Source organism: Sarcophilus harrisii, chromosome 2 (assembly GCF_902635505.1).
Source record: "Sarcophilus harrisii chromosome 2, mSarHar1.11, whole genome shotgun sequence".
NCBI classification, from domain to species: domain Eukaryota; kingdom Metazoa; phylum Chordata; class Mammalia; order Dasyuromorphia; family Dasyuridae; genus Sarcophilus; species Sarcophilus harrisii.
The window spans coordinates 585,043,318-585,331,675 of record NC_045427.1 but is presented as its reverse complement, the minus strand read 5'-3'; the positions used below and the strand labels follow the sequence as shown (position 1 = coordinate 585,331,675).

General features: G+C 36.2%; 1 protein-coding gene and 1 long non-coding RNA gene across 14 annotated transcripts; one reads left to right on the top strand and one right to left on the bottom strand.

Annotated features, from left to right (window-relative positions):
* Positions 1 to 49,242: 49,242 nt before the first annotated feature.
* Positions 49,243 to 192,916, bottom strand: PCGF5 (polycomb group ring finger 5). Of its 13 annotated transcripts, XR_004232500.1 has the most exons (13): positions 192,549 to 192,907; positions 157,246 to 157,351; positions 138,819 to 138,989; positions 121,318 to 121,610; positions 106,518 to 106,614; positions 96,045 to 96,100; positions 95,873 to 95,932; positions 93,430 to 93,575; positions 79,641 to 79,739; positions 76,508 to 76,597; positions 62,625 to 62,684; positions 51,734 to 55,461; positions 49,243 to 50,801 (listed from the first exon to the last, which is right to left on the bottom strand). XR_004232500.1 is itself a non-coding variant. In XM_031956024.1 (12 exons), the coding sequence occupies exons 4-12, from the start codon at positions 121,427 to 121,429 to the stop codon at positions 55,414 to 55,416; spliced, it is 768 nt and encodes a 255-aa protein (XP_031811884.1). In that variant the 5' UTR covers positions 121,430 to 121,610; positions 138,819 to 138,989; positions 157,246 to 157,351; positions 192,549 to 192,907; the 3' UTR covers positions 49,243 to 55,413. The 13 variants fall into 13 exon arrangements, 11 of the variants coding, with proteins under 11 accessions (XP_031811884.1, XP_031811885.1, XP_031811886.1 ...); XM_031956024.1 differs by having other exon boundaries at positions 49,243 to 55,461; XM_031956025.1 differs by lacking the exon at positions 192,549 to 192,907 and adding an exon at positions 191,997 to 192,060 and having other exon boundaries at positions 49,243 to 55,461.
* On the top strand, positions 66,830 to 89,494 carry LOC116421909. The gene is made up of 4 exons (XR_004232502.1): positions 66,830 to 66,888; positions 71,968 to 72,053; positions 77,371 to 77,412; positions 89,416 to 89,494. It is a non-coding gene; the product is annotated as an uncharacterized LOC116421909 (long non-coding RNA).
* Positions 192,917 to 288,358: the final 95,442 nt, after the last annotated feature.

The following is a 288,358-nucleotide window of genomic DNA, read 5'->3' as shown; positions in this document are numbered from 1 at the left end:
CTTCACTCTAGGTCTTCACGTGGTTATGGGCTAGAGGTCTGTATTATATCTGGTTTTAGCAGCCTTAAAACTAAATTGATGATTTTTGATTAATAGGGAATATGATTCACTCATTCCTTCATTCCTTCACTCATTCATTAACACAATTACTTAAGTGCCTTCTTTATTCAAGGTCCTATGCTAGATGTTTGGGAATCAAGAATTTAAAAAAATATGACACAATCCTTGTCCAAAAGGAGTTCAAGGAAGTGGGAAATAACAGGGAAATAGGATATATGGTAGGACGTGATGGAAGCAATGAGGAAATCAGACAGATCATTCTAGGAAATTTGAAATTTCAAGCTTGTTTGGTGGGGGGATAATTTTATTGTTGTTCAGTTGTTTCAGGTATTTCTGACTTTTTATGACCCCATTTGGTGTTTTCTTAGCAATTAACATGTCCTTTTCCAGCTCATTTTACAGATGAGGAAACTGTGGCAAATAGGGTTAAGTGACTTGCCCAAATTCATCTAAGTATTTGAGGCCATATTTGAACTCAAATCTTCTTGAGTCCAGGTGAGTCCAGGTGTATTAACTAGCTTCCATGGGAGAAAATCGGAACACTTTTTAAAGATGACATCTGAGGTTAGCCTTAAGGAAAAGAAGGGGTTGATCCTGAAATATGGGGGGGGGGGGGAGTGAGTGCTCACTAGGCATGGAGAATACAAACATAGAGATAGAAGATATCATATCAGTTTCAGGGATGAGCTAGCAGTTCACCCAACTTGGTGAAAATATAAACTATCTGAAACGAAATAATAAAACAGTAGTTGAGAAAAAGTAATTGTGGAGTACATAAATAATTGGCTAAATAATTTGTATTTTGTCTTATAGGCAACAGAAAATTAGTGAAGAATTTTAAACAAGGAGTAACCTGGGCAGATCTGTGTACTAGAGATATTATTTAGGCAAATATGAAGGAAAACTCAAAGGTAACAAGGGATGTGGTGTCTTTAGGAAGAAGCAAGTGTCAAATGATTCAAGCTGTGTCCTTTCTTTGTTAACATAAGGCAAAGGGAAATGAAGCAAATGGAATCTTACATGATAGCGTTTCAGAAGGGACTTCAATGGCCATGTTTTCTAGCCTATCCCTGAATAGGAATTCCAGCTACAAAATACTTGACAAGTAGTCATTCAGTCTTAACTGTTAAACTTAACTTAAAGTCCAATAAGGGAAAAACTATCACCTCCTAAAACTGCCATTTTGCTTTTGGAGGAAAATTGTCAGAAAGATTTTCCTTCTGTCAAGTGTAAACCAGCCTCTTTGCCATCCATTGCTCCTAGCTCTGTTCTTTGGATTTGGGAAAATTAGCCATAGATAAGTCTAAATTACTGCTGGTTACCAGTTTGTGCTACTCTTTCAATGATTGGACAGAAAAGGATGAAGAGAGGTCATCTCATTTCTATTTGGGAAGGAATCAGAAAAAGTCAAAGTGAGAAAATCTGCTCTTCTGGCAAGGTAGCAAGCACAGTGAAGAAAAGACAAGGTTTCCTTTGGCCAAACTTGAGGGAGAATTTATCCAAGGGCCTGTAAGAGGTTGCATTGCAGAGTGGAAAGAATTTTGAACTTGGAGTAACTTGGATTCAGATCCTGCCTCTGACATTTGCTGGTTGAGATTATCGATTCATTCTTTGTATTTATATCTTCAATACTGAATTCAGTACCTGGCACATAGTGAGCCAACTATTAAAGTGGTTAACTTATTGTAAACTTTAATTTCCTGTAAATTGTAGCTAATCACACCTGTTAGTCCTACCTCAGAGGTTGATTTGGGGACCAAATGAGAAGATCATTTTAAAGAATTTTGTGAATGTCATCTTATAATTAGGATTTAGATCCAACTGTGCAGAATAAAGGTCTCTACCCTTGTCTGTTTTTTGCTAGTTTACTTGTCTTACAGAACAATTTACCCTTGTCAGGGGGACTGGAGTGGATAATTTTAAAGAGATGATAGCTGCCTTTCATTTCCTGCATTAGATAAGAAAAGCTGGATTTCAAAGAGCAGTCCTAATTGCTAAAAAAAAAAAAATAATAATAATTCCCAGTGTAACTAAAGAAAGGTTTTGTTTTTTTTTCAAGACAAGTCTTAGAAGAAAAAGACCTAACTTCAAGAGAAACAGCAAAGCCAGGAGGGTTCAGAAATAAATATCAGACCTTGACAACAACAATTCATATTTTATACAGCTTTGTAGGGTTGCACAGCATTTTTCACACAGTAGTCCTTGCAGTTAGAAAATACAAAAAATCAGCATCTCAGAGAAATTAAGTAATTAGTTACAGGCCCAAGCCTATTAAGTGATGAAGCCAGGATTTGAAGTCAAGCATCCTAGCAGGTTCAGTCCAGTGACTTTCTACCTCAGCACATTGTTGCCAATCCTTATCTCTATTTTAAATATGAGGACATCTAGTTTCAAAGTGAGATACACTAAGTTATAATATCAGTAAATGGCCATGCTCGTACTTAAACCTTTTGACTCCAAAGTCAGTGCTCTTTTTCCTCTATATCCTCCTTCTCAAAGATTCTTTCACTAAGTCACCATCCAGATTGTTTCTCATGAAGTTCAAAGCTCTGAGCAATCATTCCCATTTGCAATATCATCACCTAGAAAGACCAGTCTTTATCCCAAGATCTGTCCCAGTTCAAAGCATATTCAATAATTAATATTTTCTCCAGGATAAGTATGGGGCTGGGCTCTCACACTTAGATCAGGATGGAAACAGATTGTCTTAATGTTTGTTTCATATTTGTCTGTACAGCAAATTTTTGAGTGAATGGTCATGAGGAATAAAACTGATTTTAAGATAAAAGAATATCACCAATAATGCCCTTTTCTGATGGATTTTAATTTTCTAGCAAAATCACTTACATCCATATGTAGATCCAAATCTAACCCACATCTGTGTAACTAAGACATTATTATCCATTTGGCAAAAATGAAAGTGTGAAACATGAATCAGTTGTTTTATTCCACTTCCTGATGGAGTGAGACAATTTCACATCCGATGTGAATGGAATCATCCAGAATAGGAAGTGGGCCTGAGAATTATTTAGCACTTATTTTTATTGGCACTGATGGGAGCCCTTTCTTCCCTGGATGACTCAATAGAGACTCTGATTTGAAGAACCAGTGCTAATGATATACTGCCCACACAATCACTGATATACACCAAAGGTACCCAGTTTTTATTTCTTCATCTGGAAAATGGGATTCAAGGAAGGGTCAGTGGGAAAGAGGATGGGAAAATTAATCTCTAAGATCTCTTCCAGTTTTGATATTCAAAGATTATATGATTATGCAAAGTCAAGATAAAACCCACAACATTTTGCTTAATATGCACAGGTCCTGTTGCATTTGGAGAATGGAACAGGGGGGCCTAGAATCAGGAAGACCTGAATTCAAATGTAGCCTCAGACACTTACTGTGTGGCCCTGAGCCAGTCACTTAACCCTGTTTATCTCAGTTTCCTCATCTGTAAAATGACCTAGAGAAGGACATGGCAAGCCACAATGCTAGCAAATAGGCAAGCCAGGACCAGTTTCTGATTCTCAGTGTAATTTCCTTTCCACCACCAGGCCTGCCTTATCTTTAGAAGAGGGTGGGTCTGTGGGATTGAACCAAGAGTTCTGTGATCTTTGAGTGACTATTCCAAAACGAAACTGGGCGGAGTACAGTCAGTGCATGTTCTGTCTCTTCTTGGTCCCTAAAGTGACAGTTATTTATTATGAGATGCGAATTAGTAATTTGAGGAAATTGATAAGTATTGCTTATTAATTAACTTCACACATTGTTGGTTTGTTTTCTGTGTATATGGACAATGTCTATCTCTGCAAATTGTAAAGGGTTAGATTAAAAGCAGTTAGATCAAAAGCAATATCCTCAACTATAAGAGAAGGAAAAAAAATCCCTCATTATTTCTCTTGAGCTCTTTGGAGATTTGGAGATTTGCTTAACTGCTGGCAACTATAGACTATAGGGCGATTAAAAATGAGCTATTTTCTTTTTTTTTTATTATTGAATGATGTAAGTTTATTTGTTTGTTTGTTTGTTTGTTTTTTTATTTAATAGCCTTTTATTTACAGGATATATGCATGGGTAACTTTACAGCATTAACAATTGCCAAACCTCTTGTTCCAATTTTTCACCTCTTACTCCCCCCACCCCCTCCCCTAGATGGCAGGATGACCAGTAGATGTTAAATATATTAAAATATAAATTAGATACACAATAAGTATACATGACCAAAACGTTATTTTGCTGTACAAAAAGAATCAGACTCTGAAATATTGTACAATTAGCTTGTGAAGGAAATCAAAAATGCAGGTGGGCATAAATATAGGGATTGGGAATTCAATGTAATGGTTTTTAGTCATCTCCCAGAGTTCTTTTTCTGGGCATAGCTGGTTCAGTTCATTACTGCTCCATTGGAAATGATTTGGTTGATCTCGTTGCTGAGGATGGCCTGGTCCATCAGAACTGGTCATCATATAGTATTGTTGTTGAAGTATATAATGATCTCCTGGTCCTGCTCAAAAAATGAGCTATTTTCAAGTCACTAGAAACTGAGTGGATGTCCATCAGTTGGGGAGTGGCTGAATAAGTTATGGTATATAAATAGAATAGAATATTATCATTCTATAAGAAATTATCAGCAGGATGACTAGGCCTGAGTTCATGCAGAAAAAGAGCTGGAATGAAAGGTTCTGCATCCCTCTTTTTCCTTCCTTCTCCCCCATTCACATGAGAGAGCTGATCTCAGGTCCCTGAAAGTAATTGCATTTGGATGATTTTCATGCTTTACAGCCAAATGTTGAGATGTTCTTCTCCTCCCCTTTGTTTTTAGTGTTATTTCCTGTCACAGTTCCTAGAATTGCTCCTTTGGTAGGTAGAACAAGGGAAAATGGGAAAAGCTCATTGTCAATACTGAGAAAATCAGAGCTGAAATCAGGAAAATCAATGAAGCTAATTAATAACAGCAATGATTATGATGATCAACACCTATATAGCACTTGGAAATTTCCAAAATACTTCATACACATTACTTTATTTGGGCTTCATAGTGGGCCTGTGGAGCTACTGTTGTCCCATTTTTGGAAACTGGGACCCAGAAACTTTTAAGTGACTCATTCATAGTCATAACAATTAATGAGTGTCTAAACAAGAAGTTCCCAATCTGAATTCATTGAATTAATTTTATTTTTCTTTGTTGACTATTTTAATAAAATTTAGTTTCCTTTGTAATGGTATGCATTTTCTACTAAAAATACATTTGTGAAAAGAGCTCCATAGACTTCACCAGACTGATTGCCAAAGGGATCCTTGATTCCTAAAAGGTCTTAATCTCTAGTCTAAAATAAGCAGGGATTTAAGCCCGATTATCCTGATTTCAAGTCCCACAATTTATGCCCCATACCACTAAAAAGTCATGCCCATCTGAAAATAAACCACATTACCTCTTTTTTGGCCCTTAAATGATCAAGCTAAAAATAGACCCTAAACCAAGCATCATATTTTAAGAAATAAGACTTTTCTACAGAGTAGTGGAAAAGGCATTAGAATGGGAGGTAAGAGGCTGAGGATCAATTTTTGTCTCTGACAGTAACTACAAGTGTGATCTTCAAATCTTTTGGCCTAATCTGTAAAAATATGTATAGAAATATGTATAGAAGAATTGCACAATGTTTAATATATATTGGATTACTTGCCATCTAGGGGAGGGGAAAAGGAAGGGAGAAAAAATTGGAACACAAGATTTTACAAGGGTGAATGTTGAAAATTATCTATGTATATGTCTTGAAAATAAAAGCTTTAAAAATAGTGGGTCAGCAAAGATTCACTATTGCACAAAAATTACAGGGAAAACTGGAAAACAACATGCCAGAAATTATGTTTAGACAAATATTTCATATCATAAGGAAGATAAGCTCCAAGTGGATACATAAAGAGTAACATGAATATATTATAGAGCAAGGAATAAATTATTTTTCAGATTTTTGGAGCAAAGATAAGTTCATGATCAAACAAGGAATAGAAAGGATCACAAAAGTAAAATAAACAATTTTGATTAAATAAAATTAAAGTTTTAGCACAAATTGTATTGAAAATTAGAAAGGAAATAGATACCTAGGGGGAAAATATTGTATGAAGCTTCTCTGAGAAATATCTCATTTCCAAGGTATATACGTGTGTGTGTGTGTGTGTGTGTGTGTGTGTGTAATGGAATAGCTTCAAATTTGGACAAGAGCCAATCCCCAACTGATAGGCAAAAGATAAGAACAGGCAGTTTTCTAAGAAAACAATCCAAGTTATCAATAACCAGATGCTCCAAATCACTAATAATTAGAAAATTCATGGTAAGACAACTCTGAGGTTCTACTTTACACCCACCAGTTTGGCAAAGCTGATGAAAAATGAAAATGACAGATGTTTAGGAAGACAGGATCATTAATGTACTGTTAATTGTCTGGCTCTCTACAATTAATAGATTTGTAAATTGGTCCAACCATTCTAGAAAGTAATTTGGAAATATACCCCATCCCCCAAATTACCAAATGATATACCTTTTGTCCCAGCAATATCATTATTAAGCCAATGGAAACTAAGAGGATGGTGATCAACTGGCAAAAGGCTGAACAAATTATGACAGAGACATAAAGAAAATATTGTAATATAAGAAATGATAAATGGGATACTTTTAGAGAAACCTAGAAGACTTGTATGAAATGAAGTTGGGAATCTGGGAATATTTGTATAAACTTAAGATGAAAAAGAGCAGAGTCAGTGAAGTTTATTCAATGATTTATGCAATTTATAATAAATAATTTTATAAAATGTATACAACAACAACATTGTAAAGACAGATAACTTTTAAAATCTTAAGTACTCTTAATAAAGCAATGACCAACTGATAAAACATGATACCTTCCTGACAGGTGTTGAACTCTGAGTACAATTTGAGATGTATATTTTAAACATGATCAATGCAGGAATTTGTTTTGCTTTACCATACATATTTGCTTTTTTATTTGTTAAGGGGGATAGTGACAATTAGGAGAGATCAAACAGAATTTCATTATTTGAAAAAAATTTCTTAAATGAAGGGGTTGGGCTTAAATGACCTCTATGTATTTTATTTATATGATTTCAGGCCAGGAAAATAAAGGGAGGAGAATGAAAGAAAAGGATGAAGGGTAAATATTTTGGCTGGAAAAAAAATATCCCATAAATGAATAGTGGGAGCTAAGATGGGAGATACAGGTTTGGATCAGATTGTATAGAACCTTGAATGCTAATTTAAAGAATTAGGGTTTTATTTTATAAATAATAGGAAGCTTTGGGGAGGCTTTTACACAGAAGAATACTGTGGAAAGTTTATTTGGGGATAATTAATCTGGAAAGATATATATATATAAAGAATGAGGAGAGATTGGAGACTGAGAAAACAGCTTGAAGTTATAATGTTGGACTGGGTAATGAAATTTGGAAGTCAATAGTAGCAATGGGAATGAAAAGGAGGAATCAGCTTTAGGAGATTTTATGAAAGAAAAAATTAATTGGATTTGGTCACTAAACTGGATTTGGGAATGAGGGAAAATCCATAGTGACTATAGTGCTTGGGGTTATAGCATTGGGACTGGGGTCATTTAGTCACCAAGCATTTATGAAATGCTTACTATGTGCCAGTCAGGGAGCATAATAATAATTTTACAGGGAAAATTATGGCAGAACTAACTTTTGCCTCTTTTTTTTATATCTTCAACATTTAGCACAGTGTCTGGTGCTTAATAAACGTTTATTGGCTGAGAAATAGGGAAATTTGAAGAGGAGTTAGTAGTGTGTGTGTGTGTGTGTGTGTGTGTGTGTGTGTGTGTGCTTACTGAGCAAAAATACAATGTTCAGATCACTTGGGATATTTTGCTTTTGATAATACAACCAGCAAAGCTTCTGCAAAAGTTTCCAACCCTGCCAAACCATTGAATAATATTAATTTAAACTTTAGTACTGTGATTATTGTCAATAATAATAATCATAACAATCATCGTTATAACAAAAACAATAATGCTTATTTACAAAAAAACATTTTTTTCACAGCTCTTAGAGGCAGATAACTTACGTGTTATTATCCCCATTTCACAGATAAGGAAATGAGCCCAGCATATGAGTCTTGCCCCACAGGAAAGATAAATAAACAGTTTAAGTCTATGAGTTTGCCAAGGGCAATTTCCCAGTGGTATCTCCTTCTTTCACCAACCTCTTCCTCTCTGCTGTATTTGGTCTCTCACAAAACTTACATACAAAGGTTTTCTGAAGACAAAACTACTTTCATACACACACTCACAGTGTGGGTGCAGTTCTTCTGGGCTGCAGTTTTTCTTTGTATATCAGTCATTCAATAAGTATTTATTAAGTGCCTTCTACACGAGGGACACTATGTTAGTTGCTGGAGATAAAACTGCAAAGGGAGACTTCTGCCCTCAAGGATATCAATTTACTGGGGAGATCCAACATAATCACTGATAAATAAATAATATTTGTGCAAAATAAACATACAATAACTTTCTAAGGGTGGGGAGGTATTTATAACTCAGAGAATCTAGAAAGGGCTCTTGAAAGAAGTCAGCATTTAGCTGAACCTTTTAAAGAGAAGTGGGGCCGGGGCTGGAATCTAAAAAGTAGAAATGAGATAGGGAGTCTTCCAACAAGCATGAATTAAGGGAAAGAATTGGGAGGAGTATCTTAGTCACAATATAACAAGGAGGCCAGTTTGTCAGGAATATAGAATGTGTAATGGGGAATAAAGAATAATGAGCCTAGAAAGATGGGCTAGAGGCAGATTGTGAGGAGTATGTTTTATTCTATAAGTAATGGGAAGCCACCAACATCTGGAGACCACCCACTGACCTGTCTAGAAGGGTTGCGAACTCCTTGGAGGGCCTGGTGCACATTTCCACTTCTGGATGCTGGATTTGTAGTTGTTTCTGTGCATTAGGGGACGAAAAGTTCTTTACAGCTCCCTTCGCCTTCAATGTGCTGTCATCTGATGACTTGGAAAGTTCTTTCCCAGAAGTATTAACAAATGGTACCCAGTGTTTCACAGTCATGTCTCTCACTTTCACAAAATATATGTAGTGCTGTGTTATTAAGGCTACTGCTAACATCTCTCCCACCTTCTCAATATATCTTGTACCCTAAAAATACAAAAATCTTTTAAATATTTCATCATGCAAGAATCACTGATTTACAGCCAGAATGTACCTGAGATGTCAACTTTTCCTCTCTCTCTCTCTCTCTCTCATTCTCTCTCTCTTTTTCTCTCTCTCTCTCTCTTTCTCTCTTCTTCTTCTTCTTCTTCTTCTTCTTCTTCTTCTTCTTCTTCTTCTTCTTCTTCTTCTTCTATTTCTCCTCCTCCTCCTTCTTCTCTTTCTCTTCCTCCTCCTCCTCCTTCTCTCTCTCTCTCTCTGTCTCTGTCTCTCTCTCTCCTTCTCCCCCTCTCAATCTGTATCTTGCTATTTCTATCTCTCTTCTTTGAAAACATATATATATATATATATGTTAGTATTACATGCACACACACACATACACACATATTCACATACATAGAGTTTATACATATACGTCCAATTTACATATATATATGTGTGTGTGCTCTAGTTTATACATATATACACACAAATATATATATAAACTCTTAAAGCATATATTATAGCTCTAATTTTATATGTGTGCATATATATGTATCTATAAATATATGGTTGTATTGCTGCCTTTGTTTTTACATCACAATAATTTTCAGACATATTCCCCTCATCCCCATGCAGGGGATCGTCAAAGAAAAACAGCCAAACAAAACTAACCAATACAGTGGCTGCAGCTGACAATTCATGCCACATTCTATCTGGCCCAAAGGGACCTCCTCAAGATAGTGAACAGAGTTGTTATTCAAACCCAAGTTCCTGGAAGCCAAACACGTTTCTTTTTGCTGCCCTGTGGATTCCTTTTGACATCTCTCCAGCAACTTTTGGCAATATAAAACTGAGGGTCAAATCACTAAAATAGGTGTAAGTCAAAGTCATTGTAAACAAGTTTATCCTTCTGAATTTAATTTTATATCTACGTGAAATAATTCATGGTGGATTGCATGGACACCCAAGGAATTTCTTCTCTTGTTATTTTCCCAGGCACTAAGATTGATTCTGCTGGCTCACAAACTAGTGAGGAAGTAAGATAGATCCTCACCATTTAGTGAATGAAACATCCCTAGGGGAAGAGAGCTTGCCATTGATCTCTGACCCCTAGTTTTGTATGAGAGATGAGATGTAGTAGGAGAAGGATTAGACTTTTTGTCTTGACTGAAAGATAGAAGTAGAAAAATAAGTTGAATTTCACAGAAGCCAATTTCCACCTGATTTAAAAGAAACACAAATGAAGGCATCATGAACCAGTGGAAAAAGTACCGTCCCTGGACTTTCAAGCACAAACCAAACACTCAATGACCAGAGATGTGGCAGAGGGATAGTCTTTCAAGTATAGATAATAAGAGAGAGTACTACCATAGGCAGCCCTTTCAACTCTGAGAATTTGCAGGGGAATAGAAAGAACAATGCATTTGGAGTCAGGAGATATGATTTTGCATCCCGACTCTACTACTTTCAACCTATACAACGTTGGACAAGGAATTAATGATAAAAGCATTTGTGCAGCACCTACTATATGCATTCAGGCACAAAAATAAGACAGTCTCCACTCTTAAAGAATTCATTTTTTAACAACTGGAAATAACACATTAGGAAATACAATGCCAGGGAAGGGAGTTTTGGTCTGGGAGATGATGGAGATGGTGAGTAAACTCATAGGGCAACTGGCTTTCATGCCCTTTTAGATAGCACTAGTGGTATTGATTTCTTTGGAGTAAGAGATGCAAAGAGGTGGGGGGCATTAGGGGGATGTTAGGGTAGTTAGCACACAGTGGTAGGGGCAGATGGCAATATGTCTGATGTGACAGTCTAGAAGCATGGTTTGAAGCTGGTTAGAGTTAGAAGATTATGAATTTGACTTCATTCAGTCGCCAGTCAGAATAACTCAGCCCTAAAGCAATTCCGAAGCTGAGAGGATTGCCATAGAAAGGGACATGGTCTCTGGAGGATCAGTCTGGATGGGTGAATCACTAGATAAAATGAGAAGGATGTTAAGGAGATAAAGGGTCAATTTCTCTCTCCAAGCTCCTTGACTGTAAAATAAAGGAATTGGAATTGATGATCTCTAAAGTATGTTCTATCTAAATCCTTGATCTGAAGATTCCTGCCTGCTTGCATATTAGACAAGGTGTCTTACAACTCTGAGATTCCACGGCTCTGCCCCCAGGAGAATCCTATCAAGCTTTTCCTTTCCTAATAGCAGGACTGCTAGAGTCGCAAAGATAAGGTATCTTCTAGAAGAAATGGCAGATGCTCTCTTCTCATTCAAACTGGAAAAAAGCCATCTGTTGATTGGGCCTACTTCTAATGCAAAGGAGAACAAAATAGTGATGAGCAAACGACCACATGTGTAATTTTTGTCTTTTGTGAAAGTGAATTGTGTAATTAGCAAGTCCTACAAGCCCTCCTAAATGCATTGGGACTTGGCCATAGAGGAAGGTTTTCTGTTGCTCCCTGGATGGAAGAAAAGATCTGGAAGGAGGCTCAGCCTAATTGTCAGCAATTAGTCATGGAGATATTGCTGGGGATGAGGTCAGCGTCTCCCTTAGATGGGGGTGGAGTTGGTTTCAATCACAAGCTGTTTCTGTGAATAAATTTTTTTTCTTGGTTTCCTTTCAAAGCTCGCTCATTTCTGGGTAGTTCTATAGTAACCGAGTCTCTCCTGTGACTGAGGTACGTGGTTCTGAGGACTTTACAACAACAACACAAAGTCCTTTGAGCCTGGAAAAAGTTTTCTTGTCTTACCTCAATTAAGTTGGGGCTGTCTCCATTTAAATATTAATACCCCATTTGGGGTTTTAGTTAAATTTTAATAGATGTTCCCTACCTTTTTTCCGGCTTTAAATCCTAGGAGCCTATGATCTTATGAAAGATTGATGGCAATGTGGTGGGGGTTGGGGGAGGGGGAATAAGGAGAGAACTGGGTCTTAGAATAAAAGGACTTTCTGTCACTTCTAATATATGTGACTATGGGTAAGCCACTTAACATTTCTGGGTCTCAGTTTCCTGATCTGTAAAATGTGAGGGGACTAGAGAGCTGGTCTTAAAAGCTATTTCTGGATCTAAATTATCTGAATAGTGTGGGGCAGTAATAGCATTTGAAGTCAGAAGAGTTGAATCTTGGTACCTACCACTTCCCAGCTTTGTGACTATGGACAAGGTGGTTATAGCTCTCTGAATCCGTTTCCTCATCTGTAAAAGGAGAATAATACAGTTATTCCTTCTACATTGCAGGGCTTAGGGGCACAGTGCCCTCATGATCTGAAAAATCCACGTAAAATTTTTTGGCCCTCCCTTCATATCAAAGAAATCTGAATTATTACAATATTAAAAAATAAAATATGTTGATATTATTCAATATTATACATATATTTTATGCATTCCTGAGTTTTTAAATTTTTTGGTATCTTCTGCAGATTTTTGTGAATCATCTGTGGCTTCCACAAAAGTCTCTTCCCCACCAAATTCTCATTTAAGTTTTTATGATAACCTGGAATATATTGAAATTGCAATGGAGAAAGTTGTGATGTGGAAGGGATAGCTGTACTTCCAATAGATGGTTGTGGTAAGGGAATCTCACAATAAAAATTACAATTATTACACTTATTTCAACAAACACATTAGTTCTGACTACTGTTTTTGGTGTTAAATGCCGTAATTTACATCTAGGAAACATGTCTCAGTTCAGGATTAATTAATTGCCAATATGACTTTAGACAAGTTATTTGTACTTTCCAGGCCTCAGCTTTTTAATATGAAAAAATACAAGTGGATGTAGGATAACAATCCCTGAGGTTTCTTTCAGCTATCATCTTTTTTTTTTTTTTGAAAGGAAGGAAGATAATATTACAACTTTTATTTTGCACAGAGGATCTAGGGCTCTAATTATTCCTCTTTTGCTACCGTAAAAAGTTAGAGAAGCACTCAACAGCCAATTCCAGATTCTTCTCCTGAAGGAACCCCTTCTGAAAACAATTGTTTGCTCTATCCTTCCCACTATAAAGTGAATTCTCCCTAGTAAAACAAACAAAGGCAAACTATGAATTGAGTAGTTTTTCTTAATCGCACTGCAGGAAGAACTAGATGCATTATTATCCTCATTTTACAGAGGAGGAAACTGAGCTTTATCAAAGTTCCTTAACTTTTCACTGCTCTCTCTCATCTTACCATACATCCCGAGCAAAAGTTCTTTTTTGTTCTACTTTCATCTCATTTACCAATACAGTTATTTGAGATATTGCAGCCTTTAGTCTATATTGGGTTTTGACCCTATATAAAATTAAGAGAACTTAATTATGGTAACCCAGCTATTAGATATCAGAAATGAAGTTTGAACTCAGGTCTTATTTTAGCTCAAATGTAATTTTTATTGAACCTTAGCATTTATATTTATTTCTCTTTTATATCTTGCCTGTCTCTTATATATGCTCTTTTTGAATCTGGCAATAAGCAGTCAATTTGGTTTCTTTATATACTTATTATATACTTCCTTCCATTTGGCGGAATTTCATCCTTGACAGCCTTCTATCCTTTTGTTCTGACTTTATTTAGAATCTCAGCTCATAGGATCCTATGTATCATGTTCTTGAGTTCCTTAAAAGCCATTTACTAGATTGGCAAAGACGACAAAAATGGAAGATGATGGATTGTGGAAGGATTATGGGAAAACAGCTATATTAATTCACTATGAAGTATTGTAGTCATTCTGGAAAGCAATCAGTAACTATACAACCCCCTAACTACTAAACTGTGTATATGTACTGAGAAACAGTGATACCATTATGGGTCTATCCATCAAGATAGTCAAAGAGAACCCATATGTACACAAATATTTTAGCAACTCTTTTTGAGTGACGAAGAACAAAAAAACTAAGAGCAAAACCATCAATTAGGGAATGGCCAAGCCAGTTTGGCACATAAATGTAGGAAAATATTGTACTGTAAAAAAATGATGAAAGTGATGATTTCAGAGAAACCTGGCGAGATATGTGAAGTGAAGTGGAGTGAAACAACCAGAATCAGGAAAACAGTTTATACCATAACAACACAAGAATTCTGTTTCAGTCAATGACAAATCCTAGTTCCAGAAGACTAATGAGGAAGCATATTATTTGGATGGACTCAAGATTCAGAATAAGAGATTCATTTTTTGATGCAGTCACTATGGGAATCTATTTTGTTTGACTTTGCATTTATTACAAGGGTTTGATTTTTCCCTTTTTCAACTGAGGTTAGAGAAGTGTGAAGAAGAGAAAAGAAGTACTTAATTAAAATAAAACCAAAAAAAGCTTAAAAAATAAAATCCACTCATTACACACTTCAACAATGATACAGTATGAGGATGTATTCTGATGAAATTGGATATCTTTGACAAAGAGAAGATCTAATTCAGTTTCAATTGATCAATGATGGACAGAAGCAACTATACCCAAAGAAAGAACACTGGGAAATGAATGTAAACTGTTTGCATTTTTGTTTTTCTTCCAGGATTATCTTTACCTTCTGAATCCAATTCTTCCTGAGCAACAAGAGAACTGTTCGGTTCTGCACACATATATTGTATCTAGGATATACTGTGACATATTTAACATGTATAGACTGCTTGCCATCTGGGGGAGGGGGGAGGGAGGAAGGGGAAAAGTCGGAATAGAAGTGAGTGCAAGGGATAATGTTGTAAAAAAAAATTACCCAGGCAGGGGTTCTGTCAATGAAAAGTTATAATTATTTTTAAAAAACAAATTAATTAATGATATTTTCATGTCAAAAAAATAAATAAACAAAATCCACTCCACTGATGGTTATGATATGTTTCAGGTTATGCCTGTCACCTATTTCATTTCCTCTCCTTTTCTATTAAAAATTCTAGAATGGCAAAGTCACTGATTCCAAAGGTCTTCATCATTTATTATTCATCCAATGGTTCCTCCACAGTAGTTAGAATCAAATCCAGAAAAATCGCTCCCTTCATAAGTAATTTTTAGTAGCTTTTTATTTACAAATTATATGCATGGGTAATTTTACAGCATTGACAATTGCCAAACCTTTTGTTCCAATTTTTCCCCTCCTTCCTCCCAACCCCTCCCCCAGATGGCAGAATGACCAGTAGATGTTAAACAAAATAAATATACATGACCAAACTGTTATTTTGCTGTACAAAAAGAATCGGACTCTGAAATATTGTACAATTAGCCTGTGTAGGAAATCCAAAATGCAGGCAGGCAAAAATATAGGGATTGGGAATTCAATGTAATGGTTCTTAGTCATCTCCCAGAGTTCTTTCGCTGGGTGTAGCTGATTCAGTTCATTACTGTTCCATTGGAACTTATTTGGTTCATCTCATTGCTGAGGATGGCCAGGTCCATCAGATTTGATCATCATATAGTATTGTTGTTGAAGTATATAATGATCTCCTGGCCCTGCTCGTTTTACTCAGCATCAGTTCGTGTAAGTCTCTCCAGGCCTTTCTGAAATCATCCTGTTAGTCATTTCTTTCCCTTCATAAATAATTAACATTTATATAGCACCTTCAGATTTTAAAGAAAATTTTCACATACATTAATTTGTTCTCTCCTCATAATAGCACTGTGAAGGAAGCACTAGAGCTATTACTATGACCATGTAACTGGGGAAGAAATTGAGATTCAAAGACATTAGGTGACCTAGCCAAATACCATAAGAGACGAAAATTTCAAAGTTGCGTTTGCAATATGGAATACCCATTTAAATATCCTTTAAAAAAGGAAATAACATTAGTATAATATGTTTTGTAGATGAATCCATACTGGCTCCATCTTCCTTTTCTAAAGGAATAACCTTTATTATTCCTCTTAATAATAACCCCTTAATTGCCAAAATCCAATGGCAATTTTTCTTTTCTGGTCTTTTTTTCAATCATCCATCCTCTTGATCTTTCTGCATTCTTTGATACATTCTTTTGATCACCTTCTCTTTGCTACGCTCACTTCACTCTAGGTTTTTGGGACACTATTCTTTTCTGCTTCTTTTCCCACTTATCTATTTCTTTTCAGTTTCCTTTGTTGGATATTTATCTTGGTCATGTCCATTAACTACATGTCCTACAGAGTTCTGTTCAGGGCTCTCTTTTCTTCTCCCTCGATACTATATTATCTCCATGATTCTGAAATCTATTTATCCATTCCTCTCTCTTTTGACTTCCAGTTTCACACTTTCAATTGACTAACAAGATATCTAAAATGGGATGTTCGACAGACATCTTAACTTAAAACTTAACATGTCCAAAACTGAACTTGTCATCTTTCCTCTGAAACCCTCCTCCCTTCCAAATTTCCTTATTATTTCCTGTTTATCCAGAAAACAACATTTTTGTATGCAGCTATTTGTACACTGTCTCCCCAATCAGAATGTGAACTCCTTGATGGCAAAAATGGCCTTTTGTTTCTTGTTGTATCCTCAGTGCATTAGGCATGTAATAAATGCTGATAGACATTCAATAACGAGCCAATTTACTGGCTTTTAAACAACTAGAAAACTTGAAGTGTCACTACAAAGAAACCCAAATCAAGTTGAGAATTAAATGCAATTGAACAAACTAAAAATGTTTAAGAAGAGAAGACTTAGGAGAAATTTATCCAGACTTTATTTGAAAGTTTCTTTTGTGGAAGAGGGAATAAAATTGGTCCTGTTGGTCCCAAAGGGTAAAATTAGAGTAATGGGAACAAATTGTAAAGAATTTTATGCTTAATGCAAGGAAAAACTTCCAATGAAAGTGGAATTGGCTGCCTTGGGAATCAGCAGGTTCTCCTGTAGCAAACGCCAAATGATCACTTATGAACAATTTATACAAGGGATTCTTGTTCATGTATAGTTTAGATTAATTGGCCCATGTAGTCTCTTCTACTTCTGAGATTCTATAGAACTTCCAAACAGTGCAGCTGAGCCTCCAAAGGCTTACTGAAGCTGGACTAACTGCCAACCACTCAAACTGCTAAAGAGAAGCAAAACTGTGACCGTGCTACTTATGTACTAGCTGGCAATCACACACATAATAATATAACCAGTATGGCAGAGCAATTGCTTGCAAGTTCTTTTATCTGCTTTTCATGTTTTTTTAAGTGCTAATGCCCCTGGGTTTGAAAAGGAAACCCTTATACAAGCGGTCAATAAATGAGTTATTCAGTCTCCACTTGAAGACCTCCAGGAATAGGAAATGTGCTACTTCCCAATTATAATTTATTCCATTTTTATATGTCTTCTGTTGTTAACATTTTCTTCCTGATTGAGCCAAAAACTTACTTGTAGAAGATGTAGATATCTCCTATTCATGCTCTGAGTTCTCCCTTTTGGGGCTTAACAGAACAAGTTTAACCCTTTTTATACATGGCCATCCTTCAAATATTTGGGAACAGTTCTCATACCTTCTCCTCCCCACCAAATCTCCCCTGACTAATAATACCTAATTCCTTAAAATAAAGTTCATTAGAAACAATGCAATGTGGTCCTGGACTCTGATTTGTAGTTTGAATCCAAGGGCAGATACTAGCTGTGTAATTATGGGCAAGTCTTTTAAACTTAGAACAACTCAATCAATCAACAAGTTTTATTAAGTGACCAAGTGACCAGCAATATGCTAGATGAGAGGTATATAAATTGGGAAGGGAGACATTACCTTCCCTGAAGCATTTTATACTTTTCTAGAATGGAACTGTGTATAACTGAGTATTGAATTTTGTAGCCAGGAAGATAATGAACTTAAATCCAATCTCAGTTAGCAACTGTAGGACTCTGGGTGAATTATTTATCCTGTCTTTGCTTCAGTTTCCTCATCTCTGAAATTAAATATATATAGAAATGAGAATAATGCCACTGCGATAACACATATAATAATATATAATTTAAAACTGCACCCAAGAATTTGGGAACACCTTGTACATAATACTCATGATCTATGAGTTTCGATTCAAGTCATTGATTAAAAATGTTGAAAAGAAGAGAGGGGAAAGGCAGATCTCTAGTACACTCTGTTGGCAACTCCCTCCAGGTTGATATAAATCCATTAATTTCTTTTGGGGGGGGAGAAGATGTCTAATCTTTATGAATTATATTATTCATATGATATTCATATAACATTCATATATTATTTTACTTAACTCTGCTACTAGCTAATTCATCCCTTAATATTGTCCACAAAGATACCATGAAATACTTTAGAAAATTCCTTTTTAAAATCTAGTTAGACTATGTTTCCATTATCCCCTTGATCCACCAGTCTAGTAATTGTGCTGAAAAAGAAAAGGAAATCAGTCTGATATAGTCTATCTTAATGGAATTATTCTGGCTTTTAATAATTACCACTTTGCTTTGCATGTGTTCACAAACCATGTCTTATATAATACATCTGAGAATTTTGCCAGGAATTAAAGTCGAACTCACTAGTCTACAGTATGAAAACTCTACACTCCTGCCTCCCCCCCTTTTTTTGAAAATTTCACATCTGCCTAGTTCCTGACCCACAACATCTCTCTAGCTTTTCATGATTTTTCAAAAACCATGGATAGCAGCCAGTTCTTTGAGTACCCTGAGATTGTAGCTCTTCTGGTCTTGGTGACATAAACTCATTAAAAGCAGTTAGATGTTTTCTTATATTTTTTTCATTTTTCTTGGGTTTCAGCTCTATGTGAATCATTTTTGTTCTATTCTTCCCAGTTTAAAGATCATTCTTTTTGAAAGAGAAAACAGAAGAAAATAATTTAGTTCTTTCTTCCTCTTGCCATCAACATAGTTTAAAAATCCCCCAAGCCCCTTTTGAGTACTTTAGACTCATACTCTTCTTGGCTTTAGCATTTTTCAACAATATTCTAAAAGGACTGCCACACTTTTCATTCAACTCATTGTCTGTCCTTGTATTCATCTCTTTATCTGTCTGTATATCTCTCTGGAGAAAAATCTAACGTCTTTCATGGGCTCCCAATATAGCCATGTAAATTTCTTTAGACAGTTCCCCTTTTTATTTCCCATCAGAATTATTTGTTGAAGTTATTGTTCACCTTATTTCTTGAAGAGGAAAATTGACACCATAAAGGTGATATCTTGACTTGCACATGAATTTTATTTATGTAAGGTACAAAGTTGTCAGACTCACTCTTTCTTCCAGAGTCACAGAAGTCCATTGGTGAGATAAAGGTGAAGGTGACCTTGACCTTGTTGAATAAATGCATGAATATTCTTCCTGAGAAGAGAGTGTGCTCCCTATTATTTAAACTACTCAGACAAAGGTCAAATGGGCTTCTAATATGAATGTTGGAGAAGGGATTATTGTTCAGGTACAGACCAGATCCCTTAATAGTTGATGGAATCACATAAAAAATAAGCTTGTACTTTCCAGTATGCACAAGCCCACCTACCTAAAAATGACATTTCCCAGGAGGTTTTAAGTTTCAAGCATGTGGACTGACATTTCAGTTCTTAAGGGATTATGTGTCTGTGGCACAGAATGACAACATCAAAAGGGGGATAGGGACCTATGGAAGAAGGGAAGCTGAGTGGAGAAGAGGCTTAGGTTAGTACCCAGTGCAAGCAGGATCATAAGAATGTAGATTTCTCACTGAATGCAAAAAGGAGCAGATGAGATCTGAGAGAGAAAAGAGCTCCTGCTTTAATCCGAGAGAAGACTTTAAGAGAAGATATAAATACTGCATAATTGGAGTTTCCCAAATTTTAGTTTAGCCATGCTAGATTATGCTTTTTCTGACCTAATTAGGAGTTTGAAGTCTAGAGGATGTTGTTTTTCCAACTATCCATTCAAGTATGAATCCCTAAATCCCTGAAATGTATAGGGAAAATTATTTCCCTTTTCCTTTCATCAATCATTCAACATTTATTAAATGCCTACTGATGTGTTCAAGGTAGCAATTCCTAGTTCCAGATGATGTTTTGGGGATTCAGCACCAAATGATGAGATTGATGTAGACACCAAATATTGGGGTTTGATCATGTGAAAAATTCACATGGCTATTCTCTCTGACAAAAAGTAGGTTTATTTTGGAGAAGAGGCTATGGATAAAATGAAGAGATGTAATAGACACTGGGAATGGTAAATATGAAATAGAATTGGGAGAGCATATAGTTAGAAAAGGGGTTTTTAATAACTAATGGAAAGGACAAATTCCCTAGTGGAACTCACAATTAAAAAAAATTTTTTTTCTGAGGCAATTGGGGCTAAGTGACTTGCCCAGGGTCAACAGCTAGGAAGTGTTAGTTGTCTGAGATAAAACTTGAACTCACATCCTCCTGACTTCAGGGTTGGTGCTCTATCCACTGCACCCTCTAGCTGCTCCTGGAACTCGCAATTACCTAGGACAAAGGGAGTACTCCATGAAGTAGGAGTGTGTGTTTAATTGGCAAGGAAGAAATAGGTAGATCTGAGAATAATCAGTAAATAGAAAGTAATTAAATCAGTGGGAACTGATAAGATTATTGCATGAAGTAGTTCAGAAGGAGAAAAGAGCCCAGGACAGAATCCTAAGGGATACCTAAGGATAAAGGGAGAGATCTGAAAGATGACCCTATAAAGGAGACAAAGGCATTGTTGGATAGAGTAGGAGGGGAACCAGGACAAAGTGTGGTCCCAAAAACAATTACAAAGAAAGAGAAGAGAGTGAACCACAATGTTAAAGGCTGCTGAGAAGTCAAAGAGAATTAGGATTGAGAAAAAGGCATTGGATTTGGCAACTAAGAGATCATTAGTAACTTTGGAGAGATCAATTTTGATGGAATGATCTGATTGGAAAATGGATTGTAAAGGTTTAAGAAGAGAATGAGAGGAGAGAAACCGGAGACTTCTTTTATAGACATTGTTCATGAGAAATTTAACAACAAAGGGAAGAATAAATTACAGGATGTGATGAGAAGATCAAGGGCATGACCATCTTTGTGGCTATTATAGATGGAGAAGTTGTTCATGGGAGGAGAGTAGATTAGGGTATTTGATTGTTAAAATAATTTTAGTTCTGATGAAGTTTTTTTAAGAGTCATATTTCTTGTCTGTTCTACTAATATGATACAAACTGAGTCTAGAAAAATTTAGGAGAGGGTCAAGGCAAATCAATGAAGGAAAACAGAAAACTGCAGGAAAAAATTACATCCAAGGGTTCTGACAAAAGCCTCATTTTTAAAATATATAGAGAATTGATTCAAATTTAAACAAATACAAGCCATTCTCCAATTGATAAATGGTCAAATGATATGAGCAGACAATTTTCAGATGTTCGTATAATCTTGTTGTTGCTGTGTAAAATGTTTGTAGCAGCTCTTTTTGTAGTGGCAAGAAACTGGAAATTGAGTAGATGTCCATCAGTTGGGCAGAATAAGTTATAGTATATGAATGTAAAGGAATATTATTATTCTATAAGAAACTATCAGCAGGATGATTTCAGAAAGTCCTGGAGAGACTTACATGAACTGCTGTTAAATGAAGTAAGCAGAACCTGGAGTTCATTGTACATGGCATCAACAAGATTATACAATGATCAATTCTGATGGACATGGCTCTTTTCAACATTGAGGGGATTCAGGTCCGTTCCAATAGAAATGTGATAGAGAGAATCATCTGCATCCAGAAAGAGGACTGTGAAAACTAAATGTAGGTCACAACATAGTTTTTTCACCTTTTTGTTGTTGCTTGCTTTTTTTTCTTTCTGATATTTTTCCCTTTTTGATCTGATTTTTCTTGTGCAGCATGATAAATGTGAAAATATGTATGAAAGAATTGCATGTGTTTAACATATATTGGATTACTTGCTATCTAGGGAAAGGGTGAGGGGAAGAAAAGGAGAAAAATTTGGAACACAAGGTTTTGCAAGAGTAAATGTTGAAAACTATTTTTGCATATATTTTGAAAATAAAAAACTATTTTTAAAAAAAGACTACATGGTAAACAACTGTAGCAACTTTTAATTATGGTAGAAAAACAATTTCAACTAAAAATATAAACTCTCAGAAAATGGATGTTGAAAACTATCTTTACATATAATTGGAAAAAATAAAATACTATTAAATATATAAAGCAAGCAAACAAACAAAAACACTGTCTCCATAAATCCGATAGGTAAACTATTTCTTATTCTCCTAATTTGCTTATAATATCACTCTTTATGTTTTAAATTATGTATCCATTTTGATTTTATCCTGGTATACTATGTGAGGTGTTAGTCTATACCTAGTTTCTGCTTTACTATTTTCTAGTTTTCCCGGCAGTTTTTGTCAAATAGCTAGTTCTTATCCCAGAAGTTGGAATTTTTGGGTTTATCAAACAGTAGATTACTATAATAATTTATAACTGATCTTGCATATTTTATGGTTAAATGTATCTTAAGGGGGAGGTTGCGATTACCCCAGTAATATAGTTTTATTTTCTATATCTTCCTGTAACTCACTTAACTTCTTCTCTAAGAATTTGGATACTATACCACTTGGTGCATTTATATATTTAGTATTTATTATTTTCTTGTTCTTCATTGTTTGTGGAGCATTTTATCAAGATGTTTTGTTCCTTATTTCTTTTACTTAATTTTATTTTTACTTTTGCTTTTTCTGAAATCATGCTTGTTACCCCTGTTTTTTTTTTTTTTCAGTTAAAGCATAATATATTCTGTTCCAGTTTTTTACCTTTTTTCTGTTGTGTTTCTCTGCTTCAAATGTTTTTTATAGATGAGCTATTGTAGAAATCTGGTTCTTAATATACTCTGTTATCTGTTTCTGTTTTATGAGAGAGTACATTCCATTCACATTCACAATTATAATTACTATGTATTTTCCTTCATCCTATTTCCCCCATTTATATTTTTGTCTCTTTTTTCACTCAGTCCTTTCTTACCAGTGTCTTGCTTCTGACCACCACCTCCTTCAATCTGCCCTCTTTTCTTTGCTCTTTCCATCCCTATTTCCCTTAATATAAGATAAATTTCTATACCCAAATGAGTGTATATATTATTCAACTTTTGAGCCAAATTTGATGAGGGCAAGATTCAAATACTACAACTCCTCCTCTTCTTCCCTCTACTGTAATAGGTCTTTTGTATCTTTTCATGTGATGTAATTTACCATATTCTACCACTTCCTTTCTTCTTCTCCCAGTACAATACCTTCTTTTAACCCTTAATTTTTTATATCATCACATCAAAATCAACTTATACCCACAGTCTGTGTCTGCATATACTTTTTCTAACTGCCCTAATAGAGATACATTTCTCAAGAGTTACAAGTATCATCTTCCTGTGTAGGGATATAAACAGTTTAATCTTATTGAATAACACTGTTTTTTTCTTTTTTCTTTCCTGTTTACTTTTTTATGCTTCTCTTGTTTTGTATTTGAAGATTGAATTTTTCAGTTCATCTCTGGAATTTTCATTGGGAAAATTGAAAGCCCCCTATTTTATTGAATATTCATCATTTTCCCTGAAAGATTATGTTCAGTTTTGCTGAGTAGTTGATGCTTGGTTGTAATCTAAGCTCCTTTGCTTTCTGGAATATTTTATTCTAAGTCCTCCAGTTTTTTATGGTAAAAGTCGCTAAGTTTTAGGTAATCCTGATTATGACTCCTTGATATTTGAATTGTTTCTTTCTACAGTTTGCAGTATTTTCTTCTTGATTTGATAATTCTGGAGTTTGGCATAATATTCCTTGGAGTTTTTATTTTGGTATCTCTTTTGGGAGTGATTGGTGGATTTTTTCAATGACTATTTTACCCTCTGGTTCTAAGATATCAGGGCAGTTTTCCTTAGTGATTTCTAAAAGATGCTGTTTAGGCTTTTTTGGGGGTGGGGGGATGGGGCTAAGGATCATGGCTTCAGTATTTTAACAAATCTTAAATTATCTCTCATGGATCTATCTCTAGGTCTATTGTTTTTGCGATGAGGCATTTTACTTTTCCCCCCTATTTTTTCAGACTTTTGATTCTGTTAGTCTGATTCTTGATGTCTCATAGTCAACAGCTTCCCCTTGCCCAATTCTAATTTTTAAGGAAGTATTTCCTTTTTTTAGCTTTTGTATTTCTTTTTCCATTTGGCCAAGTTTACTGTTAAAGGAGTAGTTTTCTTTAATGGATTTTTCCCCTGTTTGATCAATTCTATTTTTTTATTATAGCTTTTTATATACAAAACATATGCATGGGCAATTTTTCAACATTGACCCTTGCAAAAACCTCTGTTTCAACTATTCCCCTCCTTCCCTCCACCCCCTTCCCTAGATGGCAGGGAGTCCCATACATGTTAAATATGTTAAAGTATATGTTAAATACAATATGTGTGTGTGTGTGTGTGTGTGTGTGTGTGTATATATATATATATATATATATATATATATATGTTTATACAGTTATCTTGTTGCACAAGAAAGATTGGATTTAGAAAGAAGGTAAAAATAACCTGAGAAGAAAAAGCAAAAATGCAAGCAAACAATAACAGGAAGAGTGGAAATGTTATGCTGTGGTCCATACTCATTTCCCAGTGTTCTTTCTCTGGTTGTAGCTGGTTCTGTTTATTACAGATCAATTGGAACTGATTTGGATCCTCTCATTGTTGAAGAGAACCACATCCATCAGAATTGATCATCATGTAGTATTGTTGTTGAAGTGTATAATGACCTCCTGATTCTGTTCATTTCATGTAACATCAGTTCATGTATGTCTCTCCAAGCCTCTCTGTATTCATCCTGCTTGCTCAATTCTATTTTAAAGGATTATTTTTTCAATTAATGTTTGCTTCAGTCAATTTTTGTGCTTCCTTTACAATCTGTTTACTTTTTTTTCATAATTCTCCTATATGACACTAATTTCTTTTCCCATTTTCTCGTCCTATTTTTCTTACTTGGTTATAAAAATTTCACAATTTAATTTTTTTACAAATTATTTTCTTTCATATAATTGATTGAAAAGTACAGAAAATCTAGTCTTATTGTGTGTATAGCAAGTTGATGTTTTAAGAAAGTATTTAGGAGCAGCTAGATGGCTTCATCAGCCCTGGAATCAGGAGGACCTGAGTTCAAATCTGCTCTCAGACACTTAAAACTTCTTGACTGTGTGTCCCTGGGCAAGTCATTTAACCCAATTGCCTCACCAAAAAAAGGAAAGAATGAAAGAAAGAATTTGTTCTATTAGAATCAAATTCAGACCTAAAAGCTCTCCTCCAACCAGTTGTCTCCCATATACTTCTTAAGCTCATAGATGATTTCTTGATAAATGCAATAGCATAGATTGCTTTGGGATGGATCTTAAATTACTTTTCTGAAAAGGAATATTTAGCAGTCAGCTGATGAATTTAACTCAATTCAACAAATAGTTATTAAACACTTAAAATAGATTCACACCACTGCTGGCAGCTGGAAGAGATACAAAGTTTAGATGAGACTTGAGACCTGTCTTCATGAAGTTTATCGTATAGTATATTAGAGTACAATATAAGATATTTCCATAGATAATTATAATATTTTCAAATATTTTAAATAATTCGTGACAAGAATGATGGAGAATTATGATTAAAGAAAGCTTTGTAGGAGAATTGAACCTTCTAGAAGAATTGAGCCTTAAAGTATAAGGAAGAGTTCATCAGAAAATGAGAAAGTAAGGAAAGAAGACATTTGGAACAAAAACAGCATGGACAAAGGCAAGAAGATGGGAAAACATGAGTCACTTTAGGGAATAGAGAGTAGTCTGTTTTGCCTATAATGTTGAGTAAAGAGTAGAATGAGATAAGCCAAGAACAATAGACTTACATAAAACAGGAACATATGAATGCTCCTGAAGATCAGATTAATTTTTTTTCTTTAGATCATAAATAACCACAGAAGATTTTGGAACGAATGCATGACATGAAAAGATCTGTGTAGTTTGGCAGAAATGTATAGATTGTGGAAAGAAATGTGTAATAAATCTGAAGAGATAAACAAGTTAAACTTTCCTTTTCTAGGATTCAGTTTCCACATCTATAAAAAGGGTGCATTGGACTAGCTGCCATTTAAAGATTTCTTCCAGCTTTTAATATGCTATCCTCTATATCTTAATCATGAATTTCTATGAATATGTTGCCTTCCTTGTAATGGATATTAATATATGAAAGAGTGGTTATGTTTTTCAGTTCTTTCCTGCAGTGTTCCTAGATTACAAAGAAAAGGTATAGACCTCCTCAATGTGTGTACTGCAGAGATTGGGCTTGTCCCCCAGGTGCCTTTTGGAATTCATCTGCTATTTCAGCCTACCCAGGCGATTTTTCCCCTTTTTAGGAATGTTTCTTTCCTCATAGCAATTCACATGGAACAAATGTACATCAACTAGAATGTTGTGGCAATCAAGCAATCAGTCCCCTATTCATTAAAGCTGGTGATCCACATCCCCAGGGGTTCATAGTACAAGCAGCATCTCAGCAGGGACGCTGCGCACTGTTCCAGAGAGATGCGGCACCCATGATTACTGTGCTGTAAACAGTCACTGAGTGTTCTCTCCCTAAGAAATGTATAGGTTCCAGGAAAACTGTTTATGTTGAGTTTCCTATTCTTATTTCTAAACTACAGAAGACCCCCCTAAATGAAGGTAACAGGAAAAGGGCACGATTCTGTTGAGATGCAGAGATTTGTCCTAATTGGGGTTAACTTCAGAACATCTGAAAAGACCGGCTTTTCTTGAGTTACAAACAACCGCAAAAAGAATCCAACTTATACTGAGAAATGGGCGCTTCCTCGCTCTCTCCTCTATACTCCTAAGGTTTTTCCGAGTCCTCCTCCCTTCCCTCCTCCTTTGCTTCAGCTACCAATGCTGTTGTGGATTGTCATCACCACCTAGTGGTAAGCTCCGGAAATTGATCCAATACGTTCCCACCCCTTCACCCCCCTTTCTTTCACTTGAGGAGAACTGACTATAAGACCATTACCTCACAGATCGGGTCATTTCAATTCTGGGAACATCATTCTCACTTGCGGTCACAAATTGCCTTTTAAGTTTTTTCTTCCCTTAACACTTTCTTCCAACTCTTGCCAGGTGATATCAGGAGCATCTCTCCTCTTCCTTCTGACACCATTCCTTTTGTGAGTCCAAAAGTGATCTTAATCACGGTTGATTAATCATAAAGCTAGTGTTACATCCACTTTATAGAAAAGGAAAGGTACTTTTGAAATGAAATTAAGTAGAATAAAGAATTTGTGACATCAATATCTAAAACCATTGAGAGTGCTCAGGAGTTCTTTTCAGAAAGTGCACAAAAGTCTTTATATCCACCTTCTAACCTCCTCTAATTAAATCTCTTTTTGTCAAGCCCTAGATTTTTAGATTAAAAAAAAAACTATTTCTTATCCAACTTTATTGTTTTAAATTGATAATTTTATAACAGCATTATTTTCTGTTTTCCATTGTAAGTTACAATATTTTAGGTCAATCGTTGCTGAATAAATTTTGTGGGCCACCTTCTGATACTGCTTTATTCATTTACAACATTGTTTCTCTGAGAAAATGTAAAGCAAGTTCCAAATAACTGACTTATAAATGAGCCTTTGGATCATAATCTATTTTTAGTTAGGGGCTGCCTGTAAAATTACGCTACTTTAAGAACTCACTCTTCTTTCTTGCTATTAGTTTTGTGTAGGAAGATAGTGTTCATCAATTGTGAACTTTTCAGCAAATTCATTTATTATGATCTTGAATTCAAGGTCCTCCACAATCTTCTGGCACCTAGCAGAACGTAAAATGCATTGTAGGTGCCTAATACATGCTTAATAATCGTTTAATCTTCACCCCACTTATCCAACTTTATCTCCAATCATATGAATGTTCAATTTCCACTCCAGTAGTCCTCGTTGTCAGGTCCTTGTGATAAACACATCTGAGAGAAGGTATAATCGACTGACCTCATAACACAAAGTTAGTGTCATTCAGTCCTTCAAAATATTCTGTGCCTAAGATCTTGGTGGTTCATGAAGCACCACCAGACTTTCCCTATGATTGCATATAGTGCTTGGCAAACAGGAAGCTTTTAAGTGCTTATGAACTGGCTGATATTCAAAGGAGAACCTGTATACAGACACAAAAGGAAAACTGTGCAATCCTTGTGGCTTCTCAGAATCTCAGAACTGGACAGTTCTCTCATAGCAAGATAGTCCTCTGTCTCTTTCCTTTCTGTCAAGGTTTTATGGAAGAGCCGCCATCTGAACTGGACCTTAAATAAAGGGCTTTTCAATAGGATTGAGAAGTCATTCCAAATCCAGAGAACAGGAGGAGCAAAGAAAGGAATATAGCAGAGAGCAGTCAGTCAACAAGTATTCATTAAATACTTTTGACTTGGCTTACCCTGTGAGAAATGCTAGAAATATTTTTTAAAAAGGCAAAAACACAGTCCTTCACCTCAAGGAAGTCACAGTCTAATGGGAAAAATGAAAGAAAGAAAGTGGTTCAGTTTGGCTGGAATATAAAATACATGAAAAAAAGTAATATTAGTGAGCTTAACAGATAGGTTGAAATCAGATGAACTTGAATGCCAGGATTAGGAGTTTAAACTTTATTTGGCAGGTTATGGGGAGATTTTGAGCAGAGGAGTGGAATGATAATAGCAGTACATCTGTTGGCGGCATTAGGGAGGATGATTGGAGAGTAGATAAATTGTAGGCAAAAAGAACATTTAAGACCATACTGGGCAAGGATAATTGTGGTAGAAATGCAGTAGAGAAGTTCAACTGAGATAGATATTGAGGTGAAGTGTATGGGACGAGAGACTAGGGAAGAGTCAAAGGAATAAAGAGCACTTTGCTCCATCATGCTGTCTCTGGGGTTCCGAGCCTGTGACTAGGAGGATGGTGACATCATTGACAGAAATAGAAGAAGGAGAAGGCTTGGGAAGAAGATGATGAGTTCGGTTTTAGATATGTGGAGTTTTGGTGCTGTTAGCAGAGATATCCATCTGGAAATTTGTGACAAGCTTAGACAGAGGTATAGATCTGGAGAATCATACACATAAAGTTAGTAAGACCATCAAAAAAGAGAATGGAGAAGTGATAAAAAAAAAAAAAAAAGAGGGCTCAGGATCATACTTTAGAGAAGAACCATATTTCAAGGAGGAAAAGGAAGTGTCAGTAAAAGAGAAAAGGGGATGTTGAGGAAGCTGAATGATGAGAATACAATGTAATGAAATCAAGGCAGGAGAGAATACTGAGGATGACAAGGGTGGGGGCCAGTTGTGCCAAATGCTGCAAGGAGAATGAAAAGAGCAAATAACAAGGTCATTGGATTTGGCGATGAGGATGTCCTGAGAGGCTCATCTGCCTTATCTCCTGATTGTGGTGACATGATTTCCTCATTGACTCCTGAACTAGTCTTCCTCATTCCTGCCTCTGAACCCCTATTCAAAGTGTTCCTCTTAGCCAGAATATTCTCTCTTCCTTCTCTGTCAAATCCCATCCCTTACAGACTGAAGGAAGCCAAAGAAAAATCTCACCCATTCATTCAACAAGCATCTATAAAGCACCCACTGTGTACAGCTGAGTGTTATGGAAGATAAAAAGTTTCAAAAAGAAAGTTCTCATTGAGTATCTGCTCTAGTAGGTGAATAGAACACATATATAATCAAATTTACAAGCTAGCAATTTTAGAGATACAAAATAAAGTGGGACATGGGATTTATGACATAAACAGTTGAGAAACTCCATTCTAGACAAATTTACCTCTTCTTCACACTTGCAATACATTTCTTTCTCCCATTTCCAAGACTCTGCTCACCCTGTTCCTTATGCCTAGAATTCCTTTTTTCTTCCTTTTCACTTGCTAAATTTCTACCTTTTTAAAAAAGCCCAACTCAAAAGCCATTTCTGCCATGAAGTCTTTTCTGATCTCCCCTTCTAATTATTGGGTAATAATCTTTCTCCTCAGACCTCACCTACACCATAGCTTCTCTAATTATATCATGAAATATTATATATCACAATTTGCCTATGTCTTATCATCTTGCTAGATTACAGGCTCTCTAAGGACAGGGATGGTCTTATCTGAATTTTGTATTTTCTCTAGCATCTAACACAGTGCTTTGTATGCAGCAAATTCTTATTACTTGGTCAATGAATTGATATGTCATATAGATGAGTTATTATTATTATCTTCTCTTGTATGTGCTTTCTCTCCTCAATTAAACTATAGGCTTCCTCAAGAAATAGGACTTCATTTTCTATTTTCTTTAGTCTGCTAGCAATAGCCACTACTAGGTACTACTTTTTCCTCTTACACTGCTATCTACCATAAGTTTAATATATATTCGAATGAAAGAATAAATAAATATGGCAGTTCATCATATGCCATTGATATTATTATTAGTGGACAAAGGGGATCAACTATGTCTCATCATTCATTTCTGCCCTATAATTTAGTAATGATTTAAGTCAACAACATTTAGAAAGGGTCACATTTTTTCTTGACATAGGCAACTATTTTTGTAAATCATCACCAATTGTTGCCCACTAGATTGTGCAAAATATATAAGAGTAGGAGGGAACAAGTCAGCCCTTTTTCCCTTTTGAGATTATTTTGTATATATTTTGAATTTTCTTAATTGTCAACTTTTTGGCATTATGTATAATGTTCAGGCTGGGTGAAAGGCTGCTTACATAACTACTCTATACTAAAATCTTCATCTAACTAAGGAAAGCAAAGGGACAGAGAAGAAATACACAAAATGGTGTCTACCAATTTATAATTATCACATGTATTTTACATATCTAATCTTCCCTAGGAAGATTAACGGAAATGTTTTAACTTGTCTTTAGAATTATTAAATCCTCCGCTTGTCCAACATTTAAGGCCCTCCAAATCTAGTTCCCACTCACTTTTCCAGTCCTTTTTCAGCTGACTCCCCTTTAAAAATCATTCTAGTCAAAGTAATCTGCTACAATTCCCAATATATGGCATTTTATCCTCCACTTCTCTTCCCTTGTACACAAAGTTCTATCTTTCTAAAATGCATCCCTTCCTCATCTCTGACTAGTTAAATGTCTGTGGCCAGTTGTATCTGATTCTTTGTGACCCCACTTGGAGTTATCTTGGCAAAGATCCTGAAATAATTTGACATTTCCTTCTCCAGTTAATTTTACAGATGAGGAAATGGTGGTAAAATGAGTTAAATGTCTTCCCTAAGGTCACACAACTAGTAAGTGTCTGAGGCTAGATTTGAACTCATGAAGGTGAGTCTTCCTGATTCCAGACCTGGCACTCCATGAACTATGGTATCACCTAGCTGCTTCAGTAGAATGTTTAGCTTTGATCAAAGCATAGTTTAGATACTACCTCCACAGAAAGTCTTTTCAAATCCCATTAGCCCCTTTTCCTTTTTGAGATTGTTTTTATATATTTTGAATTTTCTTACTTGTGCATATTTTATGTTTCCTCTTCCCCTGAATGTCAGCAGAATGCAAGACTCTTAAAGATAAGGACGGATATTTATAGCCTCAGATCCCAGTACAATATTAATAAATATTTGTTAAGGTAATTTGTATGTGGACTAAATGAAGAAAGCAGGAAGTCCTATGCCTTCACTGGAAGTGAAACATGATACACTGGAACAAATCTTGGATTTGAATTGAGAGAACTTGAACTTGAGCCATGGTTCTGCCAATCAATAAATCAACAAACATGTATTAAGTGCTTACTGTGTGCCAGGCACTGTGTTTAGCACAAAAACAGAAAAAATCTCTGCCTTCAAGGAACTCACATTCTAATGGGGGAGACAAGCAAGTAAAGGTACACAAAGTTAGCTATATGCAAAGATAAATAGGAAATAAGGAGAAGGTACTAGAATTGAGAGGTTGGGAAAAGTTTTCTTTAAAACTTTAGTTGGGACTTTAAGGAAACCAGGCGGTCACTAGACGAAGCTGAGGAGAGAAAACATTCCAGATGGAGGATTGCTACTATTAGCCATGTGACTATTTACTTCAAGGAGTTAAAAGCAATTGGAAACCTTAAAGTGCTAAGTAAATGGAAGTTATGATCAATAGCATTGGTGGCTGCTAGGTAGCACAATGGATAGAGAACTAGATCTGGAGTTAGGAAGATCTGAGTTCAAATCTGGTTTCAGACATAGTTGTGTAATCTGGGCAAATCACTCAATCTCTGTCTACCTCAGTTTTCTTAACTGTAAGATGAGAATGATAATAGCATCTACCTCCTAAAGTTCTGAGGATCAAGATATGATTTGTAAAGCATTCTGTAAGCTTTAAAGTGATATGTATTATTAGCTATTATTATTGTTATTTTTGGACTAAAGGTTTCTTTCCATTCCTGGCATATCCCAAAGAACAGTGGACTGAGAATCAGGAGATTTGAGTTCTGGTCTGGTTCTATACACTGAACTACGATGTACCAAGCTTTGTCCGAGTGTCCTTTGTTAGGTGGATTCAACAGGAGTCTTCTGTTCTTCAAAAGATGACTTTAGGTCACAAATGTTTACCTGATGCAGGTAACTACATCTGCAGGTGAATCAGAAGCCAACTGGTCACTGTCAGACCTGTTCCAGATATAGTTCCACAATGAATCTAACATTTTAAAAAAGGGAGTGATGACTTTCAAGTAGCCTCTACCACTCTTTGTGATTTGGATAACATAGGATAAATACCAGCAACATTGCTGTCCTTTGCTGAACTATATCATATGATTTTTGGTTCTTTTCAAAAGTATAAAATCCTAGACTTTAGAATCGATAGAGATCTTAATGGTCATCTCATCCAATCTTTCATTTAATTTTATCTATCTATCTATTTATTTTAGGTAGAATTGCCATTTCTCTTATATTGGATTAGCCTGCCAATGAGTAATTATTTTCTCCAATTGTTTAGATCTGTCTTTATTTTTGTGAAGTGTTTTTAATTGTGTTCATATAATCTCTGGGTTTGTCTCAGCAAGTTGACTCTCAAGTATTTCATATTGTTTATGGTTACTTTCTTTTTAAAATTATTTTTATTTATTTCATTAAATATTTCCCAGTTACATGTAAAAAATTTTTACTATCATTTTAAAAAATTCTGAGTTCCAAATTTTCTTTTTCTCCCACTTCTCCCCCTTCATTAAGAAGATAAGCATTTTGATTTCGACCACATAGATGAGTTCATGCCAAACTTATTTCCATATTAGCCATGTTGCAAAAGAAAACAAAAAATAAAATAATAAAGAGTTTAAAAAGTATGCTTTATTCTGTATTTAGAATGCATCAATTCTCTTTCTGGACGTAGTGGGTATTTTACATCATGAATCCTTTGGAATTGTCTTGGACCTCTGTTTTGAGCAGAATAACTAAGTTGTTTACAATTGATCATTGTTACAATATTGCTGATAGTATGTACAATGTTCTCCTGGTTCTGCTCACTTCACTTTGCATCACTTCATATAAGTAAGTCTTCTCAGGTTCTTCTAAAACCATTCTGTTCATCATTTCTTATAGCAAACAGTATCCCATAAAATCATATAATACAACTTATTCAGCTATTGCCCAACTGATGGAAATCCCCTCAATGTCCAATTCTTTGCTGCCACAAATAGTTTTACACACAAAAAAATTCTTTTATATTTTCTTTGATTTCTTTGGAATATACTTAGAAATGGTATTTGTGGATTAAAGAATATGCATGGAGTCCTTTGGGCATAACTATTCATTTTTCTCAGGGAATTGTTTATACAGTGTATTAGTCTCTCAATTTTTCTACATGCCCTCCATCATTTATCATTTTCTTTTTCTATCATGTTAGCTAATCTGATAGGCATGAAGCGATATCTCAGAATTATTTTAATTCACTTTTCTCTAATCAATAGTGACCAATCTTTTATTTTATAGATGACGAAACTGAGACCCTGAGAGGAAAAAAAATTTCCCAAAGCCATATGGCTAGAATGAAGAAGGTTCTATTTTTTGTATTTCTTTGTATTTCTCAGAATCGATAGAGATCTTAGTGATCATATCATCCAATGTAAAATGCATTGAATTGGGGGTTAACGAGCCTGAATTCAATTTCTAATCCTGAAACTTACTATATGTGAGATCTTGGATAAAATCATTTAAATTCTCAGATCTTTATGTTCCTCATCCATAAAATGAAGGGGATGGGTCAGACAATAGCTCAATTCTAATTTCAGAATGAGGCTTTATTCCTACCCTTAATTAAGTTAATAAGAAAGCAAGTAAGGATAGTTGTACTTAATGAAGCTTTTAAACATAGCATTTTATTTTTCCAAATACATGTAAAGATAGTTTTCAACATACTTTTAATTCCACATAAAGTTTTAATCAAAATCAACTTTATAAATTCAGAATATATAAATACCCACCTGATGGGGCAAAGTAATAATTGTACAAAATTATCTTCTGTGTTCAACATATATTTTTGTAAAACTTTGTGTTCTAAATTTTTCTCTCTCCCTCCTTTAACCACCCACTTCCCCAAAACAGCAAACAATCTGATAAGGTTTAAATATGTGCAATCCTTTTTTTTTCCCCTGAGGCAATTGGGATTAAGTGAGTCACTTGCCAGGGTCACATAGTCAGGAAGTGTTAAGTGTCTCAGGTCAGATTTGAACTCAAGTCCTCCTGATTTCAGGACTGGTGCTCTATTCACTGAACTAACTAGCTGCTCCTTGTGCAATCCTTTTAAACATATTTCAATATTTGTCATGTTGTGCAAGAAAAATCAGACTAAAGTGGGGAAAACCCATAATGAATTCATATTCAGTCTCCATAGTTCTTTCTCTGGATGTTAATGGCATTTTCCATTTCAAGTCTCTTCATCTTCAAGTACCTTGAATCACTGTATTGCTGAGAAGAGTCAAGTCCATCATAATTGATCATCATATAATTTTTTTACTGTGTACAATATTCTCCTGGTTCTGCTCACTTCACTCAGCATCAATTCATGTAGGTCTTTCCAGCCTGCTTCTCATTTCTCATAGAATAATAATATTCCATTACTTCCACACATCATAACTTTTTCATCCTTTCCCCAGTTTATAAGCATCTGTTCAAATTCCAGTTCTTTGACACTACAAAAAGAGCTGTTACACATATTTTGCACATGCTGCTTCTTTTCCCTTATGATTTCTTTGGGATACAGACCCAGTAGAGACATTGCTGGACCAAGAGTATGTAGTTTTATAGCCCTTTGGGCATAGTTCTAAATTGCTCTCCAGAATAGTTGGATCATTTCACAACTTCACCAAAAATGTATTAGTGTTCCAGTTTTCCTACATACCCTCCAATATGTAACATTATCTTTTCCTGTCATTTTAGCCAATCTGAGAGGTGTGAAACAATACCTCAGATTTGTTCTAATTTGCATTTCCCTAATCAATAGTGATTTAAAGAATTTTTATATGATTAGAAATAGCTTTAATTTTTTCTATTGAAAATTGTTCATATCCTTTGACCATTTATCAATTGAAGAATGACTTGTTTTCTTATAAATATATTTTAGAAATAAGGCCTTTATCAGAAACATTAGCTAAAAATCCCCCTGTCCCTCCCCTCCCAGTTTTCTGCTTCTGCTTCCCTTCTAATCTTGACTGAAATGGCTTTGTTTGTGCAATTTTTTTTTTATTTAACAAAATCAAAATTATCCATTTTGCATTTCACAATATCATCTAGTTCTTCTTTGGCCTAAGTTCCTTCTTTCTCTAAAGATCTGACAGGTAAACTATTATTTGCTTATAGTATCATTCTTTATGTAGTTTTATAGCCATATAGACCTTATCTTGGTATAGGAAGTTAGACGTTGGTCAATGTTTAGTTTTTGCCATACCGTTTTCCAACCGTCCCAGCGCTTTTCTTCAGATAGTGAATTTTTATCCCAGAAGCTGAAGCCGTTGGGTTTATAAAATACTAGATTACTATAGTCAATGACTATCTTAATGAAGTTTAAAATGTATGAACAGGATGCCTTCTAGCCTGTGATCTCTTTGTGAGGTGTGAAGTCCTTTTTCCAGTGAATCATGAAGAAAGAGCTTAATTAGCTTTCCAAGCCCCTTTTTGAGACTTTAAAAAATTAGTAATTTGAGTAAAGTTATGAATTACCCTTTTGCCATGTGTGTATTTTATATGCATATCTCAAACTACTGTTTTACTCTAAGTCCATTCTTCCCATGGGCCTGAATGTGCTTGATAGTGTGATATTGTGACTTGGATTGGGGGGAGATCAGAGGATGGGGTATTTTTTTTTAACTACTGTCCTTGCTACATTATCTTAATAAATACTTAAAAAAAAAACCTAATTGAGGCTACCGGCTAATTTGTTAAGGGGAAACACACCAGTGGGGGCTCACAAATGAAACAACTAGAAACTTAGGAAACGGAGTCACTTAGGAACGCTGAAGGTTGTAGTAGACAACTACTCTCTGAGATCTCAGACCCAACGATGTGAATGAAGAAGGATCATATAACCCCAGAGTGGGTGCTACACTAGGATTCAGATCTGGCTCTTCTGGCTCCTGACCCAATATTCTTTCTGCTCCACCAACATAGTACAGTAGAAAGAAGACTGGATTTGGGGTCAGAGAACCTTCATTCACATCCCATCTTGGTCATTTACCTGTACGGTCTTTGACATCATTCAATCTCTTTGAGAGTTAGTTTGATCATTTGTGAAATGATAGATTCGGATTAGATGGCCTTTAAAGTCTCTTTTAGGATGGTGGTGTGGTATGGTGGATAGAGCACTGGGCTTGGAGTCAGGAAGACCTGAGTTCAGATTCAACCTCTGACACTTACTAGCAGTGTGATCCTGGACAAGTCACTTAGTCTTGCTGCCTTAATTTACCTCATTTATAAAATGATCTGGAGAAAGAAATGTCAAATGACTCCAGTATCTTTGCCAAGAAATAGCATCGTGAAGAGTCGGACATGATTGGACAGCAATAATAACAACAAAACCTGTTCCGGTTTAAAATCCAATAAACAAAGATTAGAAGTTTTTGATAGTAATGGAATTGTCTCAACTATGCTTCTTGGGATTAACACACATTAAAAACAAAAAAAAAATTCTAAGTTTTAAAATTATAACTTTGTTCTCACTTGAGCTGACTTACTGCTTTATTTCATCTTGTTTCCTCTCCCTTGGGTGGAAGGAACATTGCTCTTAGCTCATGGTAAACATTTGTTGAATTGAACTAGAAATGCAAGTTATACAGTTCCCACTCAGGGACATTTGTTAGTTCAAGTCCAATGTCATTTCATCTTTTGCTTCTGGTTTCTTGGGTCATTATTGAAAAAGGCTAAAGATGGTTTGGCAGCCTGGACTGTATTTAGATTGGCTTCTGCAAATAGCTGGGCCTAGAATATTTCCTTTTTATCTGTTTTTGCCATCAGGTCAATTATGCTAGGGGAATGGGCTATGAGTCATTCTGCCTCCTCACAGGGCAACTCACTGAAAGCCATAATTTTTAAACACTAAAACAACATTTCTTTCCCAAGCAATGGCAATGATTGATGTATTATGATGTATGTATTAAAGAAAGAATACTTCATGAGGAATTAGCAGTTTTAGGATCTCATCCTGGAGTAGCCATCAGTTAATTCTATGTAGAGTTTGAGAGTAACTTCTAGTGTCTAATCCTCAATTTCCACTTCTGTAAAATGAGAATACTGGATTATGTAATCTCTAAATTTCCTTTCAATTCAGTTTCTATATTTCCAAAGAATGATGGCATATGGATAGAAGAATGAGGAAACTATAATGCTCTATTAATTCAGGAGTTCTTTACAGGCTGGATATTAAACATGTGTTTGAAGTGCTTAACTAAGGAAGTTCATAAACAAAGACATTGGGTGGGGTTAGAGACAAGGTGGACAAAGCACTGGATCTAACTGGAGTATCATCCTTTATGTAGTTTTGGAATTGGAGAACTTGACTTCAAATATTGGCTCTGTTGAGTATCTGTTATCTTAGGCAAGTCATCTTTTCTCTGTGCTTCGTTTTCTCTATCTATAAAATGAGATAGATAGGGTTTTGGTTTTTTAGCAAGAAATTATTAGGTGGCTACCATGTATATGAGGTACTTTTCAAATATCTCATTTGATGCTCACAATAATATCACTTAAGTGAGAAATAAGTGTTATTGTCCCCATTTTACAGATAAGGAAACTTGGGTATAGAGTGGTTAAGTGACAGAGTCACACAATTTGGATTTAGACTTGTATTTTCACTGCTCTACCTGGTTATTTCAAGATTCCTTTCAGCTCTAAATTTATGACCCTAGGATTCTTTAATGCAGAAATATTTAAGCAGAGGCTTAAATCTATGACTAGATTTATGACTATTTATCATAAATGTTATAGGAGAGATTTCTTTATATTAGTGAAGGAATTTGAATTAAATGATCCCTAAGGTCCTTTGCAACTCTAATAGTCTGTGATTATTTTAGCTTACCATTGGGGGAGCTGATATATGACCTGAAGGGATGCTTAGTCAACCAACTGAAGGATGGGGACATAGGATACACCCCAAATTTCCCAAGATATCCAATCACTGGGTTTTATCTCAAAACAGCCACATCACTCCCTTCATCCATTTTTGACCAACACTTCCAACCTTGCTCTCTTCCTATCCTTTTCCAGGGTCCCCAGAGCCATTTCTAACTTACCTTGACCCAAGCACCAGCAACTGCATAATGCCATTGGAAAATTTTTTCCTTCCTGTTATGTATTCAAATCTTGCCATTCCCACCCTCTCCCCAGCCAGATCATCTCATATCTATAGCAGGCACTCCTAGGACAGTTTTATGCTCTTTGACTGGGCCAGTCCTGCAGTGTGGGACAGCTGCTGTTGAGTAAGAATTCTCACTCCTTCCCTAACACACACCTTTTCATTTTCAACAGCACAGAGGGAGTTGCAAAGGATAAGAGGACATAGATGGGTAAAATGTGCATCCCAGATCTCAGTTGCATCATTTGCCACAAACCATTTGTTTTCCAAACTTCTTTATAGCTGTTGAGATCAGCACCATCTTTTCATTCATCTAAGGTTCATAGCCTCAGTGTCACTTTCACTATCATTTATTCCCTATATCCAAATCCATTGCCAAATCATATTGCCTCTTCCTAAAATTTTTTTGATATATTTTGTTTTTATATCACCTAAACTTCCCTTCTATTATCTCTTCCCCTCCTAGAGAGCTATATCATATAACAAAAAACTTCTTTGAAAGAAAAAAAAAAGAATTATAAATTGAAAAAATATGATAATATATCATATATACTGTATCCATATTCATTGATCTCCTACCTCTGAAGGTTGCAGAGAAGGGGAGGTGTCCTCTCCCATTTGGGGTCATTCTTGTTCTTTATTTTGAAAAAAAAAGGTTTTAAATTTTTTGTGGTTGTGTTTATTTATGTTATTGAAGTCATATATAGTTTTCTTTGCTTTGTTTACTTCATTTTGCAACAGTTTGTCTTTCAGTGCATCTCTGTATTCAACATAGTTATCATTTCTTACTGCATAGTAATTAATATTCCATGAAATTCATATGCCATAATTAGTTTAGTTTTTTCCCAATAGGCATCTTATAAGAAATCTTAATTTTTTTGTATCTCTACATCTTTCCTATCTGTCCTCTTGAACTCACATAATAACCACTCTAATTCAGCCCCTCATCACCTCTGGGCTTCATTATTATAGTAACCTTCTAACAAGTCAGATCTGCTTGCTTCAAATTTCTCTGTGTTCCAACCTATTGTCTAAACAGTGTCCAAAAGATTATGCAATAATCAATTGTTTATTGCATATAATCAATTGCATATAAAGATGTGACTCTTTTTTTTTTTTTTTTTTTTTAGACGTGACTCTTCAACAATGAGATGATTCAGGCCAGTTCCAATGGATCTGTGATAGAAAGAGTCATCTACACCCAGAGAGAGGACTAAGTGTGGATCACAATAGAATATCTTCACTTTTGTTGCTTGCTTTTTGTTTTCTTATCTTTTTTCCTTTTTGATCTGATTTTTCTTGTGCAGCAAGATAAATGTAGAAATGTGTATAGAAGGAATTGCACATGTTTAACAGATTACTTGCCATTTAGGGAAGGAGGTTGGGGGCAGGGAAGGAAAATAATCTGAAACATAAGTTTTTGCAAAGGTCAAAGTTGAAAATTATCTATGCATGTATTTTGAAAATAAAAAGCTTTAATCAAAAAAAGTTGCCAAGTTGACAATTTTCCTGAAGTTTAGCTTTGACCACTTCATTCACAAACTCAATAAAATCTAGTGGATCCTAATTCTAAAATTAAAAAAAAAAAAAAAAAATATATATATATATATATATATATTCACATGTATCCCATTATTTTTAGTCTTTGTTTTGTGTAAACTTTACAATATGCATAATTATTATCATAACATATTTCTGTATATATAAATTTATTATATACATACACACACACACACACACACGTATATGCACATATATAATAAAGTTCTGGTACTGTTGCTCACAAGTCCCAAACCATTACGCCCTTGATTATCAATCAACCAGTAGGACTCATCAGTTGTTAGAAAAGGGGTTTATTGAAAAGGTGCAGCAAAAGCAGTAGTTACAAAAACAATCCCTTTTCCCTCCCTAGAACATCCCCATACAAAAGATAGGTACTTATGTACTCAAGGTCCCTAGGAGAGTGGTTTTGAAGTATAATGGTAATAAAGTTCTTGTATACAGAAAAAGTGCAGGTAATGGGTCTTTCCTAATTCCTGACCCCAGAATTCCTTGTCCTTTGTGAAATCTTCATGAGGTTTCTGGATCTGGCATTTCTCTCTGCAATGAGGAATCATGACCCTTGAAGCTGCTGCTATTCTTGGGGGAGGACTGTTTTTCCTTTTCAGGATGAATTTTCTTCTGGGCTAACATTCACTACTACATTTGTGGACACTGCTAATGACTCCAGTTACCAAGAGGCTTTTTAATGGCCCTCCTGGAGCTCTCTCAATCACCTGGACTCTCCCAAAGGCCAGGCAACATCTCATTGCACTAAAAAGAAAAGAAAAACATGCTGGTAGAGAGACAGATCAATGGTTTTTTTAAGCATGACCAGGTTGGGCTTAGCCATTCATGTGTCATTCCAGCTCCTCTGGAAACAAGAAGACTTCATCACTACAAACATTCTGCTGGGTTACTTGTGGCCAGAAGTATTCTCACTAAGCCTCCATCTATTAAATTGGATTGAGGCAAGGGACATTTGATCATGCTCTGTATAATCCATTAAGAAAAACAAATCTAAGAATGTTCTAAACACTAAACTCTCATCCACCAGTCTTACTATTATGTAGAAAACCAAAAAAAACCCCAAAAAACAAACAAACAAAAAAATCAGGAGAAAAATAGAAAGAGAAGGAAGAGAAAAGGGAAGAGTAGAATCAAAGGCACTATTATTATTTTGGTATATTTCTTTTTTCCTCTTTTCTTCGTCTCTTTTTATCTCCCTTTCTCTTGTGCTATCTCCTTTCCTTTCTCTTCTCTTCCACTAATTAGTCTACATCTCTGTAATTGTATTTATTATTGGTACAGAATATGCTCATAGAGTGCTCTCCTGTACAACAAACCCTAAATTATCTCATTAGTTCTAGGTATAACCAATTGAACTAAACAGTTAAAAAATGTAGATTGTAGACATTGATTTCACTCCAGTTTATTTGATAAGCATGAGCTAATCTTAGAGGTGAAGGACAATAGAGCTGGAGGAAAAATGAAAAGGAAGATTGTTTTTGAGAAAAAGTAGGTGGAGAATAATAAATAAGTGATTGAAATGAAGTATTTACATTTAGGCTTTCCTATTTTTTCATAGTTCAGGCTAGAGGTTAAAGCATCTTTAGATCAGTGACAAGGACTAGGCAGTTGCTCCATCCAGATCCTTGCTTAAGTCATGCATGGGATCAGAGGTACATTGGGAAGCCTACAGGTTTTTAATCTTCTACCTAAGGAAGGTAGGAGGGAGACAGATGGAGAGTGATGGGTGGCAGGGAGTTGGGAAAGGAGTGCTGACTGACTTCCTTCCTCCTACATCAGCCTGTGGCAAAGAATCAGATGTGTTTCATTTGGTAAGGGTAGCCACTGCTCATACCACACACTTCAAAACTGAGAGGAAAAGTTATGATAGGATTTTTGCTTTTATTTTTTTTTAAAATGTTTGTGGGACAACACAATAAGAGGAGGATAAGATAGATAACAGTAAAATACCCTTGAATCAAAAGTGCCTTTTGCATGACTGCCCCAGTTTATCTAGAAGCAATACAGTGAATTAGAAAGGAGATCAGATATCAAAGCTCACATTACAGTACTGCTGCTACTTTGAGTCAAATCATCCTGAATCCCAATTTCCGCATCTATAAAATGAGATTTGAACTAGATCTCTTAAGTTACCTCTAGCTCAAAGATGAATAATTTGTGAAATAATGATCACAGATTAAGAGTGGGAAGAAACCTTAAAGGCCATTTAGTCCAACTCCTTCATTTTTCAAGTGAGGAAACTGAATCACAGAAAGCTTAACTGCCTTTCTCCAGGCAAAAGCTAGAAGTAGTAGAGCCAGGTTTTGAACTCAGGCTTCCTAAATTGAAGTTCAGATTTATGGAGGGATGGTGTACCTGTCACCTACAGCCCTGGAGAATGTGCTCCTTTGAATAGTTATCATAGTTAACATATTTTAATTTCCAAATCTGATTAAAGCATTTTGGAGCATAATTGAAGTTTCTGGTTAAAAGTGGAAAAACACAAGTATAGAGAGTAGTAGGGTTTCCATAGTTACCTCAAAATAACCCATGTCTTCATCATCATTATATTTCCCTGTTAACCAGGAACTCTGGCTCCATTTGAAACCATTTTCAAATTTGGGAATTAGTCATTCTGTTCTTGTTTGAAATTGTTTTAGGAGAAAGACTGAAAAGCTATTTCAAAATGTCATAAGATTCATCTCACAAGAATAAAATGCCACTTCCTCCTCTCCATTTTGGCTCTTTACTGATAGTTTCATCCTTAATGTTCACATGTCACATATCCACTGCTCAGTCTTAGTAAACAGGAACTTTCCATGGATAAATATCAGTTTGTGCCATCTCAAGAATTTGGACTTTCTTTACATAAACATATAGAATAAATGTGTTCTTTTATTTAATGGGAATCTGAATTAGGAGTGGCTTGAATCAGGTTCTCCTTAGGGTATTATACAGTAACAAGCCACTGTGCAAATGATGCTGGAAAAACGAATTCAAAGAGAGCTGTAGGAGTAGAATGGTAACATAAGAATGTGACCAATGAACACTCTTGCTTGCCCCTACCAAGTACTGTCTTCGAACCTATAGGAAATGAGGAAAACTAAAGAAACTCATCTAAATCTCCCAAATCCTTGACATCATTTATTCTCTTCTCCTTTGAGTTTCTAATGAAGAAAGATGGTCCTTTTTGCCAAGTACAATTCCTCTACATGTGTCCTTGATCCCATTCCTCTCCTGTTTTTTCTAGCAGATTTCTTGAACAACCAACCCTTCCCTCTTTCCAATCTTCCTTAGAAACCTATCTACTGGTTCCATTCCTGCTGTCTATACATACTCAAGTTTTTCCCATCCTTAAAATCTATGCCAAACTCTGTCACTTCCTCAAATTATTGTTTCAAATTTTATATTTATTTCCCCTGAAAAATCTTTCTATACTCTTGGCTTTCACTTCTTCTCTTGCCTTCTTCTCAGTCTAGTTTCTAATCTCATCACTTACATGAAGTTTCTCCAAAGTTAACAAAGGTTTCTTAAAAAAATCAATTTTATTTTGTTTTCAGTTCCAAATCACTTCCTTCCCTTATACTTCTCTTTCATCCATTGAAAAGACAAGAAAGCAAAACCCATTGTAAGTATATATAATCACACAAAACATATTTCTACATTATGTTGAGAAAACGAGAGAGAGAGAGAGAGAAACATACCAAGAAATAGGGAAAGAGGAAGGAAGGAAAAGAGAAATGGAGGGAGGGAAGAAGAAAGAAAGGAGAGAGAGAGAGAGAGAGAGAGAGAGAGAGAGAGAGAGAGAAAGAAAGAGAGAGAGAGAGAAAGAAAGAAAGAAAGAAAGAAAGAAAGAAAGAAAGAAAGAAAGAAAGAAAGAAAGAAAGAAAGAAAGAAAGAAAGAAAGAAAGAAAGAAAGAAAGAGGCAGGAGGGAGGCAGGGAGGAGAGAGGGAGGGAGAGAGGGAGGTAGGGAGGGAGGGAGGAAGGAAGGAGGGAAGGAGGGAGGGAGGAAGGAAGGAAAGAAAGAAAAAAAGAAAGAGGAAAGGAAGGAAGGGAAGGAAAGAGCAAGATGAGAAGAGGAAAGAAAAGAAAAGGAAAATTTAAAAAAAAAAAAAAAAAAGGAGAGGAGAAAAGGAAAGGAATTTCTACCTGCATTTTAAATCCATCAGCTACCTGGAAGTGGATAATATTTTATCAAAAGTCCTTTCAGATTGTTGGTCATTGATTGCATTGATCATATCAATTGTTCTGATTTTGTTTTTCACTTTGCATTAATTCATACAAGTCTTCCTAGGTTTTCTGAGACCATCCCCATGATCATTTCTTAGTCTTTTGCCACGGTTCAAATTGCTTTCCGAATGGCTGAACTAGTTCACATCTCCACTAACAACAATACATATCAGTATTCTTAGTCAAATCTGGCCTTTTCTCAGTACTCATCCTTCATAACTTCTGCAACATTTGACACTTGACCACTCCTTCCTCCTATATCTCTCTTTTCTCTCTCTTGATTCTCCTCCTCCATAACTGACCATTCCTTAATATCTTTTGTCCTAGCCCTTCCCTTCTTTTACCCTTGAAACCATCTTGATGACCTCTTCAGCTTGCATTAATTTTATCATCATCTCTTTACTAATGACTCCAATATCTTGCTTAATTTTAATCAACTTTAATCTTGCTCCCGAGTTCCTGTGCCATATTGCTAATTTTCTATGGAACCCTCCAAACCAGATCTACTATAAATACCTCTATCCCCACACCTCCCAAACCATCCTGTTTCTGTTGAATATGCCATTATTCTCCTCATCACCTGGTTTGCAACTTCATGTCATTCCTAATTTTACTATTCCTCTATATATCAGTAGCCAAATTTTAGCTTTGACCTCCAAAAATCTCTCGTGTTCATCTATCTGCTTCTCTTCCCCAAGCAGCCACGAGCTTCATGACTTCATCATCTCTCATCTACACTCTGCAACATCCTTTCTCTCCCTGTCTGAAGTATCTCTTGCTACTCGTATGTCCTTCACAGAAATTTCCCCAAAGCCCAGCTCTGACCACACCATTCACCAACTCAACAAACTCCAGTGGCTCCCTATTGCCTTCAGCGCAAAATGTGAATAGCTTAGCTTCATTTTTAAAGCTCTTCTGACTTCCGTACAAACTTTTTTCCTTCCTGTACTCCATGATATTGGCTTTTCTTCTGCTCCAAACACACGGCCCCATTTTCTTTCTTTGTGCTGTCTCTCCCTAAGCACTTTCTGCTTAACTGTTTTTGTTTTGTATTTCTTTTGCATGTATCCCTATCTGTGTGGATTATCTCATTAGTAAAATACAAACTGTTTGTGATGATGTCATTCCTTATTGTATTCCTTGCACCTAGCACTGTATCTGACATTAAGCATGGATTTAGCAAATGATTAGTTCACATATAATAGGGTTTGGCCAAACTTAGAGTTTTGCCTGTTATTCATACCTCATTTCCGGCCTCCATGTCCTTGCATTGGCTGTTTCCCATGCTTGCAATTTAATCCTCCACCTGCTATAACCCCTGCTTTATCTTCAGAGCTCCACTGAAACATCATGCCCCCAGAAAAACTCATTAGGAAACATCATCCTGCAAGACTACGTCAGCTTTGGTGTTCATTTCTCATCAGCATCCTTAGTACTCTCTGCCCCTTTAACTAGAGGATGGACTTTTAAGGCTTGTCATCTCCTCATTTCCCTACCAGCTTGAACTCTGCTAGCATCCCAGCAGCCCAAACTGCTCTTCTGTTTCCTTTTATGTACTGTCTTCATCCATTAGATTTTGAATTCTTTGAGGTCAGGGACTTGTTTTTCTTATTTGTATTTCCAGTATTTAGTACAGTGCCGGGTACCTAGAAAGTGCTTGATAAATGTTTGACCAAGTGACTGAGGACATTTGTATGAGTAGAGTGGAATCAGATATGAAAGATGTGCAGACAGAAATGGCAAAGTTTAAGAAGTCATTGGTTAGATGAATGGTAGTAAAAAGTTCAGGATAAAGCCAAGGCAATAAGTCTAGAAGACTAGGAGACAGTGATCCCTTTGACAGAAAGTGAATTTTAAAAGAAAGGAGAATTTGAAAAATGAGTATATTCAGTTTTGAACATGTTGAATTTAAAATGAGAGAGGGAGGGAGGGAGGGAGAGAGGAGGGAAGAGAGAGAGAGAGAGAGAGAGAGAGAGAGAGAGAGAGAGAGAGAGAGGGGGGGGGGGGGGGGGGGAGGAGAGAAGGGAGAAGAGAAAAAGGGAGAAAGGATGAGAGGGAAGGAAGAAGGGAGAGGGAGAATGAGAATTTTGGAGGTGATGGGGAGCCACTGCGGTTCATCAAGTAGGGCTGTGCCATGATCTGACCTTCACTTTAGGAAAATCGTTTTGGTGGCTGTATGAAGGATGGCTAAACCCATCTTCTTGTGGTCCTGTGGTAGGCTTTATGAATACAAGATTGATTAATTGAAGGCTATGCTGGGGATAGGAGTGGGTCTTGCTTGTGAAATGTTAAGCCTGCACATGTTAGGCCAGCTGGCTAATTCTCTAGTTATAGCCATATAATTACTTGCATGGCTTGGATGTCACTTAAGCTTCTCTGGGCCTCAGTTGCCCTAACTGAAGTTCACATATATTGTTAATAGTGCGGGCACTTTCCCTCACCAACAACCCTGTGTGAAGTAGGTCAAGAGTTTCAAAAGTTCATAAAATGAGGGAGTGGGGACAAGATTTCCTGTAAGGTTCCTTCCCGCTCTGTGACTGGTCTGACTGCCAAGTTGAATCTAGAACGAGGTTTTCTTTCCCTTGCTTCAGAGGTAAATAGTATTACTCTGGGGGAATCTGACAAATACTATTTAAGGCTGCAAACATTAAAAGCTGGCTGGTGTACCAGGTAGCTTATGGAGTTTAATTGAAATGAAATTCTGAATGTTTCTAGGTAAAAATAAAGTATGCTAAGTTATTGTGGGGTAGAGGTTCCTTTGTTTGCATCAGTTTTAAATCAAGTGTAACAATTTGGTTAACTACTTTGTGTCTAACAGTTAAATTGGAATTTTGAGAAATGAACCAGTCAATTGAACGAATGAAAATACGTCTGGACTATGTGGTAGTACTTTTGCTTCCTGTGTTATTTTGTGGGTTACAAAAGTGTTGGAACCCGAATGAATTCATGATTTCTGTAGGGATAAACCTATGGGAAAAAGGCCATCATGATGAAGCCAGCCACCAGATGTTTGTTTAATGAAAACTGGATTATGGAATAAGTTTTCTGTGGCAGGAAGAATTTTGCAAAAGAAATAGTAGCAATTCTACAAAAGTAATCACATATATGCATCCCTGCCAGCACTGTTATAAAATAACCATCTGTGTCCCAGTCACCAGACTCATGAGTTGTATGGAACATGAGCATGCACAAACTTGGGAGTCAACATCCACCCTGGTAAAAGCATCTGGAGCAGAAGTAATGGGAGAAAGGAATACATCTATTCTTTCCTACTATACTTTTCTCTCTAGGCCTGTCAGGAAAATGGGCTTCCATTCCATCACAAAAATGGTGTCAATAATTTTGGCAGTTACTTCACACCACAGAGGCGAGATTTAGACACTAGGTACCAAAGGTGTAAGGAGACAGAGGAAGGCACAACATCATTATAATTCTCCATTAGCAGTGACCCCTAACTTACTTGATTTATCCTAACAGAGATTTCTCTTCAGAATGACTTTTTGAAATAGAATTCTAAGACATGTGCTCACAAGAGGTGTAATAAAACAAACTGAAGCGAGGTCTCTGCTTAAACCAAGCAGCTCAGCTTTTTCTAGCTGGTCCCCAGCTTCACATCAGTTGATACTTCCAGGTATTTTGGAAGGACTAGTCTCTCTGGTGTGAGGGATAACGGGCTCTTTTCAGGGTTATCTCCCCTGAGTGCCCTGCACCTCTCACTTGTGCTTCCACCACTGGCAACTTAGGCCGAAGCAGGCCCTGGGAAATGCCCCAGAGCTGGGTCAGTCATCAGAGGCCAAGGGCCCGCCGCATCCCCTACCGTTGCCGGGCATGTGTCTGGCTGCCATCAGTCTTGAGTGAGGCTTTGTGTGACTCTGCCAGAAAGCCAATCTCCCTCTCCCCTACTCTCCACCCCCCAGCCAAATCCTCAAGGGCGAGTGATGGACAAACAAGGTTTGAAAAGCACTTCCCCTGTAGTACATTTTGTTTGATGCTTATATACTGACACTGGGAGAGGGCAAGGCACTTGCCTGGACTCACAGAGCTAATATAGTCAATCAAGGCAGCATTTGAACTCTGGTCTTTCTGGATCCCAAGTTAGTGTTCCATTCACCTAATGAGCTAATGCTCACAAATATTTTCTTAAGGTGCTTTAGAAAACTCACCAGAACAGGCTGTACAACCTGCAGGAGGAAGCTCCTAGTTAGCTCATGGGGGTGAAACAGGATAACAATTGCAGTGACCGAGGTGTGGAAAAGATGTGATCTCCTGCACTGCTGGAGGCAGCTCCCACACTGAAGCGATCCCATGATCCCAGGTCCATGTTCAAAGGAATGGATAGATTTTAATACAATCTTATACTCTTGGCTAAGGCTCACTTTATGGAATGATGACATCTTGAGACCAAAAACACCTCTTTTGAAAGAAATTTTGATAAAGGACATATCTACAATTTTAAATGGACTTCAAAGTAATTTGGCTTATGAGGTAATGATTCCAAAAAAAAGTACAGTGAATGACATGAGTATGAGATCATGAATATTAAAGAGGACAAACACAGGATCCTATTAGGCAATCAAAATTTTAATAACAAAGATACTATTTGTGACATGGTCAAATATACTTGGCTAAGTTCAGATAAAAAAATGCTTTTAGCCCCAACTGTAACAACTATACACAGCTTTATACAGAACATTCCATAAATCAACAGAAAATACATTTGAGCACAAAAAAATAAAAAATATTTAAGGGACTATTCTCTAAGCAGCATTTTATTTTTGCAAAACAAACAAAGGTATTTCTTGGACTGATTAAATATCTACAAGTACTTTTTCTTTACAAAAATACATATATTCTTAATAGACTAAGTCATTAACAATGACCTGGTATTTCTTTCACTTCAATTTGAATGATTTATAAGCTAAATTTTACAACCACAAAAAGGTTTATTTGTATTAAAGATGTTATCACTTTTGACAAAAAGCTTAAAATATTTTATATTTTAAAAGAAAATTAGCAACATAACTTTACAATATAACCTATGATCTTTTCAGTTTCGTGAGGGCTACTGTATTAAAAACTGACAATCAACTCTGGTGGCTGACCAGATGCAAGGAAGCATTAGAACATTGGTACATCCGAGGTCCTTTCTTCTCCTTACTTGGATCACAGCTTTACTTAAGGTCACTTAGGCCCACCCCCCCTCCCATCCCCATCCTAAAAACAAAACAACCAAAAATTCCAAATAACAAAAGAAAACTGCTTTGGGCTGATCCCAGCATATATTTTAACATGTAGAACTCTTCAGTGAATTGATGCACAGAATATGAATAGACTAAGGGATGAAGTTGTTTTAAGTGTTTTTCAAACACTACCTAGAAACGTATACTAAGCAACATCTTTTCTTGATTAGATCTATATCCCATAGAGATCCATCAAAGAAAGGAAAAAAAATTAGGTCTAATAGTATATATGTGTGTGCGTGTGTATATACACACTCACACACATATATACACACACATACACATACATATACATATATTTACTTTTATATATACACATATATATGCTTTCATTAGAGTAATTGATATAAAGTTTCAGGACAGTTGAGGCAGGGAAGCAATCATAAATTAAAAAAATCAGGTTTTCATTGTGAGAAAAATGCATAAATGGACATACTTAAAGGGTTATTACAAATGTGTTCAATTACTTTTTCCTTTTTTAAAAATTTTCCTAAGATGTGCTCAATTTCCTGCAGTACTTTCTTTTAAAATACAAGGAAGCAAAAGTATTTGTAAAAACTTTAGTCATCATGTTAAAAAGTCATCCTTTTCCTTTTTTACTATCAATAATCTGAAATTATTGAAAGCAATGACGTTGCTTTAAGGGGAAAAAAGCCATCAAACCCAGTATGACAGATTTAAAATGCATTTTTATGAACCTTCAAATTGGCCCTTCCCCATCAAAATGTTACTCACGAGGTCAAGTAAATCCAGAAGGAGTTGGATATTTTGTGCTTTGGAAGGGTTGTGAGTCTGACAGCACACTTTAAGACGTCTCTTTGTTCATAAGCCAGCAAAGGCAGACACTGTGCTCCTCTCTCTTAGCTTGATGACCTCATCCTTCAGACACAGGATTTAATGGATTCAAATTATGATCATGGCATTTCTAAGCTTTTCTGATTCTCAATCAAAAGAATAACAGTTATCTCAACCATTTGTCTTCTAAATTCATATAACCAGCCAACCAACATTAGGCTGATTCACAATTTACTTTAACTGAATTATCATTACACTCAAAGTATCATGTTTTTTCCATAAAAGGGCAGAATTTGGCATGAAGTATATCTACCCTGGAAGCCCCATCCAAAGTGGTTCTGATGCTTAGAGATATCAAAAGGTCTGCATAAGGTGATAATTTCTCTTAGAAGCTGGTCAAACAATATAGATCCGGAGGACAAAAATGTAGTTTGAAAAATGGAAAAGCCCTTATTTGGATCCTTATTTAGATAATAACGAAAGTAATTCTTCACAACGTTTTTTTTTTTTTTGGTTTTTGTTTTTTTTTTTTTTGCTTTTTAAGAATAAAATACATGCCCTCTTATGAAAAGATATGTTTTTTTTTTTTTCTGGTGGCAAAAATATAGGTAAGCTTTTCTGAAAGTCAAAGAGAATAACCATTTTTTTTCCCTTTAAAGGTTAAGTATACCTAGTACTTTTTACAGACCTTGCACCCACATCATTTGATCAGATACAAAAACAAATCTATAACACATTGCCACCATAGGGGAAAAAATGCTTCATTTCAAAATTTTAGATTCTGACCTGAACTATACTGTAAAAGAACTAGCTCAAGAGTATAAAAGAATAGACTTCAAGTTTCCATTCCACTATGTCTTTCTCTTTATCCTATTCCAGTTTCTTATCACCGATCACTTCAAAGAAATAAAAATTGTGCTCATCTCATTTCCCATCTTTAGGGATTTATTTTAATCTGTAAGGTGGTATAGGCTGCTAAAAACAAAAACAAAAACCCTATACATGACTTATCTCACCAGGCATGTTCAGTCTGACGCCTTTCTTTGGTGGATTTTATCGCAATCAATCAAGGTTTATTGCCTAAAAGAATAGAAAATTTATTCAACTCCAAACTGAATGCTTCCAATCTTTAAAGTATTAAAATTGCTTTTTTCCCCCAACATCATTACCTAACAGTAAATGTGTCTTTGGTGATTCCTATTTAACACAAATCTTTCAAAAAGAAAAATTTCTAAACATATCATTTTTTAAAATTACTATTTAAATAGTGAAACAATTCCTAAGAAACACAAACCAAGACATCTTACTCAAAGTTTATGCAGTAAATCTAAAAGACAGAAATGTAGTTTTAGCAATGAGGCACTTTCTCTTAAATAACATTGTCAATAAAGCTAATGAGTTAGTCACATCACATAAGATAAAGATCTATGTATCCCTCCCCCCAAAAAACCCTCTCATATTTAGTATGTATGTGAATGCCATATTTAGGCATACTCATTTACAGATATAAAATGTGGCACATTAGGAAGTTAAGAGTTTTCAACATTGACAAGGGAATAATACATTTTACTTGATATTTAAAAAAGACACTATTCAAATTTTTCCAAGGCTCCACAAGAATACTTCACCAATAAACTTTATGTTTTACTCCTTATATTTCCTAATAATCTCTGGTTAATCTAACAAAAGTCCACTCTGTCAATTATCCTTATTTGCTCCAATTAATGAGATATCTGTACTCCACAAACACTTGTTTATTTTTAAACCTCTGCACTTGACCATATACATTTAGGGTTTTCCTCCAAGGCAACTAATAATAGGTTAAAAAAAAAACAAAAAAAACAACACTTTCTGGGAGTAAGATTCCTTTAGTTTATTGCTTAGTTAAATGAATAACTATTGATAAATTTGGATGTTTCAATTTGTTCTCCAATTCTATTAATTGCCGACTGTTCCATAGAGATTTTTAAGAAGAGATATTTTATATGCATCCTAAAGCTTTAAAAAAATTCTAATTTTCTATGTCTCACTTCTTAAAAGTGCAAAAACCTGATTTAGGGGAATAAACATCTGGGGATTTACAGTCTTTTTAGATGTACAAATAGTTTTAAACTATAATAATTTTTTAAAAAGTACCAGAACAGGTGGAGACTACATCATATGTCTATTTTAGAGGCTGATGAAGCTGTGAAGTTCAAATCCCTCATGTGATATTTTTGTCCTTTTTATGTCCTTCTTAAAATATGTAACTAATCCAAAGTATCTGCCTATCTTCAAATAATATTCATCTTTCCCCCATCATTTTTTTTTTGGTGCAGACTCAGATACATATATTGTAATTACACTTAAAAAACATGCATCACATCGATATGAAATAAAGGAATTTTAGAATAAGACTCTCCCTAAAATTGTGTATTTGTCTGGTAGAAAAATAGCCAACTAAATATGATTAAGTAATGTTTAGAACAGCTTAAGTTTAAATAGCTAAGAAATAAGGTATATATAAAAATGTGTTTAAGGCTATGCTTCTTGGCAGAAAAACAAAAACAAAAAAACCCTAAGTTTCCTATCTGTGGTTTAAAAAAAAGTTCCCTAATGGGTGAATTAATAAAAAATAAAATTTCAACTATGAAATGTTGTTTTAATTACTGACCAGGCTATGACAAATTTATACTGGATTTTCTAATACAAGAGGGGAATCAGGCAGTAAAACTTGGCAGCAAAACAAAAGAATTTCTTTAGTTATTTATTGAATTCAAGAGGGTTTTATTGGGCAAGGGTAAAAATCTGTTTCCAAATATTCAAAGACAAATAAATGCCCCCTTTCCCAGTTTGCTTGTTTAAATTGGCTTGCAAACTCTCACAAAAAACCACCAGGACAAACAAAAGCCTAAAAATATTGCTATTAATTTTCTAACAAAGTCAGAATGAATAATTTTTAAATCAAAAAGTTCTATCAAAGATATGTTAAAAAGGACTTATGAAGTTATATACTTTTATATATTGTAAAATATATTAAGATTTTAGCTATATTATTACTAGTACTAAGGAGCTGATTCAGAAAATTTACAAGCTACATTTTACTGGAAATTTTAGTATACATACAGTGCATTAGACAGTATTTAACACACAAACTGCTCTTGTCAATTTCTAAAGCAGAGAGTTTAATTCTTACCCTTGAAGTTTCCTCCCCACCTAATTGATTAAGAAAACAAGTTAATTTGTTTTCTAATTATTGATATAAATTAGTTTAAGTAATTTTCCTCTTTTTTGAATATCAATGTCACTTTAAAGTTACTTCAAATGGTGGTTGTTAATGAAATGATATAAGATCTACTTTTGTAGAATAATAGTAAGATAGAACTCTCAACTTGAAAACGAATCTAAAAATGAATGGAAAGTAGCAAAGGACATGTATCTACAAAAACTATAAAATTAAGTTTTTTATTTTAGCTCTACTGTCAATAAAACTTAATTTTTCCCAAAAAAATTTTTTTCTGTATAAGGCAAATGTCCCATTTTCTTTGATTATTTAAAAGGATCTAAAATGAAATCCCCTTAACCAATGATTTTGGTTAGTCTGCTCATCTGCCATATCACGTTACCTTTGTTTTAAAAAATACTGTTTGGAAATGTGACAGCTGACAAAAAAATGTTAATATACAATTTTCTTTGAGACTTTTGAAAACCACAAAATGTCTAATGTCATAACGACTACAAATTCTAACATTTAATGTTAAAGTCATCAGAACTTTTTGCATGCCACAATGACACACACCTAAGGCCAACTTTTTCAAAATGTACTCTAACTTGAATAAAATCAAACAGGGAGACATATATAAAATGGAAAATACAATGTAGCTTCACATCACAGCTCCTGCTTGTCCATAAGGCATTATGGAGGAAGTAATAACTTCACTCACACACTGACTTTGTAAATGTGATCAGCTGCCAATGTCCTGAATATTTATGAATCTCAGTTCAATTTTTACATGTTACATAAAATTGCACCCAGGAAGCCAAAAAAGGCTTTCCAGAGGTACTAATAGATTCTATTTAGACAACTAAAAATGACTATAATTGCGCTTTTTAATGTTATCTGAAGAATAATTAATATTCGCTGAAAAAAGGACTCTTGTACATGAAGAAACTCTATTGTACACATGGGAATTTTTAACAAGAACAGGACAGTGGTATGGTAACCACTTTCTAAGTATATTTTCTATACAAAATAATTCCAAGATATAATCATTAAGTTCTCATACAGTACTATTATTTTAAACAATAATCAATAAAATAGTAAATATGTGAAAACTGTAACACCACAAAGACTGAGTACTGCCATTTCCTAGTGTAATCAACATTGGTTTAGGACAGTCTTGGAAGAGGCGAGCAAAACAGTTAGCCGAATGAATCTTGGTGATACACTGGACTGGTTTCAGCTATGACTTGCAATGCAATGGTTGGACAGTATAGGTATCTTACGTGGAGATTTCAGTAGCAGAATGGCACTTGGTTTGTTCTCAAAAGAAACGACAAAGATGCAGTTGACAATTTAAAGAATGACAATGTTCTTATTTGCATGCTGAAATTCTAGTTGTGTCTCCCTAGTCCAACACATCCATTCATTGTGCAATCTGTCGATGGGTAAACAAATAGTGCAGGATTCTTCTTGGTGGGATTTATGCCCTTTGGTTTAACCAAAATCAATTCTTGGTCGATACTGCAATACCATGGGGTAAGACTATAAAATAAAAATCAGATAATGAAAAATTTATAGTTTATATTTACATAAAGAGCAAATGATATAGTTTATTAAATGCATCCATTCAAGGATTTTGAGAATTTTAAAATGCAAGTTATAACTTATTACTAATCTGCTAGTAGTAGTAATTATGAATTAAGCCAGGAACATTCCTTATTAAAAAAAAAAATGTTCCCCCTAGACTGAGTTTCATTTTTCACATATTTGTCTCCCATCATTCATTCATAATTTTTCCAAAATGGCAAGAGGTTGGCGGAATTTTTAATAATTAGTTGCCTTAATGTAGGCAAATTTGGATTCCCACTTCCAAATATAAACACACACACACACACACACACACACACACACGAAAACACTATTACTACTAGTTAAATGTCTACCTGGAACAATTCAGTTTTAAGATTTAAATTCCAATTAGCCACTTTCCTCCTCTCCTCTATGATGAGGAATAAAATTAAGGACTGTGAAAAGCTTCCAATTAAAGATTGTTATAGTTACAATTCTGATATTTAAACTGACTATTTATTTTCCTTCCCCACCAAACCCTAGCATTTCTATTAACTACTGATGGTCTAATATTACTGATGGTCTAACATTAAATTAGTATCTGGTTGATTATCCAGACTAATTAAATGAAAGTAGTCAGATAAAAATATATAATAAAAGTCAAGTAACCTCTTAAATGAGGTCATCTAAGTAATTTACAAATTGCCTCTTCAACATTGTAAAATAGGCAAATTAAATAAAATTACTTTTAAAAAATTTGTCTGTTTTAAGTCAAAACTCTTCTACAATGTTGGGGGCTTCCCATGTGCCTTAAGTTCTTCTATAATGAAGTTTTTTTCTTTTCAACTTGCCCTTCGAAATCATCATTTCTAGAATTGTTCTCTTCCTGCCTCTGGAAAATCTGGACAGTTTCAAAAATTAAAAAAGTTTTCAGGGAACAAGGGGAAAAAAAAGATGGTGGCTCTCCTTTGACATGCCTTAAACCAAGTAATATCTCACAAAATTGAGGAGCTATGAGATTTTCCTACTGTTTTGAATGAGAGAATTTTTTTTGTTTCAATTTGACCTTAATAACTGTTCTACAACAATAAAAGGGTTTACTAATTTTGATCCAATTCAGAATTGACACGAAAGAGTATTAAAATATACCATGAATTTGATTTGTACTTCAGTAAGTCATTTTGAAACAAAACTGCAGCAACTGAAATCCAATCAGCCATTTTGTAGTGGAAGTTGGTTATCTAAATAGATGTTATGAAAATGTGATTTAACATAAGTGGGATCTAACAAATTGTTAAGGCCAATACTTTAAAGTCTACTATTACAGCTAAAAAACATAACATTTCTGCTGAAAGATTAGAAATTTTGATTTAAATTATTCTATTGTTTAATCAAAGACGGTCAAAATTTTAGAAAAAAATATCTACTTTATTAGATAAATATTTTTACTTTACATTTTCTATTTGCCTTTTGGTTGCCAGAACTTATGAGGGCTGAATTTGGTATCAAAAGTCTGGATTTAAACTTAGTTGCTTATTCCCTAGGAAAAGTCATGAAACCTCTCAGAGACCCTGTTTTCCTCATTGAGGGGCAATTCCTTGACGATTCTTTCTAACCTCCCATTCTGAGAAAATATAAGTTCAGTTTTTAAACTGGTTTTTACAAGTTATAAATACTGTTGGTGAAAGTAAAAGTGTCCGAGAGGACACTTTAGAAATTTAGCTTTGCAGAGTATTTTTAAAATAGTTATCAACCTGGTAACAACTTTTTAATTTATCCTTAAGATTGTGGGTAGGAAAAAAGGATGAAGAGAAAAATAAAGATCCACAGTGAGCAATCATCATAAGACCAAAGGTGTACAAATTACTTCCCACAAGCTTCAAACTGACCATCAGGGCAACCAGCAAGAGAAGCAGTTATTTATGGGTATAAATGAAATGACAGGTATTAGTACTCAATTGCTATTATTCATCATTTCTTATTAGGATTACAAGGTTAGAAATGGAATGGACAATTCTTTAATACATTTTTTTTTTTCCTGCCAGGTTCATTAGATGTAAAAATTAAGCTAAATTTTCTCCCAGTTGGCAATAAAAATAATGATACCCTTTCCAGTCCAGGACCTAATTCTTGTCTAAATGTTCATTTTTATTATATTTCTTTAATCATCACATATAAACAATAAGGAGTGCTTTTAAAAATGAAAAAAGATCAAGGAAGACAAATTATGATATAAAACTGTTTTAAGTGTAATACTAATCCAGGACAACAGGTATGATATAGGGGAAAAAAACCTCTCAGGGAAGCATCTAATGATTCAAAGGAGGAAGTAAGAGGGTCATGAACACAGTAAACCTGACATTTTAATATAAGAAATCTCCATGATATCACTAAGACTTGGTAGGATGGGACTCACTGAAACAGAAAAATGGACAGTCCACTTGATTAAAGAGACAATGGACCAAAGAGTAAATAAAATATGCTTAGAAGGCATATTTCTGGTGGAAGACTATGAAAAAAATGGTGGAAGAAGAATTCAAGCAGATGATCAGAGGCTCTAAAAGTAAAAAACGTTTCAAGAGAGATAGGAGCCGAAACTAAAACAACCAAAAATCAAAATAAGACTGATAATACAAATACAATGACTTTAATAAGGAAAAATGCAGAAATCCTCTAAATAGACTTATATGAATACTGCACGGTTTACTGAGGACCTCCAATCTTAAAAGGACATGAACAAAAAATTTAAGGAGGCATATAAAGTTAAGGACAAATAGAAAAGAACAAGTCAAAAACAAGGTATGAATAATGCCAAGAACAGCAAAGTTCTGAATGAGCTAAGGGTTCCACTCTATCCTCTTCATCCTCAAAAGCTAAGTGAAATAACCAAGTTTCTTCATGTGCATTTTAAATGAGAAGAATAAGTCCTATTGGAATGTTAGCCAAATGCATAAATTTCAACTATGCAAAACTCATTAAATTTTGCTTTTGTTTGGTTATCTAGAAGGATTCACATTAAGTGACCTTCACAAATGTAAAATAAACATGCTTAAGGTAAAACAGAAACGTAAAAGGAATGAGGAAACAATAAAAGATCAAATACTTTGAAAAAATGTGCTGGTTATCTAATGCCAATGAATGACATTACAAATGTAATGGAAGAACCACTGCCAAGAAACTTTGAGAAATTGTAAAACAATTGGATAGGTACCAAAAGGACTAAGGTGAGGAACTGCTGCAGGAAGGAGAAACTACAGGAGGTGGATGATGGTACTGTCCCTAGGACTATTCTAAAATGAACAGTCTGTGCTCACTAAGATGCAGCACAGTGGCACTAACAAGTCATGCCAAAGAAACCTCATTTATTGTCTCCATAGCATTAAATAGACAGAGAGATCAGGGAAAGGCTAAGACAAGAGTTGATCTGGATTTTAGCAAGCTGACAGTAGATTTGGGGGGGGTGGGGGTGGGTGTGGGGGTGTGGCACAAGGGGATGAAAGTGACAAATTAGGGCAACATAAAGTACAGCTTGCATTTAGGTTAAAGGTCAATTGCTGAAGTACATAGAGGAACAGAAATATGGCTCTTTTCATCAATGAGATGGTTCAGACCAGTTCCAATGCCATCTATACCCAGACGGAAAACTGTGGAGATTGAGAATAGATCACAAAAGAATTTTCACTCTTTGTTGTCATTTGCTTGCTTTTTGTTTTCTTTCTCATTTTTTCCCTTTTTGATCTGATTTTTCTTTTGCAGCATGATAATTGTAGAAATATGTGTGGAAGAACTGCACATGTTTTATCATAGTGAAATACTTGCATCTAGAGGTGAGGGTAGGAGGGAGGCAGGAGAAAAATTTGGAATACAAGATTTTGCAATGGTGAATGTCAAAAACTATCTTTACATATTTTAGAAAAAACACAACAAAACAATAAAACAAGTAGTTCCTAGGTGAAGAGCTTGGAGGCGATCTGGTTATGAACAAAGTCAGCATAGAAATTAATATAATAGCGTGACTCAGCTAGTAAAAACATCCATGCAAATTTGTTAACAAAAAGCATAGTGTCTCTACTGTGCAGTTAGACCATTACTAGAAGCTTCTTGGTAGAAATACAGAAAGTTGGCCATTGGACTTCACTAGATGACTGACTGAGAATTCAGGCCTTCTAAACCAAGCAGCTGCACTCCTGCAGAGATGGTGTTTGTGGTGAGTCTGCGCCAGTCCTTAGGAGTGGGGGTCAGCACTGTAAATAAGTCCCTGCAAGGAATTCTTTGCAGTAGCATTTTTATTGGTCCCTCTGAGGGCGTTGCTTCCCCCCTTCTCCCCACCCCCAGATTAACAGCTAGGAGAAATTTAATTTCAAGGTTCTCTAGTTTTTCAATTCCTCATATATGACGACATTTTGTCTTCTGTGTCCCTAAGAGAATAGAGTTTCTACATGGAGGGCTGTGCTGGTGAGAGTCAGTGGAGCCATCCGTGGGTTAGTTTCCTAGATAAGAGAGCTTGTCTTTTTCTTTGGTGGCTGTCTGAACTATACTCTTAGCATCAACTTTAAGATGGACATTGACAAACTACAGCATGACCTGAAAATAGTCTGAATAATGAGAGGACTGAAAACTGTCATAGACAAAAGTAGAAAGAAAAAATTGACAAGGCCCAACAGTTACCATTAATTTGAAGGACTGCCACTGGAAGAAAGGTTGGTTCTGTTTGGCTCTAGAAAAACTATCTCCAGAGTGTAGATTTTGGATCAATATGAATTTTTTTTTTTTTTTTTTTATAATTCCTCTTGTGAGGAGGTAAGCTCCTTGACACAGGAAAAGTTCAAATAGAAAAATTCACTTATCAGGGCTGTCATACTACCATCCGGTGGGAAGCTGGACATTTCTAAGATACTTCCCATCAATGAGATTCCATAGTTCCATGTTCAAACTATTAATGTCTAACAAAAAGGAAGAGGCTCTTAGTAAGAAGTTAATTAAACATCTGGGCTCAGAAGTGCCCCTCTAGAATGACTAGTCTGAAATAGGAATGGTAAGCTTTCCCTTTGGAGCACAAGACAGGCACTGATGCAGAGTAATGGACCTCAAAACTTAGTTTACTTAGGTACTAAGTGTCACAGAATAAACATCCCCATGATATGATGACTGGGAGATGAGCATAGGAACACTATTTTGCAGAACTACAGTTTCAAGATCTGGAACTATTTTCTTTTGGGATAAAGGAAAGCTTACAATCAAGTCTTTCCCTACATCTATAAACCTGCTTTGTGGGAGTAAAATCTTATTTGCTTGAGGTAGACTGAATGATAAGGAGATGACAGAAAGAGAACTATTTTGTTTCTTTGCACTTCTAAGAAAAACGATCCCTGAAAATAAAATGATAGAACACAAATAGTTAATTGGGAGTTGAAACCTAAAAGGAGTAAGGAGAAGATGTCCGCTGGCCTACATGAACTACATTTTCAGGATTTTGAAAGGACTGACAGATTTGACTATGAAGCCATCTGTAGTGACTTCTGAAATACCATGGAAGACAGAAGAGATATTATAAAGTTGACTTTCACATCAGAGAAGTGTTCCACTCTGATTATGACTGGGACCCAATGATGGTACCTGAACAATTTTAGAACATTTATTAAAGAGAATTATTAGTGAACGCCTAGATGGGGAAAGTATGATCTTCTAAGAGTCTCTATGTCTTCATCAGGAACAGGCCATGCCATACTAATTCCAGTTTCTTCTTCTTCTCTTTGAAGGCTAACTGGGACCAACAGATCAAGGGGAAGCTATAGACTACCAAAATTTTAGCAAAACAGTGTTTGACAGGATCTCTTGACAGTATGTTTATGGATAAGAAAGAGGATTTTGGGTGATAAATACAATAAAAAGTTGGAACTCTAAGAATGACAGGGCAGTGCACACATGAAATGCAGAAGATGAAAAGTTGGGAGGTAAAGGCATACTTATTAACAGACTCAGGATCTAGAAGACAAAGGATGAATTTATGTCTTATATAAGATAAAATTCCATAGGTAAAAATGTAAAAAAAATTTTTATACTTGTTAAAAAAAATCAATTTCCCAAATACAAGATGGGAAGAGCCCTGGATAAAGTAAGAAGCTTCATGAAAAAGTTTTTTGAATGCTGTAAGGAACTAGTGTGACAATGTAACTGAAAAAGCTAAATGTAACCCCAAAGTCCATTAAGAGAGGCACAGTGCCCTAAAACCTGAAAATGATAGCGTCCCCTGCTGTATTTGGAATTCACCTGGAGCACATGTTTACTAGGATGCCATAGGAAGGGTACTGACAAACTGGAATGTCCACAGGAAAGCAAGCAGGATAAGAGGGTTATATGGGGTTCAATACCATGCCATAACACAACTAACTGGATGAAAAAAATAGTGATGTTTAGCTTTGAAAAGAGGAGCTTTTAGGGGAAATATAATTACATTTAAAGATATGAAGAGATGTCATGATGAATAGGAATTAGATTTGTTTTTCTTGGCTCCAGAGGTCACAACTAGAAACAGTAAGTAGAACTGCTAAAAAGCTCAATTATAAGGCTGTTTAATTAAGGTATCTGAAGGAATGGACTCTTTAAAGAGTTATTGGGTACTGTGTCACTAGAGGGTTTCAAATGAAAGCTGAATAACAATGTTAGAAGAATGCTGTAGAGATTTTCACTCAGGTACAGGTGATGGGTCTCTGAGGCCCCTTCCAACCTATGAGTATCTCTAATTCCTGTTGTCCATAACTTGGTATTTTATCATTTTTAATCATCTATGTATAATGCACAAGTCAAAAAAAGTATCAAAATTATAGAATGCTTGCCAAGATATATGATACAGAAATAGTTCATGTGAAGCTAGTTACTAGTAAAATACATTTTTTTTCATAGGGTAGCCTTAAAATTTATTTACAACTTCATTTTAAAAAAAAATCTCAATCTTGTTGTTACTATATAGAATTAAGTACAATGATTTAAAATAGTCGTAACCTCAACATTGATTTAATACCCCAGACAGTATTAGGATTACAAAGCTATATAAATCTCAGAGAATAGATCCTTATAATAGAGATATTTACATATCCTTAATAGCAATAACATGTACAGTCGTGAGTGCCTCTTACCTGATAAAAAGGGCCATCCTGTGAGCAGACTTGCGAAGCTGAGCAGTTCAGACACCGAAACTGCGGAGGAGATGAACTGATCAGATAAGAGGCATCCACAACTGGACACATATTTACATCTAATCATTTAAAATGTCTTAACTTTCAACATTAGACAGATATAACTCATTTTATGTAGGTTCTCTCTAAAATATGGTATCTCTTTGAAAATAAAATTATTTTCATAATTTAAAGTGATTATTCAATTTGGGTTGGGAGCCTAATTTTTTGTCTAAAAGATTTAGTAAACGCTACTTCAAATTATTGGGAAAGGCAGAATGTGATCAGAAAAGTAGCTATGGAGTTAAGAGAACTCAGCTCATGCCCTAATGCTGACATACATGATGCCTGTGTGACCCTGGGAGAATTACTTAAATCTCCATCTCCCCAGGGTCTTGAGTAACTTTCTGTGAATGTTCCATATCTGCATGGGCATAGGGAATATCTTGAGTGGGAGTTCCTTACTCCCATGAAATATCTACTGATGATATCTCAAAGAAAAGCTTTCTAGGAAAACCTGACTTCCCATGTTCCTTCTTTCATCATTCCTTCCTTGGTAGGTTCATCTCTGCCTTTTCATCTACTAAATGAACTTTTAAATGGTTCTGAGCAAACACATGACAGCCTTGGTAACCCAAAGCTCTGAGAAAGGGATGGTCCTCATCAGTCATACCAAGACCTTCAAGTCGTTTTTTTAAAACTGGAATAAAGCTCTGTATATGCTTAGATTGGCTTCTGGTGTCCAGATATGAGGCCTGAATATCTTGAATTATTTTCCTGCTAAATAACCATTCAATAATAGTTTCTTGCCTCAATTATAAAAATAAACCTTGTTGTGAATTTTATTGTCTATTCAATATGTCCTAAATGTCTTCTTAACCATTAATGGAAATTCTTTAAATGGGATTATCAGAACAAATAAAATGAGCATTCTGAACCTATCCAAATAATAATTAATGTATGTCCAGTAAGGAAGAAAATATTAAATCATGATTCTATAGGATGAGGGCATTTTTAATGAATTGTGTCATGCAAATATATAGTTTTTTTTAAAAGATTGTGAAGCTGGGAAAGAAATAAAATACAAGTATGATTATGGAATCTTAGAAATTTCTTTTTTTCCCTTAAGATTCTTGATTAATCAAAGGACTTTAGGGAAACAGACTTTATAATCACTGATCATCTGGGCATGAATCATACATATACCTAAGAAAAAGGCATTCCAATGTGGCATTGCTAGTCTCATGGACACTTTCCTTGATAACTACTGCTTTCTGAGGATTTCCTTCCTTAATTATCATTTTATTTCTATTAGAGAGTTTATATATATATACACACACACATACAATACACATATATAGTATGTAATATGGATATTATATTCTATATATGCATATATATGTATTTGCATATGTCTATGTTATCACCTTGGCTAAATTAAGCAGCTTATATTAGCAAGCTTTTATATGGGGTAGGATAGAAGGGCAAAAGAAAAAAATTATTTCCCTAAGTGATTGTTAAAACTTACCACTTATGTTCTCTGTACAAAAGTTAGTCCTTTTCCCCTTCTTTATTCAGAAGTGTAGTCAAATCAAGAAGACTTCTTTGCTTTTCTTGAAAATAGCATTGCTTCCTGATAGTGTAAGTAAAGCAACTAAAAAGGGCCAGGCATCAAATGGATGGGATCAAATAGATCAAATCATCACCTAAGTGGGCACGATGGAGTGAATTGAGGCACTTCTATTACTCTGTGAATAGCTAGCTCCTAGTCATTTTAGATAGTAGGTTTGGTATAATATTATTTTCAATTGGGTATCCATTTTCGTCTCTCATCAGCTATTAGTGAAAAGGACTAGTACTGCAATGGATGTCTAAGAGTAATTTATCCACAGCAGCAGGAAGTCCTTCTACTTTGAGAAATGACAAATGGATTTGAGGAAGAAGTGTAGCTTGGGTAAATGAGACAAAAAACAGCAGGTGAGACAATGGAAAAGAAAGACTGTCATGGTTTCAAAGGAGGTTAAAAAGCTACTTTGGAGCAGTGACATCAAACCAGTATAAACAGATCCCTGCTGGCTGTATATTAGCTTAGAAAACCTCAAATTAATATCACCTATACTATATAGTATTTTTATGTATTTTTTTTTAATTTTCCCAATCATGTTTTCAGTTTTGACCTCTGTTTTGGAGGTCTTATGACTCGCTATCATTAGGGTTACCTTGTGTGTTAACTGACATCTATTCCATACTATTCCATTTATTCCCAATTTTATATAAATACAAATAAAATTCCCCTCTTTCCTGCAACCTCCTCTGGTTGGCTGTGGGTTGTTAGCAACACTTCTGAAACTTGCTCAGAATTACTTAAAAGCTTCATAAAATTTTCTAAATTATTATTTATGGCACCCACAAACATTTCCAATGATTTTAAGGCATTTTTAACATTATTCCATTTCTATCAATTCTGCATTTGAACAAACTTTTTCTCCTCTAGAACCAAACTAATAGAGCAGCACAGATTGTTTCCTCTAAAAGTTGAAGATGCTGTGATACTTCCCCCTATTTTCAGAACAAAAAGATAAAGTAAAATGGAAAATGTAAAAACTATCCAATAAAACAGATTCAGTAGTACTATCTGGAGACAGAGTTTCCTGGAAAAACACAGGGGCAATTCATAATGTTGGAAAAGTCTTATCTTTACCAAAATATAGACATTAGACAGAAGAATGAGGCAGGACCAGAACTATTTTTATTTCTTCTTATTTCCTACTTTTATTCCTCATTCTTCCTATGACTCAGTTCTCTTTTATCCTATAGATGAAAAGTCACCATATGATGTATAGAGTTATATTTTGGATCATAAGGAAAATCACTCTTTGACAAGTTATATGAAAAAAATTCTCTACTAGCTTAAAGCAGTAAGGCTAAGTTGTAGAATTTATATACATTTACTAGGTCCTTCTGCACAGTGGAGGCTATCCTGTTAATTCTCCCTCTAGATACCACGAAGTCTACCACTGCATGCTTGGTTGGGCCAGCACTATGGACCGCTCCTCTTGAGGATGCAAATTCTCTGTAAGGACCTAGATCTTTACTGGACAGAATGAGGCCTTTTCGCCCCACTCACCAGGCCAGACTGAATTATAATCTGCTCATGGGGAGAATGGGATCACTTTGTTAACAAAGCCAAATGTGGTTCCAACCAAATCGAAAGAACTGAGACTGAAGTTAAAGCATGTAGGTTCAAATTGTGACTCACTACTTCTAAAACTCTTGTGTGACCTTGAGATAGTCAATTTATGTACCTGGGCCTCAATTTTGCCATCTAAAAAATAAAAGGCTCACTTTAGAAGATTACTAAGGATTCTCTCAGTTCTGAAATTTAAGAAATCCTATCAATTTTTATTATCTGTGTCTCACCATCCCTACTAAAGCACAGAGCTTTGAGATCCAAGGCTAGCTGCCTAACACCCTATAAAATAAGGATCTTTTATTCAACTGAAGGTAGGAAGCAGACCAGCTAAACTGTTTATATTCTTTAACCCTAAGAACTAAGAGGTGAAGTGTATTCGCTTTTTTCAATAAATTAATTTCAGAGGATCATTTGGTACATTCAAAGAAGTAGTTTATTAACTGATTTTTTAAATGAAGCCTAAGTAGATTGAAAGGAAAACCTTCAAAATTTGAGCTCATTGGTAAGAGTTGGATGCAGCTTTAGGGCATAAATTTTGTATAATTGATTATGGCAAGTTACCTTTAGAGACTAACTACAAGAGGACAAAACTTAATGGGAATTAAAGAGGGCTTGAGCTAGCCACTCCTCCTAATGAATGATCCACTTAAAAGAGGTTCTCAAAATAAATATAACTACTACTTACACATATATATTTTATAGTTTATAAAGTTCCTTTGCTTCAAACAACTTTGTAACATTAACAGAGCAAACTTCTGGGGAAAGAAATCTAGGCACTCAACATCCTAGCATTGTGCAACCGAAAAATTACTGGACTAAAAGTTTGGGTCCAAATCCAAACGAATGACTTTGGGACAGCCCGTGACTGAGGAACAGCTCATATTCAATAGCTCCAAACAGAAATATGTTTGGTGGATCAGCATGAGGATTACTGAGCCATAAAGTGTTAAAGATGACCCAGGGAAACAGAATCCAATTATTGGATGGCTGCTTTGGGGGAATGGCTCCAGGAAACCAGCAAGAAGATGGGAGGTAAGTGGGCAGATGCTTTGCGACAGATATTTATGACTTTGATGTAAGGGCATAGATTAATTCTTTTAAACATATAAGACAGAGTAGGAAGGGTAGAAGCAGGTTATTTGGGGAAGAAATTTTATTTAGCAATCTAGTCAAGAAAGAGGCACGGAGTTGAGAAGGAATGTTGGCTCAGGTGTATATAAATTCTGCCTAACAGGGACCTTTTTGCATTTGTTTCTGCATCACTGAGGCCTAATATGTAATATCAGTCAATTTAGTAAACTTTTGCTGAATTGAATTCAAATTGAATGGACTTAGTCAACAGAGGGTAGAGCTTACTTAGCACAAGGTAGTGTGAGGAATTTTATAGTTAGAGTCAGAACAAATCCTGGCTAGTAATGGCTAATTAATTGCATGTCTCTGGGCAAATTCACTTACCCTATTGAAAAGTCTCAGATTCCTCCTCTACAGAATAAGAGAGGTAAATAGGACAGGAGGGCTTCTAAGAGAAGGCGCAGACAGGAACAGAGTGAAAATTAAAATCAGGATAAGGAGATGAGATGTCTGGGATTTCTTGTTCTCAAGAATCCAATGGTTTAAGACTCCCTGGGGAAAGGGCCATACTAAGGTTGGAACAATTTCATCACTAAACAGAGCCTATTATGGGCTAAAATGTGTGGATGAAATTTGAAACCATGTAGCAAATTTTATTTTGTAATTTTGTGAAATTCTGTCTTGTTTCACCAGCAAGGCCAAAGAACCCTTTTTTATAAGTTCAAATGTTTCTAATAAGTTCTAAACTTTCTTGAAGTTCAAGTGACATCTGTCAGTCTTAGCTTTCTCTGATACTTCCCTTCCCCTTCTTGCTCTGGTACCCCCTTCCTTTTTTGACATGTTCTGATTTCTTTCTATCTTCCAGCTTCTCTCCCCAATACTGTCTTACTCCATGCAGGACTAATTCTACAGCTAGGCCTGAAGTGTCCTTCCTACTCTTCACACTGGCTTCTTCCATTCCTTAAGGAAGCACAGTACAGTAGGGATGCTGATAAATTAAGGTCAGGGTTCTGATCTTTTTCCTAGATAATTAATTAAATTATGTTCCATGACAAACACCCCACCCCAAACCTGGCCAGATGGACACATGTGCATGGGTCAGTGCAAACTATCAGGACTTTGGGAAAAGTAACTAGCTGCATGAACACACTTTGGTTAATGGAGTCACCTGATCCTTCCCATCGGCTCTCTCCCAGAGGAGCACAGCCTCTCTTACAGGTGGGGGACATCTTCCCAACTTGGCCTTCAGGAATCCTTTTCTTAACAGAGTGGTGGGAAAGTTCTCTTTTCTGTTTCTAGGAGGCTTTTCATGGGAATTAGCTACATTTTTGATCGCCAAAGAAAAATCTTTAAGTTTGGCAGGGCCTCCTTTTTCCCATTCAGGCCCCTATTTAAAGTGCGCTACATGAACTCCAGACCTCCCAGTCTTCCAAGGAGAACCACCCAACACAGAGCTATGACAACCCTATGACAGTCTCCCATATCTTCATTTTACAGATTAATGAAACTGAGACTCAGAGAGGCATGCCAGGGTCACAGAGTTGTTGGCGACTTCTCCCAAGTTCAATCTTGAGTCAGTGTTTCTAGAGAAGGCAGCAACAAGGAGAGTGGAAGCAGTAACCTTGGAGCCAGAGACCGGGGGGAGATTGGGGGAAGCCCTGGCTCTGCCACCAGTTTGCTATGTGACTTCCCTTCTCTGAGACTCAATTTCCATTTTTGTAAAATGAGGACAACACTTGTAGTTAACTACTTCTCAAGGTTTGTTGTAAAGAGTAAATGATCTAATGAATGTAGGATATTCTGCAAATTTACAAATGTTCTATAAACATCAACTGTTACTTATTTTTAGAATGGAAAAGAGATTTGTTTAGGATTAAGATTTGGGTCCCATTGGCTTTCATAATCTCTTCCACTCCTGAGATGCTGTAATTTTGCTTAAAATCATTTTCTAGAGGGAAATTTTCTAGTATATGCAAAAATGTTTGTGGTAGCCCTCTTTGCAGTGGCTAGAAATTGGAAACTGAGTGGATGCCCATCAATTGGAGAATGGCTGAATAAATTGTGGTATATGAATGTTATGGAATATTATTGTTTTGCAAGAAATGACCAGCAGGATGATTTCAGAAAGGCCTGGAGAGACTTACATGAACTGATGCTGAGTGAAATGAGCAGGGCCAGGAGATCATTATATACTTCAACAATAATACTATATGATGATCAATTCTGATGGACGTGGCCATCTCCAGCAATGAGATGAACCAAATCAGTTCAATAATGAATAAAACCAGCTACACCGAGAGAAAGAACTCTGGGAAATGAGTGTGAATCATTACATAGCATTTCCAATCCCTCTGTTTTTGTCCGCCTGCATTTTTGATTTCCTTCTCAGGTTAATTTTATATTATTTCAAAGTCTGATTCTTCCTGTGCAGCAAAATAACTGTAGAAATATGTACACATATATTGTATTTAACATATACTTTAACATACTTAACATGTATTGGTCTATCTGCCATCTGGGGGAGGGGGTGGGAGGAAGGAGGGGAAAAATGGGAACAAAAGGTTTTGCAAGGGTCAATACTGAAAAATTACCCATGCAAATATCTTCTAAATAAAAAGCTATTAAAAAATCATTTTCTAGACTAGTCCATAAAATATCACTCTCAATGGAATGTGAAAGCATTTTGCTTTGGACTATTTCCTATTATATGATAATCTTTCCTCCTGTGGTGTAATGAAAAGGGCAACAGATTGGCCAATGCCCTGGCTTATGGCACTTGATAACTGTGGGATCTTGGGCAACTCATTTGATCTGGTTTGGTCTCAAATATTTTCACCTATAAAATCAGTGAGTTGGGAGAAAGGAATTCCAAGGTATCTTCCAGATCCAAATCTATGATTTTAAAAGCTTTCCATTAATAAAGAATACCTAATTTGAATTTTGGGGTAGGGATTTTCTAATTAATTCAAATTCTAGTTAACTGAGGATTTTTAAAAAAAATTTTAATAGCTTTTTATTTACAAGATATATGCATGGGTAATTTTACAGCATTGACAATTGCCAAACCTTTCGTTGCAATTTTTTCCCTCCTTTCCCCCCACCCCCCTCCTCTAGATGGCAGGATGACCAATATATGTTAAATATGTTAAAGTATAAATTAAATACAAAATAAGTATACATGACCAAACCGTTATTTTGCTGTACAAAAAGAATCAGACTCTGAAATATTGTACAGTTAGCTTGTGAGGGAAATCAAAAATGCAGGTGGGCATAAATATAGGGATTGGGAATTCAATGTAATGGTTTTTAGTCATCTCCCAGAGTTCTTTCTCTGGGCGTAGCTGGTTCAGTTCATTACTGCTCCATTGGAAATGATTTGGTTGATCTCATTGCTGAGGATGGCCTGGTCCATCAGAACTGGTCATCATATAGTATTGTTGTTGAAGTATATAAGGATCTCCTGGCCCTGCTCATTTCACTCAGCATCAGTTCATGTAAGTCTCTCCAGGCCTTTCTGAAATTATCCTGTTGGTCATTTCTTACAGAACAATAATATTCCATAATATTCATATACCACAATTTATTCCGCCATTCTCCAATTGATGGGCATCTACTCAGTTTACAGTTTCTGGCCACTACAAAGAGGGCTGCCACAAACATTCGTGCACATACAGGTCCTTTTCCCTCCTTTAGTATCTCTTTGGGATATAAGCCCAGTAGTAACACTGCTGGATTTTGGGTATGCACAGTTTGATAACTTTTTGAGCATAGTTCCAAATCGCTCTCCAGAATGACTGGATGTATTCACAATTCCACCAACAATGTATCAGTGTCCTTGTTTTCCCACATCCCCTCCAACATTCTGCATTATCTTTCCCTGTCATTCTAGACACAGTCTGACAGGTATGTAGTGGTATCTCAGGTTAACTAAGGATTAATGAGATTTTAATTTTATTCTTGCTCTGATTAAAAGAAAAAGCTTTCTAAAATGTGTTTTATTGCAATAGACTCCTGGTTGGGTTAATAAGTCTCTTGCTACATCCTTCATTCAGCTGCCAAAGCAATTTTTCTATGTTACCTCAACACACTTTCCCCTACCCCAAATAAATCTCTATCACTTCTGTGTTCAAATACAAAACCCTATTTGGCATTCAAAGCCCCTCACAACCCAAGCTTCTGACACATCACACTCTTCAATCCAGTGATAATGGCCTCTTTACTTTTCCTTCCATAAGACACTCCATCTCTCAGCTGAGTGTTGTCCACCATGTTCCCCTTGCTAGGAAGGCTCTCCTCCTCCATCTCTGTCTGCTGGCTTCTTTCCTGTCCCAACTAAAATCCTACTTTCCACAGGAAGCCTCTCTCAACCCCCCTTAATTCTAAGATCTTCCCTCTGTGAATCACTTCCTTTTAATCCCTGGCTATACCTTGTTGGGTCACAGTTTTCAATCAAAATAAAAGCAATTCATTTTAAAAGACTTCACATGTGCTAAATATGACTGTGAAAGCCTACCAGAGCCGGGAATTTTGCGCCCGTGTGCTTACAAAGAGACAGACTTGCGCCTGGGGCAAAGGGCTGACCTTGGAGTCCTGAAGACCTGGATCTAGGTTCTGACATACACTGGCTAGGGACATTATTATTTAGACTCTAACTGTACGAGGTAATGAAGACTCGGAGTTTCAGGGCAATTGCAGGTCTATGTCAGTAGAGGGAGCTTCCTTTTTGTGCGTTCCCTGAAACAATGACAGGCCCAGACAAAAAATAACACTAAACTAAAGGTTAATAAGGAATCCAACAGAGCATATGAAGATCACCATGGGGATAATTGGAAAGGTTTTCTTATGAAAATACATGTTTATGTGTAAACCTGAAGTTGCCTAGCGACAGCAACTACTTTACATAAAAAAGTCCAAGCTATCACTCAATGAATGATTTCCCTCAATGATGTTTCTGACAAGCATTCATCCAGCCTCTGCATATGCTTGTCCAAAATGGCAGCATGCATTACCTTATGAGGCAATCTTTTTGATTTTATACAGCGGAGCTCTTCCTCGTGGCGTGTCAAGCTCTGTTGTCCTGTAATGCCCCTTCATCAGACCTAATCTCCTCTTGGGAGACAAGCCAGGTAAGTTAAATCTCTCAACAGCCATGCTCTAAATATATGAAGAACATATTCTTCCTTCAAGTTTTCTCTTCTCCAGGCTGAATGTTATCATTTTCTCCAGCCAATCCTAATGCTCTAAGCACCCCCTAACCACCATTTTCTGGCAATGTCTTTCCTGCATGGGTAGTCTCCAAAGTAGACGCTGCAGTCCCAGACAGAATCTGAGCTTGGATGGGCACTGGGAGAGGGACAATTGGTTAAGAAGGAGGGGGAGTGACCTAATGTTATGACTTTTCACCTAATTATCCAAGATTTCTTAAGAATTTCTCAAGCCTTATGCTTTCTTATGGTAAACCTAGAAAAACACTAAAGTTTTGGTGTGAAATCAATGGTTAATGGAAGGTTACATGAAAAAGGCAGGAGTTGTGAATCTTTAGAGATGATAGATCACACAGAAGAAGAAAGAAGATAGGGCATAGCCTTGTCTTCGCCCATTTTTCAAATTATAGCCCTAACAAAATCCCCAATTAGAGAGGTTAGAACTCTGGAACAGAAGAATTTAAACTCCAACTTCTGAAAAGTTTCTTCAAAGGCTTGGGATAAATCTTTTTATAACATGAAACTTAACTTAGTAGGTTTTGTTTTATTTTTGGTTACTCAACAAAATCTGATAGGATATCAGAGATAAAAAAAAAAAAAATGTATTACCTCTAGGTTCCCCAGATCACTTAGTGAAAAGATTAGTAAAGTGGTGTTACCATTTCATGAGCATCTTACTACAAAGATGAAACAGACCTATTTGTTCTCTTTATCAATTCTGAGTATTTTAAACCTTGTTCTTAGGGCAAAGCATAAAAATTCTCAAACCCTAAATCCTCAGAAAAAATTTCTCCAGATTATCTGGCAGAATGAGTCAACCCTGATTATATTTTACAGATTTCTTTAACCTATTCCTTCCTAAGAAGCTGTGGTCTGATACAGTTATGTCATACTATTATTGATCTTTGCATTCTACAAATTAATTTTATTTTTAAGAAAGAAGAAATTAAATTAAAAACCAATGCTAATGCAAGGTAAAGAAATTTAGCCTTACGGAAGGCTGAGAAATGCATGTAAAAAAAAAAGAGTTACCATAGCAACAGAAATTCAAAGACACTGCATTTGTAGTGCTTTATTACCACAGGTTTATACAAAACAGTTTGTGCCACTGTAATAATGGAACAAACCTAAAGAAATTAAATTTTGGAAGGATGGGTTTAAATCAGAAAGATATCTGCTCACAATTATGTGGATTTCTTGACATGTTTTAGTAAAAGTAACAATAAATGAAACTTTGGTTCACAAAAACTGGAAAGAATCTGGGTTTGGCCATCAAGAAATCTAAGTTCTACCTAATTTCAGTCTACCATTAATTAATAATGCAAGTCACTCACCTCTCTGGGCATCAATTTCCTTCTTTGAAAAATAAGGGAAAGAAGGCATTAAAAATTCTTATCATCAAAAAAAGAAAAAAAGAAAAGAAAAATAAGGGGCTTGGGCTAGATGAGATCATACTTTAAAGTTTGTTTATGTATATGTAAAAGGAAGTTCCTTTATCCTTCTGTTTAAATCTGTGTATTAATAAAGTGGTTTTTCTGCTACACAATTATGCCTTTCATATTGCAAACTATTCAGATAAGGCTAACTTTTGTGTTTATGTTCAATTTTAATAACATCATTTGTAGTGAATTAAGGATGGAAAGAGCTGATGCTAAAAATTAAAAGTGAATCAAAAAACCTCATTATATCTCACTGAAGGAATCAGGTATAAATGAGAATAAATTAAGATAGCATTATATAAAACTTGATGTATAAAAGGTGAGCACTAAGCACTGAATTATGCACAAAGCTGTACAGCATTTTACAATGTTGTTGTCAAATATATATATTCATGAGGTACTGTGACTCGTTTCTAGGTGCATATTCTAGGTATGCAATAGGTTCTGGTTACTATCTGCCAGGAACTGTGCTAAGTGTTTTAAAATTATTATCTTGTTTGATCCCCACAACCTATTCCTATTTAATATTTGAGGAAACTGAAGCAAATAGAAAGTAAGTGACTTTTCTTTACTAATTCTTATTAGTGTGAATTGGAGTTTTCATCTTTAAATGACTTTTGAAAAGTTCTTTAAAGCATACCCAATGCTTCTTTAAAGCAAATAAGCATACCCAAATACTTTAGAATTTTGTCAGAAAATCCATAAGAAAACTTGTGAGCTTATTTTAAAAATCCACTATGATTAAATTTATTTCATTCAAAGTGTAATTTTTGTAAAGACTGATTTATCTGGCATCCTATTAATGGAAAATTTATATTTACCATAGTGCTCCCATATATCACTAACACAATAGAAGCTTCACATAATGATCCTGAGGAACTATTGTTAAGATACTGAACTGGTCTTCTGAATCATCGAGATGAATACAAATTGAGTTCAATTTTCACTGTCTCTTTTTGGGTTATGCTGGTCTTAAATTTGTTTAGTCATTATTTAAAGGTTTGGAGGAAGAGCTCAGGCAGATCCCTGCTTTTACTAGGCCATTTTGCCTCGACCTCGAGTCCATTTAACATTTCTAAACTGACCTAATTTCGTTACTAAAGGAAGCTCCTGATCAAGAATTTCTCTTACCCAGTACAAACTGGCACCCATTATACAATGCTGCTTGGGGAGCTGAGACGTTAATTTTTTCACTCAGGGGTACACACACAGTCATTATGTATCAGGGGCAGTATTTGAACCAAAGTCCTCCTATTCTGAACAACACTACTCCATGATGCTCTCAAATTTATTTCCAAATTCTTTGAAATCACTTAAATAGAATCCTAAATACTCTTATTAATCAATTATTCAATTCTATGATCACACTAGCTATCTATGTATATGATGTGCTATATACTGTAATCTGCGCTCATTTTAAAATTAATTTGAACCTCTATTATGACTAATTTTGTTCAAATAGCACTCCAAACTAGCTTTATAAATTGCTGTAAATGTATTATTTCAAAAAACAAATAATAATCATGTTAGATACTATGTGAAAAATATTAAATATAAAAAATCTTTTGGTCCTCCAAAGTGTAATCAAACATGACTTTGATCGTTTTTAGAAAAAGCTCAAAAGAAAGGGCAGCATAATGAATTTCTTTAGGGCTACAGTTTTGCACTTCTAATTAACTTAAGTAAGAATTAACAGGAAATGAGCTACTGGGATCCTGAAGTCTAATCATTTCTAAATTTTTATGTATATAACAATCTTTTACAAAATTTCAAAATTTATTACTAAATAAAATTTTTACTGAAATTCATTTATCAATATATTTCTCCTAATTTTTTGCATGTTTTTTAAGACTGCCTAAAAGATATGTGCACAATCTTTTTCAGCCCTAGAATAAGCCATCTGTAGTTCTTAAAATGATCTAAAAGTCTGGGAAAGTTATTTTTAAACTTTTTTTGTGCTCCCTTTTCTACATGGGATTTCCCCCACACCTAAAAGAGAACTAGAAGAGTATGACAATAATTTTAGGAGTTTTGGCCAACTATAGGTTTACTCAACTCTGACCTAATTTTTCACTTACTATTAGAAAGTAGGTTGACTTATATATTTATACAGTATGCTAAATAATTAGAAAAGTTCTGCTTTGCTCAGCTCCTCTTGCCTATCCTTAGCCAAAAATAGATTTCCATCTCTAAAGTTGGAATAATAGATGAAACAAGATGCTGCTGCGATACAATTTCATACTTAATTATCCAACCACCTTCTGAATTCTAAACCTCATAAGCAGAGGCAGAAGATTCAAAATTTTCCCTATCAATTTGCCACAGAATATATATTTTTAAGGTCTTAAGTGAGAAGTATTCCCTCCTTCCTCTACTCTTCCTAGAATATCTTTATCTTGCCTTTGACAGCATCACTCTCTACTTTGCATACTGATTTGAAGTTCTTTGAGTTTGGGATTGTCATTTTTCATCTTTTTAAACCTACCACTGGACACAAAGATCTTACACAATAGTACATGTTTAATAAATACCCAAATGAGGGAAAAACAATTTTTCTATTATTTTGAGGTTGTTACTAAAGTTCTGAATGTCTGTGACAGAGGTAAGGCTGTTTTCCTGAATTACACACAGAACAATATCACACTAGCTAACTCTTACCCTCAAACTCAACTGGTAGCAATCTTTTATGCCTTGACCATGTAGGCGAAATAATAAATTTTGCCCCTGGATTGGCTTTGCAAAACCTGAACATAAAACTACTAGACACCTTTTCCAAACCAGCCTCTTCTTCTCTATATGCAATAAGAAACAATAGTAAACCTATATTCTTTTATATTCTCCTAATCCAATACAAACCCTGGATAAAATCTTAGAAGGACAATTTGTACATGATGAAATGCAGAAGTAACAAATAAATATGAATGAAAAACTATTTACATTTTCTCCTCTTAGTCGCCATCGTGTCATGTAGATGAATTCCATAGTGTGGTCCTTCCCCATAATTTCACCATTGCATAGAACATCCAGCTTAAAAAAAACAACAACACATCCATGAACATGTTAATTTGAATATATCTTTAAAAATTACTCTACATTTTCAGATAAGTACAAATAATTAGAAAAAATTATAAGGCTCATGGATAAACAAGACTCAAATCTACAGGTAAACAGAAGTTATGTCAGGTTACTGTATAGTACAGTTTGGTTACATGGCCCTCTTGTATCTGAATCTTAAGTTTATTCACAGTATTTGGCCACACAATTTATTTTTATAATTTCCTTTTCTCATGGAATCAGAACTGTCTCAGGCATCTTTTTGTGATTTATCTTTAATTAACACAAACAAATACTCAGGTGATTTTGGGTTCACCATTTAGCTCTCTTTAGTCATCTCTAATAGAACATTTATTTTTCACAACTTTTGATTTGGAAAATCTAAAATTTTGACGCAGTTTAGAAATTTCTGATAAAATTTCTAGAATTATTCCTAGGTAAATTAATGTAAATAGTTAATTATGTCACAGTCTTAAACTTATCAATGAATTCATTTATTAAATAAAAGGGCTATACTATATGGCCCAAAGCTATTTTCTAGCTTTAATTATAATTCTAGAATGATCACAGCTAAAATTCTTTTCACTTAAAAGTCCCTTCTACTCAACTCACAGCAGTTGCTTGTGAAAGGTTTCACTGAACTAGGCTAGAAGTAAAAGGAAAGAGGAAGAGGAGGTAATATCTTGTCCCACTATTACCATGAGGTCTCTTGGGCCATGGATCATTTGGTATTTCTCTTTTCACAGGCCTCTGACCTCAGGAGAGCTCTAAAGTACTTACGGTAAAAGGTAAGAAAAACCCACAATCTCCATGATGCTTTTAATTAGCTTTTTGCATTAACCCCTTTACACCTTCCCTTTTTCTCCATTCACTGACACATTTGTATGAAATCCTCATTTTATTCCCTTTTCACTACTTCTTACCTTACCCTTTATCTTATTCTCCTTACCCCTACCTGTGCACTCAAGCTCCCATCCTTGCTCTTCAATCACCACTGTTCCTCTGGTTTTCTAGGAAAGAAGCTCTTCCTTATAGCTTAAGAGTCAGGAGCCAGGGACTGGAGCTGTGTGATTCTCAAATTTCATTGTTCATTGGATGGGGATATGAAAGGGAAGTTAATGATTCTATTGCCAGGATATTAGGATTTAGAGATGTGGTTCCAGGAATACCAAGGTGGAATTCTGAATATTCTATCATACTTAGTACCTGAGTTCCATAGCTGCATATTAATACAATATTAAATCTTAGGTATGATATGGATCAAAGGTTGTTGTGGGGTTTCCTACAAACCCGAGAAAGGTTTTCTAATCATCATGAGTAAGTGTTTTTAAAAAGAAATGTACCAGATGCCAAAGAATCATTTTACCAACCTACTTTTAGAAAAAAAGATCAATTTCTATATTGAAAATTATCAGTACTCATTTGAAATTTTAGATTTTGCATGTATATTTTAATAGTTTTTTAAAATAAAAAAATTATCTTTCTGGGATCTTGTTTTCTAATAAATGGTTCAAATTCTAAACTATACATTCAAAAATAAATTTTATCTCCTCATCCTCAAAGAGACAGATAAACTCTACTAATGTAAAGTTCAAGCCACAGCATGAAAACATAATGTGTTTTAAATACATTCATTATTTTTCAGAAGCTGAGGGAAATGGTCACGGTAGAGATTAGTAAAAAATAATGGCACTTGTTCAAACAAGGTAAGAGTATGTATGGATGAAGCACCTGAAGATATAATAGCAGTATCACCCTGGGCAATTGAAAATCTGGTTACCTTAAACCCATCCTACCCCCCAGGTTCTCAAATGGTACAGTCAATCAATCCTTCCCCTAAAACATCAAACATTTTCTAAACCTTGAGCCAATAGTTCAAGTTACATTATAATCAAGTAAGGTGAAATTCTCCTTCATTTGAAAAGCCTAAGGAAAATCAAGTTAAGTCTACATAGTTTGAGATTTGTAATAATAATAAAAAATATGTATTACCGTACATAATGACTATAGAAACCTTGATCCTGAAAAAAGTCCCTGGAATATGTAGATATCTATTACAAAGACATCATCATTTAAAACCATACAGTCTTTATACTTGGCAAAGAAGTGCAAAATATTAGGACTGTTATAAATCTTAGACCAATGATTTCATTTCTCTGGGACAATTTCCTCACGTAAGTGAGGACTGAGATGATCTGAGGTCCTTTTTATCTCCAAGTTCTACGATGTTAATAAATAGGTTAAGATTAATTCTTTCTTTGAAATTAAGGAACACATCTGAAAGGAGATTAAAAATGCTTTCTACAAATTATTTTTGGATAGCATTAAGCTAGATCTGAGCTAAAGTGTTAAGATTGAGAAACTGTCCTATGTGTCAATTTCGTTCAGAACAACCTGGAGTAAGAGAGACAGGATCAACATCAGAGATGACTGTGAAAATCTCATGATTGATTTTACTAGAGTTTCTTAGAATACTTCTTCATCTCTGGAAGTTAGGAACCTTAGCCCTTTTCTTATTGCAGAGGAAAAGAGAGATTGGAGAATGTTACAGATCATAAAAATCCTAAGTACTCTCCCCCAAATAAACTTTTATGTATTATTAGAATAAAATTAAAATCCAGGTTCCAAAATCCAAAGTTCAGAATAGAAATCCATTTACTTTGCAATTAACAAAGGCAACAGGGAATCTGTCTAAAATTTGTGCTAACCTACTATACCAACCAAACTAAAGTTATTTATCTAGAGACTATTTAAGATCAACTCTACTAAATAAAAGCCATTCTTTTTGTTCACAAAACACTAACAAAGTCTTCTCAAAGTTCTAATGTGATCATACTAGGAAATATATGAACAGAATTAAATATTCTCTAAATGTATCCTATTCAAGTAGGAGAAAAACATAAAAAAAATTAAAAAATAGAAAATTTAAAATATATTACCGTTTTTTCCTTTATAATTTTATTTGAAATCAAATTAGTAATAAACATCAAAAGAAAGATATGACTTTTCAACTTACCTCATAAGAACTTGGAAGCTTTAGCTTTAAACTTAGAAATTTTTTAATAGTTCCCACAGTCACACGTGTAGAACATCGGATAAATTTCTTCATTAAACCCTAATATAAATAAATTAAACAATTAGTCAAAATATGCTAATGTACTTTTGTTAATTATGCTGCTTAACATAAACGCCAGTTCCAAGTTTATTGATAGTCATTTAAGAATTAATTTTGAATTTTTTTTAAAGGTAGCTTTTTAATACTTGGAATTAAACTACTTCCCTTAATGATGCCTCTCTCTCCCCCAGTTTACATTTCACAATGCTATTTCCCAACAGTGTACTTTTTCTGTTAGGAAAATCATTACAAATGGACAGAAAAATTGAATATTCAGAAGTTTTGTAAAGAAGTCACTATATTTGAGAGAAGATAACTAAAATGAAAGTTCCCGAGACACTACTACTGCCAAAAAAAAAAAAAAAAAAAACCGATCAAAGCCATCATTTTACAAGAATCAAAACCATATTATGAGGCAATTATCTCATTTATATTTGTTATTTAGTATGATATCAAAATAAGAAAGAAACTTTAAAGATCATACAGTGTCTGGGAATAAATTAATGTGAAGTTATGAACAACCAACCCTCTACCATTTCTCTTTCTGGTAGCTTATTACTGTTATAAATCTGGAAGTTAATGACAACTAAGAATTGGTCCCTATGGGATACTCACACTATGATAAAATATCCTTTTTCCAATTCAAACTGGTCTACTCCTCACAGCCTTAGGCCAATTGAGGCCTCTCAATTTCTGTAAGCCATACTAATGCCAAAACTGGAGTATTAGTAGAATATGGAAACTTAATAAAAATTAAGTGCTATAAGATCAAAAACAAGAAATCTTCCAGTCTACTAAAGAGGTAGATACACAGAAGCGTGTCATCATAGTCACATTTATTCTGTCCACTTAAGTTCTCCTTTAGAGCCATGGAAGTGATGCTCAAATGAAGTGCTAATAGAAGGCAGGTTCTGGAAAGGCTTGACAGGCCAGAAAGTTTTAAGTCATGGACCTAGTGCTGGGCTGTATCACTATCATCTGAGGACCAGACTAACTATTCAAAAAGGCTTAACTAAGTGCTTAATTTTATTGGTGAAAAAAGTATTTCTCCACAAGTCATTACTGTTTACACATATGCCCACTTCAGCTCCAAATTTCCAAAAGCTCAATTGTTTACTACAAAAACCTGGCGTCTTAAGAAAAACTGACCAGAAAGAAATGGAGATAAAGGTTTTGCCAAATTAGCAAAAGACAACTGCCCAAAAGGTATTAATCAGCAAGCATTTACCAATTAATTACTATACCAAAAATGCCATCTTGAGGCACATATTGATATGAAGGATCTGCTAAAATAAAAGTTAAAGGGTTCTAATTTGTTTTCAAATAAAAGGAGATCTAGTACAGAGAAGGACCAGCCCCATGGTCACAGAGACAATAAGCAACAGAAATGGGGATCTGAATCCAAGTTCTAAGTCAAAGTTAATGCAAAGAAAAAAAAAAACAAAAAACCAGAATTATCAACCTACTTTGTAGACCAGAGCATGCCTAAGTCCAAGGTAACACAGATTCTGGGTCAGACCTAGTTCCAATAACCCACTTCTTCCTCCAACAAAGAGCCCTGATTTTAGACCCAGTTTGGACTGCAATCCTTTCCTCCCTCAATACTGCTTGCTAATGTTCCAGGATCAGTGCACTTCTTCTAAAAAGCAAGTTCTAGACCAAACTGCAGGCTCCTCTCCTTCACTGATCTATATCACGGTGCCAGGCCACATCCAGTATTTGAGCTTCACTCAGAGCTCCTTTAAAGATAAGACTTCCATCTGCACAGGTAAGGCCAGGGCCCAGCAAAAACCCATAATTCTATAGTGATAACCTTAGATAAGCAGCATCAAATTCAAATAAATTTGAATGCCACCCACAAACTGACTTAGAAAAACACTGTTTTATTGTATTTTTGTTTATTTTGTTGAACATTATCCAATTACATTTTAATTTGGTTTCTCCTCTCCAACTTGTGAGTTCTGTCCTGTGGCACTCATTGCCAGACCTTGCCCTGAGTTCCTGAGGTGAAACTACATACCCTAAACTGAACAGTCCATCTACTCACAGCACCCGCTTCTTTCTCCTCCCTAAATGGAGTCTTTCTCCATGGCTGCATCTCCAGCCGGGAACCAAATGCTCTTAATGGCACACTTAACCTGTTAACACCTCAGAGCTTAGCTTAACACTTCCTGAATACCCTGAAGTCTTTATCCTGCACAAAATATATTTTTCCAGAAGAAGAGAAACCAACAGTTTTAGGACTATCATAAGCATATCTAACATAAAAGAAAAGTAGATTGATGATAAATGAGAAAGCTGAATACAAGACCACCATAGTAAATGCAACAGAAAGACAAAGGAAAAAAAAAGGAAGGCAAACAAGAAAGGAAAGAAGCCAAGACATTTAACAAATACTATGGGGAAAGAAAACTATCTTAGAAATTCTCAAAGATAAACTTCTACAACATATTCTTCCAGAAATTAGAATACAGAAGCTTTAAGAATCTCCAGAATAACTGAAAAGAGCAATAGCAGAATTAAAAGAAATAAATGTAGAAAATAGTACTGAAGGTAGGTCTAAGAAATAAATAAAACAAACATGAGGGTAGGGCATTTAGAATACATAACAGAAAAATCTTCAAAACTGTGGATGGTAGGAAAATAAAATGACAGATTAAGAACACAAAAACAAAGAGGAAGAAAAACTGAACAAAATCAAAAAAGAACGAGACTGAGAAAACACATGATAAATCAAAGTAAATGAGATGGTAGAATGCCAAAGATATAGAAATCATCTGTATTTCAGAGGAATAGAATTAAATAAAATAGTATGTTCTAGCAGAAAATTCAGAAAAATTGCTCAGTATTTACTTCTTTTAAAAAGTGATTTCTCAGATCATGGACTAGACATTTTCCCTAATTCTTATTGCTTCTAAACTTCTCCAAAGTAGGAGTTAGATGAAAAAATTAAAGCAATTTCTGCTATCTCCACAGTCAAAGACAATAAGAATATTAATGAGGTGACAATGTGTGAAACTTATCTCAGAGAAGTATGATCCTAATTTCTAGAGGGCTCACAAAGCCCCCTCCTCCACCCTGATCTGAAGAAGACTCAGGGAGGTAACATAAATGTCCAGTCAGAGAAGCAAGGAGCAGGAGACCCTGAAGCATCTGTGAAAGATTCCATCAGGAAAAGAAAATGGGATCTAGCTAGTGACCTATTCTGTCCCCACAGAAATCACTGCATAGAGATGGAAGTGGGTGAAAAAGGGATTTCTCAGCACAGAGGAAAGCTGAGACAACTTTGAAGTCTTGTCTGGGAAAACCACCATCAAAGGGGAAAGAGTGAAAAAGTGAGCAAGCAGTCTGGGAAAAGAAGGGGAAAAGGACTGAAACTGATGAGGAAGAGTTATCTGTAGATGCTCAAGAGAGCATGTAACCACAGCAGAATGTTCCTAAATAGTTCAAGAGGAAAATAAAAATCACAAAAGCAGAATTGATATGCTTTAGAACAAAAATAATTGGCAGATTACAAAAATTTAATCTATAACAGTAAATCTCGTCAAAGAAACAACTGAGAAAACATCAATAAGAAATACAAGTACAATGTAATTGGGGGAAAATATTAAATAAAAAGTGCAATTACAGAGACATGAAGAACAATCTTAAGAAAGCAAATAGTTTCATTAAAAGAAAACATGATTTATATTAAGAGTGTAACATTAAACATGAACATACAATGTATACAGACAATTTAAGGATTAAAGGCTAAAAGAACATGTCAAAAAACCTGAACAAAAGGAAGAAATAATTACGCCACCTAAAAATTCTGAAAACAGAAACCAAAATACCAACTAAAAAAATACACAGCCTCCAGGAAAAAAGTCCTGTGCTGCAAACTCCAAAACACTCATGTTAAATTTAACAAACAACAATTCTTTGCAAGTGATTAGGAAAAAGATTTTCATATATTAAGAAAATTCAAATAGCACAATAGCATTCTGCACCCACCAGAAACTGAAGAAGTGAACAGGATAATTTTTTTTAAGAGCAAAAGAGCTCAAGCTGCAACTCAAGACAACATACCCTACAAAACTATGCTTAACCATAAATGAAGTATTATGGACATTCAAAAGCCATTTCCAAATGCTTATTATGTATCCAGCAACACGCAACTAATGGAAGCAGAAGATGAAACATTGATCAAAATGACTGCTCCTCTTTATTCTGTTTTGCTGGTTCATTCATTTCCCACTTCTTAAGAATTGATATCCAATGTTTTGCTTTGAATCTCCTCCTTCTTCTACATTTTTTTCCTTGGTAATGAAATCAGTTCATTTATGGTCTCTATATAAATCTTTATCTTGCCTTTAATCTCTTTCCTCAATTCAAGTCAGTACTGCCAATTGCCTTCAAGAGACCTCCATTTAGCTATTCTCTACCACCATCTCAAACTAAACATTTTAAATGGAATTTATCTTCCCCTCAAGATTGCCCCTCCTTCAAAAGTTCTGTCTTTATTGAGGCTACTATAATGCCAGGTTGAAAAACTCTATATAAATGATCCTTCACTCTTTCCTTTTCTCTATATCCTATATTCAACCAGTTAAGTTTTGGCAATTGTACTAGGACCACATCTTTGACATTTACTACCATCTCTCCACTTTTATAGTTTACTACCCTGTATTTCTCCCACTCTGATTTGGACAACTAAGAGCCTCTTTAATTCATCTCCCTGTTTTCAGACTCTATTCTCTCCAATCCATTCCCCAATACAGCTGCCAAAAATAATCTTCCTAAAGCACAAGAAGTTTAGCAACATCCTTTTTTCTGTTCAAAAATCTTCAGTAGCCCTCTATTTCTTCCCTGGCAAAAACAAACAAACAAACCAACCTATTCAGCTTGAAATTTAAAGACTTCCATAGTGGCTCTGCCTTCTTAAATTTAGACCATTTCATGTGTGTATGTCTGTGTAGTTTTTTTTAATGTTTGAATCCAATTGGATTTCTCTTGGATGTTAGTACCCCATCTTCTCCCTCTAGGCTTTCAAAAAGGTATGTTTTGAACTGTATTTTCCAAGAAGGGATTAGTTTCAGATGCACCTTTAACACAAAGCCTTTTCTGATTCCCCAGGAGTTTGTTCTAACTTATTCATCTGTGTACATGTTGAAAACCTACCACTTTAATGTAAACTCCTAGAAAGTAGGGAACAAGAATATGCTCTACACCTAACAGTTTTTTAACAAATGTTTTAAAAGTTGAAGGGATACTCTGAACCTGGTTCTTACCTCTAGAACAGGAAACAGTTGCTGAGATTTAAAAAAAAAATGAAATCACGAGGAGGAAAAAAACCTAATCCAACTTACAATATGTCAAAGAAGGAAAGGGAAGAGTACAGATTTTGAGAGAACATTTCAAAGGAAGTCAGAGAATAGACCAGATTCCAATGGTCTAAAATTCTTCCAGGGTCCAGAATGAAATTCTTAAATCCTAAAGAGAAACAATTCTATTAAGTAGGAAAAGGGAAAGTTGTTTAAAGAGCCCAATGATAATGCTCATCAATGAACACATATGTAGTAGATAGAAACCATTATCGACACTAAAGGCAAAAGCACCAAATAGGTCTGGGAGAATAGTGGCAGAAGTGCTCCATTTCAGAATAAGCTGAAGCTGGCAAGCATTACTAAGGACAACAAAATGGCTTTAAGTATAAGAGGAAAAAAAAGTATGATCAAAGAACAGGGAGTACTGCTGTTTAAGGGTTAATGGAATAATAATAAAGAAGTACCTAACTCATTTGAAACAAGGATGCTGAAGAAATAGAACAATGTGGCTGCTTAGCTAAAAAATAAAGCATAATGAGAGAGGGAACATAGTACCCAAACAAAGGCAAAATGTGCCATTTGTTTTTAATGGAAGAAATTGGAAGGACAGTCATCTCCACTTCATTTCATGGCAAAGGTTAGCAAACATCTTGAAAAGAAAGTGAGATGCTAAGGACAAGAATTAGCAAGCTATCTTAAAGCAAAGGCTGTGCCAAATTAGCATCATTTCCTTTTCTGTCAGGGTCCTAAGGGTGTTAGATTAGGCTGATTCTCTCTTCATCATCAAACTAGATCTCAAAACAACATTGGGGAAATTTCTTGTGCCATCCTCCTGGGCAAGATACGACAATATGGGCTAGAGGATGGGACAGGTATCTGGATAGAGACTGAATGGGTTTGAATGGGCAACCTAATGAAGTCCTTAATGGCTTGCTATTAAATTGGAAAGATGTTAAGTTGTAATCAGATATTTAGTAGAGTATCTTAGTGATCTGTTCTTGGCTTGGGGTTATCAAATTCATCAGAAACAGAATAAAAATTCACCTGATGTGCTTATCAAATTTGCTGATGGCATAAAGCATAAAGAGATAAAACACTGGGTACCAAAGCCAGGATCCAAAAAGATCTCGACTAGAAAACTAAGCTAAATCTAAGAAAAATCTACTTTATAAGTAAAGGATGGAAAATGTATAGCTATTGGTTAATCTCAAAAAGATTTAGGGATTTTAGTAGAATACAAAGTCAAGTAGATCACATAGCATCAAAAAAAAAAAAAAAAAAAAAAGAAGTAACAGAAATTAAGAGGCATAATGTCCAGAGGGGATGATACTATTGTACTACTTTGTTCAGAACAGTTCACATTGTCCAGGGATATGTCCTTGGCCCTTACCAAAAATTTAGATAAAAACACAGGTAGGAAGCTAATCAAATTTGCAAATGACATCAATCAATCTAGAAGAAATAGCTAACATTATAAATGACAGAATACAAAAAGATCTTGACAAACTAGAACACAGAGCTGAAGACAAAATTCAGTAGGAATTATTTTACTTTTGGGCACACAACACACACACACACACTCAAACAATTTTCATATGAGTAACATGGGAGATGCATGATTAGAAAGGAGATATTCTCAAGATTTGTGAGCTTCAATGGATATCAAAATTAATATGAATCTGTAGCCCCCCTCCAAAAAAAAAAATAATGCAATCTCAGGCTATATTATTTGTGCTAATTTTTTCTTTTTTTAAAAAAGTATTTGTTATTTGGGATGTCTTTGGGAGGAAGATGGGAAAAAAGACTGGGAATAACTATGATAATATAAGAAATAGATAATTATCAATTAAAAAAAAAACTGTCTTCAAATATATAAAAGGCTATCATCTGAAGGAGGGATTTGATTTGTTCATTTGATTCCAGAGGAGAACCAGAAGCAATGGGCAGAAATCATAATGAGTTCAATTTGGAAAATTTGTCAGGAAAACTATAATAATTAGAGCTGCTATCCAAAGGCAAGATGAGTTGCTTTGGGAAACAGTAAGTTCCTTTTTGAAAGGAGTCTTCTAGAACAAATGGTAAGACCATTTGTTGGGCATATCATAGTAAGGATTCTTTTTATGTATGAGTTATTACAGATAGCCTTCAGCCTTCAGAGTCCAAATTCCCAATACTGTGCAATTCTAGAATATTTTACTTAGTTCTACATGCCATTTTTCAATTCAAAAAGTGTCTACAAATAAGTAATGTGAATGGGCCAAAAATTTTTCCCATAGGAATTTGAGGAAACCAGGGGGTCTTTAAGACTGTACCCATCTATTTATTCAATCAATGCCTATTTTGTGTCAACAACTGTACCAGGGACTGGAGATAAAGAGAAAAACAAAGGTTAAGAGCATGGGAACACTAGTTTAGTTTCTTTCTTGATCCTTCTCTTCCTTAAAAGATTGCTTCAAAGAATTTATCCTGAGCATTCATCACTGTTTGTAGCTCACATTGAGTTTCAGTACTCTAAATACCTATGTTAATCTTGTTAATCCTTTACCTTAAATCTACTAGTGACAATTCCTTGATGACTCTTCCAATAGCAGTTATTTTTTGTATCAACAATTTTTGATGACTATGTCAAATTTGTTGGTATAAAACCTTAACTAATTGCTTTTGGTATTATGGGCAGGTAGATGAAAATAATCAAGGCAAAGTGTGAAGAGTTTCATGGATTAGGGTATGGCCAAAATTTATGTCTTTCAATTTGAATGGTTTACAACTCCTATATCAAGAACCTGAGAGAGGATAATAATGATTCAATTTATATATTGCTTTAGGGGCAGCCAGGTGGTACAGTGGACACCAGCCCTATAGTCAGGTTTTGAGTTCAAATTCAAACTCACTTAAGACTGACTACCTGAGTGACCTGGGCAAATAACCCTGACAGCCTAAAAAAGAAAAAGTTTTCAAAGTAGTAGTTTGTAAATATTTACATCCTTAAAGTGCTATATTAATAGGTTCTTCCAACAAGAGAAAATATACATTTTAAAAATTTGAGAGGTGCTTGCAAACTTTAAACAAAAACCTCCAAAGATGGCAATAACTAAAATAAAACTAAAGGAGAGCTAAAATAAAACTAAATCAATTCAAGAAGAAAAATTTGCTCATTCTACTCTGTAAAAATAGTAGATTAAGTGCAGAAAAAATACACGCAACATAAATGCACCTATGATATCTCTCAAGATGTTTAGAAATGCATATTACTTAAAATAGGCAGACATGTTTGAAAAAAACATCACAGATATGAAATAATCCCTGATAATTTAAAATTCTATGATTCTCTCCCCTCCATTTTCGTTTTGAATCTAATATCAACAGAAATAAAGATTTCAATACATAAAGCATGAAAAAGAGGATTGCATCTGAACATTTATTACATAGTTTTTTAAAATATAAAATGCAGAGAAGACATGACCTTCATTGTTAGGGGGAGTTCTTCCCCAAAGAAGCCCTATTCTATTAAAGTTAATACAGAATTATGATATTATCCTACTGTTCTGTACTCTATTTTCTCTTATTCTGTGTATTTTCAAAAGTGTTTCATTGACACCAATTTTTTTTTCTGAATTTCTAACACTTTAATTTCTTCACTCTCCTCCCCCCAAAAAAGCCCTCTCTTAAAGCAGGTAAAACAAATTCAGGTATTGATGCATTACAAAAATATGTCACCACATTTGTCAAAAGGTGCAGATTTGGGGAAGCTAGATGGTGCAATGGATAAAGGACCAGCCTTGAAGTCGGGAAGACCCAAGTTCAAATCTGACCTCAAATACAACATGTCCTAGCTGTGTGACCCTGCGCAAGTCACTTAACCCCAATTGCCTCAGCAAAAAGCAGGGGGTTGAGGGGAAGGTACAGAATGACCATCACCCCTCAAAAGAGTATTAAGCTTGACTAATCTCCAGGTATCGGGACCTGTGTATATTCCATAATTTCTTTTACTTTATAGTTGCTGCAACATAGTCTTGAATAATCCAAAGCCACAGTACTTAAATTTTTTATACTTTGGCTTGCAGTGTTTTTTTTTTAACCTGAATACTTGAATTTCAGCTAAAGTATTTCTGGGTATTTTCAATGGAGGATTTCTTTCAGAAAGCAACTATTAGATTCTACTAATTATGGGCTATTTTCTTTGGAATATAGGATTCAAGTTTTTTGTTTGGTCATGACTTTAAGGAATTCTGATATTTTTCCTTTTTTGTAAGTCAGTTTAAAAAAAAAACACCCAATAAATACCTTATTTTTTTCCCCTAATATTTCAATATTTTTACTTCATTTTAATATTTATCTTATATTCTATTTTCTCCCTTCTTATTTTTCAGAAAATCCATTACTTAGCTGAAGAATTTCACCTTCTGTTCTATTTTTTTTCCCTGCATTTTCTTCAAGAATTCTAATTTCAATTCCAATTTCATTGTTCATTTCTTCAAATCACTCTTGGGAGTTCTCGTAACCAAGCTATTTCTCTTCTGAGGCTCTACTTATATTTGTGGAATTATGCTAGTCTTCTAAGTTTAACTCTTGGGCTTTTCTTCACTTAACACAATTTCTTCAAAGTATTCTGTATTTTCTGAAAAGCCTGGAAAGACTTACAAGAATTGATGCTAAGTAAAGTAAGCAGAACCAAGAGAACACTGTCCATAACAACAATGTGATAATCAAGTGAATTGGATTTGTCTCTTTTCAACAATGAGGTGATTCAAGGCAATTCTAATAGATTTGTGATGGAAAGAACTATCTATCTCCAGAGAGAGAAGTATGGAGACAATGTGGATCAGAGCATAGTATTTTTGCCTTCTTTGGTTGTTAATTTGCTTTATGTTTTTTTTCCTTTTTGATCGGTTTTTTTTTTTTTTTTTTTTGGGGGGGGGGAAGCTCACCATGACAAATATGGAAATATGTTTAGAAGAATTTCATGTTTAACCTAAATTGAACTGCTTGCTCTCTCAGGGAGATGGGGGGAAGGGAGAAAAATTTACAAGATTTTGCAACAGTGAATGGTGAAAATTATCTATGTATTTGGAAAAATATATATATACAATACAATAATTAAAGAAAAAATAGTATTCTGTATTTTCTTTCATTAGCATATCTCTTTAGCCTCCAATTTTGAACTGGAACTGTGCAATAGCCTAGTGCTGTCCACTCCTATATTCCTGAATATAATAGGCAGATTTTGTTTGGCCATGATTCTACAATCTGGCTGCCATAGTAATTCTGAAAGGAGTAGCTGGCACTAGGTTATATACCTTCTCTGCCTCAGTCTTCTGGAAGCCTTGGCCCACATCTTCCTTCTTCTTTTTGCACAACCCTCAATTGGGAACTATTTCTGGCCTCTGTTGTTATCTCCAATAGAGCACACAATTGGCTGAGAGAACAGGGTACTGGTCTTCTTATGCAGTCTTATGTTTCTCTTGGTCTATGGGGAAGCTCTATGACACCTTACTTAAATTTAAGTAATTTTGCCCTTTGGTTCTAAAAAATATAGGTAATTTTCTTATGATTTCTTAGCACTCAAGTTTTTTGTTTGGTTACAATTTTCAGAAACTCGTGATCTTTTCTTTTTAGTTCTAAATTCCTTCCTTCCCTAAATCCCATTCCCCATTTATTGAGAAGAGGAAAAATATGATAGCCATTATTTATTTTCAAATACATATTTACATATTCATATATATGAAATTATATATGAAATAATCTAAAAGATATTCACACATTAGTTAAGTTGTAGGAAAAAACCTTAATCTGTATAGTCTATGATCCCTTTTTCTTCTAATATTTCAATCTTTTGACTTCATTCTAATATTTCTTATCTCATATTCTATTTTCTCCCCTCTATTTTTCAGGAAGCTTGGTTAATCATTCTAAGGTTCTAATAGGAACTGACAACAACAATAATATTGTGATAACCACCATCAGAGTTAATATAATGTCAACTTCAGAACCTTAAGGACTTCCCCTTCATGGTCACGGGCCTTAAATTCTTCTTCTGGTAGTGATCTCTATTATTCTGTCCTCAACTATCATGGTTTTTCCCCATCCTATCCTTAGTCACTATGACTATTTGTGAGAAGCCTGGTTAAGGATTAAAGTAGTCAAGTTCAAAGCTACATAAAATCTCCCCTCCCCTTGCCCCCTTCAAGAAAAAGTTAATTGAACTCATTCAAGGATTGAATCCATAAACTTGTTAGTTGTTCCAATTAAGCTAATCTTTAAGTGGGATATGATATTAATAATATCAGAAAGAAAGGCTTCTTGGCAAAGTGGATAGAGAATTGGGCTTTGATTCTGGGAGACCCAAGTACAAATCTTTTCTCTGATACACATTAAGTACATAACACTGGGCAGATCATGTATCTTGTCAGAGTTCCAAGCATCTCTTTAAGGAAGTAGATTATAAAACAGTAGTAGTCTGCTCAAGTAAAGGGAATTTCTTCACTGGGAACTCCCTATAACAACAAAATCACAATTTGAGACAAAAGTACGAAAAAAAAAATTTTTTTATAAGCAGTTACTTCATCTAAAAGACTCTACAGATTATAATTTACTATGCTTTTTCAATATAATAAACATTCAACTTTTTATGAAAGTAGAAAGGAATAGGAGTATGAGATAATAAAGTAATCTGGAATGCAAATGTTAATGTACATTCAATTATAAACTTAGCATATGTTTTGGGAAATCAAACAAGTAGCCAAAATTTAACCAGAACTGGTTCTCTTTATGGAATTAATTTTCTTTCTTGTCCTACAATGCTAAATTGAGTTGCTGTATATTTGCCTTCCACATTTTCCCAGGAATATATATATATATAGAATTTCCCCAAAAAACTTTTCCTGTTGCCATATTAACATAATATAATAGTTATTATGCCACAAAAAATGATAACTATTAACAATTCAGGAAAAAAACCCACAAAGATCTGTATGAAGTGACAGAAGAAAGCAGAACTTCAAAATATACAATAAACTATCATATAAAGGCATTTAAAAGCCAACAAAACTCTGGGCAAATACAAAGGTCAATGTTAGTACCATACAATCAAAGGTAAAGGACACATTCCTCCTTTCCATTAACATCCAATAAACTAACTTTTCCCAGAACATTTTTTTAAAGTGAGAAGTGTTTTTACTGTTTGCTGGGAAACCTTTTATTATAGCAAAACAAAATGTATACATTAAAAAGTATTCCTTTGAAAGCCCCCCTGTTTGCCTGCTGATTTCATGGAGTAGGGTAAAAGTTATGAGATAATGAATACAGAACCCCTTCATTTTTTAACCAAAAAAAAAAAAAAAAAAACAAGTTTTTAAGTTGATTATTTAGAAGCTCAAAATATTATTTTCCAAAGACATTAGGGTTTTAAATGCAGGATTGGTTTTCAAGATAGAATAAAAATATATCATTTTTTAAATTGCCTTCTATATTGATGATGAATAAGAAAAGACAGGTCTTAATAATTAGCTGAAAAACCAGATATTTGTGGAGGATATAGAAGGTCCTTTTAGGTACTTACAAGGGCTCTGGAGGATAATGGCACAGGTTCTTTAATACTTAATTCATTATTGTATTATTTCAATTCAAAACTCATGGCTTTCTTCTTCTCCATACCAGCATTACTCTCAAGCTCCTCAGCCAGGATAAGGGTGTTTTGTTGTTTTTACTCAAATGGAGAGAGAAGAAAAGTGAGGGAGGAAGAGAAGAGAAGGGAAGGAAGAAAAGGAATCAAAGGGGAGATGTAGATATAATGAAAAAGTGACTGTCTGAAATGTAATTAATTGAGTTGTAGGTATGAAGGACTCAGCTGCAATGAAAACTCTTTGTGGGGGAAAAGGCAGGAGTAGAGGGAAGGGAAAGAGATTGAATCAAACTGTTTCTGACTCTAACTACCAAGAGATATCAATTACCTAAGATCTTAATATGACTGTCTTGAGAAGGAGAGAAGGTTGGGCTCAACTGCCACCCCCTTTCCAGATTTCCCCAGTGGTGAGCCCCACCCATTATATATCACTTTTCATAATGCATTTACTTATCTGTTAGCATCACCCTCTAGTAAAATGCAACCTCTTTGAAGATAGGAACTGTCTCTCTCAGCACTCCACTAAACAATAAGCACTGTGTCTGGAACACAGTAGGTGGTTAATGAATGCTTTTTGTTCGTTGATGGTTATGAAAAACCCTTAAATGGGCTGTTCTTAGTTCTGGAAGTACCTGTAAAACCAACAAATGACTATAATTCTAATTATGTAAATAAGAATTTGAAAGATTGTCAAAGATATAATGCACCAAATTTATTAAGTGAATTAATTGCTAACACAAGCTAAAAACAGATATCAACTCACCTTTACCACATTGTCCCCCGATTGCCCATTATTACGTAAGCAATCAAGACAGATGGCAATTTGTGGATCACTTCTATGATAGTCCTTATCATCTTGATTTTCATCACCTTCTTCGACTTTGGGTTTGTCAGCTTTTGAAGTTTCATCTGTGCAATTAAAATATAATTTAGTTCAAACTCAGTGATTTTGGATTCTAAGTCACTTAGCTACCAAAATCATCAAAACCAAATTTAGCTTCATAAAGCTTTGGGGTGGGGTGAGGTGGGGTGGGAGGAGGAATCTAAATAAATGTCTTTATTTCAAAATAGGTTTTGATTAGCTTACATGAATAAATGTGCTTTTCCTCCCTTAGTATTAAGAGTCAATAGATATTCTCATTTCTACCACCCGATCAAATCATTAGAAAGTAAACTACACAACGAGATGTATATGAAAATGTCCTAAATTTTACATCATTATAACAGTTGGACAATCTGTTCAGTCTTTGCCTTCTCTAATGGACTGCTTTTGACTTTTTTTCTCTTATATTCTGTCAGTTACAATGTCTTCTTAATTCTATCTTGTCCCTTTTTCTACATCCTATTTCCACTACCCTAGAGCCTAGGCCCTCCGCCCTCATTACCATTTGGCTAAATCCCAATATCATCTAAATATTCTTTATCCTTCATGACCAGCCCCTAATTCTGCTAATGCAGTTAGGAGAGTCTTGGTGAATATTCTCCCACCCCCCTCACTTTATGAATGAGGCCCTGACCTAGAAAGGTTAAGTGGCAGTCCTAAAGCAGCACACCTAGAACCAGGCCATTTTACACTGTAGTCCCAATGGCTGACTTGCTGATTTCTGGCTCATCTCTTAAAACTCTTCTTTCTGGAAAGACCTCTGATTCTCTCCTGGCCAGTTCTCAGAGGCAGCTACATGGTGCTATATTGCATGAAGGGCTGGGCCTGGACCTTGGAGGATTTAGATAAAATCCGGCCTCAGTCTCTTACCAGCTCTGGTTTCCCCAACTATAAGGTAGAGATATCACCATTTATCTCTACCTCTCCAGGTTCTTATGAGGATCATATGAGATAATAATTGAGAAGTACTGTGCTTGGCCTATAGTAGATACTATATAAATGCTAGACATTCTCTTCATCACTGCTGCTCATTTTTTCTCCCCTGAGACTTTATCTAGCACTTGCCTGTACCTGTCCTGTTATAGTTCCCTACTAAATTGTAAACTCCACAAGAATAAAAGGTATCGTTCTTCAACTTTTGTTTTTCATGGGGTTCAGTTTACAAATGCTTAATTTTATGAGAATTGGTAGCCATATAATACAAAAACACCACAACTGTTTCAGAAATGTTACTCAGCCAGAGAAATGTTAATGGTTTAATGCACAGGGACAAGAAACCTCCAGGGATCTTCACTGGTCCTGGGGCTGTTTAATGATTTTATCCAGGACAGATAAAAGCACAGATTCCACATCCATAAAATCTGCAGAAGAGACAAGGTTGGGAGGGGCAGCTAACACCCTACTAGTCAGGATCCAAAAGGCTCTTAAACAAGATGAAACTTTCTGTAGGGATAAATGTAAAAATCTTACTTGAGTTAAAAAAAAAAAAAAAAATCAGCTGCAAAAATAGAAGATGGGGAAGGCATGTTTTAGATCACAGGTGTTCTGAAAATGATCTGAACATTCTGGTGGACCACAAGCTCAATGCTTCAGCAGCAGTCCAAAAAAAAAGCTAACATCATCCTGGGCTATAAGTACAGGGGCAACTTCCAGGAGCTGATAATCCCACTGTATTCTAATCAATTAGACTTCTGAGAGTGCATACTGAAGGGTAATTAGGCTGATATAAGAGGGGCCAACTTATAAAAGAAGGACTAGACTTGTTACTGAAATTTCCTAACAAATAAGAGGAGCTGTTCATGAAGGTAAATGAAATGCTGGACAAACAATTGGACTAGCTAGCCTGGGTTGTTCCATACCACTCCCAATTGTAGGATTAATTCAGGAAAAATTTTAAACTGACATTTGATATAGAGACTTTGATAGTACTTTTTAAATTAAATATTCTGATACATACATATTGATGGAATGTTCTATAAAATAAGTAAAAGAGGAATTTTTGTTAAGCATAATCTCATGCTTCCACATGTGTGTATGTTTGTACATGCATGTGAAGTACTTATAGTTAAAACTTCAACTATAATTATATGCAAAATTTAGGAATGCTATCTAAATAAGAAGTGATCATATTATGAGAATAAGGAATAGAAAGAAGAGAAAGTTCAGATGCAAAATTTTAATGATAAAAGTTGGTATTCACAAAAAACCTCCAGAAAATGCTGTTAAGTGCAAAGCAAACATATAGTTAATATTACAAACAAATGTGTGTAGATATGTATGTGTGTGTACACACATATGCATGTGTATATAAAAAGAAAGTTACCTTGTCCATTTTCTTGAGGTTTGTTTTTCTTCCAAAATTCTGTCTCACGCTCAAGTTCCTCTGATTAATAAAAATTCAACATATTAAAGATGAATTTAAAAGTATTAACAAAAACTTGTCAATTTTTTAAAACATCAAAATTTCTCCCCCAGACCAAAATGAAATAACTTACGTTCTCGTAGTCCAGGAACCAGTTTAAATATAATTTCTTCTAATGTATTGTCCAGTCTTATAAAAAGAAAAAATATGAACATAATGAATAAATAAAACCTAAAACATCACTCTAGTTTTATAAAATTTATTCATATTTACACATGCACACTGTTTGGGGCCCAAATCAATATTTTCATTTTCATGGGGAACTCCTTGTAGAGAAATACTAAATGGATGTGAGGTCAGGAAGATACAAGCAAAAATTTAACCTCAGACATTGTAAACTGGGTGACTAAGTAAGCTACTGGCTGCTGTTGGTCTTAGCTTCTTCCTTTGTATGGAAGGAGTTGTTTTGTTTCGTGTCCTCATTTTTCTAGCACTAGTTCCCAAACTGACACTGACAGTCCCAGGCTCTGTCCATTACTGGAGGGGATGTCTGGGCCTTATAAAATCCTGTTTTGTGTCTTCTTGGGTCTTACTGCTGGGTTTTCTCAGTACTGAGTGCTGTGTTCTTAAGGAATCTCAGTACACCTCAGGCTGGGGTTCACAGGCTTTCTGGAAGTCCAGTCTACCCAAGTGGTCCACTCTAAGGGATCATCTACCTACATTCCTCTTAGTCTGAACTTTGCAAGCTCCCGATCCCATCTGCATTTGGGGGATACAACCAGAGACTTGTCCCAGGCTGGTCCCAGCCCTCTGACAGCTAGCTAGAATGCCAATGAAAGGCTCTCCAAGGTCCTCTGGTTAGTCTGAGCTCCCTGCCCCAGTTCCTCAGGTGCATGTTTGAGACTGTCCTGGGGACTGAATAGAAGACTTCCCTCCAAGGTCAGAATCACAAGTTGCTGCTCCCAAAGATCAGAAAAGTTCCTGCTCTTTACCCAACACTCAGTAGAGTTTTAGGCAGGCTGCTACCCTCTGCACTCATCTACCATTCCCTCCTCAGTACAAGTTCTCCCTCCATAAGTCTGCCCAGGGTTAAGTCTGAATCCTTTCTCTGTCTGAACAAGTGTGGGACTCAATTAAATCCTCATGGCTAACGAGATCCTTTTCCCAATGTCCTGAGTGTTTCATCTCTCTATGCAGATCTAGAATGGAAAAATGAATTCACTGGGACTTTCCCTTGGATTTCCTGATCAAAAATGATATCCTATTTAGGTCTTTCTTGGAGTAGTTATAAAGAGGAATAATGGCCTACATTGCTTTCTCCTACTCCACCATCTTTCCCTCAGGCAACTTATAACCCACTAAAAATACATGTCTATTTGGCATTCTTAGATTTTAAAATTGCAAAGGACCTAAGAGAATCTAATCCAGCAGTACTCAACATCTTTTGGTCATAGGACCCTTTTATACTCTTAATATTATGGAGTTCCCCAAAGAGTTTTGTTTTCATGTTTCTATCTACCAGTATTTGTTTTATTTAGAAATTTAAAATAAAAAATTGGTAAATATTTAATCCCTTTAAAAATAATAATAAACCCATTACAGATTAATATAAACAACAATGAAAACTAATTCTATTTTCCAAAACAAATAAAAATCAGTGAGAAACGTAGCAGTGTTTTACACATTTTTACAAGTCTTATGTCTGGCTTAATTTCTGTTGTTCAGTTGTCTTCAGTTAGGCCCAATTCTTTGTTATCTCATTTGGGTTTTCTGGGCAAAGACACTGGAAAGGTTTGCTATTGCTTTCTCCAGCTCATTTTACAGATGAGGAAACTGAGGAAAACAGGATGAAATAATTTGCCCAGGGTCACTCAGCTAGTTAAGTACCTGAGTCCAGACCTGAGCTCAGAAAGACTAGCTCTTTGCACTATGGTACTAACTCAGCAGCCCACCTGGCTTAATAAAAGACAGCTAGATTCTCACATCTGCTTCAGCATTCAATCTACTGAGATAGGTAGTTTGGGCTGAAATTATATATAAAGAAAATCTGGTCTCATGGATATATTTTAAAGGGCAAATAATATTTTAGTATTAATATGAAAATAGTTTTGATCTTGAAGACCCCCTGAAAGGGTCTTAGGGACTCCCAAATCACACTTTTAAGATACAGATGAATCCCTTTCTTTTACAGAAGAAGTTGAAACCAAGAAATGTATAGGGGCATGTCCAAAGACATGAGCTAGAGAATGGTAGAACTAGAATTGGAACTCTAAGGTCTTTGGGGACAGTAAATCTCAACTATCTCCAAAACACTTAATTACAAATTATTAATTTTAAAAAGTAATTAAATTATAGGTTTGTTTGTTTTTACTAAGAGAACTCCCAATTAAACTATATCACAAAGTAATTTAAAGTACTTATGCTCCTCCAACTTAACAGTAATTAAGACTCTAAGTTACAGAGAATCTTCATTTCTCTTGATGCTAAATTCTGGCAATCGGTTAATGGTATAGATTTTGAAGACCATTTTGCTACATCATTAACAAATCCCATATGACAGCGCTATCATTTAATTGACTCACTCTTTGAATGGGAACAGAATGATTAACACAGATACAAACTAATTTGCTAATTGCTATTAGATTTTAGGGAATAAAAACATGCTTAGGCAGACATAAAATGCCACAGCATTATATGATCTCCTGTTAAAAGGTACTACATAAGTTAATCACCAACTTTAGTTGAGAGTATCAATTGGTTCAAAGGATGAAAATAATGAAAAATTAAAATAAATAAAATTATTGGAATTGTTTAAAAAAAAAAAAAAAAGCACTCATATGTAAACTTAGTAACTTTAAAGTACCCGCAGTTTGAAAATAGTTAAAACAAAACAAAATCAAAAAACCCACATCACCCACGCTCCAACCAAATTATTAACATCATTTTAAAGCTAATTCTATTCAGGAAAATGTGAAGTGAATCAATTTATAATGATGCTTAACTTTACATTTAGTATTTTATGACTTAGAAAAATAATACAATTGTATACTCCAACTAAGTCATAAAATACTAAATGTAAAGTAATAATATCTATTTCCCCTCAATATTATCAAAAAGTTAACTTTTCATTCCCTCCCTCCAACATGACAATTATCTGCTGTATTTTTGAAGTTTGTTTATTAAATCAGTAGCCAATTTTTCTTTTCTGGCATAACTTTAATGTCATTGGAATTAAATAAAAAAATTGATTCATTTAATAGAAATTTGCCTTACATATATGGAACTAAACTTTACTAAAATGTAATTACATTTTGCAAAGGAAACCTTTTATATATCATTACACTATATATCTTTTTTTCGACATTATATTTAACTTTAGAAGTATATAACTGTTTTCAAAGTAAAATTATCAAATAAAAATTTGATTATGTGCATAAGTTATAGTTACCATTTAACTGAGCACCAAATCAAGTACTTTTTTTTTTTTTATAATTGGAAAGGGCACAACTTGAGTGTAGTGTCAAAGGTATAAACTTCTTTTGTATTTAATATATCGTGCTTAGCAAAAGATTGGTCACTAGACAAACTCTGGGCCACAAAAAAATAACTAAGCAGAACCCACACTAATAAAAGTATTTTTGAAGTACTGAAGGTCAAATTGAACATTAGAATGCTAACTTCTGCTTCTATCTTTTGAAGCAGACTAAGAAAGATTAGCTATAACAAGGAATGAATGCTTGGGAGACACTGTAAGATGAAAACTATTTCAATCCTGTTTGCTTAGCCATCTTTTCTGTGAAGTCTATAGCTCAGATACTCATACAGTCATTTTACAGATGAGCATGGAGACTATAGGGAACCAGCCTCAGGATCAGAAAGACCTGGTAATAAGGATCAAGTCCTGTGGTCTCCTCCTGTCCCAGCCATGTCTAAGTAATTGTCTAAATCCTAGGTCGGCTAGTGGCCTGCACTAGCAGAAGGTAAAAAGTCAAATAACTGAAAAAAACAACAGAAAAAAATCCTATTTGATCCTCACAACCATCCCAGGAGGTACGTGCTCCTCCTCATTTTCAAATGAGAAAGCTAAGGCAAAGAGTGGTTAAGTGACTTGGCCAGGGTCACACAGCTCAGCATCTGAGACTGCATCTGAACTTGGCTCTCTTTCCAATTCTGGAGGTCTGTTCATCACATGTTCCCTAAATCCATGGAAGCCCAGATCCAAACCAACCCTCTCCCCTCCCAAACAATGGCAATATCTAACTTGGAATCCTCCATGATGTACACATTGATAGGGTGGGCAGTACTGACTCCAAGGAGACTGGCTTGCCCACTAAGTTTTCTACATACTTATCCTCTCCTATATATTGTTCTATTTGCACACATCCAATCTGTTCTAAGGCCCTGGCCAGAGACCTATTTTACTTTCTCTTCTTTATCTTTGGATTTGCCTAGAACAGGGCATACATTAAATGCATAGTTAATTACTAAACTATCCTGTTAGAATCCTTACAAAGTGATGTCAGTTGCCTAATTTAGCATAGTACTTAGCAAATTCTCCATGTCACTAATGTATTTAAGTACTCATTCATTGGAGTTCACACTTTTGGGAGATTCACAAGTCAGTATTCAGTATGAGATTCACAAGTCAGAAACCTACATCCCATTCTCTCAGAGGAGTCGTCAACCTTTGGGAGATCATATATAAAGAAGCTCTTATAGCTTCAGGGAGTTAGTTCAGTTGAAAAGATTCAGAGTGGAGGAGTGTCAGTTCAGAAGAAGCCATGAGTGGGAGTTGACCTAGAGTCAGAAGTCACTTCGGAAGATTGAAAGCCACAAGTCGGAGTTGAGGCAGAGGCAGAGGCAGAAGCAAAGGACAAGCTGCGAGAGCTCTTGGAATCAAGGAAGGAGAAAATAAATGTTTGGATTTTATCAGCTGGCTGCATTTGAAATGATTATTACTTGGAACGGAAACTAAGGCTGCCTCCTGAAAACCTCCCCAAGAAACCTGCTCTCACAGAGAGAACCATCATTATATTATATTAAAGAAGAACACCACATTATTCCTTCAGATTTTAGGCCCTGCTACAGTTCTGAAGAAATGAACAAAGATCTTTGGTAGATGATGATATCATAACACGAATATCAGCTGCATTTTCCATCTTTGAAGACAACTTCTAGTTGTATATAGCCACTTAATTCTGAAACTTACTTTTCTCAGAAATTTTAAGGCAATATTGCACCCATTTTTCCATTTCAGATCAATCCCAGGGTAATGTTTGGATTATCTTCATGACTTTTTTAAAGAGACCTCCTGAAGCTGCCATTCAGAAATGTGAAAGGAAAATTAAAGGAAAAAAAATTCTCCTTTTTCAGCTACTGAATAAAAAGTGATATAAAATATAAGGAGAATGAGCCTACTTTTTCTGAAACCTAGCTCTATAGGAGAAGAAAAAACAAGATTGGGTTTTTTTAAAAAAAAAAAACATCTTATTAAGTATTTCTTTTTTCTCCCAACTTTTAAAAACTTCTTTATTTAAATTCTGAGTTCCAAATTTTTTCTCTCCTTTGTTCCCTCCCTGAGACTGTAAGCAATCAGATACAGATTTATATATATGTAAAACATTTCCATATCCTGTATTTTGTACAAGAAGATTCAAAAGAAAAAAGAAAGTGAAAAATAGCATGCTTCAGTCTATAGCCAATATCACTTCTTTCTCTAGAGACAGATAATATGTTTCAAAAACAAGAATACAAGTGATCACTTTCCCATACACCTTGCTAACAAGGTAGTATCTATGTCAATTATTAATATGAAGTTTGCAAGTTAGTCACAGAAACTTCCCAATAGGATCATGAAATCAAAAGATTTAGAGCTAAAAAGGGCCTTCAGAGAATCCCACGTCCAACCCCTTTATTTCAGAGATGAGACAAATGATTCACAAAGAAGCTACCACTTGCCCAGAGTCACAGAGCTAGTGACTACATCTCAATACAAGTGAAATCCAGGTTTCCCTGATTCTAAACCCAGCATACTTCATTCTCCAGGGCTTTGGAAAAGCCATCCGATTACCTTTTAATTCTTCACACTCCTTTTGGGTTTCAAAGACATCAGTCATTCCTGCTCTCTAGACAGTTTCATTCAGTTCACCCATGAAAACAAAATGATTATTATAATCTCACATTTACAAAATGATTTCTGGTTTCAAGAAACAGCGGAAAAAAATAAATTGACCCTCTGGATCTAAATCCTTTGCTCCTTCCACTATACTATAAATACAAGTATATGTGTGTGTACACACACACACACCCTCTCCAGCTCTGGAATTCTCTTCCTGAGACCTCAGCTATGTTAATTAGTGAGTGGCTAAATGGCCCCAACACCTGAGGCACTTACTGTCACAGTCCCTCCCTCTCACTGCACCTTCTGGCCAGAGACATACTCACTGTGCAAAAGAGTACTTATATCTAAAGGGCTTCATTCGAGCTTCACTGATGCCCCAGCTATATTTTCCCATCCTACCCAGAAACTAGTAGTGTCCAAATACTATCCTTCACTCCCCCAAATTCTGAAGCCATAATCAATACTGACATAGTTACTGTAAAGGATATGTCAATCTCCTCCCTTAAGGCTCCACAAGATTTTTATTAAGCTCCTGCTATATGTAAGACTCTCAATTAAGAATAGAGAATATCAACCATTCTGGAGAGCAATTTGGAACTGTGCCCAAAGGGCCATCAAACTGTGCATACCCTTTGATCCAGCAATACTTCTATTGGGCTTATATCCCAAAGAGATAGTGAAGAAGGGAAAGGGACCCATATGTGCAAAAATGTTTGTGGCAGCCCTGTTTGTAGTGACAAGAAACTATAAACTGAGTGGATGCCCATCAGTTGGAGAATGGCTGAGTAAATTATGGTATATGAATGTTATGGAATATTATTGTTCTGTAAGAAACAACCAGCAGGATGATTTCAGAGAGGCTTGGAGAGGCTTACATGAACTGATGCTGAGTGAAATGAACAGAAACATGAGATCATTGTACATGACAACAACAATAATATATGATGATCAATTCTGATGGATGTGGCTCTCTTCAACAGTGAGGTAAATTAGGCCAATTCCAACAGATTTGGCATAGAATCTGTTTGCAGAGAGAGGTCTGTGGGAACTGAATGTGGATCACACCAGAGTATTTTCATCTTTTTTGTTGTTTGCTTAGTTTTTTTTTCTCATTTTTCTATTTTGATTTGATTTTTCTTGTACAACACAATAAAGTGGAAATATGTATAGAAGAATTGCACATGTTTAACTTACATTGGATAAACTGCTACCTAAGAAAGACAGGGTGGGGGAAGGGAAGGAGAAAAATTCGGGTCTCAAGGTTTTGCAAGAGTGAATGTTGAAAATCTATACATGTATTTTGAAAATAAAAAGGCATTATTTAAAATAAGAAAAAAAAAAGGGCAGAGGCTATGAAGAAAAAAACAAAACAGAACAAAAACCTAGTCTTTGTTCTCCAGAAGCTTCCAGTACAAGGGGGGGGGGGGGGGGGGGGGGGGGGGGGGGGGGGGGGGGGGGGGGGGTAACAAGCAAACAAATTTATCCCCCAGGGGCCTCTCCAAATAACACCCCAGCCAGCCTCTACTGAAAATCAAGGAAGGCCACCTCTTTCTGGACAAAGTCTATCCCATCTTTTGTGTTTGTAAGCCTATAACTTAGCAAAGGCCTAGGCATATAGTTTGGGCTAAATAAAGGCTTTTTCATTCATTTAAGAGGTAGAAAAGGAGGACTGAAAATATTAAACAAGATACTTCCACTTTTTCTCATTAACAGTAATGCCTTACATAGTGTGAACTACACCAAAATAGCCTCAACACAGCTAAGTAAAAGGAAATCCTCATGGTTTACTCATGGAACTGATTCTGAGGAATGATTTAACTTCAATTCCAAAGCAGATTTAAAACAAGAGGTTATCAGGAAAACTAGTAGCTCTAAGTAAGTGGAAAAAAATAAGAAAGAAATCCTAATTAGCCTGACAGAGCAGAAAGAATAATTACAAAAAGGAGTGTGGGGACACTTCTTATAAAGGCAAGCAGGACTTAGTATATTAGAGTAAATAAATGGTCTTCATGTTCATGAGACCTTGAAAAAAATTTTTTTTATCCAGTGTCACACAATTACTAAGCATCAAATGTTTGAGGCCATATTTGAATTCAGATTCTCCTGACTCCAGGGCCGATGCTCTAGCCACTATGTCACCTAGCTGCCCCCAACTCTGAATCTCACTAGAACTCCTCCTTTATGTAGTACTTTGAAATTTATAAACTATTTTCCTCAGAGTATTTCTGTGCAGTCAGTAGTTAAATGAGATAGGGCCTAATTGGGCCACCAGCATTAAGTGAGTCTGTACCTGTTGCTCTCTATAGAACTTTCCAGCAGGTTCAACAGCCATTATTATAACTGCAGCTATCCCACAACTAAGCCTTTGAAATGGCCTGAGAAGGCACAAAGAAACATCATCAGCTAAGTGTTCTGAGACTGGACCATCTCAGGATGAATAGAACGATGTGCCTCAGAAATTTACACACAGAATTATTCCACCTAAAGGGAAAAGTTGTACTTATCACGTGAACCCTCCCAGAAGAGCTCTCTAAGACAGTAAGTAGGGAAATTATGCATTATCCTCATTTGCAGAGAAGGAAACAAGCTCTTCAAGGCATATGGTTAGTGAAAAGTACAGAGGGCTTAAAGCACAAGTTTTCTAAATCTAGGTCTAGCAGTCTTTTGATTTTAGTCACCCAAAGAAATTGTTAAATTATGGTCAGTGTATTTTGCTCTGGAAGGTTAAGTAACAAAGATAGTAACAGAGTAGAAATGAAAAAGTCTTGTGTCAAAGGGATGAACCCTGGGTTGGCTAGGACACTTAAATATCTAGAAGTACAGTGCTTTCTGGGGTTCAGATAGCTCAAGTTTTACTATCTAATTCAAGGCAATTTGGAATCACTTCTTGTTATGAGTCAGAAATCTTAAGTTGAAACAAAGGATTCTTACAAGGTACTAAGTCAGTGGAATTGATAGAGACAATAGTTATCTAATTTAGCATGGTTCAGTATGATTGACTTAATCCTACAACAAATAACGGTTTCCTAGTGATATAATGATTGGTTTATACTCAATGTGGGGCATATAAGCTAGGAGCTTCAGCCAGGATTCAGTCAGGGAGATTCAGAAGCCAGAGAAGGCAGGCGGGAGCTCAAGCTCTCGGAACCAAGGAGAGAGATAGGCTTCCAGAAAAACTAGCCGAGCCCCAAGTGAAGAAGACAATAAAGGATTTGGACTTTAATCCCTGGCTACTCATGTGGTGATTACTAAACTGCACTATTCTGGGATGTCTTTCTGATGGCAGAGGAAGCCCATTACTGGGAACATTTCATCATCCTTCAAGTTCCACCTCCCCACACCATTCTCTAACCCTCTGGCCCACAGCTCCTCTTAGGGAGAGAGTTCACAGATCCTCACATCCTGTCCTTTCCCTGGGATCTCCTGCTGTCTTCTCCAATTAGAGAGAAAGCTTCTTGAGAGCAAGGACCGCTTTTCTTTTTTCACATTTTTATCTCTAGAACATAGCAAACTGCCTGGCACATAGCAGACACTTAATAAATGTGTACTGACTGACTCACTGAAGTAGGGTGGTGGTCATGGGAATGGAAAAGAAAGTGTATATAGCCATATGCTGTGAAGGTAATAAATAAGATCTGAAAGCACTTGATACTGGAATGGGCTCAGGAGAGAGATTAGAGCTGGATATACAGATATGGGAAGTAGCTGCAGAGAAGGATGATAACCACATACATAACCTAATTTATGAATAGCCAAGGGATAAGATCTGTAATTAACACTTTTAATTTCTTTAAATATGCCATTTTAAATGTAGCAATTAGTGATTACATAGAAATCCTGTTAAGAGAGACAATTTTTTTTTAAAGATACCTTTTAAGAAGAAAAAAAATTAAGTAGAAATTAATGGTACATTCTGTTTTATTCAGTTAATTGGATATACTAAAAATCTACTATTTGGTTTGAAGACCACCTTCCAGTCATGGTCATCATCATCTACTACAGTGGCAATTTGCACTAACTTATAGCTACAGTACCCACAGCTAATAGATAAATATAATAAATCTTATCAATAAAATCTTATGAATCCAAAGTGATTAAGGCAAATTAAATTAAGACACAGAAATTTGGAACTAGCAAAGGTCTTAGAAATCCATCCTAGTTAACTTAGTCTATATTAACTTATCTAAGAACCAAAGCCTCCTGACCCCAATTCCAATGTTCTTTAAGCAATAATCATTAATGAGTTATTATTTATGTTGTCACATAATTCCAAGAAAAATGAATAACGCTATATTCTAATTCCATATTGTGAAATATTTTAAAATTTCGAAACAAATTATAAACAGAGCAAAACTATTTGAAATTCCAAAAAAATTAACTTAATTCTAGGCCAACATACCATGAATATGACTATAAAAATAAGAGTGAATTAAATAAACATTTTATTTCAGATTTTTGGCCTATGATTAATGCATGTTCACTTACCGTAACATTTCTAATGGATTTGTTTCATGAACCTGATTGCCACACTTTGGGCAGTCATTACTATCTTCAAAGTGTTGGACTATGCAAGTCTTACAAACTAGGAAAAAGAAAAAGAGCAATCAGATAACCAACAACAAGCAATATTACACTATTGTTCAGATGATGTTAAGTGACATTTAGAGAATGTAAGTTCTTTTTGAATAAGGATATTTTTCATTCTTTGTATATGTATCTCCAGAACCTAATAGTATCTGGTACATGGTAGGTATCTAATAAGTGCTTGTTGGTTTATTGATTAAACACTGCGAGTTACCTGTGACAGTAGAATATATGATTTATTACGCTTTAAAATAAAGAAATAAAGAAGAAATCCAAACTTTGTTAACATGAAATGCTATTGCTACTGTATAAGAATATACAGCCAGTTATATAAATAGATCACAAACACATAAATTTTGAGGTATATTTACAAAAAGAAAAGAATCTACATACATTATTTGTAATCAATAACTCGGAGTTTGAACAAAAGGAAAATATATTTTTCTGGTTTCAAAGCCACAATATCCAAGACAGACAATACTGGTACACTTAAACTACAATCAAGCAAAACAATCAATATTCATTTACTAGGCACTTAACATGTGCCCAGCACTGTGTGAGACACTAGCAATAAAAAGACAACAAAAGCAGTTCTTTATCAAGAAATATTCAGAAGGCAGCTTGGAAAAGGGAAAAGAAGATAACAGTTCTGGGAGGTATAGGGAAGGAGCCCGTTTTCCAGGTAAAAGTACACGAGATGAAATGCTGATCAGAGATTTAGAGTTGGGGGGGGTAGGTTACAAATACAACCAAACAAGATTCAAATCCAGACCCTCGAGCTTGAAATCCCTCACAACTCCCACTGGTTCCTGTGTGTGAGAGACAACAGAGGCCTGTCTGGCTGGATTGCAGAAGGATGAAAGAAATAACATGCCTGTACTAGTGGAGTCAGGCTGCAAATGGAGTCTACATTTTCTCTAGTGGCAACTCAAGGCCAACTGAGCTTCTGGATGAGTGTTCTGACTTTCCCACTGCAGAAATGGGGCTCTGGGAGCTGCAGCAGACAGACTGGACTGAAGAGAGCAGGGGTAAGGAGACCGAGGAAGGAGCTAATTTAAGAGTGCTGACAAGAAACGACCAGGAGCTGCACTAGAACTGGCCCTGTGAATCCAGAAGAGAGATGCTGTAGAGAGAGAAGCTTGACACCAACTGCACACACTGGATGGCAAGTCAATGTGAAGTGACTGAGCTTGGGAACAGGAGAAACTGTCAAGTTGGGAAGAAATACTGTAATCGCCACACTAATATCTATATAGCCCTTTAAGGCTTGCCAAGGTCTCTCTCTACAGAAGTTATCTCATTCAATCCCAGTAAGGAAGGTGCCCTAATGCTTTGGACAGTTCACAGTTAACATTTCTGCTGTAATTGTACTTGAATGATGGTAATATAAGAAGTATAATGGAGATCATTTTCTATACTCCCTCTAACGCATAAATGAATTCCAATGGTTCCAAGAGAAATCACAGCTGAAACAAGTTGGCAGGGCCTTCCCTGAATGAGGCATGTTGGTGGCTTCAGGTACCTTCTTTGATCTTTATCAGCTTGGTTCTCTCCTCCAGCCTAAGTAAGACCAAGCCAACATCAAGGTAGCTTGTTCTGTTCTTGAGCCCAGTGGCTATGCTGCTATTGAGAACAACTTTCTTCTCAAAATTACAGAACTGTATACTGTCCTCTTGGGATCCATGTGGCCCTCCCATCTCTCTTACACTGTAAGCAGTTTGCATAGCAAATGACACCTGTGTTTGGCTACCTATTGTCATGTAAAGTCTGATCACAAAGTAAAATTGCACATGCAATCCTTCATTTGACCAACACTCCAGTCACATAACTTTTCTACTCAGAAATCTCAAGGGGCGCCCCACTGCTGACCTAACAATAACAACTCCTTTACATCACATTCAAGGTTTATAAAATTAATCTACATACATGATCTCATTCAAGCATCAATGGTATCCTCTGAGATAGGTAAAAATGAGTATTTTAAACCCTATTTAGAGACCAACTGAGACACAGAGATGTCACAGATCTACTAAAAGTCAGATTCAGATCTCACTAATGACACATCCAACTTTTTATCCATTGCTAGAACACATACTCCTGATCCAGGTATTCAAGACTCTGTACATTCTGGCTCCAGTATGCCATTGCAGGATCACTTGTGGCACATGCCCCATCTCCTTTCCTGCCTCTTTCATTATCCTTTTTGGCTGGAATACATGCACTACACCTATTCTGTTATATATCCCTATTTTCCTCAAAGACCAATTCAGACACAGCCTCTCCCCTCTGTCCTCTTCATCTGCAAATGTCTCCTGAGACTTTGGCCCTCTCCATTTAACCCCATCTCACTCTCCTTTCTACTACAACTGTCCTCACACATGCCATTTCTCCTTTTTAATATAGGTTCCCTGAGAACAGGATCTATACCATACTTCTCTGAATTCACACCATCCAGCATTTTGTCTCCACATAAGCAATTAATGGTATAATAAATGTTGAGCGTCTTATCATATGTCAGTAATACGTTTCTTCTCTTCCTACATTTGCTTTGAAAAAAATTCTGCAACTGCTACATGACCAAGTTACAGTATTTTAAACTCATTTGTTCAATCACGTCACCTTTTGTCTGAAAGGATCCATCTTGATTATGCTTTTGTTTCGTAAAGATTTATCAAACCCTAACTAGTTCCAACCATTATTCTTATATATGGTAAGAACAGGTTCAATTTGGGGACACAGTTAGCAAAACAACTAAATCATTTATTGAAAGATGATATGTATTTACAATATCAACATCTATTATTTTCTATGGAAATGAATGTCTTAGTGTTATGTCATAGTGTGAGCAAAGGTATCAGGATAGGGATTACTGAGAAGGATTCCAGCTACAACGTTAGAAATTCAAATATGGTTGGGAGGCTATGTTTCAAGATGAGATGAGTTAAGCCAAAAGCCTGAAAGCTCTAACAAAGTTTTTAAAAAGTGAAAAGCGCTGTATACCAGAGCGGGCGATCCCCGAGACATAGGCATGAGGCATAGACACAGGCATGAAGAGATCTGGGTTTAGAGAGTTTGGGAAAGAAGCTCACAAAATACTCTATGGTCCTAAAGCAAGGGGGATGGGGGTGGGGGGTTGTTACTGTTTCCCTCTGGCCCAATCATCCTTGTTATATGTAAGGAGCTCTGGGCCCAAAGGACTGTGATAAACAAAAGAAGAGTTAAGCAACTGCAATTCTACCTGGCCCTATTTGAGAGAGGTGATAAGGTTATTGGGAGGTTATCTAACTGGCCCTCCAACCCAGACTATCCAGAAATTACAAAGGAATTATATTCTCTGTAGTACTGACTTTGTTTAGGCTTCTAAGATTGAACCCTCCTTCCAGGTCCTTAGTCTATTCAAAGGCATCCCTAGATTCTCTTTAAATTGTGAGTTTGTTAGAGTTAAAATTTCTCCCCTTTGTTCTACGATTAAAAGAATTCAAGAAGGGGCATCTGGGCAGTGGAAAGCTTCTAAGTAAGAGAATACCAGCTACACTGAGTCAGAACAGAAAATTTAAAAACAAGAGAAACCTGTGACATACCTGAAAAAGGTCAGTGTTTGTTGCTGAGATCTACCAAGTGGTGATCAAGCGACAGCCACCTTCTGTCTCCCTGAGCAGCAGCACTGGGCCTGACCTCTGAAGGCCTGGGAGATCTTCCCCAGCCAAGTGGCTCCAGGCAGAGTAGACCATGCAAAAGCTGACATCCTCCTCTCTCAGTGGTAGAGCAAAGAGAGGGTTTGGCTACTCTGGGGAATGTGACACGAGAGAGCCCATAATTGGCACATTCTCATCATCTCACAGGAAAAGTCCATGAAAGATGGGGCGGGGGTAAATCCCAAGATCCTGTGACCTAAGTAAGGAGCATTGCTTAAGGATCTGGTCCACTGTCTTAGTCAGCAAAGGAATGGTGTGGTCAAAGATCACATAGCTAGCAGGATATTTGAAAACATGGGAAATAAGGTGGAAATAGTGTTTAAGTATTCTTAATCTAGGGTCTCTGAACTTTTTAAAAAAGTTTGATTAACTACATTTCAATATCAATTATACATTCAACAACATTTTAAAAAGAGGTTCATGATCTTCACCAAAATGTGAAAATGGTCCAGGATAAATTCTAAAAGGGTAAGGACCCCTATTCTAGAAGACATATTAAGAGAAGTTATAAGAGGAGCACTCAGTAGCAACTATGCAGGAGTAAAGTAGATAATCCCATTAAACTAATTTCATTAAACATTTTACAAAATATAAGAGTTGGAAAAAACCTTGGGAAATTATCCATTGTAACCCTTGTGATTAAAGAAACTGAGGCCAAAAGACCTTGGGCCACAGAGCCAGTTAATTTAGCACAGTCAACATTCAAATTCGGGTCTTCTGACTCCGTGTGTACTCTACTATACAACTAAATGTACATTATCTGCAAAAACAGATGGGACAAAAGTCTCTGGATGCATATAATATGGTCATTATTAGAGAACATTATAATTGTTAAATATAATTTCTGTTGAGGGAATTTTTAATTAAATATAATTCCCATTATGATTATAAAATAACATTAAAAATTATAAACTCAAAAAGGATAAATCTCAACACAAATTCCAAAGAGAGGCTTTCTCCTAACCTTTGGGTGGGCTGTAGTTGCAGTAACCTGAGAACATGGCATAAAAACTTGGCCAGAGACACAAGTTCATGAAATCTTATAGTAACCTCTTCACATCTTGCCAAAATGAGGCAAATATCCTTGGTGCAAGACCTGAAAGATTACAGTACAGTGTCAAGGTAATACAGTAAAGCTTATATAAATCAGGGGGAAAGAGAGAGGACGTACATTCGTCACTGGAAAAGAGACAGACCTGGAAGGTCAAGGTTTCTCCCTGTATATCTTTAAGACAATATATGCAATATATCAAATAAAACTTTCTGGAGTTAAAGAATAGGGTACTGAAAAAGTTGAAAGACATGATTATATATAGGTTCTCTAGAGAAGGTTTGTGGAAAAAAAAAAAAAGGAAACCTACTGTGGTGTTAAATATGACTAACAGCAAGTCAGAATCTTAAGAAACATTCTGAAGAAAAAAAATTGAGACAAGTGTTATAAAATGCATCAGAAAAGGCAAGAGGCTGAGCATGGGGAAAGCAAGCAAAGATTAATGGGTCAGGAAAAGTCTCAGAGGTCAAGGCAAGCAGAGAAGAGAAAGAATACCAAGTTAATCTACAATTACAGGGACAAGGCTGGTTAACCTCTGACTTCTTTTATCCTTCTCATTCATAGGAGATCCTTGGCCTCAGAGGCTTTCAAAAGGCACACTGAACCTAAGCAAGTTCAATTGCTCTTGACTGAAGATGAAGCAGAAGTGATGAGATTACTGGGTCCTATGATAGGATACTGTGAATGGGAAGCTGACTTAGCTTGTTATTGACATTTATCTCTTTAGTAGAGAGATTTATCTCTTAGTAGAAAGAAGGAACAAATGTCAGGAACTTGAGAAACTTGAATAGCATTAGGCATGTTATCCTCTAGAATTAAATTCAAGGTCTTCCTAAACTGAATTATATAGGATCTTTGGTGAACTTTTCCTATTTTCACACAAAAATAATTGGTTGAATAGTTTTATGTTTTAAAAGACCTCAATCTCCTTTCTTTTGATAAAGTATTTAGCTTTGCTTTTCTCTGCTTCACTAGAATGCATGTGGTGATCATACATCTCTTCAAATGTTTGTGCTTGGAGTTTTAAAAATAGGTTTACTTTTTCTCTTGAGATATTCTGTCCATGGCATCCAAATGAGCATTTACAAAATTTTTTGTTATATACTGTATCTTATACCTTTTCTCAAACCCCTGACAGTTCAAACATTCCTAACTGAAGTAATAAAGGCAGCTACAGAATTTTCAGCACATGTCAGTGGAGAGAATACTAGATTTAAAGACCAGAGACCCTGGTTCAAAGCACATCATCAAGTGAGCACAAAGCTAAGCCAATTAATCTCTACAAAGCTCAAAACATGAAAAATGAAGAGATTTAACAAACCTAGCATATTAATGCTATCATTTCCTTTTATTATCTTTGTATTCAGTTTTCAATAAAGATGCTTTTGTTATGATCTATTTTTTCAACTTTTTTCAAGTTTCCCTTCCTAAATGAAGCATAAAGTTCACATAATTAGAAAGTGCACTACAAACACATATGATCAACATTCTTTTAATGTTATGATTACCAACAATAAGAAGATAACTCAATCTGGTTTAAACAATGATCATTATTTTTCCTAGGAAGCTCACTAAAAGAAATCTTATAATCATTTTCACAAATGGATATTTCTCTAATGTAACGATTTAAACACAACACTGTATCAATAATGACTTCAAGTGTAACATGATACATTATATGGGTATGAGAGGAAATTCCAACTTTCTACCTCAATTAATGCAAATACAGAACAAGATGAACAATTCACCTGAGAGAGAAGAGAAGGCAGGTTCAAATGTCATGACTGTTCCCAGACAAGAGTGCTGGCTATAGATTCAACAAAGAGGCAGACCCTAAAAACCCAATCGAATTTGCCCCTGTACACAAAAGGAGATGACTTCAGACCATAAATTATCAGAAGTTGTGAGTTAACCTTGTTCACAACTAGATACCCCATGTATGCCTTATCGTACCGTAATACTTTAGGTCTAAACCCATTCTCCTCATGAATACTGTGTATTGCTCTTGGCATTGTTTTATATGAACTGCTCTTACTGTACCATCTTAGTAAGGGCCTTTGCTAAAAGCTAATTAAGTCTACTGGATGATTGTTATTGGGAAACCATTCACTAACTATGGGTGTTCATGAGCTAAAGCAGTAGTAGCAGCTAGCTATAGGAGAAATCAAACCTCAGAGAACCCACATCTCAAATTTCAATGCAAATTGTAGGATTAGCTATTGAAGGAACATTACACATGTATGCTGTACAGAATCACAGAGAAGGGAGGAACATGTTAAACAATCTAGTCCAATCTAAATGAAAACAAGAATCCCTTCAGCAACCTACTAAAGAGTAGTTAAATAATCCAGGATTTATTTAAAGACCTTTGGAAAGGAGGAACCCACTACCTCCTGAGGAGGCTGATTCTGCTTTTCAACAATGAGAAGAATGAGGAAAAACAAAAAGTCCTTCAGCAATCCAAAACTATCAGTGTCCCAAATTCTAGATCAATCATCCCCTGGATCCAGCCCATGAGCAGAGCCAAAGGCATAAATGAAAAAGAAAATCCCTTGCTAGGTTGATTCCTACCTCTTCAGTCTCTGACTTATTCTGCCCTGCACTTTCACTGTGCCCACCAGCCTCAATTCTACGATTAACACATGTTCCTTCTGATTAGACCTCTCAATCAATTAATATTTGCTAAGCTCTTACTATGTGCCTGTGGCATCTAGATGGGCACAGTAGATGGAACGCTGGGCTTGGAATCAGGAACTCATTTTCATGATACACACTAGCCGTGTGAACCTAGACAAGTCACTTAATCCTGTTTGTCTCAGTTTTCTTATCTGTAAAATGAGTTGGAAAAGAAAATGACCAGCCACTCCAGCATCCTTTATCAATCTTTACCTGAATGGGTCCTGAAGACCCATGAAGACAACAGAAAAACAAATGAACAACTGTGTGCCAGGCACTGAACAGAACACAAGAGGCACACAAAGAAGTAACAGACAGTCCTGCCCTCAAGGAGCTCGGCTCACAATTTAATGAAAAAACAACAAAGATAGAGAAACGATTAGGAAGTCATTAAGAGAAGGAAACTTGGGAAAGCCTTCCTGTAAAAGAAGGGAGGAAATCAGAAGACAGAGATGATGAAGAGAATGAGACAGTCAGGGAAAACGTTGGAGATGGGGAGTATCTTGTGTGTGGAACAGTAAGGCCCTGTCACTGAACTGGAGAGTACAAGGCAGTCAGGTGTGAGGAAGCTGGGAAGACAGGGATAAAGATAAAGATAAAGGGCTGAGATAAAGGGCTTTGAAGGCCAAAAAAAGATTTGTATTTGATGCTAGAGGTAACAGCGAATCAGGCCCATCAGTGGCTGGACAGAGGAGAGCCACCTGAGGCGGGCAGACTGCCCAGCGGACCACTGCAAACTCTGGCTATGAGATCAGGCTGGGCACTGTGAGGCACAAACCACAGGCCTTGGCTACCCCCGGGTGTGCAGAGTAAGGAGGTGAAGACAACAGGCTAGGAGCCTGAGGAGCTGTAAGGATGGCACCGATTGTTCTCCATAGTCATGGTAAAGATAAGAGATGGAAAAGGTGTGGGGGGAGGCAACAGATCTGGTTTTGCACAGTTGAGGTCTGAAAGTAACTGGGGTATGAGAGGGGAGGTCAGAGAGCTACCACAGGTTGGACAGAATTGGGAACAGACAGCACAGAGTAGGAAAAACAAATCCCTGCCATAAAGCCATGCAATTCCCCAAGGGGACAAGAGAATGCTTGGGACACTGACAGGAGGAAGGCAGGATTGGCCTGAGTCTGGCCAAGGAGAGGAAAAACCAGCCCTGAGTCACCCAGAGAGCCGGGAAGACTGGGACCACCATGCCAGTGTCTGCTGAGCTCAGACAGGATTCTGAGAGAAGGCCGTCTGAAGTGGCAGTGAGGAGGTCACTTTTAACCTGAGAGCAAGCAGTTCTGTGGGAATAAGGTTGGGAACCAGATTAGAGAGGGTTAAAAGTGAAAGGACAAAAAATACCCTTTCAAGGAGTTTGGCCACAAAGGGCAAAGGACATATGGGAAGCCACTTAGTGGATGGAAGTTTTTTAAGGATGGGAAAGACCTGGGCAAGTCTGTATAGAGAAGGGATGGATCCAGTAAGAAGAGACTGAAGTGACTGTGCTGATGAAAGAGGGGGCAATCTGCTGGAGACAGGATGGAGCAGGATTGCTTGAACAGGTTAAGGGTAAGAAATAAGTCCATCTCACCACATTAGAAAGGAGAGGAAACAGAAAAAAAGAACTATTGGTGACATGGGACTAGGAGGAGGAGTCCAGAGTAAATGGCAAAAATCTTTTCTGTAAAATATGAGGCATGAAGTTCTTAGTTAAGAAGGTGGATGAAGGAGCCATGAGAAGTTTAATAGGGGATGAAAAAGTCTGAAAGAACTACTGTGGAGAGTGGGATAGTTAATAAGTGAGTTAAAGCAGAACAGCCTAGCAGAAGTGAGGAGTCAGGTCACATAAATTTATGGTGAACCTAATTAGAATCGTTCCTGATTTTCTCCACCTTTGTTTAGCAGCACATGTGAAAGAGTCAATGAATGGTTGGCAGGAAATAACTGGCAAAATGATAAGGATCAAAAGGACAATGTTGGTTGCTTTCCATAATTCTCAAAGAGGATGACGACATCACTGTATCAAGTCAAATTACAGTATGTCTAACTGTGGCTGATCAGACCAATACGAGCTCAATATGCTTTGCCATGGGTCAGACATAGGAAGTCCCTATGAATATATGGGGCAGACTCTAACTTTGTTATTTTGCATTTCTTCTGGGCTAATTCAATTCTGCTTTGCTTGTGGAGCCCAGCACCTTCTCTGATGAGGATACACCACATTGGAAAGTCCTGTGCCAGTATGTCCCATGTCATACAATCAATTCTAAAATTCTTAAGAGATTCCTTCAGAGTATCTTTGTATTACTTTTTCTGAATACTACTTGAACACTTGCCATTTGTAAATTCTCCATAAAATACTCTTTTTGACAAGCGTACATTTGGCATTTGAACACTGTGGTCAGTCCAATGGAGCTGTGCTCTCTGTCGTAGAGTTGGAATGCTGGCAGTTGAGTTGAAGAAAGGACCTCAGTATTTGATATCTTATCCTGCCAGGTGATCTTCAGCATCTTCCTCAGACAATTCAAATGACTGGCAGGGAATAACTGGCAAAATGATAAAGGGCTCAAGGAAGAGTGTGGAGGTGAACTGGTTCCCCAAGGAATCACGATGGGGAAAAGAGAATGACCAGTGTAAGGGAGATGGCGTGGGAAAGCATTTGGTGGTCAGGCTCCAGACAAAGTGCAGGGATTTGTAAGGAAATATAAAAGGAGAGATAAGCAGTCAAGAGGCAAAGGTGAGTCCCTCAACTGGGTGATGAAGATGAATAGTATCAACCCTGGTCTAGTCTCACCCCCATCTCACTGTCTTGCCTCTTTAATTATAGAGGTCACCTTTACATTCTTCTCTACCCTCAAATCCATTCAAAAGGTAATTATTAAACATAGAAACCAAAGACAGAATGCCCTCTAAGGATCAGAAAGAGCAAGGCTACTTTACTTTGGCTGGAATTTTAGTAAAGTGCATGAACACGGAGATCAGGAAACACGTTGTAGCCAAAATTAAAAGTATTTACATTTTCTTTCTTTCTTTTGTTTGTTTTGCTGAGGCAACTGGGGTTAAGTGACTTGCCCAGGGTCTTGTGACTTGCCCAATTGCCCACATAGCTAGGAACTATTAAGTGTCTGAGGCCACTATGCCACCTAGATGCCCCAGGTATTTACATTTTCAAAAGAGAAATTTGTATTTTATCTCATAGTTAATAGAGGGTCAATGAAACTAGGGGAGAGAGGTAATGGTAAGGCCTATGAATATAAAGTATTAATTCACTAACTCTGTAAGTGTGGAACAGGATCTTGAAAGAACCCTGACTAGCCTGGTTGTAGTGTGACAGTTTGAGGTAAAATCAACAAGAACTGCTAAATGATGGGAGAAGATCTGGGAGAGGGGGTGGGGGGAAGGAGGGGAAAAATTGTAAGAAAAGGTTTGGCAATTGTCAATGCTATAAAATTACCTATGCATATAACTTCTAAATAAAAAGCTATAAAAAAAATAATAAATAAAAAAATAAAGATGGGAGAAGAATGAGAATAAAGGATTGAAGATAACTACTAGGGGGCTATACTTAAGTAGCTGGAAGAATGACAAACAAAATAAGGTAGTTAAGAGAAAGGATGAGTTTAGAAAAGAAGATATGTTCCATTTTAGACATGTGGAGTTTGGAGATTCAGTTGGAGAGTCCAAAAGACATATGACAGAAGATATGTGACAGAAGCTCTAGTGAGGGAAAGGGCTGGATTTGGTAGACATTTGCAGAGACATTACTTCAATTCATGGGAATTCCTAGAATAGACTGCCTCTGGTAGTAGTGGATGCCACCACACTCCCCCTTACTCAGAAAGCCACCATTCATAAAATTCATACTAACCAAGTGTGTAGTAGATGAAATGTTTCATACTAATAATCCCAAGGGGGAAAGAGAGGAATTTTTTCATCTCTTCTTTGAAAACAAGGTTAGCTGTTACAATTAAATGCTATACAATTTGGGTCTTTTGTTCTTTCCATTTACATTGTTAGAATCATTCTGTGTTGTATATGTATTGTGTTCATATAACTCTTTCCTTGCTTTTCTGCATTGTTCATTTTCATCCTTATTGTTCAGCAATTTTATTCACATACAATTTGAAAAACCATTCCTTAATCAATAGGCATCTACTTTATTATCAATTCTTTACTATCACATAAGAGCTATATTTTGGTATATTTTAGTTTATTACATTGTATTAGTATATTTTAGTGTATCTTTAACTTCCTTGGGCAAATGTCTAGCAGGGAAATATCTAGGTCAAAAGAAAGAGGACATTTGGCCAGGGTTTTTTTTGGTTTTTTTTTGAGGGGAAGGGGATATCATTCAAAATGGTTCTACCAATTTAAAGCTCCATCAACAATACAATGTGGATATTTTTTCGAAATTGCTCCAGCATTGACTAATTGCATCTTTTATCATCTTTCCCATTTCCCTGGATATGAAATGCACCGTCAAATTTGTTTTGATTTGTCTTTCTCTTATTATAACAAGCTTGGAGCAGTCTTTCACTTAGCTGCTAATAATTTAACATTTTTCTTTTGAGAATTGTCTGACCACTTGCTATTACTGATGATATCTTAATTAATACACCTAGTGGCCTGTTCTTAGTCCTCATCCTCCTTGATCCCACTGAAGCTTTTCACTCCTGACAACTCTTCCCTCCCAGATACTTTCTCTTACTATTGTTGATACTGTTTTGGTTCTTGTCCTTCTCTGACCATCTCTTCTAGTATCCTCAGTTTAGTCATGATCTACACTATGCCTTTTTCACAGCTGTAACCCATGACTTTGTCCTTTCAATATAAAATCTCAATGATCTCATCAACCTCCTTGGGTTCAATTAATGAGCACTATGCAGATGACTCCCAAATCTCTTATCTAGAGTTTTTCCATCTCTCCTAAACTTCAGTCCAACCTGTCTGCCTGATCAACAGTCTCTTTCTTTTTTCTTTTTGCTGAGGCAATTGGAGTTAAATGACTTGCCCAGGGTCACACAGCTAGGAAGTATTAAGTGTCTGAGGCCAGATTTGAACCCAGGTCTTCCTGCTTCAGGGCTGGTGCTCTAACTACTGTGCATCTAGCTGCCCCAACAATTTCTTATGGATATTTCAAGGACATTGTGTGAAGAACAGACTGAGGAGGACAGAGATGTCAGAAAGAAACAACAATTAGCAATAGTCCAAGCAAGAGGTTGATAATGGGCTGGAGTAATCAGTAGCCTCTCTATAAGTAGAAAGAAGGTGATAGATATGAGATACTGATATAGAATTGTTAAGATCTGGCAACTGATTCAATAAGAACTTATATGAGGAAGCAAGAAAGAAGAATCAAATATTATGAAGTTTCCAACCTCAGAGAGTAGAACGTTAGGGCTTCCCCAAATCTTTTCTTCTCCAGTCTTAACATAGTTTCCCCCCCTTCAACTAGCATGTTTTAAATATCCTTTATAATTTTGGATGCTATATAATTTATAAATGTCCTTTGTGAAATGTGATGTCCAGAACTGGACATATTTCTCCAGAGGTAATCTAACCAAGACAGAGAACAAGAGGACTCTCATTTCCCTAAGTCCTACATGATGTCTCTCTGTAAAGGTTCCTTACTAGAAAAAGTCATAAATCCCATAAATCTGGCCCTCCTTTCTCTCTTCCTTTGGTTCCTGATGAAGTTTTCATTCTCTGTGACAGTTCCCATTCTCCTCTATGTGCCCTTGACCCTATGCCCTGCCACCTTCTCCAGCTGGTTCTCCTCTGTCATCCAACCTTTATGCTTCTCTCTAGTCATCTTCTGCTCAATTTCTTTTGGGTCTTCTACCAGTCCTGGAGAACTTCACTGCACCTCTTCTCAGCCAAACCCTCAGTGAGAGCTGTCTGCCCACAGCACCTCTACGGCCTTTCCTGTGACTTAGTCCTCAGGCTTGCAATTTGGCTCCAGATCTCATCATTCCAAGCAAACTGCTCTTCTTCAAGTTACCAACCAGCTCACTGCCAGGTCGGACAGAGGTCATCTTTGCTCTGTCCTCAGCCTTCTCCACCTCTCCTTTATCAGGCACCTCTTACCCCTCTCCTGAACACCCCTGTTTTTTCAGGGGCAGTCCCTCATTCCCCAGTCTTCTCCAGCCTGCAGAGCCAAGCCTGTCCTGAGTTCTCTCCCAACTAGCTCATCTCACCCAAGTAACTCACAGATCTAAGGATCCTGCTTCAGTCTCTCTCCCCAGTATCAGTCCTACAAAACCAAATGCCTAGTGGGCATTTAAGACCCAGAAACATTTCAAAGTCAACATGTTAAAAAAAAAAAAAAAGAAAAGAAAAAAAAAAAGAAAAAGAATTCATTATTTCTCCCATCTCTTACCAAGCTTTTTCATTTCTCTCAGAAATACCACTATTTCCCCAGTGTTCCTGGTTCATATCCCTGACTCCTCACTTCCTTCAGCCTACCTATCCAATCACTGGGAAAATCTTGTCATTTCAACTTTCGCAAAATCTCTCCAACCCTCCCCTCCTCCCCCTCCACCTTTTCTTCCTGCTCAGACAGGCACCATTCAAATCCTCACCTGGACTATTTCACAACATTCTTCTTGTTCGTCTCCCTACCTCACATCTCTGTACTACAATTTATCCTCCACAAAGCTGCCAAAATAATTCTCCTTAAGTGCAAATATAACTATGTCACTCCTCCAATTTGGTGGACTACACTGACTATTGCCTCCAACTTAAAACAAACTCTTAAGGTTGACTTTTAAAGCCCTTCAAAACCTGCTCATAAACCTATCTTCCAGTCTCACACTAGCCTGCTTCCTTTCCCAGACTATGTGGTTGGAGCCTACTGGCTTTTGTATTGGCTGCCCTGTGCCAGGACTGTGCCTGTTCCTCAACTCTGACTTATAAAATCTCATTTTCTTAAGACACAATTCAAACACTACTTTTTATGCAGAGCCTTCCTTGGACCAACTTCCCATATCATCAACCAATTCCCCCTTCAGCCAATAGTGCCCCTCTTCCTTAACTACCTTTTCTTTTACTCCCTTATTTTGGATTTGTATTGTATGTACATATATGTGTTAAGTGTTGGCTTCTACAACAGAATATAAGTTCTCTGAAGAAGAACTGTCTAATTTTGTTTTTAATATCCTCAGTACATTGCAGAATGATCAGGCACTTACAAATGCCTCTTTAAATTAAGTTCTTTTTAAAAGTTACAATTCTGTGAAAATAAAAACAAATGTTAAAAGCAAGCTTAATTTTCATTGATACTTTCCTAAATAATACTTACAGGTGTGGAGACACTCTGTCACTGTAGTTGGCTTGATGAGATACCCTTTACAGATGTAACAGGTAATATGAGGATTGAAGTCTTTCACCAAATGCTTCCTTTGAGTAGCCATTCGAAGAGTAGATGGTATTGTTGAGTATCTTATACAAGAAATTGCTTATGTAGATCAAAGTGGAATCACAGGAGCTGATGTATTTCTTTGTGTAGGTGGACTTTCTGAGACATCTGAATGAATCAATCTTCTCATAAGGATACTGCTCATAACTCCGTTTGGATATTTTGCTTTTTCATACCTATAATATTTAAGATGAAATTACATTACTATGTATCATAAAAATAATTTTCAAAATTAGCTGTAACTTGAATGACTGAATTTAACCTGGCCTTGACACATTAGGACTTTTAAACTGTTTTAACTTTACTCAGAAGAAGGATAAGTGGCATACCAATTATCAAAATTAAGAGCATATCTCTGATTTTTCTTATGCAACATAACTGTGAAAATATGTATAGAAAAATTGCATAGTTAACATATATTGGATTACTTACTATCTGGGAGAGGGGGTGGGGGGAAGGAGGGAAAAGTTGGAACGCAAGGTTTTACAAGAGTGAATATTGAAATTTATTTATATACGTTTTGTAAATAAAAAAGTATTTTTTTCAATTCTTTTACCTTTTTCCTACTGAACCTCATTTCTAACTATTGAAATCACTATGTATATGACTCCTAATAATGCAAATAGCATATTAACAAAGTCTCTTTCACATATCTACTGTAAAAATCTCCTGAATATTTATAATGTGTAAAATCATATATTTAAGAATTAAATTTACAGATCTTTTATATTGATTATGACGAACACTCAATAACTTACTGTTGGACTGTGCATCTTTAGGTAGTCCTAATATAATGTAAAGAACTTAGAACCTACACCCATGGAAAATAACACATTCATTGAAGGGAACTCTGAAATTATCTACACAACCTGCAAGAAACTGAAGTCCACAATGAGGTGCCAACCAAAGCCTGAGAAGTAGTTAAGCTGCCAGAGCTGGGCTTCAAACAGATCTTCTGATTTCAAATCCACCTTACCACACTGTCACCAATGTTATTTTCTGTGCTTTTTCTTCACTGGAAGAGCACAAATTTTAAGATGAGAAGGATATATCATTGAGGCCCAACTCTCCCATTTCACAAATAAGGTTAACTGAGGCAAAGAAATCAAGTGACTTGTAAGGGTTATACAGCTAATAAGCTCCTGAACTTTGAATTCAATCCTCCTGCTTCCAAGTCCAATGCACCAAACAATGTCAATGTATATAATACAAATAAATAACATTAACACATAACACTTTAAGATATATAAATCGCTTTACAAAAATTATCTCATTTAAACCATCACAACAACTGAAACAGGTGCTATTACTATTACTATTTTTACACAAGAGGAAGCTGGATCCTGGAAAACCTAAGTTCATGTAGAGCCTTCCTTACAAAATCTGCGTCCTGTAAATAATATCATCCCCATTTTATAGATTAGTGAGAGAAAGTCATACAACCAGCAGGCAGAAGAGACCAGGACTCAAAATCCATATTTGCTGATTCCAAAACCAAAGTCCTTACCTCTCTAGGCTTTATTTTCCTTATCAATGAATTGGGGTGGTGGGAGGGGATCCAGCGCTAACGATTTTTGGAAACTGTAACAGTCCAGGAATGCAACAAGTTTACTGATATGCTACAAATTCGCGCTCCATAGCTCAACATCCCAACCAATCAGTATTTCTTCAGGAAACACCAAAACTCTAGGGCAGGCGCGAGTCCTTGCACTCAGTCACAACTCGACCTCTGGACTATCAAATGGAACATGAGGCACGGAAAGAGGTAGAACAACAATTAAAAACAGACCATGGGTGTCTCTGACTTGGCCTGTCTTTTCTTTTGACCTGGGTGTCCGTGATTCGGCCCGGTACGGTGTGGGCGCGGCTGGGGTACTAAATGGGGGCCCGTCTTTCCCAAGGATGCGCAGGTGGCCCGGCCCTGCCAGCTCAGCACGTGGTATTTTGCTTCTTTTCTCAACATTCATCCCCGACTAGGAATCTGCCCCACCTTCCGAGGAAGGGAGAGGGGGCGGAGAAGGGGGTCCCCACCTCCCACCTCTCCTCACCCCAAACTTCCCACTCTGCAGAGGGCTGGATGGGATGTCCCGGGCTGGCCCCCCGCCGCGGCAGGTGCCTGCAAGTGGCCGCTTGCCGCTGGGTGCAAAGTTCCGGGGGCGGGGGCTCCGGCGCTCCCCGCCCCGGCCCCCCCTCACCCCGCGGGGCCGCCGCCGCCGCCGCCGCCGCTCCTTACCCGCCAGCCCCAAGTGCACAGCTCGCCGCCCGCCAGCAGCATGCCAGCCCCACAGAAGGAAAGTGAAAGAGAAAGACCGCCAGCCGGCCCGCCGGCCCAGCGCCCGCGCGGCCTGGCCCAGGCCCCCTCCCGGCCCGCCCCCGCGGCGAGGCGGGAGCGCGCCCCCGCCCCGCGCCGGCCCTCGGGGGCGCCCGCGGCCGCCGCCCCCTCCCAGTCCTGCTCCCCAGTCGCCCGTAGCCCGCTGCCCGCTCTCGGCCGCGGCCGCGCCCCCTCCGCTCCCCCGGGCTGGCTGGGCCGCGTTCCCACGCCCCGCTCACCCGGGAAGTCTCCCTCCACACTAGTCCGCGCACTCTCCCTGCCTCGCCCCGGGTTTAACGCGTGGCTGCAACTAAATTTAGGGCGAGGTTTTGTTTTTCTCCATCATCACAAATGAGCAATTTTTTCTGCACCGGTGGCTTGTAGAGTTCGTTCCAGTGAAACTCCTCCGCTCCGGGCGGCTGGGGCGCCTACTGCCGGCTCCCCCAAGTCCGTCTTAATCCGGGGCGCTCGGTGAAATCGGGGGGCCCTCCGATCTGCAACTTGCCGACAAGTCACTAGCCTAACTGTCGGGAGAACCGGGCGCCGTTGGCATTGGCAGCCAGGAGAAACTTGTTTCCTGAAAAGTCATTGAAATGTCTCAATGGATGATGGGTCAAGACGAAAAATTAGTTTTCCGAGATACCCCACCCCCACCCCCACTCCCACCCCCACCCCGCCAATACCGCCGCCAGCTCGGGTACCTCTAGCCCCCCTACGCCGGGCCATCCGTAAAGCCAGTACTTACTGACCACAGGTAGCCTAGTCAGCTGGGCTCGCTACTAGGCCCCACCTAGGAGGCGGCTCTCGAGAACAATCACCCAGGCCGTCCCCGTAACGGACGAAACCCCGTTACAGTGACTACCAAGGACTGCCTCGGTAGGGGATGGAGGAGGGAGAACCTGGGACGGCCCAGCCAGCCCCGCAAAAGGGAGGATTTTAAAAGTGGGTAAAGAAGCCCCAAAGGCAGTTTGCCTGAGGGACGGGGCAGGGCGACGTTACGGGAGCGGGAGAGGGAGGGGGTGGAAGTTACAAGACTATTCAGTCACCTCCGAGCTTTACTCTTTAAGCCCCGACCAGCAGCCTCCTTTCCCCCTCCCCTCCACCCTTCCAATCCCCAGGCAGCGGAAGGCCGGAGAAACGGGTACAAATCGGGCCTCTGGACTAGCTATTTCCCCCGGGACAAGTCTTTGGAACTTGTTTCCTCTTCTGCAAAATGAAAACACTACCTCCTTCACAAGTTTTTTTTTTTAATGTTTCAAATAATAAAGTAGGTAGGTAATAAAGTATATAACTTTTGCTTTGTAAACAGTGTTATTCCTAAAGAAGAGGTCTAACTAATTCTCTGCTCAATAAATTAAAATGGCTCCCAATCTCTAGGATCAAATACAAATAAAACCGTTTAACATTTAGAGCCCTTTACTATCTTTCCCGTCCCCCTTTAGGATCTCTAGTCTAGCCAGATAGGTATTTTTGAGGTTCCTCACACAGAGAACATTCCCCCCACCTCTCATTTCACTGTCTTTGCCTGTAACTAGCATGTGTTCCTTCTTCATAAACTCTCTCAGAAGATCTAGTTTCCTTCAAAGCTTGGCTGAAGGGACACTCCATTCCTAGGGTCCTTTGTTTCCCCTTAGCTGATAGTACTTTCTAAATGGATTTTGAAATTACATAGATTCGTGTAATTATACGTAGAGAAAGGTGATCTATAGATGCATGTATTAAAGAGATTTTATAAATATGTATACATGTTATATGTACATCTATATCATCTATATATGTCATCTCTATAATTACAGCATCTATAGATCATTTATATACTTTAAGGGCAGGGATCAATGAATGGTACAAGTTAACAGACTTGGGCCAGGAGTCATGAAGACCCAGTTCAAATTTGGCCATTTACTAGCGCTGTAATCCTGAACAAGTTACTTCTGTTTTCCAGTTTCCTCATTTATAAAATGGAGATGATAACCTATCTCTTGGCATAGTTGCAGGAACCAAGTGAGACAAAAATTATCAAGCACTTAGCACAGTATGTGACATATAGTATATGTAGATGGCTCAATAAAATGCTCACTGGTTCACATGCAAGTCAGTTACTATTCTTCCCTGAATCACTGAATATGGATGTATACATGCAGTGGAGGAAGCTGAAAACAATGCTGGAGCCTAAAGTGGCTCTTAACAATCTTTAAAGATTAATTGCTGCAGGGTAGCTTATAGAGAGCACCAGCCCTGAAGTCAGGAGGACCTTAGTTCAAATCTAGCCTCAGACACCTAACACTTCTAGCTGTGTGACCCTAGCTGTCAAAAAAAAAATTTTTTTTAAATTGCTGCCTTAAATCTTACCTATATCAAACTACTAAAAGGAATAAGTAGAGTTTCTATCGTTCCTTATATAATTAAATTTATGATGGCTGAGACCAGGGAAGAGGAAAAGGGAAAAGAAAATGCAATCTGAGCACTGCACATCAAAAACAACTTTCACCAATGCTACTTTACTAATCCTAATGGGAACCCCCTCATAAATCTCTATCTGCCAGTTTGCTAAACTGATCAGCTTCAATAAGTTACACCAATCATGATGAGCTGGGAAAACAGGCTAGGTAAATGACTTTATGCTTGAAGGATTTCACTGCAGATTTCTTTAATCTCTGAGAATAAACAAACCACTATAAGAAAAGGCATCTTATTTCCAGTATATTTAAAATATGTAATAGAAGCTATTCCCATTATAATAAGTCATAACATACATGGCAGCATGCCAATTTTAAGAAATTACCATTCACAGGCCAACTATCTGTACTGAAAAGTACAATAAATATATGGATGTTTTCCCATTTTCTTGAAAAATTTTACAAATGAAGTTAATTATTAGTACATATACTTGGTACTATTATCTATTGTGCCACCAAATATGTGCAGTTCACATATACTGTCCAAACAGACTGAATGACTTTGGATCAATATAGACAAATTGCTTTCATGAGAAAACAGCATAATGGAAAAAGGTCAGAAGAAACTAACTTTCTCCCCCCCTGGTACATATGATTTTTGTACATATGTACATATGGTACATTGCCTTCCAAAAATATTAACCAAGGATTCCTTTTGCAAAAGGTATATTTCTAAGTAAAGAATGGTAGACAAAAACAAGAAGATAGCTTCTTGCAACCAAGAAAAAAATTAAATAAGAAATAACACCTTTCTCCTTCGTGTCCCTGCTCCTTCAGTATTGCTGAACTCGGGCAATGTTTTACTCTTTACTGTCTAGGCTCTTCCTCAGCCTACAAATGAGAAATTCACACACACACACCTATCCCAACACACATCCTAAAAACCAATAACTTCTAGCTCCCTGGCCATTCCTTCAAGCCATCACCTGGCTCCCTCCACTCCTTCGTGACCAAACGTCTAGAAAAGAATAGCCTCCTTATTTTTTCTGCAACCTCTCTACCAACCTTCTTAGCATTGCTTCCCTTATACTCTTGATGTGTTAAAACCAAACCGGGCTAACCTCCCTGTTGCCAGTTCTTATTCTGCCCCGCACCATCGCCATGCCTTTACTAGCTCTGTCTCTACAGCCAAATAGGGCTGGAGAAGAAAGGGACTTTTTTTTCTCCCAACACTGTCAGCAATACCCAAGGACGGCTGCTGCCCACTCCCCTTCTTCCAAACACTGGTTCCTCCACCACTTCCTTCATGAAACAGACCGGTTCCTTTCCTTTGGGGAAAGTAACCTCTTTTCTTTATTTGTCCCATAGAACTTTAGCAGTTCAATCCTTGGTGCTTATAGACTCTTATTTACAAGTCTTCTTTCCAAAGAATTATAGACCCAAGTCTTTGGAACTAGTATCTCTCACAGTGCCTGGACATATAGTAAATGCTGATTAAATGCTCATTGAGAGAATTAAATTCCCATTGTATACTGAGCCTTATGCCAAGCACTGAGGAAATGAGAATGAGAGGAAGAGAGCATACTAATAAAATAGGAAAACACTTCCTAGTTTCAGTGTCTATGCTTATCCCATGGAGATTGATAAAAATACCTCATGAAACAGCATGCAATTATATGAAACTTAGTAGAGGGGTTCCTTATGTTGAGAAGCAGCACATAGGGGATAAAGAGCCACTCTTGAAGTGAAGAGGTAGATTGAATTCCATTTATGTAGCACCCATGTACCAGATACTGTGTGGTGCATTTTCTATAAATATTATCTCAATTGAGCTTCACAACAAACCTGTGAAGTAGGTGCCATTATTACCCCATTTTACAGTTGAGGAGACTGAGGTAAACAGGTCATGTGACTTGACAAGGATTAAACAACATCTTTAGTCTGATTGAACCTCAGTTCTGACTCCAGAGCCCTGTGCTCCACCACTGGCCGCCAGCTGATTCTAAAACGTTAGCAGTGATCTCTTACTTGCCAAATCTAATGGCCTTTTCCCAATTATTATACTTCTTGACCTCTCTGCAGCCTTTTAAACTGTTAATTATGCCCTTCTCTTGGATATTATTTCCTAACTGGGAATTTTGATGCCACTGAACCCCCGGCCTTGTTCTCTGTCTATAGGACATCTTAAACTAGATGTCCCATAGACTCTCTAAACTCAGCATGTCCCAAATTATTTCCTATTTCTGCTGAGGCCGCAGCCATCCTCGGCCAGCCAAGCTTACTGTCACACTTTCTGCTCAGTACTCTCCTCCCCCGACCCTGCCAACTCACTGGATGCAGACTTTCCCATCACCTCACACCTGGGCCACTGACATCACCTGCTGACGGGTCTCCTTACTTCCTCCATTCATTTCCACTGGCTCTCAGTCCTCCTGCCTGGAATATTCTTCCACTTTATCTCCTCCTGGTTTCCCTGGCTCCTGGAAAGTCTCAGCTACATTCTTACCTTCTGCAAGAAGCCTTTCCTGACCCTTCTAATATATCCTCTGATGTTAGCTCTGCTTTAAGTCTTTTTTAGCTTGTTTGTATACAACATGGCTGTGATAATTGTTATTGTTAGGTTGTTTCAGTGCTGACTCGTTAGAGACTCGATGAGGGATTTTCTTGCCAAAGATCCTGGAGTATTTTGTTGTTTCCTTCTCCAATTCATTTTACAGAAGAGGAGATGGAGATAAGCAGGGTTAAGCGACTTGCCCAGGGTCCCACTGTTAATACCTGTCTGAAGCCCCAGTTGAACTTAGGCCCCTTCCTGACTTCAGGCCCAGGGCTATATTCGCTGCGCTCCCTAGCGGCCGAATGAATAATTACTGATTGGTGAGGAAATTGTAAATTAATTTGTCAGGATTTCAAAAGATGCTTCCCAGGAAGTGTGAGTTTCAAGGCATGTCAGTTTTGAAGATAGGAGCTGTTGAAGAAGGGAAGAAGGGCACTTGCTGGCATAAGAAGTTCTATGTAAAAAGGCAGCAGAAAAGAATCAACAGGGAGAAGCGCAGGGACAGACCTGTGTGACAGGTAACAAGGTGGAATGAAACCAACAATGGGTTTTGTACCGTATGGGGCTAAAATTTTATACACTGAGGAATGAAACTGACAAAACGTGGGGCAGCGGGTTTTGTACGGTCTCAGTGGGGCTAAACTTTTATACAGTGGGAATCCCAGTGCAGGAATCTGAATGAAGGAACGACATGATTGGAGAAACACAATTCTAGGGGTTGGCTAAGCATGGCTTAGAAGGGGCACAGAATAGTGCCCCTGCTGAGAGATGGGGCACCGTGGAGAAAAATGATTGAAAAAATCATCTCTTTAGTATAACAATCAAGGCCAATCTGAGGGAGGTCTTGGACAAATTATTTATAGACTACAGAGCCCCACCTTGAACATTTTTATGCAAATGATCAGGTACTTAATCAGAATTAAGAACATGTTTGCTTCTGGTATGTAATGAGCATATCACCACAGACAAGCAAATTTTAATCCTTCAATGTCCCCAAACAAATTGCTAAGACTAAACTGCAGACAAGTAGCAGATCTGCACTGGTGGTGGCATTTGGGGGAAACCACATAGATACAAAAAAAAAAAAAAAAACCCTCTAGCTGAATTTTTACTTCAGTTAGGGTCAAGCTACCCAATCACAATTTTGGTCAGATATCATTCTTTTTATGCCTAATGCAAATATTCTAAAAAGTGAATTACTAAAAGAAAACTTTTATAAAGGGATGCCCCCCAAATGAAATAAAGATAGCTTCCTCAGTGAATAATAGCCAAGATGACATTTTCCAACTTGGATTTTTCTTTGCATTACAATTAATAATTAGACATTATGATTTATTTTACTGTTAACTCACTCATATATTTGATGTACCTTAAAATGACAGTCAACTACAATATCTTATATAAAAAATTTATGTGGTCCTCTATAATTTCACTTTTCTCCCCAGATTTTCAGATAAGCAAATGTTAAATTTCAACCCAGGTTACTATTATTTTTAAAATTTCTTTATTAATTTTAAGAATTCAAATGTGGTCCATGTAACCTTAGACCTGTAAATTGTATCTGAGTTTATCAGATCTAACTAAAAGCTTTTCCTTTTTATCCAATTCAATTAAACAAACATTTATTGAATAATTACTCTTTGTAGAGCATAGTACTAAGCCCTAGAGGAGATACAAAGTTAAAAAAAAAAGGGGGGGATAAGACAGAAAATAACTGATATATAACAATATATTTTAGATGCACTAGAGAGGCACCAATTAGTGTGAGGTTTGATGATAACAGCTAAAGAAATCCAGAAAAAAGTATTTGAGAAGCTTTAGAGAAAAAGTAGCATATAAACTGGGCTGTAATGAGTAGGAATTTAACAAGAAGAAATAGTGAAGAAGAGCATTCCAGCCTAAACGTTAAAAGCAAACGCACAGAGGTGGAAAAAGTCCAGGATTTTTCCTATGTATTATTTATTTATAAACATTAAGTAAAAATAAAAATAACCTGACATTTTGTGGTTCAAAAGTTATTGAAATATTTTGTCATCACCCTTTTGGATTGTAAAAGGACAGAGTTACCAATAAATTTTTGTGTTGTTTACCTGAATATAATTACCCTCAAGGCAAAATTCCTACTAAACTTAAATACTTATCAAGTATGTATCATAACATAGGTTGTTGTTAAGAGTTGTTATTAAAAGAAATCAAGCCATTCTCCAATTGATAAATGGTCAAAGGATATGAACAGACAATTTTCAGATGATGAAATTGAAACTATTGCCACTCATATGAAAGAGTGTTCCAAATCACTATTGATCAGAGAAATGCAAATTAAGACAACTCTGAGATACCACCACACACCTGTCAGATTGGCTAAGATGACAGGAAAAAATAATGATGAATGTTGGAGGGATGTGGGAAAACTGGGACACTGATGCATTGTTGGTGGAATTGTGAACAGATCCAGCCATTCTGGAGAGCAATCTGGAATTATATGTAAAAAGTCATCAAACTGTGCATACCCTTTGATCCAGCAGTGTTACTACTGGACTTATACCCCAAAGAGATACTAAAGAAGGGAAAGGGACCTGTATGTGCCAAAATGTTTGTGGCAGCCCTGTTTGTAGTGGCTAGAAGCTGGAAACTGAATGGATGCCCATCAATTAGAGAATGGTTGGGTAAATTGTGGCATATGAATGTTATGGAATATTATTGTTCTGTAAGAAATGACCAGCAGGATGAATACAGAGATGCTTGGAGAGACTTACATGAACTGATGCTAAGTGAAATGAGCAGAATCAGAAGATCATTATATACTTCAACAATGATATTTTATGAAGATGTATTCTGATGGAAGTGGATTTCGTTGACAAAGAGACCTAATTCAGTTTCAATTGGTCAATGATGGACGGAAGCAGCTACACCAAAAGAAAGAACACTGGGAAATGAATGTAAACTGTTTGCATTTTTGTTTTTCTTCCCGGGTTATTTCTACCTTCTGAATCCAATTCTCCCTGTGCAACAAGAGAACTGTTCGGTTCTGCACACATATATTGTATCTAGGATATACTGTGACATATTTAACATATATAGGACTGCTTGCCATCTAGGGGAGGGAGTGGAGGGAGGAGAAAAGTTGGAACAGAAGTGAGTGCAAGGGATAATGTTGTAAAAAATTACTCTGGCATGGGTTCTGGCAATAAAAAATTATTATAATTAAAAAAAAAAAGTTGTTATTAAGTCATTTTTTTCAGTCCTGTCTGATTCTCATGACCTCATGTAGAGTTTTCTTGGCAAAGATACAAGAGGGGTTTGCCATTTCCATCTCCAGCGCTATTTTATAGATGAGGCAAAGTGGGTTCAGTGACTAGGCCAGGATCACACAGTTAGGGAGTACCTGGGGCTAGATTTGAACTCAGGAAGAGGAATCTTCCGACGCCAGGCCAAACATTCTGGAGTTTGGCCAATCTAAACACTGTGCCACTACCTGCCCTGTTAAACATGTGGCAGGAATGAAATAAGTGAAGAAATGGTAAAAAAAAAAAAAAAAAATCAGAGTAAGAAAAAGTTTTTGAATCTGTCTATAATCCAAGAGCTACATCATGATATTTCATTCATATATTACTTTATAAAAGAATAAGAACTCAATCAATCACCAAGGCTTTAATAAGTGACTATTAGGTAACCAATGAGGATACAAAAACAAAAGGGAAAAAGTCCTTCTTCAAAGAGCTTATCTTATAAAGAAGTCTTTACTTGATTATTGCCTTCTATCCCTTAATAACAGAAAAGGGAGAAAAGGCAGAACTACTTGTCATTTTGCTTCATTTCTGCCAAGGAAGGTAGTGATTACAAAAAACAAAAAACAAAAAAAAGCCCACCAGGGAATTAAACCCCCAAATAAGTGAGATTACTAAGCAGGCACCTTGCACTCTCAGTGAATTCAAGATACCGAACCTGCACAACCAAACCCAGAGTTCTTTATAAAAGAACTGGACAAGATGTGACTGCTGAACCTTTGGTAAAACTTTGGGGAAGGGAAGTAGAAAGCCTGGACAGAAATAATTCTATATTCACTTTCCAAAGTGAATACATTGAGACTACAAACCAAAGTTCTCTGAGCTTCATTTTGATTCATGACTTGAGAGTCAAATGAGATGAGCTCTATCAAGTGCTTTGCAAACCTTCAAGTACTGAATAAAGCTCTCCTCCGCCTTCTCCCATCTCCATCACCAAAGTTCTAGAATGTGTAGAAACAACCAGTCAACATGTTAAAAAGGAAACTGATCAAAAGGAGCCAGCTTAGGATTCTCAAAAACTAAGAACAGACTGGCTTCCTTTTCTTTTGGAACAATGTTAATGAAATGGTCCATAAGCATACTTCCGAGTACACCTGAATGTCTGCTAAGTGTCTGAAAGTAGATCCCTCACCCCCATAAATAAAATGTGGGCTTGATAGTTAGATATATTCAGAATCAGTTTAATGAGTAGGCCCAAAAGGTGGTGATTAATAGGACAAAATCAACTTTAGGGAAGCCTCTAGTACAGTGCCCTGAGATCTCTTTCTCTTTGACCCTGGGTAGTTCAACACTTCCATGAATGACTTATATGAAGCCATACAATATCAGATTTTTAGATATCTCAGATCTGGGAAGGAGAGTTAATATGATGGATTACAGAATAAGAACCACAAAAGAGATCAATAAATTTGAATGATGGATTGACTATAAGAAGTTTTAATTTAAAAGGAGTAATTATAAAATCTTGCATTTGGACTTAAAAGAATTAACTAGAATATCATATTATTTCTCATTACATGCTCTATATTTCACTTAAACTGATCTACTTGTTGTAAATACAAGATATTCTATATTACAGATGATATTGACCATATCTGGAATGCCCTTCTGCTTAGCTTCCCGGAATACCCCTCAATTGTGAGTGTTCTTATTTTAATTGTGGGTAATGTATTGTTTTCCTCACATAAGCTTTTCGAGTAAAGATTGTGTTTCATTTTCTATTTTTATCCCAGAAGCCTAAAATAATACCTAAGACAATACTGGTATTTAATAATCCTTCTTGCTGTTCCTCAACATTCCGCATCCCAATTTCACACATTTTCATTGGCTGTCCTTCAAGCTTAGAATTCGTTGTTCTCATCTATGCCTTTTGGCTTCCCTGGATTCCTTCAAGTCTCATCTAAAACCTTACCTTTTAGAAGAAGTCTTTCAAGTCCCCTCTAATGTCTTCCCTCTGAATTTATCTCCAATTTATATCGCCTACATCTTGGACATATACAATTGTATTGTGACCTCCTTGAATTAAGGACTTTTTTCTCTTTCTTCATCTCTCCAGCTCTTAGCACATTACTTGACATTTATAAATGCTTGTCTCAAATTGAATTAAGGACACAAAAAAACCCCAGTATGGTTAAGCCTATTGGATATTTTCAAATAAGTGTTGGAATGTAAATTCAATACTTCCAAAACAGAACTCATAATATTTTCCTAAAATTTCCTTTTTTTCTTAAACACTTATTTCTGTTGAGGGCACGACCATCCTACCCATCACCCAGGTTCACAAGCTTGCTATGATATTTATAATGCACTATCTAATTGGTTGTCACCTATCAATTCTACTTCCATGAGACTTTGTGCATCTATCCCTCCTTTTCTCCAATTACATCTTGGTTTAGGCCCTCATTGCCTCTAGCCCGGGCTTCTGCAATCGCTTCTTAATCTGCTTCCCTGCCTTAAATCTCCTTCTCAGAGTCTCTGTTCCACAAAGCCAACAGATTGCTATTTCTAAAACCACATCTTCCTATATACTTCTCCTTTTTCCAATGGCTCCCCATTATCTCTAAGATTCAACAGAAGTTCCTACACATTTTAAAATCTCTATTTTTCTTAATTCATTATCTCCTTTACATACTCCACATTCTAGCCAAATCAGCTTACTTACTGTTCCCTGTACATGACAGTTCATTTCTTCCCTCTATGCTAGTTGCTAGTCCTCAAAAAATCCTGCCTTCCTTAAAGTCAGTTTAACTATTCCCTCCTCTAAAATTCCTATTCTGATACCTGATACATACATACATACACACACACACACGCATGCACATATATAATAATAGTTGGCTCCAGATATTTGAAAAGTTGTCACTTGCAAGATGTATTAAGTTTGTTTTATGTGACAGAAGCAGGAGCGGGGGGGAGAGGGGGGAACTGCAGAGACAGACTTAGTTTTACATAAAGAAAAACTTCCTTTCAATTAAAGTAGAATGGCCTAAATCAGAAGGTGAAAGATGTCCTCCTTCCTGGAAGGACTTCAAGCAGAAGCTGGATAACTACTTCTTGGGAAAGATATAAAGTAAATTCTCTTTTAGAATTGATTTGCACTATGATTGCCTTTGAGGTCCTTGACTCTAAAATATCTTGATTCTGTGATTTTATTCATGAAAAAACAATTAAGGCACATTAAACAAATACAGACCTCTACAGCTGTATTTGAAGTATTTCTTATTACCCTATTAGAATTATTGTTTTGATTTATTTTTCAAAGGGACTAAATGATGCTATTCAATGCAGTCTTCTGAAATGTATACTTTAAAATGAATGCAGTTAAATGATGAAATGGACAGTAAAGATTTAAGTTTTTACTGGCGAGGGATGCAGGAAAGGTAATGAGATTAACTTGGTGATAACTAGAATTAAGAAGCTGAAGGACATTTGAGACAGTCTCAAAAGGTGGAAATTAAATGAAACCACTAAAGATGACTATTACAAAAATAGTAAACATTTATATAAAGACGAAAATGGTAAGAGAGGATGCTATAACAAACTACCTTCAAATACATTAGGCAAAAGAGGTGGATCACATTAAATTTTGCTCTCTTAGCACATGGGAATGAAAAGCACACTAACAACAATGAAAAACATAGGCTTTTCTATTTCCCTCACTGCTTTTGATAAAGATGAGGTGTATGAAGTTCACTAAAGCAAATATTCATGTATTAGAAAAATAAATCAGAATCTTTTTTAATCAAGGGATAAAATAAAAATATAGTTAACCAGTCCAATAAATGGTACATTACATTAAAGAGGTCTTATAACAGAGTATATGAACGAGATTTGCTGTTACCTTCATTTTAGTCTTTATTTTTGGAGGCCAGGACAAATACTTCCCCTACGGGAAGATGGTGGGAAGAAGGAAGGAGATCCAAGAGACCTAGGTTTGGGAGTACCTCTACCATTAACTATATGCCCTAGGCAAGTCACTTAATTTCTACAAAAACTTGATTAAATCTTCAACTTGTTCTACTGTATCACTCAAATAGAATTTATTTAAATTATATTTTGGAATTAGGTTGTTAGATACTAAATACACATATGAGGGAATGCCTTTGGATAACTGTCAAAGAACTAAGAAAAAGATTATTCACAAGATTGTTTTGACAATCTGATTACAATCCTCTAAGGAACAGAGGCAACCAGTTTTCAAACAAGTGGCCTAGCACAGACAGACAGACAGATACACAGACACACAGAAAGCTTTGAGCATCTGCCAAATCATGGTTAACATTAAGGACAATTAAGTGAAACAAGGCCCCAGAGACTTTCCTAAAGACCCTTTACTAGAGAGCAAGAGTCCTCCAGTCTCTCAGGGGCACTATTCTTTATATTTAAGTCTTAGTATGTAAATTAGACAATTAATATAAGCTAATATTGTGAGTTGGCCGCTAAATACCTAATATATTAAATTGAATTAATGGAAGCAGCGTACCTAAATCAAGAGAGAGAGCTGCCTCACTTCATTCTGAAATGCTCAGACGATATTTGAAGTACCAGTACAATATTCCAAGTCTTTTGTTTTTTTAAGATACTTAAAAAAAAATAGAAAGCAATGACAAATTAGAGCACATACAAAAGAATAACTAGGATAAACTAGATGCCCTCCCAGGCTTTCTCCAACTCTAAATCTTTGGTGAGGGGTCTGGAAACTTTTATACATAGGATGATTGAAATAAATGAAAATCTTTAAGTTACAGAGGAAAATACTGGGGGGTAGGGGTAATGGAGTGTTGGGGAGGGTTAATAGTTGCTTTAAAATGGGTGAAAGCCCATCATATGGAAAAGATATCACATTTTTATTGAGTATTCAAGAGAGCAATAATAGAACTATAACAGATGTTGGCTCAATGTAAAGAAGATAATGAGAACTGCCCAAGAATAGAATGGTAGGCTTTGTGAGGCTCTTCTGTCACTAGAAGTGCTTATATACCTATCCCTGAGGGTCTCCTGCATGGAATCAGTCAGTCAACAAACACTTAATTAAGCATGTACTATAGACAGGCAAAGTGCTAAGGCTAGGGATACAAAACCAAAACAAAACAAAGAAGTCCTTGCAGGAGAGGATCTCACAATAAATACACAGAAGCCAACCCAAAGGGCAGGATGAGGTCTAGGATGCAGCCAGGTGGGAAAGGAAAAGATAGCCTGGGCGCCATCCTTAAATGAAGGATCCGAGAAGAACTGTTCACCCACCTCTCCCTTAGAGCCAGGAGTACCAAGGAGGTGGGAGACTTCAGCTATCAGCTGACCTTTAAGGTACCTTCAGATGCTGAGATCCCAAAGCTTAGATCTTTTTATCTGCGAAATAAGGGAGCTGTTCCACAGAATGGTAGCAAGAGAGAATGTGGGGCAGACCCAATGGCAGCAGAAAACTACAAGCAAATATGGAGTAGACATGAGGCAAGGTGACTAGCAAATACAAGGCTAATGCAGATAGCAGCATTAATTCTGTAGCTTCAAGGCAAGAGGAGAGATTCAGTGAGAGACCAACTGAGTCATCTGTACAGGTACTGGTCAGACACATCTCTCTGTAATTTTTGCAGGCCTTTTATTAATGATTATATTTTACTTATATTAAGCATTTTAATAAGATCATTTTGATAAAATAAAATGTTTAAAAAGCTTTTTAATAGAAATAGGTTGGGGACTCCTCTATAAAGACCCTCTAAATCACTGAAGTCATTCATTCAATAAATACTTACTCAAAATGCTATCTATTAAGCCTTAGTAGAGATCAGGGTTCAAATTCCACCCCTGACATTTATCAGGTATGTGAATTTAAGCAATTCATTAATACCTGTAATAACATTTCCCAGGACTGCCAGGAGGATCAAATGAGCTAGCTACTGACCCTTTCCTTACCTTGTAATATCCAAGAGTGGAGTGGAATTAATTCCGTTTCTCACAGACCAACCTTAGATGAAATGACCTAACAGCCGAGGAAAGGAGCTGAGGCTACTGGAATGGAAGAAACCTACCTTCTGAAGCTGGTTCTACTACTGGCCAGCCAGCTGTGGGACTGGGACAGGTGCTTTGTGGAGCCAAATCTCACAGAAATATATAGAATGTTAGAAACCAAAAGATCAGAGCTCAACTTCTCATCTTTCAGACAAGATGAGAATAAGCAAAGCAAGGTTACATGTCTTGCCTAAAGTTCCACAGCTAGCTGGCAAAGGACAGTAGACCTGGACAGAGGAGCTATAAAAAAGCAGCAGCTACATTAAGTTACTTTTAAAGTCCTTCACAGTTCTAAAACTCAATAAATCATGGGGCTAAGACACCGCCTCACAGCACCCCCCTCCCAACCTAGTATTGGGTGGGTAGGAGACAAGGGTGGTGGTAGGGGGGCACTAGCTAACCATCCCTCCTACCAGGACGTCGTAAGCCAATGGTAATTTCACCATCTTGATTCCCAGGAAGCGAGGAAGAGATTGTGGTTTAATCACCAACAGGCAAAGCAAATGGTCATTCAATGGAGGTAATAGAACCACTGCCAAGTCTTTTCCATGGAGAACAGATTATCGACTGTCCTTTTTCCCATGCCAGGTTAAAGAGACAAAGACTCACAGCATGGGGAAAAAATAACAAACACAAATGGTTTCTCTTGAATGTCACAAAGCACGTTTTGCCTCACTTCTGCCTTCATTTTCTGTCCCAAAGACACTCCAATAGCTCCTCTATAGCACTTGGGTAGAGGTATTTTCCCATCCCACCTGGGAATTAGTGGTGGAGATCTTGAGAGAACAGAGGGTTTGAAGTTGTATGCTATCTGCTCAGATACTTACAGATAATGCTGCAGTTGCCCTGACAACTGGAGAGCATGGTGGAGGTTTGTCTATATGGCAAATTCAGCCTCACCATGGCTAGCTTCAGCAACCTGGATCCTGGTGTGAGAAGAGTCCCTGAAGGACAGGGCGGTGAGAGATCACCAACCCATCTCCTGGGAGAGACAGCAGCTGCAACAAGAGAGGGCATAGTTTGAAATTAAGGGCACTGCAGCTGCTGTAGCTGGCTACGGGCTGAGAGACCAAGAAGGGGAAACAAATGTGGCTACACACGCGACAGGGCCAACAGGTACTGGGTGGTACAGGCTGCCAGGTTTGGGAAGGCTGACCACTCAGTTAAGCTTCTGAAAGCTCGCAGATCCTGTACAAAGCACTTCCTACAACATACCTGCAATCAAACTGCCCAATGCTGATCAGTCCTCCACCAAAAGTAGGTTTCAGAATTGAAAATTGTCAGTTCACATCAACTAAAACCTTATTTTTTTTTGTTTTATTTGTTCCTATGCTAAGACTGCATACACATACGTGTGTGTGTGTGTGTGTGTGTGTGTGTGTAAAAGACAGAAAAGTAACTGATAAAATTCAGATGTGTAATAGCACATTTCATTTAGAATTGGGGCTCCCTGAGATTAATTTTAATGAAATATTCTCCCCCCAAACATAATAGATATTTGTCACTAATAGTTCCTAAAATATGTGGAACTCAATGATTAAAGATTTATGAATTACTATTAAAGAATTTTCCAGCTGTAGAGTCTATTATCTATTTCCCAGTTCTGGGAGATCATTACTAATTTCAGCACCTATGTCTGATGCTCTGTATTACTATTTCATTTGACCTACAGGAGAAAAATTATGTGCTATGTTACTTCTCATGCTGTTAGCAAAGGAAAGATTTTATGGACTTGTTTTCCACAGTTGAAATAAAATGTTTAGTTATTTGATTAATGTGAATTTTCAGTTTAAAGGAGGATATAAAAGTTGTCATTTCAATATAAATTGGAACTTTTGTTTTATGGATTCTTTAGAAATAATGATCTTTATGCAGAATGAGCCACACATTTTTGGCTCTAGGCAGTTTGAAAATTTGCTTTGCTTGACTGCACAATGCTTACAAGAATTTTATTTAGAAGAGAGGGCGGAGAGAGAAAAAAATGCTTGGTAATTGGGAAAAAAAAATTTAAAAATTGAAAATGAGACATAACAGTCTTTTCTTCCAGATTGTCATTGATCTCACAACCAAGTTAGTTTTATTGAACTGCATTTGGGTTATTTTCAACTAATCCACAAATTGTAAAATATGGGACTCTGTTCCAAGCCTTTTACTTTTTTAAACAACTTTGGGATTCTATAATCACAGACATAGAATTCCACACATGGAATCCTCTTGAGCACAAAAATTCCCAAACAAGAAGTGTTTCTGTTGTCATATATAAAACTTGATTAAAAAAAGTATACATTCAATAAGGTCAAAGGTGTGTGTGTGTGTGTATGTGTGTGTGTGTGTGTGTGTATATATACACACACACACACACACATATATGCCCACATAAACATCTTTAAGTTATTCTTTAGTTGTTCATTATTGTACATGCTATTTTGCCTGTTATTTGTTTTATTTCCTACTTAACTTCAATGAATTGATTCATTCAATGAACATTTCTTATGTATCTACTATATGCATATGAGAGTTGGGAATGCAAAACAGGACAAAAAACAATCTACCCACATGGAGCTTATAATCTAATGAAGAAACAACATACAAACAAAGATATACAAAGTAGGGGGCAGTCAGGAGGATGTGAGTTCAAATCTGGTCTCAGATGTGAATACTTCCTAGCTGTGTGACCTTCTTAACCCTAATTGCCTAAGAAGAAAAAATATACAAAGCAAGCTAAATACAAGTAGAAAATATTTAAGCAAGGAAGACACTGGAATTAAAATGAGTTGGAGACAAACAAAAACTTACTGTATTAGGGCATAAAAAAATCTCATAATCAAATGCAGAAATATTAAATGTTTCCTTGTCAGATCATAATGCAATAACAATTACAGATAATAAACAGCTATGGAAAGATCAATTAAAATTAATTTTAATTAGAAATTGAATCCTAAAGAACAAGTGGGTCGAACAACAAATCATGGAAAGAATCAATAATTTCATCAAAGTATGAGACAACATATCAAAATTAATGGGATGGAGCCAGAAGAGTACTTGGGGGAAATTTATATGTTTCTAAATGCTTACATGAATAAAACAGAAAAGGAACAAATCAATGAATTGGGCATGTAATTTAAAAGCTAGAAAAATAACAAATTAAAAATCCCCAATTAAATACCAAATTAGAAATTCTGAAAATAAAGGAGAGATTAATAAAATTGAAAAGACAACTTGAGTTATTTTTATGAAAACTCCAATAAAACAGATAAACCTTTTGATGTATTTGAGTTTCAGCAGCACCAAATGATGAGAGACTGATGTAGACATACCAAATGTTGGAATTTGGCACCAAATATTGGGGTTTGGTCATATGACAAATTCACAATGGCCTTTCTCTTTGGCAAAAGGTAAGTTTATTTATAATAAGAGGTTATAGGCAAAATGAAGAGGTAAAATAGACAGCAGAAATGCTAAATATAAAATAGATATGGGAGAGCATATAGTTAGCAAAAAGGGGTTTTTAACAATTAATAATGGAAAAGACAAGTTCCCTAATGTAACTCACAATTAAGGAGATACTCCATGAGGTGGGAGTATGCCATTAACTGGCAGCCTAAATCCACAGGCGAGTTTAGCACCCTAAAAGAGTTAGCTATAAGGAGAAAGCCATAAAATAAGGGGGGAGACGGGATAAAGAGAAAGACACCACGAGGCAGAAAGCAGTGTCAGACTAACTAATCCCAAAGGGATGTGAGCCATGGGCATTTTTATTGGGGAAATTTAACCTCAAGAGTTTGACATCTCTGTCATACAGTATAGAGTAAGATGGGGTTACCTAAGACTTCCACAGGGGTAGGCCTGTAAGGTTGGACTGATCCCCATCAGTGCCCTTCCCTGCTTGCCTTAGAGAGTAATCTTATCATTACTTCAGGCTTTCTCTGCTAATCCCACTGAGTGACTCAGGCCCTCATCACTTTGGTTAACTTGATTTTAAAAAGAAGAAAAACCAAATTACAGATATAAAAAATGAAAAGGATGATTTACCACCAATGAAGAGAAAGTTAAAGCAATAATTAGGAGTTGTTTTACCTAACTATATGCCAATAAATTTGATAATCTAAGTGAAAGGATGAATATTTTCAAAAATATAAATTGCCCAGATTAATAGAAGAGAAAATAAAATATTTAAATAACTGCATTTTAGAAGAAGAAATTTAACAAGCCAACAGTGAACTCCCTAAGAAAAAATCTCCAGAGCCAGATGGATTTAAAAGTGAATTCTCCCAACCATCCATATAAACTATTTGGGAAAATAGGCAAAAGCAGAATCCTACTAGATTCCTTTTATGACATAAATATAGTGCTGATACCAAAAGCTGGAAGAACCAAAACAGAGAATGAACAGTATAAACCAACTTCCCTAATGGAAATTGGTGTGAAAATTTTAAATAAAACATTAACAAAAAGATCATAGCAATTGTCACCAGGATAATAGAACTGATGGGATTTTATACAGGAATGCAGGACTGATTCAATATTAGAAAAACTATCAGCATAATTGATCACATCAATACAAAATCAACAGAAACTATGTGTCAATAGTTGCAGAAAAAGCTCTTGACAAAATATAGCACTCATTCCTATAAAAAGAGTAGAGATTATAGGAATGAATAAAGTTTTCCTTAAAATAAGTAGAATCTATCTAAAACCATCAGCAAATATTATATGTAATGGAAATAAATTATAAGACTTCCCAATAAGATCAGAGGTGAAACAAGGATGTTCATTATCTCCACTATTATTCGTTATTATATTACAAATGTTAGCTTTAACAATAAAAGAAAAAGAAATTGAAGGAATTAGATTAAGCAATGAGGAAATAAAATTATTGCTTTTTGCAGACAATATGGTGATATAGAGAATCAACTAAAAACTAATTCAAACAATTAACAACTTCAGCAAAGTTGCAGAATATAAAATAAATTCATCTACATCATCAGTATTTCTACATATTGCCAACAAAAGCTCAGCAAAAAGAGATAGAGAAATTTTCACTTAAAATAACTGTGGAGGGGCAGCTAGATGGTGCAGTGGATAGAGTACCAGTCCTGAAGTCAGGAGGACTTGAGTTCAAATCTGGCCTCAGATACTTAATATTTCCTGTGTGACTCTAGGCAAGTCACTTAACCTCAGGGGAAAAAAAAAACTAAAATAACTGTAGACAATATAAAACATTTGGGGGTTTATCTGCCAAGACAACTCAGAAGCTATACATGAATATAATTACAAAAAACTTTTCACAAAGTCAGATCTAAGCTAACATAATAAAAATTACAATTCTACCTAAATAAATTTATTTATTCAGTGCCAAAAAATTACCTTATAGAGCTAGAAAAAAATAGTAATAAAATTCTGGAAAAGCAAAAGGTCAAGAATATCAAGGGAATTAAGGGGAAAAAAGGTAGCCTAGTCATATCAAATTTAAAATTATATTCTAAAGCAACAAAGCAGCTAAACTATTTGGTACTGGCTAAGAAATAGAGTACTGGATCAGTGGAACAGATTAGGTACACAAGACAATAGTAAATGATTATAATAATCTACTATTTGATAAACACAAAGACTCCACTTTTGGGGATAAGAGATCATTATTTGACAAAAATCCCTGGGGAAAACTGGTACATAGTATGGCAGAAACTACATATAGACCAACATCTTACACCATTTGTCAAGATAAGGTTAAAATGAATAAGTACATAATTGAGACATAAAGAGTGACACCATAAGCAAATTAGGAAAGCAAGGAAAAGTTTCCTTCTCAGTTCTAAAGAGAAGGGAAAATTTTCTGACCAAATAAGAGATAAAGAACATTGTGAAATGCAAAATGGGTAATTTTGATTACATTAAATTAAAAAGATTTTCCAAACAAAGCCAATACAACCAAGATAAAGAAAGGAAGCAGAAATTTGGGGAATAATTTTTAAAATAAATATTTCTGATAATATTTCTCTTTTTTCTAATATAAAGAGAAGTGAGTAGAATTTATAAGAATATAAATTATTCCTCAATTGATAATTAGTCAAAAGATATGAACAGGCAGTTTTCAGATGAGGAAATTAAAGTCATAGAGAAATGCAAATTAAAACAATTGAGGTACCACCTTACACCTATCAGTTTGGCTAATATGACAGAAAAGGAAAATGATAAAATCTTGAGGGAGGATTTAGGAAAACTGAGACACTAATGCATTACTGGTGGAGTTGGGAACTGACTCAAGACATTCTAGAAAACAATTTGGAACTCTGCCCAAAGGGCTATAAAAATTGCATACTTTTAATCCAGCAGGGTTGCTATTGAGTCTGTTTCCTAAAGCGATCATAAAAAAGGAAAAAAGGACTCATGTACAAAAATATTTATTTCAACTCTTTTTGTGGTAGCAAAGAATTAGAAATTGTGGGGATACCCATTAATTGGGGGATGGCTAAACAAATTGTACTATATGAATGAAATGGAATTTTAACATTCTAGAAAAAATGATGAAAGCTGGAAAGACCTGAACTGATGGTGAGTGAGATATGCCTGTACACAAGAGCAGTCACACTGTTGATGATCAGCTATGAATGATTGCTCTTTACGCAATGATCTAAGACAATTTCAAAAAACTCATGATGGAAAATGCTATTCATATCCAGAGAAAAACTATGGATGCAGATTGAAGCATATTAATTTCACTTTTTTTCTTTATCATGATTTTTCTCCTTTGTTCTGACTGTTCTTTCACAACAGTGCTAACGTAGAAATATGTTTGATATGATTGTACATGTATCATCTAAATCAGACTGCTTGCTGTCTTGGGGATGAGGGAGGAAGAAAAAAACAGAACTCAAAATCTTACAAAAATGGATGTTGAAAACTATGTTTACATGTAAGTGTCCCCAAAGATAGAAGGGAGATGAGGGGTGAGAAGAAAGAGAGTGATCAAGAACTCCTGTAAAAAAGACTTAAAGGAAGCCAGGGAGGACAGTAGTCAGAGTAGAGGAAAGCATTCCAGTTATGAGGGGCAGCCAGAGCAAAGGCATAAAGCACCGAGACGGAGTGCATTGTTCCTCCAACAGTCAGGAGTCCCAGGGTCACTAGATGGAAAAGTCCATTCGGGGTTGGTGTTCGTCCTTAGTTTTCTAACAGGCCCATGATAGCAGGGACATATCAGTGAGTGAGGGCTGGGCAAGCTCCCCCAACTCACTTTTTCTTCTGGAGCCATCTGGGTCCAGTGGCCAGACAGGGATCAGCACTCCTGGAGATGGTCTGGATGCAGTGGGAGACCTTGGATTGTTAAAACTAAGGTCTTTAACAGGTCTACATTTGATTGAAGCAGTGCCCACTCAGTGATTAAGGCTAGGTTAGAAATGAAGAGACTGGCCTCTCATCTAATAAAAAAAATTAATCTGAGAGGGGAAGGCCCATCAGGGTCTCTGGCCAAAACTGATACAATTGCTATTTACGTTCACTCTGATTGGCTAATCAGGGCCTAATGACCACTGGGGCTTGATCTGGTCTGGGACCAGTAGAAGCTGGCCCAAAGTGAAAGTCGGAGTGATTTGCATTTTGTTCGTTGGTGTGTTTCTTTCTCAAAGAGGACCACAATGACATCACTATATTACAGTCAAGTTACAATTACTGTCCAACTGTGGCTAATCAGACCATTACGAGCTCAGACAAATAATCCCTATGAACATTTGGGGCAGACTCTCTAACTCGATGCATCTTCCATTTCTTCTAGGCTATTTCAACTCTGCTTTGCTCTGAAGCCCAGCCTCTTCTTTGATGAGGGCATGCCATGGTGGGCAGTCCTGTGCCAGTGTCTCTCCCCTGTCAAACAATCAATTCTAAAATTCTTAAGAGGGACCTTAAGAATGTTCTTCTATCACTTTGTCTTGCGAGCACTTGTCCTGTGTGAGTTCTTCATAAAATAATCTTTTTGGCAAGTATACATTTGGCATTCAAACAATGTGGCCAGTCCAGTGGAGTTGTGCTCTTTGCAGAAAAGTTGGGATGCTTGGCAATTTAGTTTGAAAAATAGCCTCCAGCTGTGTCTCTTCTGGGTCTATATCCCAAAAACATCATAAAAAAAGGAAAGGGATCTACATGTACAAAAGTGTTTACAGCAGCAAGTTTTACTAGTAGCAAGAAACTGGAAACTAAAATGGATGCCCATCAGTTAAGAGAATAGCTGAATAAGTTGTGGTATATGAATGTGATGGAATATTATTGTTCTATAAGAAACAATCAGCAGAATGATTTCTGAGAGGCCTGGAGAGACTTATGTGAACTGATACTAAGTGAAGTGAGGAGAACCAGGAAATCACTGTACACAGCAACAGCAATTTTATGTGATGATCAACTGTAATGGACGTGGCTCTTTTCAACAATGAGATGATTCAGACCAGTTCCAATGGTCTTGTGATGGAGAGAGCCATCTGCATTGTGAGAGAACTGTAGGGGCTGAATGCAGATCCCAACATAGTATTTTTATTTTATCATTGTTGCCATTTGCTTGATTTTTGTTTTCTTTCTCATTTTTTTTTCTTTTTGATCTGATTTTTCTTGTGCAGTATGATAAATGTGGAAACATGTAGAAGAATTGTGCATTTTTAACATATATTGGATTACTTACTGTTTAGGGGATAAGAGTGGAGAAAGGGAGGCAAAAAGGTTTGGAACACAAAGTTTTGCAAGGATGAATGTGAAAATTATCTTTGCATGCATTTTGAAAATAAAAACAAATTAAAAATAAAAAGAACCTCAATGTCTGGTATCTTATCCAGCCAATCATAGGAATCTTCCTTTTTGTTTAAGATTTTAGGGAATAAGGTATGGGAAAACTGAAAAGGTAGGAGGGGGTGACATAATAAAGGGTTCTGAATGCCAAAGAGAGCATTTTGTATTTGCTCTTGGAGGCAATAAGGAGTCACTGTGATTTTTGCTTGTATGGGACACCAGGAAAAAAAAAATCTTAAGTCACTTTTACTGGTGTATACTCTCCCTCAGTTAACAAAACCTTAAAACAGCACTCAGAATTTTCCATTCTTACTCTATTAATCTCTTACCATATCATGGATTACAAAGCCTCTGAATTTATCTTCCTGCTTCCAATCTCATAACTCCAGTTTATCCTTTTATTTCAGTCCTCAGATTAATCCTCTGAAAAATATCACTTTCTTTTCATCACTTCCACATCAACTTAAGTTAACAAGCATTTCTTAAATTTCTAATATATGTCAGGTGTAATGCTAATCATTGAGAAAAAGTGTTAAGAGCTGAAATGATTGTTCTTTTTTGCCTATTTGAATATATCCACACTTCTCCCCTAAAATTCAAAGCTCTCTTAACAATTGCACTGGGATTACAATCCTATTCTAATCCAGCCAACAGTTGTGCCTCATTCTGAAATTTACCTTGGATTTATTTTATTTTGCATATATTTGATTTACACTTAGATGTATTGATGCTATCTTTAAGACAGTTTCTCCTTCAAAAGGCTTGCTTATTTCATTTTTATCTCTGAATCTCTACTATGTAGCACATAGTAGACATTAATAAACACTTGGGAGTCTACTGTTTGCAAAACCAAAAATCATATTAAATAATGCATTTAGTATACTATCTATAATGTGCTAACATAAATAGTAACATTATATTGCAAAATACCACCCAAATTCAAAGTATTAGTATTATTTAGATGAGCTGCCTGGAGGCTATCATTGAAGGTTTAGGGTTAGGGAAACCAGAAAAAGAAGACAGAAAGAGTTGAAGATGACATGGACACTGAATAGCTGAATCATCAATTATTTTCTTTGTTTTTCTGTAAATTTTTCATTAAAAATTTAAAGAGCTTCCTGTACACTATCTCCTAAATACAGAAGTTTGCTCTTGGAAAGCAAAGACTTTGTCCTAGATTTCTTTTGTATTCTTTGTCACCTGCATAGTAGAGTTTCAATAAACAACAGGGTTAATTAAAAGAATCTTGATAAATACAGTCAGAAATATGGAACACTGTTTAATTTAAATAAGAACACTGTCAATGCAACACAATTTGGATAAAAATCATACACAGGAATATACAGAGGATCTGTGATCAGCTCAGTTTGGGAAATTCCTCAACTGGAAACTCCCTCATCAAGTTAGTAGATAAATCCAGAAAACTGGCCAAGTCACAGAGATATAATAACTTGCCTAGAATTAGAAAGGGAGCCAGTAGTAAAGGCCTGACTATAAACTCTTAGAACAGATTGGTTAAAGAAATAAGCCAGATTTATTTCCTGTATGACCATTTATATTCTACTTGTTTTCATCGAATCTCCTAGTTTATACACACAATAGTTAGTATGTCTTTAATTTTTCCCCAGAATAGAGAATGTATCAGTTATTCTTGAGCATATGACAGAGAAGAGGCTACAAAAAAAGCAAAGTGACAATCATACTTTTCACGCTAATTTTTGAAAGACTATACAAGATACATTGAGACCTGGGTCCAATCCAGAATCTCAAACATCCCTGTGAGTCTGACTGATAAAAATGTGTAAATCATGATGAGTGAGAGACAGAACAGCAGAAAACAGGTGCCATCTAAATGGCACCAGGTGTCTAGCACCATGAGGAACTGGAATAGGTTTACTAGTTTCCCTAAGAGGCGCAGCACACGTCCATGGCCAAGACTCCAAACATGAGGGCTGTGTTGTATACGGAACACACGTCACATGGCATATGCCTCCTTAGAATCATCACTAGCTAACAAAAGCCATTTATCTCTTACAAAGATAATTTACTGATGTCACAGATGCTTTGAATGAAATTTGAAAAAGATCTTTTTTTGTTTAAAGGATTAGAAAAGTTCAAAATAGCCTCCAATAGTCAGTCTCCATCATGATGTTTGTTGAATTCAGAAAAGTGGTATTTTATTTATATTTGCCCTGTTTTTCTTTTCTAGGGCAAAGAACACTGATTTTTCTAGACTTCTCTTGTGTTATTTACTGATAGTCTATCCTTTCTTTTCTTTTGATTTCTATAGAATTATACTATCTGGGTTCTATGATAGCAGATAAGGATTCTTGTTCTTCAATTTAATTATTTTCAATTCAACACACATTTATTAGACACCTACTATATGCCAGACATTGTGCTAAGTGCTGGGAGTACAAAGACACCCATGAAATAGCACATGACTTCAAAAGTTTACAAATATTAAGGGGAAGCAATACACCAATTAAAAAAAAAAAAACAAATTTAACAAAATATGTTTCCAGAGAGAAGTTATGGGTCTATATGACAGTTTGTTAATAATGCATCCATCAGAGCTGGTCTCCTTTATTGTCTTCTCTTTACTTCCTCAAGAACCCCCTAACAGTGCTTAACTAATCAATCTGCAACTAATCGTTTATAAGGCACCTTGCTGTGTGCCAGGCACTGAGCTATGTCCTGGGGATACAAAAGCAAGAGACAGTCCTTGCCCATGAGGATCTCACAATTTAATGAAGGAGGAAACATTCAAAAAACTATGTACAAAGTAAATGAGAAATAACCAGCAGAGAGAAGGCACTAGGATAAAGAGGCTTTGGGACTGTAGAAGGTGGGATTTTAGCCGGAGCTAGAAGAGGAAGAGATAAGGAGAGAAAACATCCCAGACTTGGGGGACAGTGCGCAGAAATGCTCACAACAGAGAGATGGAGAAACAGCAAGGAAGCTAAAGGCCCTGAAATGATGAAGACATGGGGAGGTGGGGGGGGGGGGCGCACAAGATATTTAAGGGACTGGAAAGAGAGGGGAAGGCCTAGTTGATAAAGGGTATGGCATGTCAAACAGAGGGATTATTCATCCCAGGGGGATGAAATAGTAAATAACTCATTTCTTCCAATGGCAGTCCATCAGGCCTTTCCACTCATTCCTGAAGTTGGATTGTCATTAGTGCTTTTTCTCTCCCTATTACAGCCTGATTCCGTGAAGGCAAGAGCCACCTTGCTTTTCCATTGTACCACTGGCTTAGGACAATGATGGGCACAAAATGCTTTTGTATTTGCTCATTCATTTGATAGAATGAGAGTTTCTGAGGTTGCAATGGAAAGGGAAGGAAACATGGGATAAGGGTCCAACATGGATGAATACAAAGGATGAGATAAGGAGCTCCAACCTGGACATTCTACAACTGAAAAGGCACAAGGACGCTGAGTGGAGCGGCGGGCAGCAAATGACCCTGCCCTTCATAGTAACAAAAGTGCTAGTAGGAAGATGAGACATGTGAGGGTACTCCCCTCCGCACTTCTCAGTCTCTACAAAGACATTCTTCTGAACGGATAATCTTTCCCTGAGCGGGAGTTACATAGGAGGGTCTTTGAGCTCTCTATTTTAAAGGCTTGGCTTTTTGATCCAGCCTTACTCACTCAGAGTGCCTTCTTTCTCCTTTCAAAGAGTAACTTCCACATCCTCCCAGAAGAGGTTATAAAGTACTTGAGGGCAAGTTGAGGGCAATTTAAAATATCTTTGTTCATTTTTTTTTATCCCTGTGACCAACCAGTACTATACACAAAGACTTTCTCTCAGTCCTCCTTAATTTTAGTCCTTTTCCTGAAATTTTTTCTAATTTATCCTGTCTGTTTTGTCTGTACATGGTACTTTGCCAATGGTTTCCCTTATTGAGCTATGAGCTCCTTGAAAATAGGGGCTAAAGGGGCAGAGCTAAAACTGACAGAGTAGTGACAGCAACTCACCCAAACTCTCCCCAATATCCTTCTCCAAAAAACTTTAAAATAACATCTCAAGCACAAGCCTGGAGAACACTGACTACATCTTTCCCTGGTTCATACCACCCCCAGAAGTACCCAAAACTTAGACTCCCAGAACTATCTCTGAAAAGAGCAGCATGAAACGTGATGGCAGCTCATTCACTCTAGGAACAGAGCCCAACTTTAATAAGACGTTAAAATATGAAATTAAAAATCTAGAAATAGGCAAGAAAAATGAGAGTGCTGTATGAAAGGGAATTCATAGCTAAGTAAAAGAAGCAGAGAAAATTACTGAAGAAAACAATGCTTTAAGAAACAGAATCAGTCAAATAGTAAAAGGGGTAGAAAAAATCCATTGAAGAGAAAAACTCCTTAAAAAGCAGAACTGGCCAATGGGGGGGGGGGGGGGAAAGGTATGAAAGTTCACTGGAAAAAAAAGAATTCCTTAAAAATTAGAATTGGGAAAGTGGAATCTAATGACTCCATGAGACATCAAGGAGCAATAAACTAAACTCAAAAAGAGAAAAAAGAAAAAAATATGAAATATCTGAAAACAATTGCCCTGGAAAATAGATCAAGGAGAAATAATTTAAGAATTACTCTATGACCTTGAAGTCAAAATTTAAAAAAGAGCCTAAGCATCATAGTTCAACAAATTATTAAGGAAAACTGTCCTAATATCCTAAAATAAGAGGGTAAAATAGAAATTTTTAAAACCCATCAATCACTTGTGGAATAAAAACTCCCAGAAATATTATAGTCAAATTTCATAGTTCTCAGGCCAAGGAAAAACTACTGTAAAACAATCAAGAAGAAACAATTCAAATATCATAGAGCCACAGTCAAAATCACACAAGATTTAACAGTTTCCACATTAAAGAAGTGGAGAATTTGGAATATAGTGTTCTAGAAGGCAAAGAAGCTAGGATTACAACCAAGAAAAATGTACTCTGCAAAACTAAATACTATATAATCCTTCAGGGAGAACAATTAATTAAACAGAAGACTTTTAAGCATTTTTTATGAAAGGACCAGAGATGACTAGAAAACCTGATTTTCAAATATGACTCAAAAGAAGCATAAAAGAGGTACACATGAAAGAAAAATTGTAAGAGATGGAATAAGGTTAAACTGTGTATATTTTCATATGGGAAGTTGATATTTGTAATTCCTAAGAACTTTTTCAGGATTAGGGCAAGAAAGCAGTGGTCAGAAGCAAAAGCACTTTGAGAAAACAAGGTAAAAAGAGAAAAAGAAAGATAAGTGAAGAAAAAAATAGTATGGAGGGAAATACAGAGTTAGTAATCAAATCAAAATTGTGAATGTTAATGGAATGAAATAACTCATAACATGGAAGCAGATAGCAGAATGAATCAGAATCCAGAAATGTTGTTTACAGAAACATACTTGAAACAGAGAGACACACATAAAGTAAAAATAAGAGGCTGGAGCGGAATCTGTATTGCTTCAGCTGAAGTAAAAAAGGCAGGGGTAGCAATCATGATCTCAGACAAAGCAAAAGCAAAAACAGACCTAAATAAAAGATAAGGAAACTACATTTTGCTAAGCCATAAACAATGAAAAAACATTACTAAATATACTGAATACTAAACACATAAGCACCAAACAGCATGGCATCCAAATTCTTAAAGAAGTTAAAAGAGTAATAGAAGGTAAAAGACAATAAAACTATACTAGTGAGGAGCCTCAACTTTCTCCTCTCCAAACTAGATAAACTTAACCATAAAAAATAAGAAATAAGTTAATGAGGTGAACAGAATTTTAGAAAAATTGTATATGAGAGCCTTTTGGAGATAACTGAATGGAACTAGAAAGGAATACACCTTATTCTTAACTATATATGACACCTTCACCAAAACTGACATGTATTAAAACATAAAAACTTCACAACCAAATACAGAAAATCAAAATATTATATGGACCCTTTTCAGACCATAATGCACTAAAAATTATGTTAGTAAAAGACTATGAAAACACAGAATAAGAATTAATTGGAAATAATATAATCCTAGGTAATGAGTGGGTCAAAAAATAAATCATGGAAACAATACATAATTTCATTAAAGAGAATGACAACAATGAGATAGCATACCAAAATTTATGAGATGCAGGCAAAGCAGTGATCTAGAGGAAAATTTATATCTCTATATGCTCAATCAAGAAAGTAGAGAAATAGTGGATTTAGGAATTTAGCATGTAACTAAAAAAACTAGAAAAATAACAAATTTACATTCTTCAATTAAACACCAAATTGGAACTCCTTGAAATTAAAGGACATATTAACAAAATTAAAAGTAAAAGAACCCCACTCAACTAATAAAACTTAAGAGCTGATTTAATGGGGGTAACCCCATAAAATAGATAAACCACTGATTAGCTGAATTTTTTAAAAAATCAAGAAAAAATAAAATTACCAGTATCAAAAATGAAAATGGAAATTAATGAATTAATTCATGAATGAATTAAAATGAAATTAATGCAATTAGGGAAGATTTTGCCCAATTGCATGTTAATAAATTTAACTTAAAAATAAGTGAAATGAATGAACAGTTTAAAAAACTAATTGCCAAGATTAACAGATGAGGAAATAGCATACTTAAATGACTCTATCTTAGAAAAAAAATGAACAAACCCATCAATGAACTCCCCAAGAAAAAATCTGGAAAATTAAGCAATGAAGGAATCCTCCAAATTCTTTTTATGACACAAAGATGGTTCTGATATCTAAACCAGGAAGAAGAAAACCAGAAAAAGAAAACTGTAAACCAATTTCCTAATTTTAAATAAAATATTAGCAAGGAGTTTACAGCAATACATCATAAAGATCATACTCTATGACCATGTGGGATTTATACCAGGAATGCAGGGCTAATTCAATATTAGGTATACTGTCAGCACAATTGACCATATCAATAACAACATCAAAAATCATATGAATATCTCAATAAATCCAGAAAAAAAGCTTTTGACTAAACTTCATTAAAAACACTCAAAAGCATAATAAATGGAGATTTCCTTAAAATGATAAGTATAGTCACTCCTCAAAATTTGTAGAATTAGGGGTACAAAACCCCTGCAAATGTGAAAAACCAGCAATAACTATGTCCCAATCTTCATTTTTAATAATTCTTATCATACTTATTTCAAATATTAAACAAGTAAAACAATGCTCTGGACCCCCCCAAAAAAAGTTGCCATTTCTATGCAAGAAAAGTCAACATCTTACAAACTGCAGTCCTTGCAGAGGCCAGTGTAGCTGTAGCAACTACTTCATGAATTTCCTTCTCTTACTAAAAGCACAAGATAAAAAGATCACTGTGGGGAGAATCACATGTTCCTTAATGAAATGAAACTTTTCTCAAAAAGTTAACTGTTTATAATAAACCTGTGGATGTATACCCTTGGTGGTAATTTCTAAAGCAGACTAATGATATATAGCATTTATGCATTGGTGACTTTCTCAATTCTTTTTTAAGTTTTCTTTACATAAATTCATCATCTATAATTTTAAGTAGTATGTGACAAATCTCCAAAAATTCCCATTTGATTACTGATGACAACTTGTGACCAATCAAAACGGAGTGAAGATTCATGAGTGTCAAGAAATGCCCATAGTATCTATCTAAAATCATCAGCAACTATCTATAACAGGATAAGTCAGAGGTCCTCACAATAGTCAGGAGTGAAACAAGGATGCCCATTATCACTATTATTATTCGCAACCCAACCAGAGGCACTAGCTATAGTCCAGTAAAAGAAACTGAAGAACAGATAATGAAGAAACAAAACTTATCAGTCTTTACAGATGATATGATGATACGTATAGCAGACTTAGAGAACCCTAGAGAATCAAGTAAAAACCAACTAAAACAGTTAACAACTTTAGCAGAGTTGTAATTCATACAATTTGTTATTCAGTTATTTCAATTGTATCTGATTCAGCATGACCCCATTTGAAGTTCTTTGGCAGAGATACTGGAGTGGTTTGCCATTTCCTTCTCCAGCTCATTTTAGAGATGAGGAAACTGAGGCAGACAGTTAACTGATTTGCCCAGGGTCACAAAGCTAGTAAGTGTCTGAGGATAGATTTTAACTCAAAAGAAGTCTTCCTGAATTTAGGCCCCACACTCTTTCCACTGTGCCACCTAACTGCCCTAGGATATAAAATAAAACCACATAAATCATGAGCATTTTTACATATTAACAAAGTCCAGCAAGAAGAAATAGAAAGAGAAATTCCATTTAAAATAACTGCAAACAAAAAAAATACAGTGTCACACCAATTAACTACCAAAAATTATTTTACAGAGCAAAAAAAAAAAATTTAATTGATCTTGAAGAGCAAAAGGTCAAGAATACCAAAGTAATCAATTAAAAAATGTGAAGGAAGATGGCCTATTCAATCTCCAACTGTATGATAAAATAATAATAATCATAAAAACAATCTGGTACTGGCTAAGAAATAAGAGTGGGGATCATTGAAATATTAGATACACAATGCCTAGCAGTAAATAATTTAAGTCATTCCCCAATTGATAAGTGGTTAAAGTATATGAAGAGACTGTTTTCAGATGAAAAAATCAAAGTTAGCTATAGGCATATGAAGAAGTGCTCTAAAGCACCTTTGATTAGAGATTCAAATTAAAACAACTCTGAAATATCACCTCATCCCTCTCAGATTGGCTAACATGATAGAAAAGGAAAATGACAAATGTTGAAGGAGATGAGGAAAAAGAGGGGCACTGATGTATATTCCTGGTGGAGTTGCGAACTACGCTAGCCATTGTGTAGAATAATTTAGAAATTAGCTCAAAGGGCTATAAAACTATTGACTCAGCAAAATCACTACTAGATCTGTATCCCAAAGAGTTCTTTTGGGAAAAAAAAATTGTACAAAAATGATTAAGTAGTTCTTTTTGTGGTGGCAAAGAGTTAGTAATTGAGGGGATACCATCAATTAGTGAATGACTGAACAAGTTGTAGATTATGATTGTGCCGTAAGAAATGGAAAGAGGATGATTTCAGAAAACTCTGGGAAGAATTATATGAACTGATGATACAAAGTAAAGTGAATAGAATCAGGAGAACATTGTACATAGAAACAGCAATAGTATACAATGATCAGCTAAGAATGACTTAGCTATTTGGATCAATACAATGATCCAAAACAATTTCAAAGGACTTTTGATGAAAAATGCTATCCATCTCCGCAGAAAGATGTAACTGCAGATTGAAGCATATTTTTTAAACATTCTTTTTCTTGCTTTTTTTTGCAACATGACTAATATGGAAATGTTTTACACGATTTCACATGTATAACTAATATTTTTCTTGCCTTTTCAAGAAATGGCAGGAAAGGAGAAAATCTGGAACTCAGAATTTTTTTTTAATTAAATTAAAACAACTTAATATAAGTAAAGTTTACAAATAATTCTTTGTGTTTTCAAACAAGTGTTTTTTTTTTTTTTTTTCCTTTCTTTGTATCCCCAATGCTTAGCACGGTACAATGCACATAGTAGGCACTTAATACTTGTTGATTTGATTTGACTTGAGCAAGCTCTTAACATATTTGTTGAACATAATGGAGTTTCAAATACTTGCTGGATGTCTTTATGTATATATCTTTCCACCCACTCAAACTCAATAAAAACTCATGTAATATCAAAGCAAGAAAAAACTTCAAAAGTTCCCCCAATATGATCCTCTCTTTTTATGAAAAGGAAACATCTCAAAAGAAATAAACCTGATCTTCGGGGTAACCAGCATTCCGTGTTTCTTCTCAGGTTTAATTCCTAACAGCATTTCTTCTCCCAAGCAAACTTCCAAATCAATTTATCAGTCTCTCATAGACCATGCAGTATAGATACTCTCTATACAAATATTTGTTTGCTGATACTGCTGCTACTGGAAATATTTTCCAAGTTCCAAGGAGGCCAACAACATCTCTGCACTCCCATGAAGTATTTCCCCACTTTTTGTTCCAAGGATCAAAAGGTGGCTTCTCATAGCGGGGAAGACTGCAGCCACAACTCTTCCCAAAAAGGCATTTGTGGGGGTGAGAGGAGAAAGCTTCAGGAAGTGGGAAGGGCTAAGACTTGGAAGGGTCTCACAAGTATTCCAAAAGTAGAAAGAGGAGGCTCATAGAGCAGCAGTATTAGCTTCTTTAGGCTGTAAATGCAGCATTGCCCTCAGCATGTGCCATAATTCGTATATATGGGGTAGTACCACACCAGAGCTTATTATAAATGTTTTTCCAAGAGTTGTATTCTTTTTGAGTAACATTGAATGCAATGGCAGAAATGAAAACAACTTGGTCCGGGATTCCTGCCTTCTTTTTAGGTTATAGGTATATCCACACAGAATTAAGCCATCCTCTAACAATAACTTAACAACGTGAATGAAACACAGTAGGGGCAGTTTCCATTGAAAAGATTTAACTACAAAACTAAAGTGAATAAAAATCTCATACCAGCTCTTGTCCTCTGACTTCTGGTGGTCCTTCTACCACCTTCACAGCATTCTTTTTGTTATCCACCCACTCAAAGTTCTCATCTACCAGGAATTTCAATTCATTCCTAACAATGAAAAATGAGGGGAAAATAAAAACAAAATAAAAAGGTTTGTTTAAATTACATCAGCACCTGTAGTAAATGCAAATGTATATAGTAGATAACATATAATTAGTAAAATCAAATAGTTTACCAAAGAAAAAATCTAAATAAGTTAAACTAACAAGAAAACGATATATTCCCTGTGTTCAAGGGGTTTATAATTTATTATTTTGTAATAGTAATAGAAGTAATGTTTACAAATAATTCTTTGTGATTTCAAAGTACATATTATATATTGCCTCACTTGATATTCACAACACTCCTTAGAAGGGGATATTGTTATTTCTATTTTACAATGAGCAAAATGAGGTTAACTCATTTAGTTAGTAAAGAGGAGGTATGATTTGAACTCTGATCTTCCTGATTCCAAATCCAGTGTTCACTAGATAAGGCTGTCTTTTTGCCATCAATAAAAGACATATACAAGTTCCTGTGATTTGGACAGGGCATTTAACTTCCATGGCTTTCAATTTTTCTCTTCAGTAAAATGAAATGGCTATACTACCTCTAAAGGTCCTGCCAATTCCAAATCAGTGATTCTCTGACCACATGCAGTATGGATCCATAATCTTATTGCTACAGGTGCTTTTCTCAATAGTACAGACCCCAAGTTATCCATGCCTTGGCCCAAACTGATTCTTCCCTTAAATCCACCACAGAGAATTTATCCAACACAAGGGAAACTCCTGGATTTAAAAAAAGGTTTTTTTTGTTTTTTTGGTTATACCTTGATCTTAATAGATGACTAACCTATCTGCTTTTCCAATTATATATGTCCTTCTAAATATCTTTTACATCACTATTTGCACTCCTATTAGTGTTAAATGAATTGGTTTTGGTATCAGTTCAAAAATGGGTTTAGAGAATCACTGAATATTGACTGCTCAATTTTTCAAAGAATATATGGGTTTAGAGAATTACTGAATAGGCTGCTCAATTTTTCAAAGAATGTTAGCCAAAATTTATACACATTATTTAATTTGACCTTGAGATCTATACTGATTATCTTCTTTCTCTTCTATTTTGGATCTCACTGACCACATGCAGTGCCTGTTTATTTAATTACACAGTATCATCATAGGTTTTTCCAAAGTGGGTTGTTACAGTGGGGAGTTTTTGTGGATCCCTTTTAGGAGTGCCTTATAGAACTCCAGGTGAGCCACTCCTTTCTCTTTGGACCCTGCCTAGGAAATTCTCCAGAACATCAACAGATTGAGGAACAGATCTTTTGTATACTTTGCTTAATAGTGATACAGGCAGTGAACAAAGTTCAAAAGGAATTTTGAATGATCTTAACACATGAGGAAGGGCACAGGTTGTTGGTATTTAGGTCTAATGCCTTTTCTTTGCAATAAAGGGCAAAGGAATAAGCATTTAAGTTCCTACTATGTGCCAGGCACTGTGCTAAGTGCTTTAAAAACATTTTCTCATTTGACGCTCACAATAACCCCAGGAAGTCTGTATTATTACTATCCCCATTTTAAAGTCTATGAAACTGAGGCAGACAGTGTTAAATTATTTGCCCAGTCACATAGCTAATAAGTGCCTACAGGCTGACTTTTAATCAGTTATTCGTGACTTCAAGCCCAAACCTCTCTCCAATGTGCTACCTAGTTGCCCAAAAGAATATACCCAGTGGGACCCTGTATTATCATTATACCTCTCAGCAACTGTGTGAATGAAGATATGTCCACTTTAAACAATCATCTTCAAAAGCCTGCTTGTTCCATTCGCCTATTTTCATCAAGGATATCTTCAATATGTTCACAGAATACTTTCAAAAAAATTAAGAGAAATTATATCTGTGAGCCAGAAGTTATTGATGGGCTGTGATTCTTACAATCCCCTTTTTAAAAAATCATTTGTGTTATTTTCTCAATTCTTTAAGGATGCTTTGTGAGGCACTTTAAAATCAAGCCTTAAGTGCCTTTAAAATACATTTGCTCTGTATTTACTGGGTCAAGTCTACTGGTTCTTCCCTATTTCATTTCCCCAATTCTTACTCTATCTCTTTTCAATAATGATGTGTTGGAACCTACATGGAGTCAAACTATGCCATTTACTGCCTACTCCATGGTCACATCAAGAAGCATCTTGCCTTGGAACACGCCCTGCAAATTTTAACAATTCCTTCAATTCTTTTCATTCCTCCCCTTTCTGCTTTCCTTTCTCCTCTACTTTCTCCAACATTTGTCATTTTGCTTTATGTGCCAACTTGAGGGTAAAAGTCAGAACTTTAAGAGTAATGTTAATTGCATTTCTTCTAATTATTAGTCATTTGGAGCACTTTTTCATATGATAGTTTAAATGTCTTCTTTTAAAAAACTGTCCATCCATATTATTTGAGTATGTAGTACCTCTTATTGTTATAACTTTGAATCAATGCCATATCTTGGATATGAGAACTAAAAACCATTAGAAATATTTTTCCCAGTTAAATGTTTCTGGTCTTATTTTAGCTGTGTAGGTTTTTTCTCTTTTTTATCATGAACTCTACCTTATAAATAAATCTGAAAGGCAATTTCTTCCTTATTCCTCTAATTTCTTTATAATAAGATCTTTAATATCTATGCCATATATCCATTTCTAGCTTAACTTTTAACATGGCATGAGGTATTGATCTAAATCTACTTTTGGCTCTACTATCATCTAGTTTCACTAGCATTTTTTTTTCAAATAGAGAATTCTTAAATCAGTAGCTGAGGTCTTTAGGTTTAACCAATCAGGCAACTTTTATTGTAATGTGCGTAGCATTTGTTCAGTTGCTTTTCAGGTACGTTGGACTCTTTGGACCCCATAGTAGAATGCCAGGACTAGAGTCAGGAAGACAGAAGTTCAAATCCAGCCTCTTCCTAACTATGTGACCCTGGGCAAGTCACTTTACCTCGTTTGCCTCAGTTTTCTCATCCATAAAACAACCTGGAGAAGGAAATGGCAAACCCTGCCAGTATCTTTGCCAAGAAAACCCTAAATGGGATCACAAAAAAATCAGAAATGACTGAACAAGAAGTTAAGCAATGAGGTAATAATCAGTCCCTGCTGAAATCAGTCAATAAAGTTGCAATCTACTGGGCTTACTGAAAACTAGGCTACTAGATTTGTTATCTTCTGTTGTATGTGTCCATATGTTATATGATCTGTTTCATTGACTTGGCAATTAACGCAGTGCCTGGCACTTTGGAATTAATGTTTTTTGATTGACTCATGATTGATTAAGCAGTCACTCTATTACCAGCACCAAATTATTTTGATGATTATTGCTTTATAGCATAGCTTGAAATTTAGAGTTTCTTGGTCCTTTACTTTCCCATTTTTTTCTTATCATTTCCCTTAATATTCTTTGCTTTTTCTTTCTTCAGATACAAGATAATCCTCCGGTAATTTGATTTCTATAGCAATAAACCAATTTAGATATTTTATGTACATACATAAAATTATGTCATATTTGTAATACTGACTTGGTCTATCTTTAAATAATTAATATTTCTCCATTCACTTTAGATCTATTTCCTAGAATGCACTAAGAAACTCATGATTTCTAGGTGTCATTGCTTATTTCTCTGTGTAATCAGGGCTCAACATCTTTGAGCAGATGATGACAATATAGGAGACTACAGGGGCAATGTGCAACCATCCTATGCATGACTGACACCCCATTATTCCACCCTCACAAGTTCTTAAGTACATTTAGCTATGAAGTCTGAATGTCAGTGGCTAGAGAGAATTAAAAAAACTCTATAGATATTCCAAATATATGTGAAAATAGTTGGCAGGCTTTGTACACTTCCTTATATTTTACTATCTTTTAGTTCCTTTTCCCTCTCCTCATCTGTGTTGGATAGCAAGCAGCCAAGATTTTTCTGGGTTTACAGCTCAATGGCTAAAGAACTCAAACTCAAACTCAGAACCCAAACATCTCTTCCCCATCATTTCCCTTCTTCCTCCTAAGGGACTATGCATATGCTACAAGTCCGCACTGTTTCTTACTCTTTCGTGATTCACAGCTCAGTTGATTAAAGGTCAGGTAATTTCTTTCTCACATAAATCCCATTCCTTTATAAGTTACTTCCCCTCTCTTTCTCCTAAAATAAAAATTCTCCTAAAATAAAATTTAGGCACTCAAATTCTTTATGGAAGACTTGTGGGAAAAATGAACAAAAGCTATACATGGGAAGGAATGGACAGGCTGCCATCAATACAACAGGGAGATATAGTCACAACAACAAAATAACAAATCCACTGAAAATATGTCAAGTGCAGGCAATAAATCAGTAAAATATTATGCTAAACATATTATTCATCATTTGTGTTTTTTAACTTTTCAAAAGCAAGTCCTCAAAAACTATATTTTCCCAAAATTTCTAATTTCCCCTCACAACTTTTTCCTCTTTTCTCCTTTCCCCTATTTTGTATCAGAGCCAGGTCTCTCAATAAAAATCCAAATGTTTATTTGGCATTAAACCATTCTGATATAATTATAAAATCAACTGTAATGTACATTTAAATACTCATTCAACTCCACTGTAACTTAGTTTTTATGTAATCAAACTTCTTAAGTTTTAGCCTTGGATTTTTTTTTAATTAAAATCTGAACTTGTCTTGATCACATCTGTCCCTTCTAGCTACCTACACTTCTTCCTCTCTCTCATAAAAGAACTCAAATTTCAAAATCCTAATTAAAAGGACTTAGGAAGATAAGGAGAACCAGCACAGAACAGCTTTTATATGGGATATCAGCTCATGTAAATGCTGAAAAATATCTGCCAAGCAGAGCTTTTTCAAGAAATGTGCTTTTCTAGATAAAGTTTTAGCATATTTAGTCATGATATTATACTTTGTAAAATGGTATAGGAGTGTGTGTGTGTGTGTGTGTGTGTGTGTGTATATATAAAAATTTCCATCCCAAATGGAATAAGCTTTGATTCTTAAAGGGTTAAGCCTTTTTTCAGGAAAAGTTCATTCCATTATACACTTCATTCCTTAACAATGTCAGATAACTGTGGCACTATTTTAAAGCCCATTACAAAAAACAAATTTCAAGTTTTCATTGTTTTCAATGGTACCACCAACCTTTCAGTAAAGCGATAGTGGCTTTTGGCACCAATTATTGGATTCTGAGTTTGAAATCTGGGAGAAAGTAAGCTCCTTGTAAGCAGGGACTGTTTCATTCTTTGTCCTTGTGTCTCCTGTGGCTAGAACAATACTGGCCCCTTTAAGATGTTATATATGGATCCAGAATCAAAGCACTCCTTGTACAGAGACTTCCTACTGACATGTCCTTAGGCGTCCTGTGCCCTGTCTGGTCGTTCCTCTGTTTCCCCAGAGCTCTTGACCAGATAATCCCTAAAGCACTTTGAGTTCTAAGTCCTAAGAACCATGAGTCCACGTCAATCCAGTCTTTACTTCAAACATCCTGAGTCCTTAAATTATAGGTGCAATTCATTGCTCCATCCCTTTGTGTTTCTCTGTAATTATTTTCTAGTTTTTGCATGGGGAATCATTTTATAAGAAGGTAAAAGCTGGTATAGAACCACCTTTCAGTATCATTCCCTGCTCTAAAGTTTATCAGCCACATGAAGGTGGACAAGGTTCAATTCCTTCATCTATAAAGAGACTTTTATTTGTAATCATGGCTATACTATAAATATGTCTGCAACTAGATGCACAGAAAACATGCGCACGCGCTCTCTCTCTCTCTCTCTCTCTCTGTCTCTCTGTCTCTCCACTTCCCTCCCTCCCTCTCTCCCTCCACCAAAGCAGACCGTTGCTTTACAATGGCAGGGTCTTGGAGTGCTGTTGGGGGACTGGGAAATGTGGGTGACCAGCCCAGTTACACAGTGAGTATGGAGCAGAAGGTCCCTGGTCAACCTTTCTCCAAATCTTGGTCCACTATACAATCATTAATGGCCTACTACAGACTTCATCATGGCACAGAGGTGACCTAGTTTTCTGAAGACAGTACTCAGTAAAAGTAGAAGCTTTGGCAATTCTTACAAAGATGGAACAGTTCTGAATAAAGACCTAGAAATGGATGTCTTATTTTGAGGAGCAGTTTAGCTCATTTTGAAGAGCATCATCACCAGTTTGAACATATAGTGATAAAAATATTTGACTCTATTAACTATCCAAGGCATATACTCAATCACAGAAGATTGTGTTATATTAGTGATGAGATTACCCATAACCATGAAATTAGAAAGCTTTGAAATTTAAGATAAATACATGAGGTTGGTTTCTCTCTCCAACTAAATTTTAACTTTCTCATGGACAAGAAATTATCCTCATTTCCTATTCTATAATGTTTTGCATGGAATAGTGATTTAATAAAAATTAATAAGGAAGTACATAATATATAGCTCCCTTTTCTATTTCTTTGCATCTTTTAAATATAGTTTTCTAATTATTTCATGGGAAATAATGTATCTGATATAAAATCATGCTTGGGTTCAATTCCTGGCTTTAAGGCATAGCAAGCTAATAGATTACTATATTATTACACAGTGGAAAAAATACTAGCCCAGAGTCATGAGACCTGGGATATGGTTCTTCTAGCATTAACAACTTTACTATTGTAGGACAACTCTTATTTACTTTTCTGGAATTATTCTTTTATATGTATAACATGGAAGTCATAAAGTCATAGGATTCAGAGCCGAAAGGGACCACAGAAAGCGACCACAGAAAGCAATTTCAAATCTTCTCATTCTACAGAAAAGGAAATTAAGTCTCACAGAGCAGTGATAGTCAAAGATTATATAGTTAGTAAGCATCAGAAAAGATGACAATTCTAGCATTCTAAAGGAATGGACAAAATAAGCTGCATTATCAAAACCAAACCAATACTGATTTATGAGGTTATTTCTTTATTTCCAAGTAAACCTAATAATAGGATCAGTAACATAGCCAAGTTTTGTCCTACACCAAATTTCTGATTTTTTTTTTAAATGACAGAACCTAATGGACAAGAAACTAGCTGTTACAAATCTCTAGATGGTGCAAATAGATATAGAAAGTGATCAGAATGAGACAAGGAGTGAAATTTAGCATATAGATAATGTGTATGTGTGCATGTATGGTTTATATGTATACATACACATATGTGTGTATTTTAAAATAAGTCACTTATTGATGAGTTTCTAAAAACTGGAATAGGAAACACATAAAAGCAGATATCATTGAAATTCAAAGCTAAGCGATAAGGGAAGCAGCTCTTTAGTATGGACTTAGTAGGGAAACATCACAATGAAAAGATCAGCCTGGAGACATGGGTCCAACTATGCCATGAACCAAATGTGTCAACCTGGGAATTCCCTTAACCTCTCTAGATCCTGATCATGTCACAAACAGGACTGATTTGGATAATCTCTAAGGCCCTCCTCTAGTTCTAGTTTTTCATGATAAACTGCTTGAAAAATAATAGAGGGGAAGACAGCAAATGGCAACTTTGCCAAGGAGGAGAAAGAGATCACCCATGTCACAGAAAGAAAATGAAACAGCAAAAGAATGCTTCCACCTCAGGTCTTGATGCGCATGCCAGCTGTGGCACAGTCAAGCAAGAGGGTCTGCCTGTCTTAACTCTCTCTAAAGGCAAACTATTCCAGTATTTTTGCCAAGAAAACCACACGGGCAGTACTGCTGTGTTGTGGTACATGGGATCATGAAGTCAGATACAACTCATAAATATTTATTGAAAGTATTTAGCCATGATACTAAAACATCTGTCTCAAATCCAAATTTATGACATGTCTTAAATGTGCTGTGCCATTTTACTATTTTCACAAAGACTTGTTTGTTTACATATGGTTCTGGACAAAGGAGAAAAGGGCTTCATCTTGTAGCATAGAGGGCTAAAAACAGCTAGACTGGCTAGTTTGAAATACTGAACTAATTAATGCACAAATACCATGAATCTCCAGTACATGGATTAGAGACTATGTTTCCAAAGTAGAATGAAAGTAAAAAAAAATTTTTTTCTCTGTAAATGTGTAAACTTATTTAAACAGCTCAGAGTTCAACTGCTTCAAGTGAATGCCATATTTTTTCTCATTTTTATTATTTTCTTTCTTTAAAATTCCCTTACCTAATTTTTATCTTAGCTCTGGGAAGTGGATGGGGTGACTCCAGATAAAACATCAATAACAAGTATTTTTTGTGTCTGCTAAAAAAAAAAAATCGATTTTCTTCTTTGTGATGTTATCTGATGCTCACCATGTCCAGCACCTGCCAATTCTTTTTTCAAAAAAGTGTTGATACTAGAGAAATATGAAATTTCTTTGTAATTTAGAAGTCTTTGGCCCCTGATATTGCTGCTTTCTGAACCATGCTTTCCAATGTCATTCCACCATCTTTTCTTACTTTTGAATTGAAGACATGAATAATCAGGATATACATTGATTTAATTTTCAGGATCTACACATATTCCGTATAGAATTTCTCTTATTTTCTTTCTCAATAACTAATATTAATATATAAATTGTCTTTATTTTCATGGAAGTGTTTTTTACAAATACTTAGCACAACTGCACAAATGAAAAACAACTACAAAGCACTAGTACTATAATATGTGATGAGCAAGTATCTTATGAAATGATTATTTTTTTGTTGCCTTGGGAAAAAAAGATAAAACTTAGTCTGCCAAATCATTATTTGCTATTTCACTGAGTACCTATGACTCATCCTCTCATTTAGTTGCAACTTCCTTCTTTCTGATTTCATTTATACAATGTCAAAAATTGACAGGAATCAATTCCTATAGCAGAGTGTCCGCTCATTGATCACTAGATAAGCATCTCACAAATAGAAAACCACAGTCAAATTAAAGTTTATTAACTGTCTAAAAATTATGCTATTCTTAGCATACTGTGCCATTTTCCCCACCATTCTGTCAATGTTATCGAAGTGAAAGGATGTTGTACAAGTCTGGGGGACATTTTGTATTTGTATTGTTTGTTTGATGAACTGCCCTGGACCAAAAAAAAAAAAAATCATCCCTTGGTGGCAAGCCTCCTAGAGATGTGTGACCTGGGATAAGTCAATAACCTCTTTGGATATCATTTATAAAATGAGGGGGTAGATCTAGATGATCTTTAAGGTCACTTCAATTCCAATCAATAATCTGATAACATACTTTACAGTTTGTAATCCACTATCTCATATACCATTTCATCTGGTCCTCACAATAATCTTGTGTAATAATAGTTCGAATATTCTTTTCCTCATCTAATAGATCAAGAAACTAAGATTTAAAGAAGCTAAGTGCCCTGTCCAAAGTTGTACAATTGGTAAATTACTATAATAGAAACTGAAACCCAAGAAAGAGCCTTTCTAGTTTCCAAATTAGTGATTTTAGTCTCTGAAGGCAATGTGGTTTAACAATTTTATCAGTTACTTGGATAAAAGCCTGCATCAAATGTGTTTAGAACCCAAAGTTGGAAGGGATTGGCAACTCAAAGGATGACAGTCAAGATTTTGACAGTAAAAAAGTATGGGAATAATGTTAATGAATTAAATATGAATAAATATAAAGTCTCACACTTGGATCCAAAAAAAAAAAATCAATTTCACAAATACAATACATATAAGCTGAAGGAGATGTAATTAAAGAATAATTTTTCTGAAAAGGATCATTAAAGATAATAATATACTATATAATATAATAAAAAATAAGAAGAGGGTAGGGGTTCCAACAGACCAGAAGTTCAATATAGGTCAAGGGGTGATGTGGTAACCAAAAGAACTAATGTAATCTTGGACTGTATTTGTCAAATCAAACTGGCACTAATGAAATGCTTATAAGAGTGATAACCCTATCATACTCCTAACAATTACAACCGTCTGTCTGACTACTTTGAGAGGTAGAAAGTTCCAAAACCCCTCAATTTCTTCATGCAGAGATCTTCAAGCATGGGTTGGATGACCAGTTGTTGGAGAGGTTACGGTGCAGATTTTTTGGTGTAGCTGGACTAAATTGGCTGCTGATGGCCCTTATACTCTCAAAGTTAGAAAGTTTGCGAAATTAGTGAATATGTATTGGTTTTGTTTTATTTTGGTAACCTAAAGGGAGAGAAAGGAGGCCCAAAAATAACAACACTTTGGTAATTAAGTATCAGCAGTTTAGTGTTTTGTCTTCTTGGAATTTTCCAAATGATTACTAGATCCTCATTACCAGGGTTAAAGTCAGGCAAGAACACAGAGCTCCTCATTTTTTTTTCCCCATTTCATTTAGGAGAATGTATCTTTTATACATAAAGGGAATATTCAACTTACCAAGAAGTCATGTTCCAAAAGTTCATTTGTAAGTTAGTTATTTGGAACTCTTAATAATTTCCCCATAAAAATAGTTATATATGGTAATAAGTCTCTTAGGTCAGCCACAAAATTAACATTATAGATAGCTGAAATGCCATATGTTTACAATAAAAACATAAGAAAACAATAAGGATCCTAGTAATTAAGTAAATCTGAAAAACACTAAGATCATCTAGCCTAATTCACCCATTTTTTAAATAAGGGAGAAGCGTAGAGATTCTATGATTGCCCAAGACCATCAAGACAATAACTACCTGAGGAAGGATCCCCCTCTCCCATGGAATATCAGCCACTTTGTCCCACCCATCACTAGAGAAAGAGTCCCTTTCACAAATCTGACATGGGCTCATCAGCCTTGGCAGCCTACAATGTCATTCAATTTCACTTTTGAACACTGGAAAATAAGGAAATCAACAGACCTGCCAGCCCTCCCTAATCACAGAAAGTCCAGACACAAAGCTCTAGCTCTGCCATGGACAAGGTGTCAGCTCCCAAGTCCACAAGAGAAGGCTGCTTTCCCCCCTCAGCTCTGCCTCCCTGGGTCCCTAATCTGCTTTGCCCACACCTACCACTGTGCCCTCTAGATCCCTGTTCTATCTTGACTCATTATCATTTTGTATTGGATATCCTTCTCTAGTGCCCTTCCCGTGTTCTTGCCCTGCGAAGAACTGACTGCCTCTAGCTCTAACAGCATCATTAGCCATGCTTTCCAATGTTAGATGCTCTTTAACTTATGCAACTGAAAAGTCCAAATTCTCTGTTTCTCTCACTACACCACACTATGACTTTTCCCATTCAATGCTCATAGCTAAGTAATTCCAATACAGAATACTGTATATCCCTTGGATGAACCCAATTATGGCTGTGTATAATCTTCTATAATATTTGTCTAAGACATAAGAGCCAGAAGAAGAAATTGAGAGAGTATCAAATTTGGTAGAATCAGGATAACTACTATCTTATTTTAAATTTTATTTTCATGAAGACTCACATTTGCTTGCTCTTATCCCAAATCCAAAACCTACTGAAAACACGTACAGTCAGTGATCATTTATCAAATGAGGAAATAGCACTTATTAGTTTTAACTTCTTTCTTACAAAGTTAGAAAAGAGACCTTTACAAGAAAAACTTACAACAAAGATTTCTTCTCTGTTAGCTTTTCTTCTAATTCGAGTTTCGATAATTTTGTTTATGCAAAACCTTTCATTTTGTCGTCAAAATTGCTCATTTTAAAATTCTGTGATCTCTGTCACTCTTCTCTCATCCATTTTTATGACATGTAATTTCCTCCTTGTTCCTCTAATTCTGCTTATGATGTTCATCATTTATGTCTAAGTCATGTTCCCATTTGGTACATCTTGGTGCAGGGTATGAGAACTTGGTCTAGGTTTACTTTTTGTTAGTCTGCTTTTTAATTTTCCCAATAGTTTCTGTCAAAAAATGACAAATGATGGTCCAAATGATGGGGGTCTTTGGGTTTAGGCCACCATACTCATTTGCTTCTATACTATGTAACTGTTCCATTGATCAGTCTATTTTTTTTTTTTTTTTTGGTAAGCATAAATACAATGTTTATTTTCCCCTCAGAATACCTAATTAAGTTTATTAGCAATGCAACCTTTACATCAGCATCCTTGGTCCTAGTGCTCGCTGGGCATCCATCACAGGCATTTTGGGGGCAGCTACAAAGCAGGGACCAAAAGTCCGGTTCACTCATCAGGTAAACCTCCTGCTCCATGAGTTCCTTCCACAAGTGTTCAGCAAGCCTCCTCTCTTCCTCCTCCCTTCTCGGCTGCTTGTGCTCTTGCTGGTCTTGGAGATGGCATTCTGCACCCTGTGCCTCCGGCGCCCATTTCTGAACCCTCTTCAAGCTGCCTCTTCTGCTCTGTTTCTCTTGGGTCTCTTCCCTTGCCTCCTCCAGGCCTGCAATGAGCTGTTCCCTACTCTTCAAGGCTTCCTGTTGCAAACACCAATAGAACTCAATCTTTTTTTTGGTGCTGATGAAAGCAGGAACTCATTTTTTTCTGCGTATTCTCAGTGGCTTAAACTTAATAGGCACTTAATAAATTTTTATTGAATGCAAAAAAAGAAAAAAATAACAAAAGAAAAATTTGCAGGTGTTGTATGTGGGAGGAGAGAGAGGCAGGCTCGAGGCTTTTAACAAAGAGACATTACAGACAATCTCTCTGTTTCTTACCCAGTGCCAAATATGTTGTGATGGTTACTGTTTTGTAGTACATTTTGAGATCTGGTCTAGTAGCTGCTTCCTTCTCATATTTTTTTCAATAATTTCTTTTATATTCTTGACCTTTTTCCCTCAGGATAAATTTTTTTTTCTCCTAGGTCTATAAAGCAATACTTTCATAATTAAATGATAACTGACATTTATATAGTTCCTACTATGTGCCTGACTGTTCTAAGTGCTTTATAATTTTTAATCTCATTTAATTTTCATAATGATCCTGGAAGGAAGATGCTGTTGCTATCCTTATTTTTAATGAGGAAACAGAGAAAGAAGTTAAGTCAACTGTCCAGGGGTACATAATTGGTAAGTATCTGGGACTGAATGTGAATTCACCATTCTAGCTACCAGGATGAACAAGGCAGTGAATAAGTAAATTAATTTAGAATGTATTATCATTTCTATTTTATAGGTTTGGTCTACTCACGAGCAATTAGCATTTCTCCTGTTATTTAGGTCTGTCTTTATTTGTGTGAAGAATGTTTTAGATTTGTATAGTTCCTGTGTGTATCTTAGAATGCTATTTTCATTCCAAACTCTGACACAAGTTATTATCCTATATTCATATATGAAATGAAAAATAATTATTCTGCTTGTACTTGTATTTGCAAATCACAGGGTTGAAAACTGCAGTATATTTAATCTGTTAACTGAAAAAAATATTTTTATTTGAACTATGTTAACTCATAGAGTAACCACTGTACTTTCTAAATATATAAAGGTCTTTTGTTAAACTAATTAAAAGTTATCCAAGTTAGCTGTCAGCTCTTCTGGAAACTGAAGAGATGAGCTGAAATATTGGGATAATGTCCATTTTAAAAATTTAAGAGAAATATTTATAAATTTACTAAAATACTACCATGTGTATCTGAATATAACAGAAATATAACAGAGCAAAACTACTCCAATTCAAATACTCATTTATTCATGTAATGAAGAGTTGTTTTTTCTCTTTGATGTTATAGCTAATAATTCATTCACTTAAGTTTTGGTCAATTCAGCATTTTTAAAAACTAAGAAAAAGAGAAATTGATTTAGCAAGATGAAAGAATATAGTATTTGTCATTAAGATCAATGAAAATAAATCAGTTAAATAGAATGATGCCCTAAGTCTATTTACAGAGTCATTGATCCACTTTTCTCACCAGGATGATAGGTCATATGTTGAAAACTTTTAGATATTCTGGTCCTGAAGTTTTAATTCATAAGAAAAAGTATCCTTAAATTTATGAGAAAATTAACACCATTATTATTTTCCTGTAGAGGAAAATTTTATTTATGTGCTATGTGGGAAGTGTACATGGCAGGAGATATAAACCAAATAATTTATGCTTGTTGATATAATTTACATATTAATACCTTGCTTTATTTTATTATATTTATTATAACATTTACAAATCTTATAAAACTATTTTAGCAAGTTATATAGAGAAAATATTTTTAAACTACATATTTACACAATTAAATTATACTTTTTTAAAGTACAAATGTAAAAGTTCAGCCATTCCCATTTGCAAATAGTATTTTTAGTATAATGCTATTTACTATTTCACTGATGGACATATTTTGCATGTGCAAAAATGGGGAAAGAAAACAGAGAGGGGAGTGGTGATTATTACATTTTTTGGACACAAAATTCATTTTTAAAAATTCAAATATTCAGGAAAACAAATAAATATTAACATATTTGAGTGATATTATAATTTTAACTTAATGATTGTATATTGAAATGTACTTTAGTTATATTTCTTATAGCACATAGTTCAATGTTTTTAAACTAGGACATTTCATTTTTAATATTCCAATAAGAGTTTATTGACAAGGAAAATTTTAGATCACGAAATATACAAAAGTTAATTTTAATTATTGATAGTAGTAGTAGTATCAGATTGATTATACTGGTTGTTGTTGAGTCTGTCGGGTGTTGTTTGTGATTCCTTTTCGAAGAGGACCCTGACATCAGGGAGGGGATGCCATGACATGCAAATTAATTAAGTAAAAGAGGGTTGGGCAAGGTCCCCTGCCTTACTTGCCCCTCCAGAGCTAATTGGGTTCAGTAATCAGATATAGATTAAGACCACTGGAGATGGGCCTGGATGTAATGAGAAACTTTGGCCTTTTTAAACTAAAGTCTTCAACAGGATTCAGTTTGACTGAAGCTGCACCCATTCAAGCAATTACAACTACCTAGCAAAGAATCTCCTCTTTTACTTAATCAAAAAAAAAAAAAAAAAATTTAAATAAATCTATCACTCAATCATTCTGGGAGAGGAAGACCTTTGGGTTTCTAAAACAGAAATGATTGCAATTTACATTGAATCTGAGTGTCAATCAAGGGCCAAACAATGACCAAATGGGACTTGGCCTAATCTGTTGATGTACAATTAAAATCAGATTTAAGGCCTGATCCTGAAGAAAAAAATCTAGCCAATAAGCCCAAGAAATCTTGGGAGGGTTCCGAGGTACAAAAGAGGGAGGAAAAGTGCTTTTAAGAGCATCTGAATGTACTTTTTTCCATACTTTTTTCTAATGATTGAAGTCTTAAAAAGAACCTAGATAAGATACTTGGTTCTCATTAAAGATGAAAAAAAAAAAAACCCCTCTAGTGTGGTTTTTTCAAAGATCTTATCAGGAAGGTCATTGCTACTGGAGAGTATTTAGACCAACAGTCTCATTTCATGTATCAAAAGCATTCAAAGGGATTTAGATCTTGCATAAATATTAGTCATTTAATCCCAATCCCTTCATTTTACAAATAAGGTAACAGAGCCAAAGAGATCAAATAAGTTGCTCAAAATTACACAAGAAAAGTCACCAAATTAATCTTACCTTTTGACTCAAAGAGTTCACTACTAGGCATTTACTATAAGGACATCAAAGTCAGGAAGAGAAGCCCCAAGTATATCAAAATATTCTAGCAACATTTTTTGTGGAAAGAAAAATGAATGCACATGACAAAGGAATGGATAAAAAAACTGTTAAAAGTGAATACAATAGAATATTATTGCACTGTTTAAACATGAATATAAAAAAACAGAAAACTGACTCTAATTCAAAGACTTGCAGGAACTAATGCAGAATGAAGGAGAACCAAGAAAAAAACTACAGACTGCACAGAATAATGAAAATTCCCACAATTCTAATGTTCAACTGAAATCTGATTGGCTGTAATGACTAATCTTAACCGGAAACAAGTGATGTTGTAGCATTCCTCCCTCTATTCAGTAGCCAGAAAAGGAAGGATAGCTACAGAACTGGAACAGTGTATATATGTATTATTTAGTTGAAAGTGTTATGTATATGTTTTTCTTTGTTGATGATATAAGGTGGTGTGTGTGTGTGTGTGTGTGTGTGTGTGTGTGACATATTAAGACTAGTTTAAAAGAAAATGCATCAATAAACCAGATCTGGACTCAAATCTGGTACTTTCTTTCCTATCCCATGCTGTCTCAACTCATTTTAAATGCATATCATACAAATGAAGCTAATTTTTACTTTAAAATATTGTTATTTAGATTCCATTCCAAGTGCCAATAATTAAAGTAATAGAAATAAGTATCATAAATAATATAATTATATGATCTACAAGCTCTTTAGAATGCTTAAAATTTGATCCCTGGACCTAGAATTTCCAAGATTACTAAAATGAGTTACCAGATTTCCACTAGTAGTGAACTTCTTTGACAATTATTGTGCTTTTTCTTATTTTACATACTCAAACATACAACATATATATATATATATGTTGTATGTTTGAATATATGTATATACACACACACACACACACAAATTGTGCTTATCATCATGGCACACACTCATTACATTTTTAGACATTTGTGACTGACAATTAATAGAATTTATTTTGTGTGAGGAATGCTCAATATTCTTTTAAATAGCTAAGCCGTAGGAAAGGGTAAATATTAAACTACAGTCTATATAGGGACTATATCTGAGGAGAATTTCAAGCAAGTTTGTACAGATGTCCCGTCTGCTATGATCTTATTAAAAATATTCAGAAAATAGAAATATCACCTGACCAAATGGACACCAACTTTTCATTTATGATATTCCTGATCATCACTTCACGTGCCATTCTTCTTATCAAATGACATCTGTGTTCTTTACAAGACCATCTGTTTCTTCTGTCAATTCCCCCAAATGGCCACCTTAGTCTAGCAAGCAACCATCTGTGGTAATATGGTAATTTAAAAGGAATCATCCCCACAATCCCTGGTCCATGTTTAAAGCAACTGCATGTATTATATGAAAAAATACATTCCCAGAGAGTCACAACATTCATGTACTGAAAGTTTGACCCTTCCCTATGAGTCATATGTAATAAAGTTCCAAGAGATATCTGTATGACCTAACGGAATGATTGCTTCCCACGGCTACTCATTAATTGGGAATTAATTGGGTTATAAAGTCACTTCAATAAGCATATTTTGACCTAATGGTTTAAATTGAAGGCTGTGTCTTTCTCTCTTGCTCAGATTGTAAGTAGAGCAGACAATTCACAGACCTAATCCTAATACTAATTAGCACAGAATCTTTGAATGCACCCCATTTTTCCAACCTGTACTGGTTCAACACTGTTTAAGCAAGCTGGGGACTCTCTGTGCCCAGGAACTCACCCTACTGGGATCAGACTTAGCTTAACCCCAGCTCAGAACCCTCAAACCCAAGATATCCATTAGCATTAGCCTCATCAACAAAAGAATTAGAAGCAGGTGCTTCCAAAACTGGCCACATTAAGAGTATAATCATTTATAAAATACACACCCTTTGCAACATGAATAACTGCATTTTTCATAGCAGGTTTTTAAAGGTTTGCTGAATTGAATGGAACTATCCCATAGAAATGTATCAAAGGATCTATGGGCATCAGGTACTGGAGCCTAGATACATTTATTTAAACCTAAAGACAGATTCAATATTTGCAAGAAAGGGGAGGAGATGGTAGTGTGAGGAAATATATAAAGTGGAGCCCAACATTTCGTTCTGCTATTATGAAGTTCTTATGAAAGTGCAACTTTCCTATTGTAATTTCTTCAAGAAGACACTTATATTTTATTTAGCCAAAAATTCTATGCAACAAAACTTTTAACCTAAAGATAGGGTGGGTTAAGAATGAAATGAAACTGACTTGTTTGTTTTGTCATTCCTTATATTTTATTTTTTAGATTATTGTTCTAAATAACTTCCCCTGGGGAAAACAAAACAAGACAACATTTTTTAATTGCTGGCATTTTCACTTCCAAAATAACCATAGCCTAATATATTATATTTGCATTTGTATAATATATTTGTATAGAGAGATGGCATCTGAGTCCTGAAGAACTAGGTTCAAATTTCATCTCTAACTCAAACTACTTATGTGAACCTGGGTAAGTCTATTGAATCTCTCCCTGCCCTGGATAATTTTTGAGACTCTGTAGATTTACAGGCATAGATTTACTTAGTGTAAGTAATGCCCACACTGAGAATTCTCTTAAGCCAATAAGTCTCAGATCTTCCTCTTAGGTGTGAATATTCATTCCACTCTCCTCCCCACCAAAAATCCCAATATGTTTTTGCCACTTCACATAGTATGTGACAGGGAAGAGCTAGGAGTCCTAAAATAGTTGGTGAACCAGAGGATGCAAGTAACTTTAAGGAAAAACTCATGGTTTTTTTAGGGCACTATCCAAGTTACTAAAAAGGCAAGATTTTCATTTGCCCAAATTCACTTCAAATGTAAAGGAATAAACTGAGGGAATTCAGTTTTAGAGGATGACAAGATAAGGTTTTTGTGTTTTTGTTTTTTTAAGATAAAATAATCATTTCTTAGGCAGTCATTTTATGTTATCATTGGAATCTTTTGCCAATTCAAATCTAATCCATTTGTTTCCCATATATATGGTACTTCTCTAATTCAAAGCTTAAACTGTAGGTCACATATATATCACATAATTGACTGTGGGGGTAGAGAAAAAATTGGCAATAATAAAAGGTTCAACTATTCCACCAAGATTTCATTTTTTAAATAAAAATAAACAAGCACACCCATCTCATTAGTATGCAAATTTGCTTGTTTTTAATAAATGGTAAAATTTTATATGCCAAAGAATTGTTTTAAAATAAATTTCTTTATGATTTATTATTAGTAAATATTTGATATGCATACCTATTTTATACATTTGGGGTTGAGCAAAATTTTCTCAGGTGAAAAGAGATCACAAATGGAAAAAGTTAAGAAGCCAGGCTATAACTGAGGCCTAAATGATAACACTAGTCACCATCAATACTGAAGTCTTATCTGACATTTCTTTGGAAGTCAAATGAACAAATAATAACAGAGAACATTAGGCCTAAACTTAAGAGAGTTGGATTTAATTTCCAGATCTGACACTTACTCCTTATATGATCTTTGAGAAAAATCAGTTAGATTTTATGAACCTCAGTTTTCTCATTTGTAAAACACAGAGGAAAGTAACTATAATCTATTTCACAAGATTATTGTGATTTAAAGTTTTAATAAACTTTCAAGATCCTTTATCAAGCTACTACTAGATATACTAAGGAGAAGAAAAGATAAGGAGAAGACAGAACCCTAGAGGTTTTCATGTAAACTATTAAACTACACGTTTGAAGAACCACAGCTTTCAGGCAGGATGTAAAGAGTTTTGGAGACAATGATCTGCAGTGTCTAAATGAGGAACCAGAATTGTGGTCACCAAAGTGGAATGACACCTCATTTGTGTGGAAATAATATAATGCTATACTGGCATAGAAAGGTCTGGAGAAAGGGGATTTTAAAGAAATGCCTTCTCAGTAGCACCGAAGAGAGGACTTTGTTGAGAATTTCAGAGCAGGGCTAATTTATACATTCATGCTTTATGACTAAAACAGATAAAAGAGAAGAAAAAATCAGATAAAAGTTTGGAGATTAAGGTATGATTGAGAAAGGATTGTTTATTTGAGAAATCTGATGAGATGTGACTTTTTTAAGTAAGACTCATTTCAGCTAATGAATACAGGCAAGAGAGAAGCAGAGAGTACCATGGAAGACTATGATCTGTATCTGGTGACTGGACCTGGATGGCTCTGGAGGGGAAAGTGAGACAGGTGATCTTGCCCGGCTCTCCCTCATTTAAATCTAGCTCACTTGCATGTTACACAGCATTCCCTCCCTGACATCCTGGTCTTCTTTGAGGACACAGGACAAACACCAGTAACAGCAGAGGCCTTTGAGCACCAACTTTCCTAAGGGTTTGGGGCCCGCTTCTGCCACAGCCAGTCTGAGAAGGAAAAGCAGAGGTGGCTCATGACCATTCCAGAAATGAGGGGAAAGCCGCCCTAGCACGCAGAAGGGCCTAAGAACTCAACTCCACATTTCTCCAGGTTAAGGACCGCTGCTCCTCCCCTTAACTTCTAAATGTCTTCCCAAGGGTTACAACTCCATCAAAGACTTTTCAAGGCTATATCTGAGGAGAGAAGGGATTTCCCCAACTAAAGAAAAGGTGAGGCTCAACAACCAGACGGAGCGCCAAGCCAAAGTAGTTTCTTGTATCACAGGTATTGCTGAATAAGCCAGTAACAATGTTTGTAGATGAATTTTCTGGCAGGAGAATATAATCCAGGTGTGTGTTTATGTACACTGTGGCGTTTTTCTTATTTATGTATTTGCTTTAATAGATGAATATCTACAATCTTGTGATCTATTCTATTTTCTGAGTAAATAGTTGTGTTTAAGATCCCAAAGGATCACAGCCACGAATGGTTGGTTGTATAAACAGCATACACAACACAGATGAGCAGTTTGGGAGCAGCTAAGTCACATAGACAGAACACACATTGGACAGAGACCCAAAATCTAGAACGGGAATAGAGAGAGAAGCACGTTTCTCCTAGGCAGGGCTGCCTGGGACGGTGTGCCATGGGACTGGTCATCTTTGGGCAAGTTAGACTGCTAGCATGAGAACAAGCTGGAAGAGAGCACCAAGCTAAGATGAGTGAGATGTACCTAGGTGCCAACGAATGAGACCCTAGAGCAACAGCGTGGGGGACTTAAAACCCCCTTGGGTGCAGGTGTCAAATATGGGAGAAAACTTTGGGTTACCTGGCCAATAAATTGAAGGAAGTGATGTTTTCTTTGCTCCTTAGACTCTTCTCCAGAACAGGAATTTTGCCCGGAAGGAAAAGCAAGTTCAGCATCATTCAATATCCCTCTACAACCCCACTCCTGGCAGCAGGGCTGCACAGGTCAACCCAGTGACCTGCAAAGCCCTCAAATTGACATCCCATTTCTTTTCCCCCACTGTGTGCTGGAGTTCAACATTCAGTTATTTGCTTCCTCAGGCTACAGTAGCAATATAGCAGGGACTAAGTAACACTCCTCTACATCTGAGACCCAACTAGGCTCTGTTCCTTCACCCAGAAGTCTTGAGGTACAGACTGGTTGGTAGCCATAAACAGCACAGAGGGAAAAAGTGCAACTCTGAGATCAAAGTTCAAGGGAAACTAGGATGAGGGAGTCATAAAGGTAGAAATGGAGGGAAATAAGAGGAGGAAAGACTGAAATTTCCAGAGTCTAAGCAGATAAACCCAGAGGGAAATATAGCATACATGTGCTATTATATTATGGGGTCTTCAGAAGTGTCTAATGAACCTTATGTTTTACGTTAGCAATCACATGTACTAGTTGTTTCAGCAGTCTAGAATATAGTTTATTTGGACTAAGTAAGAATTAAACTCATCACAACACAATAAGCAAGGCCTATAGTAATCTAGTATTTGAGTATTTGATAGACCTCACACACACATACACAACTCCAGCTTCTAGAATAAGAACTCACTATTTGACAAAAATTTCTGGGGAAAACTGGAAAATGATATGCCAGAAAATCAGCATATAATTACATCTCATATCATACCAAAATAAGATAAAAACGGATACATGTTTTGGGCATAAAGGAAGATGCCATAAACAAATTAGGAGAACAAGGGATAATTCACCTATCAGACCTTTGGAGAAGAGAGGAATTTGTTACCAAAGAGGAACTAGAGAACATTATAAAAATCAAAATTGACCACTTTGATTACATTAAATTAAAACATTTTTGCACAAAAAAACCCAATAGAAACAAGATTAAAAAGGAAGTACAAAGCTGGGGAAAAGTCTTTACAACCAGTGTTTCTGATAAAGGTCTCATTGTTAAAATATATAAAGAACTGTGTCAAATTTATAAGAATACAAGTCATTCCCCAATTGACAAAATGGTCAACAGATATGAACAGATAATTTTCAGATGAAGAGATGAAAGCCACATAGTTATATGAAAAAATGTTCTAAATCTCTATTAATTAGAGAAATGCAAATTAAAACAACTCTAAGATACTACCTCACACCTCTCAGATTGGCTAAGATGACAGGAAAAGATAATGATAAATATTTGAGGGGATGTGAGAAAACTGGGACACTAATATGTTGTTGTGAACTGATCCAATCATTCTGGAGAGCAATTTGGAACTATGCCCTGTGGGTTATATAAGTGTGCATACACTCTCACCTAGCAGGGCCAATATTGGATCACTATCTTGGGATCATCTTGGTAAATCATAAAGGAAGGAAAAGGACGCACATGTGCAAAAAGTTTTGTAGCTGCTCTTTTTGTGGTAGCAAAGAATTGGAAAAAGAGTGGATGCCCATCAATTGGGGACTGACTGAATATAAGAATTTGGTGTATTAAAATAATGGAATATTATTGTTCTTTAAAAAATGACGAACAAGCTGATTATAGAAAAGCCTGGAAAGATTTACATGAACTGATGCTAAATGAAACAAGCACAACCAGGAATACATTGTATACAATAACAGCAAGAATGTACAATGATCAACTATGAAAGAAGACTTAATTCTTCTCAATAGATCAGTGAGCCAAAGCAATCCCAATAGACTTTTGACAGTTAATGCTATCAGCACCCAGAAAAAGAACTAAGAAGCCTAAATGTAAGTAAATCAACACAATCTTTGTTCACTTTTTTGTTTTTTGTTTTTCCTCTCTCCCATGGTTTTTTTCCTTTTGCTCTGATTTTTCTTTCCCAATATAATTTATAATGTGTATTAAAAAGAAATAAACTTAAAATAAAAACACTTTTAAGAGAGTTAACCTCATTGTACACCTTCACCTTTTTACTAACCCTTGCTGTTACATCTTTTCCATCAACAGAGAAGGTTTTCCCTGTGATCTTAACGTATTCACATACCAATCTCTAAGAACATCCCTTCTTTCATCTATCTTTCCCCCAACTTTGAGAAAGTCACAAAGTCAATTCAACAAAAAATCACAACAGACATTAATAAAAACAAAGAAACCTAAAATTTGGGGCAATGCTTAATGGGTTTTAGTAAGATACCCTTGCATATATGCTGAATTGGGAGGCTTAGGTTTGGCTGGGAGTGTTGATGAGAGACAGTATATTAACGAATCACTTCTTTTCCTCTTCCATTCCTTTTATTTACTTGCACTTAGGAGGAGGTAGCTCCTTCTATATAACACTGTGACCCTAACCACTATCTCCAGTAATATATACACTGTTCAGGCATGCTTACTTATACCCTGGAACAGAAAAAGGAATAGACATGTCCCAAGCTTGTTAAAGCCACTTAGATCTATTGTTAGTTACCAACATTCAACAACTTCTCCCCTTTGAGGTTTCCTCCCTCTATCCATGTCAGCCTGCAAGGTACTACCTTTTTCTGTACATTCTAGTTTCAGAATAGGGCAGAAAATGGAAGTTTATGTCTCTGGCCATCAGCCTTCTGCTCTAACAAATAGCTGTACTAATTAATTCCCAAACCATGCATAATGTCACTCTACTTCCAGACCATCTCTTCCACAGGCTGAAGGGGAAATACTTTGACTGTAGAACCTTCCCTAATCACAGCCCTCCACTGCCTGTTCTCCCCCATTAGAGTAAAAGCTCCTTGAGGTTATGAACTATCTGCCTTTTTCCCCCTAAATTTTCATCCCCATAGCATGGCATTTAGTAAGCACTAAAATTTTTTTATCTCTTTATTCAAAAGAAGCTCAAGACTCCTCTCAGGACCAACATAAAACAGTCCCTCAGAGAAGTATCCCCTGACTTGTGTTAAAGCAGTTCTCAGAAGCCCAGAAACTAAGGAAAAGACGGCTTGAAGGCATTATTGCTAATCAGCTTGTTTAAATATGGCTGTCAGGGTTTTAAAAATACAGTTGGGAACAGTAAAAATCAAAGAACTATTTGGAGATTATGGGAAAATTACATCATATTTCTGTTGCAAATGATAGAACTGTGGAGTCCATGTTTTTCAACCTTAAGTTAGAGATGAATCACAGGACAGACTCTGAAACAAGAAGCATCAGAAATCACTGCAGTTGTGGTTTCTCCTTTCTTAAAGAGCACCATGACATCAAGGAGGTGATACCTGCAACTGAAGTGGATTTAAGTGGGGGAGGACCGTGCCAGATCAACAGCCACACTTTCTCCTCCAGAGCCATCAGGGCCCAGATACAAATTAAGGACCACTGGTGATGGCCTGGATGCACGGGGAGGCTTGACCTTTTTGGTAAGGTCACAGTCTGACTGAGCCAAGCCCCTGCCAATGAAGAAGGCTAGGTAAGAAATAAAGCCAACAATGACCTCTTACTTACACAGCTGCCCATCAGAAATCAGAGAAGCAGCAGATGAGAAGGCAGAAGACACAACCACCAACTGAAGAGACTTTGGAGAGAACCTCCCCCTATTTAAAAGAAGTTTGGAGAAAAATCTAGAGAAGAGCCTCGAGTTTCTCCCTGCTCCAGCTGTTAAAACTGACCTTCCAGAGGGACACAATTGACCCATCACTTCTTTATTCAATCAAGTTCAGTGGCTCCATTCACTTTCAGGATCAAATAAAAACTCCTGTCTGGCTTTCAGAGCCCTTCATAAGCTGCCTCCTCCTCCCTTTCCAGCTTCTTTCTCTCTCTTCTCTGCCATCCAGTGACCCTGGCCTCCTTGCTGCTTCTCAAACAAGATATTTCCTCTTGGGACTCCCAGATTTTTCACCGATTCACCTGATACTCTCTAACAGTTTACTCTGTCCACTTTCTTTCAACTCCCAGTGAAAATCTCTGAAGTCTTTCCTGATTGTTTTTAATGCTAGTGCTTTTCTTGTGTTGATCATTTCCAACTTATTCTGAATAGTGTGTGTGTGTGTGTGTGTGTGTATGATTGATATGATTGATGTTGATCCATCCATTGATATGGATGGATGTGTATATCTTGTTTGTACAGTTCTTTTCATGTTGTCTTTCCCATTAGTTACGAGTTTCTTAAGAGGAGGAGCCTTCTTTGATCTTTTTTGGTATCTTCCGTGCCTAGCATTGTACCTGGCATATCATGATTAATACATTTTTATTGATTGGTTGACAAAGAACTGGAAATAAAATAGATGCCAACTGACTGGGAAAGAGCTAAACAAATTATGCTCTATGAATGTAACAGAACATTATCATGCCATAAGAAATAATCAATGGAGAAGAATCAGATCTACATAAACTTAAATAGAAATAAACAAGGAAACACCATACACAATGACTACAACAATGGAGGAAAAAACAACAAAAAAATGAGGCAAAATAACAAAGAATAAACATATCTAAAAAGAAGAGATATAACAAGACCCTCCTACTACATCCTTCTGCAGAGATGGGAGACCCAAAGATATTGTATCTGATTCATATTTTAGATTTTTTCAAAGTACTGACTTGTAAATATTTTTTCTTTTTCTTTTTTTTTTTTGCCTTAAAAAATATCATTAATTATATGACATGGCACTCTGGAAGGAGGAGGGGAAGTATATATTTAGGGAAGCTATAGAGATGCTTTAAAAAAAAATTCAACCATAAAAAAACTATTATTAAAAAAAGAAACATAAAAGTATGCTCATTTTAAATAAGGCCTCATTGTTTCAAGGCAATACTTTTATTGATTCATTATCTAATTATAGCAAAGTCTTTATTGAGTATCTCTTCCAAACCAACTCTTCCTGGTGCTTTTTTCTTTCTTTGAAAGTTTAACAGCAATTCACAAATTCAATTCCCCTGTAGTTCAGCATGGGAACTTTTGCCCACTATTTCCAGCCCAAGCTGGTTTATATCTTCTTAGGCATCCTAATGGTCCCTCTATTCCCAGGGGATCACTATATTTACTGGTGCTGGACCTAGTGGCAGGTCATTTTAGTACACTGTAGCTCTTGAGCCACTAGCCCAAGCCTCCCAAATAACAAGAATTATATGCAAATTTTGCCATGTCCAGTCTCTTCTCTCACCAACCTACTTACACCATTTTATAAATTTTATAAATTAATGTATTATTTTTTTCAATTATATGTAAAAACAACTTTTAACATTCATCTGCTTTCTGGTAAATTTTAATTTCCAAATTCTCTTCTCTTTCTCCTCCTCCAAGCAGTTTGATATAGTTATACAAGCACCCTCATGCAAAACCTATGTCCATATTAATTATGTTGTAAAAGGAAACACAGACCAAAAAAACAAACAAAAAACCAAGAAAAATAAAGCTTAAAAAGTATCCTTCAATCTGCAGTCAGACTCCATTTGTTCTTTCTCTGGAGGTGGCCAGCATTTTTTTCACCATAAATCCTTTGGAACTGTCTTGGATCATCATCTTGCTGAGAATAGCGAAGTCATTCATGTTGATCATCACTGCTGCCAGTTACTGTGTACTTGTTTCTTCTGGTTTTGATCACTTTACTTTGTACCATTTAATTAAGTTCTTCCAGGTTTTTTTCTGAAAGCACACTGATTTTTCTTATTCCACAATAATATTCCACCATAACAATATACCGTAACAACTTGTTTGACCATTCTTCAATTGATGAGCATACCCTTCAATTTCCAGCACTTTGTCACCACAAAAATAGCTATTCCCTGTCCTCCCAACATATAGATTTTTTTTCCTTTTAAAAAAAATTTCTTGGGATACAGACCTAACAGGACTACTGCTAGGTCAAAGGGTATGCAGTTTTATAAACCTCTGTTAACACCCCCCACTAGAATTTGGCCAATTCGACCAATTCTGCTTTTTAAGGCGTTCTTCTTCTTAGTAGATTTTTGTGGCTCTTTTTTTTTTTTAAACCATTTGGCCTAGTCTGTTGTTTTAAGACCTTATTTCAGTATTTTTTGGCGCCTTTTTTTTTAAACAGACTATTGACTCTTTTCATGATTTTCTTGCATCACCATTTCTTTTTCCAATATTTCCTCTCAATTTAAAATTTAAAAAAAAAAATACTTCCAGCAATTTCTCAGGCCTGAGACCAATTCACATTTTTCTTTGAGGTTTTGAATGTAGCAGTTTTGAACATTGTCTTCTGAGTATGTTTTGATCCTCTGTGTAACTACAATAGTTTTTTACAGCCAAGTTCTTTTTTGTTCTTTGATCTTTTTCCAGCCTATTTCTTAACTTTTAACTTTATGGTAAAGTTGGGCTCTACTCCTGGAGTGGAGAGAGCACTATCCCAAGCTTCAGGTTTTTTATGTTGCTATTTTCAAAGCTAGTTCGAGGCAGAGGGAGGGGGCAGGTCTGTAATTTTTCAATTCTTCCAAGGTAGTATGATCTAAGGAGAAGTGTGCTTACTGCTCTCCTGGCCTGTGCACAACCATAAGTACTCTGCCTTGAAAGAGCAGGGTTCCCTGTGTTCACAGAATGTTGATATTCCTCATCACCCTGGGCTGTCACCAAGAACCACATATGGATAATGAAATAGAGTCCAGCCCCCAGTGCCAACAAAGACCCCGTTTTGATCAGCTGTCCAAACCTCTTATCAACCAGCAGAGAGCTCTAGAAACCTCCACGGCCAGCTCAGTCTGCCCCAAGGCCCACCGATGGTTTGTGGACCACTGGTCTGTGCTCCAATGTCACCCTGAGGAGACAGATCTCTCTTGCCCACATTCTCAGTTGTCTTAGGCCAAAAGCCGGCTTTACCTCATCCTTTTGGTTCTGCTGCTCCAAATCTGCTTTGGGGTATTATTTTAAAAACTGTTTAGGGGGATTCAGCGAGAACTCTGACGATCCCCTCCTTTCACTCCCCCACCTTCCCTGCCCTGTGCCCTCTTACTTGGCAAACAAAACAGAGGCCACCTCCTGTGAGCTTTCTTCCCAACTCCCCACTACCAAACCCTATTCTCACCTCTTTTGCTTGACTCTCTGGTAAAAAGGTATTATCCACCTCTACTTCTGCCCAAAAAGGACTTATTAAAACATACTTCATATGCTTTATGATATCTATAACATTAATCCTTTTAATCACATAACTATAAACCTCAAATAACTTCCAAAACAACCAAAATAGTAATAAATAAAATTCAACCTAATAATAGCATAACAACCCCCACTGTCATACACAACTTCTGGATCTTCTTCTGGACAAGGCCAAACCCAACTTGCACCTTGCTCCTATCTACTTCCATTTCCTTCTGAAGATTTCTCCTCTGATCCTTCCTTCTCAATCTTCAATTTCTCTTTACCCACTGACTCTGTATATGATGCTTACAAACAAGCCTAGATTTCCTTGTAATGAAGAAAGCTTTCATCTTTTCAGTTATCATCCTTCATATGTTCTTTTTTTCACAGCCAAACTCCTAGAAAAATACCTTTTCATTTTCCACTTTCTTCTCAATGCCTTGAAGTTTGGCCACCAACCAACTCAACTAGAGCAATTTTTTCCAAGGTTATCACCGTTTCTAACTCCAATATTTTTTCTTACTTCTCAGGTGCCTCAATTTCCTGGAAGGTTTTGATATTCTCCTCCTGAATAGTCTGTCCTGAGTTTTTGTGACCGTCCTCCTATATTTCTAATGTTCCTCTTCAAAATACTTTGCTCTTTCTTCATCCAAGTATCACCTCTTCTGTGTAAATATCTCAAGCCTTTATCCCAGACCCTCCTTTCTCTCTTTTTTCCTCTACACCATCTTTCTTTTGATGATATTTTCAGCTCCCATATTCAATTGATCTCCTTATATAAAAAATTCACAATTATATATTTGCAGCCTTCATCTCTCTTCTAAATTCCAGGCTATCTTTAATTGGATGTCCTTTAGCATCTCTATAATATTCTTCTCTAAATTATAATGTTCTCTGGGAGCAAGCTTCTTGGGGGGCTTCTGGAGGCAGCCTTCCTTTCAGTTCAAAGTGATAATCACCTCAAATGCAGCCAGGTGTTAAAGTCCAAATCCTTTATTGTCTCTTCCAAAATCTTATCTCCTTCACTTGGGGCTCGGCTAGTTTTCTGGAGGCCTTCTCTCTCCTTGATTCCAAGAGCTCTTGCCGCCAGTCCTTTGTCTCTTCCAGCTTCTGCTTCTAGGTCCCTCTGAATCCAAAGCCTCCAGCCAGCACAAAGGTGGAAGTTGGAATGCTCCGAGAGAGTGGGCTTGTGGGCTTCTGGGAACTCCTCCTTATATATGTTCTCTTAAAGGTGTGAACTCTGATAAGTACTGAGTACATAAGCATCATCTCTATCAATTCCAGTGACTTAGCACCTTGTAAGAATCCTAACACATCTCAAACTTATTATATCCCTAATATACTTGCTTTCCTTCTGGAACATACTCCTCTTCCAAACTTGTTTATTTCTGTACAATGTACAATCAACTTTTTTCAGTCACCCTTGTTCAAACTCTTCAAGTCTTAATGATTGAATTTTTACAGTGTCTTTTATATTCATAGCCATCCCCATGTTTATACTCAGATCATTATAAACCTAGAGTAGGTTCCCATCACCTCCCAATTTCCCAATTCCCTTCCCTCCAAACCATCCTCAACACAAAATGCCAAATTGTTCATCCTAAAACACATCTGACCATATAAATTTCCTTCTCAAGAAACTTCAGGAAATCCCTATATATCAAGTGCCAATAGGATAAAATATCATCTTCTCATCTTGGATTTGGGAGGTGATGGATGTGAAATGATTGGAATTTAAATTTATTCATTATTAAAATCCAGCCACTATGGTGGCAGGGCTCTCCTCCTTAGCTTCTCCACTGAAACCAAGACTCTGGAAGGCCTCTTAAGAAAACTGGCCCGAGCCCCAGACAAGGAAACTAGATTGTGAAGGAGATAATAAAGGATTTGGACTTTTACACCTGGCTATTCTCCTGGCGATTACTGAGCTGAAATGAAGGCTGGTCCAGAGACCTCCAGAAAACCAACCGAGAACATTACACTTTCCAAAATCATTTCACATCCTCTACTCACTCTCTCTCTCTCCCCCTCCCTCCCTTCTTCTCTGTCTCCCCACACTGTCTTGTAGTCATCCCACTTACAAGCCTTTGCCCAAGCTGCTTCCCAAATACTCCTTTCTTCTACCTCTTCTAATCACTAGCTCTTTTTATGGTTCATCTCAGGGGCTCCCTCTTATTCAGATGCTTTCTTGATTCTCCTCATGTTTAGTACTCTTTCCCACAATGAATTTCTCTGTATTTACTGTAATAATAGTAGTAATAAAAAATTAGCTAACATAATTTTAATCCTGCCAACACTTAATCTTGATGTCCTCATGTTAATATCCCTCCCTTCCTCTTTACCCCAATGATCAAGAAAGTCTGAATTAAATTCAATTTCTATATAATTAAACTTTTTTTTTACCTAAAAAACAAAACAAAACAAATAGCAAGTTCACCAAATTCTTCCACACTTTATTTGCCTGTTTCTACTTAGCCAAGTATCACGTGGCCAGCCTAGAAAAGCCATATAATCTACTTTCTCATTTCAATTGCTTTACTATCTGAAAGGAGTTCTTAACTGATTTCATGGAATGTTAGAACTGAAAGGTCCACAGAAATCATATAATCCAAACCCCTCATTCTATAGACAAGAAAAATGAAGTTCCAGTGAGATGTTTGGTTAACTTCTTAGTGACAGGGCCAAGTCTAAAACCCAGATTTCCTGACTCTGGTTTAAATATTATTTCAATATAAGTACAGGCTCTTATGTGCAATTGTGCCAATTAAAATACGCATATCTATTTTCCAATTTTCAGTTATTCTATTCTATATAAAAAGGAAAACTAATTCATTTAAAATCAGGTTACCATAAACATTTTCAAATACATCAGTTGATTTGAAGCTTACTTTGTTTTTTCCTTGATACAAGCAAGAGAAACTGGGATGAGCTTTCCTGCTTTTTCAATTCCCAAACAATTCTCTAGTTAAACAAGTTCATCTCAAGGAATAAACATTCTTCATAAGCCCAGAGATTTAATGAAAGATAATGCTGTGGAGAGATGACAGCTTAATGTCCACAGAATAGCCAATTCTAATTCTTCACTAATTAAACACTGAAGATTATGGATAAGAAAATAATCTGGAAATTGGATAGCCATTTGTAGGTATGTGTATACTAATAGATAATCTAGAGAATGATAATTCCTACTGATAGTTATGAAGTTTAATATCAAATCATATTTATTTCAGTTTTTATATGAAAGTTATATAGGATGGACAGGCATAGATAGGTTCAGTCTCCATCATCAAACGTAACACTTATATCAGTAAAATAAGTCATATACATTTTGAATTAAACTCTACCCTAAGTTTAATGTTTAAAATCTTTGTAAAATATATGTGCCTACACATGTACAATTTAAAAAATCTATCCTGCTGTTAATTTAAATTATCAGCAATGAAATATTTGTATTAGCTTTTTAGCTTGGATTCATGAATGAAATATCTCAAAAATTATAAATTGCTGGACCTGGGGTGGCTAGGGAGGTAAGGGGAATAATTTAATAAGGTCATCTAGAGCACTGGCAAAAGGAATGGGAGGGAGACAAGGGAAGAAACATTTGTTAAAGATCTACTGCATGCCAGGCATTTTGTCAAACACTTTACAAATATTATTTTATTTGAGATGGTAGTTTTGGAGAAACTTGGAAGATTTATATAAACTGATGCAGAGTGAAAATACAGCCAGAAAAAAATTACTTGATAACAACAGGATTCTAAGGCAAACAACTTTGAATGACTTAAGAATTCAGTCGATGATCATCCACAGCTCCAGAGATGAGATTGGTTACTTGCTTGGTTGTTGTCCTTCCTTCTCAAAGAGGACCAAAATGACATCACTATGTTAGATTTAAACCACAGGGGATTGAGAAAGTATTCACTTATCTCCGGATCTCCAAACAAACATTTTGAACTTGGCAAATTTATGGATTTTTTTTGTTTGACTGTTTATTTGGTTACAATGATTACATTTTTCTTTTTTGTATGGGGTGTTTGTGGATTAAAAGAGGAGACAAGAGATAACAATAGAGTAACCAAATAAAGGAGAAAATAAAGATGGTCACTGAAGCATTTTTTAATTGCAGAAAAGACTGAAGATCAGAAAAAAAAAAAAAAAAACACCACAGGCAAGTAGGACAGCTTTTGAAAGTAAAATAAATTTATTACTTTTTTAAAAAGAGGTTCATAATACAGATTTGCATCTTCACAATTACTTTTCCCAATTCTGCTGTGTACATAGAAATTTTGTGAGGTTTTGTTTGTTTTCATTCAATCTAGAATTATTTTTTAGGGCAAAAAATGAAATGAAATATTCAAAGATTTGCTAGATAAGTTTGAGTTCTTTTTTTTTTTTTAAATATAAAGAAATACTAATCCTATTTGGTTTCAATTAAGTTCAGTAGATATTGATGACAGATTAAATACATATAGCTAAGCTGCTCATTTTACAGGTGAAGAAACTGAGATTCAATGACTTTTCCAAGATCACAAAATTACTAAGTTATGGAGCCAGGATGTAAAGCCAGATCATCTGATTTCAGGTCAAGTGCTTTCCCCACACTCCTTTTCCCCCCAATATTTATGATCCTAGTTAAAAGCATAAACTGTGTTGAATGCTGCCTATCTACTGTGAACTATCCCCAGTACTGAAACAGTTATCTGGACACTGTTATCTTAGGGGGAAAAAATAACCTAAATCTACAAGTGCCAAAGAAGAATAGTATAGCACTATGAGAATTGAATTTTTCAGGATCCCACTTAAGCTTCCTGAACTTTCTGTCAATCAACAATTAAAAGCTAACCCTTACTGTACAAAATAGCAAATTTCTAAATGGCTTCCTTCTAAACTCAGGGTTTCCATCATTCAGAGCATCTTAAACTCTTGATTACTTAACATACACTCAATACAGATGCCATCTGTTCACAGAAGCAGAAAATGTCATGTCGAAACAGAGACTCACACCCCTAATAATACCTAAGAACAAGGGTTTACAAAGGCAACCAAGTTCTACATTTATTTCTCTATGATATGTGAGATTAGCTTTGGCCTTCAAGAGGAGGCAGACACCATCAAGAGTATTAACTAGAATACGTGTACCGTTTAACTGAAATGAGAGCGGCAAAGAGGGGAAAAGGAGAAGGAAGGGGAAGAGAGAAGGGGGGAAAGAGGGAGGAGGGAGGAAAAGAGAGAGAGGAAGGGAGGAAAAGGGAAGGGAGGGAAGGAGGATGAGAGAGAGGGAAGGGGGAGGGAGGGAAGGAAGGAGAAGGGGAAAAGGAGGGAGGGAGAGGAAGGGAAGAAAGATGGGAGGGAGGGGAAGGAGGATGAGAGAGAGGGAAGGGGAGGGAGGGAAGGAAGGAGAAGGGGAAAGGAGGGGAGGGAGGAAGGGAAGAAAGATGGGAGGGAGGGAAGGAGGATGAGAGAGAGGGGAGGAAGGGAAATTAGGAGGGAGAGAGGAAGAGGGGGAAAGAGGGAAGGAAGAAAGGAGGGGGAAAAAGGAAGAGAAGGGGACAGAGATAGAGGATGGAAGGGATGAAAGAGGGAGATGGAGAGGAAGGAAGGGGAGAGAAAAAGAGAGGGAGGGAACGGGAAGGAAGGGAGAGAGAATGTGAGATAGAGACAGATGAGAGAGGGGAAAAGAGAGAAAAAAGGGGGGAGGAGGAAGAGAGGGGGCATATCGTAACTGGGGACAATACTAATAAGGTCCTCTGAAAAAAGCAAGAAGTATATACTTCAATTCTTTGAGGAGAAGTCGAAAAGCAAATTATTTGCCTCCACTAATGATCTAACTCCTTAAGTTAGCGGAACTGCTGGAATTATTTCCTCGAATTTTTCTTAATGAATCCCCCTCTCCCAGAAGAACGAGAAAGATTCCGGTCCCCATGCGTCCCTGTTGGACGGGGCAAACCGCGAGTTCGGGTAATTGCGGGTCAGCCCGCGCGGACCAGGAACGCGCGGGCCGGTAACCGCGGACCGGTAACCGCGCGGGCTCGGTACGCGCGCGGGCTCAGGTAACTCGCGCGAAGCCGCCCCAGGGAATCAGAGTCGGGTGGGAGGCGGGGAAGGGCTCCTACCCCCGCCCCACGAGCCAGACTTGGGGGAGACTGGCAGCCCCCTGCCCCGTTTCCGAGGCTTCTTCGCTTCCCCGCTGGGCCCTTGCGGTAAGCCGGGGGCGCGTTGTGTGGCACTTTCCGGGTGAATCATCCGCGCCCATTCCAGGCAGCCCATGATTCATTCACGCGTCTTTCCGAGCGGCCACACGTTCCACGTTATACGGGGCACCCAGATTTTTAATCTTTAAACGAGCCCGAAGGGAAACCTTGGAGACTCGAGGAAGGGGGCGGGGGGGAGGGCGCCAGGCGCGGTTCGGCTTCCGCACAAGCGCCTGGAAAACACACACACGCACGCCCGCATCATCACCATCTCCCTCCTCCCGCTCCCCTCCCCCTCCCCAGCCAACCGCTATTGCACGTGGGGATGCGCCGGGGAGAGGCGCCGGAGGGCACACAGGTGGGTCCCCAGCTCCTCGGCCCCAAGCGATTCGCCTGCTACCTCCCCGCACCCCTCCCCCACAACTTGCGAAAGGGAAAAAAAAAGCCTTCGCTACGCGCCTCCAGCCCGCCTGCCCGCTCTCCCTCCCCCTCCGCCCGCCTGCCTGCCTCCTCCCTCCTGTGACATCTTATATAATAATCCGAGCTAATCAAAACGGAAGCGGACCGCGCTGCCATGGCACACGAGCCCGAGATAATTACCCTGGGAACAGATGCTCTGGACACGGGCCCGCGGCTCCCTAACCAGCCGCCGGGGCGCGTCGCTACAACAACCCCGGACGGGGGAAGCGGCCAAAAGCGGAGCTTGTTCCCCAGCCCTGTGAACGTGTGCGCGGCTGTTCCCGGCCCCTCATCAGGAAGCTGCGAGCGTCACCAACTGCGTCAGCTTCTCCAAACACACCGCCTGGGCTCCCTCCGGTCCCGACTACGGGCAGCGGCCGCCGCGGCGCGGCCATCGCCCGGAGGAGAAAGTTAGCGGCCGCCAGCAGCCCGCCCAGCTGCACTTTGCAGCCCCTCCGCCGCCGCCGCCCTCCCGGCCCCCGGCTGCCGGGGCAACTTGTGACACCCGCGGCGCGGCCCGGCCCGGCCCTGCCCAGCCTTGCCCGGCAGCCCCGCGGCCACAGCCCCAGGCGGCCCCCCCGGACAGCCCCCCCCCCCGGTGCAGACCCCCCAAGCAGGGAAAAAACTAGGCAGGAAACTTCCCGGCCCGCCCCGGTTAGCGAAGGAGGCTCCCGCACCGCGCTTCTGCCTTACCTCGCTCTCCAAAGGCCATGATCTCCGCGCGTCTGTGTGTGTGTGTGTGTGTGTGTGCCTGCGTGTGGGGATGCGCGCGCGCGCGCGTGGGGAGGCGGTAGGTAAGCGAAGAGCGGCTCGGAGGAGTTTTGCGGGAGGAGGAAGAGGAGCCCTGCGGCGTGTTAGCGGCGGGGAAGGAGCGAGAACTCGCAACGGCTGGAGCGCGCAAGAGCCGAGCCCGAGGCGCCCGGGGCCAGCGAGGGAGCGCGGAGGGGGCGGAGGAGTTTCCGTGGGTTTGTTTACGCACCGCTGCCCGCCCGGCTCGGGGCACAGCCCGTACTCCCTGATTGGCCACAAACTGGGGCACTGCCTCTTGCTGCCCGCGTGGCCTGAGAGCAAGCGCGCAGCTCCCTGGGCTCCCTGCTGGGCACCGGGGGAGCCCGGACCGCGGGGCGGGAGCCGGACGGTGATGCCCTTACTACGGTCCCTGCCGCTGCGGGCATCACCCGCGCCTCCCACCTGTAATTGCCGACCTTGCCCGGGGCCGGCCCGGCGCTTCCTGAAGGCCGTGCACCTGAAATCACCAACTCTGCTCGAGCAGCCTTCCGCTCTTCAGTCCCTTCCCATCTAAAACGCTCGGAGGTGGTCGAGTTCTGAGCGTTTGGGGGGAACCTTGGGCCCAGGCCGTCAAAGGAACCCCTTACTAAGTTGCAGAAGTAGAATTAGAATGTCCCCTCCACGCATAAGGTGTAATCTGAGAGGAGGGGCGAGTACCCCACACATACACACTTTTAGGCTCTGGAATGAAGTTGTCTACACGGCAGCTCACCGCGGCTGGATCGTCAGACCAGCTCTGGGGATTCCTCCACTCCGAGCACGCTCTTCCCTTCTCATCTCTTCACCTTCCTCTGCCCTTTCTTTCACTTTCTTTTTTAAAATCTTTTTTGCCAAAACTTTTATTTTTAAAAATTTTTTTCCTGCCAATCCTTTTCTTTTACATCCCTTTTCATCTCTTTCTCCCTCCGAGCTCCACCCACTTCAGTTTCTATTCCTTTCTTCTCTTCTTTCTCCTGAATTCCCCTCTCTTCTTTAGCTTTCCAGGTGCAGCTGTGCTTTCTCCCTCCCTTTCCCCCACTACCTGGGCTCTCCCTTTCTCTGCAAGCTCGAAAGGAAGCCTTACCCATTCAAGGAAGGCAGTTCTCATTACAAAGAATACAGTTTGTGATGGCGTCGTTTGGGACTCGACACAACTTCCAGTTGGGAAGGAAATTGTCCAAGAAATTATCCCCAGTGAAAGTAGTTTTTCCATTGTTCCTTTTCTAAAGAAAACTCTAAAACGTGTCTCCCTTTTTTTCTAAAGGACTAATTCATTGGTCCTGTTCCTCACTATTCTAACTCCTTTCTACCTTCTATCCCTCATTACTATTTTACCTAAGACCTCTACCTACCACAGGCCTTTACTTGGACTTTCAGTAAAATTCCTCATTTCTTTCCCAAGTTTGCTCCAAACTCTCTCCAGAAACCAATATATATATATTTTTAGCCCAGTTCTTTCCCGAGTTCCAGAAAGCCCTCTTCAAACTGGATGTCATACCAACAAATCAAATTCAACATAACCAAACCTGAAAGATATCCAAAATACCTTTGGCCCTAAACCTATTGCTTCTGATTTTTATCAGATTGACAAGGTATTTCTATGGCACTACCATTCATCCAATCTCTCATGTTGAAATGTTGGTTTTTGACTGTTTTCCTTTTCCCTCCTAAGCAATTAATTCATCAGTGCCTATTTTTTCTATTCTACTACAAGCATTTATTACACCTGTCTGAACTGTTGCCATCATTTCTTAATGGGTCCTTTCTTTTCTTAATGGGTCCTCTCTCTCTCTCTCTCTCTCTCTCTCTCTCTCTCTCTCTCTCTCTCTCTCACACACACACACACACACTACATATATCTTTCTCTGACTCTGTGTGTGTGTGTGTGTCTGGCTCTCTGATATCATTCTTCACACTACCAGAGTTTTCTTCTTTCTGCATTTATCTGGCTTAATGGCCTGTCCTATTAAAGATCCCACTATCTTAGCCACTGTCCTTGATCTTTAAACTTTTACTTTTCTCCACCTACTCACAGATCCAAACTGGACTAGTTTTTGTTCCTCAGAGATACTCAACATTTATCATCCCTGTGCCTTTGCTCTTGATGTTCCTTAACAGAGGCTCTCTGTCCCTGCTCCACATGAAAGTGCCTGTTGATTCCCCCCTACACATCCTTTCCTTCAGGAAGCTGGTCCTGATCCCTTCAGTTAATAATGACCTTTCTGCCACTGAACTTCACGTGGCACTTTCCTGCACCTGCCATCCTTGATTTGTATCATTTAGATACTATAGTTATTTGAATAAGTATATGTCAACTTTCTCTGCTAGACTAAGTTTTTTTTTTTTTTAATCCAAACTAATACAACAAGTATTTGTTAATTTGTGGTAGACACATGGCATACAAAGATAAAATAATCAAAGTTCACATGTTTGTCCCACTTTGGGGCCTCTAAATGACTCAGTGGATAGAAAGTCCTGAAAATTCCTGAAGTCAGGAATACAGAAGTTCAACTCTGGCCTCAGATGCTCACTAAGTGTGACCCTGAGCAAGAACTCTCCCAAATTTGCCTTAATCCACTGGAAAAGGAAATGGGAAATCATTCTTACATCTTTACCAAGAAAGCTTCATAGACAGTATGATCCATAGGATTTTATGAAGGCAGAAAATATCTAATTCTTATATGTCCTCCAGAAAATGAAAAGCTAGTCTGGGTGAGGGGTTCTTAGCTTGAAGACTGTGAATGCATTTTTAAAATATTTTATTAACTGAATGTTGTTTCCTCTGTATATTTTTTAAATGAATTTAAAAATAACAGTCTGAGAAGGGATCCCTAAGCATCATCAGAATGCCAGATGTGTATATGACACACACAAAATAACAATTCCTGTTTTAGATGATCTTTTATGTCCTCCTTTAAACTCTAAAATTTTGTAAGGGGAAAGAGAGAGATGGAGGGAAAGGAGAAAAGGATAGATTTGGAGGAGAGAAGTGAAGACAGGATACAGAGAGAAAAGTGATCATGTCAGTAATCCAAGAAGAGAAAAGAAAGAAATGAATCGCAACTTAAAGGGCCAGAGTATAAAACAGAAAATAAAATGGAAGGAAAAAGTGGGAATTGAAGAGCCAATGATCAAAGAAAGAAAAAATAAAGAATAGGAAAAAAAGGGAGCAATTTCATGACAAAGATGATGAGAGGAGGGTAAAAAAGTTACCAAGACACAGAAAGACTACCCATAAAGCAGCCATCTTAGATGGCTAACCAATAGCCATCTAATTTTAGAACAGACTTTTAGCTACATTTTTTAGCTACAATTTTAGCTACAGACTTAATATGAGAATTAATAATAAAAATATACAGTTTTCCCCCAAATAAATCTATGTTATCTGAATATTTTTTTCCTACCTCCAATTGTTTTGGTGAACATAAAAGACAAATTACAAATTATCTTAATGTGGCAGAGGTATCATTGATAGTAACTAATATGTTTCCATTTTACTATAGAAATTCAAGCTCAGGGAGTATGTTTTTGAATGCCGCATACAGGTTTTTCATTGACAGGTTTGTCCTAGTTTTCCCAATTCTGAAAGATTTACTGCCACACCCTGAAGAGGTAGAAAAATTCTCCTCCATTAAATTAAGCTCATTTTAGTAAGATAATTGGTTGTCTTTGTACTATCCATCTATGCTGCTAAAAGGCACTACTCAAAGATATGCACATAAAAAATAGTAGTGTTAGGGAGCATCACTGTGTCCTGATTCTGTATTTCCCAGTTTATTCTCAGGAGATTGACTATAATGAGAAACTAAAGATTTTTTGGCCACAGTTCTGACTTTGACATTGTTCTTAAGTCTTTATTGGATGCCATTAAGGTCCTGTAATTGACCTATATTCTGTTTGTTGATTGGGTCTCTAAGATGCCATGCACTTAGCAATTTAAAAATTTTGTATCTCAGATAAGAGCATGGAAAATGACAATTTGGAATAGAAATGTCCCTCCCAGTTTATACAGTAAAGACCATAGCAAAACATTTTGTATTGGCAAAAACTAAACAACAAAATCCTGGGGACAAAGTAGATACTCATGGTTTGGAGAATGGCTGAGCAAATTTTGGTATATTCATGAAATAGAATATTATTTTGCCTTAAGAAATAACATGATGAATTCAGAGAAATTTGACAAGAATGTAAACTGACTGATTGTAATGGTACATGTTTGTAAACCCTCCTATTGGAAAATCTGGGGCCAATGGATTGTTTGAACTTGGGAGTCTTAAGCTGCAGTAAGTCTAAAGTTAATTAGATGTCTACACTAAGTCTGGAATCAATATGGTGAGCTTCTATGAACAGGGGGTGGGGATGCCGGTCTCCCTAAGCAGGAATGAACCAGCCAAGATCAAAAATGGTTCCAGTCAAAATTCTAGTGCCCATCTCGTGCCCATTGGATTAGTGAGTGGTGGTTGTACTTCCAACTTGTGAAAGAAAGAAAGAAGGAAGGGAGGGAGAGAAAGAAAGAAAATGTTTGTAAGAAAATGTTATAACCAAGAGAATTATATACACAATGATCAGAATAATACAGAAGCAAATGAAACTAGAAATATCAGATCAGAAAATCATTATAATGACTAGTTTTGATTCTAGTAGATACAATAAAGAGTTGGTGAACAACAGATGTAAATTGAGGCGTATTATGTCAGATATGGTCAACAGGTTTGGTTTGCTTAATTTTATTTTGCTGGTATATAAAGGAATCTGTAGGGATGAAGAATTGCATTTTTTAAAAGCATCATTATAACATTTCTAAAAGGACAAAGGCAAAGAATAAACTTAATCTTAATTTTTATCTCAGAGCACTTTTTTATTATGATCATGAAATAACCTAATTTACCTTCCTCCTTTTAATATATCTATAGCATTTATATTGTTGTTTGTTCTTTGTTTTTGAAGAGGACCATAACATCAGGGAGGTGAGTCCATGACATGCAAGTGAATTGGATTTAAGTGAAGAAAGGCTGTGCAAAGTCACCAGCCTCACTTTTCCCTCCAGAGCCATCTGGGTCCAGTGGACAGAGATAGATCAGGACACCTGGAGATGCCCTGGAGGCAATGAGAAACTTTGGTCTTTTTAAACTAAAGTCTGACTGAGGTTACACCTACTCAGTGATTAAGGCTAGGTAGCTATTGAGGCAAAGAAGCTCCTCTTTGCCTAGTCCAAAAAACAAACAAAAAATCCTGAAGGTCTCTCTCTCCCAGATTTATTATTTATTTTACAGAATTTATAACTATTAGCCTAAAGTCCAGTTAGTTACTTCTTGAATTTAGTTTTGTCTTCCTTGATTTCCAACTTGCTTCTTAATTCATATTTTATACTTTCCTGTTTTCTTCACTTGCTACAACCTATCCCTTCCTTGAAAGATAACTCTCCCCCAAAGATAATCTTTATTTCAACAAAGTCAGCAGTTCAAAGGATTTTGTTTATGTAGTTGTTGGTGGGGGGAGTCTTTGTTTTCCTTTAATGCCCGAGTTTGTGGTATTGTTGTTCTTGTATTTCAATCTCTGGCATATCTTTATCTCACAGTTCACAATTATCAGTTATATTTTATATGGCATTATAGAGTTCTGTAGTCTCTAGACTACCATGTATTACTGATTTTTAAAACTATAATTTCCAATCTTTGTCGAATCAGTGCTTACATTTTGTTATAGATCTCTTTTTTTCCTTCTAAAATTGGATAAATGTCTTATAGATTCTTTGGGGTTTTTCTTTCCTGCTTGAATGTTGAATTTTGTTGTGTTGTGATCACTGTTATATAATGCTTCACTCATGGAAACTTCCTGTACCAGTTCCTGCTCACTGCTCAGAAATAAGCCCAGTATATTTCCTTTCTGTAGGTTATATAACTTTATTCTGGGAAGCATGATTTGTTCTGTTCATTTAAACTTGTGTCCATATCTTTTTCCACCTCAACTTTATTTGGAATCATGGAAACCTCCTCCTACCCTACAATCCCTTTTATTATTACTTGGCCAAATTTTTCAGCTTTCCCAGTTAACGTATCTAGTGAAATATCATTGTGTTAACCAATAATCAGGACCTGTATTGTTCTCTATATTGGGTTCAGCAAACTATGTTATGTAGGCTCTAGTTTCTTAACCCCTCTTCTATAGTGTATTATTACGTTCGACTTTTTATTTTTATTATTTAAGCATGGAATTTATACATATATCGTGCTTCTTTTGCCTAGTAAGATTTACTTATTTGCCCCTTGAATTTTAAGTTACTTCCCCATCCTGTCCATCCTCCCTGTTCTTCTCCCTATAGAACTAATAAGTTGGTAGTTCCAAATTCTTTTGATCCTTCTTCCATCAAATCTCTGAGGTGCTAGTTAAGATCCCTACTTGCAGACAATGGTCCAAACTTCCCAATATAAAGTTTTTATTTCACTTTTGGCATGAGTATTCAAAGCATTTATTTATTTTGGCATGCCTTCTTTTGCCACTTTCTCACACCTGTCAGCTGATGGATTTGGTAAATCGACTACTTGGTCATTCCCCATTTTCCTGGAGCATGCCATTGACTGTTCTTGTGACTACAATGTCAAGACCTTTGTTTAGCAGGACCTCCCTCTGATGAAAGTCAAAATATAGGAAATCACAAGAACTATTGGGGGAAAAAACAATGACTTTATTCTACACTCCACTTCTTATTAGAATTTTGCTGTTTGACATCTCCTGTATAACTTTAGTTCTCCTTTCTGACTCTCATCCAATAGTTCTCTGTCTCTTTCTGTCTCTGTTTCCTTTTCTCTTTCTGTCTTTGTTTTTGTGTCTGTCTGTTTGCCTATTTGAAAATGTCTCTCTGTCTCTGACACTATTTCTATTTCCTTGTCTCTCTGTCTCTATCTCTCCCTGTTTCATTCTTGACTTTTTTTCTTTCCCTCTATCTCAGTCTGCCTCTTTATGTCTATCTGTTTTCTTCCTCATAGGCTCTTTGCTATTTGCTTTGTATATCAGAAGATATATAGGGATTATGTGATAGTTTATTTGCTCACTATTAAAGCAAACAGTATGTATTCAATTCTTATTTAGAATAGTTTCTTAAAAGCAGAGGCTTATGTCTGCTGTCTCAAGCATTTGAGCTAGAATATGAAAATGGTGTTTGTTGAACCTGGAAAACAAACATGCTTATGTTTACAGAGGACCTGTTTCGAATTGTCATTCTACTTACCAACCCTTGGACACGTCCTCTCTCTGGGCCTCAGTTTCCTTACCTGTTAAAGAGGAGGATTGGATGATATAATTTTTAAAGTCCTGTTCAGTGCTACTATATGATCTCACTACAGTAGAACCATGAACGTAATAGACATATAATAAGAATTCACTGATCAGAATTCAAGATTTAAATATGAACATTGATATAAGACCCTTGTTCAATAAGATCAGGTAGATTTGTTTCCTTAAGGAGCCTAACTACTAAAAAAAGAGAGAGTAGAGTTTTCTTGAACTCTCCCAAAGTGGAACTGTGGGAAAAATCTTTAAAACAAAATGTATATATGATGCATGTCCCACAAAAGGATCAACAGGGTCTCTTATAGTAAGATATTCAATGTACAAAATCAAGAAGTTATAGAAGAGCTATTATTTCCATTACTACAAATCATTACAACACAAAAGACTTTAGGTTTTTTTTTTTTTTTTTTTTTTGATTATCTATATTTGTTATAAGGAAGAGCTTTTATTTCTTTGTAATGGAAAGCTTTAGGAAAGGAAGGAGATAAGAGCTCACTATGTCTCAAAAAATGCTGGGAGAACTGGAAAATAATATATCAGAAACTTGGCATGAACCTACATCTCTCACCCCATAGCAAAATAAAATCCAAATGGGTACATGATTTCAATGTAAAGGGTGAGGAGAGCAAGGGATAATTTACTTATTAGATCTCTGGAGAAGGGAGGAGTTTATGACCAAAGAAGAACTAGAAAACATTATGAAATGCAAAATGGAAATTTTGATTACATGAATTTAAAAAGCTTTTGCACAGACAAAACCAACACAAACAAGATAAAAAGGGAAGTACAAAGTTGGGAAAATAATTTTTACAACCAGGATTTCTAATAAAGGTCTCATTTCTAAAATATATTAGGAACTGTATCAAATTTATAAGAATACAAGTCATTCCCCAGTTGATAAATGGTCAAAGCATATGAACAGGCAATTATCAGATGATGAAATTAAAGCCATCTATAGTCATATGGAAAAATGCTCTAAATCACTATTGATTAGAGAAATGCAAATTAAAACAATTCTAAAGTACGACCTCATACTTCTCAGATTGGGTAAGATGACAGGAAGAGATAATGTAAATAGATAAAATAGATAGTAAACAGATAAAAATGAATAAATAAATGTGGGAAAATTGGGACACTAATGCATTGTGGTAGAGTTGTGAAATGAGCCAACCATTCTGGAGAACAATTTGGAAATATAAAGGGCTATAACTATGCATATCCTTTCACCTAGCAGTGCCATTACTGGGTCTGTACCACAAGGAAATCATAAAGGAAAGGAAAGGACCCACATGTGCAAAAATGTTTGTAAGAGCTCTTTTTGTGATAGCAAAGAATTGAAAAAAGAGTGGATACCCATCAATTGGGGAATGGCTGAATAAGTTGTGGTATATGAAGGTAATGAAATACTATTGTTCTTTAAAAATGATGAACAAGCTGATTTTAGAAAGGCCTGGAAAAATTTACATGAACTGATGCTGATTGAAACAAGCAGAATCAGGAATACATTGTTCACAGTAACACCAAGATTATGAAAGATTTGATTCTTCTCAGTGTTTCAGTGATCCAAGACAATCCTAATAAAGTTAGAATAAAAAACATCATCTGCATCCAGAAAAAGAACTAAAGTAACAATGTAAATCAACACATGCTATGTTCACTTCTTTTTTCAGTTTTTTTTTCTCTCATGGTTTTCCCCTTTTGTTCTGATTTTTTTCTCCCAACATGATTCATAAAGAAATGTGTATATAAAAAGTTAATATATATTTATATTAAGAATATATATATATATTTGTTGAGGCAATTGGGGTTAAGTGACTTGCCCAGGGTCACAAAGCTAGGAAGTGTTAAGGAGGCCACATTCAAACTCAGGTCCTCCTGACTTCAGGGCTGGTACTCTATCTACTATGCAACCTAGCTGCCCTAAAGTAAAATAATTTTTAAAATATCTTCCAGTTCTAAATATTATGATCCATTTTGAACACACATAATCTTTAAAAAAATTAGTAAATACAAATTTTGCATAAGCAATCACATTAAGTTTAAATGAGAGATGTTTCCCATCCCAAGTTATCATTTCTTTTCTTTTCTTTTTAATTATAGCTTTTTATTTACAAGATATATGCATAAATTATTTTTCAGCATTGACAGTTGCAAATCCTTTTGTTCCAACTTTTTCCCTCCTTCCCCCTACCCCTTCCCCTAGATGGCAGGTTGACCAATACATGTTAAATATGTTAAAGTATAAGTTAAATACAATATATGTATACATGTCCAAACAGTTAATTTGCTGTATAAAAAGAGTCGGACTTTGAAATAGTGTACAATTAGCCTGTGAAGGAAATAAAAAATGCAGGCGGACAAAAATAGAGGGATTGGGAATTCTATGTAGTGGTTCATAGTCATCTCTCAGAGTTCTTTCCCTGAGTGTAGCTGGTTCAGTTCATTACTGCTCTATTGGAACTGATTTGGTTCAGGTCATTGCCAAAGATAGCCACTTCCATCAGAATTGATCATCATATAGTATTTTTGTTGAAATATATAATGATCTCCTGGCTCTGCTCATTTCACTCAGCATCAGTTCATGTAAGTCTCTCCAGGCCTTTCTGAAATCATCCTGCTGGTCATTTCTTACAGAACAATAATATTCCATAATATTCATATACCACGATTTATTCAGCCATTCTCCAACTGATGGGCATCCACTCAGTTTCCAGTTTCTGGCCACTACAAAGAGGGCTGCCACAAACATTCTTGCACATACAGGTCCCTTTCCCTTCTTTATGATCTCTTTGGGGCATAAGCCCAGTAGTAACACTGCTGGATCAAAGCGAATGCACAGTTTGATAACTTTTTGGGCCTAGTTCCAAATTGCTCTCCAGAATGGCTGGATGTATTCACAATTCCACCAATAATGCATCAGTGTCCCAGTTTTCCCACAACCCCTCCAACTTTCTGCATTATCATTCCCTGTCATTCTGGCCAGTCTGACAGGTGTGTAGTGGTATCTCAGAGTTGTCTTAATTTGCATTTCTCTGATTAATAATGCCAAGTCATATCATTTATAATTAGAGTTGACAAGAAGCAAAGAAGGTGCTTCACAAACCTCTGATTCTCAGCCAGATTACAGAGTAGACAATAATTGTCTCTAGAATCCTCCTTCCATCTCCATTACTGGTCTGCAAGCCTCCCCTCTCTTTGGGAAACCTTCCTTCCCCAAGATATCCTGTGCTTTCATGTTGATTCCCATCTGTTGAGGTCTGCACAGTACAGTGACCCACTGAAAAAGATCTGTGTTACAATTCTAACCCTTTCCTTTTGCCCTGCCTTTCACGAAAATTCAACTCTCCAGTGTTCTATTCCCTCAAGGTCTTGCTTTCTGTAAGGCAATTAATTAATTGTAGCAATGAATTATAAGAGTTTCACAGCACACATATTTTCAGTTTATTTCAATTCCCAAGGAAATTGTAAAAATTTCAGGCAAGGGAAGTATATTTGGTCAGAAGAGTTTTCACAATATAACAAGGGAACATAGTGGCAATCATAAGTATGGGACAAATAAGTATCAGTCATATAGAATCTCATGTTTGACTGTTATATCCCAGATTCTGTGTCAATTATGATTTTTCACTCAAATGCTCAATTCTCTATCTGCTAACAATGCTCATTCCTTCCAAATTCAAAATAATTTCAGCTATTCATAACTCCACAATCATGAGTAAACAACCATTTAATTAGAGGGCATAAGTTTCAGGTAAGAATTAAGAAAGCCATAGACACATCATAAACACAATATCCTAATTACTTCTGAATTCAAAGGTAGAAACTGCCTCTTTGGTTAAAGTACACTTCCTTTCTCTTTGGTTTCCCAGCCACAGTAGGGAAGCAGAAGAGAACCATTCGGTTATTTTAATGTCTTATACTAGAGCTTTTATATTCCTATAATACAGGAATAAGACACAGGTGGTTAATTTATAAGAGGTTATCCCCAGTGAGGTTAGAAAACATTGAAGCTTTTGGTACTTCTCATATCTACAGCTGACTGGCCAGCATGACAGAAGAATCTCCATATCTAGCTCATACATTCTCTGTTCTTTCAACCTCAGCATTGAAAACAGGCACTGCTCAAAAGTCTCAGAGGCTGACACTTACAAGGTACCACCTGACTATCACAAACCTAATACTTACAATAGCAAGGAGACAGGTAGAGCTGTGCATTAGCTCTGGCTCTGATATCCCCATTCTGTTCTCTCTCTTCTAAGTTCCATCTGGTATTCATGCATCTCCCATCATGCCTGTAGTTTAATCTACCCAGGATGAGTGGGTGATTTTAAGGAGGAGGAGGAAGAAGAGAAGGAGCTGGAAGAAGAAGAGGAGGAGGGGAAGGAGGAAGAGGAGAGAGGAAGAAGAAGAAAAAGAAGGATGAGGAAAGAAGGAAAAGGAGGAGGAAGAAGAGGAGGACAGGGAGGAAGAGGAGGAGAGGGAAGAAGAGGAGGAAGAAGAGAAGGAGGAGGACAAAGAGGAGGAAGAGGGGGACAGAGAGAAAGAGGAAGAGATGAAGGAGGAGGAGAAGGAGAAGAAGAAGGAGAAGGAGGATGAGGAGGAAGAGGAGGAGAAGAAAAAGAAGGAAGAGGAGGAGGAAGAAGAGGGGGACAGAGAGGAAGAGGAGCAGATGAAGGAGAAGGAAGAGGAGAAAGGAAGAGGAAGAAAAGAAAAGGAGGAGGAAAAAATTGGTAATAATATAGTCTTCAATGTTTTATAAAATTCTTTATATAAACTTTCTTTTGAATGACACAACAACCCTGTGAGGTAAGTGCTATTATTATCTCTATTTTATAAAGAAAATGAGACACACAGAGATTAAAAATCATACCACTAGGATATAATATGTCAGGATTTGAACTCCAATCTTCCTCCTTCTAAAGTCATCATTCTACTCACTATACCATTTAGCTGCCTAGAAATGGAAGTAGGTATGATTTGGGTGATTAAAAAGAATCAAACATGAATTAGGGCTAACAGTAGGCATCAAAGTAGAACCAAGTCTCAGGCCAATATAGAATATGAATAGAAACTGCAGAATTGGCTTTGAGAGATTTTCTTTGGAAATAGTAGTAAATATAATTTTAGAAGAATTAGGAGGCCCCTGAGTTGGAGGAAGATTCAGATGGCGTTATATGTATTAAAAGGGGCAATCTCTTGGGATGCTTCTGGCCCTACTAGGGCTATAAGAAACCACTAAAATAAGTGCCAGTCTTTTTCCAGGATATTTAAGGGAGCTACATTAGGAAGTTGGCATATATTAGATTGAATTTCCCTTTATTTGGTGGAGAGAGTGCAGGGAAGAAACTGGTCGAGGCTAGAGAAGTACAGGTGTGATACGCCTCAGTAGTGCTGGACGCTTGCATTCATTTTATTATTAGGAGAAATGAGGAAGGAGGGTTTTCACAGGGACCTGTCAGTTCCTGGTCATGGTTCATGCGTCTGATGGCCCACATACAGTGTTTGCCAGGTTTCAGAAAGTAAGTGCTGATGAATGCTCTGCTCCCATCCCGGCCAGAGTTCTTGATCTGAAAGGTACCATCTGAGCTTACTCTTGGTTTCCCATCTCTGGAGAAGGATGCTTGGCAGTGGGCATATGTGACACATAACACTCAGCATCCTATGCTGGGAATTTCGCATATGCTCATTCGAACAGAAGGTGTGACAGACACGATAATAATAAATTGAATGAACTAGAATGCTTGGCAGCAAGTGAGGACCTTGATGCAAATGGCGTCTCAGAAACTTGGCAAAAGCTGGATACCCAGTTGATAAAAGAGCTGCCAGGCTACAACACTGTAGGAAAGATAGGGATGGATACACAGGAAAGAGTATAATACTGTGACAACATAAATTCTATGGAAAGAACACTGGATTCTAAGTGAGAATAGAGATTGGAATCCCAGCTCTGTCATTTCCTAGATGTATAGTCTTGGACAAGACATTTAATTTTTCTTAGTCTCAGCTTCCTCCTTTCTACCATGATTCTGGTAAAGAATACTGAATTTGGAGCACTGAACTTGGCAATCATGAAACCTGAGTTCAAATCTTGCCCATCACTTACTTTCTCTGTGACTTGCCCAGGTCACTTAATCTCTATGGATCCCTGTTTCCTTAAATGTAAAATAAGAGGATTAAACTAAATAATCTCTAAATTTGCTTTGTTAATTGTAAATCCATAATCCCATGATCTGCAAAGTAGGAATTAAAAATACTCATGTTTCCTTTCTCAGTGTTTTGGAGAGGATTGAATGAAATAATATATCTCTAAGAGTGGAGTCAGTCAATAGTCAACCAACAAGGATTTATTGAGCATCTAATAAGTGTCAACCATAGTGATACCACTCCCACCACCCAAAAAACAGTCCCTGATCTCAAGGAGCTCACAGTCTATTGGAGGAGACCACATGCAAACAACTATATAGGATAAACTGGAGATAATCAACAAAAAGAAGGCACTAGAATTAAGGAGGCTCAGGAAAGGCTAATTGAAAAAGGTGAATTTTAGCTGTGATTTGAAGGAAGACAGAGAGAGAAAGAGATGGAGATGAGGAGGGGAAAAGTTCCATGCATGGGGGAAAGCCAATGAAAATATCTAGAGTCAGAAAATGAAGAGTTTTATGCAGTAAATAGCAAGGAGAACATTATGGCTGTATTGTAGAGAATGTGAGAGTGAGCAAGGCATGTGATAACTAAGAGAGGTGGGAAGGGTCTAGTTTATAAATGGCATTGAATGTTGAAAAGAGAATATTATAATTTATACTACTAGCAACAGAAAGCACCTTGAATTTATTGGATGGGGGGGAAGAGCTGATGTAGCTAAATCTACCCTTTAGAAGATCAGTTTAACAGCTGAATGGAGTGGTGACTATATGGGGAGAAATTTAAGGCAGAGAGACTAATCAGCAGATTTTAGTAGTTTAGGCATGAAGTGTTAAGAAGCTTTCACCAGGGAGGTGGCAATATCAAAGGAGAGAAAGGGAGCACATATAAGAGGTAAAAACAAGAAAGTTATGAAAAAAAACAACAGAACTTGTCAACAGATTGGCTGGAGATTTGAAAAGAGAGTGGAAAGTTAAGGAGGACATGTAGTGTAATGCCAGAGAAACCGAGCAAGACAGAGATTAGAGAACAATTCAATAGTTTGTTAAATGGAGAGACTTACTGGGACCAAACATGGATCATTTGGCTGAAGAATCCAGCCAGGAATATCAGACAGTAAGATTCTTTTATAGGATAAGAAGAACAATGACATAATTGGGGAGGTACCTGGATGGGGATAACCTAATGAGGGGAGGCACCTAGGATGACACAATGGAGGGAGATACTGGAGAGGTTACTGATAGTCTAATGATGTTTAAAATGGATAGACCTTTATCCTGTCAAACATTGAGAAGGAATGATTATAGCCTAAAGATATAAAACCTTATCTCATCAAATATTAAGAGGGAAAGGTTATAACCTGAGGCAGAGTAAGTAAATAGGACAATTAGAGAAACTGAGTCAGGACATTAAAAGGGAACTGTGGCACAGCAGTAGGTTGTTTACTTGAGTGACTGGATAATGTCACTGGGAGTGATGATGATATCCTAAACAGTGACAGAAAAGTTAGGAAGAGAGGAGAGTTGGGAATGGGGATAGGAAAGATAATGGTTTCCATTTTGGACATATTGAATTTAAAATATTTACGGGAATTCATTTTGAGATATCCATTGTGCAACTGGAGATACCATGCTGGAAGTTAGAAGAAGATCAGTCTGAGAATCAGCTGAAAAGAGATGATAATTGAATCCACGAAGACTCATGAGACAACCAAGCAAAAGAATATAGAAGTAGAAGAAAAGAAGATCCAGATCAGAGCCTTGCAAGGATTCCTACTGTTAGTGAGCATGATCTGAATGAAGTTTCCTGAGTGGAAACGGAAAAAGAGGATGAGAGGACAATAGTCAACAACAAAAGATGCAGAGAGGGAGAGAAAGGTGTGAAGTGAGAAAAGGCTATCAAAGTGAAGAGATTCTTGGTCACTTTGGAGAAAGAAATAATGATGAGGTTAGGAGACAAACTGGAGAGTCAAACAAATTTTTAAAGAGAGGAATTAGAGACATGACCTTCCCAAGGAGTTGGACCAAAAAAGAGACCATAATAGAGATATTAGTGAAATAGAATAAGTTAGGGTTTTTGAGAATGAGGGGCAATGAATATGATCATAGTCAAGAAGTAAGCAGCCAGTAAAAAAAAGAGAAAGTGGGATAAGCCTATGAAAGCCCATGAAGCTTGGAGAAAATGGTGAGACATCGAAGAGGGAAGGATCAATCATTTATTAAGAACTTACTATGTGCCAGCTGAAAAAGCTGATAATTTACAAATTTTTCATTATATTGCACTTTACAAATATTACATCATATTGCAAATGGAAGAATAAAGGATCCTTGATTTAGAGCTAGAAAGTGCCTTAGAGGCAAAGGAGTCCAATCCTTTCATTTTATAGGAAATGAGGAACTGAGATCCAGAGAGAAAGTCCCTAAGATCACATAGTAAGGAGCAGGTGATCCAAATCCAGAACTCGCCACTACACCATGGCTAAAGATAGTTGAGATCTGAGTTGCAGTCAAAGAAGAGAAGTCAAAAAAGAAGTGAAGGGAAAAGGTGAAAAGTGGCTAGAAGTTAGAATTCTAAATAACTTTATGGCAACAGCTGGGATGTGTGGAAGTGTTTTTTGTTTGTTTTGTTTTGTTTTTTAATTAGGGCTATAGGAAAAAAAAATCTTTTGATTTAACATCAAATACCTTAGATCATTGAGTTAGTATCATTTCATGAGGAAAGGGGAGAAGACAGGGTATAGCAATAATCCTACAAGAGCCTTCATTGATTAATATCATAGAGTAAACAGGCATGGCAAGTAATTTGCTACAGTGGTTAACCAGAAGAGTTAGCTTTCCATAAGAGCTAGCAGCAAGAGTGATTTCAGTTTGCAAAACAAAGGGAATATTTGAGAACCTAAAAAAAGTAATACTTTATCTTTCTGCTTATGTCAGTACAGCTACTTGCACACAAAATATGGATAGTTTCTCTTCCTAAAAAAAGGTGAAAGAACTGAAGAAAATGCCTTTATATTTTCTGTGTATTGAGGAGGAAAATTTATTCCTTGGACAAATTATCATTGATGGTACCACCCTATTTCTAAAGACATTAGGAACACATATAGTATTTTCAACATTTCTCTTGATTCAATTCAAGGCAGATTTGGAAAGCAACTTTTCTTTAAGAAGATGAAATTTGAATGGGATTTGGATTTCTGAAGCACTTTCAAGATATAGGAATGATAGATCTTAGACAAAGAAGTGTATCTAATGAAGGCTAAAAATATATATTTGTCTGGAAATTTATGAATCTGATTGAAATGGAAAAAACACATTGCCCAAACCAGATACTGAAGAGGCTAGATATAATACCAGAAGAAGAGAAGACCAAGAATTTTCAGAGACAATATCCAAGAGCAAGAGTAATAATAAAATCCATTCTATCAGATATGTTAATGTGCAGAGTATAGGTAATCCACTGGGTAAATTAGAGAGAAATTCAAGTCTGTGATGTTCTTGAAACTTGGGGAGATTTTACTTGAGACTTTAATATGGCTGTGGAAAGGGAGACTTTGTTCAGAAAGAATGGATTAAAGACTCGATGGAATAGCATCACATATTAAAGTCAGGAACTGTATTATTCAAAGTGGGGGGATGTGGTGAAGATACGGGGTGAAGATTAATGGAGAAAGAAACAATCCCACTAGAGAAAGCTCAATTAAAAGGGGGAAATTAATGATTAATTTGGCGAGCAGATTACAAACCTAATATTAATGTATAATATAATAATAATGGGATACTTCAGTTATTGGAACAACTTCGAAAACTTGATCTCACTCTTTCTCTCTCTCTTCCCCTTTGTTTCTATCTGTCTTTGTTTCTCTCTCTCTTCCTCTCTCTGTCTTTCTCTTCTTCCCTGTCTCTCTCTCTTTGTCTGTCTGTTGTATCTCTCTGTTTCTTGCTATCTCTGCCTTTGTATCTATCTGTCTGTCTGTCTGTCTCTCTCCTCATTTACAGAACCTGACAAATTCTTGAGTAAGAAGTCTTAGTTGTAATGGGCTGAGGTTTGAGAAGACCGTGTATTTTTAAATCAGCAGGAGTCAGGAATTCAGGTTAGGGGAAAATCGTCAGTCTTTATTCTCAGTGAAGAAGGATCGGAGGTGGAAGAGAATCGGCGACAGCAATGTGTGCAGCTGAGTCGAGAAGCTAGCTGGATCAGCAGCCACACGACCAGCAGCTAGGAGAATAGAACCCAGGCCTAATCTCTTTCAGCTTCTCTTCCTGTCTCTCTCTGCCTCCACCCACCAAAATCGTCATTTCCCCTACAACACATCAGGACTTGCATGGAGAGTGGGCAGGGACCATTCTTTATCCAATCATATATATTGATAGAGTATAGCCCAATTACTATTTAACCTCAAGTACTTGGGACCTCAGTGCATCAACTCAAACCTCAGCCCATTACACTTAGTAATAATTTTGTTCTTAAAAAAAGAAACTGTAACTATTCTGGATCAATTTTGATAAGGAAGAAATGTTTTGCTAAATAGAGATAATGTGAACTTTTAGAAGAATTGACCGTTGCAATTTATAGTTCATAAAAGATGAAGGGAACATAGTCAGACTTAAAACTTAGAGCTATCCTGAGCCCTTTTCTCTTTTCTCTTTATACTATTTCACTTGGTGAGCTCATCAGCTCCCATTGATTCAATTATCATCTCTATGCTGATGATTTTCAAATCTATTTATCCAGCCCTAATCTCTCTGCTAACCTCCAGTCTGGTATCTTAACTGCCTATTAGACTATTGTCTATCTCAAACTGAATTTTAAACATAGCATGTCCAGAACTGAATTCATAATTTTCCCCCTTCCCCAACCTTCCTCTACTCCAAACTTCTGCTCAACAAACTCTAATAGTTCCCTATTACCAATAACAATAAATATTAAACTCTTTTTTTGTCATTCAAAATCCTTCATAACTTAGCCCTCCCTTGTACCTTTCCAGTCTTTTTACACTTCTAACCTCTCAATTTACTCTTCAATCAACAATTACTTGCTCTCCCATATATGCAGAATGTTCTCTTTTCTCATCTCTGTATCCTGGATTCCCTGACTTCATTCAAATACTAGCTAAAATCCTAACTTCTATAGGAAATCTTTTCTAATCCCTCATAATTTTAGTACAGAGGCAGCTGGGCAGCTCAGTGTATAGAGTGCAGGATTTAGAATCAGGAAGAACTGAGTTTAAATTTGATTTTAAATTCTAGCTATATGACTTTGTATAAGTCATTGAACCTCAGTTTGCCTCAGTTTTCTCATCTATAAAATGGGAATAATAATAGTACCTACTTCTCAGAATTTTATAAGGATAAAATGAGATAATGTTTGTAAAGCTCTTGGCACAATGCCTGGCATATAATAAACATTATATAAAAGTTAGCCATCATCATCATCATTATTATGTTTTCTCTCTGTTGATTATTTCCAATTGATCATATATACATAATTTATTTGTATTTAGTTATTTACATAGTCTTCCCTTTTGCTTCTTGTGGGCAAAATTGCCATTTGTCTATCCTCAATGCTTAGAACAGCATAAAGCTCAAAGAAGTACTTAATGCTTTTTGACTGACTAACTGAATGAGATCAGAAAAAAGATAAGTAGGATACCATTAGTTTAAAATTCTACAGAAGTCAATTCAAGTGGGATAAGATACTTTCAAGAAGGAAATTCTGAAGACTCAAACATAAAAGGAGATTAAAGTGATATACATGGAACTCATTGACCAACTCAGAATTTTAAATACAAGAGATAGAAACAACTGTAGATGACTAAGCATTCTTCTAAGAAGTGGTGGAGATTGTAGTAAGCTGAAGATGTCAAAGAATGTTAGATAGTAAATGAGTTTCCTTAAATAAATTAAAAAGAGAAGGATGAAAGAACAAGAAAAGATTCTCAAGGTGGACAACATTAGTCAATTCTTTTTTTTTTCTTTACTTTCTCTTCTGAGGAGAAAACATAATCTTTAGATTAGGAAGATTAAAATAAAAGAGATTAACAGGGAAATGAAATTCAAGTTAAGTGCAGATGTGATTAGTATCCAAAAGCTTACATTTTTCTTTGCACATCTCTTAAGTCCTGAGAGGAAGGAATTCAGAAAATACAAGTTAGATGTTTAGTTATAGACAGAATCTTATCTTACTTTCATTATAATCTACTTGTAATATCCTCACAAATGAAATGGAGAGATGTGTGGATTGGATTACAGTATAGTTAGATGATAAGGAAGTGATCAAATGACAAGACCCTTAAAATAGTGGTTAATGAATTGATAGCCACATGAAAGGGAATCTCTAATGGAATGCCCCAGAGATCTCTCTTTGCCTCTTTTTTGGTCAATATTTTTGGGAACTTGCATGATGGCATAGCTAGCAGACAGGCAATACAGATTTGGGAGACACAGCTATTACATTGGACAAGAGTCAGCATCCAAACAGACTAGAACAATGAGCCTAAACTAATAAAATGAAATTTACAGTGACAAATGTACAATTCCATTGCTGAGCTCCAAAATTCAACTGTATAGTTATAGAATGGAGGGAGTGTATGGCCAAACTTTTTCAGGTGAAAAAGACGGGGGCAGGTGGTGGACTGTAAGCTCATTATAAAACAATAAGTAAGCCAAAAACTTTTTTTTTTAATTTTTTCCCCCAAATATATGCATAGATAGTTTCCAACATTCACCCTTGCAAAACCTTGTGTTCCAATTTTTTTTCTCCCTCCCTTTCCCACACCCTCTCCCTTAGATGGCAAGTAACCCAATGTATGTCAAACATGCAATTCTTCTAAATAGATTTCCACAATTAGCATACTACACAAGAAAAATCACATCAGAAAGGGAAAAAATGAGCAAGAAAATAAAAATCAAGCAAACAACAAAAACAAAAACTGAAAATACTAAAAATACTATGTTCTGATCCATACTCAGTCCCCACAGTCCTCAAAAAAATTAAATACCAAAAGCAAAAATGTGATGAGACTTCATTGAACAAATGAAAAGCCATTAAGCACTTAATATGTGCCAAGTACTGGAGATGTAAAAACAAAAATCCAAAATTAAACATGCCTTGAAGAAGCTTACATTTTAATAGAAGATACATAAAAATATGATGGTACTTAAATCTAGACATTTACAGGGATGGTGAATGGGCACTTAGGAGTGTATCTTGATATCGTCTATCCAGGTACATGGCATAATTAATTTGATCATGCTTCATGGTTCCACATTTGAAGATAGAGAAGGAGAGGAAGAAAATGTCACCATTGAGGAAATTAGGCAGATAAGAATGAAATGAAGTATGCCTGTGTTTTTTTTTTTTTTTTCCTTCCAGAAATGGCAGTCTAGACAAAGAAGTTACCAATCAGGAAAGGCAGTCACCAAGGGAAAAGATCCTCTATAGGGTGAGAAGATAACTGTTGGGACAATTTTTAAGCTTCTAATTTTTGGTTTTTGGTTGGATCAACGTATGTACCTATATGTTAGTGCACCAAATATTGTCAAAAAGAAAATACAATTAGCAGCTTCATTCTGCCTTAAGGATAACAAACGTGTTTAGCATGTTATTAACAGAGTACTAAAATCCAGAAAGGAGGTAAAAGTTCTGCTGTTCTCTACTCTGTTCGGACAATATCTGAAGTATTATGTCTGTTTCTTGACAGCACATTTTCAGAAGAACATTGACATACAAAAGCACATTCAGAGAAAGAAAATGAACAAGAATGGGGAGGTGAGCACAGACTACGCCATAGGAAGTTTATTTTTAAAGACTTGGGAATATTTACCCTGAAGAATGGAAGACTTGGAGAAGGAATGAACATTGATCTGAGACAGAGAGAGAGAGAGAGAGAGAGAGAGAGAGAGAGTCATGAATTCAGAGAAAATGGAAAGAGGGGACAGAAAGAGAGAAAGACAAGAAACAGCAGAGAGAAGAGAGATACAGAGAAAGACAGAGAACAGACACAGGGTGAAAAGGTATAGAAGTAGAAACAAAGAAAATGGAGAATTCCCCTAGTTAACCCCTCAATCTTGATGACTACTATTCTCAGCCACTAGAATCTCTGTGAAACGTCCAGTTTCCATTCACTCCCAAATGCCTGAGTAGTACAATAGGAAAATAACTCAAAAGGTCAAGTAAACAGGAATTTATTTTGGTGGCTGACATCTTGTGTATACCAGTAATTAGGAGAATTTTTTTTCCAAAGACTCTGATTAGAAACCAGCATGTCAAAATAGGAAGAACTTGGAAGTCACAAAGATGTAGTAGGTTTTTAGATGCCTGTTCTCTATTAGCAGAGAAAAACATTGTCACAACCTGGCTGTGTGAGCTTATGGGATAAATTATGTGTCCCCGAAATTGAAGTTCTTGTGGGAGCGAGCAAGTCTGCTGGAAGGTTTGAACTGAGCAGCACCATGGGAGCTTGGGGGGTTGTAGTGGGAGGAAGTTTCATTTCCAGTTTTTCTTGCAGTTGAGTATAATAATTAGTCATAATGCTGCACAGGTGGGCATAAAGGCTATGAGTGTTTTGCTTTCTTTAGATGAGATAGACCCTGACTTTAAAACCAAAAAACAAGTCTAGTGGTGTTGAAATCATTACCCCTTCCCTCTGAGAGAACTCCTGTAGATTGTGATATTTTGTTTTCCTTCCTCCCTGCCCTCTTCACTCCCCAAATCCCCCTGCTTTCTCTCACCAGGAGGATGGATCTAAGAATCAAAAGTTCTCCTGCTCTTAAAGTTAATCAGTTTTGAATCACCTGGCTATATAAAGTGATTGATAACTGCTCTGGTTTTAGTGTTTTATGCATTGTGAAGGGGAAGGAAGAGAAAATGGAGGGGTTAATGAGGGTTAGTGATGGCAAAGTAAGAGAGAGAAAAGGTGATTGGGGTTCACAGACTCACAGAATTTGGGGGTGCAAAAGGACCATCTAAGTTAGATGACCATCTAAGCCAATGCATACACAACCTGAATAATATATTATAACATATTTGACAAATGTTTGTTCAGCCTATGTTTTGAAAAATGTCAAGGAGGGAAAATTCACGACTTCTTAAAGGAAGACATTTTACTTTTGTCCTAATTTTTAGGAAGGTTTTTCTTGATGTTAAGCCTAAATTAACTTCTGCAATGTTCATCCATTGCTACTGTTTTTTTTCTTCTATCTAGGGCAAAACAGTGAAGGCTGATGCTTTTTTCCATAGGACAAACTTTGTAATACAAGAGGATACCTATCATAATCTTCTGGAGCCTTCCTTTTTTCCAGACTGAATGTTCATTAGGTCCTTAAAATCAGGAATACTTGGAAATTCTTTTTTTTCATTAAAGGTATATTCCCCCATTTCCCCTGGCTGTAGCATTATATTCACTTTTATTGTGTAAGTTATCCTTGACTGTAGCCTTACATCTTTTGACTTCTGGAATATCATATTTCTTTCTTTCTTTCTTTCTTTCTTTCTTTCTTTCTTTCTTTCTTTCTTTCTTTCTTTCTTTCTTTCTTTCTTTCTTTCTTTCTTTCTTTCTTTCTTTCTTTCTTTTTTTTTTTGTTAATAGCCTTTTATTTACAGGTTATATGTATGGGTAACTTTACAGCATTGACAATTGCCAAACCTCTTGTTCCAGTTTTTCCCCTCCTTCCCCCCACCACCTCCCCCAGATGGCGGGATGATGAGTAAATGTTAAATACATTAAAATATAAATTAGATACACAATAAGTATACATGACCAAACCGTTATTTTGCTGTACAAAAAAATCGGACTCTGAAATATTGTACAATTAGCTTGTGAAGGAAATCAAAATGCAGGTGGGCAAAAATATAGGGGTTGGGAATTCAACATAATGGTTTTTAGTCAGCTCCCAGAGTTCTTTTGCTGGGCGTAGCTGGTTCAGTTCATTACTGCTCCATTGGAAATGATTTGGTTCATTTCATTGCTGAGGATGGCCAGGTCCATCAGAATTGGTCATCATATACTATTGTTGCTGAGGTATATAATGATCTCCTGGTCCTGCTCATTTCACTCAATGTCAGTTCATGTAAGTCTCTCCAGGCCTTTCTGAAATCATCCTGTTGGTCATTTCTTACAGAACAATAATATTCCATAATATTCATATGCCACAATTTATTCAGCCATTCTCCAAGTGATGGGCATCCACTCAGTTTTTGGTTTCCAGCCACTTAAAGAGGGCTGCCACAAACATTCGTGCACATACGGGTCCCTTTCCCTTCTTTAAGATCTCTTTGGGATATAAGCCCAGTATTAACACTGCTGGATCAAAGGGTATGCACAGTTTGATAACTTTTTGAGCATAGTTCCAAATCGCTCTCCAGAATGGTTGGATGTATTCACAATTCCACCAACAATGTATCAGTGTCCCTGTTTTCCCACATCCCCTCCAACATGGAATATGATATTTCAAGCTCTTTACTCCTTTAAAGTGGTAGCTGCTGAATTGTGTATATTTCTTTTGACCTGAAAACTCTACATTTTGACTTTGATGCTCATGGCTAATTTTATTTGGGGATAGGTTTCTTGTTATTTCTATTTTTTATTTATTTCTATTTTTACTTTGCTCCTTGATTCTAAGAGATATGAGTTTTAAAATATATTGAAATATAATATTTATCCTTTTTTTGGTCATAGTATTCAAATAATACAATGATACTTGAATATTTTTTCCTCAATTTATTTTCCAGATCAATTGCTTTTGTCCTGAGATAACTTATTTTTCTCCTATTTTTCAGCATTTTAACTTTGTTTTAATATTTCTTGGCTTTTATTTGATCCATTCTAGTTTTCAGAGAGTTTGTTGGTTGAGAAAGTTCTTTTATTTCTTATGCCAAGCTATTAATTTCCTTTCCAATTCTTTCTCCCACAGCTCTCCTTTTTTTTTTTTCTAATTTTCTTCAACCATTCTTATTCCATTTATAAATTTTTTTAAAATACATTTTTAAAGCTCTTGCTTCATCTCTTCTAGGAATTCCAGTTGAGTTCATGCCCAAGGTATGTTATTCTCAGAAGCAATGTTTATAGATATTTTAGAATCATCCTCTTCTACATTTGTGTCACGTCTCTTACCACAATAGATCATTACGGTAAGAATTATTTTTTTCTCTGATCATTCTTCTAGTCTACTTCCTAACTTTGGACTTGACATTAGGGCCAGGCTCTGTATGCTTCTGGATTAAAGATCTAGGCTAGTTCTGTTGCTGCTTCCTTTGGGGATTGAGTGTTGTGTTAGACTAAGACTTGAAAGCTTTCAGTGTTCCCAAAGTGGTCCTATCCAAGGCAAAATCTGAGCACTGTCCATTCCCCCTCAATCCCCTTCTCAGGAGCTGGGTTTGTTGTTCAATCCTTTTTCACTCATGTTCAATTCTTCATGACACCACTTGAAGTTTTCTTAGAAAAGATACTGAAGTGGTTTGCAGTTTTTGTCTCCAACTCATTTTACAGATGAGAAAACTGAGACAAATGGGGTGCCCATGTTTGAAGCCAGATTTGAGCTCAGGGAGATGTTTTCCTGACTCCAGACCTGACACTCTATGTCATGGACACTGCTGTCCATGGCTTTAGGTTTTTGCAAGAGTAGTTGGACTCTATGCTACCTATGAAGCAGCTGGAAAGCTCTGTTGGTTCCAAGTGGCAAAGTTGTAGGCTCACCTTTTATCTGAGATCCTTGCTTTTTTATTCCTTTGTTTGCTGGGCTGAATGCTGGAAACGAGAGTCTGTTCTGCCCTTGGGGGCTGATCCCCACTGCCACCAGGGATGTCTTAATTCTTAATGTCTTCTTGGGACACTATCCGAGGCTTCCATACTTTTTAATGCCACAGTTCTGTCTCCAGTCTGTCTTAGATCTGTGATACACACCTGGGTAGTTGCTGACAAAGCTTCCACTTTACCCTGTCCCGTTTCAGTGCCTGCAAATGGGTCTGGGTGGCTTGTACATGTCTGGAACCTCTTGTCTTGTGTACAAATTCCTCATGGAGCTGGAGTGTTCTTGGGATGGCATTGGTCAGTACCCAGTGGATGTAAATCTCCTTCTTTGTCTCCCTATACCAAGATGGAGAGAAGGAATGGTTTTGGGGGGGTTTTCCTTGATTTTCCCATCAGTATTTGTTCTGGTGCATTTTCTAGATGTTTAGTAGAATTTGTGTAGGAAAGGCTGCTGTACTTCTTCTCCCTCTTACTTTTCTACTTTGTACCTTTGCAAACCATCTCTAATATTTTCAAGAATTTTTCCAGAAATGACTTCCAGAAAGTCAAACTTCCTGACCTATAGTTCTTTGTTCTCTGCATTTGATAATCAGGGAAACATTTGCTTTTCCCTAATTTTGTACCTTTTTTGCTTTTTAGGATCTTTTAATATCATTGATAGTGGTTAAGTGATCATATTTATTCATTGTTCCAGGGTCTCATGGTTTGCTCTTCTAGGTCAGGTGATATGAATTCATCAATAGTAGCTAAATTCTCTTACTATTGTATCTCCTTACCTATAGTAGATACTCACTCCCTGTTATGATTTTTATTATTTTTTTCCAGCACAAAGTACATTCTTCTTTGCAGAGAAAATAGGAACAGAATGAGAGTTGAACAGCAATTCCCCTTCTCTGTTATCAGTTATCATTGTCCCATTTACCCCACAAAAAAGACTGAATTTTTCTTTGATCTGCCTTTTTCTCCCAATATAACTAAAACAGCTTTTTTGTTTCTTTTTTGTTTCTCTCCCCAACCTCAGCATATTCTGTGCCCTTAGCATCTTGACATTATTTTTACAGTATCACAGCACTCACCAATGTTCATCTTCTGGTTTTGCTTCTACCTTCTGTACATTTATCTTTTGAAATCTAAGTTAGTTGATGAGTTCCTTGGGCATCCATATCTGTCTCTGCAGACAGATTCTATTTTCCCTAGTCATGCAATTGTTTCTCTTTGTATTATCAGAATTTCAGTCTTGAACATCTCTAATTCCTCCTGGGCTGACTTCTCCTGAAATATTTTAGTTCATGGGATCATAGCTTTTTTTTTTTTTTTTCTGAACCTATTGAAATCTAACTTCCTAGAGTCTACAGTACATTTTATACTATATTCAGTTTTCCTCTTCTCTAGCACAAGGCTAGGATAGAATTGTCACTTTTCTCAAAATGCTCATCATTTCCACCATATCAGCCGGTCCCTTTCTGTTAATGAGAATCAGATGTAGAATAGAATTTTCCCTTATTGGTTTCTATACTTTTTGAAGGATGAAGTTTTCAGTAAAACAAGTCAAGAAGTTACTCTGAATTTGGTAGATAGATCTCCAAGAGATGTCTGGATAACCAAAGTTCCCTATCACTATTGCTTTATGATTCTGCCAGGTTCTCAAAATCCTCATCTTTTTTTTTCTTGATATTTAGGTGGATTATAGTTTACCATAATGACCAAAATTACTTCTAGATTCTCCTCTCCTGACCTTCATCCCAGTACCCTCTATCATACTTTCCTACTCTGATTCCTCATTTTCCTCACTCGTCATTTCAGTCGTGTCCAACTCTTGGACTTTTCTTGGCAATATAGATACTGGAGTGATTTGCCATTTCCTTCTCCAGCTCATTTTTACAGATGAGGAAAATGAAACAAATGAGGTTAAATGGCTTCTGATGATCACACACCTAGTAAATGTCTTGAAACCACCTTTGAACTCGGGAAAGTCTTTTTGACTCCAAGCCTGGCATTCCTTGAGTATATCTTTTTAATTTATGATGCTACCCCAATCCATTCTTTATCTTGTTTTTTAAATTTTTTTTAACAAAATAATAATTTATATCAATAAATAACTTACCCTGTGCTCAGATCAGGAAGATTCTATTATAACTTCTACTCTTCATATACATGAGAGAGAATCTTAAGGATTATGACATTTTATAAACTTTCCAAAGCAGGGGAAAAGGTGAAGCTGAGGTCTTTCTCCTGACAAAAGTTTGAGTCATGAGTAAGCAGCTTTAAGTACTGAAAAGGAATCTGGAGGAGTAAAGAACAGGAGCTGATTCCTTAAGAGGGAAATACATGAGGCAAGTTTATTATTTGCCCTTACCTGTTCTCTGATGGTAGCCATCTCAAAAAGGATCTGACTCAGTGTAAGTTGAAGGGAAGAGTTGGGAAAGCATGGCTCCATCCACACAAAGATGGGAACTATAAAAGAAGGAATAACTTGTTTTTCTCCTAAATTAATTACTCCAAATCCCATACACTTATAAAGATTTGGATTTCAGTATCATTTCTGTTGCTTGTCACTTGAATAACCTTGAGAGTTACTTCCCTTTGGGTGATGATTTCTGTATTTTTGAAGTGAGATTAGACTACAGTAGATTAGACACAAATCACACATTTGTATAGATTTGGTGAAGCTGTGTTCAGAGTCACCATCTCTCATAGGATCAATATGCTTATTCAGGGAAGCCTATTCTGAAATCCTAAGCTCTTCTAATAAAAACCTTACTAATATATTTGTGCCTGTTTAGCTAAGATAAATAATAATAGTTATCTAAGAATGCTCTCTTACCCTGCTGTCACACTCTGAAATTATTTTGAATTTTACCTGTATATATTTTATATGTATATTTGCATACATATTTGTAGACCAATAAAGTTTGAGCTACTTTAGGAAATTTGTTGTTTTTCATTCATATCCAAATCTTCATGACCCTTGTTGGAGTTTTCTTGGCAAAGATACTGGAGTGATTTGTCATTTCCTTTTTCAGTCCATTTTATAGATGAAGAAATGGGCAAAAAGGGTTAAGTGATTTGCCTAAAATCACATAGCTAATAAGTGTTTGAGACCAGAGTTGAATTCAGGGAGACAGGTCTTTTTGGCTCCAGGCTTGATATTTTATCTGCTGTGTGCCCCAGATGCCCTCTTTAAGGAGAATTGGGACTTTAAAAAAAAAGTGTATCCCTAGCACCTAGCACAGTTCCTGGCACATAGTAGGCATTCAATAAATGCTTATTAAAGGGCAGGGAGGGAATATGCATTTGTATAGTGTCTATTATGTGTCAGGGACTTTACAAATTTTTATCTCACTTAAACCTCATTGTACTATATTTTTTGAAAAGGACCAATAATATCATGGAGTGATGTCTTTTGATTTGTTTGTGAATTGGATTTAAGAAAGGCAGAGTTGCACAGAGTTGTCAGCTTTACTCTCCTTTCCAGGGTCGTCAAAGACCAGTGGCAAGACAAGTGTCAAGGTGTTTGGCAATGGCCTGGGTTGCAGAAGGTAACCTTGGTGTCTTTGATGTCTGACCAAGCTTTAAGCTCCCCACAGTGCCTGATTCAGCTGCCTTCATGGCCACTGTAACAAATTGTTCTCATCCTACCATTCCTTCTGGGGAAGTATTCCCATGTCTGGGGGAGACCCTCCCTAACTCACTGAAGCATTTGTGGGGTGTCAGTTACCCTCAATCTGGTTTAGCTTGTTTGCAAAGATGGTTTTACAGGGGTGGGGTTGGAGTCATAGGTGAGAGTTGGGTGCCAGGTAGACACTAAAGGTAGATAAGCAGCCCTGAAAAAAGTTCAATAAGCCCTCATACCAGAGGTATTGGTCTTCTCTGAGCATTCCCACCCCAATGTTCCTCATTACACTCATACAATTCTCATAATTCCCCTAAAAGGTAGTACTGTTATTGTCCAAAGGTGAGGAAACTGAGGCAGACAGAAGGTAAGTGACTAGCCCAGTAAGTGAGTGAGGTGAAACTCAGGTCTTCCTACTCTAGGGTCAGGTTCTATCCACTGCCCATTTAGTTCCTTTGAAGTGAATTAAATGGAACTGAGAGGTTAGCCTTGAATTGATTATTCAATTAGGAGAATTAGAAGATGCTTGATTTCCCCAATCAATTAACCCAAGAAGTTGGCCCAATGAGAAAGATGAACTCTAGGGTGATGACAACTTTGATATGATGAGTTTGGGGTGAGGACCTGGGGTCATCTAGCCTGGAAGAAATTGTCTTTTGGTCTGTTGACATTCAGTGAAACACCTCCCAACATTAAGATCTTTTTCTCAGTCCAATAGCCCCTCATATCTAATGACTTTTTTTCAGCCTTTGACAATCCTAGAAGTCATCTCTTCCTAGATACTCTCCTTTCTTTAGGTTTTGTTAAGATAGCTCTTTTCTGACTCTCCTCCCTGATTGTGTTTCTTAGCCTCTTTTGCTGAATCTTCATCTGGATCACATTCATTAATTTGGATATTTCCCCCCTTAACCCCAAGGCTCAATCTTGAGCCTTCTCTTTTTTCTTTGTACTATCTTGCTATATTATCTCGGTCATCTTTCCAGCTCTCTTAGGACCAAATATCAGCTTTATGGAAAGAATTTCACCTATCTATAACCTATCTATTTATCTATAATCAATCTATCTATCTGTCTGTCTGTCTATCTGTCTGTCTGTCTTCTATCTATATAGCACAGTGCCTGGCAGATAACGTCTGCTTAATGAATTCTGGTTGACTGATTAACTATACAGCCATCCCTAATCTTTCTCATGAGTCTTAGTACCATATTGCTGATTGCCTTTTGTATGTCTAGAATTGGATATCCCACAGGCATTTCAAAGATGACATGTTCAACACAGAATTTGTTAGCTTTCCTCTAAACATCTCACTCTTCCCAACTTTTCTTTTCCTGATGAGGGACAACTACTTAGTTACCCAAGTTTACAATCTCAGTATAATCTTTGATTCCCCCTTCCACTTATATCCAATATTCAATCAATTGTTAAATATTGCCTTTTTCAATCTCAAAACATCTCTCAATTCTTTCCTTTCTCTTCACTCACCCAGTCATCAACCTAGCAGAGACCCCTCATCATATCTTGCCTTGACTATTACAATAGCCTCCTGCTTGGTCTCCCTTGCTTGCTTGTTCTCCTTCTAATTCATCCATTTATATAAGTATACATCTGACCATGTCATACTACAAATCATGCTCCTCCCCCAATTCCCTGCTATTGGTTAAATCCTAGTTGCTCCTTGGAACTGCCAGGATATCAAATTCTATCTATATCAAATATCAATATCAAATCCTTTGTAACCCAAAGCCCTTCATAACTAGACTCTGGACTTTAATGTTCTACATGAATTCTGTGATTCTGGAATTCAAACTTGTTTTTATTATTCCTCACATATACATCCCCAGCAATTAGAATGGTGTCCATACTTGGCAATATGCTTTTTGACTTGAGGACTTATGGGTACTCATCAGAGTGGTATAGGAGTCTCTGTCCTCAGAGGTAATTCAGAATATCAGGAATATGTTTGCTTAGTGATCCTTAGTGTTTCATCCTAGATATCTGACTTCATTTTAGAATCAGAGATCTTAATAAGTCTTCAAATGCTGTCATTTGGGGCAATAATGACCATTTGATCCTGTCCTTAATTTTTCCCCCTCATTGGAATTCAACTATATAGCTGGGCCCCTTTCTTTGGTTGCTATTATTCTTATTTCAATACTTTAAAGATGAAAAACTCTATGCTCTTTGGTGTTTGGTCTTTAAGAGATTCTGTGGCCCAGTAATTCATCACCCTGAAACTGGCCTCGCAATGTCTCCTAATTTAGCTAAGCTGACTAGAAAATAGCCAAACATTTTTCAAGTTGGCAATCAATCAATCAAGTACAAATAACTTATTAAGCACCTACTAGGTGCTAGGAACTTTCATATGTTCTAGAAAAGACAAGAATGAAATAGTCACTGCTCTATTGCACTTTACAGTCACCTCTAAATTTGCTCCAATCTTTTTGGAATAGAATTTTAGTGGAGGGTGCTATTATTACAAGACAGAAAGTATAATTTCATCTCTAAAGTGGTATATAAATATCAGCACTGATGACTACAAATGGTAATAGCATTTTGAATGATCTCTTCTGAATAAGGAAAATATTGTAGTACTGAAACTGATAGGAAGGGAGAAGAGGACATTTTAAAGATGGGTCAACAAGGCTATTTTATACATAGACCACTTGACCATGATAATGAATGTGAATTGGTAATATTATATGAGATTGGAGAAGACACAAAATTTAGGATAATGATGAAGGAATTTAATTAACCATGCAAAGATTCCTGATATGTCAACTCAATAATTTGTGGAGACTTTTAGATTAGACAAATGGTTGCTTCATAGTTGAAAAAAGTGTATTAGAATCACAAGGAACAGAAATAATCTGACCTTCATTTTAAGAAATAAATAGGAACTGATGGAAAGCATCTTTGGATAAATTATTATGTATGAGATATAACAATCAATGATCCCACAGGGGAGTAAAAATCCCACATATACCCCATTCCTCCAGTTTATCAAAGTGACTTTATTTAGAGGGTTAAATTATAATAAAACATTTTTAACTAATTCCAATAAAACATGGAATTAGTTAAAAACAAATTAAAAATATTGCCTGGATTTTTAAGAAAGAATAAAACTCAAAGGAAATAAAAAAGAAAGCTTAAATGCATCTTATTGAAAGTCCAGGAAAAAGTGTATTATGAATTATCTAAACTAGACTCTGAAACAAGTACTCTGCATAGCCAAATGAAAAAGATAGAGAAGTCACGATAAGAGATGGATGCTAACCTTTTTTTCAAGAGGAAACTCAAGTGAAGAGAATAGAAAAGTGTACCAAACAGGACATCAGGTTAAACTAGAAATTAGGTGAGTTGAAGATTTCAAAAAACACCAACTCTGATGCAAGAGTTGTCTGGTGACTGATTGGTAAAGGAGGAAGTTTTATTATTTTTGCCCATTATAAATAAATAATTTTAGACTTTAAGCATCACCAATATAGTTGACTAAGTATTTTATATTCTTTACAGTAAATGATAATTCAGATACATAATGATTATAATTCTTTATCATTCATTTGCTTCTTGTCTCTTTCGAATACTCTATGTCCATTCATCTGTATATGTTCATATATGTAATATATTCATATATGTATTTATATCTTTCAGTATTTATACTATATATATTTCAGTATATTATACTATTTATATAATATCAGGGATTCTTAACCTGGGGTCCATGGACATATTTTGGGGGTTTTCGATGGGGAAAAATACATCTTTGTTTTTACTAACCTTTGACTGAAATTTAGCATTTCCTCCAATATTTTAAAGGTATGTGGAGGAAGTGGGTGTTTATAGATCTTGCCAGAATGCCAAAGGAGTCCATGACACAAAAGAGATTAAGAATTCCTGTTTTTAAATTAAGAGATTTTTTTTTGGTAAATGTTCTAGTTATGCTTTTTTTTATCTTGTGTTTTTCTAAACTTTTTAAACTTTCTTATTGATTACTTCTAATTGTATTACAACATTCTATTATGGCAATGTAACATTTGGCCTTTCTCCTACTATTGGACACCCAAATTTTGTCAAATTCTACTCTTACAAATAATATAGCTATAAATATTTTAATACAGGTTTCTTTTGCTTTTCTTAATACTCTTAGGTCATATTACTAGTACTGTGATTTGTATGTTATCCAAGGAGATCTTATTTTTAAAAATAAGCATTCTTTTAGAATAGTGCTAGATAACTCTTCAAAAAGATGCCATCCATTTGAAATACCACCTGGCTATCTACCGATTTCCTCATATCCTGATTAATATTGAGTTTTGTCATTTTCATTATTTTCATTATTTTTGACAATTTGATAGTCATGCATTACTACCTTAGAATTGTTTTAATTTGAAATTATTTGATTATTGAATATTTTATGATGATTTTTCTAATTTTTGCTTTTTTAAAATAAATTGTCTATTCATGTCTTTAGACTATTTATCCCTTGGAGACTAGATATTGACCTTGAATATCTGTATCAATTTCTTATAAATTTTAGATGTCAAGTTTTATCAAATAGATTTGCTACAGAATTATTTTTCAATTTCTTTTCTTCTTACATGTTAGATTGCTTTTTAATGCACATATTTTATTTTTATGAACTCAAATCCTGCCATCTCTTCCCTAATAATTTTTTCTATTTAACAAATAATTTATTTTCCCACTATAACCGAGATGTCTGCTATCCTTTTTTTCTTCTAATCATTTTATAGGTTTATTTTATACTTAGCAATTTGATCCAGCTAGAGTTTATTATAGTATTAAGAATAAGGTGAAAAATGATACATTTTTTTCTGTATTGCTATCTCGTTTTCTTAATAAAATTTCTAAAATAATGAATCATTTCCAAACTTTTTACTTTCTACAGGTTTATTAAAAATTAATCTTTTTCATGTATTGAAGTTTATTTATTATTTTACTGGTTTATCTCCTATTGTCTTTGGTAATGTGGTGCATGTGTGCACATGTGCCTATCTAGATGACAAATGCTTTGTAATAATTCTTAAAATCTGAAAGGGAGAATTTCTCACTTTCAACTTTCTCTATTCCCCCAAATACTCCTTAAAATTCCCCATAAATTTATCAAGATATTGTTCATTGATATTTTTAAAAAATGCATTGGCATATTAATTGTTTCATTGAATCAGTATATGAAGGATTTATGAATGATGAATATCCACTTATTTATTCAATTCTTCCTTTATTTCTATGATTACTTTTATAGTTGTCTTTTAAAGATCCCCTGAATGTCTAGGCAGATTCATTCCAAAATTCCTGATACTATTTGTTGTAAATAGTATTTATTTTTATATGATTTTCTTACCTTCTCAAGCTCATTTTATAGAGGAGAAAACTGAGGTAATCCTAAGCAAAGGTTTAACTGACTTCATCAGTGTCACATACGTAGGAAATGTTTGAGGTTAGATTTGAATGAAAGTACTGAGAACACAAAGCAGAAATGGTTCCTGTCCCTGCCCCTGTCCCTGTCCTTAAGGACCTTACATTCTTTTAGCTGAAATGTTTGTTGTGTAATACAAAGGAAATACAAGATAATTTCAGGAGAGGAAACCTACCAGCAGATAGAAGAATTGGGCAAGGTTTCAGGTAGGAGATGTTAGTTGAGCTGAACTTTGATAGTAGCTAAGGATTCCATGTGGTTAAATTGAAGAGAGAGGGCTATCCAAGTATGGAGGAAAGCCTAATCAAAAACCTAGAGATGAGAAATAGAACATCATGTATGAGAAACAAATAGCTCAATTTGACTGGATGTGCAATGTGTGAAGGAGAGTAAAATACAAAATAAGCCTATAAAGGAAAGTTTGAGCTAAGTAGTGAAGTGCTTTAAATATCAAATGGAGAATATGGTCCTTTCAACTCCTCTCCTTGAGGCAATAGGGAGTCACTAGTAATTATTGAGCAGGGGAGTAACATGTTCAGTTCTATGCTTTAGAAAGAATATTTTGGCAACATTATGGAGGATAAATTAAAGAAGGAAGAGGCTAGAAGCAAGGTAGAAGCTACAAGGCAGAACCAAACAAGAAGTTTTATAATTATCCATGACTAATAGGAAAGAGATTGAGTATTGATTAAGGTAAATTAGGCATATAGGCAAAGGGAAATTTGTAAATTTCATGGATATAGATTTTCAAAATGCCTTTTGTAAAACCCCATACTAAAAGCAATTAACACTGGCTAAGGTGGAATTGAAGGGAATGTTTTATCATTGGACAGAAAAAAATATCCCTCCCTCCCCCCCAAAAAAGATAGGACTTTTTATTAGGAAGCTGGTTTCTAGTCACAGTTCTCAGCAAACATTATTGAGCAATTATTTTAGTTTCTCTCTAATTCTTAGCTTTCTCACTTGTAAAATGAAAAGGATGGAGTATACCGCTATAATCTCCACACCCTTAAAATTCTAAGATTTTTTGGTAGCTCTGCTCCAATGGTAGAGTGGGTCTTTCAAGCCAATATTGGTCTGAGCCAATGTAATAAAAGTTAGAAGAGATGTATGGGATTAACCTATCCCTGAAGCCTGGACTAGAATCCAGTTCTCCAGTGTTTCCTTGTTTGTACTTTTCCTTTGCCCATACAGCTTCTTTCCTCTCCTCCTCTTTGGAATGATTCTTATGTGGGGTATATGGCAAGCATAATATTGTAGTGAAGAGAGTATCTGAGTAGGTGTTTGTAGATCAGAATTTTGGCTCCCACATTAACTCATTGTCATTTTTTTTGTATCAGATATATATATCTATATCTATATGCAGAACTATAGCAAAATCCCAAGTCTTCACTTATCTTCTCTTTACAGTTTCCATTTGCTAATTTGAGGCACAGGAAAGTGGATAGAATTTCTATCTTTACATTTTATTAGCTAATTCTGTGGGGGAGTTAGAAAACCCTATGTCATTTCACTAGTTGACTATCCTGTATGTTAGATGAGTGAAACTTACCAATATATAGCATGGCCCTTAAGGTTTTGGTTTGGTTTGGTTTGTTTTTTTTCCCCAAAAGGAGATTAATTGAGCCTTCCAATTTCTGTTTTTTGATTTCCATGGGTCCTGTTCTGGACCAGTTTGATCTTTTTATAGCCCTTCATACCCTGAGTAGTCAAAAGAAGTTGCTAACTTTAGGCAATCAAAGTTTGATATAATGGAAAGAGTATGGGACTTGAATAAACCTGAGTTTAGGTTCTATCTCTTTTATTGACTGGCAATGTGACTGGGTAAGTTGGCAGATGACAGAACCAAATATTCTCCAAATCCATCTGTCTTCTAAACTTCCACATTATTCTTCCCACAAACCAAGTTTGAAATTTGAGAATTATCCTTGATTCTTCCCTTTCATATAATTATAGATTTGGAGGGAAGTTTTCAATTAAGTGAGTTAGGAAGGGGAGCCCATGGGATATTCCATTAGGACAAGTCTTTTCTTTTAAGATAGTCATACTCTTTTTCCTTCTTAAATCCTCATAGATTTCTCTTCAAATCTGATTTTATCCACAGATTCTTTAAACTTCTTTCAGTTTCTTTTCCCTATTCTACAGCTTCAATCTTTCTTCCACTAACCATACTCTTAACTCCTCAGCTCAATGTGACTCCTTACCATGTACTCATATCATGTTTTCTGTACCATCCTAATACATTTCCTACTCTATTTCTCTTATCTATTCAGAAGACACATTACAAGAGAGGAAAGTGAGATTCAGAGAAATTGTACCTTAGTCAAGACCACACAGGTGGGAAGAGATCAAAGCTGGAATGAAACTCAGATCTCCTGATCTTTTGGGTACAGTGTTCTTTCCCCAACAACACACTGATTGTCTGTAGTTCTATTATCTTATGGCAGGAAATCTCAACAATTATGTATGTCAAAGGCTTTGTAGTTTGGTAAAGCTGATGGACTGGAATAATATTTTTAGTTATATAAAATAAAGCACATGGGTTTGCAAAAGAAACCAATGATATTGAAATAAAGATGTAATTTTTTTTTCATCCAAGTTGCCAAGTTGGCAACTCCCCTGAAATCTATCCATAGACCCTTAGGGGGTTTGTGAATCCTCATGTTAAGAAATTCTGCTTTGTAGAATGTTGCTGAATGACTAAATATTATGAGTGGGATTTTTATAAATTAAATTAAATTCGGCATTGTCTCATCAAGAGCTTAAATAACCTGCAAAAGGAACAAAAAAAGATAAAACAGAAGATTTCATGGAGTCTTATTTAGTCTGAAAATAGCAACTCTGGAGTTTAATGATTAAATATTTGAAATGACCAAGGCTGGTTGGAGTAGAAACATTTCTTTCTGCTCAATCTTACAGGGAGTCTGTAATTCAGCATCTCTGTGAATGACATTACAGTCTGTTACCATGGAAAGTGAAAGTGAAAAGCAGGCGGGCCCTGGCTTCCATACAAACAATGTCAAAGAACAAATACAGCAAAAAGTAATGACAACAAGAGGAAAAAGCAAAAATCGCTTTTGGCTTGAATATATGTGAGCAGGCATGAAATTTCTGGTGTCTGAAGGTAAAATGAGTGACACAGCCAAATGCCACCCTACAAAGAATTTGTATTTTTAAAGACTTAACAAATAATAGATATTAGCCAGTATATGTATAATATGTCCACACCTTATCTTCCTTAATCTGATTTTTATTGATTTGGAGAATAGAAATTTAATTTGAAAAAATTATTTATTTAAAGCTTAAACAGAAAAACAGAAAAATGAAGAAAAGATTGACATGTGCACAGTAGAACATGAGAGGATTCAAAACAATAAATTTCCATTTCAAGAAAGTTTATATAATAAACACTACATGTTGTGTTCAGAACTGTCCATTTTTTTAATTTTTTTTGCTTTCTTGTAGGCTTTCTTTTGTTCTCTAATATGCACTTTTTACTTTATTCTTTTCCCCTCCTTTCCTGCTCCTTACTTCCCTCAAGAAAGCTATAATTAAGTGCAGGTATATATATATATATATATATACACACACACACACACACATATACACATGCACATACAAATATATTTTTTCTTTTTTAAACTTTTCAATAGTATTTTATTTTTCCAATGTAAAATAGTTTTTAACATTTGTTTTTGTAAGATTTTGAATTTCAAATTTTTTCTTCCTCCCTTCCTTACCTTCCCCTCTCCAAGATAGCAAGCAATCTAATATAGATTATACATGTACAGTCATTTCGAACATATTTCTATATTAGTCATGCTGTAAAAGAAAAATCAGAATAAAAAGGAACAAACCATGAGAAAGAAAAAAATAAAAGATGAAAATAATATGCTTTGATCTGAATTCAATTTTCATAGTTTTCTCTCTGGATATGGATGGCATTTTCCATCCCAAGTCTATTGGTAGTTTTGGACCATTGTATTGCTGAGAGGAGCTAAATCTATAAAAGTTGATCATCACATAATGTTGCTTTTACTATGTTCTGGTTCAACTCACTTCACTGAGCTTTAGTTCATACAAGTCTTTCCAGATTTTTTTGAAATCTACCTACTTGTCATTTTTATACAATAATAATCTGTTACATTCATATGCCATGAATTATTCAGCCATTCTGTAATTGATGAGCATCCACTCAATTTCTAATTCCTTACCATCACAAAAAAAGCTGCTAGAAACTTATTTTTACACATGTGGGTCGTTTACTCTTTTGTAATTTCTTTGGGATTCAGACCCAATAGTGACACTACTGGATCAAATGATATGCATAATTTTATGGCTCTTTGGACATAGTTCCAAATTGATCTCTAGAATTGCTGGATCAGTTTATAACTCCACCAAAAATGCATTAATGTCCCAGTTTTCCCACATTCCCTCCAGCATTTATGCTTATCTTTTCTTGTCACCTTAGCCAATCTAAGAAGTGTGAAGATACCTCAGAGTTGTTTTAATTTTCATTTCTCTGATCAATAGTGATTTAGAGCATTTTTTCATATGCCTATAGTTAGCTTTGATTACTTCATCTGAAAAATTTTCGTATCCTTTGTCAATTGAAGAATGACTTGTATTCTTATAAATTTAACTCACTTCTCTATATATTTCATAAAGGAGGCCTTTATAAAAAAATCTGGTTGTAAAAATTGTTTCCTGGCTTTCTGCTTCTCTTTCTAATCTTGACTACATTGATTTTCTTTGTGCTACACTTTGTAATCTGATGTAATCAAAATTATCTATTTTGCATTTTGTAAGGTTTTCTTTTTCTTGTTAGGTCATAAATTCCTCCCTTCTCCAAAGATCTGACATAAATTATCCCTTGCTCTCCTAATTTGATTATAGTTATCACCCTTTATGTTTAAATTATGAACCCATTATCTTATCTTGGTATATAGATAAATTTATTTTTTCTAGGAGTCTGGCACCTGCATGGCACTAAGGTACAATATGGTACAATGGAAAAAGAAATGGATGTGAAAGACCTGAGATTAAATCCTAGCTCTGACACTTAATATTTGTGTGAATGTAGGTGGGCAACTAGTCCTATTTCCTAGACCTATTTCCTCATCTGTAAAAGGAAGGAGTTGAGCTAAATAACCTGTAAGTTTCTTTCCATCTCTAGACCTATTATCTATCTGGATAATCTTTTTTGCTTTGAGATAATTATTTTTAAATTTTTTGTTTTCAAATGATAAAACTATATGTTGAGGAATCAGGTCCTATCTCTAGCTTTTCCACTAATTAGCTGGGTCATCTTGAGCAAATAATTTCCTTTCTCTGGGCCTCAGTTTTCTCATTGTAAAATTAGTGGGATGGAATATATGATTGTGAAGGTCCCTTTTAGCTATAGTGTTCTGTATCCTTGTGACTTCATTTCCCTTCCTCCCTCTCTAAACTTCATATATGTGTGGAGAAAGATCTGAGATGGAGCATGAAACATAAAATTAGAGGTAAGAAGCTTTCTGGGGGTGGGGAGAAGTGCCAAATTAAGAGAAAAGGAAAATAGAATAGGAGGTTCAGAAGAGGTCAAATTCATATAAAACTACCTATATGTTTGAAGACTTCTCTCTCTCCATAGATAGCTAGCATCCACCTGTTGTGATTATATGGAGACAGAAGCTGGTTTTCTGACATGGATTGGAGAGTTTGCACATTCCTCTTTGAACTTATTCAAGCCAATGATTGGACAAAGGACATATCTGTAAATAAGAAGAAAACTTTATTCTAATTATAGTTGTATTTTTCATCTTCCCAATTCACAAAGAATCAGGAACAACCTGGGAAGTCATATGAATTCATTATGAGCTACAGAACAAGGCCAGGCACCTTCTTTAATCAAATTTAGTCTGGGAGAGGAGAATACTGTTTACTTTTACCTTAAGTTTATAGCTTATGGGCTTCTTTTTAGATAAAGGCACTGCAAAATGGAGAAAATAAAAGATATGATAGTAGCAGAGTATTTTTCCAACATAGATCAGTATTTATTATAGACTTACAACTGTAAAATTTATTATTTCTATTTGTCTATTAAAAAATATATTTGTAAAGCCATATCTTCTGGATTTACCATACAGGAAAGGGATGCAGTTGTGGCTATTTTCCAGCATTCTGAAATTGGCAATTGATTGGAGACCATATTTGTAGACAAGCAAGTACATCATATTCTTCATTGGTATTGTGAATTATATCAACTGTACAAGTGTGGTGATTGGGAGCAAATTTCTTTCCTGTTAGGAAAGAAATAGAGGGATATATTCTTCAGTACAATTTCTACTTGTCTATCAATATATAGGAAGATAGACTCTAGGACAATCATAAAAATCAGGAGAGCTTTACTTGTACCTGAGATTTGTCATAGAAAAGAGTTTAGCCATTCTAATAATCTTATGTGTTTTTCCCTTGACTCAATCAACCTTAGTCTTGAGTGCTGCTTACCATAAGCACATAGGTACACTCATTAAATCTAAAGAGATCATAAAACAGCTAACACTGGATGATAGATTATAAGATTAGAATTAAAGCTAGAAGGAAAGTTAGTCTCTTCTCTTTCACTTTTCTTTGCATCTCAACACTTAACACAGGATCTGGCACATAATAAACACTTCATACATGTTTGTTGATTGACTAGCTGGTTATGGATGAAGAAACTGAGGTCAGAAATGTTAAATGAATTGCCCAGGAAATACTTATAAGAATACAAACCCTCTGACTCCAGACCCAGGATTCTTTGTACTGTAGCATTTTCCTTTCTGAAAAAAGACCTTGAGAAGTTATTCAAACTTCAGATGGTGAAATTTAAAAGAGAGAAATTTAAATTTCTACACAAATCAGATTCAAAATGGGTGTGCTGTGGTAAACAGCAGTTAAGATGAAAATTATCTGGGAAGGTGTGGTTTAATGGACTCCAAGTTCACTGAGTCAATTATATTAATGTGATAACCAAAAATTGTTATTGGGATATATTGAGAGTCAATTATCTTGCACTTCCGTATTCAAGGTGTTGTATACAGTTTGCCGTGCTATATTTTAGTGAGAACAAGGATAAATTGGAGAGCTTTAAGGAGAGGGCAACCAGTAAGGTGAAAAGCTTTGAGATCATGCCTTCCAGATAATTATCATTTGAAGGATCTATACAGCATTATACAGGATAAAGGATACTGACTTTGGAGTTAGGGGACCTTGGTTCAGATCCTAGAACTAATACTGCCTATATGATACTCAGTTTTCTCATCTGTAAAATGATGACTTTGGACTAGATGGCCTCTGAGCTCTCTTGCAGGTTTAACCCACAATACTATATTTAGCTTAGAGATGAGAAAATATTGAATGAATAAAGTAACTGTCTTCAAGCTTTTAAAAGGTCATCATGTGAAAGATGTGATAAAATTTCTCAGCTTGGCTCCAGAGGTTAGAACTAGAAGCAATGAGTACAAAAGTCTAAGTCAATTTACATTTGATATAAGGAAAAACTTCAAAATCTTTAGAGCTATCCCCAACTAGAATGGACTGCCTAAGGGAGAATGGATTCCCCCTCCCTAGAAATCTTCAGTCAAAGACTGGATTAATATTTTGGGTATATCTTATCAAGGGGGCTCTTTTTTAGGATATAGTGGGTTTCTCAAAACCCTCCTAATTCTAAGAATCTATGACTTCTGTGTCAGACTGGGACTGAAAAGAAGGAGATTACTAGAAAAATGGGGGGGGGGGTTCCTACAGAATCACTCACTCAAATGCAAATCATTTCTATTCTACAGTTTTGTTGTGTTTAGTTTTTTGGTTTCATAAAGCCTGTAAATAAAATTTCAATTTAATCCAAGAAGCACTAGTTAAGCACCTACTCTATGCAAGATAACTTTGTATCCTTGAGCAGTTATGTTCCCAAAGGAACTTATATTTTAGTTTCTGTATATGTGTGTCTTTGTGTATGTGATTTATGAGTGTATCATCCCATTGGAAATGCATTATTGAAAAGCCTTTTCTTCCCAGCCCAACTTCAAAGGAGGCACAGGTAAGCTCTGCTTCCTGTAGTCATTGAGAACCCTTTTCATTGATTGCTGAACTGGAGCTCTGTGAATATGCTCAAGGGTTAATCCTCCCTCCCTCATGCCTCTTCCTGCCAGTTTTGAAGTGTGAAGTTGACTCTTTGAGTTCTGAGTCTTGGAAGGTTGTTGGCCATGTTGAATAAAAGTGTTTATGGACTCCTAGAAAAGCCTATGTCTCTTTTTTGCCTCTTCCTTCATTTCGTATCAGGTTTTGATGGCTCAGTAGTTCAAAGTTTTGGACTTGGAGACCGAAAGATATGAGTTCAAATCCCATGTCAAGTAGCTATATGACCTTGGGAAATAATTTCATTTCCCAGCCTTAGTTTCTTTATTCCTAAAATAGAGATAAAATACTATCCTATTTCACAGGACTTTTGAAAGGGTCAAATGAGATAATGTATGTAAACAACTTGTAAACTTTAAGGTGCTATAGAAATGCTATCTGTTGTTGTTTGCACTTGAGTATTTTTTCCAATAATATGTAAAGATAATTTTCAACATTCATTTTTGTAAGATTTTAAGTTCTAACTTTTGCTCCCTCCTTCACTTTTCTTCCCCCTCCGCAAGACAGCAAGCAATTGGAGATAAGTTATGCATGTGCAATCATGTTAAATATATTTCCACATTAGTCACACAGTGAAAGAAGAATCAGAACCAAAATGGAAAAATTATGAAAAAGAAAAAACAAAAACGTGAAAACAGTACACTTAGATCTGCATCCTTAGTTTTTTCTCTGGATGTAGATAGCATTTTCCAACATGAGTCTTTTGGAATTGTTTTGGATCATTGTTTTACTGAGAAGCACTAAGTCAATCATAGCTGTTCACTGCAAAATGCTGTTGTTACAGTGTACAATGTTCTCTTGGTTCTGGTCACCTCACTCAGCATTAGTTCATTTGAATCTTTCCAGGCTTTCTGAAATCTGCCAGCTCATCATTTCATATAGAATAATACTATTCCATTACATTCTTATGCCCCAACTTATTCAATAGTTCCTCAATTGATAGTCATCCCTACAATTTCCAATTTTTTTGCCACCACAAAAAAGAATTTCTATAAATTTTTTTTTTGTACATGTGAGTCTTTTCCTCTTTTTAATGATCTTTTTGGGATACAAACCTAGTAGTGGTATTGCTGGATCAAAGGGTATGCACAGTTTTATAGCCCTTTTGGTGTAGTTCCAAATTGCTCTCTAGAATGGTTGGATCAGTTCATAACTCTACCAACATTCTCTTCAACATTAATCATTTTCCTTTTCTATAATATTTGTCAATCTGATAGGTATGAAGTGGTACTTAAGGGTTGTTTTAATTTACATTTCTCTAATCAATAGCAATTTGGACTATAGACTATAGATCACTTTAATTCACTTAACAGGAAATTGCCTGTTCATATCCTTTGACCATTTATCAATTGGAAAATAACCTGTATTTCTATAAATTTGATTAAGTTTTCTAAATATTTGAGAAATGAGGCCTTTATCAGAAACACTGGTTGTAACAATTGTTTCTTAACTTTCTGCTTTCTTCTGATCTTGTTTGCATTGATTTTGTTTGTGTAAATTTTTTAAAAATTTGATGTAATCAAAATTATCCATTTTGCATTTCATAATGTTTTTTTATCTCTTGTTTGGTCACAAATTCTTCCCTTCTTCAAAAATCTTACAGGTAAACTATTCTTTGCTCTCCTATTTTACTTATGGTATTACCCTTTATGTCTAAATCACATACTAATTCTGATCTTATCTTGGTATAGGGTGAGAGATATTGTTTTATGTCTCATTTATGCCATGTTATTTTCTAGTTTTCCACAGGGGTTTTTCTCAAATAGTGAGTGGTTGTCCCAGAAGTTGGAGTCTTTGAGTTTATCAAATAGTAGTTTACTGTAATCATTTATGACTGGGTCTAGTGTGCATAATCTATTCCACTGATCTACCACTCTATTTCTTAGCCAGTACCAAATGGTTTTGATGCTTACTGCTTTATAATATACTTTTAAATCTAATATGGGTAGATTACCTTTTTTTGCATTTTAAAAAATTAATTTCTTTGATATTCTTGAGCTTTTGTTCTTCCAGATAAATTTTTTTTGTTATTTTTTTTCTAGTTCTGTAAAATACTTTCTTTCTTTTTTTTTTTTTTAAGCAATTTGTTTGGTATGGCACTGAATAAGTAGAATAACTTGGGTAGAATTGCCATTTTTATCATATTAGCTCAGTCTACTCATGGGCAATCATTATTTTTCCAATTGTTTAGATCTGGCTTTAAGTGTTTTATAATAGTGTTCATATGGTTTTTGGATTTGTCGGCATATAGAATCCCAAATATTTTATACTGTATATAGCAATTTTAAATGGAATTTATCTTTTTGTCTCTTACTGCTGGTCTTTGTTGATAATATGTAGAAAAGCTGATGCTTTATGTGTATTTATATCCCGCAACTTTGCTAACATTTTAATTGTTTAAAGTTGTTTTTTAGTTGATCCTCTAAGTATACCATCACATCTTCTACAAAGAGTGATAATTTTCTTTCCTTATTGCTAGTCTAATTCCTGGTTGGTGTCTTCTTCCTGGACCCCTGAACAAAAAGCTATCAGCTACTAAAGCAGTTGTAGAAGAAGAATATAGAATACAGAAACACAGAATATAGAAAAGAAAAACAAGGACTTAGCTATTCATCAGGATCCCTATTAGTAGAGGTGAAATGTAAAGTATCTCATGAATACCTTGGTTACAAATGTCCCCATAAGGTTCTCACACTAGCCTTTAAACTGATTGTAATCATTCTATGAAACTACTCATGTTTGTACCCTCATTATCTCTGTTTGGCTCGATTCTCTCTACCCTATCTACTAAACAGAATTTCTTAGACCAGAGATAAAAATAGGATAATTCTTGAGGAACCTAAGGTTCCTCAAGGTGAAATTGAAGCAGCTGAAACCTTATTTCCCTATTGAAGAGAGAGGAGATCCTAGAGCAATAAACTCAGAATAAACTGAGGGCAGGTTGCCAGCCTCCATGACTTTAGCCTAGTGATGCTTGACTAGTTGTTGGGCTACACATTTATATGCATATATAGAAATTTAAAAAGAGAAGGAACATGGGCACATTAACATCTGGAAGAATCAATATCTATTATCAATGTATTATTAGCCTGGATGCTTGCATGGGATCTGAGGACTGACCCTTTTCCCTCTTGTGAAAATCTACCTATAAGCCAAATTAAAATATTCCCAGGGGAAATCCTGGGTGATATCATGAGCCATTAGGTATGATTTTGAGAAGCTTCAACATAGCTCATGTAAATCTTTATCTGAGGTTCTGATCATATAGAATGGATCCAGAAGAGTACAACAAAACTGATAGTTGAAGGAGATGGGTCTTGTGAAGAAAAAGCCAAACATACTTGCATTCATAGTTTACAAAGGATATTCCTGAGGATTATGTGGGTCATTTGACAGAATTTTCCCTTCTAGAAACAAACGTACCTAATGAACATGAGTTTCTTTCAAAAGGATGGACCATTAGGGCATAGTCAGCTTGTCAAAACTGCCAACGATAAACAAAGAAAGAATAAATTACAAAAGCTCATGTTTACATAGTACTTTGAGGTTTACAAAGTGTTTTTTAATACATGATTACATTTGTCTCTCACAACAGCCCAATGAGGCTGGGACTATAATCTTTCCATTTGTATAGATGAAGCAATTGATAAATTGTCAGTGTGCTCTCTACTGGACTCATTTACACTTCTGTGAGTGACCTCTTGGCTTGTTTTAATGGTTCTTCAATTTTGGCTACTGCTTTTGGCTCCCATTCCTGTGTTAGGGATCTAGCCTCCTCCCCTGGCGGGCCTTTTTTGTGACACTTTTGCTGTGGGGACCAGCTAGTTGCTTGACAGTAGGCGTTATATGCTGGCCACGGTACTGCTTTGCTCATTATTTGTTCCCATCAATTTCCCATTCTATGCAATTCCTAGATAGCTCTTCTAACTCTTTTGCTTGTACACCAGTAGCTCAGATACAGATTAAGCTCTTTGAAATTAATAATCATAATAACTAACATTTATATATAGCTCTTATGTGCCAGGTATTGTGCTAAGGTCTTTATAATTATTATTGCATTTGATCTTCATAACAATCTAGAAGGTAGGGAGGGTAATTATCTCCATTTCCTAGATAAGGAAACTAAAGCAAAATAACTTGCCCAGGTTATACAGCTAGTAAGTGTCTGTAGTTGGATTTGAACTCAAGTTTTTCTGACTCCGGATCTATTTACTGTACCACCTAACTACCCTAAAATGAAAGAATAGTTCTTATTTATCTTTAAATTCTCTCACTGGGCCTAGCACAATATCTTGCATGTAATAGGACTCAGTAAATGAAAATTATGGCTTAAATGAAGAAGGAAGGAAATATTTAATCATATCTGAAGAGGGGATAATGCATGAGTTATTTCCATGGTTCTGTTTGTTAGGTGAGAGTTGTTTGAACCATTCACCCCACCTTTATTTGCTCTGAAAATTTTTTGATTGATTAGTTCAATAACCCCCCACAAGTACATACTAAAAACAGAGGAAGAACGGGCTAACTTTAGTTGTATCCTAACAGTTTTAGATAAGGTTTAGGAAGAAATTGTGAATTGTACAAATTTTGAGACATTGGAACTGAAAACCAAAAAAAGTTTCCCTTGTGAGAAAATAGCAGTCATATTAGTTTAATTATCTTCAAGTTCAGGGGTGGGAAACTTGCAGCCCGAGGGCCCTGGAAATCATTTAGTCTGGCCCTGAAAAGGCAACTGTGCAGGCAATGATGAGCTGAAAGTTAGGTACAACTTCCCACTGAGTTTTTAAGTCAGTAGCTTTATATGGCCCACAAATGATAATCCAAATGACCCTTGGAGAAAAAAAAAAAAGATTCTTCACCCCTGCTCTAATTGTTGACTTGCATTCTAGTTTTGACACTTTCCAGCTATGTGACCATGGGAAGATTATATAACCTCTCCAAGTCTATTTCCTCATCTGAAAATAGGGATAATAAAACTGATTTTACAGATAATTATAAAGCACTTAGCACATTTTGCAGCACATAGTAGGCACTATTCAAATGCTTCTTCCCATTTTCTTCCCCTTTCTCCCATTTTATTGTGAGAATCTAGTGAAATAATAAATGTAAAATGCTTTGCAGATCTTAAAGCCTATAAATGGTAGCTATATGTGTCCATCTATACATAATGCTTATTTTTTATAGTTGCAGAGGAGAAAGCAGACATCTGCTAGGCTTTCAAAATCTGTCCAGGTTTAGCCCCCACTGAGTCTGAGTCCTTAGAGATGCAATTGTGGAAAGCTGTATGAATCACAATCACCTCTAGATGCAGGAATTTTACTGCTAGATTTGTATGTCTAAGTATACACACTAATGTATAATATATATATATATATATATATATATACACATATATATGTATATATACATATATATGAACATATATATATATACATATATTTATAGTGTATATAAAAAGTACATATACATGTATGTGTGCATATGTATGTATATTTAATTTCAGACTTATTTTCACTTTTAAAAGGTAATTTTTAGGATGAAATGATTACACTTCTTAATTGCACAAATATTAAATTAATGTTGCCTGGCTCAGCTAGTACAAGGTATCATGCAGTTTTTCCTTGTAAGGTTTGCTATCTATTCCTTCAGGCCAATGTAAATTCTCTCAAATTCATAGTCAGAAAGCCCTGTATTCCTGTGCCTTAGAAATAGCAACAGAGGAACTAATTATTTCTCTTCAAAGGCATTCATATAGTTTCTCATTTGTTATGTCTGTAGGACAGAAAGAAATGAATGACTGTCAGTCTAGAAAAGACTGCTTTCCATTTTGAACAAATGTAAAATTGCAAAATGCTAATCCAATCACCTTGGGAATAAGAATAGAGATGACTAAAACTAGATGCTTCATATATCCTGAAGTTTTATCACCTACAGAAAAGGGTGGAGCAAATGGTTCTCTGCTTTAAAATAAAAATAATTTTTAAAAGGCCAGTCATCATTTGTGTGTTACCCCACAGTTTTGGGTATACTATCAACAAAAGGACATCTGATCTCTCTTCTCATGGTCTGTGGTTGTATTGATGATTGGGCCTTCTTCCAGACTGACCCAATATCTTTGGTCCCAGTTACTTGCCCTTGAAGGTTTCTTATTAGTACCAGCCACAGTACCAGCCAAATAGGTAAATGGAAAGAATTTTGACCTTGTAGTTCAAATCCTTGAACTAAAATTTGCTAGGTGGGTGACTTTGAAAGTCAAAAGAGCATGAGTTCAATTTCTAGGTCTGTCACTTACTACCTGTGTGACTTTATACAAGTTTCTATCTGGGTCTCTGGATTTCCTTGTCTATAAGAGAATTCTGATCCTTGTAGTTCTGATTCTCAGTTTTTCTTGAATGTAAAATTGCATACCACCTATATCAAAGGGATGTTGTGAAGATTAAAACAGTTAATGCATGTGAAAGCAGTTTGTAACTATAAACTATAGTTTATATAACTATAAAGCTATATGTAACTATAACAACTATAAAGCACTATGTAAATATGAATTATAATTATTTTAAGTACAGAGCTCTGGCCCATAACACTTAAGTCCTATCTCTTCTTGTTGTTGTTTAAGATGAGTCTGACTCTTTGTGACCCCATTTGGGATTTTCTTGGCAAATACTGAAGTGATTTGCCATTTCCTTCTCCAGCTCATTTTATAGATGAGCAAACTGAGGCAAACAGGGGTTAAATTATTTGTCCAGGGTCATATAGCTAGTGAGTGGCTGAGGCCAGATTTGAATGCAGGTCTACCCTAATTTCAGGTTCAATGCTCTAACCACTGAGGCACCTCACTGCCTCCAAAGCAGACAGAGTTTTAGTGACTTAGGGAGTCACTATGCCAGATTCTGTGAACTGGAAGTTGCAGTATATTTTTTAAAAAACCCACAAAATATCAGATTTGGAGTGAAAGTTGGAGGGCATCTGGTTCTAACCTCTCATTTTACAGAGAGGGAACTAAGTCTCTCTTTACTGTTGCACAGGAGGAGACAGAAGCTCATGAAGTTTTCTGGACCTGTCCAGGTTTGGTCCCTGCTGAGCTGGGTCTGGAGAGGTACAATTTCAGGCAGCCTAGCAAATTTTGATAGTCTCTTTGTAAGTCTGCAGATGGGGGATTTCACTGCAGGACTGACAGCTGATTGACAGTCAAAAGAGAACACTGGAATTATCCCTTTGAGAGCTGTTGGCAGCAACAGAAAAGGCTCACCCAGGGAATAGTTCTTCCATCAGGAAATCAAGAGGAGAAACAGACTGAACACAGAGACTGTATGGCCAGAACCAGGATAAAACTCTAGCTCCTGTTATTAGAATCATATGATGGTAGAGCTAAAGAGAGCATAGAGAGCCTCTAACCTAGATTTCCCATTTTACTAGTGACTTACCTAAAGACATCTATTAAGTGGCATAGCAAGGAGTGAAACTCGGGTCCTTAGTTCAGTTCCTGGAACCCCCTTAATAAATTCTCTAAAATCATTCCTCTCTCAGTGGCTTTCTGATTTTCATGTTATTTCTTCCTTCTTTTCTTCTTTCCTTCCCTCCTTCCTTCCTTCTTTCTTCCTTCCCTCCTTCTTTTCTTCCCTCCCTCCCTTCTTCCCTCCTTCCCTCCCTCCCTTCTTCTTTCCTTCCTTCCTTTCTTTTTTAATTTCTTTCTTTCTTTCTTTCTTTTTCTTCCTTCTTTCCTTTCTTCTTTTTCTTGTTCTTTTTCTCCCTTTCCCTCTCCTCTTCATTCTCTTCTTCCTCCTTCTCCTTCTTCTCTGTTTCCTCTCCTTTCTGGTTCAGCAGATAATTCTTATCACTAAGAAGGCACCAGGGGGGAAAAATATGTATAGTTCTGGGGTTATGTCCATGGAGAATATTCTTCAAAGTATGACTTTGGTGGCAGCAAGCATCTTGGAATCTTTGAAAGCATCACTCTGTTTTTCAAATGTGATCATTTCCATTTTCTTCCTTATATTCAATTTTGGATACTCTATCTTACTTAAGTATCTGGGAGACCTATCCTACATCTATCCATTCATCCATCCATCTGTCTATCTATCTATCTATCAATTCTGATCAATTAACCAAATTCTGTCCTAAAACCATATGTTGCAATCTGGGCTATGGAAACACTGTTTTTTTCTATGAGGATTGATGGCTGTTTGTTTTTTTTTTTTTAATTGGTCATAGATAATTTTTAAAATTTTTATTCTGAAAAACAAATACCAAATAAAACTGGCATTTGTCTCTCTCTCTCTCTCTCTCTCTCTCTCTCTCTCTCTCTCGAGATAACAACTTAAAGCTTTCAAAGCTGTCCTGCTTATCTGATCTTCTATACTTTTCTCTCCATTAAAAAATTCCTAATGACCCATTTCTCCTTTCTTTTTCTATCCTATCCCTAGCCATTTTTACCTTCCTACCTTTCCACTGAAAAAATAAAAATGAAGAAATTATCATGGATGAGGAAGCCTGAAAATATTCCAGGACTCAATGAAATCAGCATAAAGGTAGCTGCAAACAGGAATACTACTACCTGACAGAAACTGAGGAGAGGTATAGGGGAACCGTGGAAGAAGACATCAGTTGGGAATGCAGATGAGGAATAGAGCTAGGCAAAAAGCCAAGAGCTGCTGAAAGCAAGCTACACTATGTAAACAGAAGGATTGCAGTTGGGAACATCAATGGAGTGAAAAAATCCCTCTGATTTTCCTTAGTTAGAACCCATCCTAGGTCAGTAGTATAAGTCGTTGAGGTGAAAGTTACTTATTAGTGGGATGTTTTATGTTTTATGAGATGCTTGTCCTATATATTTCCATTTATTTATAAATAAAGCTGTTCCTGTTCTAATATTTATTATCAGAGAAAATGGTAGCTAACCTTGGGGAAGTCAATGATTGAAGAACTTAGATCATCTAGATAGAGGAAATTAGTTCAAGAAATGAGAAGTCCAATGAAGTATACCCAAGATCCTGGTTCAAGAAAGAGCTTCAGATCCAAAAGTTACAATTTGAACAAAAGTTCTAGGCTATTGGGAGCAGTAAAAGGTAAACCTATTAGTCTACTATGTAGAGTCTATCCTCTTCCCTTTTGGAAAATGAGTCATTTGCCCTTTTCCAACCACTGACATTTCAGCCATTCATCTCGTATATTACTCATCTTCTGAAATCTAACATCCAGCCAAATTACTTTCTCTATGTTCCTTATATATGAACCTCTTATCTCTAGTCTCCCAGCATTTGCAGTGATTGCCCTCCAAACCTACAAGGCAATCTCTCTTCAACTACACTGCCCAAAATTCTTCTGCTTCTTCAAGACACAGTTATAGCTTTTTTTTTTGATCCCTTAAACTTTTGGTGCTCTCCCTCTTTGAACTATCTTACATTTAACTACATTATTTGTGTAATCCAAGTCCCAAAATTTATACTTACTCTTTTTACATTTATTCTATGTGTATTTATGTATGTCCTTGTCTTCCCCATTGAAAAAAATTCTTTATGAACAGAGATTATTTAATACATGATATTTTTTATCCCTAGAACATAGAATGGTGATTGACAAATAGTAGGTACTTAATAAATGTTTGTTGGAAATCTCATTTGGTAGTTCTCACTGAGGAGAACTATCTTGGATGTCAACTTTCTATGAATGATTTTCGTTCCATTACAAGTCTAAACAATAGTATCCTTAGGAAAAAAAAGCAAAAATAAAGGTTGAATATTTTAACCTTTTCATGGTCATATTATCTCTACCTTATTTTCTTTGATTTTCTTTTTGCCTCCAACATAGATGAATAAAAGAATAAATGAATCCTGTGTAAAATGCTTATATGCAAAGCACAGGGCTAAGTGCTGGGGATACAGACAGAAAAGTCTGAGAACCTCCAATATCAAGGAACTCATATTCTAAGGGGTGAAGACAATACATAAGCAAAGCTTCAGTAGCAAGTTAGATGGAAAGATCTTGATCCTTTGGGAGCTGTAGCAAAACAGATGGTAAAAATGTCTCTTTTTTGACATCATTTCCAGGTGATAAATTCACATCTGATCTTGAAATATTTGACAGTACCAAGGATTTTGGTGACAAAAACCTTTCTTTTTTAGGTCTTTAATATAAGTTCAAAATTTATTTTTTATTAAAGCTTTTTATTTTCAAAACATATGTATAGATAATTTTCAACATTCACCCTTGTAAACCTGGTATTCCAAAATTTTCCCTCTCTTTTCTATTTCATCCCCTAGATGGCAAGTAATATATTAAATATATGCAATTCTTCTATACAAATTTCTATAATTATAGTGTGGCACAAGAAAAACCAGATCAAAAAGAAAAAAATGAGAAAGAAAAAATGCAAACAACAACAAAAGTGAAAATACAATGTTGTGGTCTACACTCAGTCCCCACAGTCTTCTCTCTGGGTGTAGATGATTCTCTCCATCACAAGTTCATTGGAACTGGCCTGAATTACCTGCCACATCCATAAGAATTGATCATTGCATAATCTAGTTGTTATGTACAATGTTTTTGGTTCTACTCACTTTACTTAGCATCAATTCTTGTAAGTCTCTCCAGGCCTCTCTGAAATCATCTTGCTGATCATTTCTCAGAGAACAATAATATTCCATAGCATTTATATATCATAACTTATTCAGCCATTCTCTGACTGATGGGCATCCACTCAGTTTCTAGTTCCTTGCCACTATAAAAAGGGCTGCTACAAACATTTTTGCACATGTGGGTCCTTTTCCCTTTTTCATGATATTTTTTGAGATATAAGCCCAGTAGAGACACTGCTGGATCAAAGAGTATGCACAGTTTTATAACCATTGGGGTATCAGTCCAAATTGCTCCCCAGAATGGTTGGATCAGTTCACAATTCTACCAACAATGTATTAGTGTCCTAGTTTTCCCACATCCTCTCCAACATTCATCATTATCTTTTCTTGTCATCTTAGCCAATCAGAGAGGTGCATAGTGGTACCTCAGAGTTGTCTTAATTTGAATTTCTCTAATCAATAGTGATTTAGAGCATTTTTTCATATAACTGGAAATGTTTTTAATTTCTTCATCTGCAAATTGTCTCTTCCTATCCTTTGATCACTTATCGATTGGAGAATGGCTTGAATTCTGATAAATTTGAGTCAATTCTCTATATATTTTAGAAATGAGGGCTTTATCAGAACCCGTGGATGTAAAATTTTTTCCCAGTTTATTGCTTCCCTTCTAATCTTGTCTGCATTGGTTTTGTTTGTATGAAACTTTTTAACTTAATATAATCAAAATTATCCATTTTGCATTCCATAATATACTCTAGTTCTTTGGCCACAAATTCCTCCCTTCTTCACAGATCTGAGAAGTAGATTATCCTTTGTTTTTCTAATTTGCTTATATTATCACTCTTTATGTCTAAATCATGAACCCATTTCAACCTTATCTTGGTATAGAGTGTTAGATGAGGGTCAATGCCTACTTTCTGCCATACTAATTTCTAATTTTCCCAACAATTTTTGTCAAATAGTGAGTTCTGATCCCAGAAGCTGAGATCTTTGGGTTTATCAAAATCTAGATTATTGTAATCATTGACTATTGTAACTTGTGAACCTGATCTATTCCAGTGATCAACTACTCTATTTCTTAGACTGTATCAAATAGTTTTGATGATTGCTGCTTTATAATATTGTTTTAGGTTTGGTACAGCTAGGCTATGCATTTTTAATAAATTATCTTGAAATTCTTGACCTTTTATTCTTCCAGATGAACTTTGTTATTATTTTTTCTGGCTCTGTAAAATATTTTTCTAAGAGTTTGATTAATATGGCACTGAATAAGTAGACTAATTTAGGTAGTATTGTCATTTTTATAGTATTAGCTTGACCTACCAATGAGCACATGATATTTTTTCAGTTGATTAGATCTGATTTTATTTGTGTGAAGTGTTTTGTAGTTGTGTTCATATAATTCTTGATTTTGCCTTGGCACATCGACTCCCAAATATTTTATATTATCTACAGTTATTTTAAATGGATTTTCTCTTTGTACCTCTTGCTGTTGGACTTTGTTGGTAACACATAAAAGTGCTAATGATTTATGTGGATTTATTTTGTGTCCTGCAAATTAGCTAAAATTGTGAATTATTTCTATTAGTTTTTAAGTTGATTCTCTGGGATTCTCTAAGTTTACTATCATATCATCTGAAAAGAGTGAAAATTTGATTTCCTCATTACCTACTCTAATTCCTTTAATTTCTTTTTCTTCTCTTATTGCTAAAGCTAACATTTCTAATATAAATTTGAATAGTAATGGTGTTGTGGGCAATCTTGTTTCATCCCTGATCTTATTGGGATTAAGTATGATGCTTGCTGATGGTTTTAAGTAGATAGAGCTGACCATTTTAAGGAAAACTTAATTTATTCCCATACTCTCTAGTGTTTTTAATAGCAGTGGGGGATTGGATTTTGTCAAATGCTTTTTAGACATCTACTGAGATAATCATATGGTTTTTGTTAATTTGGTTATTGATATAGTCAGTTATGTGAATAGTTTTCCTAATATTAAACCAGCCCTGCATTCCTGGCATAAATTCTACTTGGTCATGTTATATTATCCTGGGGATAACTTTCTGTAATCTCTTTGCTAATATTTTATTTAAGATTTTTGCATAAGACTTCCGGGGGGGAGAGCCAAGATGGCAGAGAGGACACACACATTTCTTTCTGACCTTCTACAACCCTCAGACTAATTAGCAAATCCAGCCTCTAAAGTAGCTCTGGACCAGCAGAATCTACAAATATTGGGGGTGCAACAAATTACCAGCAGAAGACAATTTCCAAGATTATCAGAAAAAGTCTTTTTCAATTGGATACAGGAGGGAGGCAGCCAAGCACAAACACTAGCACAGACAGCACAGAGTTCTGGGGTGGTGTGGACTTTGTTGGGCAGAGAATCTATGGGGAGGAATCTACAGGAATGTACAGCAGTTTGGCCACTCTACCATGGTTGCAAACCAGTAGATCAGCAGAGAAGTTATAAAACATCCAACACAAACACAAAAGGTAAATAATAAATGCCAGTGTCTCATGGGACCTGGCCATGTCCACCCAGCACTGGGAATGAGTCTGCACAGACCCTGTGCAGCCGTAGCTGTTCATAGAGGAAGGTGCTGCTTTTAGAGGAAATTTGGAAAACCTGCCCTGCCTAAAAGCAGACCTTAGCTTTAAAAAAAAATGAGTAAAAAACTAAAGAGAACTGACAATAGACAGCTTCTATGGTGAACAAGAGGAACAGATATCAAATCTTGAGGAGAATAAAGTCAGATTGTCTCCAGATGAAGCCCCAAAAGGTGATATAACCTGGTCCCCATCACACCAGGCTCTCCTAAAAGAAATTTAAAAGGATCTTAAAAGAGAGCTAGAAGAAAAATGGGGAAAGGAAATGAAAACTTTGCAAGAGAGTTTGGAAAAGGTATATAGCCCATTAAAAGATAAATTTGATGAAATGGAAAAAGAAAGCAACTCCCAGAAAAACAGAATTTGTGAAACAGAAAAAGAAAATAACTCCTTAAAAAATAAAATTTGTGAAATGGAAAAAAAAAATCCATAGAACAAAACAACTCATTTAAAAATTCAATTGGACAAATATGAAAAGAAGTAAAAAAAAAGTAAATGAAGAAAACAATTTACTAAATTTCGCAACTGAACAAATGCAAATGAATGACTCAATGATACAGCAAGAATCAGTCAAGCAGAACCAAAAAAATGAAAAAAAAATAAAAAAAGTAAAATAGTTAATTGGGGAAACAATTAGGAAAATAGACCTAGGAGAAACAATCTAAGGATTATTGGACTCCCTGAAATATATGATGGAAAAAAAAAACCCAGACACTATTTTTTAGAAAATCATCAAAGAGAACTGCCTGGATATTATAGAATCACAAGGTAAAATGATCATTGAAAGAATTCACCAAACATCTCTTGAAAGAGACCCCAAAATTAAAACCCCAAGGAATATTGGCTAAACTATCAGACTAAGGAAAAATTATTATAAGCAGCCAGAAAGAAACAAATCAAATACCAAGGAGCTACAATAAGGATAGGACCTAGCAGCTTCCCCTTTAAAGGATTGAAGGGCCTGGAATCTGATATTATGAAAGGTGAAGGAACTTGGAATGCAGCCAAGAAGTTAACCTGAGTATTTTCTTTCAGGGAAGAAGATGGACATTCAATGAAACTGGTGAATTATATTTATTTTTGTTGAAAAAACCAGAGCTAAACAAAAAAATTTGACCTCCAAATATAGAACACTTCTAAAGAAGCATAAAAAAAAAAAAAAAAAAAAACTCTTGAGAATTGTATTTCTGTTATGGGTATACATAGAGAGTACATATATAATCTGATTTTACTTTTATAATATAAAAAAGAAACTAGAGGTGGAAAGGGGATTGTAACAGAAAAAAAGGGGAATGTGGAGGTAAAGTGAGGGAAATTACATCTAAGGAAGAGACAAAGAAAATCTATTATATTTGAGGGAAAGAAGAAAGAGTGATGAATATTGTGTGAATCTTACTCATCAGATTTGACTCAAAGAAAGAATATTAGATATATTTGGTTTCACCAAGAAACTTCTTTCACCCTATAGAAAAGTAGGAGGGGAAAGGTTGGAAAAAGAAAGGGGTATGCTAAATAGAAGGGAAAACAAAAATAGTAGGGGAAAGGTATAAGAAAAGGAGAAGGTCTCTAAAAGGGGAGTACTGCTTGAGGCAAATAGTGCTCATAAGTAAAATACTGGGGAGGAAGGAAAGGGGAAAAGGAAAGAGAAAAGGATAATTTGGGGTTAATAAGATGGCAGGAAATACAGAATTAGTAATTTAACTGTAAATGTGAATGGGTGAACTCTCCCATAAAGCGTAAATGGATAGCAGACTGGATTAAAAGCCAGAATCCTACAATATGTTGGTTACAAAAAACACATTTAAAGTAGAGCAATATATAAAGAGTAAAGGTAAGAGGTTGGAGCAAAATCTATTATGCTTCAGGATATTACTAAAAAAAATTAGAAGAACATAGGATAGTTTACCTCTCAATTTGTGAAGGAGGAAGGAATTTGTGACCAAAAAAGAATTAGAGATCATTATTGATCACAAAATAGATAATTTTGATTATATCACATTAAAAAGTTTTTGTACCAACAAAACTAATGCAGACAAGATTAGAAGGGAAGCAAGAAACTGGGAAAACATTTTTACATCCAAAGTATCTGATACAGACCTAATTTCTAAAATATATAGAGTATTGACTCAAATTTATAATAGTTCAAGCCATTCTCTAATTGGTAAATGGTCAAAGGATATGAATAGACACTTTCAAATGAAGAAATTGAAACTATTTGTAGTCACATGAAAAGGTGCTCCAAATCACTATTGATCAGAGAAATGCAAATTAAGACAACTCTGAGATACCACTACACACCTCTCAGATTGGCTAAGATGAAAGAAAATGATAATGACCAATGTTGGAGGGAATGTGGGAAAACTGGGACAGTGATACATTGTTGGTGGACCTGTGAATGGATCCTTCCATTCTGGAGAGCAGTTTGGAACTATGATCTAAAACTTATCAAATTGTGCATATCCTTCAATCCAGCAGTGTTTCTATTAGGATTATATCCCAAAGAGATCTTAAAGGAGGGAAAGGGACTCATGTGCAAAAATGTTTGTGGCAGCCCTCTTTGTAGTGGCAAGAAACTGGAAACTGTGTTGGATGCCCATCAACTAGAGAATGACTGAATAAAATTATGATATAGGAATGCTATGGGATATTATTGTTCTGTAAGGAATGACCAGCAGGATGATTTCAGAGAGGCCTGGAGAAACTTACATGCACTGATACTAAGTGAAATGAGCAGACCCAAGAGATCATTATACACTGCAACTACAAAACTATATGATGATCAATTCTGATGGATGTGGCTCTCTTCAACAATGAGATGATTCAATCCAGTTCTACTTGTTCACTGATGAAGAGAGCCAATTATACCCACAGAGAGAACCATGGGAACAGAGTGTGGAACACAACATAGAATTCTCACGCTCTCTGTTGTTATTTGCATGCATTTTGTTTTCTTTTTCAGTTTTTCTTTTTCTTTCTTCTTGATATGATTTTTCTTGTGCAGCAAGATAACTGTATATATATATATATATATATATATATATATATATATATATATATAGGGTTTAACATGTATTTTAACATATTTAACATGTATTGACTACCTGCCAGCTAAAAGAGGGGATGGGGGGAAGAAGGGGAAAATTTGGAACAAAAGATTTTGCAAGGGTCAATGTTGGAAAAATTAGCCATGCATATGTTTTGTAAATAAAAAGCTTTAATTCAAAAAAAGATTTTTGCATCAACATATGTTTGGGAAATTGGTCTATCATTTTCTTTCTCTGTTTTGACTCTACCTGATGTAGGTATCAGCCCCTTATCTGTGTCATAAAAAGAATTTGTAGAACTCCTTTCCTTATTTTTCTAAATAGTTTGCATAGTATTCAATCTAATCTTTCTTTTCATAGTTTTGGAAATAATTTTAATTTCTTTAAATGTTTGGTAGAATTCACATGTGAATCCATCTGGCCCTGGAGATTTTTTTTTAGGGAGTTGATTAATAGCTTATTCAATTTCTTTTTCTAAAATGAGACTAATTAAGTGATTTATTTCCTCTTCTGTTAATCTGGGCAAGCTATGTTTTTGAAGTATTTATCCATTTCAAATAAATTATCAGATTTCCTGGCATAGTTTGGGTAAAATATCTTCTAATTATTGCTCTAATTTCTTTTTCATTGGTAGAAACTTCACCTTTTTTTATTTTTGATAGTACTTTCCTTTTATTTTTTAAATCAAATTAACTAAAGGTTTATCTATTCTGTTGGGTTTTTTTCATGAAACCAATTTAGTTTTGTTTATTAGTTCAATATATAATTTTTCTTATCTTCAGTTTTATTAATCTCCCCTTTTATTTTCAGAATTAAAAATTTGGTATTTAATTGAGGTTTTTTAATATGTTTTTTTCTAGCTTTTTTAGTTATATGCCCAATTCATTGATTTTCTCTTTCTCTCTTTTATGCAAGTAAGCTTCAAAAGATATAAAACTTCCCCTACGAGTTACTTTGGCTGCTTCCCATAAATTTTGGAATATTGTCTCTTTATTGTCATTCTCTTGGATGAAATGATCAATTATGTCTATGATTTGTTGTTTCATCCACTCATTCTTTAGGATTAGATTATTTAGTTTCCAATTAATTTTTCCTGGTCCTTTATTACATGTAATTTTTATTCCATCATGAGCTGAAAAAATGCATTTATAATTTCTGCTTTTCTGTATTTGACTTTGAGGTTTTTATGCAATAGTACATGGTCAATTTTTGTGTAGGTTCACTATATCACTGAGAAAAAACTATATTCCTTTCTGTTTCCATTCAATTTTCTCCAAAGGTTTACCATACATAACTTTTCCAAAATTCTATTTATCCCCTTAATTTCTTTCTTACTTATTTTGTGATTCTATTATTTATCTAGTTCTGAGAGAAAAAGATTGAGATCCCTCACTAATATAGTTTTGCTGATAAATTCTTCTCGCAGCTCTCTTAACTTATCCAGGAATTTGAATGTTAAACCACTTGGTGCATATATGTTAAGTATTTATAATACTTCATTATCTATGGTACCTTTTAGCAAGATATAGTTTCCTTTCTTATCTCTTTTAATTATATCTATTTTTGCTTTTGCTTGATCTGAGGTTAGGATTGCTACCCACCCTTGCTTTTTTTTTTTTTTTTTTTACTTCAACTGAAGCATAATAGATTCTGTTCCAGCCCTTTTACCTTTACTCTGTATGTATCACTCTGTTTTAAATGTTTTTCTTATAAATAACATATTGTAGGATTCTGAATTTTAATGCAATCTGTTCTCTGCTTCAGTTTTATGGGAGAATTCACCCCATTCACATTCACCACTAAAATCATTAACTCTGTATTTTTCCAAGTTATACATTTCTCTTTCTTTTACCCTTTTCCCTCCTCCTCAGTGTTTTGCTTTTAACCATCTACCTCCCTCAAACAGCTCTCCTCTTTTACAGTCCCTTCCCCTTTCTTATCCTTTTCCTCTTCTATTTCTGTTCTCCCTTCTATTAGCATCACCCTTTTATGAATATGAAACTTAAAAAATACCTGCTATTAGTTGAATAATCCAGTAGGAGGAAGGTCAGAGGATACTTCAGAGGGTTGGTGAGAAAACAGATTCCTTTACCCAATGTTAGTGTGGCCTGGGGCCATTAACTCTCTAGATCATGGTTGATAAGGAAAAGCATCAGCTCTGCTTCTGTGGACCCTAATTGAGTGTGTGATACAGAAGGATGATTTAATAATTTTTTATGAGTTTCATGTGCACTGTGGAGAAAATAATGGATTTGAAAATAATCATAATAGGTTTCAATATGATTCATAGGATTAATTTTATTTTGTTTTGAAATGAAAGACTCCATAACCTCGCTCTGAAAATCTATACTAAGAAAGGGAAACAATTTTAATGTGCCTGTAGAGCCACACTCCTTTGTAGAGGTGGTAGTGGATAGAGAACTATTCTACTTACTTTTCATATATCACTTAGAAAGCAGTCGGAGATGGAAGAGGTCTTAGAGAGAATTGAGTCCAGCTCCTTCACCTTACAGAATAGAAACTGAGGCCTCCAGGAAAAAAAATATGCAGATATGTGTGAATCTGGGCAAGAGGCAGTTTAAGGCTAATGAGAGGAAAGCCTGTGTGAGGTTAGAATGCTGTGCTGTTCTGGATGATGGAAAGAGTATATAGTAAGAAGACCAAGAGGCACCCTGAGTTCTTGATAGAAGTAAAATCCTCAACAGGGATTTCCTTGAACTGATTGATTTATTCATTCTTTTTTTTTTTTGGAGGGGGTATTAAAATTTATTTAGTATTTTATTATCCTCTCATTACATGTAAAAACAATTTTTAACATTTTCTTTTTAAAACTTTTAGTTCCAAATTCTTTTATTTTGTCCTTCCTCACCTACTTCATTGAGAGTGCAAGGAAACTGATATATTGTAATCATGCAAAATATATTTCCATATTAGTCATGTTGGGAAGAAAACATAAGCCAAAAAAGAAAAAAAATTAAGAAAAATAAAAACGTTTAAAAAGCATATGTTTCACTCTGTATTCAAACACCATCAGTTCTTTGTCTTGTGATGGAAAGCATTTTTCATCATGTCTTTCAGAGTTGTCTTGGATAATTTTACTGCTGAAAATAGCTAAGTTATTCACAGCTGATCATCGTACAATATTGCCATTTCTTTGTACAGAGTTACATTTCACTTTGCATCAATTTATGGAAGTCTTCCCAGGTTTTTCTAAGGGCTTCCTGCTCATCATTTCTTATAGCACAAGAGTATTTCATCATAACCACATAGCATCATTTGTTCAGCTATTCCCTAATTGATAGATATCCTCCAAATTTCCAACTCCTTGCTGCCAGAAATGAAGTTTTATCAGAAAAACTTGCTTCAAATTTTTCACAATTATTTGCTTACTGTATTTCTCTTCTTTTTATTCAACTTTTTTTCACCCTGTCCCTCCTCAAAATATTTTTTTCTTATTATCCCCTTCCACAAGGGGAATCACCCCCGCCCTTCAATAACCAATCCCCCTTCTCTTATATCCTTCCCCTCTATTTTCCAAATAGTCCAACCTTATTAAGTACCTTATCCCTTTTCTGTTTCCTTTTTTGTGTTTCTTTAGAGTCTAGTATTTGAAAATCAATTTTTCTATTCAGCTCAGGTCTTTTCATCAAAAATGTTTGAAAGGCCTTTATTTCAGTGAATATCCATTTTTCTCCCTGAAGGATTATACTCAGTTTTTCTGGGTAGGTGATTCTTGGTTGTAATCCTTGGTCATTTGCCTTCTGGAATATCATATTTTAGGCCTTCTGATCCTTTAATGTAGAAGCTGCTAAATCTTGTGTAATCCTTACTGTGGCTCCAAAATACTTGAATTGTTTCTTTCTAAATGCTTGCAATATTTTCTCTTTGATTTGCAGCTCTGAAATTTACTATAATATTCCTGGGAGTTTTCATTTTGGGATCTCTTTTAGGAGGTCATTGGTAGAATCTTTCAATTTCTATTTTACCTTCTGGCTCTAAAATATCATGGCAGTTTTCCTTGACAATTTTTTTACAAGATGACGTCAAGCCTCTTTTTTGGACATGGCTTTCAGGTAGTCCAATAATTTTCCAATTATCTCTCTGAAATCTATTTTTCAGGTCAATTTTTCCTATGAGATATTTCATGTTGTCCTCTGTTGTTTCATTCTTTTGATTTTGTTTCATTGCTTTTCCATTCCCCATAAAGTCATTAGCTTCCATTTGCTCGATTCTAGTTTTTAAGAAATTATTTTCTGCAGTGAACTTTTGTACCTCTTTTTCCATTTCCAATTAAACTTTTTAAGGAGTTTTTGTCTTCAGCGAATTTTTGTGACTGTCTTTCCATTTGGCCAATTCTATTTCTTTTTTTTTAGTCTTAATTAATAATTACTTTACACATTACTGAAAGTGATGTTATGGTACATAAGTTATTTACAATCATGCCGTAATGTGTCACAAAATATTATCTAGAATGATCAGGAGGATGATTTTAGAGAGGCCTGAAGAGACTTATGTGAACTGATACTAAGTGAAATGAACAGAACCAGAAGATCATTGCACACAACATCAATATTATATGACAATCAATTCTAATGAATGTGACTCTTTCCAACAATGAGATGATTGATGCCAGCTTTGATGAGCTTGTGATGAAGAGAGCCATCTACACTCAGAGAGAGGACTGGGGGAACTGAGTGTGGATCACCACATAATATTTCGTTCTTTTTGTTGTTGTTCGCTTGCATTTTGTTTTCTCACTTTCTTTTTTTTTTTTTAATCTTATTTCTCGTGTGCAGCAAGAAAATTGTATAAATATGTTTATACATATTGGATTTAACATATATTTTAACATGTTTAACATATATTGAATTGCTTGCCATCTAGGGGAGGGGGGAAGGGAAAGAGGGGAAAATCTGAAACACAAGGCTATGCAAGAGTCAATGTTGTCAAATTATCCAAGCATATGTTTTGAAAATAAAAAGCTTTATAAAAAATAAAATAAAATTAACTTTAAAAAATATTATTTAGAAGGCAGCAAAAGTACATTGTTAATGTATATAAATACTGTACAGCAATTATGGTCTTTATTTTTATATGAGCATTGACTCTATGGTGTTTTCAAGCTATGTTCTTAGAAAGAGAAACAAAATACTCAAGATTAAAGGGGAAAAAATATGTAAACCACATAGATATGATTCCATTAAAAACACAATTGACAGAGTCCTAGCTCTAGGTCACCATTTGCCTCCCAATTTCTACAGGGTCAAATGGTGCTCCTGATTCCTCACTCAACAAAATGTCCATAGAACTGCTGTCTGAAAAAACAAGGACTAGTGGCAGTCCTGGGATTTTAGATGGAAAGCATCTTCTCCCTTCTTCTCTTCCTCCCTCCCACCCATCTTTCCTTCCCTCCTTTTATTTCTCTTTCCCCTTGTGTATTAAGTATCTACTACCTAAAGAAGACTGTGTTGGGGGAAAATATAAGGAAAATACAGTATCTTCCATGAAGGAGCTAATTAATTATCTAGTTTCTTGGCTTGCGAATTATTGCCCACAGATCCCACCCCCAGTCCAATACTGGTTAGAGAGTAGGGTTTCAGTAACATTTTGCTGACTAGAAGTATTTGTAAAGAAATAGCTCTCAAGAAAGATGAGGAGTTAGTGTATCTACCCTGGATAAATCACTTTGCATTAGAAAGTTGGAAAGTTGTCTTTAAAGAACACTGGACTTGGAATTAAGAGATTTGGGTTTGAATCCTGTTCAGTATGTTTCCTTGTGTGACTGGCATGTGTTTGAAATCACCCAGATTCTGAGGCTAGCCCTCTATCAATTACAACATATCACACTAAAAATCATGATTTCCTTCAGTCACTCTTCAAATGGCATGACTCCCAGTTATTTTGTCACTCTGACTATCCTCCTCTGGATCTTTTGTTGTTTGGCAAATCCCTTCCTAAAATGTGGCATATAGACTGAAAATAAAGCAAGGATTGGTAAAGTGAGTATGAGGGAAGGGAACTGAAGGCATTGGGCAGAGAAAGGAGAAAATTCAGTTTTCCCATGTATTCTCAGCTGCTATTGTAAATCTTCTCTTCTCTCCTTGCAAATTCTCCACATCACTTTCAAACACTTTTTGCTAAGCAGATGTCCTGACCTATTTTATTGAAAAAAATTGAGACAATGTATCATAAGCCCCTTTGACTACTCTAGCTTGCACTTTAAAAATCCCAGTCTATGCATCTTTTATCTTCTCCTTTGCCTCCAGTCTTTGAGAAAGGGATAACACTTCCTCCTGCCAATGATGATACTCTACTATGTCTTTTTGATCATCATTCATCACATCCCTTTCTCTCTCATCTTCAGTTTCTTCCTAGCTATTGTCTTCCCCAATGTCTACAAATGTGCTTTTTAGATCTACTTGATCTTGAAAATAAACCTTAATTTAATCTGCTTTCTTCTCAAGGTATTGTTGTCAATATCTCCTTTTATCACCAAATTCTTAGAAAGAATTATGATATAGATACTATACTCATAGTCTGCATTTTATTACTATCCTCTTGCAATCTATCCCTACTCTATTGAAACTCATTTTTCTAAGTCGATCAAAGACCTCTTAGAAATTAAATCATATGGGCTTCACAGAATCTCAGAAACACAGGGTTTCCGAACTGGAAGGGACTTCCGTAACTGTCTTGTCCAAATGATTCAAAATACCTAAGTGGTCACCTAATCTTTGCTTAAAACCTCCAGATTATTTACCAATCATGTTTGTAGAAATAAAGGAATGGGAAGAAAATTAACACATTGTACAACAAAATAAAGATGCTAAAAGATCTCAATATAGTAGAGCAATAGACCAAAGATGAAATTTAATAAGAATAAATGTAGAGTTCTACAATTGGGTTCAAGAAATCTATCTCCTCAAGTGAAAGATTGGTGAGACATAACTAAAAAATAATTTTATAGTCACATCTGGGAACTTTAGGGAATTTTAAGATCAAAAGCAATTAATAGTATGATATCATACCCCCAAGTTTATTGTTATCCAAGAACCTATATTTATTGTGATATTTTCAGCAACAAGTACCAAATTACCGAAAGTAAGAATTTATCCATCCAGAAGAGGGCAAACCAGAGTGGTGAGAGGCCTGGAAATTGTATCATAGGAAGACTGATTCAAGAAAACAAAGATTCTTAATTTGGAGAAGAATTGGCTTGGAGGGCAGGCTTTAAATATTTGAAGGATTGTCAATGGGGAAAGGACTTAACATAGAATTAAAAATAATGGTGGGATTCAGATTGACGTGGTGAAAAACTGCCCAACAATTAGAACCACCTCAAAGTGGAATGGACTGCCTTAGGAGGTAGGAAGTTTACCCTTACTTGAAGTTTTAAAGATATTATTTTGCAACTCCTTTCTGGAATGTCTTAAAGGAGATTCTTGATTAGGCAAGGACCCTGAGGATCTTTGGGGTTCAAAATTCTGTGCTTTTATTGTGTTTTTACATACCATTATCACTTAGATAGGTTGGGACTTCTGTTAACCAGACTGGGGAAGACTTGAAATCACCTAGAGAAGGTTTGAGAAAGAAATTGTTATCAAAAATAGTCAGGAAGAAATAAACAAAGTAATTTCTTAGAGTCTGGATCTCTTGTTAGTTAGTCAACAAACATTTATTAAGCATTTACTATGTTCTAAACACTGTACTAAGCAGCAAAAGATATTAATTACAGAATGGCTGATCAAACTATGGTATATGACTGTGCTGTAATAAATAAGCTCAATGATTTTAGACAAATGTGGAAAGACTTGCAAAGAATAACGAGGAATGAAATGAACAGAACCAAGAGAACAGTGTTAACAGTAACAACAATGATTTTTTAAGAATGACTTTGATCAAATAAGTTATTCTGACCATTATAAATATCCAAATCAACTATATAGGACAAATGAAGAAAGATGCTATCTGCATCTAGAGACAGAACTGATAAATAGAAGTATGCATAGAATAATCCTACATCTCTATATTTATTTGTATCTAAATGGTAGGCCTCTCTAGAGTGGAGGGAGATAAAAGGAAAAAAAAGAAATTTATATGGTAACTATTTTTATTTGAAAGAAATAGCAAGTTTTACATAATATATTTGTAGTTTTATGTGGAATCATCTTTTTATTATACTATGTTTTGGGAATACTTGTTTTAGTCCATAAATTAAAAATAAAATATATAAATTTCAAAAAAGAAGGAAGGTTCTAAAATTAAGAGGAATGGGGAAAAGCTTCCTATAGAAGGTGAAAGTTTAGGTGGGACTTGAAGGAAGCTAGGGAAGCCAGAAGGTGAAGATAAGGAGAGAGAACATTTGAGATTTGCAGGTAGTCAGTTTTTCTTCCCCAGAGGTATATTCTTTCAGTTATGCATATTTGGACTGTCCTTCTGGATCATGCAATCTTAACCTGGGGCAAACAACTTGAATTCAATATATATATATCATGAGAGGGGTCCAAAGGTTTCACTAGATTGCCAAAGGAATCTAAGATATTAAAAAGATTAAGAAATCCTGCTATAGAAAATCTTCAAACAATAGATGTTTATTATTTCTATCCCTGCTGCAATATAATATGACAAAGTAATGATCTTGGAGCCAGGATGATCTGGGTTTGAGTAATATCAAAACATCTGATACTTACTGACCACATCACCTTAGTCAAGTCACTTATCCCCTCATCAGCTCAGGTAACTTTCTAAGACTGTAGATTGCAGAACAGTTGTGGATCTGCATTGGGAGGAGCCCTTTCTTCACCAGTAACTCCCTACAAAATCACAGGTCTGGGATGCTCCCCCGGAATTAGATCCATCAAAATCACTCAGTGTATCGCTCCATCTTTGTCAATACCAGACTCTGCAGCAGGGAGATAGGGCTCAATGGGGGCACATTTGCCCAAAGCAGTTAACACCTCTTTCCTGGGGAAGATTTCTGTGTCTTCCTAAAAGTTATATCTCAGATGCCAACAGTCCTCTCCACTTCCTCCTGGACTCCTCCAACCCCATATCTCTGTCCCCATGTCTGCAAACCCATTTTAGCTCCCAGACAGAGAAATAGTCTGCTCCGGGGAATTTGGAACTCCCTGATTTAAACCAAAGCTCAACAGTAAAAACAAGCATATAAATATTTAGCCAAAATGAATGTTATGCAGCAATTGGAGCCCTGTTGTCATAATGCAGGCTCTCTGTTTTTAATCGCAGTCACAGGGAAGGCATTTGTCACTGTCTTATCACACAGGACTGATTTTTCCCATTGGCGAATGGCAGCCTGCCAGACTGCTGCATAGCTGGAGTGCTTTCTCCATCCTCTGGGTCACAATATCAGTTGGCATGCCGTGGCATCGCTAGGCACTGACACTGCTATTTTTGCAGGAAGCTTTGGGTTGGAGTGGGGCTGCAGAAGCCCAGACTGGCTCCTATTGACATTTAATCAGATTCAAATTTTGGCAAGGAAACCAGATTGTAAAGCGTCCAACATACCTTAAAGCTCAGGACATGGATTGGGAAGGGTCTCAGGGGCTTTGGTACTACAGATCTACTATTCGCTGGATTGTATTCCCCCCCCCCCCCCCCCCCTTAAATCTGGGACAGCATATCTACAGATGTGCTTCATGTTGTCTTCTGGAAAAACACAGGTAGTCCAACTTGATAATATGGCTCCTTCTTGAAAGTCCTGGTACAAACTTCATTCAATTCAGAAATTCTCTCTTTCATTCTCTCTCTCTCTTCTCTCCTTTCTCTCTCTTCTTCTTGTTCTTGTTCTTCTTCTCTCTCTTCTTTCTCTTCTTTCTCTCTCTCTTCTCTCTCTCTTCTCTCTCTCTCTCTCTCTCTCTCTCTCTCTCTCTCTCTCTCTCTCTCTCTCTTTCTCTCTCTCTCTTTCTCTCTTCCCCTCTCTTTCTCTCCCTCCCTCCCCCTTTCTATCTCTCTGTCCCTAACTCTTTTTTAGCTCTCTGTTTCTCTTTTTCTCTGTCTCCATCTCTATATCTTTCTTTCTGTTTCTCTCTTCTCTCCCTGTGTCTGTCTGTCTCTTCCCTCTCTCTGTCTCTCCCCTCGTCTTTCTCTGTGTGTCAGAATCTCTGTATCTTTTTCTGTTTCTGTCTCTTCAATTCATCTCTCTCTGTGTCTTTCTGTCTCTGTCTCCTCTATGCATCTGTCTCTCTGTGTCTGCCTCTGTCTTTATTTCTCTTTTTGTTTTTCTCTTCTTTCCCTGTGTTTATGTCTGTGTGACTGTCTCTCCCCTCTCTCTGTTTCTTTGTCTGCTCTTCCCTCATCTTTCTCTGTGTGTCAGAATTTCTGTATCTCTTTATCTGTGTCTCTGTTTCTTCAACTCATTTCCCCGGTGTCTGTTTCTTTCTCTCTGTTTCTGTACTCTCCCTCTTCTTCTCCCTCCTTCCCTTCCTCTCACTCTTCTTCCTTCCCTCCCTCCCTTCCTCTCTCTTTCTTTCTCTGTTGCTCTTTTTCTCTAACTCTCTGTCTGTTTGTCTGCCTGTATGTCTTCTCTCCTTCATTACTTCTTTGTCTCTGTTTCTCTTTTTGTCTCTCTTTTTCTCTCTCTTTCTCTCTTGTTTCTGTCTTACTCTCCTGTCTTTTGTCTTTCTCTGTTCTTTTTTCTTTCTCTCTCTGTGTCTGCATCTCTCTCTCTCTCTCTCTCTCTCTCTGTTTCTATCTCTGTCTGTTTGTTTCTCTCATCTATCTATTATTATTCCAAAGCATATTCACTAGGGATATAAAAGGGAATAAGGTACCACTACCTACTCTCCAAGAGTTTATAATATAGAAGGGGAGATAAGGCAGGGATATAAATAGAATTAGAACAGGTTACATGTATAAAAAAGGTCCAGATAGATGGTTCTGAGAACTTGGAGATTGAGAAGGTCACTTCTTTCTGGAAAGTTTCAGGAGGAAGACTCCATTACCTAGACTTTTAAGGAAAACAAGGGTTTCAATAGGCAATTTCAATAGGCAAATCTGATGGGGGAATAGAAAAGCATTCCAAGTGTAGGGAACAGAATAATAAAGATGACATGACATTTATATAAGACTTCGAAGTTTCCAAAGTGCTCTAAATATAGTGAACTTCTTTGCTCCATATAACAGATAGGTGCTAAGTGGATGAAGAAACTGAAGCTCAATGTGTTTAAATGTCTTGCCCGGGTCACATTGCTAATAAATGTCTAAGGCTGGATTCTAATTCCAAATTTTCTATCTTCAGGTCAAGATCACTATCCACTGCACTAAGGCACAGGAATGGGAAGAGCCAGGAAATCAAGGAATGACAACTTGTCCAATTTAGCTAGAGCAGAATATGCATGAAGAAATAAGGCTAGATTGGGGCCAGATTGTGGAGGACCTTGAATTTCATGGTGAGTTTAAATTTTATTTGGTGAGTATTAGAGATCCACTAGATGTTTTTGAGCAGGAGAGTGATTAATATCAAAATATTATAATGATTCAAATGCCAACTGTCTGTAGGATAGATTAAACTGGAAGAATTTAAATGTGCAGTGAAGTTATGGGAGAGAATGAGTCATAGAGTTAATGGTGTAGTAGTCCAGAAGAGAAATAATGAGGGACTGAACTACAATAGTAGTAGGATGCAAGAGAGTTTGCTCTTAATTAAGTTCAGTATTAATTCAAAAGATCCTTATTCAGACAAGAATCTTCAATTCTATACTAGATATAGAAAATCCACCTTTAGGTACCCATCAAAGATATCTCTATAAATGTTAATGAAAAGTCTTCCCATCTACTCATTCATAATTCTAAGGTTCAAATGATTACCCCTTATTCAGAGTCTTAGGGAAGTTGCCACAATGCAAACATTTTGAAATGATTTTATTTAAGCAGTTAAACTTTCTCCTCTTCCTCCTCTTCCTCTTCCTGTTCCTGTTCTTGTTCTTGTTCTTGTTCTTGTTCTTGTTCTTGTTCTTGTTCTTGTTCTTGTTTTTGTTCTTCTTGTTCTTGTTCTTGTTCTTCTTCTTCTCGTTCTTGTTCTTGCTCTTCTTGTTCTTGTTCTTCTTCTTGTTCTTCTTGTTCTTGTTCTTCTTCTTGTTCTTCTTGTTCTTGTTCTTCTTCTTCTTCTTCTTCTTCTTCTTGTTCTTCTTGTTCTTCTTCTTCTTCTTCTTCTTCTGTTACAGAATTTCTACTATGAAAACAATGTTTCCTACACTTTAAAATCTACAACAATTTTCTTGATTTTCTTATTTATACAATGTCAGTGCTAATAGCTCTCAGGGAATTAGGAACTGACAACTTGTCTTGGCTTCCATTTCCTCCTCTCTCCAATAAGGGAATTGAACTAGACAATTTCTAAAGTTCATTCCAATTCTAACATTCTAGTCTTTATCCCCATGTTTCTACAAGGAAGTCTCTTAACGACAGTGTGAGAATGAAAGGAGTTTCTAGCCTGGAAAGTTTGTGTTGGCTACACTTGTAGGTATGTGAAAGGCAGAAATTTGGAACAAAGGGCTTGGCAATAGCATCACAGAAGCCCTACCCTATATTTTCTTGCCTTGCCCACCCACTATTTTGCCAGATAAGACTCAAACCATATGGAAATGGGGGATTGGAGGGTATTGTGATGCTTCTTGTCCACCCACTCTTTGAGATTTCTTTGCAGGTAGAGTGCAGATTGCATTCAGAAGTAAATGAGAATTACAAGTATTTTTAAACCATAAATCAGATAGAGATTTGAGAATTCTACTACATGGATTCTGCTCCAAAAGGACGTGAATTAAAAGAATAAATTTTATCTTCATTTGGGAGTATCCTGCCTGGCTATGGTTGTACAACATTTACTCTGGATGAGGTAGCTTATAGCATCTCTAAAGAACTGCCCTTAACAGGGACAGGCTTTCTAATCACTGTGCTATAGAATATGGATATTGAGATGGTCAACAGGTACCCTGAAGAGATGGATCCCAGAAGTTGGTAAGGGAGAGAAGTTTGGCAACTATTGGGCCAGAAGAGGGACTTGAATAGCAGCAGAGATAATAGACCCAGCAAGGAACCATGGTGATATGGTGACCAAGAGCAATGAAGTGATGTCACCATAAAACATTTAATGGTCTTGCAGTATTGGAAGCATGAGTCATTCTCCACATACATGCCTTGATCATATGCATTTGTACGTACCCTTCCACATCTATGCTCTGAACACATCTGAATCCTTGTATATATGGGCTCTGGGCACATGGATTCCAAACTTGTCATAGATTTAGAGCTGGAAAATACCTAAGAAGTACATTATTTATATATTTTATTTTTACAGACGAGAACTGAGACTCAGCAAAGTCAAGTACTTGCCCAAAGTCACATGGTAATAAATAACAAGGTTGGGATTCAAACCAAGGCTCATTGACTCATAATCATTGCAATTTTCATGCACTATGATGGTATATCAGGAGAAAATAAGCTTCAACTGGTTGGGAGAAGGATGTGTTGCCACTTTTTCCCCCTTTAAATACTCTTGCTTTTAACTGTTTCCTTTTGCTAACTAGGAAGTTTGCTTTAATTCCACTGGGGAAGGAATGACAAACCACTCTAGTGTCTAACAAGAAAACCCCAAACAGGGTCATGGAGAATCAGAAATGATTAAACAACAATCTTGTTAATTAGTGAAAAAGTAAACACACAGGTAATGGCTCAGGAGCTATAGTTTTAAGTGAATATGAAGTCATAGAATTCTTTGAACCTGGAGTAGCTTTTGTATAGAACACATATATTAGATCATAGCACAAGTTTTTCAGGGGTATGTGCTCTGGAAGAGGATTTTAAAAAAAGATTTAATTGTTGAAAACTTGTAGATCATCTAAGCAATGCTTCTTCATACAAATACAGGATTTTTAGGCTTTGAAAAATAGTATCTTAGATCCTGCCAGTAAAGGAATAAAGGAATATGGACATATTTTTAAGGAAAGGATCACTTCATATGCCCTAAGTTTTCCATATGTATCCCAAGCAAAGCAGAGTTCTTTTAACATAGTCAGTACTTTATACATGATTTTTCCTCCATTAATACATTACATGTTGGGTCTTAATACCATACCTACGGATGATGGATTTTTATTACTTAGTAAATAATCTCATTTGAACTTCACTACAAAGGTACAAAGAAGGTAATATAGGCATTATTATTCTCATTTTACAAATGATGAAACTAAGGTACAGGGAGATTGACCCATGACCAAGCTTAGAAAGATAACATAACCATGACATATTATCAGAAGTACATTTGAACTCATATCTTTCTAACTCCTAGTCTGACATATTATCCAATGAGATAATATTGATAAGGTACTTAGTATAGTTTATGGCACATGGTAGGTATTTAATAAATGGTTGTTTCTACCACTGCTCTTCCATCTATACCATACTATCTCTCTGTAGTTTAGTATGGTTTTATAAAAGAGAGCTCTTTAGTTTTTGATTGTGGGTGTATAGCCTGAACCCAGCTATTTGGGAAATCTGAGACTTAAGTGAAAATGAATTTCTTTTTTGTCTGAAGAAGATTTCCATATATATCCTCTAGCAAAACTGAGCCCACTTTCTCCTCTTGTGCAGTGGTCATACAGACAGTGGCAAATAGAATAATGCTGAGTGATGTGTATTTATCTTCTTCATACTACAATATGATAATGTCCTCCTTGGGTCCATCCTCAGAGGAAGGAGGGCATATCACGGTGTTCACAGTGGACTGAGCCCAGTTCCACTCCTAAAGTGACTCTGGAACTTGGAACAGCCACAAGACCACAGGCTATTAGAGAGCATCTGGTCCAACCTTCTTATTTCACAGATGGGGAAACTAAAGCCCAGGCAGGCTAAGTGACTTTCCTGAAGTCACTCAGGTAGAAGTGGCCCAACCAGATTTTAACCTAGATTCTCTGGCTCCAGAGCCAGCCCTATTTCCACTGTGCAATGATGTTTTTCAAACTCCAACCTTCATTCTATGGAAGCCTTTGAAAGACCATGGACTATTGTCCACTGAGTTGGTACAGATGTCTCAGAGAGAGTAGGTCTAGCCAAAAGCTCAGGAACATATGGTACTTTTTTGATGATAAAATGACAGAGATTTGCTATAGAGCAGGGTTTCATCATTTTTGCCATTTATTACTTTCATTACTGAAACTTATTCATTGTTTGTTGATCAATATGAATAGCTTGAGTTTATGAGCATGTTTCCTCAGACCACCATTTAGTTCTTGCACTCCCACAATCTGGTAATTCTAAGGATCAAAGTATTGCTTGTTTATAATAAACAAAAAGCACAAATTAATGAATACAGATTACTTATTGTGAGTAAGCCATGGAAACACCAACATACATATGTATATTATTATGTAAGTATATTATATATACATGTATATATTTAAACATATATGTAATGTATGTGTCTATATATATGTGTGTATATATATATGTATGAACATGCAAACACACATATATCTAGTAAAAAATTTACCAAATTATAGATTGTGTACAACGTTTTGAGAAGGGCATAAAAAGTTGTGTTCCTTTCCTCAAAAAAATCTAAGTCATGATTGGTATATTCTGAAGTGTACTTACTCTAAAATTGGTGCATTTGTGATTAGGTCTGTCTTTTTATCTGTCTCTGTATGAAACTGCATAGTTCTCACATGTATGGCCATCAAGAACTGGTATCTTGTCTAAATAGAGTAAGGGACCTGGATTTTAACTACTCTTGCATGATGTTTTATTTCTCTGAACTGGACCAAAGTAGAGATCTTGGATAGCAATGGTTGATTGGGAGAGCGATATGACTTCTCTTCCTGTAAGATAGGGGGGGGGGGGAGAAATAAGGATAGATGCATATATATGTATGTATGTATATATAGGTATATGTATATGTATGTACGGACACAAATATCACCTTGGTCTATAAAGCCTTTGGTATTAGGTCAACTCAATGCAAGGCTCTTTCTATGGTCCTTGGAATGCCAACTTGACTAATATAGGGGTAACTCAGGGTTTGCAGTTTTCTGCCATCAGATAAATCTTCCCATATTCTAAAGGTTTTCTTGTGTAAAGCAGGAAACACAGAAGGGAGAATAACACATGGAGTAGAGGGATATCCCAGGCAATACTATGTTAGTAATGAGAATTCATGTTTACATAAGACTTCTTTCCATAGTCTTTCTGTCCCTTCAAGAACTTCTCCCTTAGGAGAAAATGGAACTGTATATCTTCTCTAAGTAGGAAGCCAGAAAACAAGGCTCACTATAAGATTTCTCTGTTTAAGAAATCTGTCAAGTAAAATATATCTATAATCTCCTAAGGAGGAGTCTGGTGTCCTAAGGTGGAGTAGGTTAGCAGAAGAGTTGATAAAGATCTACAGAATAAAGCATTCCCAACCTTTAGGAGTTGTAAGAGTGACTCTTTTTTATTTTTTGAAAATAAATGTGGGGCATTTTCTGCTAGGGTTAGTACAAATTCACTCATTATTTTCTCCTTGGGTTACAGAATAATGGATAAGAGTACTTAGTAAATAAATCAAGCAGACAATAATTCTGTTTTTTAAAAAAAGAACAAGTAGTTCACTGTTGGTCTATATTTTGTATCCTGCGCTGGTGCAACAACATTTATATACAATAAAGGAATATTGGAGTTTTGAACTGGAACTAAGAAATGATCTACTTCTACTCCCACATTTTAAAGGTAAGGAAATTAAGACTCAAAGAGAGGAAATGGCATGCCTGAGATAGCACAAGGATTTTGAAGTTTTTAAGTTCTGGGTATCATATTTTAATGGAGACACTTATAAAGTGGATTTTGGAGAAGGGAGTGGTTAAGATGAAGGGATTTGAAATCATACCATGAGGACTTACTGAAAGAATTGGGGATGTTTTACCTGGAGAAGAAGAAAATATGCCCTGTGGAAGAGGAATTAAAATGATAATTAATAGAAATAGTATCAAGGGGTGGAAATTATAGTAAGAGAATTGGAAAATAATTAGAGCTTTACTAAAATGGAATAGGCTGCTTTAGGGGATAGTGCCTTCCCTTTTATTGGAAGATTTCAAGGAGAAACTAGTTGAACATTCCTGAACAGGGACATTAGGGAGAGAATTCACTTTTAGACCTTTAAATTCTCTTCCAAATCTATAATTCCAGGATACTCAAAAGCCTACAGATTCATGTGTAATTGCACTCCAGTGGTCAATACAATTCTTAGCATTTAATGTTTTCTCTACTTTATATTGACAGTCACAATTCTACAAATTCAACTTCACAAAACGTTTTTTAGCTTCTGTTTCATAAAATAGTAAAAGCTAAGATGTACGTTTCTACAGTAAACTCTTTTCAGAGATGGGTATGAAGCTTTTGAGTCAACAACATCCTAATGGACCAGGTGCATGTGCTATGCTTGGACATGCCTAGAGATGCCAGTGATTATGCGATCTGCCATCCAAGGGTATATCAGATCCTAAGGTGAACTGGGCAAAGAATGTTACGTAAATTAACCAATCATCCAGTGACACAGGGCTTAAAGTTTCTTTTGAGTTTTCTGATTCCATTTAGAACTTCATGAAAGACAGCCCAACCTGATATATGGTATAGTAGGGTAGGGCAAATCAGGGCAGGGTAGGACAGAGTAGGACAGGACAGGGCAGAGAGCTCATTCTTTTTTTTGGATTTGAAGTCCTTTCTTAGGATATTGTATTCACACAGACATTTATTAAGCAATTACCCAGTCTGTAGCCCATAGTGAGTGCATAAAGAAATGCTTATTGATTGATTATTTGTACCAGAAGGGATAAGCATTATAGAAGAGCCAGATTCTTCCTTTCCAGGAATTTATGAACTAGTCAGTAAACATGACACATATTCATCAGAAAATATGATGTAAATAAGAATATCATAATTCCATATGTGTGGAATAGTGCTAAGAAACCAGAAGAGGAGAGCACTTTTTGTTTAGGAGGAGAGAAATTAGGAAAAGCTTCATAAGGTGACCTTTGGTCTATCCTTTTAAAATGGGTATGATCCAATTCAAGTTACTATTTATTAAGTACTTGGTATGTGTAAGGCATTGTACTGTGCCAGATCCCAGAGTTACCAAAACAAAATCAGATCTGTCTCTGCACAATGTCTGGTCCATAGTACTTATTTACTATATGCATGTTGAATTTAATTAAATACAAACCATATACCAAATAATATTATTGTTCAGACATATCCAAGTCTTCATGACCCCATGGACATGCTGTTTCTGTCTATGGAGTTCTCTAGGCGAAGGTACTGGAATGGGTCGCCATTTTCTTTTCCAGTGAATTAAGGCAAACAAAGGTTAAGTGACTTGCCCAGATTTGCACAACTAGTAAGTATCTGAGGCTAGATTTGAACTCAGATATTCCTGACTCCAGGCTCAGTGCTATAGCTATTGAGCCATCTAACTGCCTCTTGTATCAAATAATAGTGCAAAGTAATTTCTAGGGGAGTATATTGACAACTAACAAAAGAGAGGCTTTCTGAATGAGTCAATATTTGAGTTGTGCCTTAAAGAAAGGTAGGGAGGTGAGGAAGAAATACACAGTCTGGGCATGGGGGCTATTGCTTTTGCACAGGCATGGCTCTAGGCACTAGAATGTTGTGTGTGTGGAAACAGCCAACAGGCCACTTTGACAAGAACATAGAGTATTTGAAAAGGGTAATATGAAACAGGACTGGAAAAATAGATTGGAGCCAGATTGTGGAGGACCTTAAAAGCCAGTAAGAATACTTTGTATTTTAGCCTAAAGTTAATAAAGAGCCACTTAAGATTTTCTAGTAGTGGGACAACATTGTCAGATCTGTGTTTTAGGAAAATTAATTTATCAGCTACCATGAAGTACAGTTTAGAAGAGGGAAAGCCTGGAAATAGGAAGGACAATTATGCATCTATTGTTATAATCCTAGGCAAAAGGGTACAGATGAAAGACATCAAGAGTGTCAGATGCTACAGAGAGCTCAAGAAAGATAAGGATTAAGCAAATGTCATCAGATTTGCAATTAATGGACCCAATTTTTGTCTTGCTCCTGGGCTTTGATGACTCTTGTGCAATTCTGCTTCATATAAATCCAATTCACATGCAAGTCAAGACATCACTCCATGATATCCCTGGTCCTTTTCAAAACAAGGACGAACAACAGTATAGTAAAAGACCATTGCTAACTTTGGAGAGAGCAGTTTTATTTGAATGGTGAGGTCACTTGTAGACTGTTTGTAGATAGCAGGGAAAGAATAGATAGAGAAGTAGAAATTGGAGATGAAAGACAGACAGACAGACAGAGAGAAAGCCAAGAATAGAGATTCACACGGAAACTAAGAGACAGACAGTGGCAGAGACTGAGAGACAAAGACAGAGAGAGATGGAGTATAATCTGCTGGTGAAGAGGGGAATGGAATAGAATTAAGGGTGCATAGAAGGGTTGGCCTTGGCAAGGTTCAGAACAGTCACCTCATAAGAGCTTGGAATTGGGATTTTGAGGTAAGGACATAGGGAATCTGGGAGAACTGGTGGGTTTGCAAGAAAACTTGAGTTCCTTCTTGGAAATGGTGAGTTTGAGATGACATTTGAAAATTCAAGTGAAGATGTTGATTGAGTAATGAAAGAGAGGAATTCAAGAGATAAATTAGGGTCAGATATTTAGATTTGGGAGCCTACCACCTAGAGGTGAGAATTGAATCCACGGGATCTATGGAAATATCTAAGGAAGAGAACAAAGAGATAATTTTGGGATAGAATTGAGGATGATAGCTTTCTAAGCAGAAAGTATGATGGGAACAAAGGCATGAAGGAAGAAAAAGCATGGATGTATTTAGGAAACAGTTGGTTTCATAGGAGTGTACATATGTGAGGGGGAACGGTGTGAGATAGAGTTGGAAATGTAGATTGGTTTCAAATTGTGGGAGTCCTTGTATACAAAGCTGAAGGGTTTGGGTTTTAAGTGGTTGTTAAAAGAGAGAGCTGTTGGAGGTTGGAGCATAAGAAGGGTGTGATGACCACATTGTTCTCTCAGTGCATCCCAATCATTCCCAACTGAACTTTTATACCTTCATGTATGTCTGTTCCTGTTATGTATGTATGTATGTATGTATGCAGGGTCCTTTCCTAATTATTTCTTGAGATTCTTTAGTTGTCAGTTTGAATTTTCCTTACTCTTCATACAGTTTATTTCCTTTGGAGTTCTCTTCTATTTTGAAGTCTCCAGCCCAAAGTAGGCTAACAAACATATTAGGTGATTTTTTTTCTTTAAGGAGATTCTTTCCTTGGGAACAGAAATCATAGGATTAAATGATATTAGATTTCAAGTTGAAAGGGTCCTCAGAGGAAGTTTAGTCCCCAGCTTCTTAAACTGTGGTTTAGAACTCCATATAAGATCTTATCACTGAATGTGGGGGTAATAAAATTATGATTTACCATCAGCAAATTTTTGATTTGTATACCTGTTTTATCTACCTATATACCAGGGTCATGTAAAAATTTCTCAGATTAAAAGGGATTAAGGGTGGGGAACATTTAAGAAATCCTAATTTAGTCTAATACTTATTTTTATAGATGAGGAAACAGCCATAGAAGCTAAGTAACTTCTCTAGTTTCATACAGGTAGTAAGTGGCAGGTCCTTTGTCTAAATCCAGCACCATTTCTATTATGTCACATTTGCCTCAATCTTCCTAAATAATGTGTAATGTTTCTTTGTTCTCATCTCAAAATTCTGCTCCAATTGATGTATTATTCTGTCACTATTTTCATATTTTTCAAAACTAATCACTATATTATAGGTATAAATCAAGACGTAGATCATTCCCCTTAGTTTCTAATCTGCTGTGCATTATATGAAGGCACATTTGCTGAGGGTTTCATTCATCCTTCTAGCCTGTGCTTTGGCATCCTTTTTAAGGGAAGGCAGCTCAGAGCTGTCACAGGCACACCCAGGCCACCCAGCAGCAGAGGAAATTGCCTTCCTGGAGACTCAGCCTGGGAGGGTGTCAAGAACTGGTCCACAATCCACAGCTGCAGCCGTCACTCCAGCTTTTGCCGCCCACCAGGGAACTGCTTCTGCACTCCAGAAGCACCCCCAAAATCCTGAAAGGAAAGCAATTCTCTACTGGCTACTGTTGACCCAGTCACTTTCCAGCTTGGAGGAAGAGAAGGAGTTATTTAGAGAGTTATTTATGCCTCCAAGAAAGAAAGGTCTTTTGACCTGATTTGTTCTACTTTTCTTCTTATAGAATAAATTTCTATTTCCAAATATAGGGGAAGGGGATAAGCATTTATTAAACACCTATGATGTGTGAAGCAATGTGCTAAGTGCTTTATAAATGTCATTTTGTCCTTACAACAATCTTACAAGAAAGGTCTGTTATTATTATCTCTGTTTTGTCACTGAGGAAACTGAGGGAAACAGAGGGTAGGAGGTAAGCGTGTGAGTGTGTGTTTCTTTCTTGACCAGCATTGTGGCTTTTGGCCAGACAGATGTGTCTCACTTTTTGTGTCCCTGAGAAAGTATATAGGACTCTCAGCTGAGTGAGCCCCAGAATCGTTCTGGAGTGAGTCCCAAGCTGGTTCAGTTACTAGTGATGGGGCCACTGAAGAGAGCAAATGTCAGGCTCTTCTTGGGAAACTTGATACTGAGAAGGTAGCTCAGAGGCTCTACCAATGATCAGAGGTAAGAAGACTGCTTATTACTGTCATAAATTCATAGATATTTTTTATTTGAATTTACACATGATATTGATTTTTTCATTTCTTGAAAATAAGTTGTTGACCATAACCAAAGCTGGTTGATTTAATATTTGTTATAATGGTATGGGGGCAGTCTTTTTTTTTAATTAAAGCTTTTTATTTACAAAACGTATTCATGGGTAATTTTTCAACATTGACCCTTGCAGCCTTCTGTTCTGAATTATCCCCTCCTTCCCCCCACCCCCTCTCCTAGATGGCAGGTAATTCAATACATTAAATATGTTTCAATATCTGTTAAATCCAATATATGTATAATATTTATACAATTATCTTGCTGCACAAGAAAAAATCAAATGAAGAAGAAAAAACTGGGAAAGAAAACAAAATGCAAGCAAACAACAACAGAAAGAGTGGAAATGCTATATTGTGTTCCACCCTCTGTTCCTGTGGTTCTCTCTCTGGGTATAGATGACTCTCTTCATCACAAGACCTTGGAACTGGTCTAAATCATCTCATTGTTGAAGAGAGCCACGTTCATCAGAATTGATCATCATATAGTATTGCTGTTAAAGTTTATAATGATCTCCTGGTTTTGCTCATTTCACTCAGCATCAGTTCATGTAAGTCTCTCCAGGCCTTTCTGAAATCATCCTGCTGGTCATTTCTTACAGAACAATAATATTCCATAATATTCATATACCACAGTTTACCCAACCATTCTCCATTTGATGAGCATCCATTCAGTTTCCAGTTTCTGGCCACTACAAAAAAGGCTGCCACAAACATTCTTACACATACAGGTCCCTTTCCCTTCTTTTGTATCTCTTTGGGATATAAGCCCAGTAGTAGCAGTGCTGGACCAAAGAGTATGCAGTTTGACAGCCCTTTGGGCATAGTACCAATTTGCTCTCCAGAATGGTTGGATCCATTCACAGTTCCACAAATAATGCATCAGTGTCCCAGTTTTCCCACATCCATCCAACATGTCATTATTTTTCCTGTCATCTTAGCCAATCTGAGAAGTGTATAGTGGTATCTCAGAATTGTCTTAATTTGTATTTCTCTGATCAATAGAGATTTGCAGCACCTTTTCATATGATTAGAAATGGTTTTCATTTCTTCAAGTGAAAATTGTTCATATCCTTTGACCATTTATCAATTGGAGAATGGCTTGAATTCTTATAAATTTGAGTCAATTCTCTCTCTATTTTAGAAATGAGGCCTTTATCAGAACCTCTGAATGTAAAAACGTTTTCCCAGTTTATGGGAGGCTGTCTTTATATTCAGATACTTTATGAGCATTCTTTGTAGCTTCCTTTACGAAGTGTGCTTCATAAATAGAGCCTATTGCTAATCATAATCTTACCCCATTTATTGTAATATCTTTATGCCACAAGTTTCACTTTGTATGAACTCATATCTCACTCTGAATCATATTTGACCTTTCATGTCCATTTGTCACTAGTAGTTTTTTTCATTCAGGAGGTGATCTAGTGGGTCTCCAGATGTTGGTTTCATGGAATAGTTTTACCTCTTCCCTACATGTATTTTCTATTTGATAGCTTCCTGTTTGGGCACACTGTCTGTCAAAAGGTAGCAAAGCAATAACACACTCTTGTGTGGTAACCTGTCTCCTTTCTGGATAGCATTATTTTTTTTAAAAATTATTTTATTTTTAATTTATGGAATAAAACAAACTTTCCATAACATAGTACAATAAAAATATGATTGCAAATCTACTATGTACATCTTGCTATTCCTTTCAATTATATAACAAAATTATCTTGTAATTTTCTTTTTTTCTTCTCCCCTATCCCTGATCTTCTTCTTTAGAGATAACTACCATTACACACACACACACATACACACACACACACACACACACACACACACACAAAATTATTCTATGCAGACTTCTATTTATTAGTTCTTTCTCTGCATATGAATAGCATCTTTCTTCATAGGTCCTTTATAGTTAATTTGGATATTTATAATAGTCAAAATTACTTATTCTCTAAAAGTTGTTCTTAAAATAATATTGATGTTGCCATATATATTGTTCTCTTGGTTCGGCTTATTTTGTTCTTCATTATTTTGTGCATGTCTTTTGATGTTTTTCTAAGATTGTTGAGCTCATCATTTATTATAGCATAGTAGTATTCCATCATGATCATATACCACAACCTGTTCAGGCATTCACCAATTCTAAACTTACATGATACCATTGATTCTTGGCTACCCAAGTTCTAATTACTGTCTTAATTTTTTTAAGTCATCTAATTTGAAGTGGCTGTTCTCACTGTGATGATCTGATTTGTATTTTGGTATTGGCTCCCATACTTTTGGCTCGTGATTCCCTAAACATCCTTGTCTCTGGATTCCCTAGCTAATTCTGTGGATAAACTAATGACCTTCACCCATCTTTGATAATACCTTTGTAACTCACATTTATATAGTTTTTAAAGTATTTTCTTATCTGTGAAATGATTTTTTTAACCAAAAAGGCTCTTTTACCTTGATTAGGATATTTTGTGTTCTACCAGACTACCTCCTTAGATAAGTTACCTGGTAAAGAATAAAAAGCAGCAAAATTTCATGAAACAATCATCCAGAACGAGAGCATCCAGAGCAGGGGAACAAGCAGAAAGAGGAATTTTTGAGCACATGCTTTATGTTTCAATTTAATTAAACAAGAATTTGTTAAACCACCTATGATTTGCCAGGAACATTGTTAAGCATTGAGATTATGAAGATAAAAACAACATAACCCTCTGTTAGAAATACCATGTATGCAAACAACAGTGGTGATTCCATGGAACCAAAGCTATGTCAAAAAGGACTGGTTACTCAAGTAGGAAGAACTGACTGTTTAATAAACTAAAAGGAACAACTCCTCCCTCTGATGATGACTTTTCTCTGTTTGGCATTTCAGTCCTCTAATTTACCTCCCAATAGAAATGATGATGGTTTGCATATGGCAGCTAGACAAGGTTGAACCCAGATATTTGTCTGCCTCTTCTTCTGTGTTTCTTTCCCTGAGCATGGGTGACCAAACAGTAATCCTAAAATGGACATTTCTAATCTTGGAAATAAATTGTGAATATGGTAGGTCAGGATCTTTCAAATCCCTGAGTTAGTAAAGGCAAACCTTTTTCTTTTTCAATTTTTTTCAATAGAATTTTATTTTTTCAAATACATGCATTCACCTTTGCAAAATCTTTTGTTCCAAATTTTTCTCCCTTTTCTCCTGTCTCCCCCCTCTACAAGACAGTAAGTAATCCAATATTGACTAACCATGTGCACTTCTTCTAAATTTATTTTCATATTAGTCTTGCTGTGCAAAAAAAAAAAAAATCAAAGGGAAAACCTAGGAGAAAGAAAACAAAAACAAGTGAAGAAACAAATACAAAAAAGGTGAAAATAGTATACTTTGATCCACCTTCAGTTTCCATAGATTTCTCTCTGGATGTGGATGGTACTTTTCATCCCAAGTCTATTAGAAATGAATGGATATTGGGAATACATCCAGCCATTCTGGAGAGCGATATGCTCAAAAAGTTGTCAAACTGTGCATACCTTTTGATCCAGCAGTGTTACTACTGGTCTTATATCCCAAAGAGATCTTAAAGGAAGGAAAGGACCTGTATGTGCAAGAATGTTTGTGGCAGCCCTGTTTGTAGTGGCAAGAAACTGGAAACTGAATGGATGCCCATCAATTGGATAATGGCTAAATAAATTGTGGTATATAAATATTATGGAATACTATTGTTCTGTAAGAAATGACCAACAGCATGGTTTCAGAAAGACCTGGAGAGACTTACATGAACTGATGCTGAGTGAAATGAGCAGGACCAGGAGATCATTATATACTTCAACAACAATACTATATGATGATCAATTCTGATGGACATGGCCATCTTCAACAATGAGATGAACCAAATCAATTCCAATAGAGCAGTAATGAATTGAACCAGCTACCCCCAGAGAAAGAACTCTGGGAGATGACTATGAACCACTATATAGAATTCCCAATCCCTCTTTTTGTCCACCTGCATTTTAGATTTCCTTCACAGGCTAATTGCACACTGCTTCAAAGTCCGATTCTTTTTGTACAGCAAAATAACTTTTTGGACATGTATAAATAAATTGTATTTAACTTATACTTTAACATATTTAACATGTATTGGTCTACCTGCCATCTGGGGGAGGGGATGGGGGGGAAGGAGGGGAAAAATTGGAATAAAATTGTCAATTGTCAATACTGAAAAATTACCCATGCATATATCTTGTAAATAAAAAGCTATAATAAAAAAAGAAAAAAAAAAGAAATAAATGGCTAACTTTCTACTGGAACTCTTTCCTCAATTCCTCTTAATTTTATTTATCACATAAATAGTTTGTTCATATTTGTTTGTTGATGTCTCCCCCATTAGATTGTGAGCTTCTTGAGGACAGAAATTGTATTTTGCCTTTCTTTGTATGCCCAACACTCAGCACAGAGCCTTGCACAGAGTAAGTACTTAGTAAATACAAACTGACTTGATAGTAAATGATCATCGATAGGATGATCCCAATATATGGTTTGATTTGTCAGATGGAATTGAAAGTTATTGCTTGTACAGTGCAAAGCCCGGAGAAGATGAACAAAATATCTCAAAAAACTCAAAAATATCTCTTAAATTACCTTCCAGAAGAGAACAATGATAGTTAGATTAATATTTAGGTTTTTGTCACTGCATACTTTTGAGGCTTTTTTCTTTCTTTTTAATAGTTTTAGGTTGGTTGGGTTTTTTTTTTTTTTGGTGTGGTAGAAATTAATAGCTGTCCTATACCTGTCCTACATTGTATATTTAATACATTTCTACTTCCTAGACATGAACCTCACCTAAGTTTTAAGGGAGTTACTACAAGACTCTGAAATAAAAGGGAAGGAGACAGATACAAAGATAAAGAAAGGGAGAGAGAGAAGGAGAGATAAGTATGGAGAGAAAGAAAGAGAAGAGACAGAGATACAGAGAGAGAAAGATACATGGATATGCAGAGAGAGATGCAGAGACAAAGAGAGATAAAAAGGGAGAGAGATACAGAGAGATAGAAAGAGGTGAGAGAGAGAGAGAGGTGCAGAGAAAGATATAGAGAAAGGGAGAAAGGGAGACAGAAGAGAGAGAGAGAGAGAGAGAGATGCAGAGATACAGAGAGATACAGAGAGAAAGAGAAAGGGGGGAGAGAGAGAGAGAGAAAGGGAGAGAGAGAGAGAGAGAGAGAGAGAGAGAGAGAGAACGAGAACCAGATTCAAGAGATGGAGATTCCCTTTAGAGGAAGAGGACAAGTATTCCTCTTTCTTGAGGCCATCTTGTGCTGTGTTGTTACAAAAAGAAATTTAAAATATATACAAGTAAATGCAAAACAGTTTCAATATTGGAAGTGTACATGGGTTTGTTTATGGTTTGCATCAAAGATAGCATTCAGACATAGGTCTATTGTGGGTCTACATCCTTTTTCTCCCAAATTGGCCTTGAGTATTTGTCTGCTCTAATTATTTGGTACTTAGCACATTCTGCTTTATTTTTTCATGTATTTCTATCCTATCTCCTCTCCTGAACTGCCAATCGTCCAAGGGCATGGACTGTTATTCCCAGCCAGGAGCTTTGCAAAAGAATGAGAGGAGGCCTCTGAACGGGAGACTGACCAATGGGCCTCAATCTCATAAGTACGCATTAGTGTATTTTGGCTGGTAGAATTCACCACGTGGAAGAAACTGGGGAGCCTGCTTCCAGGAGTATAGTACAGTGCCCCAAGGCACTTAGAACCATGTACAGATGTTCCATAACTAGTTCCAGTCTGCTAATCATGTGGCAAAGGGGAGCTTCTTTTATTGGCTACAGAACCAGATCTGATTCTTACCAAAAGGCACTTACCTGACCAGAACTTTATCCTTCTATTCAACCTCTTGCGTTCTGATGAGAGAAGAGATCCTGATGTAAGGGAAGAGGTCTTGGATCCTCCCCATGTAAGACTGACATGTAACCTCTGAGTATGGACTTTGGTTCTTTGTCTTACATTTGTCTTTTTATCTTAGTAAACAAGTGAGAGGCTATGACTTTGTGAGTTTCAAAAGATCTGGGAATGGGATGCATGCTGGATTTTGCAGTCATCTTGTCTAACTTTGAGGACCAGGAGAGTGAAAAGGGCTTCTGATTTTCAGAGCCCCAAGAGGTGCAGGAGCAGAGTTCATGCTTTATAGACAGTCTAACATTGTTGCTCCTCAGCAAAAAGCTGAGACAAGAGCTCTTCTAGCTCTTGGACATGTATTTGAGGAGTGGGGTCAGTGCTCTATAGAAACTGCATTAAGGATGAACCCATTCTCCCTTGGAGCCAAGATGGAATAGGGGACAATGTACCCATTGGTGGAGAGAACATTAATATCTTTGTTCTTACCATATCTTCAGAGTAAATATTCCTTCATAAAAGCTAATTGATGTTAATTGGCTACATGGAATTGGGCCACTGGTGCTAAATTGTTGGCAGGGAAGAAGCAGGGAACACATTGAAATGGGGTCTTGAGCTAAAAGCTCTAGAGAAGAGACCTTCAGGCTTCACTCAGGGAAAGCAAGACCATAATACTTACAAAACACGTATAAAGTATTTTAAGTTTCAGTTTATAAATGCTCCTATTAAACTCCTTTCCAGAATTTAATGCACTTAAAGCTTCTTCCATCACCTGGATGGGTTACTTGCCCTCCTAGCTTTTGATTTAGCATGGTTACGGTCTAGCCATGCATCTTAACTGAAAATTACCCATCAGGCATCATGAGGAATTGAAGCAACCAGGAAAGTGAGTTAGGACAGACCAGTAACATTCTTCTTGTTCCACCTCCCAGACAGACCAGGATAGATACTCCAAAATGGAGAGAAGAGTAGAAGAAGGATACAACCAGAGAGATCACTAGGGAATCTCTGGTACACTAGGGTTGAGATTATGGCAGAAGTTGGAAGTCTCAGATTATCATTAAGAAACTACTCCCAAGGCTGAGTTCCTAGGTATACCCTGCTCCTAGGTTTAGGCAGGGATCAGAGCACTTTTTGGATGTTTTATAGGAAGGAATGAGGTCCAATATCAACTATGACAAATGGAATAAAGCAATAGAGCTGGACTCTGGAAGATCTGACATAGGAATCTGACTTCAGACACTTGCTAGCTGTGTGATCTTGCAAAAGTCACTTAATGTTTATTTGCCTCAGTTTCCTCATCTGAAAAATGAGAATAATAATAGCACTTCCTCTCCTCCCCCTAGGGTTGTTAGGAAGATCAAATGAAATAATGTTTATAAAGTGCTTACCATATTGCTTGACACATCAGTAAGTGCTTCTAACTATTATTATTATTTTTTCCTACTGCTAATATCACAGGTGGGAAGGTACCAATCAGCTAAGAAACTGGTAGTTTTTAACCTGGAAGGTTCCAAACATAGAAGATATAGCTATGTACCTTTGAGAAAAGGGAGAGTAGAAAGAAAGTAGGAAGTGGAATTAAATTAAAAGTACCAGGGAGGGGGAGGATGTGTGAGCAGGAAGTAGATGATATCTTAGAGAAAGAATGAATCAGAAAAAAAAAGTGATTTTTTGGGGGGTAGTTGTTGTTTTTAAACCCCCAGACTGGAACACTTCATTCCTCCACAGTCTAGCTAAGATCTTAGATAACCAGGGACAACCAAATATACCTGGGTACAAAAGGTACAAGGTCCTCCTTGACAAGAAGGTAGCATTAAGGAAGATGTATAGAACTGAGAGTATGGGGCCTGAAAAGTTAAGATTAATTCATTAATAAAAACAAAAGCCAATGGATATAGAGAACACATGGGTGGCTAGGCTGAACATGGTAACTGATGAACTCCAACAAATCACAATGGTAGGGAGTCATTGGGAATGAATTCAAAGACTCAATCCATCTTCAAGGTCAAGGGACAAAGCTTTATTATAATGCTTTACAATGGCAAAGTTCCCAATGAAATCCCAATTAACAAAGGGAGAGGTGGGACTTTCTATAGGAAAGGACCCAGAGCAAGATGTGTGCTAATTGTATACATTAGTAAGTCAACTGTTGATCGTAGCCATCATATTTATACAATATAGCCTCCAGAAGTGATGCCTATAGTTTAACCTCCAGGTTATATAAGGTAATAGTGGGTATCAGTACAGGATAACTGACTATATGATAATTCTTTCAGTACGAAATAATTTTACAGGGTCAGTTTACTCCTCACTGCGACCCACTCAGATACTGGATTGCTGCCAGGTACATGGCCTTTTCCTGGTATCTACCCACCCCATAAATAGGTATTTTCAAGTATTTGAGGAGATGTCTCCTGGGAATGGGATTAAATTTGTAAAGAGAACAATACCTGATATTGCCTTATCTTGCCCTGAAACCAGGCCTCCATGTCATTTCCCAGTACCATTTCCAAACTCTATCTGTATGGGAGCGCCCCTCTCCTCATCCCTTCTAGCTCTCCTCAATATCTCCTTCCCCTTCCCCCATTAAAATATAATCTCCTTTTGAGCTAGGATTGCCTAGTTTTTTTAATTAATTAATTAAAAATTTTTTATCTGGGCAGCTAGGTGGTTCAGTGGATAGAGTACTAGCCCTGAAGTCAGAACGACCTGACTTCAAATGTGGTCTCAGACACTTAATACTTCCTAGCTGTGTGACCCTGGGTAAATCACTTAACCCCAATTGCCTCAGGGGAAAAAATTAGCACCGTGCCTGATATGTAGGATAGTGTTTAATAAATACTTTATTATCCTTTGACCATTCTGCCCAGTGGGGACAAAACTAGAATAAATGAACAAAAGTTGAAGAAAAGCAGATTTTTCCTCTGTGACAGAAAACTTCCTTAACAATTAGAGCTGAACTAAAGCAAAACCGTCCTAAAGTCCCAGAGGGAATATGGCTTCTTTCAGTCCTCTCCCACCTCAAGACCCTCCATGATCTGCATATCACAATCACAAACACCATGCAAATGTCCTAAAACAACAACTTCCCTCCAAAATAGAGATAATGGCTTTCCCCTCACTTAAGATCTGAGAGAGATGGCCAAATGACACTGTTGGGGATGTTAAATAGTGAATTCTTGGTTGTGGGTCTCATAGGATCATGGACCTCCAAACCATGATTTCAACGCCCCCGTTTTACAAAGAGGGCAGAAACAAACCCCAGACAAGTTATGTTCAAGTCTACAGGGAGCCCGGATTTGAGTGTGGGTGCTGAAATGAGATGACCTCTGCCCAGATTCTATGACTCTGATTTCCCAGGCTCCCTTAGCTAGTAAGTGGGGTGCTCCATCCCACATCCTCTGACTGCCAGCCCAGCCCTGTTTCTTCTGCAAGGCTGTTGCTATCTGTGCCTTTGAAGGTTAACCACGGCAAGTAAACACACACACATACACACACACACACACACACTGAGAGAACCTGGCTCAGACCTGAGGTTATCCATCAAGTGGGAGCAGGCATTCATTCCCCAGGCTCCCTTTGTCCATTGGCAGAAAGTGCACTAATTCTCCTCACCTGTCCGTGGCAGCTACATTTCCTCCTACTGTCTTATTACCTGGATGGCATTTTGTACTGTTTTTTTTTTTTTTTTTTTTTTTTTTTTTTTTTTACCAGGGACTAGCTGTCAGATGGTGAGTTGGGGCAGTAGGGAGAAAGTCCCAGAAGGAGTTCGGTTTCCTTCAGATCGCTTCCCCCTTCCCCCTCTCGAGACCCTCCGTGATCTGCATATCACAATCACAAACACCAGGCAAAGGAAGCTGGCCCAGCCAAGAACATTGCTGGCTACAAGCTTTTAGGACAATTAAGAAACAGCGGGGCTCTTCTGGCAAGAGCTTCAACGGGTTGGCAAGGTTACTTCTTCCTCTGTTCACAGTACCCGACTATTCACTACGAGTGCTTGAGATTGTTTTTAATGTCTCTTGGAAACTTCTCGAACTTGAGTTTGAATTAGAGTTCTTTGGGGTAATTGAGCGGCCCCCACCCCTTTGGATGAGACTGGCAGCTGCAAGGAACATTTCAGCCCACACTTCAGACAAACAAACACTCCCATTTCTGGCTGTGGGGAATCCCAAAAAACCTTGTTCAGGCCTGTGGATGAATTTCTCCTTTTTTTAAAAAATGGTTTTTGTGCCAGTTGAATATAATAGAATACTATTGTGCCATGAGAAATAATGAAAATGAAGGTTTCAGAGTATTCTGGGCAGTATGAATGGACACAGGCAGTGGGAAGAAACAGAACAATCTATCCAAGGAAAGTCACATTGCAAAGGGACACAACTTTGAAAGACAGAAGAGCTCAGATAAATGCAATGACCAACTGCATCTCCAGAGGCCCACTAATGAAGCTCATTACCTGTTTCCTCACAGAGAGGTGCCTGACACACAAGGTACAACTGAGACATACGTTTTTGAACATGGCCATTGTGTACATTTTCACCCTTCCTCCCCCTTCCCTTGACTGTGCTTATTTGTTACAAGAGTTTTTTTTTTTTTTTTTCTTCCTTTTTCTTTCTTTTTCTTGGTAAATGGAGGTGGGGTGGAGTGGAGAGGGCAGGGGGAAGGACCAATGAAACATTTCCTTATATACACAGAGGAGAACAAAAGAAAGTTCAGAAGAAAGCACAGACAAACAGGACAATTTTGAAAGTAACATGTAAAAATATCTTTATAGAATTTTTTTTGAAAGCAAGGAATATGAAATGGGAAAATAGTTTACCTTGGGCTTCAAAACTGTAATCAAGGCTTTATTTCACGAATAAAGGACCAGTGAGGGTTGGTGCTCTCCAAATCAACCCAGAGAATTCAGGACATTTGGGCTTGAGTGCATAGAAAGGAAGACATTACACTGACTATTGAGAGGGGATTTTGGTGGGAGACATTGTATCCAAGACCAGTGGTGGCTTCTGGGCAAGTCTTTGAAGAGTTCTAAAAGATTCCAAAGATTAGTTCAATGGGCTGTTAGAACTGAAAAGGTCAATAGAATTCTGAGCCTCATCAAGAAGGATGCTGGACTAAAAAAAATAAAAAACCCCCACAAACTATTATCATGCCCTTTTGGAAAACCATGTTGCAGCTTCAGCTGAAATAGAATGTGCAAATCTATACATCAGTCAGTCCCTCCAAAAGCATTTCTCAGGGGCTTGCTATGTGTTAAGTGCTGGGGATGCAAAGAAAAAGCAAAAACAGTCCCTGCCTTTCAGCAGTTCACATTCAAATGGCAGAGACTGCTTGTAAATAACTAGGTATATGCAAGATACATACAGAGTAGATGGAAGGTAATCACAGAGAGGAAAGCACTTGCAGCTAAGGGGAAAGTACAAAGGATTCTTGCAGAAGGTGAGATTTGAGCTGTCTTAAAGGAAGCCAACAGTTAAAAAAAAAAGGCATTGCAGGAATTAGGGGCAGAAAGTAAATACAAAGTCATGGAAATGGTGGGAAGGATGGAAGAAAGAAGTATTTATTAGATGCCTATTATGTGACAGGCACTGTGTTAAGCACCTTACAAATATTATTTTGTTTGATGCTCACAATAAGCCGGGGAGAAAGTTATAATTATTATCTGTAGATAGAAGTCAAGTGGCTTTCCTAGGGTCACAGAACTTGTAAGTGACTGAGGTGAGATTTGAACTCGGGTCCTCTTGATTTTAGATTAAGGCTCCATTCACAGCACCACTTAGTTGCCTGAAGGAAATATAGCGAGTCATGTGTGAGTAACAACACAGAGGCTTGTATGGTTGAGTTACAGAGTTTTCACAGGGGAAGAAAGTGTAAGAAGGCTGGAAAGGTTGAAAGGATTCCCTACATTTTGAGAATGAGAACTGTCATTCTTTATTAGTTGCAAAAGCTTGAAATCTCAGTCATCTTTGAATTCTTTCTCTTCTGTTTCCCACATCCAATCAATCCCTAAGCATCTATTTTCCCTTTTTATTGTCTCTTGTAGAATTACAGGGATTTGCCTCATTTCCATTGCAAGAATTATAGTTCAGATTTCATCTCACACTTGAACATTACAAGAGTCCTCTAACTGATCATTCTTTTTGTCATTGGTTCCCTTGCTCCCACTTTACTTCATTTAGAATATCACTGTATTGTTGGATTTTGCAAGACTGGTCTCTCTTGGTTCTTTATATATACCCATGCCTTAGTTTCTCCTGCAGAAACATTATTGATCTTCTACTCCCTGAATATAGGTATATCCCAAAGTTCTGCCCTGGGTTCTCTTCTTTCTTTGGTCTGCTTCTTTTGTTTAATTATCATATCTATGTAGATGACTTCAAAAATTAATACATTTAGCTCTAATTCTTCACCATAATTCTAGTCCCACATTTCTAACTATATGCTATATACTTCTACCTATATGTCTATCCCATTCACATCTTAAATTCAACATACCCCAAAATGGAACTCATCATTTTCCTCATTAGAGTCATCCCTCATCCAAAATTCCCCATTTCTGTGGGAGACAATATGATTTCAGTCATTCGGGTTCTTAACCTTGGAGTCATTTTTCACCTTTCCCTCTCTTTTATCCTTTCCCCACTTAGTGAATCAGTTGTCAGGTCTTATCGATTCTGGCTGCATCTCATATTTGTCTCCCACACACTCAACTGCTTCCACCTTATTTCAGATCTCATAGCCTTCCACTTGGATGATTGTAATAGTTTCCTTTATTAGCCTCCCTGCCTCCATTCTCTCCTTTCCAATCTATCCTCTAAGTTGTTGTTCAGCACAAGTCTGATGATGTCACTTTTTTATTAAAAAAATAAAACCAAAACCAAAACCACACAGTAGCTTTTTCTTTCCTCTAGGATAAAATACAGCCTCACATTTAAAGCCTTCCAAAATTTGACTCCAACTAACCTTTCCAGACACATATCCCATGATTGACTCTCATATGCTCTACTGTCTAGCCAAAAATGATCTATGAGCTATTATTCTCTGAATTTGCTATTCTACCTTCAGTCTTTGTGCCTCTGCAAAAAACATGCCTAGAATGTATTTGCTTCTCAACATTGAATCTCTGAATTCTTAACTTTTCTATAAGGCTCAGTTCAGATATTATTTCACCTGGGTGTTAGTTTGTTCCCTCTTCAAATTAAATTTATTTGCTTGTTTGTCTTCATATTTTGTTTCCCAATAGATTGTAAGCTTTTTGCAGGCTAATATTATTTTTTTCATTTTTGTCAGCATTTGGAGCAATATTTTTGTACACAGTAAGTACTTAATATATATTTATTTCATGTAATATCACTACCAGAATTATTTTTACATTTAAACATTTCCTTTGGTTTTTTCTTAGATTTAAATTCTGTCCATTATTAAGAAAATAAATATCAGCAAGGATCCCTTCACTATTTGTTAGCTGTCAAATATCTAGACATATGTAGAACAGTCTCATTGCTCTGACTTCCCTTCTTCAATAGAGAAGTTACTAGAGTAGCATTTGTACAGGAAGCAGTATGAAATAGTGGATAGAGTCCTGTTTGTGAAGCCCCAAAGCCTCATTTTAGGTTCTGACTCAACCTTGAAGAAGCTGATTCACTTCTCAGGTTCTCCAACTGGAAAATGGAGACAAGGATACTTAAAATTCGTATTAGTATTTTTTAATCACATGTATGACAGAAAAGGAAAATGTCAAATGTTGGAAGGGATATAGAGAAATTGGGACACTAATGCAATATCAGTGGAGTTGTAAACTCATCTAAATATTCTGTAGAACAATTTGGAGCTATGCCCAAAAGGCTACAAAACTATTCATTATACCTTTTGACCCAAAAATATCACTACTAAATCTTACCCTAAAGACATTAAAAAAAAAAAAGAAAGAAAAAGAAAAAGAACCTGTAAATACAAAAATATTTATAGCAGCTCTTTCTGTGATGCTACAGAATCAGAAATTGAGAAGATGCCTGTCATTTGGGAAATGGCTGGATAGATTCTGTGATGGAATCCTATTATGCTATAAAAAATTATGGACAGGGTAATTTCAGAAAAATTTGGGAATATTTATATGAACTCATGCAAAGTAAAGTAAAAAGCACCAGAACATTGTTCATATTGATAGCAGTATTGTATGGAAATGTGAATGACAGCTATAACTTAACATAATTTCAAAGGATTTATAATGGAAAATAGTGGACACCTAAGAGAAAACTGATGTAGTGGGAGTGCATATTGAAGCCTTTTTTTTTTTTACAACATGCAATTAATATGGAAATATTTATTATATAATTTCATACATATAATTGATATCACACTTCTTGCCTTCTCAATGGGGAGGGGACTGGTAAATGGAAGGAGAAAATTCAGAACTCAAATGTTTAAAAAAATGAGTGTTAAAAATAAAATGACATTTTTAAGTATCTGTTTTTCTTCCAATGAACCAACCCTTATAAAGAAATAAAGCATAGAAAAGAAAGAAATGTTCACCAAAAGTAACCAAAAAATTGAAAAATTCTGATGTTATATGTAATATTTCACACTTATTGTTCTTTACTTCTACAAAAAATGAAAGATGGGTACCTTCTCTTCTTTGTGAGTCAGATTTGATCATGATAATTTCAAAGCATTCAGTTTCAATTATTTGGTTATTGTAGTTTTTTCCATTTATGTCGTATTCACTGTGTATATTATTTTCCTTTTATTCCTATTATTTTTCTTTTATCTCCTATTATTTTCCTATTATTTAAATTGCATCAGTGTATATATTCATGTTCTTCAATTTTTTTGTATTACAATAATACCTTTATTATATATATCATAGTTTCGTTATGAAAAATAAATAATGTATTTATAATGATTTGTAAAAACAAAAGAACTAATGGAAATGTGAGTTGTTTTTTCATCATTGCATTTCCTCCTGTCACATCTGAGAAATTGAATGAAAACATTGTTTCCTGAGGATCTATTTTAAAGCCCAAATACAAAACTTCTTAATGCTCTTTTTCTTTTAAATCAAAATTTAACAGAATCCAAATTTATATAGTTAATAAATTATATGGTATTTCCCTATGCCAAAGAATTTTTTACTTTACTTAATGAATACTTTAAAGTACTTTTGCATGTTTAAAGAAGAATTTACCACTATAAAACTACAAAAAATTATGTATAATTTTTCAGTAATACATGAATTGTATAATACAGAAGCATTTCTGTGTTCCATCTCCCTTTCAATTGGCTACTGGCTGTGATTGCTTGAAATAAATTCCATTTATAGAATTTTAAATTCACCAGACTGATAAATTACTACACAAATTTATCTTCCAGAATACAAAGTCTTAAACTCAAAAACTTTTTCACAGTCAACTACATAGTTTCATATAGCCACTTTGTCAAC

What these genes read in the sequence shown, in the direction of transcription:
- PCGF5 (XM_031956024.1), bottom strand. Translation starts at nt 121,429, where the DNA reads ATGGCTACTCAAAGGAAGCATTTGGTGAAAGACTTCAATCCTCATATT. An exon ending in GGTTCCTGGACTACGAGAAC is followed by an intron (nt 95,933 to 96,044) that starts GTAAGTTATTTC and finishes TTTATTAATCAG; the next exon opens with AGGAACTTGAGCGTGAGACA. An exon ending in CGGGGGACAATGTGGTAAAG is followed by an intron (nt 79,740 to 93,429) that starts GTGAGTTGATAT and finishes TATTTATATTAG; the next exon opens with GGTTTAATGAAGAAATTTAT.